This window comes from Lagopus leucura, unplaced genomic scaffold (genome assembly GCF_019238085.1).
Source record: "Lagopus leucura isolate 7727_CA_CO unplaced genomic scaffold, USGS_WTPT01 Super-Scaffold_100019, whole genome shotgun sequence".
Lineage (NCBI taxonomy): Eukaryota > Metazoa > Chordata > Aves > Galliformes > Phasianidae > Lagopus > Lagopus leucura.
In genome coordinates, this window is record NW_024962273.1 from 56,846 (window position 1) to 345,203 (window position 288,358).

At 40.4% G+C, this 288,358-nt stretch overlaps 5 protein-coding genes and 2 long non-coding RNA genes across 33 annotated transcripts in view; 4 read left to right on the forward strand and 3 right to left on the reverse strand.

Annotated features, from left to right (window-relative positions):
* LOC122183651 overlaps positions 1–3,286 on the forward strand; it is a 6,137-nt gene extending 2,851 nt beyond the window's left edge. The window contains exons 2-3 of the long non-coding RNA XR_006180305.1: positions 2,664–2,821; positions 3,185–3,286. This is a non-coding gene — a long non-coding RNA (uncharacterized LOC122183651). The remainder of the gene's footprint in view (positions 1–2,663; positions 2,822–3,184) is intronic.
* A 6,956-nt stretch (positions 3,287–10,242) lies between these two features.
* Positions 10,243–110,807, forward strand: BAZ2B (bromodomain adjacent to zinc finger domain 2B). Of its 15 annotated transcripts, none has more exons than XM_042877690.1 (37): positions 10,243–10,275; positions 37,051–37,093; positions 59,490–59,645; positions 62,272–62,427; positions 63,502–63,695; positions 65,180–65,386; positions 66,085–66,483; positions 68,522–69,131; positions 70,358–70,654; positions 72,579–72,639; positions 73,151–73,259; positions 73,527–73,628; positions 78,646–78,856; positions 79,756–79,848; positions 79,955–80,016; positions 80,825–80,890; positions 81,615–81,680; positions 82,272–82,316; positions 82,563–82,595; positions 83,790–83,855; positions 85,304–85,444; positions 86,736–86,990; positions 87,363–87,577; positions 89,006–89,080; positions 94,066–94,309; positions 96,115–96,177; positions 97,390–97,534; positions 100,434–101,101; positions 101,632–101,908; positions 102,066–102,221; positions 102,663–102,823; positions 103,601–103,911; positions 104,294–104,429; positions 105,012–105,158; positions 107,965–108,224; positions 108,915–109,058; positions 109,654–110,807. In XM_042877690.1, exons 3-37 carry the CDS (start codon positions 59,492–59,494, stop codon positions 109,805–109,807), a joined length of 6,483 nt encoding a protein of 2,160 aa, XP_042733624.1. In that variant the 5' UTR covers positions 10,243–10,275; positions 37,051–37,093; positions 59,490–59,491; the 3' UTR covers positions 109,808–110,807. The 15 variants fall into 15 exon arrangements, with proteins under 15 accessions (XP_042733624.1, XP_042733632.1, XP_042733626.1 ...); XM_042877698.1 differs by having other exon boundaries at positions 103,601–103,806; XM_042877692.1 differs by having other exon boundaries at positions 101,635–101,908.
* Positions 110,808–113,826: 3,019 nt separating this feature from the next.
* Positions 113,827–141,987, forward strand: WDSUB1 (WD repeat, sterile alpha motif and U-box domain containing 1). Of its 4 annotated transcripts, none has more exons than XM_042877950.1 (13): positions 113,946–114,325; positions 115,322–115,441; positions 116,458–116,863; positions 117,530–117,714; positions 119,113–119,205; positions 120,545–120,638; positions 121,713–121,746; positions 123,342–123,382; positions 123,466–123,572; positions 124,259–124,441; positions 127,102–127,242; positions 128,562–128,760; positions 130,289–132,776. In XM_042877950.1, exons 3-12 carry the CDS (start codon positions 116,466–116,468, stop codon positions 128,738–128,740), a joined length of 1,455 nt encoding a protein of 484 aa, XP_042733884.1. In that variant the 5' UTR covers positions 113,946–114,325; positions 115,322–115,441; positions 116,458–116,465; the 3' UTR covers positions 128,741–128,760; positions 130,289–132,776. The 4 variants fall into 4 exon arrangements, with proteins under 4 accessions (XP_042733881.1, XP_042733884.1, XP_042733882.1 ...); XM_042877951.1 differs by having other exon boundaries at positions 113,948–114,325; positions 116,662–116,863; XM_042877947.1 differs by lacking the exon at positions 113,946–114,325 and adding an exon at positions 113,827–113,886 and having other exon boundaries at positions 115,322–116,863.
* TANC1 (tetratricopeptide repeat, ankyrin repeat and coiled-coil containing 1) lies at positions 129,340–199,473 on the reverse strand. 3 transcript variants are annotated; one of them, XM_042877946.1, is made up of 26 exons: positions 199,397–199,473; positions 178,201–178,275; positions 169,040–169,240; positions 160,900–161,001; positions 158,017–158,138; positions 156,964–157,153; positions 155,002–155,259; positions 154,028–154,153; positions 152,646–152,927; positions 151,861–152,012; positions 150,625–150,856; positions 149,133–149,299; positions 146,768–147,375; positions 146,483–146,591; positions 146,136–146,258; positions 145,006–145,242; positions 143,766–143,951; positions 142,869–142,947; positions 141,042–141,175; positions 140,373–140,496; positions 140,075–140,250; positions 137,587–137,719; positions 136,680–136,771; positions 134,220–134,366; positions 132,612–132,712; positions 129,340–131,798 (listed from the first exon to the last, which is right to left on the reverse strand). In XM_042877946.1, the coding sequence occupies exons 2-26, from the start codon at positions 178,259–178,261 to the stop codon at positions 130,451–130,453; spliced, it is 5,490 nt and encodes a 1,829-aa protein (XP_042733880.1). In that variant the 5' UTR covers positions 178,262–178,275; positions 199,397–199,473; the 3' UTR covers positions 129,340–130,450. The 3 variants fall into 3 exon arrangements, with proteins under 3 accessions (XP_042733880.1, XP_042733878.1, XP_042733879.1); XM_042877944.1 differs by having other exon boundaries at positions 169,040–169,243; XM_042877945.1 differs by having other exon boundaries at positions 169,040–169,243; positions 199,442–199,461.
* Positions 199,474–199,723: 250 nt separating this feature from the next.
* LOC122183703 lies at positions 199,724–201,185 on the forward strand. 2 transcript variants are annotated; one of them, XR_006180337.1, is made up of 2 exons: positions 199,724–199,889; positions 200,567–201,185. It is a non-coding gene; the product is annotated as an uncharacterized LOC122183703 (long non-coding RNA). The 2 variants fall into 2 exon arrangements; XR_006180338.1 differs by lacking the exon at positions 199,724–199,889 and adding an exon at positions 200,288–200,481.
* Positions 201,186–206,411: 5,226 nt separating this feature from the next.
* On the reverse strand, positions 206,412–217,411 carry DAPL1 (death associated protein like 1). 2 transcript variants are annotated; one of them, XM_042877953.1, is made up of 4 exons: positions 217,112–217,411; positions 214,987–215,074; positions 213,584–213,632; positions 206,412–206,665 (listed from the first exon to the last, which is right to left on the reverse strand). In XM_042877953.1, the coding sequence occupies exons 1-4, from the start codon at positions 217,167–217,169 to the stop codon at positions 206,585–206,587; spliced, it is 276 nt and encodes a 91-aa protein (XP_042733887.1). In that variant the 5' UTR covers positions 217,170–217,411; the 3' UTR covers positions 206,412–206,584. The 2 variants fall into 2 exon arrangements, with proteins under 2 accessions (XP_042733887.1, XP_042733886.1); XM_042877952.1 differs by lacking the exon at positions 206,412–206,665 and adding an exon at positions 211,800–212,086 and having other exon boundaries at positions 217,112–217,391.
* A 6,561-nt stretch (positions 217,412–223,972) lies between these two features.
* Positions 223,973–277,148, reverse strand: PKP4 (plakophilin 4). 6 transcript variants are annotated; one of them, XM_042877650.1, is made up of 22 exons: positions 277,121–277,148; positions 270,504–270,634; positions 261,628–261,740; positions 252,648–252,682; positions 248,117–248,242; positions 247,758–247,948; positions 246,447–247,005; positions 244,395–244,586; positions 242,715–242,931; positions 241,453–241,585; positions 238,045–238,258; positions 236,725–236,908; positions 235,215–235,332; positions 234,541–234,732; positions 234,235–234,408; positions 233,380–233,530; positions 231,146–231,341; positions 229,014–229,098; positions 228,795–228,912; positions 226,368–226,499; positions 225,558–225,631; positions 223,973–225,029 (listed from the first exon to the last, which is right to left on the reverse strand). In XM_042877650.1, exons 2-22 carry the CDS (start codon positions 270,627–270,629, stop codon positions 224,781–224,783), a joined length of 3,579 nt encoding a protein of 1,192 aa, XP_042733584.1. In that variant the 5' UTR covers positions 270,630–270,634; positions 277,121–277,148; the 3' UTR covers positions 223,973–224,780. The 6 variants fall into 6 exon arrangements, with proteins under 6 accessions (XP_042733584.1, XP_042733583.1, XP_042733585.1 ...); XM_042877649.1 differs by having other exon boundaries at positions 248,111–248,242; XM_042877651.1 differs by lacking the exons at positions 261,628–261,740; positions 277,121–277,148 and adding an exon at positions 251,449–251,487 and having other exon boundaries at positions 248,111–248,242; positions 270,504–270,592.
* Between the last annotated feature and the right edge of the window lie 11,210 nt (positions 277,149–288,358).

The window sequence follows — 288,358 nt, forward strand, 5'->3', positions numbered from 1 at the left end:
TACAGCCTAGTTAGAATGGATATTTAAAGCCTAGAGCTCACGAGTGCTTTTTTAATTGGCATAACATCAAGAATCTGAGTAGCTGTTTTCTACCTAAGACAAAAATAAAGAGAAAACATGATTGTTCTTGTTCTTTACTTTGACGATATCCTCAATGAAAACTCATGAGGAACTTTTGTCTTTATTAACAACTTTTATCTATTCTGACCTTGTGATGTCGTGTTTAGACTGCGTTCAAAAAAAGACAGATCTCCTGGAAAGTGTCCAATGGAGGGCCACAAAGATGATGGGCCTGGAGTGTTTCCCACATGAAGAAAGGCTGAGTGACCTGGGTCTGCTCAGCCTGGGGGAAAGGAGGCTGAGATGGGATCTGATAAATGTTTATAAATATCTAAAGGGATGTGTGAGGCAAAGGGATGAGGCAGGCTCTTTTCAGTGATACACAGCAGTAAGACAAGGAGTAATGGCCTAAAACTTGTATGTAGGAAGTTACTGTACTAATGTGCAAGGGAACTTCATTATGGTAAGGGTGAGGGAGCTCTGGAACAGGTTGCCCAGAGAGGCTGTGGAGTCTCCTTCTGTGGCTATATTCAGGACCCAACTGGGCACCCACCATTGCGATCCGTTGTAGGGTACCTGCTTTAGCTGAGGGATTGGACTTGATGGTCTCTTAGGTCCCTTCCTATCCCTGTGATTCTGTGAAACACCAAGATTTTCTTGGTGTGCCTCTGTTCATTCTGAGAATTAACATCAGAAAGCCATTGCTCCCAAAGATACTCCTGTTTTTGCCTTTTTCTTTGCGCACAGCTGCCTTCTGCTGCCTCTCCAGTTAAGTTCACTTTCAGCTGCTCTGCCATTTCTTGATTATGTTGTTCCTTCAGATTTGAAAAGGGAATGATTGTGTGAGACCGATTGTGTTATGTGTTGGTCTAATATAAGCATTTACCTAAATGCCAATGATTTGGTACAGATTTCTTGTTAAATCACAGGAGTGGATGTGCCCAGGCCTGATGGATAGACTGCAATGGTGGCATGTTCTCAAAGGGCCAACTCTGTACCTCTTTGATCTTTGCTCCAATAACAGCTCTAAATTTAGGTCTATTTCAATTGTGAGTACTCTGTAATTCAGGAAACCAGAAGCTCAAACTGCATATTTTGGTAATGAAGGCTAGTTAACGACTGTATCTGAAAGCTTAGTTTAAGAAAAAGATAGAAGCCTGTTCTCCCGTGAGGTGTATGTTTTCCTTAAGCACCAGGAGCTCAGTATTTCATTCTTTGCTCCAGCACCCGCAGCAAAGACTCAGCAGACAACAGCCTTCCTTGTGTCCAGCTCCCACTGCACTACCTCAGATCGATCAGCTCCTGTGTACAAGGAGGCCAAGCTAATGTCACATGTGCAGCTTTAGTTCTGTTTGCTTCTGAACTCGTGGAGTCTGACTTTGTAGTCTTAACATGTTTTCATACTGCAACAAAATGTGAGGCTGATGAAGATCTGAGCCCTGTGTGTTCTATGTGTGTTCTGAGCAGTGTGTTGATGGCTGCCCCTTTCCTCAACTGTCTGCCCTTCATTCTCTCAATGAAAGTATGTATTCTCCTATTCTAAATGTTCTTGGATTTTTGCGCTGAGCACTTAACTTGCTGTTGCCCAACACTTGTTATATACGTAAATTGGCTGATTTGAAAGCGTTGCCCTACTTAACACTTGTGTTCCTTTTAAATAAAGGAACATATTGGGATTGGGATTACACTGTAATTAAAAAAATCCTTACCAGGGAGTGAGCAGGTGAGGAAATCTGATTGTGTAATCAGCTGTCTGCATATGAGGTCATCTGCCAGCAGTCTTATACCAGCCAGCAGGGAGTTTGCCTGGTCCAAGCTGACCCTGCACCTCAGCCTTCTGTGTTGAGCCCAGTGTGAAGTGCTGGAACTGAGTGGCGAGGCTCAGCGGTGGTGTGAGGCCTGGCACCAGGGGCAGCCAGCTGGAGGCAGCCCTCAGCTTCATCTGAGCTTGCAGTGAGGCCTCTTCTGATTTGTGCAAGGAAAGAGGCAGACAAGAAAGGAGCTGAGGTGTTCTTGGCTCAGTGCTTTGCGTGCATTGGAGTCAGACTGGAAACCTGCAGTGGGCCAGGGCTACGCGTCATCCTCAGCAGCCAGAAGTCAAACCAAGGTTGGATGTGGGCCAAAGGCCATCAGTATTGCAAAATCAGGGGAATGCTGCTGGATCTAGCAGTTAACTCTACAGATCTATTTGATCTAATGATTTAAATTACTTGTTATTTTCTTCATAAGTTGCGGAGTTTGTCAGAAGAGGAGGTTGAATTTGGTATATTCAGGCTAGCAGAATGGTGGGGAAACCATAGAGATTATTTCTATCTTTGGTATCCTACGAATGAATGTGACTATTTGTCATACAGCTGTATTAATTTATATTTGGTAAATAAGATTTCACGTTGAAATCCAAGAATGGGAATCTTTTTTTAAATAAAAATATTTTTTCTGTTTATTTTAAATAATAATGTTGTGACAAGCATCAAAAGAATCCTTACTGGTAACTTCTAGAAGCTGAGATTTGCATACTTAACTAAGGACAGTAATGTACTTAATTTGTGAGCCATTTCCACTGTAGTCTATAATTTCAAATGCTCTGCCCTTTTTCCACATAGGAGAATTCTTACATACCCTCGTGCAACTACCAGAATTCACTGCTTCACCATACCAGCAAGTACTTTGGGCAAGGTTTTGTCACTGAGCTTTGCTGAAAGCTATCTGAAGGGCACCGCAATTAATGTGTGACAGTTTTAACATGTGGCAAAGGAAGCTGGTATGTTTTGGGGAGAGAAAAGGGAGGTGGTAGCAGGAAGACCAAGATCGGAAGTTTTTAGTTATCCATATATTTGTGTCAGGCTGTTACTTTTGTTGTCAAAGTAAGTAGCTGCTTGTTATGATTTTTTTGCCTAAGGAAACTCCCCAGATCTATAATAAAAAGCCGAAATGGTATTTATTCAAAGAGTATTATTCTAAACTTTCGCTAGTGAGGAAATGATCCTTTCTGTGCTTGCTTTCATATTAAAAAGGGCTAATTATTTGATAAACAAGACAGGGGAAGGCATCCTTGATGTTTCAATTGTTTCAGAAACATGATAAAAATATCCAAATTCTAAATGTGTAGCTCAATTCTCTGCAGTCCTGAAAGAAGTTTGATCTGTGTTGCACCGTGCGTGGTGGTTGTGAGCCATCTTCTAAATGAACACGAAGCACTGAGAAAGGAAACTGATGATGGAGGAAAATGTGGTCAAATTAAGAAACAATAGATATCTAAGAATTTCTGAAGAAGATAGGACCAACAGATTAAAAAGAAAAAAGAAGAAAGAAACATCAGGATAGTATTACACTGAAGAAGAATGATTCCGATCTCTTCTACAATCTGTGTTCTTCTAAGTTATGTTTTTATGTAACAACAAGTTTCTGGATCTTAGATGTAATTCCTTACTGACTTGTGCAACTAAATTTACAACGGATATTAAATGTTTCGGTCTGCTATTTGGAAGGCAGAACTTAAGAGGACTTAGAATCACAAGCTTATGATTTCAGGTCTTATCTACCACAATCCTAATCTATAAAGAAAATGTCATTATTAGCAGTTTATAGATTTTTAGAAATTACTAATTGTGATGCAATGAAAAATAAAAGGTGTAACTTCTAAGGATGTCTAATTTATCTTTTAATCTACTTTTCTTGTCAAGAATAGTATTTGTGATATAAAGGAAAATGAAATATATTAATTGGTTGTTGGAAATCAGATCCATGTCTTCTGTATTTCTTTCACATAATGATTTATTTGGAAAAGTCATTATCCCAATGGCTAAATAGATGAGTCGGAGCACTTTGATGTATTGGATACTTTTTTCTTAAATTACTCCACCAGATATTGTATCTGCCATATTTAATTGAATCAGTCAAGTTAATCTGCAGTTATGAAATACCAGGTTAAGTAAAATCACTTCTTGAGAAGATGTAGTTAATAGCAAATTTTGTACTGAAAGATATTAGGAATTAACTTGATCAAATTACACGTGTTTCTTAGATGAATGGTGTCTTAGCCTACTTTACAATTTTTTCTTCTTTATGGACATGTTCTTAGTAATGTAATTCAATTTATTCACCAAGCTAGCTTTCTTGCAGATATTGGTATGTTACATGTATTTTTTTATTTTATGTCTACATCATCAGGTTCTTAAAATATAAAATGTGCTTACAATGTCCTTAGCAATGTGATATGCAAACATAATTAGTACACACTTAGAGGAGCTAGAAGCCTAATAATCTGAACGTTACTTTGTGCTTCAAAACGAAAAGTTTTTCACAAACTGAAGGTCTTTAACAAACAGACACAAGTTAACCAGTTTTTGTCGAAGAAATGATATAAATTTACAGTTGTATTTCTCTCATGGTATTGGGAGTATTGGAAAGAAATTCTGCATTGTATCTTAAAATGCTAAAGATTAGTTAGTGTAACTGTAAAGGTAGTCAACTAAAATGCATGTTATGAACAAAACTATTTAAACCTTCAACCTTACGCTAATGTACCTTAAGTACCTCAAGAGAAACTGATTTTGTTAGCTTGTACATATATAACCTTCTTTGGTGTGTGCTGTACATCATATGTAGAATAGAACGTTCTCTGCTTTGAAATTAAGTTCACAGCCAATTAACACAGGGTGAGCTGAACTTTGGTAGGAGTTCTTAATCCCTGTGACCTGGCCAGATTTCAAGTTGGCTAATTATGTAAAGTTATTTCCTGTTTAGTTTTAGTTTAATGAGAGATGCCATCACTTCCTGTCCTGAACAATTGTGTAGTTTTGATATCTGCTATGTAATAGCTGCTGTACTCTCCTGAAAGAATTTCTTTTCATTTGGGGCTGTAATTACTGGAGATCCACACTAAATTCTGAGGTGAGCTTTTCTGAACCCCTGTGACTGAAAAACAGGAAAGAAAGGAAAACACCACTTTCGTCAGAGAAAATGTGGCTTTGATTTTGGTCCTGAGCAAAGAGAGCTTTGGCTGAAGCAAACTAAATCAAGCTATTTGGTAAGATATTCAATGGAGTTACATCAGGAAGTGGAAATATTACACATTTAAACAGGTTAAACAAAAACCAGCACACCTGATTTTTGGGAAGAAGATAAATGGGCCGGATTTGTAAGATTATAAGACTTCAGGAAAAAGAAATGAGGGGAAAAAAAAACACCCAAAAATGTTTTGGTTTTATGTATTTCTTTTGGCAATTTTATTTTGCGAATGTGTTGATATCACAGTCTGAGCTGTCATGCTAATAAAGGATTTTGTCAATGCCTTAGTTCCTGACATTACTATTGGTGATGGTTGTTTTTTTTTTTTTGTTTTTTTTTTTTGAGTAAAATAGAAACATTTTGGGATTTAGAATTACATTCAAGTAATTTGAAGTTGAAAGCACTCCAATACTTGGAACAAAAACCATTGGGTCAGAGTATGAAGCAGAGTTCTATATTTTAACTATAAATGGAATATTAGTATAGAGGAGATATTGAAGATTGTACTTCTTTAAATCTACCCTTAGGAGGCTAGAAGTGTAATTGTTTAGAATGAACTGACATTTCCTGCTGTTACTGGATAAATACATCTACAAAAATTTTATTCAGACTTGGAGCTTGCAGGTGAGAAGACATGAAGGTGCTGAGGTAGCTGGGTGAGGGTATGACTGCCACGCGTGAGAGCGCTAAAAGGAATTTGGGAGAATGAGTCATACGTTCCTCTCTTAGAAGAGCAGAAATAGTTTTTAATAGATGAGGGCTTAATTAAATTATGAATGTGTTGTAGCTGCTTTTGTCTCCTTTGCAGGAAGATGTGTGACATGAGTGTGTTTTTTTTTTTTTTTTTAGTAAGCATATTTAGTAACTTAGAAGTGATTCTGTGATTTGTGTGTAGTGTGGGGCTGATGACAAAGCTCATTAGGAAAGACTTTTGGGCTTTGATAGTATATAGTAAGTTGCAGACTAGATCCTTTGAAATTTCTTACTTTGGCCTTGTTCAGACCACCTGACCTCAACTCTACAACATCTGCAAATATTTACAGCTGTTCTGTGGATTCATTTACCTCAGGATCTTTGCAATGTTTTATGAATCTCCCTACATACCCATTTTTTACAGTTGAACAGCCATTCTTAATGGAGACAAGTTAAAGTGGTGAATGTATCAATCCAGTTGCAAATCTTCTACAACTGTTTCATATATTATATAAGCTTGTTTGTGCTTTTAATAATTCCAGAAGCTTTTTGTCATTTTAACCTCTTTCACTGCAGTATTGAGAGGTAGATCCTCCTTGAACATGCTAGGGTAACAGAATAAAACCAGAGATGTAAGAGTATAAAGTCAGGCATATTTGGACACGCTAGCCTGTATGAATAGCCCTCAGAGAGTGAGAGCATGACCTATGTGGTGCCAAAAGTATCTACGAGAATTTTTTTTAGGAGTTCTGAATTTAAAATGGAAAAGCTTTAAAACATAGTTTGTCCATCAAAGTGGAATGACTTATTAAGCATTTAATGAAAACTGACCTTTACTTTTTTTTTTTTTTAGTGGTGTGTTGAATGTTAAATATTTCTGCCCTTTATCAGAGGAAATGGTAAGTCATCCTTACCTTGCAAAAAACAATATTTTTTTCTCTGAAGGTAATTCTCTACTGATCGTGTTTGTTAAATATGTCTCAATATATTTTACAACAAAAACATATGCTTTGCAAACCCTACTGTAGGACATTTGTTAGTGGAAGCATAATAGCACAGTTTTTAACCTCCAGCGAGTACTGCACAGCCTTTCAGAGACGTCCTGTTGAGGTCTGACTGGAACAGGATACCTTACAGAGTCAGAATGTGTGAATTTTTATGCAGTTTTCCTTTGCTCGCTGATCTCAGAGCGTGGCTGCACTGACATGTGTGTGGTCACCAGTGGAGGGCTGTAAAGCTGTGCTGCAAAACTGTGAATAGGAGAGGAGAGGACCTTCTGAAACCACCTTGCCTGTGGGCAGATGGTAACAGCAATCTCCACCTGCATAGCTGGACAGGAATTTTGGGCTTGTCCTTCTGGATGTTTATGTATGGGCTGGCCTTTCAGCACACTTGTAGCCCAGTGATGTGAGTAAAGTCATAGACACGTGAGCAGTTACACCTGTAGGTATGGAGCTTGCTTTCTGTTTTCTCCAAGTTCACCAGCAAAATTCTTGAACGCGATGGTGGGTGAAAATATTGAAGAAATATTAATAAGGTTCATAAGCATAAGAACAAATGAATGAAACTACAAAAGAATACTCTTTCTGTGTGTTTATATTTAAGACACCTACACCAGAAGCCTCAAAAAACTGTGGAGGTTAACTATATTTGCAATTAATTCATCTTAGAAATCAAAAGAAATGAGACCTTATTTTTTTAATGTAGTATATATGATGCAATTTGAATTTGCTTTTTTTTTTTTAAGTTGAGAATTAAATGCTTTAATATAGCCATAGAAAACACAAATCAGGACTCTAGGAACACTTCTGGTCTAGTAACTGATATCTGAAATTCATCTGTAGCACCTTCTAGCAACCATTTTCTACCAGTTATATTACTAAAAGAATACTGTTAATATAACTCCAAACCTTAGTAAGTTTTGCAATATTAAAACCAATCTATTTGTGACCAATAGAAAAACAATATTTTTAAAACATTTTGGTGTAGATTGGAAAATACTCTGTAGCGACCCAAAGTCATTTCAAATTGTTTTCTGAAGGAAAAATTAATACTCAGTGCAATTAGATGTATTAACATATTTGATTTCAACATCAAATGCATCCCAGAGGTTTCACTTTAGACTGTTGACTGAACTTTGTGATGTAGTTATGTGTTCAGGTCTGTGGTTCTGTATACAAGCAGATTGAAGTCTGTTCTGCTGAGCGTTACAGAGAACAAGGATTCCGTAACATTACCCAAACACACACCTCTGCTTCTCACAAGGTACTACACAGTTTGGCTTACAAATACATTAAAAAAAAAAAAATAGAATGATTATTTAGAGTAGTGGCAATAAGAGTTGATAATAGAATTCACTTTGTGTTACACGCAGTACGGAAAATATGCATGTGAGGCAGTACATTTGATAGTTACCCCTATTGTAGTATCCAGTTATGTAAGTGACAATGTTATTGTCTTGAGCACAACAGGTATTAATTATGAGTATAGATATATACTAATTCTTATCTCACTTTTTTTCCCCAAAGAACATTATTAGAAAATTTTGAGGTTAGAGAGGTACTGACCCAAACATGTACAGAGCTTGGCCTCCGAGTTCATTAAATATGGGTTAATAACATATTATAAGGAAATCATTGTCCTTATTACAGTTATTAGGTAGTTAGTCAAATTATAGCTTCAAAGGAATGCGGAGCATGGAGAACTCAGAACTAAATTATGCATTTGAACCTTAGGCCAGCTTTTACTGTTGAGACAGTTTGCTGCTAAGAGAAATTGTGTGTCATTGAAATTAAATGCCTTTCTGAAGATGGAAGGTTCCAGTTTTTAATGAAATTACTGAGTGTGGTGCAGTGAAATGATTAAAACCTGTATTCTGGGAATGTGGCAGAGGAAAAAAAAAAATCAATAAATGCTAGCAAGCCTTTGCTGTCTGATACGAATCCTGGGAATGAAATAAGCTGGTACAAAAATAATAATTAAAAACATATCAGCACATTAATTTATTAAGCATGAATCTCATGAGATGTCATCTTCACTAATTTTTAGCACACATCTTATTGTATAATGAGCAGCTTTCTTTTCTCGTATTTGTATTATGCAGCATTTTTGCCCTTCCCCCAGCGTTCCCGCATTGCAATCGTTGTGCTTGCACTTATTATGTTACAAATGACCGAGGTAAGGCTGACATTCTCATCGCATGCAAAAAGAGCGCGGCTGCCAAGCTTTTTTTTTTTCCCTGCTAATGAAGCAGCTTTATGAAGTCTACCCATGTGTTAATACTAATGAAGATCCTTCACCACAATTAAAATCACAGCCACAGTGGCTCACGAGGAAACGGAAAACAATGGCATCTTTCTGCTTGCACATATTTCTTCATGCTGAGATCAGCTTTATTTAGAAACAACGTTGATTTAAAAATGTGTGTATTAACTGGGTGAAAGAAGCAAACGTTTCTGAGTTTTGTAGTTCTAAGTAGTTCATCCTGAACTAACTCAGGTGTTCACGGCGCTATGGCGTAATCTTACGTGTCAGCTGTTACGGTTTGCAGAAAACAGTTCTTGGCTCTTGAAGCGCACTTCAGCCCTGGCTCAGTTTGAGACGATGCCCCCCCAAAAAAAATAGAAAAAGAGGATCCCGTGTGCGAAACGCCAGGGCCGTTGCCGTGCAGCGCAGCCTCGTCCTCTTTCACAATCGCCGTGCTGAGGTTGGCTCAGGCTAGGTTTTTTTGGTTGTGTTTTTTTTTTTTTTTTTTTTTAAGCGCCCGTGCCAACAGCCCGTAACCCTCAGTGCTTCCGCATCGCGGTGACTTCACCGCCTGCCTCGCTTCGCTGGTTCTGCTGGAATTTACCCTGTTCTCACGAAGTACAAAAGTTGGCCCTCGCTTCCACTGGGAGCTCGGTCTCTTGAAAATGTCTTCTTGGGAATACAGGTCGCCTTCTCGCCCTACTCGATGGCCACCGTGGCAAAGCACCTTTGTCGCTATTTTCTTTTTTTTTTTTTTCCTACCCCAGCTTACCTGCAGTGGAGCAGGCGGCACGCAGGCTGCGGCCGTTCCTCCAGGCCGAGATCCATCTCGGGACCGCGACCGTTGCGGCCGTGCCCCGTCGCCGCGAGCGGGAGGCGCGCACGGCGTCAACTTTTCCCGCAGGCGCAAAATGACGGTGCGCAGCGGGGTCGGTCGGCAGCCCTGAAGCCGCGGCTCGGGCGCCTCGCGCCCACGACGTCCCGGCGTCGGAGCGAGAGGAGCGGCTCTCCCCGTCTCCCGGCGCGGTAGCAACAACTTTGATTGCGGCGGAGCGGGGCCGCGTCGCTGACGTCACTCTGGGCCGGCGGAGCCGCGCCAACCGCGCGCAGGGAGCGGCCTCGCCCGGAGCGGCGGCACTGCGCGCCCCCGCGCGCGCCCCCGCCCCTTCCCGGGGCTGCGCGAGGCTCCCGGGAGCGTCGGGCAGGGGCCGCCTTCCGGCACGCGCAGCGGCGCCCGGGCAGCGGCGGAGCTCCGCCGGCCGCGAGGTGAGTGCGGGCCGCGGGGCGCCGCGGTAGGGGGCGGCTGAGGCGGGGAGAGCTCCGGGGCGCCGAGCCTCACGCGGGGCCGCCCAACGCCGAGTCCGGCCTCCGTCCGCGGCCGCCGCTTCGCCCGCCGGTGCGGGCCGGGAGTCCCTTTGTTGTGCGGAGCCGGCGGTCGGGGTGCAGCGCGGCGCTTCGGGACGGGGCGGCCGCGGTCCCGCGCGACTTTAAACTTTACCGGCGGCCTCGGGCCCCGTTTCTGGGCCGGCCCGGCCCGCTCGCGGCTCCGCCGGCGGCCTCCCGTACCGGCGGCCCTTCGGCGCGGCGCTGCGCCCCGCTCCGCCCGCTTCGCGTCCCGGCCCTCGCCCCGCTCTCCCCGGCCGGTCTGGCTGTCAGCTCGGGGCGGCCCGCGCCTGGCGGGGCGCGGAGCGGAGCGGCCGCCGAGGGAGGGCTGCGGGAGAGGCGGCGCCGCTCGGTCGAACGGGGCCTCCGCGGAGCTCCGCGCTGCCGCCGCGGGTACGTGGCCGTTGGTCCGCCGGCGCGGCGTCTCGGGGCGGCGGGGCGCGGGGCGGGCGGGGAGCGGCGGCGCGCGGAACCTCCGCCGTCGTCTTTTGTGCGCGCTCTGCTCCTCGCGAAGGGCGCCGGGCGGCCGCGGCCCCGGCCGGGCGCTTGAAATTTATCCCTTTGTGTATGTTACGATCTCCTCCATTTTTCTTGCCCTTCAAACAACGAGCCTTTCGCCATCTTGGGCAAATTGGTATTCCCGAGTCTCTTCGTCTTTTGTAGGGGGAATAAGTGGAAATCCGGAAAGTCCTTTTGGATCCGACTCAAAGTTTAGGAAACGTTACGGGGATGGGCGGTGACGTCATGTTAAGTTTAAGGGGATTTTTTCCGAGAGCGAGCGCTCCGAGGAACGGCGACCCGTGGCGCCGAGAGCGGGCGGCGCGGTCCTGGCTGCGCTGTAGGGGAGCAGCGGGAGCGGGGTGCGCTGAGTGTGACCAGCAGGGAAATACTCGCGCTTTTGCATTGTTCTCCCGAAGCCTCCCCCCCCCCCCCCCCCCGCCACCCTTTTTACCCGAAGTTGTTATGTTAAATAAAAAACCCTTCGGAGGTACTTGTTATTGGCGTGTACAGAAAGCAGTTATTTGGGGTGAGGTATACGTGGAAAACTTGGCCCAGAACCTCCCCCTGAGGAGTAAACAGTTTCTATTTCGGATGAAGCACATGGGAGTAATGGAAACACACGGCTGTCCCGTTTTCATCTGGCACGTTTTTGGGTATATTTGGAAGCAGTGCTTTAAGCGTATTGTTCAAAGGTTCCTCTCAGAAAGTCTCCGTTCCTCCTCTCCTTTCCCCTTTCGAGTGTTGCCGATGCTATCTAATGGTGGTGCTGTGCACTCACTGCGCTGAATTCATTTACTTAAAAAAATCTCTGTCAGTACTGGCTCTCAGCTCTGTGTCAGCTGCTGTGAAAAGGGAAGCAACAAAAGGCAATGTTCTTTCAATTTACTTCTCAATTACACTTTTTCTTTAAGATCTCTTAGAAGTTTCTCTTGTCACAGGGTATAGGGAAGTACCTATTTTAGGTAAAGTTCTGTTGTTCCATTCTTTTTCCTATGGTCACCTTACTTGCTGCATATTTACTGTTACACTAATGAGAATATGAAACTGCCTGTATTTTGTTTCCTTCCTTCCTTTGTTCTCAAGGCTGAGAAAAATGCTGATAGCAATTAACATAAAAAGTAATAGAAATGCCTGTTAGTACACTGAGACTTTTTCTGACAAAGTTGATATAGTGAATTATATGTGTAAAGTATCCTAAGGGCCGTGTTGGAGAGGTGTCAGATTGCCTGGCTGTGTGTAGGGCTTTTTAAATGCATTGGAAAGCATGATGGAATTGACTGTTTGGCAGCTACGTGCACCTGAGGTAGATGAAGTGTTTAAGTAGTTAAGAGCACGTCGAACAGATGGTTCTAAATTATACATGCAGCCGAGGTCTTAGAAGATTTGGTAGATTACAAATGGGTGAGCAACAGAGGATAAGCAGTTTCAGACAATGATAGTTACTGTATTTGAGGTCTCATACCTGTAGTAAACTACGTGTACATTTTTATTGAAGTGCTGCAAAAGAAATAGACTGCATTGAAGAATCAGGCAGTGCGCCCTTCTCAGGAGTGGCTCAAAGTCAGTTCTGAATGGCACAGAATAGTTTTGTGACTAATGTGTACCTGTAATAAACTGGAATTGCTCTGTTGGTATTTATCATCCTGTTTTTAAAACAAAAACAAAAACAAAATACCGCTGTACTCATTTGCTTACAGTTTTGTATTGCCAGAAAAAAAAAAAAAACAAGTGCTTTTAAGACTCATTCTTGTAGATTATTGTAAATCAGTGTATTGAAAATATGTTGTAAAATTATTTGAACAGGATTAGGGGAAGGAGAATGTGAACTTTTGAAATTTTGGGAGAAAGGTGTTAATGAAAATAAGCAGACAGTTATCTCTTTAGAGGATAAATTGGTGCTATTTTTATATTGTGCAAGAAATTAGCCACAGTTAGGCATTGCGGTATGATTATTTGCTTCTTTTACTGACCTCGTGGTAAGGATAAATTGCCACAAGGCTGGCAATTTATGTTTATGTGTTTCTGAGACACAGAAAACTTGAAAAAGGAAGTAATGGAAGTCTTTCTTTTTGAGTCCTGCTGCCTGTTCCTTTGTTTGCGTGTTTATTATAGAACTGCAGTGTGAAGGAGCAGATGTTTCAGAAAACATCCTGATGTGTTGCTTTTTCTTATGGGAGTGCGTAACTGTTCCTTCTGATGCATCAACTTGACAGCTGGTTGATTTCATGGAGCTGCTAAGAAGCCATTACTGGTGTCATTGAATTGAAACAGAACAGTCACTGGCTGCTTGAACTGCAGTTGTTAAAGACTTCCTCGCTACTTTTGTGCCCCTGCAAGAAGTGGAATATCACAGCTGCAAAGGGGGAGTTTGTGCTCTGCCTCATCTCCCTGAAGTAAGGATGAGGAGGTACTTGACTGCTTTTAGTTTTACAGTATTACAATGGCATATGGCATATTTAGAACTAAGATTGGAGTCATCGGGAGGTATAGATAGCACTGCCAAAAATGCAGTTTCCTACACACACACCGAATACAGTAAGGGGATCCCACAGTTCAAGTTACTTCACTGATGTTTTGTGTCCCTAATACAGGTTTCTTTAAAGAGCTTTTACTTTCTTCTTGGTGCTAGGTAGGAGTAAAAAGAACAGGTAACGCCCCAGAACCTGGCTGTTTTTGTCAGAGATCAAGGCTGTATTCTAATAAAGACATAGGATAAAGATGTACTGTAATAGTACAGAACAGTTTTTGTTTTTTATTTGACAAATAAGGTGATGTTACTCTAATAGAACATTATGGAAGGGTAGTACTCCATGTTTTCATCATTTAGCTGATTTGAGGTGAGGATTTCCCGAGTCAGTTTTCTCTGAAGCGTTGTTCAGCTTTTGGTTTATTTAGTGCACATCCAATAAATGGTGCCATGCCTTGTCCTAAGCTACTTTGTGGTGTTAGGTTGCCATCAGAAGAAATACTGACGTGGGCATCAAGGGTAGCAGTGCTTTTTGTCACGGTTAAATTGTTCACTCTGAAGCATCCTGGAAGTTAACAGAATGGAATGTATGTCAGACAGCCTGTTTAAAGAAATCTTGTATTAGTGGTGAGGATAACATTGTGCAAAATCCAAAATGTGGGTATAGTTGTTCTTTCTCACCTCACCAGAATGGGTAAATTGAATGTCGTTGTAAAAGAAGGTATGGTTAAAATTTTTTGGTTTGTTTTACTGTTATGTCTTAGATTAAAAATCAGTTTGTTGTATTTTCAGCGTGCAATGGTAGAACAGCGGTCTGTTCATCTTTGATGTGATTGGTAGGGATTTTGGAGTTCTTGGGATCTAGGACTGTAAACGAGACGGTTCAATATTGGATTAGAGGAAGCATATCCATCTCTTTCCCATCCCTCACAACGTACCTACTTGGTTTTAAAGAAATAGTTAGCAAGAGTTACCACTGAGTTACCACTTCTCTGAGTTTCTAAGTACTTCTGTGGAGGTGAGAATGTGTTCACTGCACAGCTCTGCAGGCGAGGGCTCTGTCAGGGAGCCGAGAGTCTTTTAAAAGTTGTTGGTAGAAGAGAAAGAAAGGGTGTCTTCATGGCTGATCTATGCTTTTCCTATTAGACACTTTGAAAACTGACGTGTGGTTTGTTGATTGGAAAAAGTAATGTTGCTTCAGTACTGAAGTTGACTGTGCAGAGCATTTAAAATTCGGAGTTGTATTTTCATGTAGTCTCTTCAGAATGGCCAAGAAAAGTAACCTGGTTTTCAGTTTTACCTTGAAAATGTGTGATTGAGATAGAAACTAAAAATGTAGAAGAGCATCCTATTCAATTAGCACACTACTTCTCATAGTAGCTGAGTTCTTACTTTTTTTACTTTTCTCTGCCTCTAAATTTTCAGTTATATAATGCCCCAGTTTGAGCCATTCTTTGCCAAATAAATAAAGATTAAAGAAAAAAATTGTGTTCTTTTTAAATTTGTCAGTGGACTTCTTACTGAAAACCAAACAAAATTACTGAAGTTGAGAGACTTATTTTATTTCCCACATTCTCATTTAATGGGACCACGAGGTCGTGAGAAGGCTCTCAATGAAGAGATATGTGCATTTGCAGTTTTTAAATGTAGTTATAAGAGAAGGAGGATGCAGGGTTTTTATTTCCTTACTTTGGCATAACTAATTTATGCATTTTGCATAATTCCTAATAAAAATATTTTATCTTTCTGTGGGTGTTTTTTGATATCTGTGGAGAAAAGTGAAGTATCAAAAAAAGAATGCATTTCAAACCTTACGTAATGTCGGGATATCTCAGATGTAATCTCTGCAGGCTTGCAAAAAAAAAAAAAACAACAAAAGACCACGCAAGTGAGTATCTGTTTTATTTTTTCAGAAGGATGATGACCGTTATCATTAACATAAGATCTTTCCCCTTTCCTTCCCACTCATGGCATCAGGGCCTCCTGAATGTCTTGCTTTCCCAGTGAGCAGGACACATGACTTTTTGTTTTTCTGACTTGATTTAGGTCAGGCATTGTGAAGAGCTGAATGTGCTAAGCCTTGGTAGTCTGCAAAAAGAGCTTGCAGAGATTAAACTGCCCTCCAAGGGGGGCACTGCATAAACTGTTTGAACTCCAAGTACTGGACATGTAAAGGCACCATCTAAAAAATTATCTACCTGATCAGTTATTATTGTGAACTGTCCCATTGAAAGCAATGGGATTTTAATTTCAATAGGTATTTCACAGCATAAAACCTTGACAAAGGTGGTAGATCTGGAAAGCATGTAGCAACTATTAGTCAGTGTCATCTTCTGAGACTCTCAGGTTGAACTTCTGCTCTGGAGTTGTTGCAAAGGATGTTTTCATTTGAATTATGAATAATAGAAAAGCCTTTTATTGTGTTCTTAGAAATTAGAGGAAGTGTAAAATAGGGTTTTTTTAGAATGTTTGTTAAATGTGGTGTTTTAATGTTACAAAATATGCACTGCCTAGCTGCTCTTGAGTTGGAATCCCTATCAAGATTCCGAGTTGGAAGTGAAGCCAGAGCTTCTGAATCCTCTGGGTTAGTGTTTTTTCCTTCACTTTGAATACAAAGCTAGCAACTTCAATTTGTGACTTTATTTATTAATCAGTCTGTATTGACAAGTTTGGTGTTTGGTTTTTTTTTTTAATGCTAAAAGTTTCTTTAAATATCTGGCAAAATGCAATGTGCTGTTTATTATTCTAGCACAGTGGTTGTTGTGTGGTATATAGATACAATCAGCAAAAATATCCCACAGCCAGAGCCCTCTCTCAGTGTTTTCTCGTATAAGAGAAGTCTAGTTTGCTGATGATTGTTGCAGTGATCCATCTGGGGTGTACAGAAGTCGTCGTGTGGATTTTCTCTATTTTCTGTTCTTACGCTTTTCCAGAAGCACGCACTCATTAATCACAGACGCTGCACTCCTGCTGAGGGCAGAGAGGTTCATCAAATTGGCAGTCAGTTTGGTGTAAAGGACGGTGTACTGAAGCTCTTAACGTGCCGGGACATAAATAAATCTTAGGTATTTATTTGCAAACCCTGGAGGTTAATACTGTATAATTCAACGTCCTGCCTTTGTTTTTTATGATTGATGTTTTTAAATGCTAGAAGCTTGGTACAAGCCTTCTGGTAGGTCAGAGCCAACAATGTGAATGGCATTAGCAGAGGGAATTTGTTTATGCTGCAGACATTTTTTTATTTTCATTTTTTTAAATTTTCCATACCTACTTTTTGACGGGAGATAATCTTCATATTGCCTGAGCTGTTATAGGAAAGTTCCAGAGATTGACAACCCCTGCTGTGATAATGGACTTAATGCATGGAATGCCAATAGTTCGGTCCTATTTGTTCTGAAGCTTACTGCTATTTGTATCCTTAACAGAGCTAACATGTAGAACGACCAAGAACCACTGGGGTTTCTTTGCAGGAGTAATGCTGGGATTTGGGTTTAACGTGAATGGCTTGCCTATTCATAATTTAAGAGCAGCTGGTTATAGCAAGCACATCGTCATTTGCAAGCCATTAAAAACCATTCCAATCACATCTGGAGGCTGTGCTTCAGCTGCGTTTTTTTCTAATTTTTGTTTGTTTGTTTGGTCTGCCTGCATTTGAAATCTGGATGCTGCCATCACTGAGGCTGTTGGTTTTAGATGAACTTGCAAGATAGTACAGTCTCAATGTTAAATAATTAGTTCAACAAAATGCTGAATAAAATGATAAACTGTGAGCTTTGGAGAAGCAAAACATAAGGGCCAGCGGTCACATCTTAATTACCAATTGTTTATGTAAAGCAGCCTAAAAATGTTACGACAGCCAACTGTTGCAATCCTTCGGTTCTTTTCATCTTTGGGGGTGAAAAAGTGTAGATTTATCCAGGATTGGTTTGCTAAAGCTAGTTGGTGCAGTGTGCGTTGTGTACCAGTGTTTGAGGAGAGAAACACAAAGGTGTAAAATGTGAAGATACACAAACTTGTGGTGTTGTAAAATGGTAAGAAGAGTCAGCATCACAAGGTGGGGGAAAAATAATGGATATGTTACAAATGACAATTCTTTTTATGGGGGTAGGATTCAGTATTGTTACACCCTTAGCAGTATCTGTCAGCGGTGATGGTTGTAAGCTGAGATTTCTGTCTTAATAAGTGCTGTTGATTTTACTTCTGCTGTTTAGTTTTCATTTTCCAGTTTAGAAATAAAGAGAGCCATTCCCTCTAGTTTGTACACTTATTTGGTAACTTTTCTGCACTTTGCTTTCTTTAGTGACTGGAAAATTATATTAAGACTTATAAAAGTTTTCTTTCTAAACATTCTCAGTTCCCGTGGGAAGAGACACTCTAAATTCTTGCTTCCATACATCTTTTGAGCTGGTATGTTCCAAGTTTCTGCTTCATAATCTGGCAAAGTATGCAGAAAGGTTTGCTGAGGCAAGAAGGAAATAAATTCTTACTTCCTATGTGCTGAACCAGGAAGATGGGGAGTCTTTAAGAACCGCTCCTCTCTGTGTGAGTTAAAAATACCTGGAGAAGGACATACAAGCCAGGTTTTCAAGTTGTATTATTTAGCTTGATAGAAGAAACTGTATCTCCCTGCAACTGGGGTATTTTTTGTTATTATTATTATTGTTTAAGTAGTTCCAGCACTTTTAAAATGGCTAAAGCATAAGAAATGCAAAGCAGTGTTTTCCATCACATCTCTGATCGCTTTTCATCCTTGGAATAACCCTGAATCATCTCACTGCTTGTTTTCAATGTTGATGGCAGAGCTAGATCAGAGATCCTTGTTGGGACTAAAGCTCTGTAGTTTAGGAGAAAAGTCAGGCAGAAGAGCAGAGTGCTCAATAGTTCCATCATACAGTTTTAAGAGCTTTCAAAGTGACCTCTAACTTTGTACTTACCTGGTCTGATATTTCAGTAACAGGATGCCCATTTCAGTGAAATTAAGTATGGCTCTAAAGAAAAGTAAATGGATGTGTTTTTCTCCTTCTTTTTTCTTCTTGTTTGTTGAAACCCTGAATAGCAGTACTCTAAGTATTAGTTGTCGTTCATTCTTCCTCAGACAACAAAGGACCAGTGACTTGTTTTCTCAGTTTTGTTAGTATAGACCATGTTAGAAGCCTGTTACCCCAAACAAAGTGTAAATGAAAGATTGTGTGAGAAAGGGGAAGAAAGTTGAGATCTGTTGTCTTGTATAAAGACAATGGAAGGGTGTGGATGAGGGTGCTGCTAAACAGCACAAGGGTCATTTATTTATTTAACTTGTATGCAGGGGTTTGCGTAGTGGTACTACTAAATAAATAAACAGAAATCTCTGCTGTGCATTCCAGCAATTCTTAATCTTTCTGAAAACTTAGTAGAGAAAGCACTCATTTTTGCAGTCATACCTTGAATTCATTGGAGAAGAAACTGTAAGTCAGGATTTAAGCCAAATGACTGGGTATGAGATCACGTGCTACGGATGATACGACTGTGAGTCCTTGCGTGGCACACTGGCAGCCTTCTCTGTGATAAGGGTGTTGTGCTGTCTCCTTTTTTTAAAACTTCAGACAGCTATCAAATAAGGATGCTGAAGCATCTGTATAATTTACTTGCTACGTAATGCATACGAGGGGGCTTGGAGAAGTAAATTTTAGAAAACCAAGAAGGATTTATGGGAAGAATGTATTCCTAACATACAGCAGTTACTATGGGCCCGTTATTGTCTTACACTCAGCTATGATAGTAGAGCATCATTGCAATTGGAAAAGACTTCTAAGGTCACTAAATCCAATCATCCACTTACCACCACTTTTGCCCACTAAACCATGTCTCTAATTACCTCATCTCCATGCTTCTTGAACACCTGCAGGGACAGTGACTCCATCACTCTTTTGAGAAGTTGTTCCTAGTATCCAGCCTGAGTCTCCCCTGGTGCAATGTGAGACCCCTACGTCTCTTTCTAGTAGTGCTTAAAAAGATAAAAATTGCATGTGAAGAAAAAAATCTCATAAACCTCTTAAAAAAAAAATTCTTTTTTTTGGAAGCTTTTTCCTTCCTAAAACTTAAGTGTATAAGAAATCATCTTTACTGAGTCAAGTGAACAAGAGTGGAAAGTATTGATTCCATGTTTAGCCTGGTCCAAAGGGGTAAATTTCAAGTCCTGCTTTTTATGACTATGAAAAAGTGTCTTGATCATGCTGTGATCAACAGTCAGGCAGCGTGCTGGGAAGGAAAGATCTTGTAAGATAAAACTAATGTGAAGCACACTAGTAATTGCAGTCACTTAGAAGAAAGATGTTCTGTTATTTCCTTATGTAAGGAACTAAAGGGAGCAGGTTATGCTATTTTTTTTTTTTTATTATTTTTATTTTTTGAGAGGTATGGCAATTTGGAATACTTTCCTGATTTTTGTTTTAATTTTTTTTTTATATCAACATTTTTTTTCTTACCCTGTCAATTGTCAGTAAACTTTTTTGTTCACTATTATAGGGCTGTAAATATAGAGCAGATTGCAGAGTTTACTGTGCTGATACAGGTGGTTCATACAAGGATGCATTTAAATGTAGCTACTGGCTTTATTTATTTTGCAGTCACAAAGTTATATATTTGGAAAGCTCCATTGGTGGTTTTGAAGACTACTGTCGTAAACCAGATGTGTGAGACGGACAGCTGCTCGTTTGTTAATGTCTGTGCCTCTAAATGTTGTCTGTAATCATTGCAGCTTTGCAGTGTACCTTGCAAAGTGCTTTGTACGTATGCATGAGCAGTCATCTTCTGCCATGGTCTTTTTTCTGTGTTCTAGGACAAGTTGAGAACACAGGTCAGCAGGATCTCTTTTAACACGCTTAGGAAAGTTGAGTGGCTTGTTTTGCTTCGCTGACATCAACAGAACTAGCCTGCATTCTACTCAGTTAATATAACTAGGACTGAGAGAAGGGCTAATTCTGCAGTGATTGTTTTTCCTATTGCATTCAGCAGTGTAGGCAGTAATACAGAAGACTTGAGTGCTAGCCTAGCTTGATATCGTGTGTAGATTTTCATGTTCATTATATTCTGTGTGCACACAATCTTATGCTTTAGTAGCTTCTTCCTAGTTTCTGCATATAATTTGAGCCATTCGTAACAAATCATTTTTAGTTTTTTTCTGCAGGAGTTTATGTAATTTTTCAAGTGATAAATCAGTGCCAAATTTCAAATCAGTTTCTTTATAATGCTCAATCCAGACCGTGAGCAATCTTCACGGATTTTCATGCATATTTCTTCATTTCGAGGAGGACAGTTTAATTGGAGAAAGAAAGTTAAGTAAATAAATGACTGGTACTTAAGTTGATTGCTTGATTCACAAAGTCAACTAATACTCATTTTTTTTCAAGTCAAAACTGTTCAAAACTACATTGGTCCTGTGAAGGAAGAGGCATAAAAGATCTTTGGTTTTGTCTCTTTACCCATCCTTTCACAAAGTTTGTTTATTCTGCAGTTGGCATGGTGATTGAGCCTGTCTGTAGCTCATCCCACTGGGCTATCATAATTTAAGTTCGATATTACTTGGTTCTTGAAGATCCGTCCTAACAGTTGTGGTGCTACTGGACAGAAAGATGGAAAACTTACTCTAAAGAGTTGCGTTAAAAAGGAGAAGGAGCATCAGATCACTTTGTGTATGCACTTCTTTGTGTAAGAAAATCTCAACTTTGCTGTTACGTCACGAAGTGCTTTATGGAGTTTCATTTGCTGAAATTCAGAACTTTAAGAAGTTCTATTCTGATAAAGTAGCACCCACATGCAGATCAAGAATAAATTGTGACCTCACGCAAATTCTGACCTTTCAGAAGGTGTTTACAAACCTTGAGACCTATATGGATTTCTTTTACTGGATTGCCTGACTTTATGATGGCTGGGCTGAGTTTTTCTCAGTTTTGAAAGTTCTACCATGATGAAAAAATACCATGCTTATGAAAAGATGAAAATGAACTGAGGAGTTTCAGGATACCAAATGGCTGTCTGAAATTCATTACTGACCAAATTGAGGTGATAAAAATGGAGCAGGGGGAAGCAGGGTAACTTAAGTACAACACGCAGTGATTGATTCTAAACAAATACTTGTAATTGCTTAGTAATATTGGAGTTTCAGCAGCAGTCAAAATGGGAATTTATGAATATATGAAGGGTGAGTGTGATGAGGATGGAGCCAGGCTCTTCTCAGTGACATCCAATGACAGGGGCAGTGGGTGCTAGCTGCAACATAGAAGGTTCCAAGTAAATACCAGAAAAAGCTTCTCCGTGATGAAGGTAACAGAACACTGGAACGGGCTGCACAGAGAGGTGGAGGGGTCTCCTTCCTGGAGACATTCAAAACCCACCCGTGTGCCCTGACCCGGGTGTTCCTGTGCTGGCAGGGGGATTGCACTGCATGGTCTTTTGAGGTCCCTTCCAATCTCTGGTACTCTGTGATTCTCTGATCTTGGACTTAGGGCCAAGTGCTGTCAACCCATACTTGAAATAAAGGAAGTCAGTAGAAAACAAATTTGTTATTTCAGATATGACTGAAATAAAGTATTGGAACTAAAACCATCCAGTGAACCAAATTCAGTATTTTATAGAACATCTATTGCTTTTCACATGACAACTGGTTAAATTACCGATTCGTCCTTGAAAGATGTGGTGAGGAAAATGACTGTGCACTTAGGATGATCATATATAAATTAATATGGAGTGTATCTGGCAGTAATTCTAATGTAGTGTTTGGGAAAACTTTGTGATTTCTGAGCAAGGGATCTGTACCGTAGTTCTTCCTCAAAACATTGCTTTTGCTAAGTGTGTGGTTTAGGTGAACCTTTATTTTGAATTATTGTTGCCGTTTATATTGTTGTTATAAATATCAGTATGATCTTTGATAATTAGTGCGTATGGACTAATAAACTCCATAATACAAAAATATGTGCAAGTTTCCAATGACTGTAAAGATTATTATTGTTTTGTGCGGGGTTGAACACGAGTCATCTCTGACTCCTGGTTATTCACTGCATTGTTTTGGTCATCACTACTAGTCCTGTTGTTCATTCTTGGTTCATTACTGTGCTCTTTTTGTGCTGAGTTTAAGATGCGTTCTTCCATATGAAATAGAATAATTTCTGGTAATGTAACTTTTCAAACCTTACAGATTTTTCCTGTATCCCTTTCTGGATATCCACATAGGTGTCAGGTATGTCATCTGTGAAGCTGTTAGGTCTGCAGCGATTGTAAATGTAGTGACCACCCTGGGTGTTCTCTATTTGTTTCCCTTTTTTCCATCTCTAGAAAACTAATTCTGGAGAAGATACTTTTTGTTCTGCTGATTGAATAAATTCTTCGAACACCACAGGCACTCTTATTGATGCATGTAACTCTTACTTAAGCTAGCAGGAAACACAGGGGAAAAATCCTCATATGCCTATAGAACATAACCTGTTGTTAGCTTCAGCAGAGTGAAAAATAAATGGTGAAAAGCAGTTGGGCTTGTTGATAAACAGCTGTATCCTAAGAGTACCAGGGATCACAGGAGGAAAATACTCTAAAAACCAACAAAAAAAAAAAAAAAAAAAAAAAAAAAAAAAACAAACCAAAAACAAACAAACAAACCCAAAACAAAACAATGGTTTTGTTTGGTCTTTTTTGACCATAAAAAGAAAAAACCAACAAAAACCAAACCTTGCATGAAAAGGCAGAGCTAAAGAGCAATGCATAGACCAAAGGAATTGCTTAAAATTCGCTGTATTTTAGTTGTAGAAGTGGTTGAAGTGTTGACCAGTCAGAACTGTTTTCTGCTGTGAATATTTTAATTTGATCTCGGTTGCATTCAGTGAGTTGCTCAGAGGAAACGGAGAGAATACAACAGCAATTTATGTTCTAAAAAAAGAGCCCTCAGACAAGCTAGTCTGCAACAGTGCCAAATATGTGTGAGTAAATTAATGGGGACTACAGGTATGGCAGTGTATGTATTTATGTATGGGAAGTGAAGTGAAGGATTTTACTGGATGGTGAAGTGAGGAATTTGATGCTTCTGATCACATATCATCAGTTGCTTTTATGGACTGTTTTTTGATTTATGTCACCAACCTTTTAATTTTGTGATTCATGTTTATTAGTGTTCTAGAGTAAAGAGGTCATTTTTTTGTGAAGTAACTTCAGCTGTTTAACTTCTTTTGTTTTCCTTTTGCCACATCAGTTGCCACGGAGCAAAAGCAGAACTAGGAAATGAGCAGGCAGCAACTGAGGTTGACTTAGTTTCTCTTTCTCATCTCTTTTCATGGGAGCAGTTGTTTTTAGAGGGTAAGTTAATGTAAATACTTATTAGTCTGCTGACTCCTGCTTACTTGGACTTGGAAAAAGAGCACTTAAGAATTAGGTTTTTTGTTATGAACTTCAGGAATAGGCTGTGAATAATCTGATTAATGTTTCAGTAGAAAATGGAGTTGAAGAGTAGCTTTGTTTTAGGTTTTAGGAAATGACTTTAGTGTTTAATATATGTACGTTGTTTCTTTAAGTGTAAATACATGAATTGTACATCTTTCCACTGAATCACAAAACCACAATTTTGGCTCTACTTGCTGTTTTCAGAAATGTTTACTTAAATCCGTGACTGAAAGACATTTATGTGGATGCAACTAAAATTCCTTTCTGGCCAAACTGCTTTCTCTGATAAAATATTCTTTAACAGTTACATGCCATTTGTGTGAGCAAACATTTGAACTATGGACTGCCTCAAGTCTTAAATGATGCTGGAGTGGTTTAACTTTTTCTTGGAGAACTGGCTATGTTGTGCAGTTGTGTAACTGCTAAACAAAATCAAGGAAGAGAATTCTGAGTGCAATGTAGCAGCATGTTCTTAGAATTTTATTTAAAGCAAACTTTTTATTTTTATGTTCTTAAAACTCTTCTCTGTGTTGAACTATGCCATGGAGATATTTAATGATGTTTTTAAAAGCTATCAGAAAAAGTCTTCAGTGTAGGGCCAAAATTGTGGAATAAGCACAAGGTGAAGCCACTAGCAGAAGGTGTAGGTGCATAAATGAGTTGTAAGTTGGACACTCCGAGTTCTCTCGCTTCTTTGGAAAGTAATTCTGAGTCTAGTGCAGTAAATCAAGCTTACACGAAAAGTACCAATTTCTGTAAATTATGACTTAAAAAAAAATCAGCAACAAAAAAAGCCAGTCAACCTGAGGACCGTGCTGTTTTCACTGTATTGAATGCGCGGATCTATTACTGTGAAGACTTAGAATATTGCAAGTATGTGGCAGCTAAATTCTGAGCAATGTGTTTGTGGTAGAAAATATAAGTGTTTAAACTACTTGCATCATTCCAGTAGGGCTCCAGAAGCTGAGACGTGACGTTTGCATGGAGTTGGCAGTTCTGCCAGTTTTGGAGTGCAGCAGATTACCTATTGTTGCTGCCGGTGCAAGCCACGTAGTACTTAAAAGCTAAGCTTTTTTGTGGGTAATAGTCTTGGAAATGCAGGTTTTAAAATAAAAGTATCTCAGAATGTTACTGCCTCTGACAGTACTCTTAATAGCAGATGTTATTTTTAATGAGAGAGGCCTGAGTGTGTGTTATCTTGTCAAATTTGGGCTTAACTATTAGTCTGGTCTTACTGTACATGGATATACTGTGTTTAACTTATAAAAACAGGAATAATGGAAAATGCTACAAATTTGAAAAGATTGTATATGATTCTAGTGTTGAAATATAAGTTAATCTTTATCCATTATTTTAAATTATTTGCTTTCTTTGGAGAGGTTATATGGTATATTGATTTCCCAATGATATTTAAAAAAAAAACTTTTTGGGAATTGGTTACTTAGACAGCTATTTATGTTGATTAGCCTAGTTTACATACTTAATTGAAGTGTCCTTAGCAGTGTAGGTTAATATCTAGTCTATATACATTTGTATAGTGATGCCTCCAGATCATAGATGCACTTTCTAAATGGGATGTAGAAACTGATCCAGTGCAGGGCACTGCTACGTGGCTGTGCTGTGGTGCAGAGTGCTTGCTGAGATGTATGCTCCGGCTCAGCACTGGTTACCAACTTTGGTTTGTGGCAGGGGCTATACTTACTCTCATGCTCTGTTTCAGTGAAGGAGATAAAGGCGCTTGTTTACTTGCTTGTATACCTTATTTGAGGCCTTTATCTGCCAGAACTTGAGCATTGTAAAGATCTCATGAAACTTTAATATGTGGAAATAAAGTTTTCCCCTAGATGTGGTTTAAATGTGAGTCAGATGTGTGTCCTGCCTTCATATGCAAGTGTAGGCCTAGTTGCTCTTCTGAAGAGTGAAGGGTGTAGAGTTATTTTGCAGCATCTCAGCCTTAAATTAGTCCATATTTGGGCTCTGTGTGACTTCAGTAGTAACATTAATGCTATTCTAATAGCTTTATAGATTTGGGGATTTTTTGGTCTTCAAACATGATAGTTAACTTTTTTTTGAGAAAAGTTATTTGACCCGATTTTAGCAGTCTGCTGTTCTCATCAACTGGTACTTTAATTTTACCTCACTTACACTGAATAATAGTAGTCAGGAAAACTTGAGTTTTAATTGTTTCTTCCCCATTCCTAGGCAGGTGCTGAGTTTAGCACCTTGCTTTAGACTATCAAAGAAAACCCAGTCTTTCCCAGATATCATCATCGGTGATAACAGGAAAACAATTGTGTGTGCTTATGCAGTGAATGTAGCGTTTGAATTGTTTGTATGTAAAAGTGTGGCTTTGATGTGTGCACAGTACTGTCACTGTAGTTCTTACAGATGTCAGGTCCCATCCCAATTAAAAAGCGAATTGTGGTGTGTAGTCTGGTGGTATGAAATGCTGTGAAATACTGGTTCTACATAATGTAGATTTTTGAAAATCTTTAAACATTATTGTCTTGGATCCATATCCTCATTAGCCTGGGAACTGCAGATTAGTTTGCATTTACACTTTATTGTGAGTGCAGATTGATTTCAAATGCCTTTTGTGAAAGAAATGAATAATTTCTGGAAAAAAAAAAAAGGCTTCTGCAGTGTTTCTTGTTACTGTGAACGTAACAGGACGTTTCTTCTTTGAGTGCTTGTTGTCAATACATGTAAAACCTTACGATTGCGCTGGCTGTTCAGTTTGCCTGGGTGCTAGCCCAGTCTATGCAGTAACTTCTGTTTGCAGTCCATTTTCAGCCATGAGGGAAAGTAGAGTGGAAGCTGAAAGCTGACTTCCTACAGTTGCTGTGTTGAAAAGGATGCAGGGGTTCAGCCTGCCAGCTCAGGAATTGGTAGGATTTACGCTATTCCAACTCTACCCATGGTAGCACTCTCATTCATTAGCACGTGCATCTCCACCATGTCGCTGTCCTTGCCAAGTGGGTTGTTGAAGAACCTAATTTGGGGCAGCAGGAAAGCACAGAGGACCATCGTAGGAACACTTACTCGCAGGAGATTTTCTTTGTTGTTGCACCACAAAAGTAGCGTGCTTATAAGGAAACCTGAAGTAACTGCAAATCCATTGCCTGCAGCTTTGGCATTAAACCTTTTGCATGTGTTATGTGGATACTAGGTACTAGGGCTTACTTTTTCAGAATAAATTTAACTAAATGTGATTTTTAATTGCAAAATATGAATTGCTCTTAAGTAACGTTAATAGAATGATAGGTACGTAACTGCAAGCAGTAAGATACTTCTCTTGGTGAAAAGTTTTTGGAATCATTCTCATGTATGCACGTTTCTTATTGGGAGTGGATATGCCAACGTAAATCACGTTGGTTTGTTGTCCTTTCATTTGTACAAAGGAGAGCAACACTTGCAGTGATGTGTGAAACAAACTTGCCTTTATGAAGTGCATACACGTAGTTTTCTGGAGCTTTTGTTTTAACTGATGATTTTTCAAAACCACAATCTGTGTGTCTAACAGTATGCAAAACTGATCATAAGTGTGATTAGTACATGGACAGCTGAAAGCAGCGTTCAGGGTTTAAAAAGTATGTTTGCAGCAATTTTTTAACAGGCTGTAACAGTAGCTTGTTTGTTTGTTTTGTTTTAATTTGCTGGACTGGGTTTCACTAGAGTAGTAGATCATACACGATTCACTTCCAAGTTGTAAAATGTAAATGTGATCAGCAGGAGTTGGTTCTGGTTGTCCAATGTGAAAGCCTGCAAAAAAGGCTGCAGTATTGCATTGCAGATGGCACTGATTCATGTGTGTGGTACTAAGAGTTCTTGTTGTCAGCAAAGAAGTCATATCATTGCTGAATAACAGGTTCCTGTACTTAGCTTACAGAAGTCAGGTGTCATTAGACCAGTATAAGTTTAACTGATTTCTGACTCTTAACTCTAGCAGGGTTTGGGGATAAGCTAACGTACGGAATAGGTTTCACCCAGCAGTGTGGCTGTTCCTAGGTCACATATCTGTGCTTACCATGCAGTTTGATAAATCAGGTAAGTATGGCTCATACAGCAGGCTCGCCATCTGTTCTGGCAGTTGAAGGCTAAATAACTGAAGATGTCTGTTCTTTCCATTATTTTTCTGTGCTGCAGCCTTTCATGATGAGTTGCATACTGACCCATGTGAAACCTTTCGTTTCTCCCAAAGTTTAGTAGGTCAATTCATTTTCGCTGTTTTAATTTGATAAAATGTCTTCTCTGGTTTCAGTTTTGATGTTTCCAATAATCAATCTTTATTTCTTATATCTGAAAAACATACCGGGCGATGCAAATATTTTGAATATTCAGAAGAGAAGTGTTAAATAATATTTCTTCTTTACCATGCTAAAGTTAGTTGGCAAGCCCCAGTGCCTTTTCTTGGCTAGACAGTGATCTTCAGAAACTAAGTAAATGTAAAAACAAAACAAAACAATTTATATATGTCAGAAATAATTTTTTTTAAAAAAGTCCACTTTTATAAATTTAGTTATTTTGAAAAGTAATGCTGCCTTCAATGCATGTGTAACTAAGAAACATACTCTGATCTATGTATTGCTATTAATACTGGTTGTTTGTTAATGATAACTCCCAGTTCAAGTCTATCACACTCGGATTTTTTCTTCTGTAACAGCACAAAGCTGGCAGAGTATGAGGTTCTTGTGGACAGAACTAGAGAGTAGATTTCATGAATTGCAGAAGAGGGAATCTGATACTACAATCAAAGTTTTATGCAGTACATAAAAGAAGTGCCGCTCTCTGTTCTGTTTTGTACAACAGATGTTGGTTCAGGACGGGAGTTTGTTACCTGGAAAAAAAATGCAGGAGCTGTTGTCATTGGGTGTTTAGCTGTGTCTTCTGTTGGTTGGCCCGTTGAAAAGTGCGTGTGTGTCTGCTGAACCTGGTGTTGTGGATGTTTGGAGGCTATTAGTCTCTGTAAGAAGAGTTTTCCAGTGTCTAATAGCAATTCTACGCCTAAAGAAGATAAAATCTTGGGTAAGGGTTCACAGAGGTGTAATAGTTTATTTGTCATCTCTAACATGTTCGTAGGCTAAACTTTTCTCCATTTTTATGGTTCTTTCATGGTTAGAACTCTTCCTGTTGGTTTTCTTCTCATGTTATGCCTGTAACATGTATATTCTGGTACATAGTAAATACATACACAGCAACGGAATGTCAAAGGGAAATTGGTGGGAAGGTTCACCCTCTGCTGCTATCCAACCTGCATCTACTTCTGATGTTGTGGGCCGTCATAATAAAATAGGAGGTGTTACTTTTAGTACAGCCCTCGTGTATGTGCTCTTCATACAGACCTGCTTGTATGTAACACTTTGTTTTTTCCCTCCTTCCTTATGCTGGCTTTTTCGTCACTTTCTCTCTTTCCCTCAGTTGTGTATTTCTGTGTGTCTGTGATGGTACATGTACGGTATTTGTGTATATGTTCTTGATTAACACGGATTCCCATGAAGTTTACTTTGTCTCTTGGCTTTCTGGCAAGTGATGCAGTATTCAAAATAACTGCTTTATATTTTCATCGATATTTTCATTTTATGCAAGTGGCAATGTGAATGCTAAAGTTCTTTCTTCCTATTCCATCTTTGATTGCTGTAGTTGATATGTATTTGCTCCAGAATCTTAGTCTCAATATAGCAGACAGTTTTGAAACAGAGGAAGAAATTAAAATCTATCCTAACGCATTAATGTGTTTTTTTCCTGTTCTTCAGCTCAAAGCTGATGATAACGAAAGTGTGAAACGGTGCTTCCTTCTGTAAAAGAAAAAATGATATTTCTTTTCACATTTTTATCTTCCACCGATTGTGATGTCAGGAGGAGGAACTGTTGTATTTTTCCTTACTGTTTCTCTCTTCCAATTATGCTAGCATGGCCATCAGAGTTGTCAGTCAGCATGTTCCATGGCCAGAGAATGGCCTTGACATCAATATTCTTATGCGTCAAATATATGGATGTGAAACGTGGTAGGTTATACGGAACAGCTGACGCCTTTTCTTATAAGTGTTTGGCTTATATCTGTGTAAGTGCTGAGTCAGAAAAAGTATGTCGTGTTTGTGGAAAGTGGCAGTCAATGAAAACTAATTACGTGATGTGAAAGCTTTTCAACATTTTTAGATGAGCTTTGCTGAAAGTTTATTTTTCACAAGTCTTGAGTCTTACTTTAAATTCCTAATCATAATGTAGGCTTTCTTGTTTCTGCTGACACCGTTGCTTTAATCCATCGTAACAGTGAAAGGTCCCAAACAGGAAAGGTTCATGACCCAACGGTTCCTAATGTGCTGGCAGAGCTCTGATGAGCCGTACAGCTTTTGATCTTTCAAGGAGAATTCTTAGAAGATCAGTCTAGGAGCATTGTCTAGTCAAGCTGTGTGAGGTGGTCAGCCATGTGAACAGTAAAAATAATGTTCATTCCTTTTTCACTCATAAACTTGATTTAGATTTGAGTGAGAAGAAAGTGATGCTACAGAGCTGGCACATTTTGTAGACAGTGCTTCACCTGACTAAACCAAAAGGCATTGAGAAGCTTAATTTGTAACTGTACCAAACTAAGTAGTCTATCGGATTAGGAATTAACCTTTATGTGGCCTCTTGCACTGAGAGACAAGTGAGTTCATTCTTCACATGGTTTATATACAGATCTTCAGCACTTGGAAATCAGTTTGCGTGGTTGTGTTAGTATTAGAATTATTAATATTATTTTTCAAATATTTGAAAATGGTAAACCAAGCAAATTTAAATTCATCAAGATGGTAGAGGGGTAGATAACAATTCCACGTCTAATTAGGAGTGTCTGTAGAAGGTGTTTTCTTGATCATTATCAGACAACTTTATCTATGTTTATGTAAGTGGATCACTATGCCTGGAGAACTGAAAAAAGAGAGAAGTCTCTGGCTGCATAGAAAAAATATTTTAATAAAAGAATGAGAATGGACTGCATGCCTCAGTCTTACAGTTTAGGACAGATTTATAGTCCTTGTGTGCAGTGTTCCGTCAGCTGGTGGTCTAACTCCTGTCTTTCATCTGTATTGGAGGTACAGTCTGACAACTGGAAAAAGACTGTATACAGAGAGCCGGAGTCATTTATTTGTATGTTTTTTAAAAGCCCATCGTTGGGTTTTTTTTCTTCATCCACACTAAATTGGCCTTTGCGGTTTACTATACTGTTGCCTTTCTTAACAGATTGTGGTTTTCTCATATATCCTATTAATCAGTTGAGAATAGTCAAGTGTTTTCTGTGGTGGACTTGTCCTGCTGTTTTGTAGGTTTGCTAAAGAGTCTCTTGTGGTTTGCAGATTCAGGCAGCACATAAATGGGAGGTTTTAAAAATGTTCAGTTCCTGAAACTGTCATATATTCCCATGGCTCTTGCCTTTTCAGTTGAATCATGCATTTTTTTGACTGATTTGTTTGCTCTAAATCCCTGCTTTGTATTATTGGCTCTTTAGAGTTCAGTTCATCCAAGTTGATAAAAGCCATTTTGAAATGATTTCTAAAAATATTTGATGTCTCAATTTACTTTCCCCAAGTTGCATATTCTAGGGGAAGAGCTTCTTTCTCTTCCTTTTGATTATTCAGAAGAAAATTGCCAAGTGTGTGATTGACATGTGTCAGACTTCAATTGGTATTGATGACTTTTCTGCTAAAACTTAAAAGTGTGTATCTCATCCTGCACAATGAAGCTTGCTTCAACTGTCTCAAATATTTATCTAAGTTTTAAGGGAGTAAGTGCTTCCGTCTTACCAGTATTCTGTCTACTAGATTTTCAAGAAATACTAGCTCTACTAATATGGTAACAGTGGGGTATTAAATCTAGATTAAAATTCCTTTATGCTACTTCATGATTCTTTTATAAAATCAGAACTTTGTTTGCTTTCCTGTCACAGAAAACGTCCACAGTAGACAGGTCTTGAATTACTGATGAAAACCAGAAAGCATAGAACTTGAAAACTCGGGTTCCATGAATCTATTTTGCTGTGTAACTGGGAGGAGCACCAGGTAAGTTTTTAGAAGAACAAACATTTTGTAGCATGTTTGCATTGGAGAAGAAAGAAAGCTGCAGTCATGAAAGAAAACTTCCCACATGATGGCTTGGTACAGAATTTTGCGATGTTTTCAGAATCTAAATTTTGATATCATTAAGTTCCCATTGCCAGAATGCAAACTAGTTATCCCAGTCTTGCATTAAACAAAAAAAAAACCAACAACAACAACAAAATGCAGAATGATAAGTAACAAAGGTGGGAATTGACCTCGCCCAGCCTTCCCACTTAATTCAAACCTTAATTAGGTCCCTTTATATGCTAATGTTAAATGCAGATATGTATTTTTTCAATTTTGTAAACATGGATATAATAATGCAGAAAAAAGGATTAGGTGACAGTGAAGTTGCCTTGTTAATAGTGAAATTTTCTTAAAAAAAATTACCTGTCCACAGTAACTGTCTACTTCCTACACAGGCACAGCTGTGTCTTTGCAGTGTCTTATGGCAGTCATTGAGGTGCTTCAGCTGTGTTGAGCTGATGATGGGAAACAGGACCGTGAAAGAAGTGTACAGTCTCCTCCTGCAGGCGCTCATTACCTTTTCTATTTTTTTTGCCAATCTTGTAAATATTCAGCTTCCACCATATCATGTTCACTATTGTGTTTTAGCTCAATCTTCCACTTCATGTAATATTTGTGTAGCCAAGGCACCTATTTACTTTGGACACTAGCATGAAAGCAAGTCTGTTTTCTTTTAATCGCAGTATTCTTTGGTATTAGATGCTTCTTGTGTTTCAAAAAGATAAATTTATAATTCGTGTTGTTTGTTTTTTAAACGGTTTATCTTTGAAACATCAGAAAACAGAAATCTGGAATCACAGAATCACAGAATTGTAGGGGTTGGAAGGGACCTCCAGAGATCATTGAGTCCAACCCCCCTGCCAAAGCAGGTTCCCTACAGCAGGTCGCACAGGTAGGCATCCAGGCAGGTCTTGAACATCTCCAGAGAAGGAGACTCCACCACCTCCCTGGGCAGCCTGTTCCAGTGCTCCGTCACCTCACTGTAAAGAAGTTCTTGTGCACATTGGTGCAGAACTTCCTGTGCTGCAGTTTCCAGCCGTTTCCCCTCGTCCTGTCTCCACTCACCACTGAAAAGAGTCTGGCCTCGCCATTCTGCCCCCCACACCTTAGATATTTATAGACCTGGATCAGGTCCCCTCTCAGTCTTTTCTTTTGAATTCTAATTTTATCCCAACTGTACAAATTTTTCTTGATCAGGTACAAATTTAATTTTGGGTAAAACAAACATGAGGATGGACTCGAGAGTAAGTAACAATTGCAAAGACATTTGCAGTAATTGGTGTGGCACTTAGTTATTACAGTTGATGTATGTATGCTGGTTATCCAGTTGCACAGCATTCTAAAAGTGTTGGCTGTAAGTCTTTAGAAACATCTGATAGGCAGCTCTAAATATATCAAGGTAGTCAAAACCCAGAGCTGTTATTTCTACCTCTCGTACTCAATGAAGGCTATCTAATCCATTTTCATTGAGATTACCAAAATTCTTGCTTTTCCAAATAGAAGTTTGAACAGTTTTTGAGGCAGCCCTGCTTTCAGATAATTGGTATTGTTTTCTATTATTCCTTACTTGGTCTCATTCTGAGATGTTTCTGGAAGGGGCGGCCGCGGTGCTGTGGTTGCATCCTAACTCTCTTTTGCATTGGGCTGGAAGCTTGTCCTGTTGCCAAGAGGAATGTGGGGTGAATTGATCTGATGAAAGATGGGTCTCTGTGTGTGAACAGGCTACAGGTTGCTTTACTGTAGTGCGTCTCAGTCTCCATTACAGCTGGCCATTGCAGAGCTGTGTTTTGGCATTACTGAGCATGCGAGTGTACTCAGACTAATTTTGATAGTGTCAGAACGGACTGTTCGTCAGAACATGAGAAGAGAAGAAGATGAGAAGAAGTATTTTCAAAATATTATGGTCAGTTAAAGTTTATAACTGGGTATAAGAATGTTTTTGGAAGGTAAAGAATCGGGCTTCTGAAAATGCGTACAGTGACTTTGAACAGCTAATGCTTGCTCTTGGAATAAATGCCACTTGTGCAGAGTCAAGAAGAAGAGGATTAGTTTTGAACTGGCTGCCTTAAGGGTTGCCAGTGATGTAAAGGCAGTAGTTATGCAGCTGCACTACTGGCTGAAGGAAAAAAAATGGGAAATAACTCAGTATTTAACTTGTGCAATGTTGTGTGCTGCGAGAAAATAGTTTCACTGTTAAGTCTACCTCAACCTTTTTTAAAAATCATCTAAGCAGTCAGTGGTAGTTGTGTGAATATAGCCAATTTATGGGAGCCTTCACTCTGTGACTCTTTCAAGTGGTGTGATCTGTTTTGTTTTTGACCTTGATTTTGAGGAGCCAGATGCCTTGCTATAATTTCAGGCTGCTTTGTATAAAGTGTACTCTGTATTTATGGCAACCCAGTTTGAGGTCACAGGGTACAGACTCTGTGGGCTTCGTGGTGTCTCTGTTCCTGCCCCCACGCATGTTTCTTGCGTTGTCTGACTTAATGTTCTTTGTGATATTAGTGCTCTACCTTTTCCCTACCACTTCCTCATATATTTGCACATAGTATGCGAGTGACTTATTAGATTTTGGAATGCAAACCAAAAAAATTACCATGCCACTTCCTGACAAACTCTTTTTTTGATCTGTCTTCAACCTGCAAGTATTTAGCGGTTTTGAGTCATTTGTGGGAGCACTGACCTCATATCACATTCTACAAGTCTCCTCCTGAGGAGCTGGGGCCCTGGATCCCATTCAGGGTTTGTTCCAGGCCTTCAGGAAGGCTTACATGCGCTGTGGCTTTGTGAGCTCAGCCAGCCTCCCTGCCTGGCTGTGCTGGTCAAGCATTGGAGTGGGTTGCTCAAGGAGGTGGAGGAATCCTTTGTATGTGGAGGGATTTAGGAAATGTGTGGACGTTTCATTAGGGGACATGGCTTAATGGAGGGGCTTTGTAGGTCAGGTTCAAGGTTGTACTTGATGGTCTTGAAGGTGTTTTCCAACCTAAATGATTCTATTAACTGTATTTGAACAGGCAGCAGGTTTTTTTCTCTTCTATAATTACTGAAGATGTACTGAAAAGTTGTCAACGGTTTACGGGCTGGTTCGGCCCAGTTCCGTGATGAGCAGAGGGATCCGCGGATCCGTGCCTCTGGAAAAGGGAAACAGGGGACCCCAAAATGATTAAAAACAGTGACAACGATCTGAGGAGAGACAAACTAATTTACTAAATATATTATCGGAATGCAAGATAATACACTATAATACAGTATAATCAGAATTGAAGCTAATAAATCAAATATAATGAGAGAGAGAGAGAATGTCAGAAAGGTGGATAGGCCTCACCACAGCACTGAGGTGAGATGCGCAGTCCATTTGAGCAGCAGGGAGATGGGAGCAGAGCCCACGATGAAGAGCAGGCTAGAAAGAGCAATCGGGGACCTTGCCAGGAGTTAAACCTCCTCTCCCTGACTGCAAGGTCCCCTGGGGAATGCAGTTCTTCTTCTCTTCTGGGCAGGTACCCAGGACTTGAGCATTAACAGTTAAACTCCCAGTGCCCCACATGATGTTATGATGTGGAATACTGAAAACCAAAAATCACAAAACCATGACAAAAGTATATTGCGCTATTTAAGGTCAGAGTGTAGTCAGTCTTTAGTGAAAGAAGGGTATGAAAATACAGATGTACTTGACTGAAGTATATTTTGCATTACACAGCGCAGTTGTTTGTTCAGAAGGGAGCTGTGTGCAATGCTTCATGCAGTACATGCAGTGGTCACAAAGTGACCTTACTTACCACATAGAGTCATGGGATCTTTTAGGACTTTTTGTACTTCATGAAGGAAAGTTCAGGGTTTCAGTCACCCAATAGAGTGGTTCAGAATGTAGAAAAATGCAGATTTTCTTAGTCTTTTCATCTATCAAATGCTTTTCTCCTGGTTCTTACAGGGCGTAGTTACTGTGTCAGATGCTCTTCCATTAGTTTCTTTCTTTTTTTCTGGTCCAGTACATTTTTTTGTGTTGTCAAAGCATGGCAGTAGAGTAGAGTAGAGAAGGGAAACAGTAATGTTTTGATCTCTCTTTGGCAGAACAAATGTGATTCCCTTCCCGCATAGTGTGATTGTGTTGCCCCAGCCATTAGATAAATGGTTTGTTCCTGGCTATCCTTTAACAAGGGAGAAAAATAAATGCTCTTTTCCCAGGAGGCCAAGGAGTGCTGCTCTACTGTAGTGGCCATAACAAATGGAAAAGCCATTGTTGGTTTCAATGCTCAACATGCTTACTGCTTGCAATTAAAAGTGGAAAATTAAAAAAATAAAAAGGAAAAAAAAGAAAAAGAAAAAGAAAAAGCTGGTGATATAATTATCTACTAGATTTAAATTATTACCTAGCTTATCTTCAGCTCCCTAAAAGATTAGTGTGCATGAAGAGAGCATCTACAAGCTTTGTACTGCCAATCACCTACTAGGTTTGTATTGCCAGTATGTGCAAAATTTCTCTGCTCTTATTACTTGGATTCCTTGGGGATAAAAGTAAACACTGGGAAACCCCAGCAATATTGGATTTTTGCTATTATGGCAGGTAATGCTTTCCTAAAATGTTTGTATTCCAAATGTTGCAACTGTTCTGTGCTGTACAGGAAATAGGAGGGGGGGAAAAAAAGAACAACTTTGTAGAAAAAATAACTTACATAGTAGAGGAAAGAAAGTTCAGGACGAAAGCAATTAAGTCTTCAAAAATTATTTTCAGTTTTAATTTTTCAGTGATATGTAGGGTGCTTGAACAGAATTTGAAATGCTTGTGCCGAAGAAAATCAGTAATGCGAAAAATATTGGTTCCATATAAACAAAGTTGTAAATGCCTATTGACTTTAGTAAGGCCAGAATTCTGTTTGCATTCTAAGACACCCAATCCTTTTTGCAATTCAGTAAGTTTAAAATGGGTACATACATGTTTGAACATCTCATTGCAACCTGCAAAGTATGATTACATAATACTTGGTTTAAAGTATTCTTGTTTTAATGGCTTCATGTTTGGGAATGTGCGATAGTTACAGTGTTTTCCGTACACTGGAAATTAGTTTTACAGTCTTCTTTTTTGAGAAATCTTAATGTTCTGTTTAATGTGTCTTTTTTTTTTAAATAATAAAAGTTACTTGATGAAGAGATGATTGTGCTGATTGTGAATTGTTTTCTGTTTTGCAGCTCACAGAACAGCGATGTCACAGAACTGAACGCATTTGTCGCAGTAAGTATGCCACAGCATTAAGCATTCTGCTAATTTTTTGGGAAGCATCAGCTACACATAGGGAAAAGGAAGATGTGTAGTGCTCGGTTCTGCATCTAGGTCCTGATTCAGCAAGGTGTAAAGTACTGGTTTAACTAAATCTCTTAGATATTTAGTCCACATATGTAATTCTGTGACTTCAGTTTTTACCATGGGGTAAGTCTTTAATCAGCACCATGATAGCACTATAGCAGTGAGCGATTACTTTAATGTAGGATTGAAATATAAATTTGACAGTATTATACTGTTTCAGAATGCCTCGAGTGGTTTTGACATCTGACTGTTCAGTTTAGAGAACATTTAAAATGAGTTGGGAGATTGTGCTAAAAGTTTTGATTCCAAAATCCGTTTTTGCAACCTGCAGAAATAATTTTGAATTCTCAAAGATTCATTGTGTTGTTTTGCAATATAAATGGTTATCATTTTTTACTCATAGATTATTGGACTATTAGGAAATGAAGAATTTTGCATTCATATTATTTTGCTTATTTTTTCACGGTAAAGAAACACGGTAAATTTGTGGTGTCTTAGTCATTTACTTTGGACAAACTTAATGGTGAAAACTAAAATAGATACAAAGAAACTTAAAGCCTGACTAGCTAGGCGTAGCTCAGAGTTGTAACTTTCAGACACATCTCTATACTGTCATTGTATTTACTGTCTGTCAGGTACACTGAGTAAGAGATGGAAATCTAATAGCTTTGAAATGATTTTTTGGGTTTATGATTTTGGTTCTCATCAAGTGAACCACCAATTCTTCATACACTTTCTATGACAATACACCCTGAAACGTAGAATCATAGAATCATGAAGTTGGAAACGACCTGCAAAATCATCTAATCCAACCATCCTCCCATCACCACTGCTACCACAAGCACTAAACTGTATTTCGTAGCCTCTGGAACACTGCCAGGAACGGCGACTCCAGCACCTCCCTGTGCAGGCATTCCAGTGCCTGACCACTCTCTGAGAGAAAAAGTTCTTCCTTATGTCTAAGCTACCTCTTCTGGTACAACTTGCGGCCATTTCCTGGGAGAAGAGGCCAAACCCCTCCTCATCACAGCCTCCCTTCAGGAAGCTGTAGAGTGCAATGAGGTCTCCTCTGAACCTCCTCTTCTCAAGAGTATCTTAGTGAAAAGATACTGTAAGTTCACATTCAGAGATTAGATACGTCAACTAACATGAGCCTTTATTGGATCCCTGAAAATACTGTGTGGTACGATAGAGTCATACATTTCAGTAGTGACATTAATGCAGCCATTCCAGATGTAACTTAACAGTCTGTAAATTTGCCCTGACAAGGTGGAAAAATAAATTCAGTATTTTTAAAATGTAGGTTTTAGATCACAGGCTCAGGCTTTGGAAGTACTTCTTCAAGTATGCAGTTCCATGTGTCACCACGTATGACTTGTTTTCATTTTGTATTTGGGAGAGTGTTAAGACCACCAGCATTTGCTGGCTTCAGAGAGTCAATAGATTTATATGGAAAGAATAATGTTATTAAACAGGAGGAAACAAATGATTTTAAAGGTGGAAAAAAAGGCATAAAACTTGTTGTAATACAGTAGTAGACTGACTGTTACTGTAGGGCATGCTAGTTTTAATGAGAAGGCTTTCTCTTCACAAAAACTGAAACCAGTGCTATCTTTGCTAACAGCAGATTCTCTATGGGGGTGTACTGAAGCTGGCATTTAATTAGAAGCTTCATATCTCAAGACTGCTACCTTCCTTTTACATGTTTGGTGAGAAGGTAGGATCTTAATAGCTTTAAAAAATCACCCTTATCTTAGCATATAGTTTTTCAAATCCCAACTTCTTGAATTATGACTTAGAAAGAAAAAAGAAAAAAATTGAGTCCTTTTTCTAGAGGAGATTGAGTCCCACTGAAAACGTGGATATATGAATATTGAAAGACAAACCTTGCTCGAGTTGAAAATTTGCTTCTGACTTTCTGAATACTTTATTAGGGCTTTTGTTAGGGCTCTTTTGGCCTTAGTAGTTTGGAGGTTATTACAAGTGTAGAGGCTGCTTTGAAGAACTGTTAGACGTACAGCTGTGGAATGAGAGCTGCTAGTTGGCTGCACTGTTTTTGTTGCGCTGGTGAACAATTGAGATGAATAGATGAATACTGAACAAAAGTGCCTTAGTAGAATGAGAGGAATGCTCCATAAAGAGTGAAGTTGACATGTGTAACATTTTTTTTCCTTCAGCAGTTTCACTGGGTAAGTACAGGAGGAATTTGTAGTTTTTCATCCATTCTCCTGTAGTCTTCCAGAATTCTAAGGAGATAATAGATGTGTGTCTCTAAATAAGCTAATTTTGAAGGCTGATTGTTTGTACGTGTTGCTCTGAAAATAATACCTCCTACTTATTTCGATGTGAACTACAATGGCTACAAAGATCACAATAACACTGATAGAACAAATTCTCAGGTGAAAAAGACTTATTCAACGTAGTTATCACCATTAGACATATGTTTTACCAGCAATGAATAAGGGTCTGCCTGCTGTGCTCTTAAAAATCTGCACCAGTGGAGGTGACCCACTGTTTCACAGCTGCTATGGTGACATTGTTGCTAGGAAAATGCTGCCATTTTTCATTGAGGGGCAGAATGTGCCAAAAACAGACTATGTGGTGGGAGTGATGTGACAGTCAAGTCAAAATTCAGTTTGTTGTGTACTCTTCAGTGTTCTGCTCCCCCCCCATTGTGGGGCCTGGTGTTACTGCGTTGCAGGAGAAAGGTTGTTTTCTGCTCTGCTCTGACTCTGAAAGTTGGAGCCTTCGGCTTAGTCAGTGTTGTGGTGCAGCGGTCAGAGTTGATGGTTTGTTTGGTTCCAGGAAGTCCAGAAAGATCCTCCCTTTCGTGTCCCAGAAGACAGCTGACATCACTTTACCTGCTGAAGGCTGCATCTTGAACTTTTCTTCAATAGGGAATTCACGTGTCACTGATTCATGGACTGCTGTTCTGACTTCAGCTTGTAGTAGTGACACCACCTGTTGTTACCAGTAATGGTGTAATCCAGATATTATCACCTTTGGCCTCATATTGATGTAATAGGTCCTGAAAAACTTGCTTATGAAGTTTTTTCTGTTCCTGTATGAGCACTTGTAGGACCCACCTGTTGCAGTTTTTTTTGATGTTCCAACATTGCCACCATCATTTCCAGTGCACTGAAGCTGATATTCAAACTCTATACTCTGTTCCCTGATTGTAATCTGCTAGTTGAGGTGATTGAGATGATTGAGACATTCTTCACTTTGTGGTGTGGCAGCTGTGTATGGCTGTCCAGAACATGGCTTGTCTTTAATATCACTGTCGCCACTGCTGTAATCCACCATCTATGTGCACCTATGAGCACCCTGTGCTCACATCCACTGTTTGTTCTCCACAAACATTCAGCAGGTGTCGATGAATGTCAGTGGTGTCATTTTTTCTGCATGGAGAAGATGAGTTGCACGCCTTTGCTTTGTCCTCACTTCCATGTTGGGCACCTTTTGTGGGACTGCCCTTCTGCTGCCATCTGAGGCACAGCAACGAAATGGCAAAGGGAAATTGGCGGGAAGGTTCACCCTCTGCTGCTATCCAACCTGCATCTACTTCTGATGTTGTGGGCCATCATAATAAAGTACGAGGTTTTACTTTTAGTGCAATCTCATGCCAACTCAGTGTGCAAATTTATTCTCCTTGTTTTATAGCAACTTGAGTGTATTATCAGTTCCCCCATGCCCTGTAATTGTTCTCAGATGCCTTCCAAGAAGGGAGCTTAAGGATTTAAATATGTAGCTGTAAATTTTTTTGTGTGTGTTTGCGTTTTTACATATTCAAAGATGCAGAGAATTATTGAAAGTGCCTTTGGTTATGAAAAGGAAATCTTAGTATTTTTATTCCCTTAAAACAAGCTGTTCTCGGTGCTTGTAGTAATGGTATTTGAGAAGCAGAAGTTTTTCCTTGGCAGTATAGATGGGTATGCATTTGGCAAGGTCTGAAAAAAAACCATACTTTCATCATACAACTAATACCTGCAGATTTAATTATATCTTTTTTTTAGTACAATAACAATTACCATAGACTGAGAAAGCAAGAATAATACGATATTCAGAGCCTATTTTTATGCCTGAAGTAACTATACTGGATTTAAGTAAAGGGTAGAAAACAATTACACCTTTTTTTCCTTTTTTTATATAATTAATTTTATAAACATGCTTCTAATTTAAAAAATTGAGATAAAAGTAGCTTGTTGCCAGTGAAGAATATATTTTATGTTGCTGAATCATCTGCAGATACAATTTTGAATTTCAACAACTGTAATTCTATATACATGTGTATGCTTGTGTGTGTTTTTAGATTTTGCTTCCAAGGAAAGACCTCAAACCACAATTTACTGAAGAAGGATTAAAAAATTGATGAAGAAAAATTACAGAATGAAGGCGAATTTCAAAGAAAGAACTCACAAGTTACACTTATGTTCAGAATATGTGGTTTTATTGCAGTTTTCTGGAGCATGATTTGAAATGAACACAAAACACTACTGACATAATTTTTGTAAAAGATTCTAGCAACTGTTTAAATGTAATGCTGAAAACCAGAATTAATAATGGCTATGCTGAAAGGGTTAAAAGGCAGATTCTGATTAAGTATTGTCATGATTAACATCTGTTAGGAGGAATAAGTGGTTTATTAAGCTTTACAATACAGATGGCAACTGAGGGAGTTCAGTTGTGAACTGACTTCTTTTGTAATATCACTGTATTGTTAAGACTTGCTGTGTTTCCTTGTAACAGAAGTAGTAGTTTGCACAAAAAACGTTTGTTGTTTACAGTTGCTTTAGAAGACTAAAAGCTGAGAGATCTTTCCAAGTAGAAAAGATGAGTTTTAACTTTGTCTGGTTTTTCTTTCAGAAAGTGCTTTTTGTCTTTTAAAACAAAATTTTCTCTGCTTATGGGAGATGGGAAATAATTATAATTAAACTTTGGAGCTCTAATGAGCTAAATCTAATTTAAATGCTTAGTTTAAAAAGTCTGCTATTTCTAGGATAATTTCCAGTTGCAAGTCAGTACAATGTTATATTTTGCAGTGGCATTCAGTGATTTTTCTCCTGGTAGCTAACCTGAGTGCTATTGCTGTTGTTATCGTGACAAAGCTGTTTTCAGTAGGGCTTTACCAACTCAGCACAGGCAAGGTTGTGAAAGTCCTGTCTGGACAAGGGTTACGGGTTCAAGGATGGAGGACAAGTATGGTTTTTGTGTGTGTTATTACAGCTCGTCATATTACTGTGAATTATTTGATTCTTCATTATATTCTCGAGATCATAAAAATTCTTAGATAAGAATCATTTTGCTTTTTTTTCTGATTTTTAAGGGAAGTAGTAAAGTCCTGTTTTAATAAAGAAAACTTGAAAACGTAGGATCTCAGGAATGTCAAAACTGAGAAAGTGAGTGGGATCCTTAAAGGAAGAAAAAAAAAAACAAGGAGCTCTTTTAACAACTGGAGGAGCTTAGATGAGTGATTTGTGAGAAACTGATGTGAAAACAGGAGAGCTTTTTTATCTTGGAGCAGCATGCTGATCAACATCCTTTCAGCCATGCGTGGATGATACAATGCCTTCCTTGCCTTATCCTCAGTTTTTATTGTGGCTTGTATCTTCCATTACTTGTGGAATTGTTATTCCAGAAACTAATTCTTTCAAACAATTTGTGAGTAATAATAACAGGACAGACAGGAGCAGTTGGTTAAAAAAAACCACGTTGCAGAAAGGTCAGTGGAGTTTTGGTAGACAGTGAGATGAGCATGAGTCAGCCATGCACCTTTGCAGCAAAGTTGGCCTGCTGTATCGTGGAATATGGTACAAATCGTGGTACAAATATAGGCAGCCGGCTGAGCAAAGTGACTCCTACCATCCCATTTTACCTCTCTGAGTCCACATCTCATCCTCACCAAGTTTGCAGATAGCACCAAGTTGGAGTGAAGTGTTCATCTGTCTGAGAATAGGAAGGCCCTTCAGAGGGATCTGGACAGGCTGAAAGATAGGCTGAGGCCAACAGTATGAGACTGAACAAGACCAAGTGCTGGGCGCTGCACTTTGGTAGCAGCAAAGCTGTGCAGTGCTGCAGGCTTGGGGTAGAGCGGATGGAAAGCTGCATGGATGAAAAGTACTTGGAGGTAGTAGCTGAGACAGTGACTGAATTTGAGCGAGCAGTGTGTGCAGATGGCCAGGAGGGCCAGTGGCATCTTGGTTTGTATCAGAAATAGTGCAGCCAGCAGGAGCAGGGAAGTGATTGTCCTTCTGTACTGGCACTGGTGAGGTGAGTGCTATGTTCAATTCTGGGTCCCTCCTCCAGAAGGATATTTGAGGCCAATGAAGCATGTTCAGAGAAGGGCAACAAAGCTGGTGAGGGATCTGGAGCACATTCCTATGGGATGTGACTGAGGGAATTGTTCAGTCTGGAGAAGAATTTCAGGGTAGACCTCATAGCCACCAACACTCCTGACAGGAGGCTGTGGCGAGGTGGGAGCTGGGCTCTGCTCCTGGGTTACAGCGATAGGATGAGAGGTGGTGGCCTCGCCTTGTGCCAGGGGATGGGAAGTTGGGAGTTAGGAAGTTTTTCTTGTCTTGTCAGGCACAGGCTGCCCAAGGAGATGGTGGAGTCACTGTTCCTGGAGATGTGGAGACTAAAGGACAGGGTTAGTGGGAATGGACTAGATGATCTCAGAGGTCTTTTCCAGTCTTAATGATTCTGTGATATAGAATGTTCCTGATTTTGGTCTTCGATATACAAGAGAGATAGTAGCATACGTTAAGTGGGCCATCAAGGACAGAGGACAAAACATTTTACAAATGGCTGAGAACTGAGTTTGTTCAGCCTTGAAGAGGGTAGGGAATCTGCTGTTATCTTCAACTGCATGAAAGGTGTTAGAGAAAAGGCAAGTCAGGTTCCTCTTGGAAGCAGAAAATGAAAGGAGAAAAGGCAAAAGGCAAGCTATATGAAAATGTGATTAGATAGCAAAGGAAAAATTGCTCAGAATGAAAATGATCAGAAGCTGAAATGAGGGTTCAGAGAGCCTGCAAAATTTATACATTGTTTTATTGGACAATGCTCTGAGCAATTTGATCTAATTTGAAAGTTAACCATGCTTTAAGGAGGAAGTTGGATCACATTGCCTCTAGAAATTGTTTAGAAGTTATTTCCAGTTCTCAAAATTTTTATGCCTCTTTCCATCTCTTAAACTATAAAAAGTTCCTGGTTTTTTGTTTCTTTCCTTTTTTTTTTTTTTTTTTTTTTTTTTTTTAACTTTTGTATCCCTAGGATTTTTAACAGAGAAAGAAAGTAGTAAAGAGGCAGTAACATCAAGGCATTAAGTCAGTGCTTCCTGGCAAGGAAGATATAATAGAAGACAACTGCAGTTGTAAGAAAGAAAGGTTTGGATTTCTAGCAGTGAGTGACTCCTGTTTTTTCCACTGCTCATTCATATCTTTGGTAAGATCTTTCCTCATGTGGGGCCGTCCATCAGATTTGGCAATGTCTAAATACATTATTCTGACTGTTTCCTTAGCTCTGCTGCATTGGCTTCTTTGTACTACCTCCTCTTAAAGGTGTGTTCTTCTGTTTTTCTCTTGGGCCAGCATTCCTTGATTTGGAGCCTCTGTCTTAAATTCGGATGCAGCATGGTACTTTTATTCATGTTTGACTCTTAGCTCCAACAACTGGGGAAGAATGAAGCGTAGGTCTGTATCTGTCTCGAGTCAAGCCTCTTACTTACTACAGCATCCTTGTACTGTTCAGTTTTCCAACCCGTTTTATCACTAGAAAAACAGAGCAATTAACTAGCAGTAATGAGGAGGGTGGGGGAAGTTGAATTGCAGATGAGATAAGAAACACCTGAAATGTATATCAGTAGCAGCTGGAGAGTGGAACGAGGGTTTTTTTTTGAGTGAGAGATATGATATGAGAGTGTCAGGTAAATACCTGTAAGTCATAAAATAAACATTCTGGTTGTGTGTCCATGAGTATCTATTCCTAGCACTTCTTAAACAAGAACAAAAGGTAATGCCAGAATTGCTTCAGCTCTGTCCTGCAATCTATCCCAGTTCTTCTGTGATTTAGCCAGGGAAAATCTGGGGGGTAGTATTTTGGGTGATTAGAAGACATCTTTTTCTGTATGAGGTTAGAAAACATTCGTGGCCTCAATTGAGTTTATGCTTTGAGTACTAAAAGCAGTGTGAACAAAGGTGAATGGGGGGCAGAGTGCAGATAGATTGGCAGAGAAATAAAACATGCAATTTGAGTGGCTGATGCTATTATGTGACAGGTAGAGGTAAAGACAATAGACAGTGGGAAGAAAGGATGTGAGTTAAGTTAAGCCTGTGCAATATGTACTTTACAGGGATTATGATGTAAGGTGTCATGACGTTGCTTGCAAGCTTTGTCTAGTGCTCACATGTTTTGCTACCATGTGTTTGCTGTATTGAAGATTCACACTGCAGTAGTGCACATGACACACGTGTGTGTGTGTATGGAACACTTTCACTGCAAAATCAGGCTGTGAATTTGGAGCTTTAACAATGACTTGGAGAACCAACATCTACCTGAATTTCAAGGCTCAAAAGATGCCAGCAAAGGAGTACTTCTGCTAAGTTAGCTTTCTGACAGGCCAGCTGACAGGATGTATGTTCAGCGGATTTAGCGTGATTTAGCGGAGGGTTGTTGGAGTCAGGGTAGTTTGGTTAGGGTGTGGTTGGACTTAGTAATCTTTAAGGTCTTTTCCAACCTGAGCAATTCTATGATTCTGTTCTTATGTTCTGTTCTTGTGTTTTGGAGTGTGTGTGTAAATAAAAAATAAATGAAAAGTCATTTTTATCTCTGGCTTTTCGTTCAGTGAGGCAAAGGCTCTTTCCTTCTTTGTTCCAACTCTAACCTGGGAATTTTTTTGATTGAAACCAGTTCGTATATAGGTTAGGAGATGTAGAGCTGATGTAGACAAATGTAGTTCTGTTGATTTCAGTTAAACTGCGATAGTTTATTCTGCACGATGGTCTCATAATAAGGATTTTATTAGATGGGTTTTGTTTATTTGGGAAAATCTAATTTGAGGTTGTGTGCATGTACGTTGTGTAAACACATTTTGAAATCAGATGCTTTTTAACTGATTTACATGTTCTGTTTGAATTTGAAGGATTTTCTTTTTAGTTTCTTCACAAGTAATTAATTTATTACAAGCATAACAACAGAAAGGGTGTATAATTAGGAGTTTTTATATCCTTGCACAATTCAGAGCAAGTAAAAATGGTGCGTTAGAGCATGGCTTAAATGCACGCCGGTTGACTAAAGCATGGGCTTAGAGCTTGTAGAAGGCTTATATGTGATCTGTTTCAGATGTATTACGGGGGGATGTCAAGGTGAAAGCAGACTTGCAAAATGGTTGGTATTCTGACTCCGAGGCTGTAAATGGCTCTGTGGCAGATGGAGTCTTTGTCAAGGAAGAAAAATGGCAGCTCTGGAAGATCATAGATGTTTTTGTTGGGTGGCTCAGCACACAGGCAGTTACTTTGTAGCATTCAGGATTTCCTCCTTTGTTTTAATAAATTGTCCTCTAATTTTATTCTCTATGAGTCGATAAATAGTAGTCACCGTAATTCAGTACAATCTGTGGTATTCCATTAGGAAAAAAAGGGTCAGCTTGTTTTATTACCAGATTTTAAATAAGCTTTGCAGGTTGTGTGCATGAAGCCCTAAAAATAGCTTTTCTCTTAGCGTGTAAAAAACAAAGACATACATGTGTGCATACAACTGCTAGTACAGCAAATAATATTAAAATAGCATTGTTAATTCTCTTGAATATGATTTTAAACCACAGAAAGAAAAGCAGTAGACTTTAGATTGTTTGTATTTTGTCTACATCTGTGTCATTTATCTCAGTAAAATACAGATTTTTGCTCTATATATTGAAGAATCTATTTCTGGTTAGTTTGGAGAAGATAAATATGGTTTATAATTCAGCCTCTTGTGAATTCATATTTTTCTTTGATAAATATTCATTTGTCTCTTAGCGCTGCACAGCATCTGATTCTGCATGCTGTTGCTGTGGTTTTGTTTGCATTCTAATCTTCACTTATATGTATGAGGTTAAGTATGTTCTTAGAGAAAAATGATTCACTTTTATCTGTAGAGTAACTGGTTTCTATACTGTCATTCCTATTAATTACATTTGTGGTAAGTTATGGAGATGAAGGTGGATGTTGTATGACATATGCCTGATTGCCGAGTGTAAACAGTTACATACTAGAATCACATTTCATGTGCACAGTAGATGTGGATATCTAAGAATATCTTTCTTTTCTCAGTTACTCATTTGAATAAATATAGAGAAATGTTAGAAGATGTGATCTTCTTATGGTCTATACATGCTGGACAGATTCCTAATAGATGTATTGATCTCACTTGAAGTAGAACATAGCCTCAAGAACCTACAACGTCTTGCAGAAAGAATGCTCAAGTGGTCAGTTGACCTATGCTAAAGGGTAATAAGTCAGCACTCAAAGTGCAAGCATTACACAGCTATCACCTGCCAGCAGCACTCTTTAGCCTACTTGACTAAAATTACAGAAAGCAGTTACTGTTCATCACAGATGAAAGTGACCCGGTACTTTGAAGGATCGAGGTTATTGTGTTGGAATCTCTCTCTTTCAGTGCCTGGAAGTTACACAGTATTTGCTGTTGAGGATAAACCCACTATAATTAACTGTGCCTTTGTCTATTTGAGATACAGCATACGTGGCTTTTATGCAGAAAGGCAAATGCTTTGTAATCAAAACTGAAGTACTTTTGATAATGTGTGATCCAAAATAGTCTTTATACATCTTTTAATTAGAACATGATAATGCACAGTTAAGGGTAATAACGCTTCTTATGACATGCACCTGGACGTTCCTTATCATATAGTAGTCTGTCTTTAAAAATGACAGAAATCAGGGAGAAATACAGTGATGTTATGTGCCTTCAGGTCTTATCACATAGGTGACTGCTAGTGGAAGTCTTACACTTTCTGTTACTTACTTTGTTTGTTATGTCAGCTAACCCAGTGATGTTCTTCCTGGGCTGTGAGGCGATGAGCTGATATGGCTGGTTTCAGAGGCACTTCTGCCTGTTTGCCTGTTTTCAGATGTTTTATCATTTCATTATTTCTCCTCAATTTTTCTTGGTTTCTTGTACTTTTTTGCGTTTGTAAGCCTACAAGGACTATTCCAGGGGAGCTCTTGATGCTATCTGTGCAGCTTTTGGTATGCTAACAGTGACAAACTGGCTGTTTGTCTTTATGGAATTGGAGTTTTGGAGTGTTTGTTGTTTTTCCCTTTTTTCAACCAACCAAACCGGACAGCGAGGTTTTGTGGTGTTTTTTTTTTAGTTATGGATATGACTTTGGATATGACTTTAGTTATAGATATGACTTATTGAGAAAAATGCTAACTTGATAGTAGCATGATGGTATCAATATATTTATTGTTTGTACTGTTTCAGTTAAAACACTGGAAAATGAGAACAGTGAAATAGATCGGTGGAATATATACTAATTTACATAGTATTTGAGTAAATTCAAAACAGTTCTGATAGTCTTGGATCTGGTGGTGTGAATAGGTTGCTTTGTATCTATGAAGTATAAAGCAGCTTTTATCCACGGAACCAAAATACCATGATAGTACCAACAGAGAAAAATGTCTTTTGTTGTGTTTTAATCTTTCTGTGGTCAGCTCTGAATAAATAATTGCATCCAGCATTCATCTCTTTTCACTAACTTGTTTTGCTTAACTGGTATGTACAGTCTGTGCTTATATGCACTGTTGCTGAACTTGTTGGATTGTTTTACTTGTTTGCATGATAATTTTGCATTCTGCAACTGTTCGTGCAGAGCAGTTGAATCTCTGTTCGTGTCAGAATTCCAACTTCTGTTCATGTTTAATCATTACATTAATACAAAAGAAATTTTTAAAAACTTGTGTTCCTCCATGCATTACTTGGTATACAGCTCTAGCTGCTCCAAGGGAACACCCACTTTGTATCAGATATTCCTGCAGTTTTAGCTAGAAGTAAAACTCCTTTGTCTCTTCAGCATCCATTGATTTTTCTTTCAAGAGTGCATTAACAGTGATGTTAGAATCCATGCAATTAGCATCTGTGCTGAGCAAAATAAATAAATAAATAAATAAATAAATAAATTGTTAAATGAAAAGTGCTACACATAGTATTAACAAAATACTTTATTGTGTTGCTGTACAGGAAGCAGTGAAACAAGGAAGACAAAGTAGTGAAAGGTTGAGGAAAAATGAGAGAGAGAACAAATGATGCAAAAAGAAAATGACACTGAGGTCTTGGTTTAATACATATGTATTCCAGGTTGATGGCTGATTTCATTAGCAAATCTCATTGTTATGCAATGTCTGTTCTTCTGCAGCAAAATGAATATTGTATTCTCAGAGGCTCTGTGTGTGTGTGTGTGTGTGTGTGTGATATCATGGTGATAGAAAAACTAAAGAGTATGTATTTTCAGTTACTTTTACCTTTAAAAATTTTTTTTTAAAAAGCCTTCATATTTTCAAATCAGTTATTTTAAATTGCATTTTTTCAATAAACTTCTAATGGGAAATTTTAATGGAAAACTGCAATTTATTCTCCCCCTTTTCTCTGTGCGTTTTTTTGCCACGTTTGCAACCTATGCAGTCTCTTCCTGAAAACCTTCAGTTTGACTAAGTAAGGTTAACAATGAGTTTACCATATCAAAGATAAAAGCTTAAGGTAAGAATATTAGTCTCCGTGATGCTTTTTTAAAGAGCTGACACTAGTATCAGCCATTATATTCAGCTCTGAAATAAGCATTATCTCAGTCAAATCTCTTTGAGCTTGAGTGTTAACATTCTTCAGTATATTCCATTAAAATACTAAATTGGAAAACTGTGCATACAGTAAGATGAATCAGCGTTGTTATGGAGTGATGTTTTGGTGTGTAGGACAACGGGATTCTTAAGATGGACTTCACTTTCTTTAGCTAGTGAAATGCTCGGTACTTTAATAAATGCAGTGTACAAACTAAGGGAACACTTGAGAAGAAGGCATTGGTGCAGGACAATTAAAACGTACTGAGGTAATTAATTTGGATATATCTTTTATGCCCTTCCAGAATGTATTCTATATATCAACTTTGTGGGGTCAGAATCTAGTAGAGGACGTATGAAATGCCAGTGAATTTTGAATATTTTACGTCTAGTTCTGGGTAATGAGCCAGCATGAAGGAGGTTTTTGGACTCTGTAGTAACAGGAAGAATAGATGGCAGTTTCTTGGCTTTTCGTTAGAGTGCCTTTTACATGCATTGAAGCAAATCTGTTTTTATTAGAATTTTTTTAGAGATATGATTAATAATGGTATCATGTGGCTGTCTGTTTCTGAATGGTTGCTCTATAGTAGTTACTGTGGTTATTCCAATTCCAAGATACTGTTTTAGCACTGAAAATGCTAGATGAAGTGTCTGTGTGTTTGGTAAATAATCGGAATGGAATGAAATAAAATGAAGCTAAATCACAAGCAATAGAGCAATGTATGCAACCCGAGTATAGAGGAGGTAGAACAAAGAGCAGGTTTCTTACCAGCCCTTCCCCTTAGGAAAGGTAGCCTGTTCCTGGCCTTTTCCTTTGGTAGGACTATGTCCAGAGTAAGAATGCAGATTACTTAGCATCAGCTGTTGGCTTGGAAAGATTGGTTTGTTTGGTTTTCTTGGTGGTGAGTGAGATACTAATTGAAATGAGATTATCTGACTCTTGCTGCTTCTTGATGGTTTTTCAGATGCAGAGTGCAATTTCATCTGATGTTACGCTGTGCATTAATGGGACCCAGGAACGATCTTTGTGCAGTAGCATGTATGGGATAAAATGGTACAGGGGCTTTTGAATGCAGCCAGAATCTCTTAGGGACACAACTCAGGCTACTTTTCATGTGTGATCGTGTGAGGGGCTCTTCACAGTAAGAGGTTTTGAGGCTTTCAGCACAGTACAGGTGGGGCAAGGAAAGGTATCTTCCTACCTTTTGTAGCTTGCTTGGGGATGATTTTTATTAACTTGTTTTCTTGAGGAAGATGATGATTTAAAACCTGTGGCATCACACTCCAGAAAACTATTTCTGAAAGTAATCAACTATCCTTATTGTCCTGTTATTTGTTTTAGTCACCTATGCAGCTAGTGTCAAAGGATTCCACCTAAAATTATCAGAAGGAAAAGACAGAACAATATGGTATGTGAACCTTTTAGAAATTAGTTTGTTAAGTGCTCTACAGAGATGAGTGCAAGAAGTTCCAGCTCTCCAAAGTCATTACTGCAGACTGTGTTTATAGGTGATACTGGAATTTAGGTCTCCTTTTTATATTCATAAATATTTACTATTTTTAGGATGTGTTGTGACGTAATATGTAGTTCTTACAGTAATTTTGATGTCTGGGGTGTGATGCAAAAGACAGTTCTCTGGCTTTATTGGCATTCACTGAAGGTTTCATAGAAATTCTGTTCTCTCAGGCAGTTTATAAGCAAGGTTCATGGCTTAACTCTTTTTGCTTTATCACAGGATGAACGATGACAGTTTATATCATAATCTGTTTTAAAGTAGAACCTGCTATAATGACGCAGTTCTAGAGTTATAGATGGCATCAAATGTCGTCTTGGTTAGATCATTACTTTCAGATAAGAGTTTTGAGATGATTCTTGTAGTCTGTGGAGGTACCATTAGCTTTTTAAAATCCCTTTGACAGGAGTCATAGTTTTCGTGAAAGAATACATGCCTCTGCAAGAAGCTCTTGATGTTTCTTAAACGAAAGAAGTAGAATTCCCTTAATGTCCATAGAATGAATCTCCTTAGGCACTGTTAGGGGTACCAGTAAAAGAGGAACTTTACTTGCTCTTATTGTACTTAGTTTGTTGTTTTTTTTTTTAAATCGATACGTGTCTCTGTAGCTACAATGTGCTATATGTAAAAAATATATTTTAAACCTTCTTGAAAGACAGTGTCTGTTCTGTTGGACTTCACAGATTGGTGACGTGCAGCTTTGTGTTGTCGGGTGCTAATGCATACTTAAGATGTAGTTGGATTTCTTTTATCATATGTTTCAGCATCCTATTAGGACTCTTCTGTAAACATGGGGCTGTCATGGAGCTGAAGTGAGGACCAGTATTTTAGAGACCAGTAAAATTCCGGAGAACAATGATTGCTTATTCGTCATTCTTGCTGACTAATAGAGGTAGTGGTGGTTGTTCTGTACATGTAGTTTCTGTATTAGAGCTGGAATTCAGAAAGTAAATCCAGACTTTGTTTGGCTGTTTCCAGTGATGCGTTTTGTCTCTCTCTTCTGCATTGCTGTCTCAAAGTAATACAGCTGTTCCACAGTAAATGTGTGGTGGTTTTTTTTTTGTTGTTGTTGTTTTCTTTGTTATGAGTTAATGTGGATTAAAGTAATTTTAGAAAAAACTATCTTCTATGAGGCAGTATTTGAGCATGCAGAACAACTGTACATGCAAGGCTCAAATTTATAGTGGCTGTTTTCTAATTTGCAGAGTTCTGGAAGGGATAATTCCCTGATTGAGGCTGTAAGTCGATGTGTGAGTTTGAATTTCTATGCTTCCTTCAGAAGCACTGCATATATAGTTCAACAAGACTGCTTTTTTTTTTTTTTTTTCTTTTTCAAGTGCATGACAGTAGCAAAGCAGACAAAGCAAAATGCTGATATTTTGATTTAGTTTTGGGAATGAATTATGTTCTTGTGTTGTATTAGGAAATCGTGGCTGTACTAATTAGATCTGTGACAAGCAGGATTCACTAATGTCCTGCTTTGGGTATTGCCTTGTTTGCAGAGATCACTGTTAGTAATATATCAGCCTGTTTGGGAGGTGGTGATGGCAAAGTAGCTCCTTCACTGGCACAAGTTACTCTTCAGCAGCAGAGCTGGCAATTTGTTGTCTTTCCAATAATGTTTTCTGTGGGTTTTTGTTTTTTTTTTTTTCCTCATATTGTTCCTTTGTTAGCTTGTGAAAAATGACTGTGATGCATTTATAACATCGTGATTAGAGACTTCTTGGTTCTTGTGTTTCTGGTTTAGTTTCCTCAGACATGTCACACTGCTGTACGCCCTAGCTGTTACTTAATGCTGAGTTGGATAATTACTTTTCAGTTTTGTGTATTTCCTCTAGTATGTAAATGATCTTCTATTTTGCTTCCTGCTATCCTTGTGCTCTTACTTTGGGTCACTTTGGCAGTTTCACTCGCATCCACCTGCTGCACAATAAATTCGTTGTTTGCTGCATAAATGAGCTCCATCTCCTGTTGGCTGGCTGAAGCTGCCCAGGTGCGGTGTGGCTTTTCTTTCACGAGTCTCAGAATGGATTTCTGTGTGCAATTTCTACATTGTTTTTTGGAGAGGACTGGTTTTGCTTTGAGTTTTCATAGTAGCGGTTTTCGTTTGTTCGAAAAGAGTTGTTGAACTTAATGTTTTGGAAGGTTCTCGGTACAGGGAAGTGTGATTGATTTTTTTTAGCAGAGGAAAAACAGTGTTGGGCAGCTAAAAGTTGTCATTAAGTTATTCTTCTTCTAAAATTATATTCAGCTAGTTGATTTTGATAATTCATGCGTGTTATTAGTATATGTGTTTTGAGATCAGTGATTCAGTGCTGAATGGAGCGAATAGGATTGGTTTCCTTGTTTCAGTTGTTCCAGGTGTGATTCAGCAGCTTTTGTTCCCTACGTGCGCATACGTTTAATTTAAAAGAAAAAGCTTTATTTTCTTTGGTTCGGCTTAGGAAAGAAGCCAGCAAGGTACAGAGCGAATAGTGATCTAACATTGTGGAAAGCACTTCTGTCACGGGTCAGAGCTGGTTTTGCATTTGGATGCCGCGTCGACGCACGTAATCGAAGTACTACGGGACACCTGTGGTTAACGCCGCGAAGCGCAGCCCGGCGGCTGACGGCAGTGCGAGCCTGCGCGCCATTGCTGGTCGGAGCGCTCCACCTGCCTTTCAGTTTGTTTACCAGGAAATCTAGATGTGTAAACTGCAGGAAGTACTGTTTGACCCTCTCTGACAGTATCTCATTACAATAATTGCTAATCTCTGAGTAAGACAGCCATGTTTTGTGTGTAGCACCGAGGGAGGTTGTGGTAGGTTTTAGATGCGTCCTCAAACACAGCTGTGGAAATGCTTGCTTGAATTTTGTTTACAGAGCAGCTTTTGACAACAGACATCTGCCGACCTATGGGCTCAGCAGAGCTGGAGCACAATAGCTCGTGTGCTTTCTTCCTTCTCGACTGAGAGGAAAAAATACTACGGCTTGTTTTGGAGCCTTGTCACTGCTCTGTAGCGACAGGATAATGGCTACTTCCTGACTAAACTGCTCTCCACAGTAAGCCGTTAATGTTCTGTGTCTATTCTCCTGTAATGCCAGGAATCCAGTGCTTTTGTGTGCTCCCAGACCAAGTTAATAGTTTGAAGTGTTTATAGATTGAGAGAGAAATATATGGAGTTTTAAGTATCAAAATTTTGTTGCCTTTTCTCCCCCCCCCCCCGAGACAGACCTCTGCTGCTTTCTTGTAATGCCTATTTGGGAGCAGCTATGAGAAAATAAACCTGATTTGCATGAGTTTTTTTTAATAAAGCATGAAAATGTATTTAGATACTGAACAAGCAACAAGCATTAACTTCATGAAAAATTCTATTGATTGCTCACTGGACAAACTCGGTGACCAAAAGTGCACGGTATCATATATGTTCGTAATTTATTTTACCATAGAGAGTACCTTTCTGTGTCTAACGTAAACCTAGTTACAAATAAAACCATCTTTTATCACCTTTTCTTAAATGTATAAGATGTTGTTTCTCTGTTTACTAGAAATAAGGACTGTTTTTCTTCAATACGTTTCTCTGTGGTGAGTACTGTGTGAGTGGAGAGCTGTGTGTACAGGTCCAGTTTTATTTTGCTCTAGAGTATTAATATGAGAGACTTCATGTTGTAAAGTGACTTGCTGTTCACTTCTGATCTTAGTTAAATGAGTCCAAAATCATTTTATAGCTGGTTTAAAATGTTAACATGTTAATAGCATCGAATTTGTAGCAGAATTGTTATGTACCATGAGAAACATTCTTGTAGTTCTGTACCAAAACCGCAAATGCACGTTCTTTTTTAAACAATGTTTGGAAAGGTACTAAGTCAAATTCTGCAGTTCCAATCTATGTTTGTATTAAAATGATACTGTGTGTTTGATATGAAGGATTTCTTGTCCATCAGAGCATGCTGTATGTGCTGCTCCCTCTCTGCCCAGCTGGTTTCCTTCACCCTTGACAGTTTTTCCCAGTGTCTTAGAATTCTGATGTGAAAACGTCTTGCTTGTTCTTACTAATCTTGCCATGCTTGGTCACTGTAGAGGCTTGTGAACTCAGAGCTTGGTGTCTCACAACTGAAATTACTGGCTCCAAGCTTCGTGTCTGCTTCCTTAACAAAATTGACTTGCTGTGGAACTGGAGGGACATTCCTGATAACTTCTGGAGCTGTTCTTGATGATTTGCTTCTCCATGCAGGTTGGCTCAGTGAAGCACTGGGGGCACCTTGGGTCCCAGGATACAGCTGCTTCTGCTGTGTGTGTACAGCAGCCATCAGCCCTGTGCACCTCTTGTGCCATCTCCTTGAGGTGAATGCTGTGGGCAGCAATTAGAGTTGCCTTTGGCTTCCTTCTTCCTGCTTCAAAAGAAGTGCAGGATTGTTTGTTAGTCACATGTGACTACGATGTCCCAGGTTGCTCTTAGAGTGCCTTTTCATTTTAAAGGAATAGTTAATGAGAGTACTTCATATCAGTTCACATTCAGGTACTTGCCAAGCTTTGCTAAGAAAACAATGCCTCATACAGCTAAAATGATGTCCTGCATTTTAACTAGAACGTTTTGAATGGAGGAAAAGTGAATGTTTAGTATGTGCCTTTCTTCGACCCCTGAAATCTGAGTTCATATTCTCAGAGGTGATTTTGATTTTTGTAGAGGCCAGTAGGGATGTTTTACTGTCTTCTTTCTATACTGTGTGTAGAGACAGAAATGCAGTCCGTCAGGTTTTCTGTTTCTAATCGCATCCTTTAAGTGTGTAAATAACATTGAAACACCAGATTGGCATCTGCATGATTTGTAAGAATAGTACTGTGAGTGGGTGATGAGGATGGTCTGCTGACAAGGTAATAGCTTCTGAGGCTTCTCTTCAGGCTTGGTTTTATTTATTAAGAGCCCATTATTATTTCTTCTGGTTAGTTTCTTCAAGTAAACTTGAGTGGACTTATTTTTTCTTAAATGTTCACATTTATTTTGAGATCTTAATGTCTTAAATCTGGAAGAAACAATGAACAAATAACATCAACAACAAAGACATTTTGGAAATGAAGGTGGAGTCCAATGGTGAAGTGAGTTTAAACGGTGTAGCACAGAGTACTTCCTTCTAAAACTGGTTCTAGGTTCCTGAAGAACTATGTGTGTGTGGGTCAACATGAAAATGTGGATACCACTTCTCTGTCTTATCCTGGCTGCTTCATTTATGAGGAAGGACTTGAATTAACATTCTTGTCTTTCCTGTTTCTGTGAGTACATGATGTGTTTTGTAGTGTGTGTAGGTTTAGGACTGCAGTGCAAAGTTATCCCATCCTAGGTGTCCTCATTCTCTAAAAGTTGTGTAATGAACAGTCCATGATGTATGAGTAGGTTATTTAGGCTTCTGTGATGTTCACATACTCAAGTTAGATATCTGGATTTGCAGTTCAAAACATTATTTATTCTCAAAAGTAGTGAGTTGTTGGGACCTCTTTCCTTTATCTTATGCGTTTGGATTGGCGTTCCTCCGCCCAGAAGCACAGTAATACCAGGTGAACAAAATATGTTGATCGTAGCGAGTTGTCTGAGAAGTTTTTCTGTAAGTATGTTAGAACAGATGCATTGGGTTTGACCACATTAATGCTCATTGATGTGTTCTGTCATTCCTCAGAGGTAGTGAGCAAGGTTCACTTACAGAAAACACTGGTTGGTTTTACACAAGCAGGAGTTTTAACTGTCTTGAATTTTAACAGTGCAAAGATGAACCTGTGTTAGCGTTTGACATGGGAAATTCATCAGGGCATTTCCTTTGCAATTTTTCCTTAAGCTTTATTGTCTCTCTTGTAATTGCAGCTGAGTCTGAGTTTGAGCTGACTTAGTAGTATGTCTTTTGAACCGGAAGTGGAGGAGTACGGTACCGTGGCCCAGAGACAGAGCGTTGTGCAACAGAGCTAACTGTAACTAAATTTTTGGGTAATAAAAGGCAGAAACGTTGCGCTGTGGGTAGAGTGAGTTCATGTGTAAGTATGGTAAGAAGAATATAACCAGATTAAACAACAAGATTTTTGCAATGGAGTGACTGTTAATGTATGAAGTACCACAGTAAACTCCCAAGCAATTGTCAACGAGCTTCTGAATAATTCTGGAGATTTTCTAATCTCTAAATTCATTGTGATGATTATGTAATTTACTCTAACAAAAGCTATGTGCAGTTTTGTTTTCCATTGTTGCTGTTACTACAGGATGATGAATAAAAATCATCAGCTTTGAAGAAAAAGATAAAGGGGAAAAAGGAAAAGTAGATGCTGGGTTTCACTTAAAAGAACTTTATTGACAGAAAGAGTGTGTTATGTTTTGGGAATTTTCCTTAATCTGAAGTAAGATTTAATGGATATTTTGCTTCAAACACTGAATACCTATTTGGGTAATGTTTTATTCAAGACCTGCAATTTAAAAAAAATAAATATCATGAAGAATACTGAAATAGATTGGAAAATTATATATTTTGTCACGTGTTACTAAAAATCCTCAGGTACTGTACCTTATTTATTAATTCTTTAATAAAAAATGCCATTACACAATACTAAAGGAAGTTCAGGTTTAGCTTGTTGTACATAAACCGCTGAATGTATTTTAACCTTCAGACTGCATAGGTTGCTTTTCTGTCTTATGCTGCTGATTTAGTTCTAATGTGCAGCTGCTTAGAGAGCTCACTTAAATACAAACCAACTGAATGTGTGTGGATTTTTATTTATTTTATTGCAGGTGATCTAGGATTTCTATAATCATTAGAAGAGAGTCAAATTTATGAAACAAAAAATATCACGTGTAACAAGCAGTGTTCCCCAGGGGGAGTCAGTGCTGGGTCTGGTCTCGTTCAGCATCTTTATCAGCGACATGGATGAAGGGATAGAGTCCACCCTCAGCAAGTTTGCTGATGATACAAAGCTGGGAGGAGTGGAGGACGCACCGTAAGACTATCTTGCCATTCAATAGAATCCAAACAGGCTGGAGAGTTGGGCAGGGAGGAACCTGACCAGGTTTAGCAAGAGCAAGTATGGAGTCTTGCACCTGGGGAGAATAACTGCATGCAACAGTACAAGATCGGGGATGACCTACTGGAGAGGAGCTCTGTGGAGAAGGACTCGGGGGTTCTGGTAGACGACAGGTTGGCCGTGAGCCATCAGTGTGTTGTGGTGGCCAGTGAGGCCACTGGGATCCTAGGGTGCATTAAAAAGAGCATGGCTAGGAGGTTGAGGGAGGGCTCACGGGGCGGCCTTCAGTCCAGTCTTTGTCAGCCTGTCTGTGTGTTTGAGATCGCACTGACGTGGAGGACCTTGCATGTGGCTTTGTTGAACTTAATGATGTTTTCACAGCAGGGAGCAGGGAGTTCACAGGATGTGAACACGCTACAATAGGGTGCTGGTCACAGGGTCCAGACAGAATAAAGGAATTGTTCAGGCCTCGGTTTCTTCTGGTAGTCTGATCAGAGAAGCAGAAGATGTGGGTAGTTTCAAGCCTGAAGGGAAGCTACAGCATGAGAAGAGGGATCTAGCCAGGAGGCACGGGCACAGCAGTGCTGGATGGCAGAGGGTGCCCAGCAGGCCAGCTCAGGTGGGGGCTGACGGTGCAGGTCTAAGTCTACATGGAATTTCTGGACAAACTGTGGAGTGGCTGGCCAGGGCAATTAGGACTTGCTCATGCTCCCAAGGCTCTGGCAAGGCTTCTCATGGGCATTGGAGACAGCAATTAATGTTTCAGACTTTACTATGCAGCATTCAGATTCAAATGTGTTGCTGCTCTCAACAGCAGTGCGTAATTTCCTTACTGCTGCAGTTATGCTGGGTTCCTGTGATGACTGTGATACCACAGTATCGCGTAGATTTCACATGGAGGTCTTGCAGGAAACTGAGCACAGCTCCTGAGACACGGTCAACAGAGGTACTTGTCTGCTTGTGATTTCCTGCTGTAGAATTTAGCCCTCTTTCTCTTTTTTTAGATATGGAGTCTGGAGAGCGGTTAACGTCATCATCAGTCTCCTCAAGTGCAGCTGCTTCATCTCCAGTGTCTTCTACACCTTCTGTAGCTTCTGTGGCGTCCAAGAGTGGCCTTACCACTGGAGCTGCGTCGCTGAGTTCCACGATCAACACGGGTGGTAAGAATAACGCGATTACATATTGCTATGTGACTTTAGTGGTTGTTAACACTTGTGATGAAGTTACTGCTACAAGGTCAAATATAAGATCTCACATATTTTTTGTTATTATTTTGAGGAGGGAAATTTGTATTATATGTATTTTGTACATTGTATATACATAGTACATTCAAAGTGATTTAAAATCAGCTCTTTTAAGCGTGAGAGAACTCTTCAATTTGCGAAGGTATGGGAATCATTTTACAAACTGGTCTAGCAGACTCAGTGCCACTTTCAGATTTTAGATTCACCAATCAGTTTCTTGAGAATGCGCAGTGTTCTCAGCGTTCAAGCTTAGCTGGTTAGTGTTCTGTATTGGCTTAGCTGGTTTGTGTTCTTTGCCACTAGCAGGTAGCTTTCTCAGTCTGTTTTCAATTCTTTATTATTATTATTATTTTTAAACTCCTGTACAAAATTGGTTCACAACCAACTTCTTATCTTGTTATTTATGGAGAAAGGTTAAAGGTGGAGTCCTTGCAGTTACATTCACGGATGTTATCTGTGTACTTGTTTCTGCAAGAGCATACTCAGAGTTTGCAGAGTGTATTAAAATGATACGTTTTCTTTTAATCATTTTGAGTATTTTAATTAGATTGCCAGTGCTTTTATCTTCATTTAAAATAACAGATCTGGGGTTTTTAACCAGCTGTAAGAGTAGATGATTGTTACTTGTGTATATATAAACCATTGTCCAGCTTTTTCCATCACTTCAAGTTTCCCACTATGAGAGGTTCATCCGCACTGTGAAATTAGGCATACAACTGGGAAGATTGAGAGTCGTGTTGCTGAGTTATGCAGGAGACAAACTTCGGTAGCACTGCAATGATTAAAACGCGACGGAGAAAAGTGGGAAGCACACTAATTTCTGCCATTCTAAGCAATTGTCTAGACCCGCTGCAGACCGCTGCAGTCTAAGCTGGAATGCCCTTTGCATGGTTAGAATATCTTTATATTTCTGCAGGTTGGTGCTTTATAGTTTTAGGCACTAGTTAAATATTTATTTTTACATAACGCCTTGTACTATGAAGTTCATTAATATTAGCAAAGGCATTCACAGTTGTAGTTCCATTTTCTAAGAGATCAGCATTGTTGAAATGGATGTTCTCCTTTACAGTGATGTTTTCAGTCTCTTACCTGTATAGTAGAATTTCCAAGCTGAGCTTAGAAGTTTGACCTATTTAAAGTAAGTAGAGAATGTTATGGAGTGCAGTTTAAAGTTTCACTATGCGAAGCTTGTCAACAGTAGGTTATTGACTTGAAAAACAAACACTAAAAAAAATAAAATGCTGGAATTATAAAATTGCTAGACAGTCTAATGTTTCGTAAGATGGTATCATTACAATCCAGTTTATTGTTACAAGCAAACAATGGTTTGTTTCTATTCGTCTTCACTTTATTTCACCCATATTTCAAAATCGATGGCCTCTGCCTTAGGGACAAATCAGGTATCGGCGTAAGGTAGCAGACAGTACTGGTTGTGTATTTTTATTTTTTCTTCCAGCTTCTGTGTGTTGCCTCTTGTTCTATTGTTGCTTGCCACCAAAAAGAGTCTGAGCCCACATTTTCCCTAGTCTGCTTTTTACTACTGGCATACTTTAAAAGCCTCTCTTATTGTCCTTGATCTTTTTTGCCAGACTTAATTCCAAGTGGACCTTAACCTTGTACTTTGCATCCCTACAGGCCCTGACAACATTCTTATCTTCTTCCCTAGCAGATAGGCCCCTTTTCCACTGTTACGGGATCTTTTTGTTCCCTTTGTATTTATCTGTGAGCTGGTTGCTCATGTATGCAGGTCTCCTGCCACCTTTCCCTGATTTATATAAATGTTGGGATTCTCACAGCTTTTAAGAATTCAACTGTTGTGTGATATTTTCAGGTTCTCTGTTTTTCTTCTTTCAGAATGCTAGACATCTATCTACCTATCAGACATCTGTGCCATCTGCCAGACAAGTCTTTGTCCTTTTTTGTCTTAACATTTTTCAAAGTTCAAAGATTTGTGTTGAGTGCGGAAGTATAAAAACTCAAAATTAATGTTAGAGTTGATGCTCTTATCACATTTAGCCTGTTTTCCTCACAGAGCGCTTAAAGTTGCAAGGGACTGCTGGAGGTTACCTAGTCCGTCGCACCTCATCACACTCTGGCTAAAAGATTTCCTCCTCAAACCTGACCTAAATCACCCCTCTTTTAGTTTAAAGCTGTTCCCCCTTGTCCTGTTGCTAACAGACAGTGTAGAATGTTGGTCTCCATCTTGTTTATAAGCTCCATTTAAAAACTGAAGGGATATATGTAAGTTCGTATAAGTAAAACTGTATTGAAATCTTTACCTCAGTAGCTTGAAGGTTTTATAGCCAGAATTGCCACAAGAAATTCATGTTATGAAACATGTTTGGTGATGTCTTAAGTGTTACATATGAGTATACATATATATATATAGTATAGTAAGTATATATATGTATATATATATATTTTTAACTCCCTACCAGAATTTACTAGGTCTGCTCTAAATGCTGCGTCAGAACATTCTTACAGAAATACTTGTGTGTTATTGGTAAAGCTGAGTTTGTTTTTTGTTTGCTCTGTGGTACAGAATGGTGGCGAACAGTGGACTCTCGCTCTGGGGCAGCTTTCTTCCCACCACTCTTGGGCATCTCACCGCTCTTTGCACCTCCTGCCCAGAACCATGATTCTACTCCATTCCACCCAAGAACTACAGGAAAAAATACTCGTGGCAGTTTAGAAAAAGGTAATGAGTAAAATTATTGGCTAAATAATTGCACGCTTGCACAATGTAGAATTTGAGCCTTGGTTCTCATTGCCCATTCCTAAAAAGTTCTCTATGAATTTGTTGTGCGGTGAAGCGTGAAACATAAAATTCTGGGATTTCAATTACAAAATTCTCTTTCTAATTGTATTTTTACACCTCTTCTTTTGTCTGGGATGAACAGTAGAGAATATATTCCTTTTAATATTTATAGAGTAAATAAATAATTTATTTTTTATATGTTTTGGAGTCTGTTCTGCAATGGAGGGAAGGGACAAAGCTATGATCTCAGTAAAGAACAGTTGAGTTAAACTTTTTTTTTTTTTTTTCAATTTTACATCTTTTGAACATGTTTACATTCATTTGTTTGAAGTACAAACAAGACTTTTTTTTTCAGTAATTTTGGTAGTTTTTTTAGGACCTGATCTGTATTTCAAAATCATTCTGATAGTAGTCCGAGGATTGCAGAGTTCTTGGGGCTGGGGGTATTTTCTTAGAAAACACACTTTTTGACAAATAAATAAGCAAACTTGAAAGCAAGTGTTCTCTTTAGGAGCATTCCTGCAACTTCTACTCCCTACTGCCCCCTCATTTTTTACATTTCAGAGCTCCAGAATTCTGGGAGCTTGCTGAAGTTCTTTGAAGCTGATTGATTGTTCAGAATCTGAAGCAGACTGTTCTGCAAAATATTTGCTGGAATGTAGTGTTTTTTGGTTTTCGTTTTGTTTTTATATCTTTTTTTGGAGAATCTTCTTATTCTGCCCCTAACTGAACTCTAGGTTTGTGTAGACTTCAGTTTTTTTTTTCTCTACAGCATTACATTTATTTGCACTTCACATGATGAGTGCTCTGTGTTTTGTGGTTTAAAATAAATCTGTGGGCAATTCATACTGATTCTTGGATGGTGCGTCTTTGAGTTTATGACAGAAATTGACTTTGAGTAGTCTCTTCTTAAGGGAGTATGGAAACTAGGTTATTGTGACTGGAACATCTCACCAAAAATGGCTGCTATTTTAGATTTTTAAAGTATCACTGTGTAAAATCTGTCATCTTTAGGTATAAATGGATCACTGAATGGGAACAGTACCACTGCAGCATCTGCTATCAGCACATCTGTACTATCCACTAGTATTGCAACATCTGCAGGACAAGTGAAAGCTATAACCTCAGGAGCAGGAGGCCGCAAGTACAACCAGGAGCAAAGCAAAGTTCAGCTTTTGGACACCAGAGCTGACAAAATCAAAGATAAGGTAAATATATGTAAACAATTCATGATTCAACTGAAAGAAAAAAAAAAAAAAAAAAAGAGATGGTGAATTTTCTGTTTTGTGCACACAGACATATGTTTACCCTAATAGAAAAATACTTAGGAATTTTCATCTTTGGGAGCATGATGTCCACCCTTGTGAAGTGTTATTTTTGAGGAATTTTTGTGCTTACTTTTTGCAAAACTGAAGTTTTGTTTGTGAACAATTTACACTATTTTTACTGCGTAATGACTGTATCTGATATCAGAAGTTTATTTACATTAAGCAATTATAAAATGGAAGTATGTTTTAACACAACCAATCTATAGCTATTAGCATGTAAACATATGTAATATATGAATATGTATTCATGGATAATATTTATTGAAATCATAGAATCACAGAATGGCTCAGCCTGCCCTGGGCTGACTGGCTGCCACTGGCTCAGGCTGCCCAGGGCCCTATGCAGCCTGGCCTTGGACATGTCCAGGGATGGAGCACCTGCATTTCTCTGGGCAGGCTGTGCGCTGCCCGGGGAAAAGATTTCCATCTCATATCTGATCTAAAAATCCTCTATTTAGTTTAAAGCCATTTCCCCTTGTCCTGTCATTATCGCACCATGCACATAGTTGCTCACCCTCCTGTTTGTAAACAGTACTGGCAGGCCACAGGGAGTCTCTTCTCCGACTGAACACATGCAGCTTCCTCACCCTATACACATAAGAGAAGTGATTATTTAACTCTGTAATTGTATTTCATCTAGTTTGAAACAAAATTTCAGAAGCTAAATTAAATCTTTAGGCTTTAAAAAAGGTTTTTTGGAATTCTCTTTCTATTTATCAGAAGCAAAGTCAAAGAAGTTGACTTTTTTTACTGAATTCAAATGCAAAAAAAAGGGCAGCCATCTGATATTGAAGACATTAAAAGTCTCATTGTATTAATAGAACTACTTACACAGAGAACCAAGCCTTCCTGAAGAAATTTGGCCTTCTTGAAGACCAAATTATGAAATAAGTTGAAATGTAGCAAGTACTGTGAAATTACAAATAATGTAATTTCAATGAATGTGTCTCTGAAATGTGTTGATGAATTCAGTGTGTTGGCATTATTTCTGTGTTCTTTTGCAAGAAAGCTTTTGGGTTGTGAAATTTTTGGATGCAGTGAATTTTGTAGATTTCTACACCTGAATTCCAGACCAGTTTTCTCAGCTCTAATTTGGTACGTTGCTTTGAAATGTTGTGGTGCTTAACTGATCTGCAGGTCATGTGCTCCAAAAACTGTTGTGGCAAAACCTAGTGACCTATGTTTCATTTTCATCACATTGAGAAAAACTTCTTCCTCTTTAGCTCCTGGCAAAGAGTGCCTAAACAGTTATACTGAGGGATTTCAGGCTCCTTTGCTATAGAATCTTACTGGTTTTGTTTTAAAAGAAGGTAATATATGAAATTAAAGCTGACCCATTAACAAAGCGGTCATCTTCCTGGTAGAAACCTAGAAAAAAAACAGTGGAAAGCTCCAGTAACAGTGACAGTGACTCAGGCTCCTCGTCAGACACATCAAGTGAAGGCATAAGCAGCAGTGATTCTGATGACCTAGAGGAGGATGAAGAAGAGGAGGAGGACCAGAGTGCTGAAGAGAGTGAAGATGATGAATCTGATTCTGAAAATGAAGCACATCACGAAAACAAGAACAAGGTATGACATCTCATTCTGCAGCTTGCAGTCTTGTCATTGGAAGCCGTTTGTGGAAAAAAATCATCTAGTGTTTGTACCAGAGTAATTATTTATCTGCATATTAATGAACGTTAGGAATGCTGGTTTTTGCTTGGTTTATCAGTTTTTTTGTTTTATTTAGTTTTTTCCCCTCCCATTTTTGTTTAAGTGTGGGTTTTTTGCTAGTGAGGCACTAGAAGCTTTATTTGGTTATCAAGTATGAAATATATATTAAAAAAAAAAAACAACCAACAATGAACAACAGCAACAAAACTCACAACCAACAACACCAACAAGTTAGGTGCCATGCACTGATACTGAGTTGAAAGTGTGCCTTCTCAAGATATTGCACCTTGGCAGGTGCTTTTTCATTGTAAAATGATGACTTTTCGTGATAACAAATAGAAGAACAGGATTGGAATGCTGGGTAACTTATTAGGTTTACTGTCAGATTACTTGTTAAAAGCAATCGGGTTTTAGTACTTCTTTACTGACTATTTTCTTCACGTGCTGAGATTATCTTGGAGAGAAAAAGCCCTAATTATGTCACAGGATTTAGTTTTAAATTAGCATTATTCATTCTCTGCCAAGAAGTATAATTACTCCTTTAGGATGGATGATTTTTTTTTCATCATCTTTAAGTAATCTAACATGAATGTTCGTAAATGCATCTTTTGCAGGTGCTAATGCATAGTGGTGTAAAAGATATGAAAACTGATGGGCAAAAAGCCCACGAAAAGTCCCAAGAAAAAAGAACACACCAGCAGATACCTCTTGTGTCTGATTCCCAGACTCATTCATCATTCCAGTCCCAGCAGAAGCAGCCTCAGGTTTTGTCACAGCAACTTCCGTTTATTTTCCAAAGCTCTCAGGCAAAGGAGGAATCTGTGAACAAACACACAAGTGTAATACAGTCTACAGGATTGGTTCCCAATGTGAAACCTTTGTCGTTGATACATCAAGCCAAAAAGGAAGCCTATTTAAAAATCTTAGTTCCTCCTCCTGACCTACTCAAAGCAGGGAATAAGAATACCTCCGAAGAATCCATCCCTTTGATCAGCGATGTACGATCAAAACGAGTGAGTGAAAAATCACTGTTCTTGCAGTTTGTAACCTGTGCTGCCCGCTTAACGTAACTTACTGCCACATTATCAAACTCTACTTAAATCTGATATTTAAATATAATTTACAGTGGTCTCCAATCATTTCTTGCTAATTCAGGATCTTTTATTTGGAGTTCACCTGAGTAAATTTTGTAATTTATAAGATCTTTAATACAGTAAGCCCAGTAATACCTGGAAACAAAAGGATATCTTGAAGGTGGCGTAGGCTTTTGCATGGTGGCTTATGAAGGTTATAATCTTCTCTCTTCCTTTCTATGCTGATGAAGAAAGGGATTTTGTTGTGCATCTCTTAAATAAATGTGAGCAGCTAAATTATGTATCAAAATGAGAAGAGCACTCCTGGGAAATTGAATGGGATGGGCGTTTCTAGCTTTTCTTCTCAAAGTTATAGTCAAAGTGCTGGTGTAATATTTTCCATGTCTGGTGTACAAGCATTGTAAATTTCATTTTCCATTGTTTGTTCCTTGCAGATGGAAGGATGTTCATGGATTAACTCAGTATAACCTTTGCAGTAAAATTCCTTTTTACTGAACAGGACCCTACAGTATGCTTATACATATCTATGCTAACAGTTTTGCTGTTTACAAAGCTTTGTTTTGATTTCGTACTTTGTTTTTCAATTTGTGATTACAGTAGAATCATTTTTATTGACTAGCAGTAAGTTTTCATGGTTCCTGTTCAGTTTGATTTTAGTGGAGATTAGACAGCAATAAAAATATGTGATTTTAGAAATGTTGAGGCTGTGGTTATGTGTGTGTGTATGTATATGCATATGTGTGTGTATGTGTAAGCATTCATCCAGACATTTCATGTTTTAAAACGCCTTAGAAGTAATGTCAGTGAAAAGTGAAGCCTGATTCACCGATAGAAGTCATGATTTAAAGACCTTAAAGTATTTCAAATGCTTCTTCTTCTAGACCAGAAGTGAATCATTTTGTCCTTCCAAATCCCAGGTGCTTCTCAATGTTTAAATAAGCTGATCATTTAATTGAATTTGTAAATAAATGTAATTATGGAAATATCTGTCTTTTCCATTGGAAGTGGATTCTGGTATCAGATTTAGGTCGAGAGTCTTTAAGTGGTGGTCTGTCACCCATGTAGTGCTTTTATTTCTGTAATTTTCTACTGGAAATAAGCACTACATAAATATCTATTTTATAGATTTGTGTTTAGTTTTAAGAAGTTTTTGGTTTTTCCAGAAATGTATTTGACGTAATTCATAAAAATTGAAGATTTAAGATGACCTTGTTAATTCTACTTCTTTAATCAAAGAAAGTGTCTTTGCCTTATTTTTGAAGAATTTGAGACAGATGCCCTCTAAGCTCCACTTGCATGTGTTTCTGAAGCACTAGAGTGTACTATGGGATTTTAAACTTTATGTGAAGAATTTTCAAGAATTACTTTCCTTTTTCTTCAGGGACGAAAAGCTTGTGTATCACAGCTCTTCTGCGTAGTAATGTTTTTTCTCACAATTTTCTGTGTGAAAGTTTCCTGTGCCAAGAGCCTTCAGTTGGATTTTGGCAGTGTTTTGCAGCCATTAGTGTGTTCCATTTACCACGTGCTTTAAAATGGACCATTCAGTAAAGAGATTAAATACATTGAAATGAGTAAAAAGTGGGTTTATCCCTGTGTAGCTACGTTAACTGTAGTCTATTTTTTCTGTTTGAAATCATATTTAATTTCTTCATGAAAATTGCCATCCAGAGCAATGCAGAAAGAGAAAAAGGTTCCTTGCATAATTTAAATCAGCTTCATCTTGATTTCAGTTTGTCTTTACACTGAAAGCTACTGGAGAGACAGAAAAAACTTGCAGCTACTCATCTCTTGTTCTGTAGCTAGCACTTCTGTTCTATTAAAAAGAGCTTTTCTGAAAGCAGATATTTGATTTAATAGAGTTCGTTTGGCTGAAAACAAAACAAAAAAAAAACAACAAAAAAAAAAAAAAAAAAAAAAACCACCAACTCAGATTTTATTCCTCTTCTTATTTCTTTAGGAACAATATAAACAGACATTCCCAGCAGCACAGCTAAAGAAACAGGAATCATCTAAGAGCCTGAAGAAGGTTATTGCATCTTTGTCAAGCTCAAAACCGACATCCAGTTCACCAGCTCATCAAAAACTCACATCTTTGGAAAACAACCATTCTAATCCATTCCTGACAAATGCACTTTTAGGTAATCACCAACCCAATGGAGTTATTCAGAGCGTCATCCAGGAAGTTCCTCTTGCACTTACTACAAAACAGAAGTCCCAAACCAAGATCAATGAAAGTGTAGCCATTGCTAGCAGTACCCCCTTTTCTTTGCCAGTGAACTTGAGTGCATGTGGGAAAAAAACAACTGGTAACCGGTCACTTGTTGTGCCCTCTACCTCTCCTATGTTACCCGGTTCAGGAAAGGATAAACCAGTCAGCAATAATGCAGTAAATGCAGTAAAAACACAACACCGCCTTCCATCTGCAAAACTGGTGGTGGAGCAGTTCAGAGGGGTAGACTCAGATGCCCCCAGCAGTAAAGAATCTGACGACTCAAATGATGATGATGACGACGATGAAGATGAAGATGAGGATGATGAAGATGATGATTCTGATGATAGCCAATCAGGTGGTTTAAACTTTTTAATAGGAAAAGCAGAAACTTATTTTTATGTATTGAAAACGTATTTATTTCCCACAGTATTTTTTCAATAGCAAAAGGCACTGTTGAGGTGGTGTGGCCCACCCAGTGTCTTACAGATAGCATGGAAAGTAGTGCATGCCTCCCAGTCCTTCCTTATGTCACATCCAAAATAATGTTTTGGATATTCTAGTACTTGGTTACATGGCAAGCATACTTTCAGCTGTCCTGGTAGATAGGGTTCAAGGCCTTTCTGGCAAGGCTGTCAGAGAACTAATGTCCAGACAAATCACCCAACCTGCAATTCACGTAATGTTTCCATGGCAGGGTGCACAGGAGAGGGTTGGAGAGGATAGGCTGGTTGACGGTTCTGTCAGGCAGAGCCCATCTGCTGAGCCAACTTCCTCAGCCAGAGAGGCACAAAGCAAAATTGCCTTCAAATTTTTCAAACTGGTAAGAAAAGCGTATTTCTAGGCTTTATTCAGGAGCACAGTAGAGAATGAGCTTAGAGAATTGTACCAGGACAGTTGTAAAGGCTGCATTATTCGTAGGTAACTTTCTGATTTGTTTTTGAAAGCTCAAGTGATTCAGAAAGGCATGACTTGTTTTAAAGAGTTCATTATATTCCCAGCCACTCCCTTCCCCTGGGTGCCCACATCCCTTGTGTCCTGCTCTGCCTTTGCTATTCTCTTCTAATCTTTTATCCACACACCTTCTGTTGTCCTCAGAACTGTTGCCTCTTTTCTGTTCCTTATCCGGTCTGTCCTTTACCCTATCTCTTAACTTTGCCTTACCTCCATTTTTCACGCCTCATTCTGCACCGGTTCCACCATTTGCTTCCTCCTCTTTGATCCTTATTTTACAGGATTTCACAGCTTGTATAGTTGCCCTTCTCACAGCAGGGCACACGTGCCAGGCTCACAGGGCAATCTAGCTGTAGTCTGTCCTGTGGTAAACAGTCTCTTAAAACTGTTTCTGTGTCTCTTCTCCTCGTGAGGAACAACAGTGCATTGTAACACAGAACTAGTTTATACTGTCATAATTTTAGGCATTTTGAAGTTCAGGTAAAAGGAATGTTATAAAGAGTCAGAAAGCCTTCATGTTTTAATAAGACCAAGGTCTTATTCAAGGTTTTACAAGTGTTAAACCTTTAAGTGTGTTTGCTTTTAATTAACTGGCCTTAATCTGTCTTTTGCTGTAATTTTTCTTAATAGAGTCTGAAAGTAATTCTGAGTCGGATACGGATGGGTCTGAAGATGAAGATGATGAGGATGATAAGGATCAAGATGAATCAGATACAGACACTGAGGGTGAAAAAACTCCACTGAAACTGAAGAAAACTGGTTCCTCCATGAAGAGCTCTTCCATTGGACCTGCAGCTCATTCCACTCCACTGAATCTCCAAGTAGCAAAGACCCCAAGCTCTGCACCATCTGCCTTATGTCCTGAGACCCAGCCTGCAGTTTTTCTTGGGACAACACCATCTACTCTTACACCAGGTTCACACTGTGGTATCTGAATGTCTTTTTATATAATACAGTGTAACACCTAAGTGACATGTGTTGTTAAGGTACTTACGAAAAGTATTTTTAACACTAATATGAGGTGATCTTCTCACAAGTGTTTCAAAAAGACGTTAAAATCATTCAGCAGAATTACAGGTACCTAGAAACCTGATGTTACACTCCATCTGGGACATCTTAGTCCATGTCATTTTGTGCTTGAGAGAAAGTAAGAAGTAGTAGTTGGATTTTATATTTATTATGCTAAAGCTCCTTATTGATTAATCCTTATTGAACGTATTGCTCTGAACCAGTAGTTTATGAGATCGTAGAGATCACACAATTATTTTTAAAAAATTATGGAAAGAACATAGCATAACATTAGTTATTTGATAATCCTGTACTTGGAAAGGTACAACTGCTGCAGAAAAGCCTGTGGTTTTTTTTTTTTTGAAGGTCAGACTTCTCAATTTGCACAGTAACAGTTAAATCAATTTGCATATTTACTGCTTTGAATTGGCAACTTGATATTTAATTAACACACAAGCGAAGTAAGTTTTTAATTGCATCCACTCATAGACTGGTCTTTGTAGTTCAATTCTGTGGAACAGAAATAAAATGCCATGACATTAAGTACATTAACTTTAAAGGAATGTGTGCTCGACTTCATGTTTTTTTCCATGAACAGGCAGGTGAATTACACGATAAAAGATTTCACACGTATTGAGAATAATCCACGTTCTTAAAAGTATGAAGTTAATTTTGTTTTTCAGAAATTTGGGTTGATTTATGATGCTTTTAAAAGGCTGGTGGATTTTTGTTAGTTATGGACATGACAGATTCAGTGTGTTAATTTTGTCTTCATTGTGTTAGGTTCAGTCCTTTTTTTCCCCACTAAGAACAGCCGTAGCGCTGTTAAAATATTCTTGTATTCATCTTACCTGATGGTAGTCAGTTGTTGAAGAGTTGCATGGCCTCTTCTCCATATCTGACTTTCATTACACAGCTTTTTCTCAATTCAGTTGTATTTGGATAAACAACTTTGCTCCCTCTACCATGAAGTAATATGAAGGTCCTGTTAGTTTAGGATTGCAGCAGTGTGTCCAAGAAGTTTGGCATCCAAGCATGGGCAGCTCATCTTCTAGTCACCTCCATTGGAAACCTGTGCTGTTATGTCATAAAATAGTGCTAACTGTGATAGTTTTTAGCAAGTTTGGAAGGTGTACTTTCTCATGTCTGTTTACACAGGCAAGAGGCATGTCATCTTCTTCAAACAAAAGCTCCAGACAAGCTTTTTGAGAGATGCATTTTTCCAAATCTGTTTGGGTACATAGTTGATAACATACAGTTCTCTGAAAAAAACGGAGGAAAGTACTAGGGTTCAGCACTCTTTAAACCCCACATTTGATTTTCTTTTTCACTTATATTTTTGATTCAAGTCTTTATTAGCACCAAATAAAGCAAAAGGTATTTGAATTCTGGATAGCTGGAATAATTTTTCTACTTTTGGCAGTTGACCACAGTCTCATACAAAGTGCACTTTGAGGACAGAGTCTAGTCATGGATTTTTAAAGTAAGGAATATTTCCTTTTTCATCTTCTGTATTGAAAAAACTGTCTGGTATAGAAATACAGGTGTGCATGACATTATTATAGTGCATCTCCATATGATACCTGACACAGATAAACAAGACAAGTGGCTTAGCATGGCATGATTGCTTTTTTGTTTTGTTTTGTTTTAGAAAAAGAAGCTAAAGAAAAACTACTAAAAAAAGTATTTTCAAAGAGCAATAAGTTGCATTAAGTTTTAGATATATATTATCTAGAATGTAAAAATGACTTAACTTTTCAGGATGCAAGTTTAAAGGTATAGTTTAGGAGCATGTTACTTTCTTTTTTGTAAGCTCAGGTGTTGATAAGAGATTCTTTTTTAGGCATTTCAAAGAGACGAAGAGTAACAGATGAACGGGAGTTGCGTGTTCCTCTGGAATATGGGTAGGTTGCATAGATTCTTGATATTCTGTAAGGGGGAGATGATACCTTCAAAAATCAGCTGGGAAAGAAATGATGTGTTTCAGCCCCAGGAATTTTTAAAACAAGAAAAGGGCTTCCAGGACTTAGATTTTCAACTCACAATGACTGCAGATCTCTTTAGAAGTATGAGCATATTTTATGCATTCACTTGTGCATCAAATTTACTCCTTTGCAAACATGACTTGCCTTTTAGCATTTTTGCCACTGGACATTAGTCCTTTCAGTTCATTCTGTACTCAACCAACTCCTTGAAATATTGTTCTAAAATCTGGATTTTATCAGTAGCTTGATAGTAATGAATTCATGTACAGTGAGAATTTTGACAATCAACATTGTAACAATTTCTCTTTCTTCCAGTTTGATTTTTTGATAATTAGAGTGCAACTTAGGCACTTCAGGTGAAATTCTGGAATTGCATGATGTATTTCTTAAGAAGTGAATTGTTATGTGCATCCATTTCATGTTATTCTAGCTGGCAAAGAGAAACCCGAATAAGAAACTTTGGTGGTCGTCTTCAGGGAGAAGTAGCATATTTTGCACCTTGTGGAAAGAAGCTGAGACAGTATCCTGAAGTAGTAAAGGTATTAAAGTAAATTCTTTTCTTCACTTCTGTATTCTCGTGCTACCAAGCATGTTTACAATAAAAGAATGCCATTTTTTCCTCCAGTAAAGATCCTTATTTCAAAATACGTGATGTGAGGAGATGATAATACTTGTCAGCCTGATTGCTGATTCGGTCTGTATATCACCTTGATCAAATATGCAAATCATTACACTCACAGTTAGCTGTACAAAGCTGGGTTGTAATTATTTACAAGCTGAAGTGGAAAAATATGTGATTTTTTCAGTATCTCAGCAGAAATGGAATAATGGATATCTCAAGGGACAATTTCAGCTTCAGTGCAAAAATAGGAGTGGGTGACTTCTATGAAGCCAGAGATGGACCGCAGGTATCTGCTTTTTAAAAAGTAAAGTCTTTGATCCAAGGAACATTAACCTTACTTTGGATGAAGTAGTTTTTGCTACAGTCTGAAGCATTTATTGTTTTTAGATAATTCTTTCTGAAAATTCTGCGTATTTCTTAATAATAATAATTGTGAGTTGCTTATGCCTTGATCCCTGGCAGTGTTGAAAACTGCACCTCTCAGAGATTTCAGAAGGAGCTTGCAAGGGTTCAGCGTGCCTCATGACCAACTCTGAGCCTGGTTTTGTGTAGTACGAGGGAACTCAGAGTTCCATGTTTTATCTGAGTCAGTGTTCAGCTATTTCTGACTGAAACTTGTCTTCCTGTTTTGTAGAAACCTAGTATTGATAATTTCTGTGTTTGCTTTACATTACACTGCTTTCATATATTCACCTTCATAAAATGTCTAAAATACACGTTTAAATGCGAGTGTGTGGTTTATCAGAAAGCACTAGAAACATTAGATCGTAAAGGAAGGGAAATCTGAGTATACTGGTTATGCTTTAGAGTGCCAGAATTACTGTGTGTTGTGTAGAGGAATCACACCAAAATAAATAATGTTAGAATTCTAAGGTAGTTAGTACTTTGATTGATCCATGCTTTATTTCTCTACTTTGGTCATGTTGCCTTTTCTTTAGGATGAGTGCAAAAGATTTTGCACTTCACTCAATGAGTAGATTTTCTTTTTTAAAATGTAAGCATGTTTATATGTTACTACAGCAGTTTGGATAGATAACCACACTGTAGTTTTCCCCTGTGCGACTGTGATACCGCATGGAAGTATGTAGTATTTGCATAATAAAAATTTGAAAGCCTAACAGCAACTGGATTCATGGTAAATGTTGGAATATCAGTTCCTTTTTTACCCTGTTAGGTTCTTCGTGTGTTTCCCATATTCCTTCCATAACCTTGTTCTCTTCTTCAGTTATCTTTTTCTTCCCCTCCTTCAATTCATGGGGTAATGTTCAGATCTTGCCCTTCTTTGGTACAGTAAAACTTCAGAAATGAGAAGTGGTGGAAGGGCACATTCCTGTAGGTGAGACTGTAGTATGCAGCATTGTACATCTCACTGTAGTTTCTGCTTCTGTAGTTTGTTTACAACAAATGAGGATGGACTCAATGATCTCTGGAGGTCCCTTCCAACCCCTACAATTCTGTGATTCTGTGAAATGAGGAGGACGAATCTAAACTGAGATTATGATGCCAGCTACTTGTAAAGTGCCCGTGGCTTTGTTCATTAGTTTGACCAGCAGGCTTTCAGCTTTGTTCTGCTTCCCTCTATAGTTATGCCCTTGAGATAGCCCTATAGTGTTCCTTCTGGCCTCTAGCTATTTTTTCCAGACAGCAGTGCCAGCTAGATGTCTGACATCCTCTGTCATGATTGCTAGGCCTGAGCAGATGGCCTCATTGCAGTAAGGTATTGCGTAGACCTAAAGGTTAGAAACTAAATTACTGGTTGGATTGATTGAAACTAGAAGATTATTGTGGTCCTTTCAACCCAGGCCATTCTGTGATCAGTTTCAACAATAAAGGACAACATTTCAAAATATTATTTAGATTTCTTTCTCTTTGTGCAGTGAAGCTTAGTTTATGTTGAAGACATTGCATCTCTTACATTGGCACTCGTCCTGCTTTTTCTTTTTCTCTCTCCTTTGACATATAGAAAACTCACAGAATCTCAGAATGTATGTTTTTTGTGATAAAAATGTATTCTAGTTCCAATTACGTGCATATATATATATGCACATTTATATATGATCCCAAAACACGGGTAGTTAATTATTGCCTTCTATGGAGAGAGATGTTGTCATAGTGCTCTGTAGTTGTCGAAGTTGGTTGCAGAGTGCTTGTCCTCATCACATGCAACTGGAGGAGCACTTACATGCAGAAAGTCTTTATTTCTTGTTTTTCTGGGTTTGTATTCTTCAAAACACAAAACTGCTGTAATGACATAGTGGCTAAATGTGGTGTAGTGCATGGCTAATATTGCGGTTGTTTGTATTTTAATACATGGTTAAATGAAACTATCAACTTGTGTGGTGAGAATTTCACAGCAGTTGAGATATATGAGAATTAGATTATTCAGGCATGTTTTCTTAAGGGAACATCAAGAGAAGACTCAAAGAAGTGTTTATTTTGTCACATGAAATGTGGGTAATAAGAAACAAAAATGTTGACTTCTGTTTGTGTTCTCTTACCATGAGATTCTCTTTTCCATGACATTTGAGCCACCCAAACACTGAACCAATTACAAACGGGTTCCAAGTTGTTTTGAGCATTAAACTTGATTAAAAACTGAATTAAGATTATCAACGAGATGTTAGGATGGCAACTGTCAGATGGCCTGTTGAAGTCATTGATGAAGGATGGAAACATGCTTCAGGTTCTGAACTGACATAAATCAGCACACTCATTAGTGAATTAGTGTGCATTTATTCCAGTTGAAAACTCTCCTTCCTCAGTGCCGTATGAAAGAAGAGAATATTGTGCTGCTACAATGTGCTACTGCGTTCTTCCCCACACCCTCAATTGTCACTTAATTTATAAAAGATTTAGGTAATTGAATGATCTTCATCAGCGTGCTGTGATTTCTGTGCTTAAAAATAAAATCGGATATCATTGGAAAATCGGTAGTAATTAATCCAGTAAATTTCATTCTGCTTCTCTGTAAGCACAGTGATTTCAGTATAAAAGAACAGCCATACTGGTACAGACCAGGAGTTGTGCAGAGCCCTGTGTTCTGTCTCCAGCAGCGTCTCTCAGTGAATGCCTTGGGGAAATAAAGTTGACACACCTATAGGAATAATAACTCCAGGTGTGTCCATGTGTTTTCAGGTACAGGGCTGTCCTGGGACCTATTATATAGTTTGTCTACTCAGTGTCTCTCAGTGAATCTTGTTTAAACTATTTTTGTGAAATTGTGGAAGCAAGTTTAATCACAGTATCTGGCAAGATGTTAAGTAATCTTCCCTTTTTTTGAAATGATGGTTCTTACTGCTTATTGAATCTTATTCCTGTTAGCTTCTAGTTTCTCTTCTGTGAGGATTACGTGACTGCAATATGTATCCACAGTTTGTGGTAATAATGATCTCAGAGACTTGTAGAGACCTAAATGTTTGTTATCATTAGTGTTATTGACCATAGAAAATTAAATGGAAAGCAAAAGAAATCTCCATTTCAGGATCCAAGTTGAACCGCAGCTGCAGCTTCTTCTGCTTCATGAATGAGTTTTTGTTTGTTTGTTTGCTTTTTTGGTCACATAAGATTTATGACATTTCATGGGTTCAGTGTTAGTCTACGTGATAAATATGGTATTAAATCTAGCATAGCTTGCTCAGCTTCATAAACTAAACTTCTGGTAAACTATAAGGCAGGTACTAGGCAGTAAAATGAACAATGCTTACTTCTCTTGTTAGAAAATTAAATATGATTAAATATAAAAGTCCTTTGCAGTGATGTACTGTACATGTCGTGATATGATTGTGGTTCTGAACAGCTGGTATTTAAGACCATACTAATGTAGTCCTTTGGAATCTCTGTAAACTGAGTGTGAGATGTAGTCTTATGATGGTCCTGACTGGGAGTGGTTCAGGCTTAAACATTTCTGATACATTGTGAAGAATAAGCGAAAAGAATTAAAAGTAATTTGACAAAATAAGCAAAAAATGTGCTTTGGGCTTGCTTCAGTACTTATGCACTTTCAAATGAGGAAAATTTGGTAGTGCAAGTGTATTTTTTTGTGAACATATAATAAAAGTGTTTTATACGCTACCAAAATTAATTCCTGATTTAGCAGACAGTTCCAAAATCTTTTAACAAACTTTCTAGGCTAGATTACAGCGGAGTCCAGAAGTTACTTCAATTTTTTCTATTTTTTGAAAATGATAAAGTCTGTACATAGAAACATGAGAGTAGTTTGGGTTGGAAGGGGCCTTTAAGATCGCCGGGTTCCAAACCCCTGCTGTAGACAGGGACTGCCGCCAGGTTGCTGACAGCCCCATGCAGCCTGGAAACAGTTGTGACGTAGGTGGGTGTTACAGCAGGAGCCGGTAGGCTGAGCTACTGTTACATTCAGCAGCTACAATAAGCTCCGCTTCTTGACAGTTAAATGAAAGCTTTTTCTAACAAAGTATTTCAATGTTTGCTTTTGAGATTGCGTGAAGAAATAGTATTCATGGTGAAAGAAGAAGTTGCTGAACAAGTTGCTTCATGCTTTATTAAGTTCGAAAATTAGTTTCTGCAGCTTTTGGTTAAGACAGAGTATGAAAATTTAGAAGCTTCCGATTTCTTTCAGTTCGGTTTGGTGCAGAAATTTTCTTGCACAAGAAAGAAGAATAAGTAAATTGTACAAAATACTTCAGAATTAAAATAAACCTGCTTTTTTTGGTGCAGTTGTAAAACTAAGATACGCAGCACACAGAAAGCAGTTTTTGTAGACGGTCCACCGCATTTTGTTCTTCTTTATGACAGAGTTTCTGTCAGTACTTCAAATTGGAGGACAGTGATCCATACGTTGACTTTTTTTTTCATTTGCATTGAGCAGTGGATTCTCTGAAAGCAGTGCAGTTATTTTTTGGTTTATATGATGAGGAAGAATTTGTTTCCGCTTAAATGTGAGTAGAGCATTAGGTAGCGTGGCCTAAATTAATTAAAAGTAATGCATCAGTGATGTTGCTGCTGTGTAATTGTTGTGGATGCCACTGAATAGATTTCAGTGTCTTGCATCGTAGTGTAGTTGTGAAATGCTCTGTAGTGATAAGCTGTCAATATAACATTTCTGTGAATCACTGGAACATTGTACAGCTCAGATAGTCCATCTCAGCTCTTCTCTATATATAATTCATTAAAACTTTACGTATGTAGAAGGATTTAATATATATTAAAACATATATTTATGTTTTATTTTTATCTCATAAAAGCATACACTGTTCTTGTTCTTAGATGTCTTTTCTTTTTTGATTCTGTGTTTATAATACTTCTGTGTGAAATGTGTCAATTAAAAGGGCATGCAGTGGTGTCTTCTGAAGGAGGAGGAAGTCATTCCCTGCATTAGAGCTATGGAAGGGCGTAGAGGACGGCCACCAAATCCAGACAGACAGCATTCTAGAGAGGAATCAAGAATGAGACGTCGCAAAGGCCGACCTCCAAACGTTGGAAGCACTGAATTTCTAGACAACACTGATGCGAAGCTTTTAAGAAAGCTACAGGCACAAGGTGAGGAGTGTTTTACTGCTTTCACAAACACGTGAGAGTGTCAGTGCATGGAGACTTGATGGTTTTTCTATAGAGATGTATTTTGCTAATATACAACATTTCATTTTAGAACTTTGTCAAATGCTTTTATTGCAGCCCTTTCCTATTTCATGATCAGTAAACATATATGAATCAAGAGAAGTGTGAGCACATGGGTGGATGTCTGAAAGTTTATTCTGTAATTACTTTATTTAGTTATAGAAGTTATAAAAGCAGACATCCAGTGTTTTGGTTGCTCTTGATGTTTTTGTTTTAAATTTGCATAAACAAAAAGATCTCTGTGTGGTCTCTATTACCAGCTTAAACAACACTGGAACTAGAAATTAGCTTTTTCACCCTGCTTAGAATCTCATTTTCCCCTCTACCTCTACACTGTGTTTTTGATTGAATGAAGGAAAATTGATCTCAATAGGCAGAAGACAAAGTTGTATGATTTAAGCTGAAGAGAACAGGACTAAGTAACAAATAAGGAAAACAGTACCAGGACTTCTGAATTAAATGCCAATCTAGTACTCTGTGACAAGTAATTTCTTATTTAAAAAGAAAGAAATTGGCTTTTAAACAGAGCAGCATTATTAGCTGGATGCTATCTCACACTTCATGGATAAATTTCTCCAAAAGCAGTGCATTATTTTTTTGTAGAAACTGTTCATATTCTTTTTCTGTTGCATACTTACTTTACAGTGCACATATCAGTGTGTAGATACCACAGACAGTATTTGGTAGTTGAATGTTTTCAAGATAAAGCGTGCAAAAATAAATCAGCTGATTTCTTGTTCTTCACACACATATGGGAATATGAGTTCTATCTTTATTGTTAGAGAGAACTGTTTTTATGAACTTTTTCCTTGTTGTAACAGAAATAGCTAGACAAGCAGCACAGATAAAGCTACTGAGAAAACTCCAGAAGCAGGAACAAGCTCGAGCTGCCAAAGAAGCGAAAAAACAACAAGGTATGGATCAGACCTGTGAGGGGTACTTTGAAAGCAATGGATGTGAAGTTATCTGTCCTTCATCATTTTCTGCTGATATTAATTTTTCAATTGTATTTTTTTAAAGCTATCATGGCAGCTGAGGAAAAGCGGAAGCAAAAAGAGCAGATAAAGATAATGAAACAGCAGGTAAATTGAGAGTGCTGATTTTTTATTATTTCATAATATATATTTTTAAAGCTCGGAACAAAATTTACAAGTTTGCTTAGCTTGATTTTTTTTCTGTGGTTTTTCTTTGATTTTTTTAGCTGTGTGTGTGTGTGTGTGTGTGTGTGTGTGTGAGAAATGAAACATGCTTGTGTCAGCTTGTGGCTGTTGCCTCAACCTGATTTCTTGTTATTCTTGTTACACTACAGCAACTAGAAAATTCATTCCTATACAATACAAATTAAGGCATCCAAATCTACCAAAACCCAAAGCCTGTATCTGGGAATACTGAAGTCTACTTGATTGTGAATGTGTTCTCCATGATACGTGGCTGTGACGCTTACTGGATGACATACTTTGGGTTTAGCAGTACTCAGATTCTGCGTGTTGCTCCAAAATTGATTGAAAAACCACTAGAATGAAGGTAGAAATTAACGATTTGAGTTCTCTGTATCTTGTTAGGTGAGATTGCATCAAATCACCCTTTTCATGGTATAGCTGCCATTTTTATTCATTGCTAGATATCTCTACCATTGCCTGTTAGGACTGAATGCTGCTAGTTCACTTACAGAATCATCTCCTCTTAAAGGTGTAAAAAAAAAATAAATAAAAAAAATACTGCTGTGACTTCTTAAACATGTGCATCTGTGCATAGCTGTGGGTGGTTCCTTCAGGGGTATCAGACGTCTTCTAATGTTTTTTTGTTGTTGTTGTTTGTTTTTTGGTTTTGTTTTTTCTTTATACTGTCTTTACAAGAAAAAAAAAAAAAGCAACTTTCTTCCCTTTGTAGGAGAAGATTAAGCGTATCCAGCAAATCAGAATGGAGAAAGAACTTCGAGCTCAGCAAATTTTAGAGGTAGACATAATAGCTCAAATAATACAATTCTTTTTTTTAAGAATGCTGTCCTTTAGGAGTCACACATGTAGCGAGGAGTGTTACCAAGCAAGCAGATCTAACAACATGCACTTAGGGGGTCAGATAAAAAAAATTCTGTTATTAAATATTTCATCTTACAAAAAAAAGGAAAAAAAAAAAGAATAGAAATAAATGTAACTTAGAACCAAATCTTGGAAATACTCATGGGTTCCTTACTTCCTGCACAAATAATCTTGTTATCCAAAAACCAATAGAAGTCAGATAGTTAAGCTAACTTCAGCTGTATAACTTTGCAGTGTTAGGATGTTAACACAGAATCATGTCATACATTGAATGAAATGCAGAAGTTTTAAAACACTTACAGAAATACATGTGCTGCAAGATATGTATTATACCCACATAATATGCTGGTACTATAATAGAGTAACAGAGACAGATTGCTAGTTTTCAAGTTTCCTACTAATAGTTTCATCTTTTTGCTACTTATATTTTGTTTTTTCTGTGTTCTGATTTTGATAGTTATAAGTGCCAAATGAAGAATTAAAATCAATTATGAATAATTATGCGAGATGAGGACGAAATTGCTTGGACTGTATTCTTAATACGTAATGTCACTTTGAATGCTTTAAGATGTACTTTATTTCTGAACAAATTATTTTCAAGTTGTGATGTTCTTGTTGAGTGATCTATTTTGCGTGCACAGGCAAAAAAGAAGAAGAAAGAAGAAGCAGCAAATGCTAAATTACTGGAGGCTGAAAAACGAATAAAGGTTAGTTTAGATCTGCTGCAGATGTTATTTTTAATAACTTGTTAATAGAGAAAATCAGGAGCTATCATTCACTGAGTATGGAACTGAATGGATACGACATATGAATACATTTGTTAGAATATATATGTTACGTTCTTTAGCACCATCTTGTAGATGTAAGTGGCGTACACAAAGACAGAAAAGCGCATTTATGCAGATGCTGTTTTTATATACTGTTGAAGTTTTTCTTACGTGATATTTGGTTAGCATGACTCGAAATACTGGTACAGCAGCATTGTTCACAATATTTTTTCAAGCACACTGTATCAAAATATTTTGCTATTTCCCAGCAAATGAAGTCTTGTGCAGGCTGTGTGTATAGAAGCCTCTAGAACTTTTCTGCAAACGCTGGAAGAAATATGTGCACTTCTCTTACTGCTTTAATGTTTGTTCTTGGTGTACTTTAACACTGAATTCCCAGCTCAGAATACATGCAATTACTCTTCTGTAGCCGATACATGAAATAAAATTTTTATTGGGGTGTGCTGTTTCATTATACCAAAATGTTGGGATGTATGTTTTGATACGTTGAATACATTTCTTTTGCTTAAGGAAAAAGAGATGCGAAGGCAACAAGCTGTTCTTCTCAAGCACCAGGTGAGTATGCATTTAGTTGACCAGGCAGGCAGAATGCCAATTATAAACCAGTACTTAAGCTGTATGGGGGATAAAAATCTTTAAAATATGTCCTTTTAAAATTTTTGGGTTTGATTCCTGCACATTTTTTCTTTCATCTTATGATTTGTTGCTTGCTTTGGTATTGGGGTCTTTTGGGGGATTTTAAAGTGGTTTTATGACTTTGTGATTTCTGTTTCATAATACTGTGCCAACTCTTTCTACCAGGAGTTGGAGAGGCATAGACTAGATATGGTATGGGTATGTTTATTTTTGTACATCTAACACCGCATTGTGATTTGGTTGTGATATGGTTGTCATAGCAATGCATAAAATGTAGCACTGGCTGCTGTCATATTACATACTGCTGCATGGCTTTACAGCGCAGTGCATTGCATACATCTGCTTGTCTTGTCTGTTAAGAAAAAAAAAAAAAAGATGTCTCAAACATATAAATAGAATGTGACAGTCTATAAATGACCTTCTAAACTGTAATCTGTGTTGCTGATGTCCCAGTGTACGTTGGACTAATGTATAAAATCAGGGAATAACATAAGTTATAATAAATGCAAACACGAGTAGGTTGTCACATGAATAATTTTCTAAACATTGTCCCGTTCATTGGGAATGTATCGAGAGGATTTTAGCAGTGATTTGGATTAATTTATTTAAGAAGTCAGGATTGTATCTCTCCGAAGTTTGTAAAGTACTGAACAAATTAGCTGTCAGAGTAAATAGCATTGTAATTGTGGAGTGAAACATTAGACTGATAATTGTAGCCTCACTGAACTAGGTGATAGAATTTACTTTGCTTAACTGGCATTAAGATCTACTCTACAGCTTTTAAGGCTTTTAGGAAAAAAACCATACATACTGCTCTAGAATGCAGCTCCTTAATGTATTTGAAGTAATTGACAAAGTTTACTGAGGGAAAGACATCAATAAATTCAGTGCATGTATGTATATGTGCCACCATTAGTCTGTTTAGGACTGATCTGGAGCTGCAAAAATTCATCATACTAATTTGTTGCTTGATCATAAAAATGTTAATATTTGCAATATTTAAAACAACCATTAAAAAAATTTTCTGCTGAATTGGCTATTGAAGAAGTAAATATCAAGTTCCCTAATAGCAGATGTAAGGTAACTGATCTGTTCCAGCCAACCATTATGCTTTTTGTTCTGCCAGCTTATGAAGGAGCAGCATCACAACTGACCATAAGTAAATCTGTATGCTTCTTTTTTACACTGTCTCCATGTTCATTGCTTTACCTTTTTGCTTTTGATTGTTCTTGTATTTTGCTTTCTAAACCTGAACTAAAACATGCACAGACTTGGCCATTCTATATTTAGTATTTACTGTGACTTGTCTATTAATGCTAAACTTGCACTCAACTTTTTAACCGATGTTAATGTGTGGGATTAGTTTTGTTCTAATCTTATCTGCTTCAATAGGAACGAGAGAGGAGAAGACAACATATGATGCTTATGAAAGCCATGGAAGCACGTAAAAAAGCAGAAGTGAGTAATTGACCTCTGACAGTTCTGTTGTTTTTGGTATTTCATTCCATGGCGATCTGTAAGAAGAGCTTTGTCCTTCATTTACCTGTAGTTGCAGTCACATGGTGTGTCATTTGTACACAGCGCAGAGCCAGGAAAAGAAGCAGCTGGCAGAAATTTAAATACAAGAAACTCCTTTTGAAGATAAGAAAAGTTTATTTTGAGGATGGTTTAATAGGACCCCAAGGAAGCTGCAGCTCAGCCTACTTGAGTGGGGTTTTTACTGGGCAGAGGTGGAAGCGGATGGTCTCAGACGGTTCCTTCCATCCCTGATGGCGATGTCTTTCCGTCACAAGACATCAAGAATTGCGTAGTGATTTCAGAGCCCTCAGTATTTCCCAGAAAGGAAATTTGTTTTTTTCTTTCTTTTTCCTATTGTTCTTGTGTATATGGACAGTTAGATCATAAACACGCTTGTCAGACTTCTTGAGCAACTTTTATTCAGTACTTAGGGCTAAAATTGCACATCTTATTCCATTCCAAAGTTATTGGACTTGCGGATTTTGCATGAAACCATGCAGATAGGGTTATTACACCATAATAAATATATTTTTTTCTACTTAGAACATACTATTGCATTTCAGAAGACACATGCTTCACCTCTCATTTTGCTTTACTAAAATCTCTAAAATTCTCAGTCAGGAGGTAGAGCCCTAAATGTTCATGTTATTTAATGTCTGAACATTTTGTGTTATCTTGCTCGTGATTCTAGTTATTTGGCTTACTTTCTTTTTAAAACATACTAATATTAAACTTACAACAAAACATTGATTGATTTCACTTTACAAAATTTCAGACTTTTTCTGATGCTGACCATCTAAACTCATAGATTTTTTGATTTGTTTCTGAAAACCATTCAACTATTTTCAACATTGCTGCACTTGGCTTATGAAAGGTGTTTCTTAATATTTCTGGTGATTGCTTTCATTTATATAAACTTACTGTATCACAACTGGGTCTGATACCACTCGAGTATTACGAGGATTAGTGATGAAGATTCTTCACACCTTCTGCACTGCTTAACTGGTTGTCTGTTGGCCAACTGAATTAAGGTGTTTCTTCTAAAGTACTGCAAAATTAGAGTGCTTTTGGTAATTCAGGAAGCAGTCCTTAGAGGCAGAACAGAGCTGACAACTCTAAGGATGCCTTTCTGACAGCACAAGAGCTCTCTGTCTCCCTGCACAAGAAATCAAGCAGAGGAGGCTGGAAAGCAGCATGGCTGAGCAAGGACCTGCAGGTCAAACTGAGGGATTCTATTTGTGTAGATTCCACCTTTTTTTACTTCAGTGCATTCTTTAAGTTACTGTGGTAATTATTGAAATTACATAAATAATGCTTTTCAGATTCTTAGATTGTTCCTCTTTAAATAGTCATGGGTTTTATTCTCTGTCCTTTTAATTCTCCTGAAGGAAAAAGAGCGATTGAAGCAAGAGAAACGTGACGAAAAAAGGTTAAATAAAGAACGTAAACTAGAACAGCGAAGACTGGAACTAGAAATGGCAAAAGAGCTAAAGAAGCCTAATGAAGATATGTGCTTAGCAGACCAGAAGGTAATTGTAACAATTTAAAATATACATTGGTTGCTCTGAAAGTAATGCTTCCTACCTATTACTATGGAAACTGCAATAGGTACAAGGAACACAACAACAATATTTGTTAGAGGACATTTCTCAGCTACAAAACACTATTTTTCAGCATAGTCACTGCCACTAGCTGTGTATTTTTGCCAGCAATGAAGAAAAGCCTGCATGTTATGCTTGTAAAAATATGCACCAGTGGAGGTGACCACTGTTGCCACTGCTGAAACTCACCACCCACTGCCACACTGTGCTCACGTTTACTGTGTGGGCTCCATAAGTGTCATAGTGTCAATGAATATCAGTGGATGCAGTTTTTTTCTGCATGGAGGAGCTCAGTTTCACACCTTCGCTTCAAACACACTTGCATGTCAGTCTCCATCTTGTCAGAATGCCTGTCTGCTGCCATATGTTGCCCAACAATAACATGTAATGTAATATTGGTGGGATGGTTCAACCTCTACTCCCACACCACCTGCATCTGCCTTTGATGTCGTGGGCCAACATAATAACATGCGAGGCATGATTCTCCAAGCAGCCATTTTATTTTCTCTGTCTTCTGTCTTTGAGAAAATATGAACTTTTCTTGCAGCCGTTGCCAAAGCATTCAAGTATTGATTTGGATAATTATATTAATATTTGAAATATATAAATACAATATAAGACAAACTCTGAAGTGGTGTTGATTTCCTTAGTTAAAACACATTTTTGCTTAAAGGTGGACTTTTTCCTGAAGTGTATTTGCATAATTGATTTACATTAGTTTGAGTTGCTTTAGCATCAGAAGCATGCCTATTTTCTCAGTATGTAGGCACTGAAGAGAACTTCTGTCAAATGTGCAACTACTACAGGCCATTATTCCCTGTCGAAATGCTGTTCTTCCAGGCTTCTGTGTTTTTAGTTCCTGTCCTTCAGGACTTCACCTGTATCAAGTTCAAGTCCACCTTTCTGAGGAGAATTACACTTCCTTCTGCTCCCAGAGATCTTTAATACTACCTTTGAAAGTACTTTGGCTCCAAATAGGGTATGAAAACCTTCTTATACAAGAAGTATTAGTTGATGCTCTCCTAAAATAAATGAAGATAAACATTAATGAAGGGTATTTCAGCGTTACATTAAATTTACAGGTGGGATGTGGGGAGCAGCTCCTATGTTGCCTTCACCTTCTATTGTTCATGTGCTGTATGTCGTATGAAAGTACTAATCAAGAAAGTTACCCTCTGAAATATACTACTGAATTATTTTTCTTCTTTTTCCATTTCAGCCTTTGCCAGAGCTGCCTCGCATCCCAGGCCTTGTTCTGTCTGGAAGCACATTTTCAGATTGTCTCATGATAGTACAGTTCTTGCGTAACTTTGGTAAAGTTCTCGGCTTTGACGTGAATACGGATGTGCCTTCCCTGAGTACTCTTCAAGAAGGTTTGCTGAACATAGGAGACAGCAGAGGAGAAGTACAAGACTTGCTTGTAAAGCTTGTCTCTGCAGCTGTTTGTGATCCAGGACTTGTTACAGGATACAAGGTAATGAGAAAATAATCCATAATTAAAAAAAGACGAACCAGCAATCCAACGAAACAAAAAATAACCCAAATCCTAGCTTATGAATACTTTCTTCGTAGTGTGTGAGATGGTCCACCTGCGCCTTGCCTTTTCTCATTTAACTTGTTTATTTAATATTAGTATTATCTCTATTCTTACCAACACGTGAAGGAGTGGTCCTTCTCTTTTTCTCTCCATTAAAGATTTTCACTTGAGTAGTCAAAAGAAGTACCCTCACTGAAATGCTTGTATATAAAAGCAAATAAAACCACATAACTATTTTATAAACAGTAATGTAGAGTGCGGTGAAGATAGCACTTTCAAATGTGATTGATTGAAACATCCTTCTTTTAGGTTAAAACTATTCTTGGGGAGCACTTACTGAATGTTGGCATCAATCGAGATAACGTGTCTGAGATCTTGCAGATATTTATGGAGGCTCATTGTGGGCAAACTGAGCTTACAGAGAGCTTGAAGACAAAAGCTTTTCAGGCACATACTCCAGCTCAGAAAGCAGCAGTGCTAGCTTTCCTTGTCAATGAGTTAGCTTGCAGCAAAAGCGTAGTCAGGTAAGTTACTTCTCAAACAAATATGTAAAAATAGTTATTTAAATGTTATATTTAAAAACGTTATATAGACTTTTGTTCCAAGATGTTTCTTGACGTTTTTAGAAAGTAAGCTGAAATCTGCTGTTACTACTTCTTGTCTTTACAAACGTCTGATATTTTGGAAGATTAGAAGTTTTCCTTGTTTGGTCTGCTTTTTGTTGTTGCTTTCAAAACTTAAAATTGGAGAAGATATGATTGATTACAAAGATATGTACTAAGTATTCTGGGGAATAATTAAGAAGAGTGGTGTAATGATTCTGTAATACTCTCTTCCTTTTGATTTTTTTTTTTTTTTAACTCCTCTTCTGTTCAAATGCAAAGTAGATCATCAGCTGAAGTATGAAATCTAATTTATTGTGGCAGTAATTCAAGGAAGTGTATAGTTTGTGTAGTCATATATTGTGTATATATTGTACATATTGTGTAGTAATGTATAGCATTCTATAAGTAAAAGAAGCTGTCACATAAAAGACACAAAAACTTAGCAATATGTGATAAAAAGTTAGGAAGTGGCAGCCTTGGGGATATTTACACCTCTGTGTGCTTGCTTACTGTGATAGTCTTATATGACCAAATTGATTACTGCTTTTGTTGCTCTGCCAATTCTATGTCTTTTGGTGTATGATACACTGCAAAAGTTAACCAGTCTTGTGCAGTGCAAGAATGAAAGAAATTCTTTGTGTTTTAAAAAGCTGGGAAATGGCAAGTTGAATGGTGCTTGTACTATGCAAGTACTATGCAAGTAGTTTGTAAGAGAATCAATGTGCATTTAATCAAATTAATGATAGCAAGGAACTCCTTCACTTACTGTAGATGACCAACTGTAAAACCAGATCCATAGCAGTCTTTCAAAACTGGGTTGTGTTTTATTTTCATCATTGAAACAAGTATAAACTGCTAACATGTCGAGTCTGGAATTTCTCTGATGTAATTCTCAGAGAATTTACTGCATCTGTCTATCTCTTGCTCTTCTGTTTCTGTACAGGAAGATAGATGTTAATTTGTGGATAAAGGGTCCCAGTGAAATACTGTATATGTACTTGTGATAACTTGTGTGTAGGGCAAGATGCTTTTTGGCTAATGCAGTTGGAGGCTTCACGTTAAATGCAAGCTATTAGAAGAAATGTCAAATTCTTTGAATTACATACTTCTGCTAACTTGCATCACATTGTAAATAAAAACTGCCTGATGTCTGTAAATAAAAATTGCACAGATGTTTCTAATATTGGAACTTGCTAATTTTAAAGTTATTTATTTTGTATTTTAAGAGTTTATCTGGATAGTTTAGTGAGACAAAAAAATCTCTCCGGAAATGTTTGTCAGAAAAAGACATGCAAGTGCACTGTTAATGGTATTTCAATTATCTTTGGATTATTTTGTCTTTGACAGTGAAATTGATAAAAATATTGATTATATGTCGAACTTAAGGAGAGATAAATGGATGGTTGAAGGCAAACTTCGGAAGTAAGTTTCATTTCCTTGAGTATTACTATGTATTGCTTCTTTGCATTTGCTCATATGTGCTGCTATATGGTCTGTTGGTTCTAAGGACAAAATTAGCTGGTACCATTACAGGCTTACCAAGAAGTTAGTAACTGAACTATCTAACTCAGGTGGATGTGAATTTAGAATGGTCCTGCACCGGTCTTTTGTAACATGTTAAAGAAGCATGAGGATTTTTGCCCCTCATAATTAGAGTTGAGTCCATTTTGTATTCTTTGGGGGAAAAAAAAAGTGAAATCAATTTTATTAGAATATTACAGGAGCTGTCATATTGTGATTGACGTTATCAGTTTATTTGGACCTACCATGCTTAGCAGTGTTCCTTCTGAAAGGCATTTTAAAACAGTTTTCATGCAACAGTCACCCATCAAATTTTACTGATTTATATTACATAATATTAACACTTCCATTTTATGTTTGTTACATCATCCCCTATACTTAGGGATCATCTCTAGCATGCAAACATTGAGATATTTTGGTATTTTTATTTAAGCTAAAATTGGAATTTTTAAAGTGTCTTCAGCTTCATACCCACTGTTTTCCCATCCTACAAGACAAAATTCCATACAGCAAGCATAATGGCTCCAACTACCAGGAAGCTGGAAGGCATAACTTTCATGAATCACAGGTGGTAAAAATGTATAGCCAGACTCTACTTTCTTTTTTCTTGGTCATCTTTACCTCTTACCAGGAATGGTGAATCCTTTCTTAACCCCTTGCTTTAGGTACTTATGTTTCTAATCTTGTTTCTCCCTTTTTTCCCTTTAATGTATCTGCGAAGGAAGAAAGAAGAAGTAAAGAAGAAGGACAAGAGGGAGGTAGAGGAAAAAATAAGACCAATAAAAAGAAATTCTCTACTAATAACACATATCCCTGTGTATGCAGGCTTAATGCATTTTACCTCTTAGTGTAGTACACATGACTTTTCCTGTCTTCATCTGTAACCCATCCTATGATTCTATATAGTTCTAGAAGTGTCGGTAAAGTCCTATTTAGCCAATTATTTCTTAATAGCTTGGGACCCTTGCCTGTCATTGTCCCCCATGGGGCCACTTAGTCTTTCTCTCCCTCCATCGAACTGTAAGTACTTGTAGATTAGAATCCTCCTTTTTCTCATCTTTCTTTTCTTTGCCTTCAAACAGTGGGGAGTAAGACCCTAAAGTCTCATGCTCCTCTTCATTTCTACAGTCATTCCTCTGTTTTTTGCTTTTCCCCTTCCTGTGTGGATAGGAGCTAACAGTAGTGCTGGTCCTATTCTAAAGTGTAAGTACTGTGCTCAGACATTCTCTGCTTCTTTGAAGTCACTAGACTTTGACTCATCTATCTCATCCTTGATTCAAAATCTTTGAATTTTTCACTTTTTTTCTGATTAACTCTCAGAAGCTTTTAAGAAAAGCCTTCATCGATCAGTTTAAAACAGTGCTCTCTTTGTATGTCAGATGATTTTTGTAAACTCTTAGAGCTGTTCTGGGGCTTCTCTGAAGAGAAACTTAAAGTCTTCTGTTTGATCTTTTTTCTGCATTTAGGTTTTTGTATGTTATCTTCCCTAACCATTTGGGGCTCAGTCTAGTTTTTGAACATTCCTGTTCCAAATAGTTTTAGGAATATCTGGTCTGTTGACTACTTGCCACGTTATCAATGGATGTGTACTCCTCTTATAAGTACACAAACCTCTACATGACCCTCAAAACACAAACTCGTCATGTGGAAAGCATGTAGTAGTAGAATGAAGGATACTGAGAAATGGATGTATTCCAACTCAGCCTGGTTTACAAGACTATGTCTGTGTATGCTGTGTAAATCATCATACCGTGATGTCCAGATTGCCTTAAACTACATCCGAGTGGGATAAGAAGAGATTCTGCATGTGTGAGGTTTTGTCATGGATTGTTTTTTATGCTTATGCTCCAGCTGTTGATGAGATTAGCTCCTCAACTGGATATGCAGAATATCAGAAGGAGAAAAAAAAAAAAAAATTATGTATATATTCTTATATATACATGTATACAAACACGCACATACACACACAAAATCTCCATGTGTTTATATGTATGTATACACACATGCATATAAGATTTACAAAAAACGATGGCTGAAGAAGGGGAGTCGAAAGCATGTAGCTTTTCTTTTCCTTTTTTCTCTTTCTCTCTTTTTTTTTTTTTTTTGGCTTGTTTTTGTTTCCTTTTCTTTAAAGATGTGAACTGAATTCATTGATAATAACATTTATGGTCAGAAATGGAACTCTTCTTCTGTGCAATGCGAGGTTGCACCTGGTGCCTTTTCTATTGCATGTAGGGGTGGATCTTGATACCAATCACCATTTTTGTAGGAAAAAAAAAAAAAAAAGCATCTGTCTCATCAGGTCAAATCATCTTGCTTTCTATATCACAGATATTGTCAGCACACTGTCTCACCTGAGATGATTCAGCTGATTTTATTACTAGATAATCCTAACTTCCAGTGTCTCTTCTTCCATTACATGCCTTCTTCTTGACATCTCTTTTGTCACTTGGTCAATGAAAAAATCAATTTAAAAAATGGAACGTAGCTACTTTAAGGATAATACGTGTTTCTTTACAAAACTTTGATATACTGCAGAACAAGATTTTCATTACAGCATTCTTTTTAACATGCCAGTATTATGCCATGCATCTTATCAGTTAATTACTCTCCAGTGAGACCACCTCAACTGTAAATGATGATGGTAAATCAAAAGCAGTGTTACCTAAGGGTAGGAATTATATCCTGAGTTTGCATAGGAGGTAATTCTGATTCGGGAAACTTTCATTATTTGAGAGCTAAGAAGAAGAATGTTAGGAGAATGTGATGCTTAGAATTTCTTTTCCTTGCTATTTCCTAATAGTTGATTTCGGTACAGAAGTTATGATGAGTGATTAAAAAATAAATCAGAAGGTGAGTTTTTCTTCCATGATCTGATGAACATTACAGGTTAGGAAGAGCAGGCTTAAGTCACTTATCTGAGTATCGCCTACTGTTTTGTCTAGAGGACTCCACAGCATTCTTTGTGGTTACAGAAGTCTTTTTGATCTTTATGTGAAAGAAAGATGAGCGGAAGAAAGTTTTTTGAGTGAATGCAATAAACTTTTGTTTGCCATGTGCTTAGGTAGTGGCAAGAAAATTATGCCATATTCACAAATCTGAACGTTTTTTCTAAGATACATTCTCATTGATTTCTACCTCTACATTATTTTGTATAAAAAGAGCTGCTTTCTAATGCTTGTGTTGTTATAAAAAGAGGGCATCTCTGATTTATTTCCATTCCTACTTCTAGTATCGTGCAGGTCTCCTCCTTTGGTGCTTTCCAACGTTGTATCTTTGTTCTCAGTTCTAGCAAAAGAAGCTTTTTTCATTTGTTAGCATTTATTCTAGATGTATGAATGAGTGTGTTTTCTGATCACTGCACTTCATCTGCTAGCCTTTTTAGTGAATTGTCTTCTAGATTATCTCAATCTGATTTGTCTCTTCAATGGTACCATCACACAGCATTCAATGCAGTTGCTGATTAGTGGCTTGGTTTGGTGGATGATTAATGTACATAGGCACAAGTTTCCAGTCCAGCTGAAAAGGACTTGATAGTGTGAAGTTCCCGTAGAAAAGAATAAATGTTCTGAAAAATTAACTCGGCAGACATCTCAGTTGGACTCGGTGAGCTAAGGCTTTTTGTACCAGAGCTGAAAATAGTACTTACTGCCAAATTCACTGGAAGGCTCGAGAAATTTTTTTATCCAGAATATTATGAATTACTAAAATAGCTGTAAGAGGGCTGCTACCAGTTGAGCAGTGACAACTTCATTAAAATCTGTGCTGTTTGGTACTGGCATGGTTTTATCAGCGTTTTTAAAAAGCTGATACTTTCGTCAGAGTCCATCTGTCAAGAAGCAAGTACTTTTACAACACTCCTGTTTGTAGCCACTTGCTGTATGGAATATTGTGTTGTAGGATGGGAAGAGAGAGAAGTATGACAAGGGAGAATTACGTGCTGGTAATCGTGTTTGTCGTTACCGTTCTACTTTTCCCATCCTACCTTCTTCCAGCCATCTCTTACAAAATCTTTGTCTTCCCTACACGTTTATGAATCTCTTCTGAGTCAGTTGCATTTTTTTGGTCTGCTTTATAAGTGATTAGGCCTGGCTATCTATACCTCCTGCGATTCAGCATGTTTGCCTGCTAGCTTCCTGATAGGTGGAACTGTAATTTTTGCTGTGTGGGATCTTGTCTTATAGGGTTTTTATAGAAGAAGAAGGTCTACAACAACTATAATTACTGGTATGTAAGTTTCCTTTTTCTTTCATAAAAGGAAAAATAAGGATTTGATTGAGTCTCCTAAAGCTTAGGTAACCATGACTTCTCAAAGAAGAAAATATGTCGTAGAATGGAAAGATCAGTCAAAGGCCTGTGCTAAAGGGAAATAAGATATAATAACTAAATAATAATTAAAAAAACAACAACGCAGAAATCTGACATAAAAAAAATTACTTTAAAAACAACTTTGCTGTTGCCATGCAAATACAAAGAGTTTCGTACATTCAGCTTAGGATTTTCCCCCGTTTTTTGTTTGACAGCTGTTTTATAAAGATACATAAAGATGCATAAAACAGAAGATAAATAGTTGTTTCTTCTAATTGTCTTTACTAACTTTTCAATAGCACGCTTGTATTCTATTTCTTTTAAGTGGTTATGTGATGAAAATTTACCTGGAAGAAACAGAAATTCTAGGCAGAATTGGATAAGAGGTTTAAGGGCTTTCTCTAACCTGATTTTTCTCCTGTTGCTTAATGGCAATAAATAGGTAATAAAATGTAGAGCATCATAGATCAGAAGAGCTAATTTGATATAAAATGATTCACTTTTAATCACACAGGAACAAAGGTATGGTTATGCTACCAATAAGATCCATAATTTCACTCCTTGTCATGTTTTTAAAGTCTTAGAATCATTCATGCAAAAAAAACTGGCAAAAGAGATGCAACAGGAGGTGGCGAAGTGGGAGAGGAGCCGCATTCTTTGGAAACATCAACACCAGGCCGCAAACGGAAACGGAAGTGTGGGGATAGTGATTATGATGATGATGACGATGATGATAGTGATGATCAGGCAGATGAGGATGATGAAGATGAAGAGGACAAAGAAGACAAAAAAGGAAAGAAGGCAGAAGTTTGTGAGGATGAGGTGGGGGATTTTAAATACTGAAATGGAACTAACTGGTAAATTGAAACTTGCTTCTCTTCTGTTTCCCTGCAACATTAGGGTGCTCTGCACCACGTCCCCAAGGTCTTACAATAAGAATGAAGGAAAAGTATTTTAACATCCATTTTATTTAAAAAATTTTAAATTTTTTAAATTAAAAAAAAAATAATAATTTTTTTTATATAAATTGTTTTCAAGAGTGTATTTTTCTTTTCTTGATAGCTTTCTGCTTTTTTTGGCTTCATCTTAATTTTCTTGAAATTTTGAGAGTTTGTGCAAGATCCTGAGAACCACAGCATTTTAAGCAAATGAGCATGAACTGATGTTTTGATTAGTGTAGAATAAAGGTCATTTTTAATTAAAAAGACACATTAAGTTGTATTTAACATTTGTCTATTAAAGAAGTGTACCTGTGACGTTACCACATGCCTTTTCATAACTTTTCTGGGATAATGAATATTGCAGAAAGTATGTTTCAGTGCTCAGTTGTACCTGATACACAAGTTGATAATGTTTTTACTAGTCAGTGTTGGATGAGATGTAGGAAAGATCATTGAACATTGTTATTTTGAGCTGAACTGTAGACAAAATGAGTGTTTGTAGCATGCCATGGGCTCGTAACATTGACTGTAGAACTCCAGCTTTTCGTGCTGCATAAAGAGACAAGCAATACAAAATACCAGTGACTCTTTGAACAATACATGCATACAATGTCTGAACTCAAATTTTTGGGAACACTCTTCATTAGTGACCCAGCTAGTTTCTAGAGTAGGAACAGCTATTTTTGCTGCTCCTCTGGATTTGCTACAATTACTTTGTATGTGTTTAAGAAAATACCTTAATGGTATAGCATAGTCTTCTTACAAAATAATATTTCAGAGTTTAAAACAGGTAATATCTAGGAATCTAATCCCACATCTTTCTACTCATCTTTTACCCTTAAATACAGTCTTACAGTTTGGTACTCTGGAGGTCTTATAACTCCTCCAGAAAAAGTACTCCATTGCATTTGTGCTGTATGTAGTATTTTAGAAGGCTTCATTCTGGTTCTCTAATTTTAGAGACGTGGAATTTGAAACCATTGTCTTACGTTGTAAGTAATTGGGAGCACCTAGGATTGTTACTATTTTTAAATTTCTCATTATCCCCGAGATTTTGTTCAACTGAATAAAGCTCTTCTAATGGAAATAAATTGTATGTTTAACTACACTAAGAAGGAAGAACCATAGGCTTGGTGCATTCCTCTTCAAAAATCAGAAAGGATAATACTGGAACTCTTACAGTGATTTAAGTGTCATTTAAGGTGGCCCTACAATTTCTTGTAGACATTGAAATAAGTTACAAGTATGCTCTGATGAAAGACTCACTGATAAAACTCAGCAGATTGTTGTTTCCTGCATGAAAAACTCTTTGAAATATACACAAATGTTCAAAAAGCTTCATGGAATATAAGATTAAATTCTGTAGTTGTTTATACACAAGGAGAATTATCTCTTCCAATAAAACAATGTTTTTAACCAATGTTTTGTCACCATCTTTCTGCTACATATGTGTCTAGGATGCTGTTGAAAGATAGGTCTTTTTCCCAGCCATGTTGTTCCTAGTCAGATACATTTGTCATATATACATAGTCAACAGGCAAATATTTGAACATTTTTACCCTTAGCATTTGCCTTTCACATTTGAAGGCTCATTTTCTGTTACATCTTTTCTACTATAAAGTTAATAAGACAGACTGATTTTATCCTGAGATGGTTTTGGTGTGACGATATGTTTGGTGATTGTAGGATGATGGAGACCAGACAGCAAGTGTTGAAGAACTAGAGAAGCAGATTGAAAAACTGACAAAGGTGAGAGATTGTCTTGGTTGCATTTAATATTTGACTGTGGGATTTCAAGAGTTGAAATTACAAGCCATCGCCTTCAGTGCTCTCCCTTATTATAAATTTTAATCAGGATAAACTTTCATTTGATGAAAATACGAATGCTGCAGCTGGTTATGACACCTGAATTTTAATCCATACGTATTTTCTTGCATTAGTGGATTTCACACAGTCAGTGGTCAGAAGGCCGTTGATTATATCTTTCCACATCACAAGCTGTTGTTGAGATGTAACAGATATACTTCTGTCTGTTGATTTATAAAGTGATCATAAAGCTTTGTGTCCAAGAGACCGTGAGATTTTCATTTATACAATTGGTGGCAGTTCTTATCCTTTCCTATGGTTGGCTAATTGTTGCAACTGTTCAAGACTGATGAAGAGAGCTACCTTTGCTTGAGATTTCAAAACAATGAAAGAGGAAAGGAAACATGAATAAGAGAGTGCTGTAGGTCAGGCTCTAGTCATGGCCCATGTTTTTATTAAATAGTTTATTCTTTCTGTCAGAAAGTCTGACATTTAAAACTTTTTCTCCTGGTTTCTCTCACATCCAAATTACAAAAAATCAGCAGTCCAAAATTATACCCGTCTTCCAACAGTGCCAATTTAGCAGAGCAAAAAGTGAACAAAGGAATTGAAATTATTGGTAGCTCCCCTCAGATAACTCTTTGAATACATACAGATACTCTTTGAATACTCTTTTATGAGCTGATGCAAATATCTCATTAGTTTTCCATTGGGCTGCAGTAGCACTCATTGTTTGGCCGTGTTCAAGTGCTCCTTATACCATTTACTCTTACTCCTTAATTGATAGAATTTCAGGCGTTCCCTTGCAATATGTTCATTAATCATTTTCTTCTGTGAGAGCAAATGTTAAGAATGTCAGGTCCTAGCGTTACAAAAATGCTTTTAAAGGAAAGCTGGTACACGTAAGGTGAATCAGGAAGTGATTGAATTATTTTTTTTTAAGGCATCTCTCCAAGTCAAATAATCAGGACAGCAATCACGAGTAAGAGTACCATACAATACACACAAAAAACCTTTAAAAGTGCCTCAGTTAAGTCTTGAAATTCCGGTCACTGGTAACCAGAATAGCCAGAATTTAATAAACTTTAAAGCAATTGTTTATTTCACCTATAGAATTATAGCACCTTCCTTTTTTTTTTTTTTTTTTTAAAACAGCAACAAAGCCAGTACAGAAAGAAGTTATTTGAAGCCTCACATTGTTTGCGTTCAATGATGTTTGGTCAAGATCGTTACAGGCGTCGGTACTGGATTCTGCCCCAGTGTGGGGGCATTTTTGTGGAAGGCATGGAAAGCGGCGAAGGTAAGAAACAGAACAACTTCGTACCATTGCGTGCCATGGCAAGACATGCTGCCAGTCTGCGGGCAGTGATTTTGTGTAGTGAGATCTTTAGGCTTCATCTTCAACCTGAGGCTGAAAAGGTACTCGGTAGAAGTCTTTCATTTATATGATGCTTTCTGATACTATGTTACTGGTTGGAAGACATTTAATATCTCTTGTGAAGTGAGGATTAATATTTTGTAAATTTTCAGAAGTTACAGTTACATATGTTACGCTTTTTCATTTTTGTCTCTCTGAATTATTTCTTTGACAGTTAACTCTACATGTGAAAGCGAGATGATCATAGTAGACATACTCATTTCTGTCACTTTTTTGTGTGCAAATACACAGAATATTTTATATTTGAAGATTTGATACATGTCTGTGCACTTGTTTGGTTTGGACACAGTTTTATTCCTACAAGCTTGTATGATGCTGTATTCTGGGTTTGTAATGAAAATATTGCAGGTAACACAGCAGTGCTATAGTTGTTGCTGAGCAGTGCTTACACAGAGTCAGGATCTGTTCCATTCTTCAACCTTCCTGCCATCAAATAAGTTGGGGGTGCACAAGAAGAGGACAAAACTCAGTAGCTGATACCCACTGTTGAAAGGCACATTTCGTATCGTGTAACTTCATGCTGAACAATGAAACTGGGGAGAGTTGGGGGTGAAAAGTGAGCCAGCAATTCTGCACTGCTTAGCTGCCTGCCGAGATTAAACCACAAAAACCACAATGGTCTGATAAAATAAATGTGAAAATTGTTTTTCACACTGAGAAGTATTAAAGACTTAAATCACCAATACAGCTTCGTACCTTTATTTCTCACATCTCTTCTAAACTAGTAAGTATTAAACTTACTTCATTTAAATATTTGAATGTAATTTTCTGTTCTTTACACAAGTATACCATGCTTAATTGAATCTTCTCACATTTTCAATTGGATAGATGCAGAAATTCCGCTATTACCAGATCTTTTTCTGCATATTACAATTGATAAATTCGAGCAGTTTTTATTTTTTGATCATGGAAAAATCTTTTCAAATTCTGATACAGATGAAGCATAAGCCCACGGTTCAACTTTTTCCCCAGCAATAATAAAAAAAACAAACCCCAACAACTCCAATGCGCATGAGAAATGCAGGATCTCAAGGGTACTGCATCATTCTGGAAATGTACTTAATTAAAACTGCTAATTAAACTACCGAATTAAAAATTACGGCGTCCACGATTTTGAGTCCTCTTTTAGACTCCACATGAGCCACACAACTTATCCTAAACCTAATCCTAATCTTCAAGTTGTCTTTTTTTTTTTTTTAATGAGTAGCATAAAGAAATAGTTCTATGTCTCTGCATAATTTTATTGGACCTGTTTTTACCCATGATTGATTGGGTACAAAAGGTAACCTACCAGATACTGTACCACTTGCATTCCTGTTGTCCACCTATTTTATTATATTCTAATGAAATAAAGCCACAAGTGCTTCAGCAGTCCTACATGAAGAAAAGCACTGAAGTGCAACTGCCTGTCTTACTGTAGTTTGGAAAAAGCACAAAATCTTTAGCCAAGAACTGTAGTGCATATCTTTATTTTTTTTAGTTCAGTCCCCTCGAATGCACATATTCTGAATTTCTGAACTACTCCCTCGTCCTTCCGTGTCTTTGCTTTCCATTTCACACTTTCTGTACTTTCTCCACTCCTAATTCCTTTTATCTAAACACTTGAAACATGAGACAAGTGCCAGTTAAAAAGAAAAAATATACCCTTTTCTCTTGCATAGTTCTTTTGATTATGCTAGTATTCAGGTTGTTTGTACCTTGATGTATACTGCAAGTATTTTCAAGTATTAATTAGAGGAAGTATTATTTTCTTTAACTACTTGTCTTCATAGGAATTACAATTTCCTAGAATGAACAGGCAAATTTTATGGATATTTTGGCCGTTAACCATAAGCAAGATCATTGCTTATTTGGTTGTTTTTTCTGATGAAAATAAGTTTAAAAGTTAGTGTTGAATTCTCTAGCTCCTTGCCCTTATTCTTTTTTCTGTTCTTCAAAAAAGAAAGTTTCTTAGTCTGAAGCTGAAACATTAATAGAAGAGAGATGGTTAAGAAAGGCTAGAAGAGGAAAGAAAACAGAAAAAAATGGTTTTCCTGTGCATTTAAAATGTCTTCTTCACCTTGAATATTTCCAGAAACTGGCATTTGTTGCCGACTTCTGACTGCACTGTGATTGCATCAATTCTGTGATTCTGTGATCTGCCTGTTTTTCTGTGTGTAGGCTGTCTGTCATACTGGGTAGTTCTTCAAACTTTGAAACTGTCAAGAATGTTGACATTACACTTCACAGTTTTAGTTGGTAATGATTTTGATCTAAAGGGGTAAAATGTTTAATGTTGTGCTTCAATATTTTGAGAATATTTGATTTCATAATAGGAATGATGGTACTTGTTTTAGTAGCTGGCTGTCAGCTTAATAAAACGGCCTCTTGCAAAAATGAACTTGAAGGCTCCATTGTACCCAGGTGATGTAAGTGTATGGATGGCTGGATAAAGCAAATTGAGTCTGACAAGAAGAAAGCCACCAAAAATACATATTTCAAAGATCTTTTGCTGGCAAACTGTTGCAGACACTAATATATCTTAAGGAAGAATACTACAGCTTTGTTGACTACACTGATGTTATTTTTCCTCCAGATGTTAGAGAATCTGTGTGTGCTTTTATATTTGCTTTGTTGTGGAAAGTGAGAAGTAATTTTGTTTATATAAAATAAATTTAATATGGAAGGAGGCAGAAAAAAAGTTGTTGCTCATCTGAGATGATAAAAATGATTAAATTAGTTGGTCTGTTTTGTTTCATCTATGGTTTTTGTACTTCTTTAGGTCTAGAAGAAATTGCAAAAGAAAAAGAGAAGTTTAAAAATGTAGAAAGCGTGCATATAAAAGAAGAGGTATTTGAGATCTCAGAAGAAAAAATAAGCTGTTTAAATACAACTCACTGTGAGCAAAAGGAAGACCTGAAAGAAAAGGACAGCACTAATTTGTTTTTACAAAAGCCTGGGTCATTTTCAAAACTAAGCAAACTGTTAGAGGTTGCAAAAATGCCACCTGAGTCTGATGTTACACCCCAAAAACCTAATGGTGGTGCAGCAAATGGATGCACTCCATCTTATCAAAATACCTCCCAAAACTCTCTGTGCAGCCTTCAACCCAGTGTATCACAAAGCAGCAGTGAGAAGTCCGATTCTAATAATCTTTTCAGTCCTGTTGCAAGCGGGACAGGAAAGTTTTATAGTTCTCCATTAATTCCAAGTGACCAGTTGTTAAAGCCTCTTAGTGAGAAGAACAGACAATGGTTCAGCCTTTTGCCAAGAGTACCCTGTGATGACATGTCAGTTACCCACGTAGATACACCAGCTACTGCAACTTCACTTACTCCTCAGTCACATCCACCATCAAAATCACCTTCACCTGTTCCGTCACCTCTTCTGGGCTCAACCTCTGCACAGAGTCCAATGGGATTAAGTCCTTTTGCATTGCCACCACTGCAGGTAAGTAAATAATTGTTTTAAATAGTATTAATTTACTGTGCTTATTTGGCAGAATTTATTTTGAGCCAGATTGCTTCACAGGCGTGGTATCATGTAATCATGTTTTCATTTATTTTATTCCTTCCTGTTTCTAAACATTGATAGTAGTTCCATGTAAAAAAGATAATATTAGAATTTTTTTATTTAAAAAAAAAAAAAAAAAGATAAACCAACGTCTGATGTTTTGTATATTTATTTTAGTAATCAGATTTTGCTTTCAGGTGTTTGGCTATTGTATTGAAAAACAGGTTTCAGAAATTTGACTCTGCCCACAAATGATACTGTTCCTTAAGCAATCACAGTTTCTAATAGGAACTACTGCATTGCTGTTATATGACTGTTTCCTGAACGGCCTGAAATACTGAGCAAGTAAAGGTGCCCATTTAGTTTTGATTGCTGCTTGAAAATTAACATCCTAATGATAACTCTGGTTTCTTGGTAGTACTGAACAATACCAGCTGTGATAGTGTTAAAAATGTTTTCTCCTGTAGCAGATGAAGCCTGGACTACCTGTCATGGGACTTCAGTTTTGTGGATGGCCTACAGGAGTTCTTACTTCAAATGTTCAATTTTCATCTCCTTTACCTACTATTGGATCGGGCTTGGGATTACCAGAAGGGAACAGTAACTCATTCTTGACATCTAGTGTTCCTGCAAGTAAAAGTGAATCACCAGCACTGCAGACTGAGAAAATAGCTTCTGCCACCTGTACAGCAGTGGAAGTGGCCAAGCCAGTCGATCACCCAAACCCAAAGCCAATACCAGAAGGTAAGAATGGGCTGTCAGCTGGAGCTGCCTGGATAATTTCTAGTGCTGCTATGCTGTTACAGTTTATTTTTTCTAATTTCCCTATTGAATTTCTCTAATCTGATTGTAATCATGTGAAAAACACCTTTTAAGTATTTGTGTGTTTGTCTTGCTTTAGAAATGCAGTACGGGTGGTGGAGGATTACTGATCCTGACGACCTAAAGTCTTTGCATAAAGTGCTGCATCTCAGGGGAATAAGAGAAAAGGCCTTACAAAAACAAATTCAGAAACACATGGACTATATCACTCTGGCCTGCGTCAAAAATAAGGATGGTAGGTAATCGGTAATTATGTTACATGTGGTATCGGAGTGCAGTAATGCTGACTGAGATCTCTCCAGGATGTGCTTGGATACAGAGGTGGTCATAGTAGCCTGAAAAAAGTAAAAGGTCACATAGTTGCCTTTTTACCAGCCTTATTCTGGGAAGTTAGTGTTGGAAAAACCTTCTTTAATATAAATTCTCTATTGGTTTAAGCGTCGATAACTTTTCAAGCATTTTCTGTTTCTGTAACAGTATAGCTCAGTCTTCCCTTTCCCTTGCCTTTAAATTGCGAGCTTGAAATCTTACAGAATTTGGTGGTCGTATTGGATATCTTAAGAGCCGTACACTTCCTTAACAATTCTTCAGCATTTAATTGGACTGACAGGTAAAACAGCTTGAATTTACTTGGAGAAGTTATAATAATTTAACGAAATATGATTCTCAAATGCAGTTGCAATTATTGATATCAATGAAAATGAAGATAACCAGGTAACTCGAGATGTTGTGGAAAACTGGTCAGTAGAAGAACAAGCAATGGAGGTGGACCTTGCTATTCTTCAGCAGGTGGAAGATCTAGAGAGGAGAGTTGCATCAGCTAGTTTGCAAGTTAAGGTAAAACTAACTTTTAGTAAAATTTCTCTTTTAAAATAATGTTGCTGAAGTGGGAAGAATGTAAAGTAGATAGTAGCAGTCCTTTTGCTGTTGGTAAGTGCCTTCTCATTCATCTGTAATTTTCAGCAGATAAAACAAATCCACTGCAGCACCATCATGGATATCTGTTTCAGATATTTCCTTCAGTTGTAACTTGAGCTAAAGGCGATCAGAATAGCGACTCCTGAGGAGTTCTTTGACAGGGTGCAGAATCATACACATTTTGTTAACCTTTCACGAATGCCCAGATTTCATTTCATGTAGATGACTTAATTTTAGTGGGGTTTGCTACTTTTCTGCCTGGTTTGGGTTCTGCCAGTAACTGAGTAGTGATACCAAACTAAGTATGTTTGTTTCAAGTATGGATGTACTATTCCAGATGTAGTATGTTCTACGAGTAGATGTCATTTCTCTGTGACCACTTGGTACTGTCTTCTGAGACAATGAAACAGACCCATTCTGATGTTTTCACTGATAAAATAGGATACTCCAAAATAAGAATGCAGAATGTTGCAGAAAACTCACTTCAGAAAGTCTGGTAATGCTTATATATTTTTGATTGATTGTTTTAGTTCTCTGGAGATTTTGGAAAATGTCTCTACAGATGGATTACACGTTACCAAGATGTACTGGAAACAGCACTTCAGTTATTTGTTCTGATTCTGTAGAACAGTTCCTCTATTCAAACACTAAGTTAAATAGCAACCAATAAATGCACAAACCTTTCTATTAACATAGGGCTGGCTGTGTCCTGAACCTGCATCAGAAAGAGAAGACTTGGTATATCATGAACATAAGTCAATTGTTAGATTGCACAAGAAGCACGATGGAGATAGTGCTGGAGGCGGAGAAGGCAGTACCAGCTCTCTAGAGCGGAAGAGTGACAACCCTCTAGATATAGCTGTAACCAGGCTTGCTGACTTGGAGCGGAACATAGAGCGAAGGTATCTGAAGAGCCCCTTAAGTACCACCATTCAGATCAAACTGGATAATGTGGGCACAGTTACTGTCCCTGCTCCTGCACCATCCATTAGTGGTGATGGTGACGGGTAGGTTTTTGAGATTAACTTGAAAAATTATTGTGCTTCTTTGCTAATTGGAGCCTATTTTCTATTGCTTGTTATCTATGTACTTTCTTGTATGTCTGTGATCCATATGGATCATGTTATTCTGCATGGTGCTTCATAAAGATATTTTTTGTTACGTTCGTTGATAATGCAAAGTTATCTTACATTTAACTGGATGTGACTAAGCTTTGAGGCTCGTAGCCACAGTCTGTGCACTACATCAAATTTAGTTGCTTATACCTTATCCTTATTGGCTGTGTACGTTTTGTCATTGCTTGGCTTTCAGTGTGATAATGCTTGTTTCACGTTCAAATATCAGCCAACGCGGATGTGACCTGCCTAATTTCTCTGTATTTCAATGCAGAACTGACGAGGATATTGCTCCAGGGCTAAGGGTATGGAGAAAGGCGTTGTCAGAAGCACGAAGTGCTGCACAGGTAGCTCTGTGCATTCAGCAGTTACAGAAATCGATAGCGTGGGAAAAATCTATTATGAAAGTTGTAAGTGTTTTTTATTAAGAAAAAATACTGTACCTGAGCTAGTTTTGCTATATCCTGTTTTCACACTTTAGGTGTTTTAAGCAAACATGATTTATAATATATTTTTTATTACTGCCTATAAAAATATTAACTGTACATTGTGCACAGATGAGTATAAATATACTGGAAAAGATTATTCCCTTGCCAAATCCAGTATCACGAAAATTTTAAGATGAAATGCCCTCGTAATTGTTTGCTCTATATGAGATAGTAATTACTCCTTATAATCAACATATCAATAAATAGTAACTTATGGCTTCATCTGGCAGAAGGTACTGTATTTAGTGGAGTATTTCTTATCTCCTCTGTGACATAAGCTGTATGGTGATTCAGCATCTCATATCCCAGTTCAGGACTTCATTTTGTTCCCATGTAGCCATTAGCTCCTCACGTGCTTTTGTATTCCTTATTATTGCTGGGCTCTGACGTAAAGCGAAAAAAAAAATTCGGAGTGAATTGTTTGAAAGGGAACTGTAATTTAGGTACCATTCTCATGCTTCAAAGCTTACAAATTGAACTGAGTCCATTTTTCATGTGTTATAGTACTGCCAAATATGTCGAAAGGGAGATAATGAGGAACTGCTGCTGCTTTGTGACGGTTGCGATAAAGGCTGTCATACCTACTGCCACAGACCCAAGATCACGACCATACCGGATGGTGACTGGTTTTGTCCTGCCTGCATAGCAAAGGTAATGCTATCCGTAAGTCAGAGTGACACACAGTGCTCTTCTCGTGGATGCTAGAATGCTATGTCTGTCAGTACATTTTTTTTTTTTTTAATTAAAAAAATATATGTATGATTTGTATGTTTTATGTTGGGTGGCAATTAAATTGTATGAGATGAATCGTTTTATTTAACTTGGATTTCATTGGCAGTAGAAGTTTGTCTTCAACTTTAATTTTTAATGTAAATATATCCATAATTTTCTTGCTGATTCAACATCATAGCTTTTTCTTCATTTTGTAATACTTCTCAGTATTTGTCTTTAGAGCTTCATTGTTAAGAGTTGATGGACAATGTCTTGTTTGAAAACAAAAATCAGAAAAAAATACATAGTAAATCACTGTCTTTTTCTACAGCATAGATTAGTTTTACATTTTTGATACAGCACAATGTATTTGAGAGAGTCTTTAAGTATTTTTTTTCCTCAAATAAAAATAGTCTAAAGAGAACAATGGGATAGTTCTATCTAAATGACTCAAAACAGGAAATATTATTAGATATCCACGTTTTTTCTAGTCTCTATGTGGTCCTAAAATTAATACGATTTTTCATTTGTGAATACTGTAACTTTCAACTGCAGTACTCAGTGTTGTACGTTTCTCATATATTGTCAATGTGATCCTTTTTGGGTGCATCTTTAACAAAGTAATAAGGAAAGTGCAAGGTCACTGTTTGGAATTCACTGTATAGTAGAGGTAAACTCAGGCTTTAACCTTTTCCTGTAGTTATCAAGAAATCATTACACCTTACCTTGTTATAGGGATAGAAGTTATCCCATCATGCTGTGACTTTCCCTGTTGCTTCTGGATTTATTTTTTTCTCCTGTTTTCCTTTAAATGAATTGTATTTCTAGTGTGACAGAATAACGTTTTTCTGAGGCATTTCTTTTGTCGCAGATTTGGCTGGAAGTTGGAAATTTGAAGGTATAAGAAATCCAAAGTATAATTCTATCTGAATTTCAATATATGTTGAGTAGTGATTAAAAATTCTGTTAAACAGAAAAACAGTTTTACGGCAAGATAGCAACTGTGTTGTCCTAATTAATTTCAACTTGGATCTTTTTCTTGTGTAAAATAAGGCTGCCAAACCACCTGCCGTTTTCCAGACAGTAGAGAATATTTCCTTATTTATCCTTAGGCCTATTTCCTAATAGACCTTAGATATTCAAAAATGATTTGTTCTCGTTGGTTGACATTGTATTTTTATTCAGTTGGACGATAATCAGCAGCACTCTTTTTTTCCTTTGCAAACTGATACACTTGGTTGTTTCTCTAATGTTTCTCTTGGACAAAGAATATAGATGTGATACTGAATGGCTTAAATTGAGTACAGCTACTTCCAAAACATTCTGGTGTGTTCAGTATTAAGCAAAACTAGATCTATACACAGCGTACATTTTCCACTTTACAAATCAGATGACAAACAAATTGCAAACTGACCACACTTCTTGTCACACTAGCTACAGTCAGATCCAAAATGCTTAGGAAAGTCATTTATAAAATTCAAGAAATTAAGTAACTTCTAATCAGAAGTGTAGGTGGGTCTTTTCAATAGAATTGTGTGTTTGACATTATGTTCTAATGATTTGAGTGACATCTTCAAGTACTGTCGTCTTATGATGATGTTAATAACCATGACTCCGATTGTCTACATCTTAAATGCATTATTTCTTAGTTTCACCTTATTGTCTGTAAATATTTTTCTATTTGATTCAATAATAATCCTTATTTCCAGGTTGTACCATTGCTGTGGTTTTATACTCCTAGGTTTTATTGTATTTGTTTTGTGTTTAGGCTCTTTATGTCTTTCATATGTAGCTTTTATTTACATCAGTTGATCCCTTCATTGTCTTGACTTTTTTAAAAGCTCTTCTCTGTATCTCGCAAATAATACAGTTGCTTGTAAATGGATGCAGAATTCCAGTCGTGGTTAAACCAGTCTTTTGAGAATGGACAAATAGAAGGGTTGCTCCAGCAATAATGCCTCCTAGTTTATGATGTTGTGCCATGACATCAAGGCGGATGTTGGTGTTATGGTAGTAGAAGTTGACACTTCCTGCCAGTATTCCATCACACTTCATCACCGTGCAGTAGTTGGCCACATGGGGCTGTCTGACAAAATGGTGTCTGACATGGAAATGAGTGTGAAGCAAAGATACGGAATTGAATACCTTCATGCAGAAATAGTGGCACCCATTGACATGCATCGACCTTGAGTGTTTGTGAAGAGCAGGCAGTGGATGTCAGCACAGTGAGGCAGTTGGTAGCGGATTTCAGCAATGGCGACAGCAGTCACCCAGCTGGTGCATATTTTTATGAGCACAGCATGCAGGCTGTTGTTAATTGCTGGCAAAAATGCATAGAGATGGTGGTGACTGTGCTGAAAAATGGTGCTGTGTAGCTGTGAATTTCCTCTATCAAACAGTGCTGTTGTGCTCTTAGAAACTGTTACGGTTTCCAAGGAAATAGATAGGAGGCATCACTTTCAGAGTGACCTATGTGTACTGTACCTAAAACTAGGCCATCCTGATTTGCTGGCAGGTATTGTCATACCAGCCTGAAGGTCAGGTGCTTTTACACTGTCACGAGTTGGGAACCTAAACCACTAGTCACAGGGATTTCTGCAGCCTTACCTTTACAGAAGAGCAAAAAGTGACTAATTGCTGACGTGTTATAGTTTTTATTGGTGACTGTTTGATCTTCACTGCTGTCTATCTGTAGTAACAGATCTCTGTAATTTCTTGGTTCTTGCTTATTCCTTTTTATTTTCAGGCAAGTGGTCAATCTCTAAAATTAAAAAAACTTCAAATAAAAGGAAAAAAAAGTAATGAACAAAAGAGAGGCAGGAAATTACCAGGAGATACAGAAGATGAAGACTCTGCAACTACTAGCACCTCGTTAAAAAGAGGAAAAACAGACCCTAAGAAAAGGAAGATGGATGACAGTGTTTCTGTAAGCCAAGGAAAGCAAGAAAATTTCATTGCTGTAAAGAAACCTAAAAGAGATGATTCCAAGGACCTGGCTGTATGCAGGTACAAACTACCTTCTTGTAAAGCAACTGATTCTAAACTTTGGCGTGTGTTGTACAAGCAGATAGTGCCTCATTAAACATAACAGTGTTTGGGGAACAAGAGCCCTCTTCTCTGTTATGCATCTCCACATGGGTCGTGGTGATTTGACTGTGGCTGTAAAAGATTTTGTGTGCTTTCAGGGAGTAATTGCCTTGTTTGGCAATGGAAGGAAGGTACTCAGTCACAGTGTGGTATGTGACATGTACTCCTCCATGCCCTTCCAAGAGTAGGAGAAACCCTGAGAGCTGTGGTATTGATGGCTTTCTGAAGTGTAGTTGTTGCATTACAGAGATGGTAATAGGAAACCGTCATCTTCTGGAGTGTCTTTGTGGTTTTTGGAAAGCTAGTTATCAGTAACTGTTTTATTAGCTTGCACATCATTTATGATGAAATATTTGTGCAACTTCAGTACTTTGAACCTCATCTTGCGTAAGTATCTTTGGAGAGAACTAAGTGCTACTCTGAATAGTCAGTTTTCTCTCTTTATTGAGGCTGTTTTCTGCCCCTCTGAAAGAGGGCACAGATTATGTAAGTGCTTTCCTTTTCTAGGGTGAAAAGGTTCACAGTATGCGATGAATTTATGGAACAGTGAACAGCTTTTCTGATTATGCAAAGTTTAACATTTCTTATTTAAATCCTTATTTTATTCAGCATGATTCTCTCAGAATTGGAAACTCATGAGGATGCTTGGCCTTTCTTACTTCCTGTAAACTTGAAACTTGTTCCCGGTTATAAGAAAGTTATCAAAAAGCCTATGGACTTTTCCACCATCAGAGACAAGCTAACCAGCGGACAGTAAGTAAACTTAATGTTACTTGCCCCGAGATTTCAGTGCTCCACGTGTGCTTACTGAGAACTGAGACTTGAGAATAGTACTGCATTTCTTTTTAATAGTTCCTTTGTGTACTGGAACACTATTTCAGGATAAGAAAAAGAGTAAAGACAAAGGAATGGGATTAATCCAGGCAGCCCTTTACGTACCTGGTTGTTCATTTTCTGGGTAAATGCGGCTACACTCAGCGCTCCCTTTGAAAGGACTTGAGACCAAGAAAGAATGAATAAGTGGAAAATACCAATAGTATTTTAGCTAGAAAACTGTTGAAGCGAAAAGGCAAGCTAATAAATTAAAAAGTTGCCCAGTTCAGTCTTGAAATTTTATCTTAATGTTATTTTTTGGAAAGTAACAAAAACAGTAATGAAGAAGAATTTGCTTGTTCTAGGGTTTGTTTTCCTGAACATACTAAAATTAGATAAATTCAATTTATTCATTGAACATTCGTTGCGTGTTCTGTAACTGGTTGTAGATTCACTGATGCTAGCAGAGTTCCTTGTTGTGTTCTTTTTCCCCTTTAACTGTTCCAGAAATGATTCACCTTTTTCTTTTTTTCAGGTACCCTAACGTTGAAGCATTTTCGCTAGATGTCAGGCTTGTTTTTGACAACTGTGAAACCTTTAATGAAGATGATTCTGACATAGGCAGGGCTGGCCACAACATGAGGAAGTATTTTGAAAAGAAATGGACAGAGATTTTCAAATTGAGCTGAAGTTACCAGAACTCATTTTTCCCCTTAAATGAGGACTGATAAGACCAGCAATGTGAACATGAAAGTGCAAGGCTCCTACATAACTGATGACTGTTCTTCTTCCTTAGAAGTATCACAAAAAAGTGATATTAGTTCTAAAGGCTTCACTCCTACAGCAACCATGGCCCCTTGGTTCTTGGTTTGTATGTTTTAACAAACTAATTTAGGTAGAACAGGGAAGCACACCCAAAGAATTTCAAAGAAAGGGGTGTTATAGTGCAATAGCAATTTAAAATATATCAAAACGCACTGAATATTCAACCACCAGAGCTCTACTCGGGAAAATGGTTCTTTTTCCCTTCCAATAAATATCTATTTTTCATTTTTTTACTTTGTAGTTTATTTTTTAGTGAATGTATTTAATTTTATGAATTATTTATGATTATACAGCATCCAGAATCTTCGTTTTCTGTGAAAAGGAAGAATTAGAAAATTGCTTTAAATCTTGAACATACAACAAGGAATGTTTTAAAATGTAAAACAAAGCCAAGTAAAACTGTTTACACTGATGTGCTGTAAAAGCACTAAAAATAAACTTTACTGTAGAGTTACAAGTACATTTATATATATGTTGCTGCATCACTTGTGTAGTTAAATTGTATTTCAAGACAGTGAAGAAAAATTGAGACTTGTATATACTGTTCATTATTGTTTATATTAAGTCTTGTTTTAAATATGTATGATGTGTACATATCGTTTGCAGATATTATTGTTTATGCCTTAGGAGGACAGTAGCATTTTATTTTAGTCTTAAGGTAATTATAGCTATATGGCTTGTACAGTAATTATCCTCTACCAACACTGTGGAGTCTCCTTAATCTTGGTAGTGCCTGCCTTTAAAAACAGGGTGTAGGGGATATTAGTTTTCCATTTTTCTATTTTGTTACATAATTTCAAGCCACCACAGCCTCAATTTCAAGTATAATCATTTGTATCCACGTGGAATAAAATTGTGACAATTTCCTAGCACACTCAGTATTTTTTCATAGAAGCATTTTCCCCCATTTGCCACAGAAATAACAAAACAAAACAAAACAAAAAAAACCAACAAAAAAACAACAAAAACAAAACAAAAACAAACAAACAAACAAAAAAAGCAACAAAAACAGACAAAAAAAAAGACATTTGTAACCACTGTGTTTTATCTACTGTGTGTTGTGGTGGCCTGTTGGGGCAGATAGAGGTAGGGGTTGGGGGTTTGTTTTTTATTTTGGGTTTTTTTGTTTGTTTGTTTTTGTTTTTTGGTTTTTTTTTTTTACTAATGTAAGAGTACTTGAAGCTTTATTTAAAAGAAATGTTGTGGAAAGGTAGCATTCTTTTTCTTTTTTTTTAGGAGTGTTATTTTTCACTAGTGTGTGTGGCACGGATACAATAAAAGATTGTTTTGCAAAACAGATTTTCTTGGCAATTTTAATATTTGAGCTCTTGTGTACAGGAATATTTCCAATAATATATTTTGAGTCTTGCACTTCAGTTCTTACGATGCATCTAGTTCTCCTGGCCTTTGTAGTGGTACCTCCAAGCAATTGCCAAGCAGTCAGAGGAGCACTTTTGCTGCCTTCCTGAATAAGTGCGGATAACATCGGTTAAGGCTTTAGAGGTGCAGCCACTTTGCTTCCCAGTACTTGTATTAACATTACAACAGCAGTTACTGTCGTAGTGTTAATACATACTGTAGTAATATTTCTTAAAAACTAATGACCATGTATGTTTTGGTTTGGTTTTATTAGCTTTTTTTTTTTTTTTTTTTGCCTGTAGGAGGGCATGAGTCGTAACCATTGCCCTGACTGAAGAAAATAGATTTATTTGGAATGCCATGTTTGAGTCTTGTTTTATATACCCCCTTGCCATTACATTCCCTCCTTCTGCTGACTGATAACATTAAGTGCCAGTTTCTTAACAATTTTTTGTATGTTCTGTTGGCCTCTGCAGAACACCTTGTTGAACGTTACTTGAAGTCTTGCCAGAAGAACTGGCATAAGCTACAGTAAAAGAATCGTGTGGGTGTCAGACATTCTAACATTAGCTCCACTGACTGCTTAATAGCTTTTAACTTCTTCATAGTGTTTCTGAATGCTTCTGTAAAAAGCTTTGCTGGTATGTTCCATAGATATGAAGAGTAATCCGTGTTTTGAACATAGAACAGTAGGCTTGTGTGTTTTGAAATGCTTAGATCATTGGCAAACGCATGACTTTGATGGAAGATGATTGTTTCTGTTCTTCTCAGATTCTGTACTTATCCCCCATAGTAGATCTGAGTTGTCTGAGGAGTTGGAACAGTATTAACACCGACTTATGCACACAGCTGCGTTTCTCAGCCTGTCTCCTGATTAGCTGTGCAGCTGGTATCGTTAACCAGAACTTAGTGCTGTGATAGTGGGACGTGCTTCACCTCTCTTAACGTTGGTGCGTTACCAGTGTATTGCTTTGCTCACTGGTGGAGTGATTTTGTTCCAATTCCAATAAAATTAAATTTACAGAAATTATTATACTTGAAAAGTGAGCCTGAAATGTAAGTACACTTTGTAGAAAAGAGCTGACATTTACTTAGCTGCTGGAGAAGTGTCTTCAGTTTTTCTTAATTGCTAACCTTTCCTCTTAGTGTTTCCATCTCTGTTTTCTTAGAGGAAGAGACCAATGTGCTTACTTCCTTTCTGAACAAGGTAAGCTGATCTTAATTTGTGGAGTTCACTGACAAACTTTAAAACTTTAAAAATAGTATTTGTGGTGGTCAGTGAGGAGTTCTCTGTTTATCACGTTGCATTCTGTTTTGTCTCTTTGGTATCTCTTTCAAACACATTAGATGACACAAGGGCAGCTGGAAATTAGAAGTTGTTTCTGACAAAAGGTGTCTTTAAAAAAAGGTCTGAACCTTACATCTTTTTATGTAATTATGTAATTTCATAATGACAGTTTTGGTTATCTGAGCTTAAGCACAGAAATCCCAAGAACAGTAATGTTATATAAAATGCTGAATTTGTGACCTAGAGGATGTAGTTTGCTCAGTGCACATCAAATTGTCCCTAGATGCTCTAGATTTACCACAACGTGCCTGCAAACTGAGGACTAAAGGCTGAAATCTGGAACAAACCAGTTAGGCTATTCGACTTTGTGACTTTTCTACAGCTCTCCCCTGTAATCCATTTTTTTTTATAGTCGGTACGTACACTCAAGATAACGTTATCTTTAATTACACAAATTCCCGCCGCCTGCACTGCCCGAAGTGACCACGGTTAGTAGAAATGAGTAGCCGCAGTTCGGCGCCGTGAGTTGGTTCTGCTTTCCCAGCTGTGAAATACGGGCCCGCTTAAGTAGACTGCGGCGTTCGTGACGAGCCGCTGCCCTTCAGCGCGGCCGACAGCCGACAAACCAACCAGCCCGCGTTTGCTTGACGGCCGCCGCTCTCAGCGGGGCGGCGCGGCGGCCGGGCGGAAGCGGCCCGGGGTAGGCGCGCAGGGCGGGGCGCTCAGCGCAGCTCCGTGCCGCGGCCTGCCGGTCCCGCCGGAGCGCCGCTCGTAAAGCCGTCCGTGAACGGGGCAGCTTAGCGGGTGAGCGGGGGCGCGAACTTCTCTGTGTGAGGCGGGAAGCGCCTGCCCCGGTTCGGCCCGCCTCCCTGCCGCCAGCCCGGCGTCAAACACGCTCCGCGTTAGATGAGGGCGGTGTGACGTGACTCTCGGCCGTTACGTCTGAAAACGAGGACGCGTCTGGGAAACGCGCAGACGACATGGGGCAAAAACGCCGCCGCTCGCGTCGCTCCCTGAGGGGAAGGCCGGGCGGAGCGGGCGAGAGCGCGTGCGCGGGGCCGGCTGCGAGTGCTCCCGTGAGGGTGGTGCGCGGCCGCCGGCGTCCTCCCGCCACTTATTGCATCTTTTATTTCACAGAGGCGGGGGAGCCGAAGCCAGGGCTCGCGGTGCCGCTCTCGTACGGTCCGTTCCCGTCGTCCCCGCGGCCTCCGAGTTGGACGGCTGGCGGAAGGGCCGCGGGGCGGAGCGCCGTGCGGCCTCGTGAGCGCCGCCCCGGGTCGGTCGCCGGAGATCGAAGTGAGTGGCGGCCCGGGCCCTGCTGCGACGCGGGGGGCGGCGTACCGGAGGGGCGGGTCGTGCCCCGGAGTGCCGGAGCTTTCCGTGCAGCCGTGCGCCGGGTTGAGGGTTAAAGGGGACGCTGCTGGGGGAGGCAGCGCGGGCCTGTTGAAGCCTTTGTCCGACAGTTTTAAAGAGAATCGACGTAAAATTGGGAGGGTCCTGATGTTACAGCAGGCGGTATTAAGGATCGGACCGTAACAAGCAGCGCGCTGTTTGCTGCTCAGGAGAGCGGTTGCTTTGCCCTTAGATGTGTGTATGTGTAAGTGTACGTGTGTGTACCTGCGTGCACTTTGCACTTGTGTATCTCCACGTATACAGGCACGTATCCGTGCACGTATGTGAAGGTGCTTCCTTGTTTGTGCTGGCCTCTGGCCTTCGGATTGTCCAGACGAAGCATGTAAGTAATAGTGCACTGATTTTGATGTTGGCTCCACCAAAGTAGCGCAGCAGCTTTTGCCTACCAGGATAACATGGAATTATAGGCGCTTCCTTTTGTCTCCGCTCTTCCTGTTTCCCTGGATCATGATTGTAGCGTGGGGGAACTGGCTGGCATGTATTTTGTGGGAATTTCCCTGATCTCAGCCATATGGCGCACTTGTCTGATGCTGCTGATGTCTGTGAGGCTCATAGTCCCGCTGCCTTAGTACCTGGAGAATACTCATGGAGCTCCCCTGTTGCAGAAGCAAATGCAGTTTCATGAGCAGTTCAAATTCTCATCTCCGCCTTTGACTTAAATGCATTACTCGCTTTGCAGTATTTGGTTTACAGTAGTACACAACTGTGTGGTATATAAGCATTAAGGAACGTGGAAGATAAAAATGGTAGAGTTTCTTGGCCATACTAGGAGCTCATACCCAACTGAAGTTTTCTCCAACTACCACATGATGCTGTCTGTCATGTTTTTTTAGCCTTTGTGAGCCTTCTGCAATACTCTGAGCAGCTCTGTTCCTGCCTTAGCCCTACACTATAGCTCAACTTCCCTTCTGCGTGTCTCTTTCCCCACTCTGTATCTCCCTGGTTCCTTGCTTCTTCCTTTTGCGCATTTCCTCTTTCCCTACATGGAATCTCAGAATGGCTCGAGTTGGAAGGACCTCAAGGATCATGAAGCTCCACCCCATCCCCCCCTCAACAGGCAGAGCCACCAACCTCCCCATTTAATTCCAGACCAGGCTGCCCAGGGCCCCATCCAACCTGGCTAACCAGGGACGGGGCATCCACAGCCTCCCTGGGCAGCTCTTTCAGCACCTAACCACTCATAGTAAAGAAGTTCCCTTGATAGCCAACCTAAATTTTCCCCCCCTCAACTTAAAACCATTTTCCCTTGTCCTGCTGTTATCTACTCTTACAAAGAATTGTAAATCTTTGTTTATGAAGATGTAAATTTTCCTTCTAGAATTTGGAGATCACAAGGGAAATAACTTGCCTTGTCCTCCATCCGACTGTGTCTGACACTTTGGCACCTAACCAGATCGTTTCAGGAAGACAAAGTACAACCTGACCTGTGGTGGTGCAGGTAATTGCTTGGTTTAACAAGAGCAGGGAATGCAATAAAAAGGAAGGGGCAGTGCTTTTTCTCACATTTGAGTCTCAGTATAGTCTTTGTTCTTGCCTGTTTCCCATACCCATTAATTCAGAGTAGATGTTAGTTTTTGGAAGTAAAGCTCAACTGTAGGTTTTGGTGATTTCTGTTTCCCCCCCAGCATACTTTGTGGTCTGCTCTGCTCCCACTTGGAGATCTAGCATTCATTTAGCAGTTTTTTTGTACACGTATCTGTACTGGTGCCAGCTTTATAGGGATATGGGACAGGGTTCTGCTGCTTTCACAAAACTGTTAATGCAGGTGGTTTTGAAGTGCATGCATGGCACATCCAGTTAAAGAGAGAATGGCTTGAAAACAAATACAAAGATACCTAACAGCTACTTTGTGCTAGCTTGTTAGGAAAACTTTTGTTTTTCCCCACATAATTAAAATTAAAAATATTGTTATATCCATGGTGCAACCCGAAGTAATGTTTTGACACTGAATCCTAATCACATGTAGGAAGAGATATTTGTTTTATATGTAGCAAGTGCTTTATAAGATGCTAGCTTGGTGACTAGATTCTACAGTGCCCATGTACTGCATTATGTTTTGTGTAGGAGCAATTGAGAACAAATTTGAACAGCAAACTTATTAGCATAAATGAAAGTACTGGAACAAAGTATGTTGCCATTGCCCTAAAATCAAACAGTTTTTATGTGAGCTTCAGTGCTGCGTTGCAAACTGGCAAGTTAACTTAAATAAAAGTTAAAATATATTTTACTATAACAGAGTCAAAACCTCCTCATTTGCATGTTGTACATGTGATCTGCTTTAGTTTGAGGATAAAACAGTACGTAAGTGAAAAATTAACCTCTGCAAATCAGTTATTTCTTCCAGGAGAATGTATCTTAGTAAGGCACTGTGTGCGCCTCATTTATGAATTAGGAGACATGTCCAACTGTTTTAACTTCAAGTTCTTTTGTTTGTTTGTTTGTTTGTTTTGGAAGTGGATTAAATGGCGACATTAATTCGCACTTTAACAGATCATAGTGATGATGTCAACTGCTGTGCCTTCTCATCATCGTGCTTGGCTACTTGTTCCTTGGACAAATCAATTCGTGTTTACTCTTTAAATGACTTCAGTGAGCTCCCATACTCACCTTTGAAAGGTCATGCATACGCTGTCCACTGCTGCTGCTTCTCTCCATCAGGACACACTTTAGCTTCGTGTTCCACGGATGGCACTACCATCGTTTGGGACGCTCGTGATGGTCGGATGCTGGCAGTGCTGGAGCAGCCCACTGGCAGCCCAGTCAGAGTCTGCCGCTTTTCTCCTGAGTCCTCTTACCTGGTGTCAGGTGCAGCTGATGGAAGTGTTGTTCTTTGGAACATGCACTCAATGAAAATGTACAGGTGAGTGCCAAATGCCTTTTCACAGCCTTATTTACTATTATGGAAATATAATCTGTTACAAGTGCTGCTCTGCTGGTATGCAGTACTGTGTACAGGCTTGCAGACCTTACACTTCTGGTTTATGTGACAAAAAGAATGGAATAGAGTTCGGACTATCAAAAGGTCATTAAGAGGAGAAGTGCTGAGTTTTTGTTTTTCTTTAACATTAAGCAGTGCATACTTAAGAAGCTCGATTATTTTAACTCTCATCTAAATCTTGTGTTTAAGTATTGACTTAGTTAAAATACAGATAACAGTTTTTACTGATTTTTTTTGTTTGTTTGTTTTATTTTCAAAATGTATCCTGCCGTAGAATTTTAGCAGTGTTCTGTCTTCCAAACTGTAAGTCCTAGCAAGTATCTTTAGTTTGGAACTTATCACTCAACTTAAATGCTTTTACCATGGGGTGTCACCTCATGTTTTTCCTCAAGGAGGAGCAGGTCCTGGATCCTACGTGTGCTTTTGTTTTGCATCTCACTGCAATTGCACAGTTTCTCTGCCCTCTGTTACCAAGTTCCAAAATACAGAACTTAGTATGATTTGGATATTCTATCAGATTGCATTTGAGAGATCAACTCTTCACAACATTACTTCTAAAGCCAGTTATCATACACTCTTATTTTTCAGATCTGGGAATGTTAAAGATGGTTCTTTGGTGGCGTGTGCTTTTTCTCCGTGTGGAAATTTCTTTGTCACTGGATCATCATGCGGTGATTTGACTATTTGGGATGATAAAATGAGATGTCTGTGTAATGAAAAAGCACACGATCTTGGCGTTACCTGCTGTGATATTTCTTCACATCCAGTTTCTGGTTAGTTACTTGACTCTTCAGGGGAGGAACATGGGAAAAAAAAGAAAGGAAGAAAAAAAAAAGTCATTTCATTTCTCTCAAGCTCTTATTTTCGTATTCTTTTGGGGAAGAGCTGAAATTTCTCCATATTCTGAATACTCTTAAGTAATAGTAGTGGAGAGGTCGATGATGCTTGAAGTAGCTAATTATGCTGCCAGGGTTTTGGAATGTGTTTGGGCAGCATCTGTGAGGCCTATCTCCGGGGTCTAAGAGCAATGTCAGAAGGTGTAGTGCTTGATTACCATTTCCACTTACCTCTTTCTTCCTCTGCTTCCCCAAGGAAGAGAAGTGGATTAAAGCAGTGCAAAGAACTATAAACATAAGCAGAATGCTTCAGCTGTGATGAGTGAGCAGGTAGACTGTTTTCCCTCACCAGACTTGGTGCAGTTCTGGGGAGAGGTGAGCCCTCAATCTCACAAGTCCTGCTAAGATGTAATAGTAAAAGCAGCTTTTGCTAAAAGATTTAGTGAACGTTAATGGAAAACAGTGTGTTCCCCTTCTGAGGAGCTTGGTATGTACAACACTGTGATGCCCATTAACGAGTTGGTAGCATGTAAAATGTCCAAATCTTTTGTGCTGTGAAAGAATTCTCATTCTGGCTGATTTGCCAAGAAAAGTGTTTTTACACCATAATAGCTAAGGCATGCTGCTCATCTCTTGGTAAGACCCAGAACTTACACAGAATCCTAGGAGAAGGAGGCACTTTGATATTTGGCAGATTGGTGGCAAATTCTAAGATCTGCCACAGCAGACAGCAGCTCTGAGGGCTCCTGTGAACTGCAAACAGCTCTGTGTATGAGAATGTTACTGCAGTAACCAGATGAAAGTGAAAATACAGAAAAACAAGAGATGAAACCTTGGGGGTAATTTGATAAGATGCTTAACTGTAACTGTAGAAATAAAGTAGTTTTTCATATTTGCAAATTTTGAACATGTGTAAATGATTTAAAAATTTGAGATGATTTAATGATTTGAATGATTTAAAAATTTAAACTATTGAAGAAATGGAAATAACCATTTACAGTGGGGAAATAACCATGTTCTGTGGTTAGAAGGCAATATCACCACTCTTGGCAGATAGAAGAATCAAACTCTTATCGTCCAAAGAACTTCAAGTATGAGCATAGTTGTGCAATTGTGGGCACCATCTACTTGTTCTGGAAATCACATGATGGTAATAAACAGTCCTTGCTTGCAGATATTTTTAGAACTTCTGCAATTCTTTCTATCAATGCTTTTTAAAGTTCTGAGATTAAGGAGATTTACCAAATTGTACTGAAGGAGTGGTGATGTAATTTACTGACACGCTGTTAGTTTTTGTGCTTATCAATTTCCCATTAATATTTTTAATTTTATCAGGTGGTGACCATGCGTCCGGATACTTCCAGATGGCATCTTGTGGTCAAGATAATAAGATCAAAGTCTGGTTTATTTTGTTTGCAGACTCCTTAGGTGTGTATGGTGATGCTTCTTCATATTTAAGTGTTTTAACTCTTTAGTGACAGTTTACATCTAAGATCAAATTTATACTGCTGTCATGGATTTGCAGCCAAACTAACCACAAATTGGAAGTGTTCTTTTAATTGTTTTGCTGGAAAGCAGCTGAGGCATGCTGTGTTTTGTGAGACTGGGCTCTGTAGCTTTTTGTTTAGTGATCTGTTTAACAGTAGTAGTAAAGATTTTAAAAAATTCCCCTAGTCCTCTCAATATTATGATAAATGTTTGCTTTTAATTATCATTTTCATCTTCTGGTAACGAGTATTATTTCTGTCTTGGCCTTTGGGCACACGGATAGTTTGAAACCTCTCGATCTGCTAGGCCAGGGAGGGGTCTTCTTTCATCTTTCAGTAATTTTGGCCTTTTGAGCAAGAACTGGAGGAATCAAAACAGTGTGGCTGTGCTACAACTGCAGTGTGATCTGTGTCGATGGTTTATGGGTCAGTGAGGCCTGGATCTGTGACTGACGGGGCAGGGGGACCCGCAGAGCCCTGGAGAGGGGGAAGGTGGAAGAGGGAGAAGGCAGAGAGGTGGGAGGTGGGCCTAAAAACACAGCAGTGGCAATGAGCTAAGGGAAACAAAACTCGTTTACTAAGTATGATATCAGAATGCGAGATAACACAATATGATACAATAGAATACAATTTAATTGGAACTGAGGCTAATAAATAAAATGAGAGTGTCCAAAACCGAAGGCCTCACTGATGCTGAAGGCAGGTGGCTGGGGAGCTCACACCGCAGAGAGGGCAGGAACAGAAGGGGGGACCTCTTGTGTCTTGTGGACAGTTTTATCTTTCCCTCTGAATGGAAAATGGAAACAGAACAGTGGAAGTCTTCTGGGAAGTGTAGTTGTTCCTCTCTTCTGAGAATCAGGTACCTGGAAATATGGATCATCCACAGAACTGCAGCATTAACTCTTTAACTCCCAGGGCTCTACATGTTATGGTGTGGAACACCAATAACAAAAATCTTAAAACCGTGACAGTGTGTGACTGCTATGTAGAGACAGGGCATGTGGCCAGAATCATCAGCAGGGAATTTTAGAAGCCTGTAAGAATGAATATGGAACGTTCAGATACCCAATTATCTAACATATTGTTAGACAGATGCTGATACAAAGTGAAGAGGTCACGGAAGTTAAAATTATGTTATCTCTGTGATCCTTTGTCCCTTTTTCTATACAGTATGTCACAGAGTCAGGTATTTGAGGCAGCTTTATGCCCCTAAAACCATGTTGTCTTAGTACCTCATCAGATATATCCAATTTGCTATAATTTACTTTTTGTATTTTTAGGTTGTGAATTAAGATATAAATGCACGTTGAGTGGACATTCTGCCCCAGTTCTGGCTTGTGCATTTTCTTATGATGGGCAGATGTTAGTCTCAGGGTAAGCAGTATCTGATACTTGTTGAAATTTCAGATGGCAATCCTGTCCACACTTAAGTATTGTGAAACAGAACGTTTAAATGAGTTGCAGAGTTCAAAGTATATTTCCTTAATTGCAGAATAGTTCTCTCTGCCCTCCAGAAACAGCGAATTGTTTTTCCATTTTGTTTGTGTCTGGTGGGGATTGAGTTTGAAATCTAGGATTTTGCAAGCTCTGTTCTCTGTGTATTGCAATGAGATTCATCACAGAATCACAGAATCACAGAATGGTTGGGTAGGAAGGGACCTCAAGGATGATGAAGCTCCAACCCCCCACCACAGCAGGGCCACCAACCTCCCCATTTCACAGCAGCCCAGGCTGCCCAGGGCCCCATCCAACCTGGCCTTGAACACCTCCAGGGATGGACGGGGCATCACAGCCTCTCTGGGCAGCTGTTCCAGCACCTCACCGCTCTGTAAAGAACTTAAGAAGTAGTAAAGAACATCATTTCTGGGTGGGTTTCTTTTTGGACATTTATGTGGCCTTCATTTAGTTTTAATTGAAATGCAATGCTTCCTTTAGTTTGCTTTGCAAATGAGAAGATTTTGGAAATCAGTAGAAGTGCTGAGAGTGTTAATGGATAGCCAGATTCTGTGCATAGTGCATAGAAATATCTACATTACAGATACTTCTTGCAAAGACCAATTTGTACCTTGTGGGGAGCCGTGGAACTGGGGGCCAGTTTGCATGAAACCTCCCTCTGCATCAGGAATTATGGAAGTGCAGAATTTGGGATTTTATACATTGTTTTAAAAGTGCTGTAGATACATAATGATACAACATGATAAAGAGTATCGTTGTCTTAAGCTAGAAATGCATGGAGCTTTGCTTTCCATAAAGCACTGATACGCTGAGTTCTGTTGAGAGTTCTGTTTGTTCATTTTACTTGTGGGAAAGCTGGGATTTTTGTGGGGTTTTTTTTTTTCGTTTTTTTTTTTCCTTTTTTTTTCTGCCTCCTGCTTTAATTAGAAATAGTTTGATTCCTTATTCCTCTATGGATAATTTTAATGCCAATGTGTGGTTTTTTTTTTAAAGGTCTGTGGACAAGTATGTCATAATATATGAGACTGTAAGTATGGTGTATAGTAAGGTTATTCATGATAACTCATTTGGCTGCTGTCTTTATTAGCACTTCTGCAATATCCTGTCAAGATAAAGAATACATTATGAAATAAGAACTATGAAACCCCCTATTTTTATTTTTTAATCTTCAATAAGTGTAACTTGAGGTAAAATATCTCCTGAGAACCAGTCAATCTCTCTCATTCTTAATTGACATTTATTTGAGTGTTTTGTTATTTGATTTCTTTATGCTGCTCTGCAGGACAGTATCATTGAGTGAATCCTACGCTTGCATGTTCTTACTGAAGTAGAAGGAGTTTTGCTAATCTTAAATTTTATCCTAGCATTCACAGCAAAAGCAATGGTATGCATTGGTGTAAAAGGAGGGACAGTGATCACAGAAATCCTTTAGTAATTGTATATACAGCATATTATTTAATTAGAAGCGTATTAAATAATTAAATGGAAGCATAATAAATAATTCAAGACAAAAATTACATTACATACGATGACCTTTCTTCAAAAGCATCCTCTTTAGGTGTTTTGTGTAATACTGTTATTATATTCTTTGGGGTTCACCTAACAGTGGTATTTACCTTTACAGCTTTATCATATTCAGAATAATGATTTTGCTGAAAATGACAGATGAACAAATTCTAAGCTTTTCTGCATGTGCTGCTGTACTGATACAGATTTTCAGTGAAGGTTGCATGTTTTTCATCAAAATGGCTAACCTGATGCCTTCACAGTTTGGGCCCAGTTGTATCAGTAGTTCGATGCTTAGATCCCCGGGAGGAATGGCACATCAAGGGAACGAAACTGCAGGCAGCTGCAGCATCACTGTCTCTTAGTGCTGTTGGTCAGATTTTTAGCCTGAGATTTTTAACACAAGGTGCAATAAATTTTCTAGAAGTTCTTTTGCCGTTTTTAAGGCTGAGCGAGGTTAAGACAATAAATCTTCATGGGAGAGAGACATTTTGGCCTAAAATAGGATGCTTTCCTCATGCCCAGTAGTAGAAGAAAACTATGAATTACTGTCTTGGAATAACTTTGCTCTTCATCTTTTAGTTCTGTCTGTGCCTGTCAAAGAAATGCTACCTTTAGTCATGAGGAAAGTCTCCCAAATCATATGTTAAAACTGGAAATTCGGGGATTTGTTTTTAGTAGCATCCAGTATAGAAATACACAAACCTCTGATGTAATCCCCAGTAAATTATTAAAGGTTGTAGTACAAAGTCTGCTTGAATTTCAGTTATTGTTTCAGGTCATTTTCAATCCTGGATTTGTAGAAGAAATGCTGTTATCCACAGGAACAATCAGCCAATACGGGTACAATTAATTCAGCTGATATTTCTACTATTATTACAGTGAAGGGGAGCCTTCTGCCAGTGGGCTGAATAGAGAACCTCACATAGGAAAGCCAAGATGCATATCTGACTTTGCTGCCCATTGGCTTAGGCAAGGTCATATGCCTACTCTGAAGGTGACTTCTGTCATATTCAAAGAAGAAATAGTATTCCTTACGTTTGAAAGTATGTGCACAGATGAGTGAATGTGTTTCATTCTTGAAATAAAGTCACAAATGTTCTTTTTTTTTTACAGAATACTGGCAATATCCTTCATACTTTGTCTCAGCATACCAGGTATGAATTCAGTATGATAGATACCTTACTATTAATAAATAAAAGAAATCCATTCAATGCCATGTCAATTTCCACGTCTGTAGGTATGTCACAGCTTGTGCCTTTGCACCACGCAGTCTCTTACTTGCCACGGGTTCAATGGATAAAGCTGTGCACCTATGGCAGCTGGACAGTAAGCATCCCTGTGCAGGTCAGTGTTTGAAGTATTTTTAGCCTTTTGTTATGCAACAGGCGTTCTCTGTTATCAAACAACAAACAACTTAAAGATTAGAAGAATATTATCTTTCTTTCTTTTCTGGTGTTTTCCATTTCTTACTTTCTGTGTAGCATTTAGGATGCGAGTGTTAATTCCCAGAGCACTGAAAGACTTTTCAAAGATGTATATTTGGCAGTAATTTAAAAAGAAAATATGCTAATTGAAAACATAATTGTCAGCAAGAAATACAACTGGCCAGTCACTGCAGAAGGAAAAACTTAAGGAGTACCTTAAGTATGTGGAGTAAAAATAAATGGATCTTTGTTCAAAGCTCAAGAATTCAGTCTGGAATTTGGTGTGCTTTTACAAGGAGATATGGTACTTAGTTTTAGTGTCTGCTGACACTTCTCAATCTCTTGTTCAGTTTTGACAGACGTCAGCACTTGTGAGGTTAAATTCCTCTGAACTTTGAAAATGAGTCAATAAAGACAAACCCAAATGACTGTCCTCCTATGAAGGAGTGTTTAATGAGTATTGCTTTTATCTGATGTTAGGAAATGCGGAATAGTGAGAGCATTTGGAAAATGCTCATTAATTCCATAGTTCTTACTGATTGGGTTTGGTTTTTTTTTTGTTTTTCATTGTATTGTTTACCTTACTTTTCTCTTTCCTTTCCAAAGGAAACGCTATAGGAAATAACTCTAAGATTAGAACTGCTGAGAACTGGTCAGAGGATGAAGTTTCAGCCTGGCTTTGTGCACAGGGTTTCACAGAACTTGTTGGGCTTTTCAAAGCAAATAACATCGATGGCAAAGAACTCCTGAATCTTACAAGAGAAAGTCTGACTAATGAATTAAAAATTGGTAAGAAGATAGAAATCCAAGCAGTTTGTAGTCCTTTATGTTTATGTAAGATGTTGGGATGAAAGTGAGAAGTTTCATGCATGGTTGTGTTTTTCTGAAATGCATTTTTAATCACTACTGTTGGTAACTGAAACAAACAAAACTAATGTCACATTATCCCAAGTACTGTTTGTTTTCTTATAGCTAGAAACGTAAAATTGCTCATTCTCTGGCAATGCCATGTTGATAAGTGGTCTTACCTGCTTTCGGTTCTGTTTTCCTTTTTTAGATTTTGGGTCATTAAGCTGTGGGAAAGTAATTTCACCTTTCATGTAGACTTACTGATTCTGACTTGGTAAATGGGGTTCTCCAGTTTTTTCCTGTCAGTTTATAAAAAGCGTCACGTTTGTCATATGGTGAGCTACCTTAAATTTAGCAGTGAGTACACTTCAGAGTACAGTTAGCATAGTAGAAAAATACAGGATATGTTTTATTTTATACTTATTTGTAGATAAAGCATTTGATGTCAGTAATGCTCAAGCAAACCTTACCAATCTCAGACACTTTGCAATTCGTCAGGCATCCTTCTGCTTAATGTTGACCTGTCACTTTATTGAAAACTGAAGTTACGTTTTGGAAGGACTCCTAGGCTGTGGCATTGTTACCACTCACTTCCTTAATTCTGATAAAAGAAACTTCTCTGTGGTGGACTACTGCAGAGCTTTCAGAATGTTCTCTGTTCTCTGTGGCTAGATGTTTTGGCAAACACATCAGCACTAATTTACACCTGAGACTGAGTATAACAACAGTCAAATGAGTCAAGAAACCCTTCTATAACTATATTTCTATTTTATGAAGTTAGCATGCTTTCCTGTAGGCAGAGTGCTCCCCTCCTTTTTCTTAATTGTTTTGCATGTGTGCACATCTGCGGTCTTGGTATCTGTCAGCTCAGTATCAGTGTGTCAGTCAGCTTTGTGAAGTACAGAAATCAACAGAATTGCTGCAAATCTGTCAGGCATTGCCACCGATGAAAGACTCATAGCTCTGTGTTCCTGCATACATGTTCCCTCATTTTGGAGTAGCCTAGAACCATTGCAGCAATCACCAGCTGAGACTCATCAAGCTCACTGGAGGGTTGTGTGGAAATGGTGTGCAGTGGGAGCTGCGCTACTGACAGTTATCAAAGGCTTTTTTATGGACAATCACTTAATTCCTGACTAGAGATTTAATCAGGAGGTTGTTAATTGAAAGTGCAAACTGAATGCAAGAATTTGGCTACATCAGCAAGATCTAGGAAAAGTTGCTCTTGTAATAAAGATTGTAGAGGATGCCCTCAAAAAATGTAGTTACAACTACAGAATTTTGTTCCTTATTACCTTTCTTTTCTTTGGTTATATTCTTAATTTTTCTTGTTCCCAGTCTGATCCCACAGATCTTTACAATATTGCCATGCAAAATCTTCCTTAATAATAAGCATGAGCTTTTTATTATATTTCAGTACTGTATTTCAATCTTTACAGTATCTTAATCCTTACATATGTCATTAGTTAATCTTTTTTTATAGAAACTAGGTAGTTAGTGAGTGCTTTGCCTCAGTCTTCACTGGCAGCCAGGATTCTCACATGCCTGAATCTGAATCTCCAGGTGGGAACTGGGGGAAAAAATTCTGCTCCACTGTAAGGATGGCACACAAGACTGATTGTGTTCACATCCTTGGGGCTGGGTGACATGTATCCCTGGCTCCTAAGGGAGGCTCTTATGAACCTGATGAGGTTCAACAAAGCAAAGTGCAAGGTTTTGCATTTAGGTTGAGATAATCACAGATATGTATACAGACTGGGAGAACTCCTTGAAAGTAGCCCTGCTGGAAAGGAATGAAGGGGGCTGCTTGATGAAAAACTGAACGTGAGACAACAGAGTGTGCTCACAGCCCACAGGGCCAGTGCTATCCTGAGTTCCAGCAGAAGAGGGGAGGCCAGCAGGGTGAGGGAGGTGATTGTCCCCCCTCTATTCTGGGTCTAAAGCCCATTTGTGAATCCAAATTTAAGGTAGTAGTAGTTGTGCTATTTTGTTGTAACTAAGTCAGTGCCAGGCATTCATAAAACAAAAGACAGAATTCAGCAATTCATTTTGTGTAAGCAGAGGCACTGAGATGCTACAGGTCTAAAATCTTCTCTTTCATGAAGCAGGAGCGTGCAGCAGAGAAGTACAATTTGCGGGCATGGAATACAAACATACTTTGGCATGGCTGATCTTGTGAGGGGGTGGTGGAAACATTTGTGCACTCTTATACCATTGCATTTTTATGTTTATAATCCAGCTTAAAGGGAGAAACACTCCTGATCCTCTCTCTCCATCACAATTTTAGCTACAGTTAGCTTTGCACGTGCAGCAGTGCATGTGATGCTACTATGCATCAACTGAAAATGCAGTTCTGCCCAAATGTTGCTTTGCAGCAACACTGCACTTGCATTTGTTTTGCCATTTGTTTTCATTACCCCACAGAACTGCTGCTACCCATTGGGATTGGCATGCACTGGCCAGGGGTCTGCGGACTTCTCAATATTGGGTGGGGATGGGAGGATTGAGCTGTGTCTCCTCTGGCATGGCAGTGAATGCAAGAACAACCTCTCTGCCTCACATAATGGTGTTTTTTGCTCTGTATTCCAATAACTTTTCAGAGTCTCTTGGCCTGCGCAGCAAAATCCTCCAGAAGATCAAAGAGCTGAAGATAAAAGCAGTCTCTGTTTCCATTGCTGTTCCTGATGAATTCTTATGCCCTATAACTCGGGAGCTCATGAAGGATCCTGTCATTGCAGCAGGTATGACTTTGAGCAATGCTGAATAACGAGAATGGCTTAAAGATGGGCACGGGAACACAAAAATTGGCCATGTCTTTCTACAGTGAATAGGATAAATTAATCTAAGTAGCTATTGCAAGAGAACAGAACTGTGGTAAATGTTTGGCCAAACTGTGTCTGTGACAGAGAAAAATACAGTATTGTGCAATTCCTTTAGTGTCTGCTTTATTGACAGAACCATATAAAATTTTTTTTAATGCTCTTTTCTTTTTGTGCCTCTGCAAGTATATATTTAAATCCTAATTAGAGAGTTGTCTCTGTGAATACACAATGGAATTGTGCACAAGGGAAACAACAGCTGAAACACAAGCTCATTACTAAGTTTACACAGCTGTATATATGGCACTTAAGGGTTGTACAGAAGGTCAAATATCCCACTGATTTGGTGGCTTTGTTCCTCTCTTTTAATGCTTTAAGAAAAAAAATTACAATTAAAATGTTCTCTTACTCATATAATAGCAATAATGTATGTTTTACAAAGCAGCACCTCCTGTTTTGTTTTGTTGGCCCATAAGAGGTGAGTGTCAGTGTGATGGCAGTAGAGGTTGAACCTTCCCACCAGTATTCCATTGCATGTTGTTGCCATGACAGATGGCAGTACAGGGAGTCAAATGGTGTCTGACATGGAAGTGCAGATGAAACAAAGCTGTCATTGAATTCCTTCAGGTGAAAAAAGTGGCACCCATTGTCATTCAGCAGTGTTTGTGAGCACAGGGAGGCGGTGGGTGGTGCATTTCAGCTGTGGTGACTGCGGGTCACCTCGGCTGGCCCAGATACTTATGAGCATGGCATGCAGATACTTGTTCATTGCTGGCAAAAATGCACAGCTAAAGGTGGTGACTATGTTGAAAAATGGTGTTTTTGTAGCTGAGAATTTGCCCTAGCAAGTAGTGCTGTTGTGCTCCTAATAGCTGTTGTAGTTTGCATAGGAATAAGTAGGAGGCATTACTTTTGGAGCAACTTACTTACATATATGTGGCCCACAACAGTTCTTACTAAATCAAGCCCAGGCAAGACAAAGGTTGGCTCAAAAGAGACTGAACAATTTCATGTGTCCTGTGTCATTTCCACCTCATTGTTTACTGCAGGAACTGAATTTTATCTCAGTACTGCTGTATGAACTGTTACTGTAATGCATTCAACTACATAATTCTTCTACATCTCAATTCTCTTATCTGGAAATACTGATTCCCTTCTACCTCTTACATATGTAAAATATACACTGTGTACCAGCACCCTATCGTCTGTAATGCAAGCTTTTGATGATGGCTTCTTTGCAGATGGGTATTCCTATGAAAAGGAGGCAATAGAAAATTGGATCAGCAATAAAAGACGCTCTAGTCCCATGACGAATCTCCCTCTTCCCAGTCTTGTGCTTACACCCAACAGGACACTGAAAATGGCCATTGGCCGTTGGCTGGAGACTCAGCAGAACTGTGGTGAAACCACGTCGTTTTGAAGTTGTTTACTAAAATGAAGGTAAATGTTGTAAATGTAAATGTACGTAATTGTAGGCTAGAGGAGATATTGGTGTCAGAAACACCTGCAATTAAAGAAGTTCTCTTCTTTCCTGGCTGTCACTTTTAATGCACTTTTAATGCTAAAAGAGCATTTTCACTGTTGGAAGCTCCTAAAAAATTACTGAATGCTTTTTAAGTTATTTTACTTTTACTCAGTGGTATTTCTCTTCAAGAAATCAAACACCAGGACTCAGCATTTTTCAAATAACTTTTCTTAAAATTTTCCTCAAATTTATGAGTTTTCAAGTCTTCATTTTGCAATGTGAGTCTCAAAGCACAGACTTTGTATTTTATTTCTATTTTTTAATTGCAAAAAGCGTATTTCCCTGCTCCCTATGAATGAACATGCATTTGGAGAAGCTGGGAGAGAATTCTTCCTGAGCTGTCAGTGACTGCATCTCACACAGCTGTAATCATAACTTTAATTTTGTATGGAAAAAAATACAGTAGCTGTGCAAAAATAGAACTACAGGACCAGAATAATAAACTTGTACAAAATACCAAAGAAATAGTATGCAATAAATAAGCAAAAGCATAATAATGTGAACTCAGGAAAGAATTTATAAAACCACGTACAGCTGTTTACAAGGTAATGCACCACTGTACAACACACGAGACCTGAGAAGTGACAGCCTCAGGTTGCCCACTCCCGCCCACTGGCAGCCAGAAGTCTCACTGCACCTCTTTAGTTTCCAAGTATTCTTGCCTCTATAAACCTTATTTCCTCTGAAAAATCTCCACAACTTCATCCTACAAAGTAACTGCACATACGCTTTTCTTCCAACTTTCACCTGCGTTTCATTTCTTGGGTTTCCTATCAAAATACTTACTAAGCATTTCACTGCTGTACCTTTTTTAATAATAAACAGCCAATATAGAATTTTGCTTTAAAATAGCACCCAAAGGTGATCAGGTAACTATATAAAGTGCGATTATCGTTAACATGCTGTAATGCTGTGTTACTCAGTGCAATAACCAATATGGTCAAAGCCTTTCAATACACATGCAGATGTTACTGTTTATTTTACTTGTTACTAAAAATAGTTATATTTACATCTCAAAGCACGACTGCTTTGAGTTTACTCATACACAAATTTTGCTTCCTAAATGTACATCATGCACCTCAAAGTAGAGCCCACTGGAAAAGTGATAAAATATTATCTTTGATTTAAAAAAAACCATATACAGATCTGAAGAGTACGCAGCATCTATTTTTGTAACACTGTTCTTTGAAGTAAGCACTTAAGCATAATAGAGGCACAATTATTGTGTAAGTGATGAGATGCAATGCAACCAAAAGCAAAGATTAAAGCCCTATGGAGAAGCTAAATATATATATATATATATATATATATATATGTATATATATTTTCTTTTTTGGGGGTAAAATGTCACGGCAAGAATTTTGCTACTTGAGGTCCTAGTTTGTCGGATTGATTGACTGATTGATGGTAATAGACTGTTCCTACACAAATTGGCTTTTCCAGTTACTGTGTCAGTATGAACAGCTTGAAGTGGTCGCACCCCACAAAGCACTGGTCAGCATGGGCTGAGCGCCCACCAGCAGCCAGCCGCCATCCCACTGTGGTGGGATCCCCCCGTGATGTTGGAAGCAAAGTTCTACAACTACGTAATGTACAAAATAATATTTACACATTTGATTCGATAAATGATCGCTTGGGTTTTGCAGAGGTGACATGGCTTAAGTGACCTTCCTTACTGATGTGAGAGTGTTGCTTTGATGGCGCATCTTGGTATAAATGCAGAACCTGTTTTGGTGCTCTATTATCTTGACAGTAGGCCACTGTTTGACACTTCAGCTCCTCGTGTGCTTTAGCTTGCATACCATTCTGGTTGCTCTCTCCTGGGACAGTAACAGCAGAGGAAGTTTTAGTTTGAGAGTGTTTGACTGAAAACTGCTCAAAATTAGAAGACTGAACGCTCCCAGAAGAAACATTTGCTGATAATCCATCCGAGGTCTGAGAATGCCAAGAGCGACTGGACTGATTTTGCTGCTGAAACCTGGCAGTCTTATCCATGATTCCCATAAATGGCGTATTGCGAGGTCTGTGTTCAGCAGCAGTACCATGAACTTGATTAACTTTGTTCTCCTTGATTCGAACGTCTGGCCCCAGCCCCTTAATGCCATCTGCAAAGCTACTCACTGAAGTTAAGCTGCTGGTTGAGCTGGCAAGAATCATACTGCTAGATGGAGAACTAGAAGAGACAGTGCTGGGTACAGGGGTTTGCTGTCTTGCTTCACTGAAATTCATTTGAAATGGGGCTGGTGATGGGTCAGTGGTTTTGGATTTCTTTGCAAAAGAGTGCTGTGAATGGGAACACTGACTGGATGTGAACTTCTCATTGTACAGCTCAGAAGTAGCACCTGTGGAAGCACTTCCAGCAGAAAATGTGCTTGTCCCATCCAAATGCTGAATTTTAGAGTGTTGAGCTGGCACAGGACTTTGAGAAAGATGCTGAAAAGGCGATTGTGTCTTTGTATTACATTGATTACTTCCCAGTTTTGATCCAGGCTGGATGGAGCTCAGGTGCTGATTAGTTTTTACAATCTGTGCTTGCTTTGTTGGCTGCATGATCAAGCCTGGCTCTCTTAGATATTTATTGCCTGTTCTGCCTTGAGGGGACACAGGTCTCACTTTCTGCTGAACACTGTCTTGAATGTTTCTAGCGTATGATGAAGCAGCTAAGGAGTGCTGCAGCCTTTGTGGAGAGGAAACAGATTCATCAGGGTGCGGTAGTTCTTCCTCTTTTTCTTGGAGATGGAAGTTCTCATTCACACCTTGAATAACATCCTCCTCCTCATTATCAGAGTTATTAATTTGCTGTCCTGACTGTGGGCACTGATGCTTCTGTTGTTGTGTTCTCTGGAACTGCTTACACTCCTCTTCTACTCGAGCCAGAAGACGTTTTATTTCCTGATTGCTAGGACACAGCTTTGTGGCTTCATGTAAGTCAGCAAGAGCAGCAAGTAGCTTTCTGTATGAAGAAGACCCAGAATTCATTAATAAAAACCTGGGACAAGTTTGAGTTTCAGCACTGCTTATTGAGCAGTAATATCCACCTCCACCACTTTCAAAGAGATGTTCTGATCTGTCATCTCCTGTAGGTGTGGTGAAAAGATAAGAACTGTATAGTCTCCAACCCAGGAAGTTCTGCAGTGGAAGCACAGACCTAGTCCTAAGTCTTTCCCCTCTTGCATCCCAAGAGTCATCAGGAAGGCAGCAGAAATCAACTAGGAACTGAAGCACTGTCTCACTGTCTCACGAGCCCTTCACCTTCACAGGAGGTCACCAGCTAAACTCTGCTCCCTGTCAATTTCTTATTCTGCTTTGGGCTGGCACCAGTGCTACAAGCAGTGTGGGTGCTTCATGCCCAGAGGTGCCCAAGGCCATGGATGGGGTGCTGGGGGGCAGTCAGCCCGTGGCAGGGGTGGAGCAGGGGGGGCTTTGGCATTCCTTCCATCCCAACAATACTATGGGTCTATGATTCTGTAGAATACCTCTCCTTACTCACTCTTACATTTAAAGGAACTCACTTCGTATCAGTTTACTTCTATCTACTTTCTGGGCTAATAATTACCTGAATGGGTATTTATATTGCTTTTTGGGCTTGGTTTGTTTTGACTGATGGTGAAACCTAATAATACGGAAACTGTACCAAAAAAATATTTTTCTTTCTAAATTCCAACCACAAAAAGAAAAGAAAAAACAGAAAAGAAAAGCAATCACAGAAAGCATTACAAAGTTAAAAAAAAATGAATGTGGACTTACGAACAGAATCAAACAGTACCTGCTGTTCCTTTTTGCTCTTGCTCGAGCATAATAGGCTTCGTAAGACTTGGGCTTCAAATCCAATGCTTTGGTAGCGAACTCTTCAGCCATACCAAAATCCTAATTATTTAAACAAATGTACTCATTATACACTGACAATAAAAGAGAGCCTTGTGTGCTTCAATCATGGTAGTGCTTCAGAAAGTGCAGATAGCTTGTCCAGTACAGAAAGTGACACTGGGAGCAGACCGTATCTTGGTAGCACTTGCTGTGAAGTCTAACAGAAACTGACTCTATTTAAGATGCAGTGTTATACAGTTATTGTCAATGCACATGCATTAAACTGCTACAAGAGACTGCATGTTGAGCAAGGAAAGGGATCCCCTCAGATAAAAACACTTTGAAGTGCACTGTGAAAAAAGAAAGAATAAAGACTTAGAGGAAAAAGAAAAAAAGACATTAAAGGAGTTGTATTAGTCCAGAGCTTTCTTGGAGGAGGTGTGTGTGAATTCTAAAGAAAACCTACAGTAGATCCAGTAGATCTAATGTATTTGGTCTTCATTTCACAAGAACAAAAAAGAACAGTTTAGCAAATACAATTAAACCCAAAGCTGGAATTTACAAAGCACGACTGAAATGGGGCAATGATGGCCCTGGAAAGATGAAGCCAGTCTAATTTTTAAAACACCCATGCACAGCAAAGGAAAAGCTTATCAAGAAAAATCAAAACCACAAAACAACACATGAGAGTAAATAGAAAGAATCTCCTCCTTTCCTCCCTCTCGCACTGATCACAGAGTCACTTCCAGCTGTTAGTGTGAGGCTACTGAAAAACAGAGTCTGATCCAGGAGGCGGCTGGAGACTGCAGTTCTAACAGCGAAAGTAAAGGAATGGCACTTGCACAGCAGTGCTAGAATGGCCAAGATAAATCCTCAACATCCATGTTTAAATGTTCTTCAGATTGAAATAGATGCCATGAACAACATGGAAGACTTGGGAATTAAGAAGTTCGTGCCTGAAAAAAAGGAATTGTATGAGGTGTATTCATAGAATTGCAAGGTTTAGCTCTAATGGTCATTCAGGTTCTTCGCTGCCATCTGATACACTGCTGAAGCTACAAAAGGAACAACCAACACATACCAACAAGCTGTATAAGCAGGCACTTCACAATAAATGCTGGTGGCAGCAGAATTTTCCATGTAGTCCTTTAAAAGTACCAACAACGGCCAGCAGTTTGTTATTCCAAAATAATGGTAACATAACAGCTGCAATAGTTCTCCCCTTATCTGGAGAACTGTCCCCATTTGTTCACACAACTAAGCCCCAGAACAGCACAGTGAAAGGAATTCTAAAACAGCAAAAAAACCACCAAAACCAACCACGTCCAATGTTTGGACAGTGTACCAGTGTTTGCTAAGCGAGAAATCCTAAGACTCAGTTGCGTCCATACGCCTTGGAGGAATCTGCACATCCTCCCCTCTTCTGCCTTTGGAGCTCACCATAGTGATGGAGAGTCACGAGAGCACAGCAGCAGCAAGATGTAACAGAAGCCATCAGCAGTGGGGTAGAATAGGTGTCTAAGATTCCCAGTGATAGAGAAGCAATAGATTAAAAACAAGAGCTTACATTTGTTTTTCGGCGACACTGTGATAAATTTAAGTACAATGAAACTCTCATCTCATTGAATGCTTTCATTTCTTCTCCAAATCCTTCCCTCGGAAACTTCCTCAAGGCATACTGATAGCGCTGTGCTGCTTCTTTCAACTTGCCTTTCTACAAAATAGGGAATAAGAAGCTTTTTCAGAAACCTGTATTATTACAGCGCTGTCACAGTGCAACCACATTCATATTTGAAATCTACCAACATGTACTCTTCACAGAGAAATATATATTTGTAATGTATATATGTTGCACTTACACACAGGTACCGTAAGGGAACTTAAGAGGTAATTAGAGTTTATGTTTCTTTCTCAACTCAGTATTTTTAATAGTATTTCACCAGGACGCTACGCACAGTAATACACACTTCTTGTACCAGAACAATTCTTCAAGAATGTGTTTCACACCATACAATTCTTAATTTCACTTATTTATTAAGGAGAGCAGTCAAATATCTGATGATACAGTTTATTAAAGCTCTAAGACATTTCTAATGGAGTATATCCTTAATCAGGAATGGTTACCCTTCACCAGGTGGTGCTACCACAGAATAAGGGATGGATGAGGAGAGCAAGAAGGAACTGGCGCAGCACTCAAACCTGCAGCCCAGCTACTCCAGCTTCACTTCAGTGTCTCAGCCATGAGTATTAGGTGGAGGGCTGAATGTAGGAACATAAATGCAGTAAAGGATTGGCCTCCCACTTGTTAACAAAGGCTGAGAAGTAATTGCTGCACACTGGAAGCATGTTGCCATTGTTTTATGACTTTTGTTATCTGTATTCCACATCACAATATCATGTAGTGCATTGGGAGTAAAGACTCAATGCTGCAGTTCCGTGAATTGTTGACAGTTCTGTTTTCCCTGTCTCAGAAAAGAAAGAATGAACTGCATATCCCAGAAGACTTCACTGTTTTGTTTCCATTCAGAGGGAAAGATAAAACTGCTTGGGAGTCACATCCCCTTCTTTTTCTGCTCGTCTGCTCTCCCTGGCCGTCTCACTTTCAGCCTTACAGTAACGCCTTCTGTTTTGGACACTCATTTTTTCTAATTTACTAGCTTCAATTCCAAATATATTGCATTATACTGTGTTATCTCACATTCCACTATCGTATTTAGTAAATTAGTTTTCTCCCTTAGCTTGTTACCACTGTTTTGTTTCTTGGCCCATCTCGGGGCTTGGGCCCATGGGTCCTCCTGCCCCATTTAGTCACAGAACCAGGCCGAAGCACAACGAACCCCATCACACGCTCAGACATGCTGCAGCCTTCCATTCAAAACTCTTTGGCAAAAGAATGAAGCAGTGTTTGAAAAAGTTTCATAAGCTACATGACACACCTTAGCTCTAGCAAGTCATTCAAATCGCTGTAATAAAATTAAGTGGTCTGAAAAAATACCAGCAGGAAATTCAGCTTCTTGTTACAAACTGCAAAGCACGCTGCTACCAACCCTGCTGTGCCGACCTGGTCTCAGAATCTAAGCAGGGTCCAACCTGCTGAGTGACCTGAGAGCCTGAAGCAGAACGGGCTGGTGCTGTGATGCTGTGGGTTCTCCCTGCAGAACCCGCGAGACACACTGAACGCACTGCTGTGTTAGTGAGGTGCAGGAAAGGCCTTGGAATTGCCTTTGTAGCATGAACTCTGATACCCTTTAGGCCTGAATGATGTCCCACCCTTGACGGTACCTGCTTGGATATAAAGTTCTAAACTCATATCAGGATTGATGAGCTTGATAAATTATTCATAAGATGTCTGCACAGAGTCCAGAGGACTTTAAGTAGGCTCACCCTGATTTGTGATAGCAAAGTCTGAAGGGAGCCTCTCCTCCATTATGCAAAGCCATCAGAAATCAGAGGTAAAATGGCAGATATTTGAGGGCCCCTATTAAAAAACAACCATGCAATTTATAAACCCTGTGGCTACAACAGATTCTCAATAATGCCCACATAGTTCACTCAGCTCTGCATTGGAACAGTTTACAAAAGCAGTTCCACTCTTCTGAGCAAAATACCATGCCTAGTAAAAAGAATGCATCAAAAGATCCGTCACTCTCCTTGTTCAGTATTTAAACAGTGTGCAAAAGAACACTGAAGAAAAGCCCTGATGTTACTGAATTCAACAAGGTGCTCACATTCTGAGCTGCTCCTAAGAAACAACTGACAAGTGTCCACAGAGCATGTGGTCAACTGAAAGAAAACGTATTTGTTTATTCACTGGATGGTGTTTTGGCTTGGTTTTTTTTACATGCTAGTTTTAAATGATTCTTGCCCAGGATCCTCAAGGTTTTCTGATCTCATACCCAACATGAAAGGATGTGCAAGTACACATCTTGTCTGAATAGAAAAGAAAGTATAACAGAACATCAATCTACTTTCAAACAGAAATCCAATTATAGAGTACTGCTATCAGGAAAAAAGAAAGTTGACCTACTTTGTACAGTATGTTTCCTTCTTCCATCAGTTTCTGCAGCAGAATAAGGAGAATATCTGGTTTCGAGGTGGCCATTGCCCATGCTGCATTTCCTGAAAGTTAAATGGTAAGAATCTCTGACAAAAGTGAAAAAAAATTGTTTCTGACAACTATTCACATTGGAAAGCTTTCAGTGAGTATTTCATCTACATGAAACAACTACAATTATTAGCAACGCATGCATATATTTAACACACATTTGTATACCTGTCCCATACCATCCCACACAGCTAGCAGTCAGATACTAACCGGCGCGATTCTTTTTTTCCTGTGGTCTAAAGGACAGTATGAAAGTCCATTGTGAAGCTTAAGACTGCAGAGGGATCTGTGTTCAATCATACTCAGGAACCAAATAAACAGACGTTATGATTTAAAGGTACAACAGATTCAGCAGTCATTATGTTGACAGCTGCAATATATACCTGCCTATATTACATGATTCAGGTTGCAATTCTACAATGTACGTACAATTCTAAATGTACAATTTATGTCCAATTCTAAAATTTATTAACATAATGTTACTTAAATGTAAAACTTCTTCACCCAAATCAGTAATACTGCCAGAACTAAGGATCACTAATAGCATAAACATTATTAAGATAGAGTAACCATGTAAGATTAACTCTTCAGGGCTTCTTAACGCACATGAAAGGAGCAGAATAGGACTACTACTGTTTCCTCACTACTGAAGTGAGTCTCGAGGGAATATCTATAAAAAAAGGAAAGATACCTGTTACTTGAGCTGGCACCCACAAACCAAAGTAGTCTGTGCTGCAAGAACTACTTATTCAATCTACTTTACAGAAGTGACAACAACTGCCGTGTAGCAGACGGTTCTTTCCCTCCAGGATGTGACAGGTTTACTAACCTAGCTTAGCTCCTTTCCTCAGGAGCATCATCACCACTGATGTATTACGACACCCAATGGCTCTGTCCAGTGGCCGCATGCCGCTGTGGTCAACGTGCTCAATCATTGCTCCCTTATCTACCAGGTACTGCACCTGTGAGAAGAAACAAGCAGGCTTTGTCATGTTTTTCTTGCTGAGAGATGCAGAACGGTGAATCATGCAAACTACTTCCTCAACTTCCTTGAAGCACACTGAGCGTACTCTCCAGATTTTATTTACATCATTTTAAATCCACTGAACCGAGCCCATGGAATACAGCAGATGGGAACGCTACCGAACTGCGCCTAAGAGCTGCGTTGTCCCAGTCAAAGACAGACAGAACATGCCACCCACATTCCTGGAGGCAGCTGTACCAGAAAGACAAACAGCAGCAGTGCAGGGTGTGCTTTCAGCTGGTTACCAGGGGCTGTGGGCACTCTATGAGGCACTGGGCGCAGTGCCTGGACGGCACCCAGTAAAGGACAAGAAGTTGTACAAATACAGTACAAGGAAAATAGAATATTTTTGTCTCAGATACTTCACAACATTCTAGTTAACAATTCAAACAAAAGTTACGGTGCTGAAGAACTGCTTCTTGTTCAATACAAAGAGAAAAAAGCCCCAGAGAATTATTTTATTAATTTCTTACCCATCAATTCCAGCAGTCTAACACCACTGTTTGAAGCATAAATACAGCAAATGTGAAATGCCACAAGAGTAAATAAGTTTAGGAAGACAAATGTCAGACACCATTGGCTTCCAAGCACTAATTTGTTCATCAGTAACAGTAATTGAAAGTGCAATATATAGGGTATTGCAACAACAGCTTTGATGTAAGCAAGAGTTCTTTCAGGTAACCACTGCTTACTTAAATGTGACTGGCAGTAACATGGCATGGAGAGAGGTTTTTAACAATCCTTTCCATTGCCAGGCCCCCAAGCCTTCTGCTGGCCTGCAGTGCGATCTCTGCCCTGGCACAACATCAGGCTGTTCAGCTATGGGAACTCTCCAAGTGGCCAATGCATCAGGTGCCCTGGCAGGCTGTGCTACTGCTCCAGCGGGACAGCCCACGTATGGCCACGCAGGACTCAATATCCCTCACTCCCAAGCAGGAAAAAAAAGAAACAAAAAACCTTTGTGCACTCAGTTTTACTGAGGAACACTTGCAGTTGCAGGAAGAGCCCTGTGATGTGACTGCTGAAACCTCTTAAAGCCTGTTCAGAATCTAAGGGCTTGCTTACAATTTCAAGTTAATTTTAATTACAGCAGAACAGGTCTTAAAGTCTATAGCAAATTATAGCATAGTGCTTTTCTTCAAGAAGTGCTGTTTCAAAACAGGATGGTGTACATGCAAACTGTACAAGAACAGACACTGGTCTGAGAAGCTGCATATACTATTCATTCTAACTCCCACTTAGCTGTAGGATCTGTTTGCAACGCATGCAGACTGCAGTTTCATTCCTATCTGGACAGAATTCTGAACTGTGCTTTACTGCTGAGTTTTGAACCACAAGAACAAAAATATACAATAAATTCCAAGATCACAAATTTAAAGATTTATAGGATTCTGAGTCACAGGCTTCAAAGCTATTGTGTAATTCTGATCTCTGTTACAGGCATACTTCATTTCAGATTCAGAAGGACTTCCCTCTAAAATGCCTTTAATTCTCGCATTTTAACATTTATTGTTAACAAAGAAGGCAGTACGTGAGAAAGACACAAGACTGAAAGAGGAACTTCACTTGTTCTGTCTCTGAAATGACCTATGTTCCACTAAGAACATAGAACTAAGAAAAACATGAGTCTACATCTCAGGCCTTTTGTGTTTACAAGTTCATAGACTGGACAGTAACACTGGAATGCACTTAGCCCTGTGAGAGTCCTAAGATGAAAACTCTAAGGATTGCTAACAGTTCTCTCACTGCCATGCAAGAGCTTGTAAAATGCTCAGCATAGAAAAGTAACGTTGTGTAGCAATGGCGAACTAAAACCTTTCTTAATTTCATCCATTCTGGCAATATTCTTCTTCCTCTGTCTCTCTTGGCACTTCTGTTCCACTCAGGTTCCCAGCTGACTGGGACTCTATCCAGTTGCTCTGATTTGTTGGCAAAGGCAAGAAAAAAAAAGATGTATTTTCCTTCCATGTTACATACCACAGACTTTTTTTCTTTTTTAATTCAAAACAGAAATTATAATGTTCCTTTATACTGAGATTTAACACACCCACTACCATAAAACACATATGCATAATGCTGGACTTCTAATTAGCTTGGTACTAAAACCTTACTAGAAAATGCTTTTCAGAGTAAACACTTCTTAACTGCAGTCAAGACGTTCGTGGTGTAACCATCTTGGTTACTCACAAAAATTTCCTTTCTGTTTTGGCTGATAACTTTTTTCCTAAACTTTGTTTTGTGTTATGAAAAATCAATACAAGTTTTGTTTTTCTGCTATTGAAGAACTACTTACAATATCAGCATCTCCATAAAAAGCTGCCAGGTCTAGAGGTGTTCGTCCATTTTTGTCTGTCTGATCAACTGTTGCGCCTTTCTCAACTAAATACTGAACCACTTCTCTGTGGCCTTTTAGACATGCCCAGCCCAAGGCTGTCAGCCCTTCTTTGTCCAGAGATGAAATAGTTGCACCTATAAAATGAAAATCAGCTTTGTAATGGAGATGTCCTTTTTTAATATGCAAAACAACCTAACTTACATGAATGCAGTCTCTGGTACAGCTGTGCAGCACTGAAACAGTCTTTATTTTCTACCTGCAGAAAGGAGAAATTCCACAGTGCTCAAATGTCCTTCACAAGAAGCCACCATGAGAGGAGTTCTGCCTTGCTTGTCGCTTAAATTCACATCAGACCCATGCTTCAGAAGAAGTTTAGCAATCTGAAATTTAAAAAAAATAGAAGTAAATTTTTTCAAAATAAATTATCAAGTTTAAATTCTAGCCATTATGCTATTGTGAATAAACTTCTAGAGCAGAGGATCAAGGTGCTATTTACAGCAATCACTGAGAAATCCTGCTCAGCTCAACTCAGTTTCCTAACAACTCAGAGACTTTTCCTGATGAGAGGGGCGAGCACGGGGCTCCTCACTCTCAGGTTCTGTCTACTCACAGCAGATGCAGTGCACGCTGTCTACTGCATCTGAAATTGACTGTGTTCTTGGCAGAGCAAACAAAGTATTTTAAATTCCATACACTACTTTTTAGCTGTATTACAACTACGATCAGCATACAGCCAGTGTATTCTCAAATCATTTACGTTTACTTTAGTAACTTAAAACAAACTTCTGAACACGTCTGTTTCTGTTAGAAGTCAGTGCAAATGCACTTTATAACATTTACACCAATTCATTACAGAACAACGGATGGGGAGAAATGAAGGACAGCTTCCCACGTGACTCCGTCAGACTGCAAAGAAGGAGCAGACCTGCCAGTGCCCCTGCCGTACTGCGCAGAAGAGCGGCGGAACGCCCCTCCTGTTGGCTCTGCTCACAGCTGCTCCACGTTCAAGAAGTAACTCGCAGACGTCCAGTTTTCCTCTTCCGGCAGCAGCTGTCAAGGCTGAAAGAAGCATTCTCATCAGCATCTTCTCTGAGCTGTTTTAACACGTGCTTTGACGTGCACGGATTCTATCAGTGGTAAGGACCTCTTATTTGTTTTCCAACTCAATTGGCCCACGAGATTTTCTTAACTATTCTCAGACTGAAATGGATTAGTCAAAAGCAGGTTAAGCCAGTAACCCAAAGATGCTCTGTGGCAAATCAGAAGGTAACTCTCACAGATAACAAAACATCACGTGCACAGCCTGTAGGTGAAAGAGAATCTTTATGAAAATGTTGGATAAAACCACCAGCCTATCTTTGAGGCAGTTAAAGCTCCTTTTTCCTTAATGTTCTTTTTACTGTGAGAAGAAAGCTGCTTCTCGCTCCAGCAGGCCCTTTCCAAAGGGAGCACCAGCTTTTTAGCTTATGGTATAACTGATTTAGAACAACAATATAACTCTGTTCAAGCGTGAGATTACAGAACCCTTAAAATCTGCTTAAACATCATCACGACTGAACCCTGCTCAGGAATTCCAACAACTCCACTGAAAATCACCTGATACAGTGCTCTGCGAAAGCTCTGCCCACTCTGTCCCAAGAAAGGAGGAAAGAATTTAAATGAACAGCTAAACAAGCAACTGGTGCAGAACAGAAGCTGTAAGAACAGTTCATTAAGATGAAAAAAAACCCCAGTAATTTGACAGATTTTTGATCTGCAGCCAACAATGTTAGACAGAAACTGTAATTTGTAGGAAAAAAAGAACATTTCTGTGTATGATATAAGACAACAAAGTTTGGAAAATTACTTGGGAAAAAGTAAAACTTTAAAAACATTAAAGTCTATAAAAAGAATACGTTATAAATAAAATTTGTTCCTTGTATTTCTTCAATTTTATTTTTCCAGTAAAAATAAACATCTGTACAGCACTGTAACACACCTGGCAAACTGCACCTCACCAGTAAACTACCACTACTTTTTTCAGTCTCCCAGTGATCTTCATTAAATGCAAATCTTAAAAATATTTAAGCATTACAGAAGAATTCAACTGGTAGGGAAGGGCTAAGCCCTGCTATAGCTATTTTACAAAGACTCTCATCATCCATTGGAATTCTTCTTGTCCTAGTGTTAAAGAGGCCTGACTGAAAACAATGGTAACTGAAGTGCTCAGATAGATCATTTGATCTTGTAAGGACAAAAGAAAGAATTAGTCTATGTACTCGTTCTAACTTCAGGTTAGAATATGCAGGCTGCACAGTTTACTGTGTCCCTTTAAAAATTTACAATAATCCAGTATCTGCCACCCATACAAAGCCCCATCTTTTCATCCAGTGTCAGCAGGAAGGAGGCAGTGGCCTGGATTTCTGGCAAATGGATGAGATTTCTGAAAGTAGAAATTTGTATACAGATACATAATTGAATGAAATTCTATACTGAAGCTTGAAGCACTGTATTCCCAAGGACAATCTGCAGTTTAAGTAGACAGTGACTAATTTATAGTGATTCTAACACAGAGCAACTCTTGTTTTCAACCCATGAGGTGAGTAGGCTTAAGTAGTTAAAACTTCTGCACCTATGCCTACAAACTTCATGTATTCTGAAAACTGATAGGTTCCAGTAACCAGAAAAAAGCAGAAAAAAAATAACAAACAAACAAACAAACAATCCTCTTCTTAAATGAGCAGCTCTAATTGGAGAAAATGCGAGAAAATACCTGTTTCTCCCCACAAGGTATCAGTGTCATTGATGTCAACTTCATGCTCCTTCTCAATTGCCAAGATGTAACAAACCACCTGTCAAAACCAGCAGACTTAGTTAGCACAAAAACCTATCAAGCCATGTTCCATTTGCCACCAAAAGATCATTACATTAAAGGCTCTTCTAAAGGCTACTTTAAAGAAATGGTTAACGAGGCTGCAGCAAGCAGGTAAAGGCAGCAACATCACACTGCATTTTCGCTTGCTGAAAAAGCAACAACTGGAAAGGCGAAAGTATGTGGGTAACGTGGACATTTCCAGGATGCATGAGAAGTGCCCTCATGATGCACAGCGAGCGCACGGAAAGCACTAAAATCTGAAATGGCAGAATGTGATTTCTTTAAAATTAATGAAACGTTTTTTTCTAGCTAAGAAGAATGAACAAAAAGTAGGTGGACATTTTTAGATAAACGTAATGTTTTATGATAGATGAGATCAACTTTTCTCATAACTGAGTAGTTGGCTGCTTTCACTTTCATCAGCGCATAACAAATAAGATTTTTTACTAGATTGAGTTAATCGTTAATTCAAGTTAATTGCAGTTCAGAATCCTCAAATGCATACTGTGAAACACTGAATATTATCACTACCACTGGAGACTCAGTGTAACTTCAAGAGCAGCAGTGAGAAGACAGAATTACAAATAGACCAAATTCTGAACCAATTCATTTTACTGGATATTTAATTACAGCATTTACAATAGGTACTAAGAATGCATAATATTTAAAATATCAGAAGTTTCAACAACTCTGCTTTACAAATCCTTTAAAAAAAAAAAAAAAAAAGCAGCAAGTACTGTTGTACAATTCTGATAAATTCCAAGAGATTTGGCAGTATTCCAGTTATCGACCTACCTGGCAGTGTCCCATACTGGAAGCTGCTGTCAGTGCTTGCTGCAGTGCTTGGCTTTTTCTTAGTGAATTTTGTTCCTGAGAAGAAGCTATCCAAACAACATTCAGGAGATACTCAAGGATATCACAATGCCCTCTCAATGCACTGTGGACCAAAGCACACTGCCCTTTTTTGTCTAGATAGTCAGCCTGCATTGGATAAAATAAAGTTAAAAAGTCTAGTGAAAGGTCATAGAGAGAAGCAGCTCCTGAGCGCTGGAAGAGAGCAAATGTCACCCCTATTTTCAAAAACAGGAGGAATAGGAAGATCCAATAGCCTCACTTCTGTCACTGCGAAAGTTATGAAGAAACTAACCCTGGAAATCGTTTCTAAACACACAAGGGATGCAATGGTGATCAGAAACAGTCAAGATTGATCTACCAAAGAAAAATCACACTTAACCAGCCTGACTGTCATCCACAAGAAGTCAAGGTGATTCGCTTGGCAATGCTGCACGTGTTGTCTGTGCCAACTTTAGTGAGGCTTCTGACACTGCCTGCCATAACACTGCCACGGACAAGCTGACACATACAGGTTACACAACATTCAGTGACGTGTACCTAAAACTGGCTGATCAGATGAGCCCAAGCACAAAGTCCAGCTGGAGACAACTCATCAGCAGTATGATCCTGCGATGAACAATGGGCCTGATACCGTTCAGCACCTTCATCAGTGCCCCGTATGATGGCACACAGTGCAAACTCACCACATTCGTAGATGACAAAAAAGAGGGAAGAGTGGCTGATATGTCAAATGATTGTGCTGCCATTCTCATAGACCTCAACAGGCTACGGTCTGGGCTGGGACTACAACAAAGGGAAGTACACAGTCTTCCAGCTGGGAAGGAACTAGGCATCAGTTCACAGAGGGGGCTGACTGATTGCACTGCAAATGCTGCAAGAAGGCCAGTCCTTCTCTGCATTTTGTTTCTAACCAATAGTGATGCAAAGGTTTTGATATCTGGTAGGTGTGTAGTCCTACTACCTTCAGAGTAATTAGAAATGCACGTAAAATTAGTCATGGACATGATTAGAGAGAAAATGCTCAGTTGAGAAGTCTGTGTACATGTTCCAGACTTTGGTTTTGTACTCTGGAATTCTTTGTGTTATGTGTCAGCATAGAGTTATGTAATCAACAGCAGCTTTCTTAGGCCCCTGCAAGACTTTTGGCTGTGAAAATTGCAGTCTTTGTTCATCAGCTTACCTTTGCTCCCCTTTTGCACAGCAGTGAAACTATGTTCATGTGACCTGCAGCTGCTGCGTAACAAAGTGGGGTCATTCCATTTTCTGATGTTCCATCAATAGCAGCGCCGAATTCAAGTAGAAGAGTGACCACTTCTTCATGTCCAAGGTGTGACTGAACGCACAGCACTGGAGCATTATTTAGTACTTCAGTCTTATAATTCACATTTGCACCTGCCAAGATCAGCAGCCGACTCACCTAAAATTCAATTTAAATAAAACAATCTTTACTTCAAATTTGGCTTCAATTGTTAATCAACTCCAAATTTTTCATTTAGATCCTTATGTGTAACTCCCTGATTTTGAAGCAGATTTAACTGGCAGACATGGACTTTACCACACAGAAAGCAGAAAAAAACTTAAAAACCACCTGTCAACAAATGAATTATTGTACCATGTAACAATGTATTCTCAGCATAAGATCCACCTCTATCATGGAACTTACTGCATTCTCACCACAAATTGTTGTGTTGTAATACTACCATTTTTGAAGCTTCTTGGGCTGCTATTATATATATATATATATATATATATATATATATAAAATAATGAAGAACTGGATTGCATTAAAAAAAATTGGAATGTGCACAGGTGTAGACAACCACATTTCCAATCAAAGCGCACAGCAGTTTTGCTAAAATCACAACAGATCCTTGGCTTTCCCAATCCATAATCTAGGGCATTCAACTCATAAAGTAAAGCTCTGCCATTGTGTTATCACACTCTTGGTATCACAGTACTACTTCTTTTACAATTCAATTCACTTGATACTTCTCCCATACAAGAAAATACAGCTGAACCCTGCTCAGCAAAACAGGTTGTACTTAGGATGCCTTTTCAGGAGGTCAGAAGTAACAGAGTGTGGCTACAACAAAATCAGGGTGAAGTCCCTCTTTACACCAAAACTACCAAGGAAAACTGAACAGGACATGAAAAATGGCTTGAAAAAGTATTGCAGGCTTGCTTCAGTTAATAATTACAGATGCACAGCGTTTTTATTTTCTTCTGAACTGTTACATTAATTTCAACATCATTAGCAGAGTAATAGCAACAGATGAAACACTGATTACACACGAGTGCTTATTTTCCTACCTTCACATTGGGTGTATAGATGTTTCTCAGAGAAGCAAGGGCTGCAGACAGTCCATCAGCACTGTAACCAATCCACAAGGCTTGAAGATGACTGGAAGAAATTCCAGTCCTTTTACTGAGACCCTAGCAGGAATGATATAACAGGAAATGTCTCTCTGTAGTGTTATAGAGACCATTTATAGCTATATTTCATCAATACAAAAGGAAGAGACATTTTTGTTAATGCCAGTAACAATTTCAAGTATTTTGCACAAGCTTCTACTGAATTATTAAAGCAACTTAGATAAGCATCTTTAAGGTACACTGATACATATAGATCACGAAATCTATTACTCTAGTGGCTTTACCTTAAAAATGTGAGCTTTAAGTATATGATGACCAAGTTCCATAGTTTGTTGGCGGTTTAGTTTTCCCTCTTGTCGAGAAAACATGAAAGCCAATAAAGCGTGTCCATTCCTAGTAAAAGGAACAGAATTCAAGGAGAACAGCTTTTATAACACTTCCCAGTAAATTTGGAAAATATTAGTCATGCTTGTGTTTTAACCTTACTCTGTCCTCTCAACATTAGCTGAAATCAATTATGTAAAACAACTGCAGTCACTTGTAAATGACTTATTGCAAGTTTTGTTTACCTTGGCTCACATAAGAAGTCAGTATTTTCACCATCCGCTCTCCAAACAAGCCATTCTCTGAAGGAAGGGTGGCAGAACATACGTGTTTTGTCACGCCTTTTTATCAGAAAACATGAAAGAGCTTCCATCCTCTGGCTGAAGTCCTCCCACTGCTGTTCTCCGTTTATTTGACCTGCGTTAATAGCTTGGAAAATCTGTTCATCTGTCATGGGATGCAAGGATGCCAGAGCCACGTTTAATATTGGCAAGGCTCGCTCAAACGCAGAGTTTGTCATAAACTTCATGTTGCACTGAAGTAAGTACAGTTCTGACAGAGACACTGGAACTACCTTGTAGCTTGCACTTTTGATTACTAAATGACCTTTTTGGAAAAGATCCAGAGTCAGTTTCAAATAGAGATAAGATCCCAGGCTTCTCATGATCAGATGGTTACTCACTTTCCCAATTACAGCCGCATCAGCTTTTCCATTCAAAGATATGTTGTTTATAATCTCCTGACTGTTATTAATTCTGTACTGAATGTAAGCACTCAAGTCATCGTGAATTTCTTTGCTGTCTGGAAAATTGTCCAGGGATATTGTGATAAAGGGCAGTGAATTTGCTACCTCCTGGGGAAGAAAGAACAAAACACAGGCATTATAGCATTCCATGACTGAACACTAAGTACTCAGCAATGTGTCTTTGCTATAGTTGCCTTCTGTAACAAGTAGGAGATGGACTGAAACCAAATTCACTGTCACTACTGCGATTTTGCAAATGTTGTCCACTGGTAAGAGGTAAAACAGCATTTCTGCATTCAACCATTTTCCATAGGATGTTCTCAATTGTTTCACTGACCAACCTCTGCAAGGCTATAGCTCATCTCCTATAAAAATGACCACTTCAAAACTAAGGGAACAAAAAAGTTACCAGAACTGGACTCTAAAATGGGCAAGGGGAGGGCAGGAGGTGGAAGGAATTATCTAGGGACTGTCTAGGGATTGTAAGGAGAAGTTCTTTGCTATGAGAGCGGTGAGGTGCTGGAACAGCTGCCCAGAGAGGCTGTGATGTCCCATCCATCCCTGGAGGTGTTCAAGGCCAGGTTGGATGGGGCCCTGGGCAGCCTGGGCTGCTATGAAATGTGGAGGTTGGTGGCCCTGCCTGTGGCAGGGGGTTGGACCTTCATGATCCTTGAGGTCCCTTCCTACCCAACCATTCTGTGATTCTGTGATCTATTAAAGAACAGATCTAATGATGCAAGGAGAAAAGAATATTCTCATTGTCACATTGTCTAGTAATAACATACCAGAAAGGCACTTTCTACACACATTCAGCCCTGTTTAGTTTAAGGCAAGTATCACGTATGGCACAGTCATACACTTCAGCATGTCAACCTGAATACATTTTTATGGCCTACTTCTGTCTAGACAAACTCTTTGCTGTGTTAGGAAATATATACTATGGAGCTGGACTGCAGTTCTCCTTCACGTTTTCTTCTTTGTAAATGTGGGATGCCTAGTTGAGTGGTAGCGTGGGGATGGCAGGGCTGTATCTCAAGCACTGTAAAAATAAAAAGGTTGCTATCTAAGGGAGAAGGTGAAGGACAATTAAGAAAACATACTTTTAGAAGTCTTATTATTATGATGAAATTAAAAAAAAAACAATGAAGATGTTAGAACGAGACTAGTGCTGGAAAAAACCAACAATGACATAACTTCCAACAGAACACTGCTGTGTAGTGCAAGAAAAAAGCCTATAGGGTCTCAAACATTGTAAAGACTGTGGCAGGTGTCTTTCAGCTGCTTAACTGAGAGAAGATGATGCTCTAACTTTGACTTATTTGCTCAGAGAGAACAAACGGATGAAGCAACACAGAGACCAGTGGTACTAAGGCTCGGAATCAATCACATCAACTGTGACAATGGAACTGCAACTTATCCCTTCCTAAAATGTGAAAGCACAGAGCTTGGTAATAGCAGACTTGTAGCAGACTCCAGCATGTAAACATTTAAGATAAGACCACTACGCACTTCTAATTATTATTACCAAATTTTTCACTCATTCATTTGTTCATTTCCCTCCAGAAAGACAAAGAAACAGATTCCATTTCCCCACTTCTCATATTATCAATTCAACTGGCATTAATTTGAAACAGATCTGAAACATAGCAAACACACCTCCACTATCGTACTTCTTTGTTGCTGCATATTTCTTTATAGCAGAAGGCAAAAAAAACCACCAAATCCTAACAAACCAACCCCACAGACTTGACTTTGAACTCCTCTAAAACCTGTGTTCTTTCTTAACAATGCAGTTGCCTCACTATAAGAGATCACTTTGTTTTTGAGGGTAGGAAAAAGGTCAAAGGGCTTTGTTTTTTTTTTACCTGAAAATTAGTTCTCACAGTCACAATGAGCTTCAGCCAGGGAGGAAACTTACAAATTATCTTTGCAATAAATGATGAAATTGTGTCGCCATAATCAGGTTTATGAAATTCAGCATCATTTAGACCATCAATCAAAATCAGGTATTCTTCCTCAGGAATTTTCTGCTCTGAAATGCAAAAATTGGGAAAAAAGAAAAGGTGATTATAAATTCTCCTATTATGCAACATTTTATTCTCCAATTTTAAATGCCAGGGAATAAAAATGTATTTTTCTGCCTAGCAACTCATTTTATGGCATTCAAGCATTATTTTACAGATTAAACATTTTGACTGCTGAAAAACAGTACAAGTACCACGTCAGCCAATCTATGTATTGTACTTAATGATCCTGTTCAGGCAAGGGAAACAATTAATAGCTTTGGTTTTCATAACTACAAAACAACATTGCCAAAGAGTGCTAAAAAAAATAAATAGAAGCTATCACAGCACAGAAGTTTTGAATGTGCTACTTATGATGGATCTATTTTACAACTGATTTGAAGAGAGTTTAACAATTAAACAAAGCTGTTAGCCTGTAACAGAGAAGAGATGCACAGACAGGGGAAGAATGCACATGCATGCTGTTTGAGCTATTAATTGACCTAAGTTTTAACCACTTACTTAAGTTATGCTTTACTGAACTTACCACACCAAGAAAAGCATACAACTTGTAAGAATCACAAAGGTATTTGTTTACACTTTCAAAACTGAGCAGACTATTTTGTAATAATAATAGCTTAATAAACTAATGCTGCTCATTCTGGTTAAGACTGAATGTCCCAGGAACAAACATCAGATCTACCCATGAGCATCACACGTATTTGTTAACAGACAAAAAAAAAAGTCAGGAACTGCAGGTTGCTTTTCAGAGGAACCACAGGCATCCTGCTCAGACAGACCTCCCTCATCTAACCACATCTCCAGTACCTGCTCCAGTTGGCATACAAGGCCATCTAAAGGTAGATTCTGCAGGATTTATTTCTTTGAAATACCAAATCATGTTCTTACGTGTTTCCTTGGAAAACTGCCATATCATATTTTGATTTTTAAAAGTGAGCAATAATCACATCCACCTTGCAAGTCTTCAGGCACAGAAAACTACTAAGCAGTCAAACTGTGACTAAAGCCAGTAGCTTCCAAAACCAAAATCCTTTAATGTGAAATGTGTGAGCCTTAATTTCAAGCTGAACAGCTATCCTTGAGTTTTCTGGCAAGAAACAAACAAAAGGTTGATGTGACTTTGGATGCTTCATAGAATTTGACTTCAAAATACAAAAAACCTACCTATAATTGCTACAACCAACCACCACAGTTAAAGAATCCTTTCCTCAGGATTTACCTATTTCTCCTTTGACATTAGAATAGATATTTTTGAAGGCTTTCATTTTTATTTTTTTCCCCACTTTTTATACATCTTAGGTGCAGCTTCCAAGTCACTTCCCACTTCATTTACCTTTCCTGAGGTTTGAAAGTGGTTCCAACACTCCCCTTTTAAAAGCTGCTGCTGGATCCTGGACACAAGATCTCAGGCTAAGCATGCTTTGTAAGTGAGGCTCTTTTATCAGAAGATCTTTGTATGCTGTTAATTGACTTGAACGACAAAGCAAAGCTGCAATGCTGTGCACAAATTCTGGGACAAGACAAGTGTACGTGTTGTCAGCCTGGCAGTAATGATAAGCGACAACCTGAGGAAAAAAAAACAAAGGTTACCCAATCAATTTGTAAGACACAGTATTAGATAGTCAAGTATGATAAAGCTTTACTAAATTTCTCTTTCATCTACAAAATATTTTTCAGTGCTAGAATGATTATCCAACTCTGCAATTTGAGTCAGATGACTTGTGTAAAGGCATAGGAAGTTAGACAGTGAAATGGATTTTGACCTTGTAGGGCATGCCAACATGAAATACAATCAAAACGTCAGATTCCTGCAGAAAAAAAAAATGCTTACAAAGAAAATATAACACAAGCTATATTTCTTTGAAAAAAAACAAGCCACAAGGAAAATACAGTGTTCAGAGTAACTTCAGTGAGCTTCATAACGCTGTTTCCAAATAATACACATCACTGTAAAGACATCAACAATAATCCCATGTTTTCCTCATAATTATTTGCATAAAGCATGCAGAATGGTCATTATATATATATTTTTTTACTGCTTTTGCAAAAGGTAAAAACCAGCGTAATAACATAACACACAAACACACACAAAAAAAGAACAAGCCAACAGATTTATAATTGCTTACTCCAAACTCTCACTGTATGGAAAACAGACAATATTCAGACAACTTGCACTGTGTGGATTATAGATTCAATAAGCACAGCCCAAACGTTTTATTTATCTTTCAGAATTTTGCCTATTGATAACATACTGAGCAAATACTCAAAGGGAACGTACAGCCTCTTTTGGAAGTTAAGGATCCAAACCTTTCCTTACACACTTAGAGCAGATGGAATTTATTTTTTCAGCTTAACAATCTCTCCGAGACCAAGCAGAAATCAATTAATAAAGTGAAAGGCAGTAAAGTGGTAGGCAGCTGCTTTTATCGTTTTGAAGTACCCAAGCATACTGCCGCCGTCCCACTGCCGACTATGGGAAGGAAGCTCTGCAAATCAGTCTGTTTCCCCCTCAAGACCAGAGGTTTTCTAACGTGCTGAAAAAGAAGCTCCATTGGTAAAGAAAACTCACCTTTGAGGCAAGGCGTTTGACAGAGTCGCCTGTTTGACTTTGGTTGTCAGGAGTGCCAGGACAATTCGTGGTCCTCACCGTATAGGTACCGCTTGGAGGAGGAGTAGACAGAGGTAACTGACTCAAGGGAATCTCCTGACAGGAATCACTGCCTATTTTTAAAAACAACAAATAAAAAAAGGCCAAATGTGCTGAAAACAGGAAACAGACTGTTTCATATGAAAAGATCGTGGGATATCTTCATTGCCGGTGCAAAAGTTCGGATTGAACCAACAATCAAAGAAGTCTGCAACTACTTTAATACAAGTAGATACATATTTACAGCTTCACCATTCTGAAACAATCCAGGAGGCTTTTAGATCAAGTGGCTAAAAGCAAAACCATCACGATGTTAAGTTTTGTCATGACAATTATGCACTTACTGACTCACTTGAACTAAGAGTTACTCTGTGACTAAACTGTTGGAAATCATCAACGTGACTTCTTGCAGTGACATCAGCAGACACAGTGGCAATGACAGTCACATTACCCCTCCAATTAACACAGGCACTAGATTGGCTTGCAGACAGAGGCCTACAGATCCTAGCAGGGGCCTTCTAGAGACAGAACTGCTTTATCCCTGGTGTCCCCGTTCACTGCAGGGGAGTTAGACCAGATGGCCTTTAAAAGTTGCTTCCAACTCAAACAATTCTGTAAGTCCTCCAAAATTAGATCAGAAAAGCAAGCAACATTTTGATTCTTGTTACATTACAATAACCCAAACAATCACTACAGAAGGGACTTACTCTGGGGGGACGAATTAGGACTGTTTGAAGCTATTTGCCTCATGCGACTTCCATGGCAGCTAAGTGCCACCAGACGAGAAATAATAGCAGTCTTCCCAAATCCCACATTCCCAGTAATAACTGTTCCTTTGCTCTCTGCCAGATCTGTATTCTTCAGTTTTTCTTCAATTGCCTGAAACAGCCATTCTCTTCCAACAAACACTGAGTCTGTCGTTATGCTTGGCACTTCAAACAGCAATGGCTTTAGCAAAATGTCTTGAGGCTTATAGGTGACAAAACGTGCTGGGAAGAAGTGGCAGGGAGAAAAGTTTATTAGAGGAAGCCAGACGTGCAATAAAACAGCAATGTCTCAGAAGATCATTTTGTTCAGTGACATTTTTGATCATGTTCACAATTAGAATTCTTCTAAGGCTTTCATAATGGAAACAAGAAAAAACAATTTGCTCAGTTTGGATCACTTGCATAATTCCAACGAGAAGTAAACTTTAAACAAGTTTAAAAATATCCTGTAAGTGCACTTGTATGTTTGAACATGACTTTTCTTAAAAAATCATCAATAATTCTATAAAATGAGAAGTACCAAACATTTTTCAGTTTAACATGAGGCACACTGCTGAGCATTTCGGTATCAGGTCTTCAAAGTTGTAAAAACATCTACAGAGAAACAAAAAAGGTAGAGAATAATATTTTTTTCCTCTAGTTTTAAATAAAGTATTTTTTAAGTAACATAAAAATAATGTTACTGTCCTCTTCTTCAGCCTCCTTGAAGCTACGAGAAAAGAATGCACTCTACACACAGCTAGAAGCATGGTCATGCTTGGTAACACTAATCAACACGCTTGGTAGACACATGGCAAGATTTATAGAAGGAGAATTTGATTTTGATGTGTTGAAGTTCACAAAAACGGTAATGTTCACTGGTGTAATTTAATGTTACACAAACTTTCACCTTTAATCAATAAATACGAAAACAGAAAATTGCCAATACCAGTAGTAATATTGTATTGAAATTTTAAAGCATATTCTTGTTACTAACAAGTTTAGTGGTATTAGATCAGTTTTCTTCCGACATCGGAACTCTAATGACAGTACCTGAAGACTTTTAATCCAGTGCAGTATCTCTTAAATTGCAGTGGGTGGTTAACTGAGTGTCAGAGATGGTAAAATATGGCAGCCAGGCAAGCCTCCATTGGTATCACATAACTTCACTATGGACATTCACACATTCACCACAGTGCCACGCAGCAAGAAGTATGAACAGGCACACTGCTTTAAACAAGCTGTGTGAGCTGTCAGGAGTGCTCTAAACTCTCATACATGTTACGAAATCACTGAACACCTGTGTGACTGTACCAACAAGTTCCAGGTGAAAACGTGCCTACCTTTGTTTTCCTGCTGCACTCTTCCACCAGCAGTGTTGTGCCAAGGTAAGCGAATGGAGGTGCGTAAAGGAGTATTTCTTTGTCCATCCAGGTAACTCAGATCTTCCAGTTTGGTAGAACTTGTTGCTACAGTATTAAAAAATTGAAGATCATTAAGTTTTATTTTTGTTACACAATAAATTACACAGAATATTGTTATTTACAGTTATTTACTTACTATTTTTTTTGGGGGGGGAGGGGATGGGGTGGGAATAAAGCACAAGCTAGCAGTTTCTCTATATGGAAAGAGAGAGCTCTTCTTCCTATACTACTGTCTCCTTGAAATGCTCAGTGAAAGCGTGATGTTCTTCACTCAAATATGCTTTTCTCCCCAGCTTTTGTATTCAGTGCAAAACTCGGCCTGCTGAATTTAAAGTGACATTCCTGAATTCCTGAAAAGAATTCCTGAATTCTGTTCTAAATTTAAAGTGACATTCCTAATTCCTGAAAAGAAGCTGAAAAAAAAAAAAAAAAAAAAGACAGTTCAGAGCTGCTACCAAACTGTACCTTGCAGGCAGCCCTCTAACCAAGCCCTCTAACCTCTCTACTGGTTTTCTTCACTCTGAGTTTACTACTTGACTTGTACCTTTCACTTAGCTGTTAACTACATCTGGTGTCACATATACGGCACCTATACTTCTCAGCACTTCATCCAATCATTTTGTTTGCAGGGTTATAGTTATGTAAGCAAATATCCTGTTACTGCATTTGCTGGGTACTGCTAGTGGAGCTCAAGTCAGATGTACTTCTTTAGGTATTTCTCAATTTCACAACACTTCAGGCAATTTATGTAATACGCGCCTATGTAGTTTAGAACTTATGCTTCTTTGTCCAATAAAAGTATTTCATGCTAACAACAACATAACTTCAACTGAAAGATTAAACAGAGACGTCATAACATCAACAAAACGTCCTTTTTATATCTCACTAATCACCTGCAACAGAGTTTGGACGAGGCATTATTAAAGATCCAGAATTCTGAGTATAAGGAACAGGACCCTCTCCTGTTGGTACTTCTTTTGGCAGATTCTCAGCAGATCCAACGGCCTCCTCTTCTGCAACTGGTGAGCAATTGTCAGTTCTTCGATCATGACCAATTCCTCGATGTGCTCCAGCTCTAAGACTCCCATCCTTGCTCCATTCCAAACTGGATCCACTACGATCATCATTTTCTGACGAACTTGTGACAGTTGCTGAGAAAGAAAATGAGAACTGAAGTACACATCACAAGAAAATGGCCTACCTGTGTTAATATGCAGCATAGCTTTCAAACTCATATAGCATTTGGGGCCTGGTTCTGCAGTGGATATTGTTAAACTGGAGTAATATTACCTATCTAAAAGGCCCAACAACACAGCTTCTCAAACTGCCAAATGCAATCAAGGAAAGCAAGCCTGACTGGTTTAATTTTCACAGAATCACAGAATGGCCTGGGTTGAAAAGGACCTCAAAGATCATCCAGTCCCAACCCCCTGCTGTGTGCAGGTCACCAACCAGCAGCCCAGGCTGCCCAGAGCCACATCCAGCCTGGCCTTGAATGCCTGCAGGGATGGGGCATCCACAGCCTCCTTGGGCAACCTGTGCCAGTGCCTCATCACCCTCTGGGTGAAGGTCAGGGCTGATATGGTGCTGTCTTCTGGATTCAGGATGAGAATAATGCTGACAGCACAATGATGTTACAGCTGCTGCAGAACATCGCTTATGCAGAGTCAAGGATTTCTCCACTTCTCTGCCCTGCCAGCGAGGAGGCTGAGGGTGTACAAGAAGGTGGGAGGAGTTACAGCCAGGACAGCTAATTGATTATCAAGGCAGTACTTATAGCAGCAAGCAAGCACGCAGAGACAATTTTCACGTGCAATTCCTTCTAATAACAAAAGTTACAATTAAAGAATTAAGTTCACAAACACATATCTTAAGTTTATTTTGTTAAATCTTAGCATTTGAGATTTAGAACTCTTTTACTGCCTACCTATATTTAGTCCATCAGCTAGACTTTAATTTAATTGGAATCATATACATATAAATCAAGAAGTCTCCAGGTTAGGGAGCATATTTTGCTTTATTTGTTTCTTTTGTAAGCTTAGCAGCTCCTATAAAATCAATTTTAAAGGGGATTGGTTAAGGAATTAGCATTTAAAAACACTGACAGCAAGGAATACATCTTCCCATAACAGTTTATATTAAGATGAAAGATTCTTTTTTTGCATCTTAGTCTGGACTTCCAGAAAATAATATGAATGCAACCACCTGGACGCTCAAAGATACAGGCAGACAGCAGTACTGATACTGAACCATTAAACCAGGGAGCAGAAACAAAAAAGGTGATACAAACAAGGCAGCAAAGAATTCAGAGCTTTGCTTATTTACAGAAAAAACCCACTGAGGTTATCTAAAGACAACTGACACAGCACTGGAAATGCCTGCATTGACTCAGCTCACTCATCCATCAGCAGTGGATCACAGAAGTTCACCTCCTCCTTGATGTCCCACTTTAGCCTTACTTTCATGAAAATTACTCAAAGTCTGCACTGTTTCTAAACAGCTTGATTTGAATTATTCTCATAAGAAAAGCACTGATTTTCTTTCATTGGAAATCAAACCAGCTTCAGGGTGCTCTGTCTTTCTTCATAATGAAATGTGTTACAGAGGTAAATATAAGAGATAAACAGAAGAAATTAACAATTTTAAATGAAAACACGGAGAAATTAGAACTGCATCATGAAAAAAAGAGAAATGCACACCTAACAATTAAAACAGGTAAAAATATGACTTCAGTCTTTCAAGTGCAAAGGATTTGAACTGGGATCTAGCTTTGACATAAAATCACAGTTATTTGAACTTGCAGTATTATGAGAAGGTTAACTTCTATTAATTGCATTACTAATTAAGATGCTTACCTATTATTCCACTGTCCTTGCTCTCCAGGGTGGAGCTGGGGCTCCTCATGGTTTCACAGGGACTAGCTTTGTTGGCTGCTGCTTTGCCAGTACAGCTATTGAGAGTTGAGCACGGGCTGTCAGTGCTGGGAGATGTAGTGCTGCTTGTGAGGGTAGAGCATGGACTGACACCTTGACTGGCTATTGTACACTGCAGTGTGAAGAAAAAGGAATAGTCACTGCACAGAAGGCAGCACCCCACTGTGTGGACATTCAGAAACATCAAGGTGAACTAAAGCAAAACATTCATTTTCTGAGTGAAAATTTCAAGAAGTGGAAGCTGTATCTTGATCGGAAGCCTTAATGACACAATTTCAGATTACTCTTAAAAGTATCTTACAAGTCTTAAAATTGAGACCTTAAAATCTTAAAAAGGTAAGAATTCATAATTCACTACTCTTTTAAATATTTATTGGCAAAATACATATCCAAACTTTGTGTTAGAAGCAATGGAAATGAAGTCTTATTAACCTTCCCCTGTCATGGAAAACCAAACTGATGATTTTTGAGGCCTGGGATTATAAAAGAAGAAAGGAAAGAAAGGAATTCATAATTACAGTGTTTGAGTTAGCACATGAACTTCATACAGATATCAGCTACTTGCTTCTCTCTAGCTCCTCTACCACTACCTGAGGAAGAAAGACCATCAAATAGAAGCGAATTTCTTGGACAGGAAAGGATACCTCCAAATATGCTCCTATTTCAGTAAATCACTGAGATATTCCCTTCTGGTAGCTCACTGACAAAACCAGGAAGAAATAAGGCAGAGCAGGGACGAAGGCAAGATCAACTCACAATTAAAAAAAACCAACCAAACCAAACCACAAAACACACAAAGCCAAATATCTATAACTTGACTGTTATAATCCAGCTTCAATTCTACCACCTTATGACTATTAAAATAGAACCCATTTTGGTCAAGTATCAAGTAACTGCAAATAGCACATAGGGAAAACAGCATGAGAACTCTCAAAAGCAGAATGAACATTAAATACATTTTTTCAATAATCCTACCATGGATTCGTTCTTTTCTTCTATATGAGCAGACGTTGGTATCCCTTCTCCCAGTAAAAAACCCAATCTTGTCATCAATTCTTGTGCTGCAGGAGAACAGCTTGAGTCTTTATCAGGCTTTGCTTTAGAGAGAGGTGAAGAAAGAAAATTGGTGAAAATTAGTGTTACTCTTGCAAAACGTTACAAGAGATAGAAAGAGTGCAATCAGATGCAAGCAGCAGATCTTCTATCAGCTTCCCTAACAGAGAAGCTAATGCCACGATGCCACGTAGTCTTTAAACTGTTGGTAGACCTTGGATTCTCTGCATAGCTGCACAAATCTGGGGATAAAAACAAACAAACAAAAAATCCACCACCCTGCCAGTCAAAACAGAAATGGTTAAGTGAATTCAGCTGTATTAAAACAAACAGTTCATCGCTGGATTGATGATCAACACGATGACTAGCATGAATCAACAGCAGTATGACACTATCAAAGCTCACTGTCAGACTGAAAGTAATTTTTTATGAAGTTTCACATTACATTAAAAATGTGAAAAGTAGAGTTGATAACACAGACGATTCACAAACATTGCAACAATACCAATATTTCTTTATTGCCAAGAGTTTGGAATCATCTATCAAACTATAAAGCTATTCCCCAACAGAAACATTTATACAGTATTAAAGTCTTTTGACTATTAAAAAAGAAGAACATGTTGGCCTGTGCTGTTCTCAGGTATAAACAGTCAATTTAATAAGGTGTATCATCTAATGACTGAGAAATTGCTCACAACAGGAATTCTCCATTACAGAACAACCAGCTGCATCAGCTTCTACCCAGTCCCGTAACGAAGGAAAAGTGAAGGACAGCCTGAGCTACTTCCCAGTCAGTGTGGTCTGAGCAAGGCAAGCCTGCAGATCTCATCCCCAGACACCTGGAAGGTTAACAAGGACATTCTTCGAAACAGCTGTATCAGTGTATAGTTTGGAGACTTCAGGTAACAAAAAGTTCCTAATTGATGAGCAGTGCCTCAGAGAATGAGTGAAGAAAGGGAGAGAGATGTCATTGCATGGATTTATTAATGAAATTTAAAAGAGAAAAGCACACACTCGGTTACACTTCTACACCATCAAAAAACACAGCAGGAAAATAGTAACAACAACTAAACTGTTCCTTTACTTCTGTTTTTCCTTTGCAGCTGTACTAGGCCAAATGCATCTGACATGGTGGGGATTTTTCACAAAAAAAAACAACCACCCAAAAATACCACAACATATGATCTCCAAACACATAAGACACAACAGATGTTTAGTGGCATTTATAAGAAACAGCATATTTTCCCCCAGCTGTAGACTGTAAGAAAACCAGAGAAAACAGTGATTTTAATAGAATTGAACAGCTTGCTCAGTAAGCTTTACTTTAGTGTCTCAATTTTACTGAGCAACAAAGCCCACAGTTTGCAAACATGAGTATTTCACTAGAAGAACATCCTTCTGCATTTCACTCCAGCTCAATGCCTGCTTAAACACAAAAACTGCTGAACTTTGTGGGCAGGTAAAGGTTTTACTCTGGAATATCTGACCATCTTTAGCAATGCCAAAAGGAGGAATTCTACAAAACGGTGTCTTCTGAGATCAGATAGCCAAAGCTTTTGCAACTCAGAACATTGCCAGGTCTTGGAATATTAGGCTGGAAAATGTACTTCCTCTATAGTAAGTGCAATTCTGATTATTATCTTTAAAATAAAAAGTCTATAAATTAAAGAGTTTATTAAATCAACTATTTCATTGCTCTACGAACTGTTACAAAAACCTATAATTATTTTATTTAAATTTTAACCTTGTGCAAATTTGAGTAAGTGTTAGACAGTACAAATGCCAGTTCAGCAACAAGGACAGAATCCAAGAGCCTAAGTTGTTCAGCCCATCAACCACTGATTAATCCTCACACACTGGGTTTCAGTTTGGCTATTAGCATTCTGTTTTTCTGGGAATGCAATTCTGTCAAGAGGAAGATTATTACAAGATGGTCAGCTTTAGGTAAGGGAGATGAGGACTATAAGCGCTAACACTGCTACGGTGGAAGCGTGACAAGGACCAGGCCAACTATAACATATCACATAGGGCAGAGGGGAAACAATTAGAGTGAATTCTATTTTCACTATTACTTATTAAAGATAACAGGCTTTTTTAAAAACAACAACAACAACAGTAAAATAAACACTTGCTTCCCTTAAAATTGAGGGAAAAGAAAAAATAAACAAAGATTACTCATCTGGAACCTGATGATCACACAATTAATTTAATAAGGTCTTAAAACTTAAAAAAATAAAAGTAACATTAAACACATGAAATCCATGATATGGTGCATACACTCATATACCAAATCATGGGTCATTCTGCTTTGACCATGCCATTCATTGTCAAAGCTACATTCTACTATGGGCCTGCCAAATGTAACGAGCCTAAAGCACCAAGAGCACCCTCTGGCTCTAGAGGTAGCTTTTACCAGCTTTGTCAACACAGAATTCTGCTGTTACAGCCTCTTCTTACTTAGGAAGCTTTCACAACATTTCTAACATGCTGAACTCTATGCAGTGCAGAGCTGTACCTGTGGAATCAATTTACACTGAAAATGAATTCATGAAGAATCTAGTAAACCTTTGGCATACACAGTAATAAACAACAGTTGGTATCACTTTGCCTGCAGTATGCGCACATCTCCAAAAATTGAAGCAGTTACGAAGATCGTGTGAACGTAATGAAAAGCATCTCATCCTTACTACAAGAACATGGCATCTGCCAAACACTCTTACAAATAAAGAATCAAATTTCAGCATTATTACTTTTTATCACTTTCTTAGAAGCGAATGGATAAAATATCACTGAACAGATTCTTACCATTTTGACTGAATTCTTCTTGCTCTGATTGTTTTCTCAGCAGTAGAATTGCCTCACCTGGCACTCTAGGACTTTCTACATACTTGGCCTTCCTGATTGGACCTGTAAAGGAAAATAGCTGAATGTATCTAATTTTTTCCAGATGTACCACACATTTCAAATGTAAAGTGTCTCTCCTTGGAGACACAAATAATTTGGAGGAACTAGTTCTTAGACACACAGCTGCTACTGTAAGAACTCAAGAGCAGTTGCAGTTTCAGGCTTGTGAGAAATAAATGCTCTACTTGTGCTTTTTGGAATGTAAACCAGTCTGCTTACTCCAACAGTCCTCAGGCTTTCCTATATATGTAAAGAGGGATTTTTTTTTTATGTTCAAACTTGTACAACTTCCAGCAGGCCTCCTTTTTACAGAGCTTTCATTTTCCAGTATAACAGGAAGATAATTTTGTTATTAGCAGCTCTAAAACTAAAAGAAAAATGCTACAAGTAGTTCACAGAATCACAGCATCATAGAATAGCTTGGGTTGGAAGGGCCCTGCCAGCCCCACCCTGCCATGGGCTGGCTGCCCCCGACCCATCCATGTCCTTTGCTACCTGCAGGGATGGGGCACCCACACTGGCCTGGGCAGCAAAACCAGGGCCTCATCACCCTCTGAGTAAAGAATTTCCTCCTAATATCTAACCTGAATCGCCCCTCCTTTAGTTTAAAACCACGTAAAAACTTGTGCTCCCTCCTGATTATAAACTTCCCCCCAGGACTGGAAAGCTGCAGTGAGGTATCCCCAGAACCTTCTCCAGGCCACACGAGCCCAGCTCTCAGCCTGCCTTCAGAGCAGAGGTGATCCAGCCCTCTGAGCACCCTGCTGGCCCTCCTCTCCATAGCCCCACATCCTTCTTTTGCTGGCGGCCCCAGGCCTGGAGGCAGTTCCCCCAGAGAAGAGGTGGACAATTCCCTCCCACTCCCCGCTGCCACCCCTCTGCTTGGCTGCTCTCAGTGAGTTCTTTTCCCTGTCTGTTCACATAGCTGGCATTGCCCTGACCCAGGCGCAATACCGCACACTTGGCTTTGTTGAACCTTACTCAGTTCACACACTCTTCAAGCCAGGGCTGTGCAGATGAGATCCTTTCCTTTTGTTGCATCAACTGCAACACTTAGCTTGGAGCCATCCGCAAACTTGCTGAGGGTGAACTTGATTCCACTGACTGTACCACTGATGGAGATCACAGAATCATGGAGTCAGCAAGGTTGGAAAAGACCTAGTTAAATACTGATTCCAAGACAGACCCCTGGGGGATACCACTCATCATGAGCCTCCAAATGGACACAGAGTCACTGACGACATCTGGCTGGGACCATCCAACCAATTCCTTCTCCACTGAAGAGTCCACCATTTGAATCCCTCTCTCTCTCCAGTGTAGAGATAAGAACGTGGTGTGGGACCATATGAAAGATTTTGCAGAAGTCCAAGTAAAAGACATCGGTTGTCCATCCTTTGTCTGCTGATGTCAGCACTCCACCACAGAAGGCCATGTGAGCGCTCAGTCACTAACTGCCCTTGCAGAAGCCGTGCTGGCTGTTTTGGATCACCAGCTCACCTTGTGTGTGCCTTAACAAAGCCTGCAACATCAGCACACTACATAACTCAAACTCAAGAGGCTTTATATTATTCGATAGTTTATCCAAATATTGATGCATGTTCTGATTTTAAGGAAAGGTGAAAGTTCAAAAAACAAATTAAAGAGTGGCTAGTAATGGTATTTGCTTTCACGAAAACATAGCATTTCTAGTTCATGAACACGTTAAGTTCAAACATGCCAACTTTTAGTATTAAAGAGTTGTGTAATCACAAACATACTTTTTCAAAAAAGAAGCTGATTCACTTAATTTTGCAGCTTTTGCTTTGGTTTCAGGCTGTTTATGAACCCATTCCTTGCTAAATATGGTTTAGCAGCAGCTGCAGGAAACGTTAACTGCAGAACAGTGTTTCTTGTCAGCCAAGTCTAACTGAAAGGGAATGATGCTGCCCTCTAAAGGCTTTCCAGACAAAGTATGGTACAACTGGATCAACATTTGCACAACAAACACAATGTAGAAATTCTGATCTTACAGGCAGACCAGCTGCTACACATTAATGCAAATTATGCCACTGAGCTGAAATACCACCACATATATATAAACACATATATCTACATCCTGAAAAAATAAGTCAACAGAATGCTATAACAATAAAAACAATAACAACACTGAGAGAGTTTTGGAAAAGCATACACCAGCAATCTTGCAAAATAACCCTATGCAAAATCAAGTTATTTAAACTGAATGGCAACTGGGAATATCATCATTCATGATACTGAAAACCAAAGGTACTAAACCCAAATTCCTGTCTTAAAGTTTAAGATAAGACACTGGAACTATTGCAATTTTTTGTAAAGTGTCTAATAGAGCCACTTGAACTTTTCAAGGTTTTGGTGAGCTTGAGGTACTGATTCATCCAGAAGAAACAAAATATTGCCAAGAAGTCCCTGGAACACAGTAAATTACTAGACTTGGCAAAATGCAAAAATTGAGGTGTTTCAGGAAATTTCCCCAGCTTTAGCAATAGATAATGTTTTTTTTCCCTCATTTATATACAAGTTTTGGATATAATATAGAGCTAAAATCTCAGGTTCTCACTGTCATGCATGATCATCATAAGAGTAGGAAAGAAAGTTTTCTCACTTGAAAATATACCTGACATTCTGATTTTAATACCATTAGGCCACAGCAATGACAAGGCTCCAGAGAAAATTATTCTACAGGTAGCATCCCACTTTTTCATCTTGTGTGTTTCTATATTAGTCCTTTTCCAAAGAATCGTAATAATAATAAATAGTCTCAAAAGTGAAAGCACAGACCCTCTCATGTTTCATGATGACTGTTTCCTGTCCAACTTCCACAGAATCTTGGACTTACGGTTACACGATCACATACTGTGTTTTTTTACTTCTATTCTTTTAAACAAGGAACCTCCAAGTTTAATTTTGTCAAATTCAAATGGGAGAAGCTTCATTCTGAAGTGCTACATAACATTACATACCGTAAGAGAAGAAAAGGAAATCATAAAGGCAGCAATATTTTAAGGGATATATTAATCTTCCGGAAGTCTGCTGGAAGGGCACTGTGACAAGACAGAAACAATCCAGACTTCTAGAGGGTGTCAAGGTTATGTGTACTTTATATATGAATTAGATGGATCTACCAAGGATGATGCACAACAGCTCTTCCAGTACAGGTTTGGGATGTGATAACCAAAGGCAGCCTTGGTTGTACTGAACATCAATCACATAGTGGGTTACAAGAATGACAGGAGTGAGGAAAGCAAATCGCAGACTACAAAGCCTGAACTTCAAGAGAGCTGCCTCAAGCTTATTCAAGCAATTCAGGGTTGAAAGAGCTCAGGATATTGGTAGGTCTTTAATAACAGTCTCCACCAAGCAGAAAACCAGTCCACCCTGATACTGCAACAAACAGGAGTTTGGCTTTGCTCACAGCTCTGCTTCAGTACAAAAAGGAGCTGGTAACAGGAGAAAGGGAGGAACTCAGAAATACTGTTGGGCATGTAGGGACAATGTTATGAAAGCCAAAGTCCACTCAAAGGTAAAACTGGAAAAAGAAGCTGATAGCAAGAGCTCCTGCTGCTACTGGAGAACCACCAAAACAGTTATGGACTGGAGCACTTCCCTGCCAAGCACTGGAACTTGTTACTCAGGCAGGCCGCGTAGTCTCATCATTGAAAGTTTTCAAGATCAGACTAGGTAATGCCCTCAGCTGACCCTACTTTGTGAGAATGCTGTGGGTACCTTGTCAAAGGCCCTACTGAAGTCCAGATAAATGACATCAGTGGCTCTTCCCTTGTCCACGGATTGCAGAGGCAACATCATAAAAGGCTACTAGGTTGGTCAAGCAGGATTTGTCCTTGATGAAGACATGCTGGTTCTCCTGTATCAGCTCCCTGCTTTCCACGTGCATTAGCATAGCTTCCAGGAGGATCTGCTCCATGACCTTTCCTGACACAGATGTGAGACTGACTGACTTACTGTGACTTACTGATCCCTTTCCCAGACAGAGATCTCATGCTGAAAAATTCTTCCTTACCCTGCTTTTTTCTGCTCCTTTTTCCACCTCATCAACTCTTTCATTAAGGAAGCTTTTGACTCCAACAAACCAGTAGCTTTAACTCTGCCAGTATTTTTTGGCTCCTTAGTATGTTAAGATATCGTTTCTCTCTTCCCTCCTTTTATAGTTACAGTTGAGGATTGAACCAGATCCAGAAGCACTGGTACTCTTCCAAGCTCTTCAAACAAAAAGCTTCCCCACCTCCTATGCAAATAATTAAAACACAGTGTCACTCACAGTAGGTTGTGCAAACAGGATTGTAGAGCCTTCTGCGTTCCAGTTCAGAAGCTCAGCTTATTCTCCTGTGGTTCTGCCTGTCCATGGATAATGAAGTTCTAGGAGCTGAACTACTTGCAGACTGACTGGCAAAAAGGCAGTTATTACCATGCATGCACTGCAGCCAAGGTACCTCTGTCAGTTGTGCACATTTATCAACACACCCATCTATAATGAACCAATGTCCTAACACATGAGGAATAATTTCAGACAGATCAGTTCAGGCTCAATCCTGAATTCCTACCTAGAGTGGTAGTGCATAAAAGAAAGGGAAAGAAAAGTGCCTTGCCAGTGATCACAACAGCAGTTTCAAAAAGACATTAAAGCCAAGTCCAGGGAATCCCCAGACTAGCAGTTTCCAAATCTGTTCTGAACAGATGCCTCTAAACTTGCTAAATATGAATGTCTCCAAACTGAAGAGCTGATAATTACATTATTCATGGAACAGATATGTCTATGATGGCACAAAATCCTCTTAGTCTAAAGGGACAGAGCAAAACCAACATACTACCCACAGCACACGTGCAGCTAATACTTTCTGGCAAAAGCATGCTATTGCCTGAACCTGGAGTCAAGAACTACCTGAAGGTACACAACATTCAAAGGGAAACTCATTTCAAGTGTAACCTATTTCCAACTATTGCATATTAGATAACTAAAAGAAAATGGAAACAATCTAGAAGGTAAAATAACCCTTCAGAATTAGCAAATGTGCACCTGATTAAGGATAATATGCCTGACAGCAATGAGGAAATATTTCTTTTAATGTAACTTAAAATCATACCTTAAACTGTTCCCGTTGGGATATGAATGCTACTTGAACACTGTTTTACAAACTGTTTTCTGTTTTTCTGTGTTGTTTTTTTTGTTTGCCCTCCCACTCCCCCACTACATGGTGTAGTACATTTCCAAAATTTACTAACATGTTCAAAACATCTGCAATACCATCTGCTTAACGGGACACAGTTAAAGAACTTGCTTTCTTCCAAACACTATCTATGAACGCGCAACTCTCTGTAAAGGTAGGAAATGACGTTTAAAACATACCTCCAACATTAACTGAATCACTTTTGGTGGAGCAGAAATGCTGTTTTTTTCAGCAAAAATAACCAGATTGTGAGTGGATGAAGCAACTATGCAAGGAAAAGTTTTGCCCATATCCACCTCAAAATGCTGCTACATTTGAAGAAGTGACAAGAGATAGTAAAGCTTTCTGCTCAGGCAGCAGAGAAAACAACCAAAGAAAAATAATTTAAAAATATCCCTCCAAAGTCACAGATTAACACTTACTTGGAAATATGCAGAAATAGCAAGGAAAGGAGAAACAGTAAAAGCAAACTGTTATCTCCATTGCAGTGTTATTCTACACAATATTTTAAAATAATTTAATCAGGAAAAAAAATATTTTTCCACTGATGACATAAGCATAATTAAGTACTCATTTTTAACAACAAACAGAGATGCAGGACAAGACAAAGGGATACATTTGCTAGAAAAGTAGAAATGTTCTCAGTATGCAGCCCTCAAAAACACATTTTAAGAGCAAGTAACTATTGGTGAACTATAGCTTCTATTTCTGAATGTATAGCTCTGAAACTTATTGCTAGAGAAACATGACTGATTTTAATTTATTAACCAAAATTCGGTAGGTAATGGGCTCAATAAAGACCTGGGAAAAATTCTTAATTAAAAAACAGATAGTATTTAGTGATACACTTTTCAATCGTTATCTCTGAATACATGGAATATTGTTTCAGTCTAGCTGATACTAAACAGAATTTCAGCTCAAGGAAGTAAGTTACACAAATGTATCATGTTATATACATAAGACCATCAGCACACCTGGGTTATGAGATGAATTACAACTACAGAAAGAAACTAAGGCAGAACAATATTTCAATGGACAATTTTCTTCCTTTGGTTTACTGCCTTGGATATTTTCAGAGATGTTCAGAAGTATTAACAATATTGTGAAATTTACCTCACTGAGTAGTAGTTTCATTAGAACAGCTTCATTACATCTGAACTTCAGGATGCTTCTTTAACTCTCCTTGCAATCCTTGCTGCTTTCATCCATAATATCGTGAATAAAACCTCAAGATACTGTTCATGGCACAGAATTGCAAGGGTTGGAAGCGACAGCTAGAGATCATGGAGTCCAATCCTGCTAAAGCAGCCTCCCTGCACTAAATCACACAAGTAGGCATCCAGATGGGACCTGAATATCTTCAGATATGCCACAGTCTCTCTGGGCAACCTGCTCCACTGTTCCGTCACTCTCACAGAAAAGTTCTTAATATGCTACTGAACAGAGTGCTTTGCAATTAGTACAGCTAGCGTCCTTGCTTTTTATTACTTATGGATGCTAGCCTGATCATTTGTATCAAATCATTTTCCATCAGCTTCAATTTGTTGAAACTCAAAGGAATAGCACAGAATGTCTCTACTGGCTAGGTATCTAGTTAGGCATTCATCCAAAACAACGGCACAGAAATGCCAATGTATTCAAAACGCTTCATAGGGAATCTTCTCTATCTTCTGTGTCTGTTTTATTTTTTGGTCTGTTGATCACAGTGGAATGATTCTGAAGGTGTGAATATGGCTTCCCTTTTGAAATGTAGGGACTGTTAAGCATTTTCCGCGAGAGAAACAGCAGTCTCTACTACACTTATAAAAGCGTGTCACTAAAGGAAACTGAGCTGCAATGTTGGCTAGATATCATCTCAAATGCAGTCCAGTCTTCCCAACAGCAACAGAACAAGGAGTTAGATCCCAAGGCTCACTTAAGTCTTCGGCAAAAAAAGCCAACATGTTTCCCTCTACATTAAAACATGAAGTCCTACTTTCTGTGCCACAGATTTTTGCCTGGACTGTAAATACTGATAGTCAAAATAAGAACACTTGTATTTGCTATCCTCTCCTATTTCTTTAAATTTTCTTTAATTTCCTGTAAGATGGTTGTTTATCAAGGCCTTTCTCAGTGCCACCCAAAAACCACTTTTGCCAGTCCTCTTCTTACACTTCGTAAGCTTTACAACAAAGAATTTCAAAACTGCTGAGTGTTTGCTCAATAATATGGACAATTTCACCTGACACTTGCCTGAATCTTGTGACACTTGACCTGAATCAAGTCAACTGATGTTAGAGTGTTGGAATGATTTATATGTGCAGAATGCTGATAAAAGGGAAGCAGATGGAGTACCTTATTTAGTAAGGCATACACATAAGCACATGGTCACTACTAAGAACAGACTGAAAATCACTTCAACAGCAATATATCTATTAATATTTCATATTCATAGACACAAAATAAATTAGCTGTAAAACATAAGCAACACTCTGAAGCAAGTATTCCCTTAAAACAATAATCAGTAACAACACTGTTAATGACATGTACAATTTTGCAGCTGATTTTTCTACTAACTGAAATATTAACCATAAAGTATCAGTTTTAAGCATATTCAGACATTTAAAAAAAAATCTGCTATAAAAATTAGAATAATTATTTGCTATTTGAAATAATATAGTCCATTTAACCACCAATTATCTTCTTTACATGAGAACATGCAAAAAAGCTTTCACTTTTCATTTTTTTATTGAAAAAGATCATGTAAAATATAAAATGTTAAAAAGTGTTACTTTTACTTTAAGTCATAAATTGAGTCAAAATACTACAAAGGTTTTAGTTGCACATCAATTTCATTTTACCTGGGGACTTCTTGTTTGATCGTGACTGCATCAAGTAAGACTGGCGTGGCAGCAGAGGTGAAGATGGCAAAGACATTGAGACTCCTTTAGCCAAGTTCATCCTGTAAGCATCCCCCAGGATGTGCTGATTGCCAGTGGGAAGATCTGCACTGTGGCCGGATGCTGCAACGCTCTGCAAAGCATTCTCTGGGCAGGAGTCTCCTGCTAAAAATAAAATGTTAACACCCATGACGTGATATAACAAGATACAGATATTTAACACAGAAAAACATTTAGTTGCCATCAACAAGCCAGCATGATCCCTCTTTTCTCACTGTGTACCTGCCACTACAGAATCCAAACAGGAAATTTGCTGGAAAATTTAAATGCACAACTAAGTGAGATTTTATTTCACCGTAATAAAGACAGCAAGCGGGAAGAAAAACTTCACTTTAAACAAAATTGCAGCTTTCCAGATTTCATCCTCAGAGGCAAAACTACATTTCTTACAAAGACAAAAGGATATCTACTGCTGAAAGACTTATCAGGATCAGCGTGATACCCTGAAATTCAGCGACCATCTGAAAGTGCACTGCGTGCTGAAGCAGTTAGAAGTTTAGTCTGGTGACTCCATACACACAGATGGAAGTGTCTGACAAGGAAACACTCACACAAAACCGCTCTAGGCTTAGCCTAGTCATCGTTCTGTTCCAAAACAGAGAAGTCCAGTTAAATGCAATTTGACAGCAAAATGCTTTATTTTCTATTAGGAACAAACCAAGTATTGGTTCACAACACTAAGTAGCAGATCAAAATAGGCAAATGCGCAGGAAGGAGATCTATCCTACCGGTGCAAGAAATACAGCATTGGAACAGTCAAAAATATGTTTTCAAAACAGAAGAAAATATATGCTTACAAGAATGAAAGACAGCAGAAACACATGCAGAAAGTGCTGAGTTCCTCCTCGTCACATGACAGAAATAGCTGAAAAGCAAAAGGTTGGCATCTAACTACAGCTGCTTTTCTTACTATCCCAAGTAGGGTACTGCTCAATAATTTACACAAAACTGAATCAGTGTGAAACATAAAACAAAATTGATAGAGAGAGGAAAGAAAATACTCGGAATATTTTTCACAGAGATCCACAGTGCGACAAGCAGCACGGCTGAAGTACGGGAACCCAAAGCAGAACTAGAAGAAAAACAGAACAACAAAGAAAGCAGAAGTGACTGCTTTTGAAATAAGGTTTCCTTATTATGGTTTATTATCTTACAGAAAGGAAACATTTCAGATCAATGTGCCTCCCTCAGATCTGCCTTTCTTGTTCACTGCTGTCATTTGCTTGCTGCCTTCAATTCTGAAGAGCTGCTCTTCTGCCATGACGCCCCACAGGCAGCTTAGCCTGCTCACAGGGAACGCCCACGCTGTCAGAAGGCACAAACAAACAATTCCTTTGCTAAAAGTAAAAACGTTTGTCTATTCAGTCACCACTCTCTTTTGCAGAAGTCTGCACCAAGCCAAATGGGCGCGAAGTTTAAAACCTAGTTGCAGGTTTCCAAGGGTGCACGTCCTTCAGATGACATTTTTCCTAGACATACTATTTTTCTCACAAGAGCCATACATGACAGCTACGTACACGCATTTGTGAGATAAACAACCCTGAAGAATGCTATGCCAGAGTCAAACTTTTCTTGACTTTCATAAGTGTGAAACTTACTCTTTTATACCTTTGAAATCAACTTAACCATCACCTTCCAAAAGTTCTCCTCTTTCTTCAAATAAAAGTCACAGTAACAGGCACTGATTTAAATGAACAACTCCAGCTTAAATCAGGACAGAAATTAAAATAAATACTTAATGAACTTTGTATTAATTATAAAATTACATTACAACTATTACAGGAGTACAGCTATTGGTTTTAAATCCTGGGAACAAGAAAAGTGGCTTCAGTATTTCAACAAAGTGCTGTAATACACCCATCTCAAAAACAAGTACTGTCCAAGTATAGAATTAGAATAAAAAACCTGAACATTTTAGAGAACAGAACTACACACATTTTGACATTCAAAAAAAATCTCATACCTGAGTCGCTACGTTCTCATTTCCTTTTGATAGAAGCCAAAAGGCTAAGGATCTTTTCCTCTGTTCTTTCCAAAATTAAACTGACAGTAGCTGTTTTTAAACATGGCTGGGTTGGAAGGAACCCCTCAGCCCAGCCCTGCCGTGGGCTGGCTGCCCCCCAGCTCTGGGACGGGGCAGCTCAGCTCCATGCAGTGCCACGGCCTCACCCCTCTATTTGCTGAACCACACTGAAAAACGATTACAATGTTCATTCTGGTTTCTGGACATGAAGAAAAAGCACGGAAGCAGCACAGTAATGCAAGTAACCACAATGAGAAAACAGTGTTATTAAGAATTTCTAATTGGATATGCTGCTGAGGCAGCGATTTGCAATTTCTGTAAGTATTCCAGCTGGAATGCTACTGAGACAGCACAAGAGACAGGAGACCAAACACCAAAATGACTTCCTCCCCCTTCAGGGTTAGCAAGTCCACCCACGACTCCCCTGTACTATGAAGCAGCAAACTGTTGCTAACTCACTGTTTTCTCAATAAACTGCGTGGATTTTAATTTGTCCTTCTCGACTGTACATGAAATGACACATTACGGAAAAGCCCTGCAAAATCAAGGGCTACAAAAGCCCTGAATACACTGCTGTGGCATATCTTCAATCATTAAATTGAGATGATTTGATTATGGCAATAACTTTGAAGATGTTTTACAATCTATTCATGTCTCACCATTTTTTTTCTTTTCTACTTTTTTTTTCCTGCTGATTGTATTTCCCTGACACTGCAGAGGTACCGTGGGGACAGGTACACAGATCATGACTCAGATTCTAAGAGCAATGTGATTAAAACAAGCAAACAAACATCCAAAACATGCTTCACTGAAATACTCCTTTTCAATTATTTTTCTAATTTTAAACTTGCTTTCACTTGTTGTCATTCTTATATATGCTATTACAACACAAGCCCTGAGAAAGCCCAACCATACTGGTCTCAAGCTCTGAGGACATCATTTCCTCAGTGAGGTTGGAACATTTTTAAACACTAACTGCTGCAGCAGAAAAAAATGGCAGGATGGCAGGTTCTAATTAAAACCTGGTTGGGATACTATAGAACTGCAGAGGACAGCCATCAAACATGAGCCATTCCAAGAAAGCAGAAGCTGCTCCTCCAATGCCTTTCTAAAAGCTGTTAGCTACAGGCAATGGAAATCAAATCACAGTTTAGTTGCACCTTGGGATGCAACTGAAAGGCATCATCAGATTAATAATGTGTTGTTTTCTTGGTTTTGTTTGTTTGCTTGTTTTTTAAGATGCAAATAGATACAAGGAAGGCAGACTAACGGAATGATTTGGTATTTTAAGGATATTAGGATCTACATCTTGAATTTTAAATTAAACTAATCCTTCTTTTGAACAGAGAGGATAACTAAAATGAAAACCTTTCCAGTATTTATGTCAGTATGAGACATAATAAAGTACATTCTTCATTCACTACAAGTTTCTTAGAAACCAAAGAACTTCAACTACTTTACCAGATTATATACAAACTACAGTATGGTGTTGATGCCAGAAATCAGGTGATTTTGTCATGAAAAAAAAAAGGATCTCTATCTTCAAAACAGAAAACTTACCCAACCAAAATGCAGGTTCCCTACGTCTGAATATTGGCAGCAACTGCACAGCAGACAGTATTCCACTGACATCACTCAATGTCTACTTCTGAGGTGGGTGATTTTGTATTTGTTCCCTTAATTTACCTGCCTAAGTGAAACAGAAGACTCTTAGCTCACTTCAAAACGCATTTCTGATTAAGAAATTCTGCTATAATAAAAGGAGTCTGTTTATGGATGTTTTTTTAAAAAAAAGCTCTACAGGATTTTGTTGCTTAAAAAGCTTCCTAGCAAGCACGCCAGGATGTACAGAGCACCAATAGCACTTCTCAAACAAACAAGGACTGTAACTGCCCAGATCTGATTAAGCCTAACTTTGGTGTAAACTGGACAGCAAAGAAGCAAAGAACAAACTTTGCTACCTGACTGCTAAGAACTTCAAGTTACTGTAGCAAATTCTAAGCATGAAATCAGAAGCTGGTAAAAACCCGAGTACCACAGCTAACTTCTGTCAGAAAAAGAAAACATTAACAGAACTGCTGCAGAGGTGCACGCCTAGCAAGGTCACTGCTGTCCTACGTCAACAATCCTCAGGGTTCAACAAGCAGTTAAGACAATAGAGAAATCAGTGTTCTCTACATAAGAGGTCACTCCCAGCATTAAACCTGGTGGCTGCCTCAAACTCAACCTGTTTGCACACGCTTTGTCTGCAAACTGCCCTGGCATTTGTTGGAATAGAGAAATCATTACATCTGTCTAACTCTAGTGTTTCGGTGTTAAAAACAGTGAGGGTTGTTGAACAGCAGAAAAGGCTGCAGTCTCCATCCTTGGAGATTATCAAAATATGACCTGGCCCTGTACCAGAGTGATTCCACAATAACTTCTGCATATACACTCACCACAAACTCTCTAAAGCTGTTTGAAGCCTCTTCAGCATGGCAAGCCAAAAACATGAGCTTAAAAGGCATAACTTCTTTGCTGTTTCAGAAGAAGTATAACGCTCTGAGTTGAGACAGAATTAAGCAAAGTTGACAGGGGGAGCGTGCAAAAGATCAAAACTACTGCTGGGTGACTTTCTTAGCTGCTTTACACATGGCTCTCAATGCACTCAAGGCCTCATGACAACTCTGTGAAAACCAGCTCTCAGGGAGAGCACAAGTAACAAACTGTACCAATGTGCATGTCTGTGCAGCACTGCGTAACACGGCCTCTGCAAACAGAAATACCCCACACAGAAACACAAGTTATTCCTGACAGTATTAGCAACTTCTACTCTGGCAAAATAGCTGGTGGGGCACACTGAAGCCTAACAAATGATAAAGGAAAGTGAAGACTTTACAGACATAATCAGAAGGAAATAGCTGTGGGGAAAAAGGGCATTAGCTGTATGGCATCAGGAATACAATCCAGCACTTCTGAGAATAATGTACTGCTATGTCTAAGAAAACGAAAAACAAGGATTACCAAACCCATCATTTTTGATGTTTTAAGGAACCATTTCCCTCTGTGTTCCATTCCCATCCTACTTTTCAATAGAATTGATGAGCAGCAGTGGACAGAACTCTCACCTGAAAGTGTAAACAGCGCTTCATTTTGACTGTGCAACACTGACAGTTGCTCTTTAAGGTATTTGTGCCTTTCAAAATGAAAACACCTGCATGTGCATACACAGCTGATTCAATACAATGAGAAAAGAATCTAGAACAGAGGGCACCAAAGGACTGAGTCTTTGCACTATGGACAAGGTAACCACACACACAATTCAGGAGTTGAAGAAAAACTCATAGGAAGTGAAGCAGTTCATTGGTGATCTTTCTGGGATACGAATAGGCTTCCGTCATGTAAAATGATTCCATTAAAGAAAATCAATATTTAATTCTCTTGCTTTTGAGAATGAGGTATGGACTGGCCAAAAAACAGGAGAAACTAGCCTGGAAGGGGAAGCAAATTCATTACAGCCTAAGTAACTGGGCAGAAGTGAAGAGCCTCAAGTGAGAAACAAAGCAAGTAAAAATTAGAATAAAAGTTCAAAGAACCAAATGGACAACCTTTGTCAGTTGTGCTTGTACTTGGGTTTATCTGCCCACTTTCTGACAGTTAAATCTGAAATCTGGATTACTTTTTCTGCACACAAAATACATTTTCCTGTAGTGATAACTTTTTTTTTTTTTTTTTAAGATGCTTTAAAGAAAAAAAAGTGACGAGCAGAAGTTACTGGGGTCACTGAAGAAATTTCTATTTATGCGCTTCAAGGAGAGGATTGGTTTCCTTTTTCCCTTCTAAACGTATGCAGGATTTATTACTGGAATTAGCTCCTGGTAAAAAGCAGTCACCATAAAATACTCACTGCTCAGCAAAAAAAAAAAAAAAAAAAAAAAGGACCATCAGCAGCCACAGAACATGGGCAAAGCAACACAGAACAATCAAAAACAGTTCCATGTTTTAAGCATGGAACAAAGCCTCTTCTGTTGCAAAATATTTTTAGAGTAACAAGCAAAAGTCACACTGAAACTTAGAAGTATTCCAGTAAAAGTTCAATGCTCCAGCTAGTGGTAGGTGCTTAACCTGGCAGAAAGTCCCTTCGCACTTAAAATTTAAAGCCTAACATCATAGAGAGTCCAGACAGAAAATGTCATTTGAATACACATACTTGGTTTTAAAACGCAAACTTGTTTTATTCAAGGATCTCAATCCTTTGATTGGCTAAGAGGTTATCTGAAGCTCTCATTGCTCTGAGCTTAGTTGCAAGCGTATCAGTCAGATACCAATGTTTAATGAGACAATGCGTGAAAAGTGGTGACCAAAAAAACCATTCCAACTAAACAAGTTACATACAGGCAAGTAATTTTCATAGAATCAGAGTGGTTTGGGTTGGAAGAACCTTTAAGATCATCTCGTTCCAACTCCCTGCTACAGGCAGGAACGCCTCCCTCCAGCCCAGGCTGCTCACAGCCCCGTGCAGCCTGGATTTGAGTGCTTCCAGGGAGGGAACATCCACAGCCTCACTGGGCAGCCTGTTCTGTGTCTCACCATTCTCACAGTGAAGAATTTCTTCTTAATATCTAGTCTAAATCTACCCTCTTCCAGTATAAAACCATTTCCCTTTGTCCTGTCACTACCCACCCTTACAAGAAGTCCCTCCCCACCTTTCCTGTAGGCCCTTAAGGTACTGGAAGGCTGCTGTAAGGTCTCCTTTGAGCTTTCTGCAGGCTGAGGAGCCCCAGCTCTCAGCCTGCCCCACAGGGGAGGTGCTCCAGCCCTCTGACCATCTTTGTGGCCCTCCTCTGGACCTGCTCCAACAGCTCCACGTCCTTCTTGTGTTGGATGCTCCACAACTGGACGCAGTGCTCCAGGTGGGGTCTCGTGAGAGCAGAGCAGAGGGGCAGAATCACCTCCCTCGCCCTGATGCTCACATTCCTCTCGATGCAGCCCACAGTAAGTTGGCCTTCTGGGCTGCAGGGGAACATTGCCAGCTCATGTTGAATCTTTCATCAGCTGACACCCCAGATCTTTCTCCTCAGGGCTGCTTTCAAGCCATTCTTTGCCCAACCTATACCTGCGCTTGGGATTGCCCCAACCCAGGTACAGGACTTTGCACTTGGCCTTGTTGAACCTCATGAGGTTGGCAAGGACCCACCTCTCCAGCCTGTCCAGGTCCGTCTGGATGGCATCCCTTCCTTCTAGCGTGTTGACTGCACCACTCAGCTTGGTGTCGTCTGCAAACTTGGCACTTGATCCCACTGTCCATGTCACCTACAAAGATGTTCAATAACACCAGACCTTGCACCAATCCCTGAGGAATGCCACTCATCACCGGTCTCCACTGGAACACTGAGCCACTGACTGCAACTCTCTGAGCACAACCATTCAGCCAATTCCTTATCCAGTGAGTGGTCCATCCATCAAATTCATTTTTATTCTAATCTGATGACCAGGATGTCATGTGGAACTAATGATTAAATAACTAATGATTAAATAGAGACTTTAATAAAAGATTACGCCTTCTTGCATAGGAGCTTCACTTTGATTTTAAAGTAGCAACTTAGTTGCCATTAGCAAAAAAAAAAAACAAACTCACATCAGTAAACGTAAACACTATAATTCAAAGTTCTAGCAGCAGAAAGAAAAACATGAATGGCAGAATATTATACAAGCAATCACAACTCAGCAAGAGTTACATGCCTTTGAAAGCCATTCTATTTTTCAATAAAAATACCGACCACAATCCATTTCCTAATTGTAAAGGAGCATATGTAAAAAGAGGAATAAATCTCAAATTCACAATTTTCCTGCAACTCATTTAGTCTATAACGTCAATAAGGAGATTACATATATTCAGAAAATAACTAAATGTACACCAGGACATAGCACAGCGTAACACAGAAATAACACTATATCATATTTAAGTCAAAGATATTTCATGTGTAGATACCAGAATTTCCTTTTAGAAGGAAAAACAAAGGAAATGTGGTCTCAAAGGAGCAATGTAGTAAAATCTGATCTACAGTAGAACTGAATAAAATCTGAGAAAAAATTATTGATAATAGAACCTTTTTGTTACCCCTATTAAAAAATCTGAATATGAAGACAATCCCTAACCACTGGGTGCATATCAGCACATAAGTATTTCCATACCTTCTATTTCATCGTACAGAAATCATAAGCACTGATCCCATTCTTATTTCTCCAGATTTTCAGCTTTTGCAGCACTGCAGCACTACATTCTAAACATCAGCTTTTTGTTGATACAACACTTTTTGAGCACTATACAGAAGTGCAACAAAGACTTTAAAATGGAAAACAGAAAAATCCCAACTACTTACCACATTAAATTCTACTGAAATTAATCAAGTTTTCATGTGTGCTATGTGCTACATTTGATGTTAAACTTCTGATGGGATTTTAGTGCAGGAGGAATGCTGTGAACTAAGCACAATGCTTCCATTATTCATGTTCCTTCAGGCCTGATACTGGGTCAACAGAATGACAATGCTCATGTTACTAAAAAGCCAACTGAAATAATGGAGCATGTTCTGCAGAAATGTAATACACGAGATTTTCTCTTCTTTTTAAGTTGAAATCTATTATAAGTATTTTATATCTAATGATCTTTTGCTTAATAGGAAAAATACAGATTTCCACAACGCAGGCAGTTGCCAACTTTGGACAGCTGAAGCAAACAAACAAAACTGCTCAAAACACAATGTATAAGACCCACAAGAAATAGTAACCCAAATCTCTCTCTGAACCATCCATCCATCCATCCTGCACTCAGTACTTCTATGGTAAGAACGAAGAGCAAGGTGCTCCAATCTGCCCTTCTTCCTAGCAGCAACTCAGGAACAAATGCACTGGGTGTGCACTCCCAGGCAGCTTTAAGCCTCCTCCTCACACAGATGAGTGCTCTGCATGTAACCATTCCTGTCTGAGCAGAGGGCCAGCAGCACAGGTGAACCTACCATGGGGAATATGAGTCATCCTCTGTAATGAATATTCATACCTGATTCTTTTTTGCTCCCTTTTCCACCCTCTCGGCTCTTCTTTAAAACTGCCTTTAACATTTTACGTGTTGCTCCTAAAGGATAACAGAAAGAAATGCAGCATCAGTATTGGCCACTCACACAAAGCCAAACAGAATACAGGATGGATCAATTTAAATAGAACAGGGAGGTAACCAAATACTTTTTTCTTTTATTTTTCCCTGCAATGCAGCTTGTTTAAGCCAAGCCTCAAAGCAGAAAAAATGTTTCAATACTTGAACAAAGCAATCAAGAGTTCACTGTCTTATTAAAAAAAAAAATAAAAAGTAATAATTCAGCATTCTCCACATTCCACGTGTAATTAAGGTTACAAGGCTAAACCTGTGTACATTGCTGTAAGACACCCAGGCAAAAAGAGAGTAAAGTTCCAGCTCCTGTCCTGAGCTCATCAGCACAGCTGTGGGAGCTGCAGAGCAGCCCGGTCAGCTGGAGGCTCCAAACCACAGAAGCAGAGCAGGTGGTGATGTGGGATGTGGTATCACACACCATTGGTTTTTACCGACATACAACATGCTGCTAACCAACAAAGGAAGAGCCAAACAAGTTCTGTGCTACTGCAGTTCTCCTCACTGCTATAAGCAGAGGTATCTGCCCACACACTCATGTGAGCAGGTGCATCTCTCCCACCCTGCACACAGAACTCACATTTAACCTCAAGTGAGCAGCAGCTGCAGATTTCAGAGAATTATTAAGGAAAAGATATCCAGGTTATACAGTGGAAGACAGTTTAGATGTTTCAGGTAACTAGCTTTGGTTACCAAGTATGGAAAGCAGAATGCAAGCAATTGCAGAGAGCAGCTCTTTCTTAAAAAGCTTTCTGGAGCACCCATGCATTTTATTTTTTTTCATTGAAAAGCTGTTGAAAACTGTCTCCGTTTAGCATAGGATACACAAGAGGAAGAAGGAAAGAAAAAGTAATCAGGTGATGCTGAATGTTACAGAATACCATACAAAACGCATGAAATCAAAAGAAAATGCAAAAAATCTTCCACCCCAAAAATATGGATTCTTCAGAAAGTTCACTCAATCTAATGAAATAAAGCAGAAAAAAGAAAAATCAGTACAAGAGTTCTTCAGCTCCTACGAACAACCTGAAGCACATCTCACTGGTGACAGGATGAGGGGAAATAGGCTCAAGTTGCCCCAGGGTAAGTTTAGGTTGGATATCAGGAAACACTTCTTTACAGAAAGGGTGGTTAAGCACTGCAATGGGCTTCCCAGGGAGGTGGTTGAGTCACCAGCCGTGGATGTGTTTAAGAACGTTTGGATGTGGTGCCCAGGGATTTAGAGAGGGTTGTTAGAGTTAGGGTAGGATGGTTGGGTTGTGGTTGGACTCAATGGTCTTGAAGGTCTTTTCCAACCTGACTGATTCTATGATTCCACCAATCAGAAAACCAGGAGGTTTCCACAGCCTACACTGTATTCAATACATTGATCCCTGAGTCAGTTTCAAATGCATACAGATGCGCACGCAAGATGCTTATTTTTCCTGCAGCAGACTAACTTCTCCAACAAGCTGCACTGACAGTTACACTCCTCAGCAACACAAACTGTGAGGCACGCAGGCAGCAAACACACTTTGGTGACCTGTGCCTTGCACAAGGCAACTTCTGAGGACTAATAAAGGAAAAAAGACGCTACAACAGTAGAGCAAGTTCTGGTGTACTCTCAGACCTTTAAACTTCCAGCAATAAAAAATGAAAACTTGCCAAACACTCCCAGAGTAGGACCATATTTATTATTTATATACTCAATGTGCTTGTAACACCAGTGACTCAGAATCAACCATGTCCGTGGTGGCAGAGGCCACGTGTCAGCACTCACCACATCTGTCTGGCAATACTGAGAAGACTGGATGAAAAACATGGTTAACAACACTTCCCTGAGCAACAGCTGATTTTTTTTTTTTTAAATAAGAAAACAGTTCCTGAAGTTCAACCATGAGGTCATAAAAAGGAAAAACTAAAGACAATATCAAGAAACTCCCTTCCTTGCTTGCTTATGTTATTCTGGAAAAGCTAGACATAGACACAGCCCACCACACCAGGGTTCTTGGCTTTTTGTTGTTGTTGTTTTTTAAACAGCAACATATTCACATTTATGGACTGGGGGAAAAAAAAAGAACCCTTACATACATAAATTAGGAAATTAGAAGTTGTTCTTCTTTTGTACTAAGATCTTTCATTATGTAATCACATCCCATCCATGCAACCACTGAAATGATGCCCACAAACAAAACAGAAACTTCCACCTACAAGCACACCAATCCAGGAAAGCCACGTGCTGTACCTACAGAATGATCTGCAGAATGTGCTGCAGTGTAGGCTACTTGCACCAGGCCTCCCTGATGGCCTCACACAACTGAGTAAAGTATAGCACTGCTACAGGACAGCTGTGATACATATGTGCTACATATATCTTTCAGCCAACCAGAGTACTGTTGATATTTTCTCTGACAAACAGCAGACTTCTTTCCATGTTCCTGAACAATATTTTAGAAAGGATTTTTCTATTTTAATACAAAACACTTTAAATCAATAAGTACATTTTTCTGGCTCATCTCAATTCCTTCCAGTCACTTCACACCACATGACTGCAGATGCTACCGTGCGTGTGAATCTGGAAGCACGCAGACCCCATGGTTAGCATTTGCACACTGGGCACTCATTTGTTCTGGAAACCCAGATACATAAATCTCACCTTAACATTGCAGTTTGAATGTCATAAGCTCTTTGGAACCCATTTTTATGTGCATTGGACAGCTCTTTAAAATGAAAACTTTCTCAGCTCATTATAGTAGGTCACAATTGATGTCACTATACTCAGGAGTAATGTGGCTTTTAATCTTACTGGTGGGCATTCACGGGTATATTTAAAGCATTTAGTGGAGAGCAGTGTTCAATCATAAAATTCAAGTCAGAAAGAAAATGCAGATGTAGAAGAGTGGGAAGAACAGTTAGAGTTGCAGGAGCATCCCCAGTTTGGTGTTCCCACCTTCTGTCTGGCTCTGAATCTTTAACGTTTCCTCCACAACTGTTCAGTGCTGTATGCTGTTGGCATGTTCTGTGGCACTTGGAAAATTCGTTCATTAATAAACAGAACAATTTGACATATATGAAGACCATAGAAGGCCTATTTTATATCAGCTACATACTTATCACAGTATACTTTGCAACATACTAAATCACCAAGCATTTTATTAAAAAAGAAAAATACAAAACATCAAACGTGCAGCCTCTGAGCTGATTTCTCTTTGCAATAGTCATTCTGTTCCCTCAGCACTACTTTAAAACAGAAATTACACCAGAGAACCACTGCACGGTTGGGTTGGAAGGGACCCCTCAGCCCCAGCCCTGCCGTGGGCAGCTGCCCCCCAGCTCCGGGCAGTGCCACGGCCTCCCCGCCCTCTGAGAAAGGAATGCCCTCCTCCCATCAGACCTAAATCTTCCTTCTTTCAGTTTAAAACCACTCCTCCTCGTCCTATCGCTACTGGCCCGTGCACAAAGCCCGTTTCCCTCCCGTTCATAAGCCGCCCTCGCATACTGTAAGGCTGCAGAGCAAGGTGTCCGCAGAGCCTCCTCCAGGCCGCACAGCCCGGCTCCCATCGGCCCGTCTCCACGGCAGAGGCGCCGCAGCCCCTCATGGTCATGGCGGCCCCGCTCCGGACCGGCTCCCACAGCCCCGTTTCCTCGCTCCGGGCCCCGTGCAGACGCAGCGCTCCCGAGGGCCTCCCGAGGGCAGGGCAGAGGGGACGGACCCCCCCGCACAGCCCCGCTGCAATCGGCCTCAGCTGCGAGCACGCGGCGCTGCCTCCTGGGCGGCTTTTTGCTTACGACTCACAACCCCGACTTTACAAACACCGAAGCCCACCGAGTTCAACAGCTGGTGGTTTGAGAGAATAATGGCTGCAGGTGTGGAAAAGAAACCAAAAACAAAACAACAATTACAACAAAAGCGAAGGGAGAGAGAAGTTTGTACTAGATTAATGATGAATTCATACAAAAAAGGAATCATTGGCGCAAACTAGGAATATAACCATGTTGACATACACGTGTATTTCTACATACTCGGCCCCTACAAAGAAGGGAGGCCCTCAGCCTTTCTTTCTTCCATCCTACCTGACAACTGGAAAGAACAACATTTTCAGGGCAGCTTATGAGCAAAACATTGCCAATCATTAACATAAAAATAGATGGTCTGAACACTGCAAAATATGAAGTAACAGTGAAGCTGTTTTTATTTACATTTCTGCACCTCCTGGAATTCCAACATAGAACTTCTAATACAAACTTCACTGTCTTGTCCTGCAAAGCTGCACCATCTTAAATTCTTGTTATATGCTAAAAAAAGATATGAGCACCTTGAAAACTATTAAGCTCTAACTGCTGATACCCTGGTTTAATGGTTTACGTCATAAAACTGGAAGAGCATGTTTAACCTGGCAGCACAAACTGCCTAATGTGGTTAGATATAGGTATCAAAAAATTCCCATCTAACCTTGGCAAGCTCATGGCTTCTAAAATATGGCACAGAATGCAGTTCATCGTAGAATGAGGCAAGACACGATGGCATTAACATTAATACAAGTGGGCCTTGTTCAGCAGACAGACAGAACTGCTGCACCCACAGGTGCTGGAGGCTTTACAGCCACACAAGCACAGTCCATCTGCCCAGAAATTAACGTGTTGCCTGTGAGCTGCTTTTTAGACTTTCATTATTTTTAATTTGTAGACAACTGAATGTAGACTAATGAAAGAGAAATTCTGCTACACAGTATTTTACGTTTGACATAACTGTATGCCAGCATTCTTTCTTTACAGAAGGATAATCAAAGTAGCTCTTAATAACAGTATTCTAGTTGAAGGGCTACAAGATAGTGCTGGTAACTCATTTCATCACTATATTAAACCAGAGCAGCAAAATGTCTCTGGTATTCTCCCATTTCTCCTTTTAACTAAAAAATAAGCAAAAATACTGCTTATGTATGTTTCAATCCCCTTCCACCAACTGCTTCCATCATTCCTATGCAGAATGTTCAGTACTTCAGCTCCGATTTCTTTCAATTCTCACCTATTCATAGTTATCCATGCTCACCAAGCTCATCAATTCTGATCTCAAAAAGGGTGAGAGTTCCATATTTTTGTTCATCGTGCAGTGTACACAATCTTTTCTTCTAAGGGCAATTTCACATGAAACTAAAGCTAGTTTTATATATTCTAACAGAGTCTAACTGGCATTTAGAATTCCTTCAGGCTTATAATCTAACAAAATTTTCTTTGGGTTCCTTTTGTAAAGAAACGACACAAACCATTCACTCCATTCAAGTACTTGAAAGGAGCATATAAACAGGAGGGGGAATGACTGTTTACACAGGTTGATAAGACAAGGAAGAATGGCTTTAAACTAAGACAGGGGAGGCTTAGGTTGAATATTAGAAGGAAATTTTTCCACACAGAGGGTGATGAGGCACTGGCACAGGTTGCCCAAGGAGGCTGTGGATGCCCCATCCCTGCAGGCATTCAAGGCCAGGCTGGATGTGGCTCTGGGAAGCCTGGGCTGCTGGTTGGTGACCTGCACACAGCAGGGGGTTGCAACTGGATGAGCACTGTGGGCCTTCGCAACCCAGGCCATTCTGTGATTCTATGCAGATTAGCAGACCTCCCCTTTATTCTTACAGTGATGATAAGGTCTGAGAAGAAATGGAAGAACAATTAATTCTCTCACTAAAAGATGATGTCATTCTTTGTATATATTTCATATTTCTAAGCTGTTGAAAAGTAAATACGCATCTACGGAACTACTGATTTCTTGCTTTAACTCATCTTCTCTTTGACAAGTAAATAATGTTTCTCAAGTGTGACAGCAGATCCTAAGGGATGAATAAAACTTACCCCAAGCTGTGTAGTCCCTGCCTGGAAGTTCCTACTTCTCTGTGGTCAACGTAATATTTTCAGTATTGCAACCAGTGTTAGTTCAGTTAGTTCAGTATTTGGGCATTCCCAAGACCACTTCAACACAGTTAACAACTAGTTGAATCCAACATGTTTTTCCAATAAACGTACAGATCCCTTTATATAACCCACAAACCTAGGTGAGCATAAGCAAACCATTTAATGAAAGTCTAGTAGTTCTCCAATAAGGCTTCGAAGATTGCATCACAGAGTCTGAAATGAATTATCTTTAGTGAGCTTTTATAAGGAGTCATGAGGTAGATTTAACAGCGTGTCATGAGTAACTGCGGAAAAGGCACACATTCTGAACACAAGACTCGAATTTTAATAGGTAACAAGCAACTACATGGGAAGCATGTAACTTGGATGTCCAAACTGACATTCAAAATGCAGGGCTCATCATTTCATTTTCCATTTCATAGCTCCTATGCTGTGTTTTTAATAAAAGCCTGCAGAAAACTTTCAAGCGTTCTCTGTACACCACACTTTTCAAACAAGAAAAACAAAATATCTAGGTCAGAAGAAGAGTGCTTCACAAAAAACAAACAAACAACAAAACAACAAACGCTGCCATGCTTAAAGTCTTGACTTTGCCCTGATACAGAGCTGAGAAGAGCTCCCATTAAGAAGAAAGCAGGCAGTTTTAACAGGTGATACTTGACCAGTAAGATGATTACCAAGAACAAGTGTGTAAATTAATGCAAAAACATTTCAGCTGTAAGAAGCATCAGGCTTACCGGCTTTCATCCTGATTGGGGTGGGATTTCAACCAGGAGATTCCTGGAGCACACTGAGAATAACTTCCCTGTCCAGGGAAAGTGTTGCTGGACTTGGAGCTCACCAATGTAGAGCAGCTCATTAAAGAAATTAAGATTGGAGACACTCTGGCCTGTAGCAAACATGCCTTGTTTGAGTTCATGATCTCTAGGAATCTGGGCCGGATGAAGACTAGAGTCAGGACCCTGAACTTCAGGAGGGCAAACTTCTGGCTGTTTAAGAAACCACTGGATGAGATGCCCTGGGAAGCAGTCCTTAGAGGCAGAACAGAGCTGACAACTCTAAGGATGCCTTTCTGACAGCACAAGAGCTCTCTGTCTCCCAGCACAAGAAATCAAGCAGAGGAGGCTGGAAAGCAACATGGCTGAGCAAGGACCTGCAGGTCAAACTGAGGGACAAGAAGGGCATCTGCAGGCAGTAGAAGCAGGAATGTGCATCCCAGAAAGAATACAGAGATGCAGCCCAAACATGCAGAGATGGAATCAGGAAAGCCAAAGTCCAGATGGAACTGAACCTGGCAATGAACGTGAAAAATAATAAGGGACTCTATGGGTACATTAGTCAGAAGGGAAAGGCCAAGGAGAGTGTAGCCACTCTGAAAAAATGAGAAGGGAGAACTCCCTACAGAAGACAGTGGGAATGCTGAGCTTCTCAGTGAGTTCTTTGCCTCAATCTTCATTGGCATTCAGGCTTCTCAAACCTCTCATGTAGCTGAATCTTGAGGCAGGGGCTGGGGAAGCAAAATCACTCACACTGTAAGCAAAGAGCATGTCAGAGTATGCCTGATGAGACTGAATGCCTGCAAGTCCATGGGGCCAGACAACATGCATCCTAGAGTCCTAAACAGAAAGGCTGATACGGAGAGTAGCTGTTGGGCAGCCACTCTCCATCATATTTGAAAAAGTCATGGCTGTCAGGCAAAATCCCTGGTGAGTGGAAAATGGGAAACATCACTGCCATTGTTAAGAAAGGGAGAAAAGGAGAGACAGGGAACTACAGGCTGGTGAGCCTCCTGTGTCTGGGAAGGTCATGGAACAGATCCTCTTGCAAGCGATGTTAAGCAACATGAGAAGTGATCAGAGACAGCCAGATGAGGAAGCATGGAAAATCTCCTCACTATCATGTTAGCTATTACAATGTGCATTTGCAGTGCCTGTTTCCCACCAGTATGGTTTTAGATTTGACTTCCTAGATTTTGCAGGCACACCTATCCCATCCTGCAGTAGCTCTGCTTTCTGCTAATCTCTTTTATCCTACTGCTGATCATTTTGGCCAGTGTTCCCACAGAATGTGCTTCAGGGGATAATACTGTCTCTCTTTGCTTGATAGTTGTCCAAAAATTCTCAGTCAGGTGCCAGGTACTGCAGAAATTCCGTTTACCAGATCAGTGAAGAAACCATCTTGCACTAAAGCAGATGAAGAGTACTAACAGAGCATGAAATCTTAACTTCCAGTGTTGTGAGCATCTGTTTAAACTAACCTGAATGATTCAATAGTGATGCTGATGAACCTCTGGATGACTCATTTATCTTGGGGATAACACACTTCCAAAAGAGGAGACACACAAACTTTAAGTTTCAAAGCTGTTTTTCCACACATGAAAATCTATCTGACCATGTAGTTGTAGATAAGTCTGTTTTTCCCCTTCTTTTCCCACAGTCAAGTCTCTCCAGAGAAAATACCAAGACTGTAGCGATGTACAAATGTAGAGTTTCCTATAGAATTTCCTCTTTCTTCAGTTAAGACTGAAAACATGATGCTACTTGTCCTAATTCATCAAATGTATCCTAGCTATCTAGCCTTTCTGAACCTTACCTCCTAGCTCCTGTTATTTGCAAGACGAATCACACTTCATTCATCTCATTTAGACTAATTCACTGTCATCAGGGCTGTTTTCTCCCTTACATCATATCTTTACATTCCACACAAGTATATTACCCTCTCTAACATTCCACTGCCTTTTATTTCTAGATTTAATGAATTTCCTTTCCTTTCCTCCAACTTTCCAAGACATGGACCAGCATACACAGATCATGCACTAAAATAAGTTCTTGCTTCAGGGACAGAAGGTGCGTGTGCCTGGAGAAAACAAGATAATGAAGGATGGAGCAGAGGAAGACTCCCTGCTGCTTGCCTTCAGCAATAAAACTCGCTTCAAGAAAATTTAGAGATAAAACAAAAAAAAATTGGCCCTCCCCTCAGCGGAAAGCCACTATTTGAAGAGGTATTCCAGACAGAAATAAGGTCACAAGGTTAATAAGTCTTGAAGAAACACGTAAGAATCCCAGCCAGCAGTCCTAGGCACCATGGATGGCACACACAGTTTGCATTAGGACAGGAATTAGCAAATAAATGAAATAAATGCAATCGCTGGTTTTTACTTTTTTTTTTTTTTTTTCCCTTACGGCCATAATAGCGACTTTTATCCCATCTTTCTCTGTCCCACTATGTCAAATATGGAAAGTGCGACAAAGCTGCTACTTTTAAATCTATTATGAAAGGGTCAAAACATCAGGCAAGAAAGAATTCATCACTCCCCTGCTGGCAGAAGAGACACCCAGCACACACTATGTCAGTAGAAAATCAAAAACCTAAAATTAGATGAAAAATAGGTCAGAAGCTGCCATTTCAGCTTGAACAGTTTACAGAAAATGAACGGAAGACAAAAATCTTACTAACCAAAATCTTGACCCAACTCATCCTAATTGGGTCTTATTTTACTCAGCAGTTACATACTTACACGGTGACAGCACCATTTCATCTAGAAAGTATGGAATATTAGGAGCGTGGAAATAACAAGTGTCTCCAGTTTCTCAGCTGCCCTAGATACAGCCCTCATTTCCAGATGAACATCAACAAGCTGCTCGTAAAACAACACAGCCATCCACTTCAAGCAGCCGAAAGTAAACGCAATGCAGAATGCAATCATCTTACATTATAGAGCCTGCAGTTCAAACAGCTTAGTCGGCAAAGTCCTCTTCCTTCAGCCCTCAACATGGCATCAGTTAAACCTGCCTCCTCCACAGACATTGTTTCATAATCCATAAAACTGATCGAGCAAAGTAGAAATGGGGACAGATCTATTATCAGTATCTATATTACTTCTTGACCCCAGCACGTCAGCTGACTCCCTTGACCATCCAGCATCATGCAGCTTTCAGTAATGCTGTTAAAAGGGACCTGCGTTCCTCAATTTCTAAAACAAAAAAAAGAAAAAAAAAAGACTACAAGTACTATTAATGCCGAAGAAATCAATCTAGAGGTTAACAAATATAATTACAGTTAAGAGGCAATAACCAAAAGTAATAAATCTTTTGCAGGAAAGTATTACTATTGGACAGGCTACAAACTTTACCATTATCAGGCTGACTGGCCACACATCAAGTCTAATAATCTCAAGTAGGACGTACAAAGGGCTCTAACACCTTCTGACCAGGGGACTCTCTTCTTTGTGCTGCAGCACCAGGCAGGAGTCAGGTTTCCATCTCACATCCAGCCCAATGACATTCCATTTCATATCTGCATGGCAACACAACCCTACCAGCTGATACCGAAGCACTGCCTGGCTTTTGGATTCCTCACCCTTCAAAACTCATACAGCTGTCTCCAGTAGCTCTGCATGCAGTCATCTGCAGACAATATGCAATTTTATACTCTCCTCCATAGGAGGAAGGAGCCAATTTAGCAGAGAGCAAAACAACGTAACATCAGATGAATTCTTATAACTTTTGATAGAGGACATTCCTTCAAGGTGGTCAGCGCTTCCTTGTCAGATAGCATACAACAGAGGTGCTACTGTAACTATCCAGGACAGAATCGGCTTACCCATAACTGAATTTTGTTGAAGTCATACAATTTCTACTCAGCATTCCCAGAAAGGATGGCAAAGCTCTCCAGCCACACAATGATAAGTAGGCAAGGGCTGCATTTTCCTCACGTCACTACTAAGATGACTACAAAGCCCACACAATGATATTTTTGCTAACGACTTGAACTTTTCTAGGCATACTAAAAATCATTAAAATCCATATGCTTAACAAACAAACTACTGCAGCTGAGACAGGCGAACAGCCCTCTGCTTGTTTATTGTGGTGTTTACAATACAGCTCACATAAACAGCACTTTGTTTCTCTGTTTCAACTGCTTTAAAACTCAAGGGGAGGAAACAAACTATGCCACGTAAAGAGAATTAATATATTTGTTAGGGAGAAACCTATCTGGGTATACACCTGTGGTACTAGCATGGAGTCTTTTTGCATTTAAGATGTGTATCTGTAACTCAGAACTCGCAAAGCAATCACTTTCAAACACTAACATGTGACTTTTGTTCTTTTTCAGTACAAAGGCCATCAACTAAGTTCATTTAAACTGAAAAAGAAAGAAGAGCACCATTAACTATCTTTATCAAAATTAGACTTGGCTAAAATGAGTCACGTTGAGAATTTCACTGGACACTGGTAAGCCAAGGAGGTTCTCACTACAGTGCTCTTGGCAATATAAAAAAAATTGACTTCAGAGTGATTTAACTCTACACATCTCCTCTTGAAATAATTAAGATAGCATGTGGTCCAGCAAACATGCTAATTTCCGGATTTGTTTCTTTCGTCTACAGTTACATATAACAAATAACAACAAAGACAGAAAGCATTAGGCAGCTCCAGACCGAGATACATCACTCTACCAGCAGGCTGTACACGAGCAAGCTGCATGACTGAAGTCACAACTTCAAAAAGGGGATGTTTTTGTATGCCTGAAATGCCAGCTGCCCCATCTTGCCTGACAGTGGCACCACGGCTTACATGAAAACAAAAATCACTATTTCCAAAGGCTTGTAATAGATCGACTGATAAACGCTTTAGAAAAGGAAAACAAGTTCCTTCCAAGTACTGTATGGAATCACCTGACACCGAGCCAAAGCTGGCACTAATGCAACCTGGCAGCATGCAATTAGAGGTGCACGATAACCAGAGGAAAGCACTGAGGGACATCACATGAAAATGCACGCTTACTATCTAGAAATGAAGGCTTCTTCAGGTTTTTTTTCCATCCACTGAAAAGCAAATTCACACCAACAGTAGGAAGGAGTCCAGCCAAAATCCTGCGGCACCAGCAGTGTGCCAGCACCTGCTCCCTGCCAGATGTCACTGCCCAGCGCTGCCCCTCCTTCAGGAGCTTCAGCCACGTCCGCAGGACAAGTCCTGACAGAGAAGACTGCAGATTCTTCCACTGACACATGAAGGACATTAGCCAGCAAGATTACCGACAGCATTCATGAAGAACCACCGTCCCCACCCGAGCGAAGCAAAGCACCAGACAGCTGCTCTGTCGGCACAGCCCTCTACACTGCAGGCCTGCTGATGAAGGCACACAGCTTCTGGGCAGCCTCCGGCCCCAGGAGTGCCACATGGGAGGGGGGACTGCAGCTCAGCCATGCCGACCAGATACTGCAGGACATCACTCTGAAAACCCTAGCCATAGACAAGCCAACACTGTCCAAGTTTCTGTCACGTTCAGAGCCCAGAAAAGGCCGCTTTTCATTACCATACCTACTTTCCAAGTTTGCAATGATCTCTATGCTTGAGATTTGAAAAAAAAACACACACATGTGACATTAAGATAGTCAGTAAGATGGTGCTGATGCAACTCAGACCTTTTTTATTTTACATATAATATATATTTATATACGTTAGTTTCTTATTGTATCTAGTTCCAGATCTTCCATTCTTCATCCACTCTACCTAATTATTTTCAGAATTCTTTCCTCTGTTTTTCCATAGTGTTTCTTTCCTCCTTCCTTTCAAAAAGGAAAACTCATCCCTTTTCTCCTGATACTACACGTCTCCTGTCTAAGTTCAATACAGGTGCACACTCTGGTACGCATATATGTGTACATACATATTTAAATTATACACACACACATATAATTTTAATTTTGTGTCAGCTAGCCTGGGGCAGCAGATTCCCTGTAGCACAGGAAGATAAAATACAGTTCTTGACCCGGCTGGGAACCACAGTCACTCACTTTTGCCAGAAAGCAAATGCAAAGCTCCATCCAAACCCTGCATACAAAGGACACGTTATACACTTCCAACCTCACAGGGTTAAAAACAGAAACAACCATATCTATCATTAAGCAAGTGCTTCTGCATTTTCTAGCATGACTTAAAATATATTACTGTGGTCTCAAATAGATTTTGATGGTTTCTTCATTAGAGTTACATCTTATAGCTGAGATCAGATGATAAGTGGTACCATGCAATAACAGCTTGAAATACGTATAATGGCCAAAACTACCAATGCTCACTAAATCACAGTATGGATGCAGTTGTAAGGGACCTCTGGATGTCATCTGGTCCGGCCCCTTGCTCAAACAGAGCAAGCCACACAAGGAAATCTTAGAAACCTGAGAACCTTAGAAATTCAGACATTTATTTCAGAGAACACAACTGCCTAACTGGATCTGTTAACGAACGCTTAAAATAATTAAGCAAGACAACTACAAAGTGACCCTAAAAACACGAGAAAAACAGCAGCACAAGGATCCCATGGCAGGTACAGAAGGAAGAACCACACCTTTGAATCGGAACACACTGTTGGATTGGCTCAGCTATCTCCTGAAATCTCACCATAGGAATGCAGCAAAACAGAAATATTCCCTTCCCTGCTTCCTGCCTCACATACTGGGATGCCTTCTGTCTCCTGCAAAATGCAAACTTTCTGGTTTTAGTTGCTTGATCACGCTCTTCAATGAGCAAGCCTCAGACATTCCTGTACAGCGTGAGCTACAAGGAAATACCAACATCCATATTTTTTCAGTTCATTCTCAACTGAAGCACTTACCATTTGAATGTACAATTAAGTAGCATGAAGAGCACATGTTACATTGTTAAAAACAAGCCCTGTTTGAACATATCTGATAAGCAGTTCCTATCACAAAAGATGGACACGGATTTAGCAGAGGGTTGGAGGCTTTCTTGCCAGCACTCCAATCACCCAAGCAGACCTGTGAAGTGGCACTGACTGCCGGGAGGGAGCTCTGCAGCACCTCTGCCACAGAGACAGCCTGCAGGACCAGGAGTGTTCAGCCTGCAAGGGAGAAGGATCCGGAGAGAACTCACTGCAGCCTTCCAGTGCTCAAGGGGCTGCAGGAAGACAGGAGAGGGACTTCTCACACTGAGAGTGCAGTGATAGGACACAGGGAACGGCTTTAAACTAACTTAGGTCGGTTTTAACCCCAACTTCTGGTGACTTAGGTCCGATGCGAGGAAAAAGTTCTTTCTCCAGAGGGCAGTGAGGCCCTGGCACCGCTGCCCAGAGCTGTGGGTGCCCCAGCTCACGGATCGATGGGGGGCAGCCAGCCCAGGGCAGGGATGGGGCTGGTGGGGGGCTCTGGGGTCCCTCCCAACCCAGTTGAGCTGTGACTGCATGAAATCAATGAGAACACTCACAAGCTGCATAAATGCTTTGGGTATCACACCTTGCCAGCAGCAAGTCTGTGACAGGGTTCAGAAGAGGGACAAGAAGATATGTACAACCTCCCACTTTGTTCTTGAAGAAAAATTAAAGGCTTGTCTATACAAGGTAAAAAGTGCTTCACATTCACACTCCACATTATTCTGCAGTAACAGTCTGGTACAGACAAGATCATACATGCTCTTACCAAAACTACAGAATACCTGGCAAGCCTGTATTTATTAAATTTTACACTTGCTCTGCTGCTTTCAGCAATTAAGCAGCCGAGCACCACTGAGAACCTCTAATTCCCATGTCAGAAAGCATTTCCTCCACAGGCAAGTGTCCAAAAAACCAAAAATAACTGAAATCCTCAAAACCAGAATTTACCAACACACACTGTATCCTTTAAACATCAATTATTCATTACCCCCTTCGATCTACCTAGATCTTCAAAAGTTTGCCAAGACAGCACATGAGGCTTCACCTTCGCCAGCAGATGGAATGCTTGCAAGTCCCACTGCAATCTGATGAACTGAGTTCACTGATTTATAGAGTGAAAAGATGCAAGAGCAAGAGACTGAAATTAACAAGAATGCACTTAGCTCAGAACTTTGAAGGAAAGGAAAGGGACTGTTTAAAGCTCTCCCTTGACCAAGCCAGGCTCACTAGGAGGAAAGCAATTTTTTTTCCTGGTGAAAATAGGAGGGGAAAAAAAACATAGGAAGAATGTGATTTGTAGCAGATAACAGGACATGGTTAGATTGCTCAGAGGCAGACAGAGACACTGCGGAGCACAGCAGCTGCACAGATGCCCCACGGACACAGGGAGCTCTCAGGAGCCCGTTCCTGGTGTGCACTGCAGCGGCACGGCGTGCAGCAGAGGAACAGCAGCCTATGTGCCACTCAAGAACAAAACCCCCTCCTAAGAAATCCTTCTGAAATCCTCTGGTGCAGCCCCTCACAGTGCTGTCGACTCCAGCAGAACAAAATCTCTTACTGCCCGTCCTTGCCCTCCTTTCGGACTGTCTTTTAGAGAAAAAGTGCAGAATTTTCATCAGGAAAAATAAAATATTGGGTTGTTAATCTTCCTAAAGTTTCAAAATGTATCTGGTTGCACCGAATGAGTGTAGATTTACTTTCACGAAGCGTACCATCACCCACTGACTGACTTGCTGCAAACTTACAGAACACGAGTAGCACAAACAGAGCAAAGTGCAGCTGCACACACCAGCACTGCCACCCTGCAGCTTTATGTGCATCAAGGAATTCTCCAGTCAAGCATTACTTTCTGACTTCATACTGGAAGGCACGTGTCTCCTCCATTCCACTTCTACCATGTTTAACTTCATTGAGGAAAGGAAATCTTTTCCCTGATGCCTTTTAATTGTCTCTGCAACTTTTCAAGACAATTCCTTCATGCACACGAGGAGTCTATACTGCTAGTTGGACAGTGCTAAGATTTTACTCCATCATAGCAAAATCATGCTTACAGATTGTGGCCGGGACATTTCTCTCTTTTTTCTTGATATTTTCAGTTTCTGGCAAATATTGCAGGAAAATCCAGAAACTCTGTCCCTACTAAAGCAAAAAAAAAAAAAAAAAAAAAAAAAAAAAAAAAAAAAAAAAACAAAAAAAACCCACCCTTTTTGATGTCAGTGGGAATCCAGCCAGCACAGAACAGACCTTGAAGCACATTAACGATCAATTCAACTCAAAGGCATTTCTGATGCAAACCACAGAACAGTCCCCTCCAGAGCTGCATTAGGAATATTTTATGTTTTGTTATTACTGTCCAAAACAAAAACAACCAAACCAAACCAAACACTTATACCAAAACAAAAGGACCTATCCACAACCAGACTCTCCAGCAGTTTCTCTTACTTAAATTTCAGAAATCAAAGGTTATATTCTACTTCTGTCTATTCTTATGTTTATACTGTTCAAATCCTAACTTGTTAAAGCCTGGGCAGAAATGGAAATCCAGAGAAAAGGACAGCTATTAAAGAAAGAAATGGGCTGCCTTCCTCGACTCATATGTCCCTGAAAAAGAGAAGCAGTCTTTACCCAAATTCTTGCATTTTTCCAGATCAAACAAAGCTTGTTTTAGAGATGTTTAACCCAGTCTCTGTCTATTCCAGTAATTAAAGCACTCCTGCTGTTCTGTTCTGAGTGCAACAGCTCTGAATCTGGCTCATAACTACCAGCTTTTGACACATCACAGATACTTAATAATTAATACAATTAAGTACATGGCAGCAAAGTTCCAGCAGAAGCTCGGACAGCATTTAAAGAAGCAAAGTGCTGTGAGGCAAACAGAGCTCCTCCAGCCCAACTGCAGCCATGGAGCTGCTGCTCACATTTACACACACATCAAACACTTCTGTCAGGGCGTTTCCTGTGCTGCTAACAAGTTGCAGCTTCTCTCCTGCTGGATCTAAATTTAACCAAGACTAAGATCAAGTCTTCATTTACCTTTTTTTTTTTTTGGTTGTTGTTAATTAGCACCCCTCTTTTCTCCTCCTCCAAAAAACACAACCACAGCAAATCAGGCAATACACACAACCTGGACGCAGTGCAGCGGCCATTCAACAAGCACATTCATTTTTAGAACTATTAATTACCAAATACTTAAAACACGCAGCAAACAAGGAGCAGACGCTCACCTTGTCACCCTGCACATTTCTGGCACCTTGTATGCTGCTACATACAGATAACATGAGCACTGTGCCCTTCCAGTGCTTGAGGGGAGCTTATGAACAGGAGGGAAATCAATCTTGTACACGGGCAGATTGTGACAGGACAAGGGGAGTGTCTTTAACTGAAAGAGGGGAGATTTAGGTCAGACGTGAGGAGGAAATTCTATACCTGGCAGGCAGTGAGGCCCAGCAATGCTGCCCAGAGCTGAGGCGTCCTGTCCCTGGAGGTGCCCCAGGCCATGGATGGGCCCTGGGCAGCCGGAGCTGGGGGGCAGCCGGAGCTGGGGGGCGGCCGGGGCGGGGGGGGGGGGGCAGCCAGCCCACGGCAGGGCTGGGCTGAGGGGTCCCTTCCAGCCCAACCGTGCTGTGTGCTTAGTGACACTTGCCAACTGTATGAATATGTGTAAAAACAAATGGCCTTCACAGCAGTAGCCAGAAGTTCAACGACAAGCCAAGGCTTCTCAATGCAGCCAAGAACGCCTTGCTACCTGCGCTGGAGGAATAACCACATCAGCAGCTCTGGTCAAGCCTGAAAGACTGCTAGTGAAGACTTTCGATTTGGTTACAAACATGCAAATTCTTGAATATTACTGAGCAAGACAGGGAGAACACACAGGTAGGAGGGAACAGGAAGAAACACTCTGAAGTGAAGGAGATTCTACACCAGTGCTGCTGCCCTCGGCCGTGTCCCCACGCACCGCAGGGCTCCAGGCGCCCACCTGCAGGTCCCTGCTCCAGCCCTGCGCTCCTGCTCACCTGGCACTGTTCTTTGATAGCTTAATTCCTGCCATGCTGCAGTAGGATGCCTAATTTTTAGAAAAAAGTTGACTTCGAGCAATTCAACTGCTAATCAGAGGACAAGCTACTGCAGGCAAAGTGACACTGCAACAGCTCTGTAGGTTGCAGATAATTTTCTACTACTACTGTGTTTTAGAGATCTAGAACATGGCAATCCACATCTATATTGATAATGCACAAGTCCTAACTTTAACACAGCACCATGAAGCTTAGGAGGCTGATAAAAACTGCACAGAAAGATTTAAAACATGTATCTGTAGCTTGGTACTTCTGTTCTAAGGGTATTTACGATAACCAGAACCAGAAGTTGCACTTAGATTTCCAATTTCATACCCTCCAGATGTAATTGAAAATTTTCAAGTCTCATCCTAACTCTAGATCAAATTAAAAAAGAGAAATTAAATGAAGAGCAGATGTACACAATGACTTGCTGAGCCCTGCTGCCAACTTCAACACCAAGATGCACGTAGGAGCTCTCGACTTGACCTCAAAGACATTTGAATTTCTGCTAACATCAATGCAAACTGGTTGCATACTGACACTGCTGAGCTGATCTGTGCTTAAGGCCTTGTTAGAATCCGGAGCTGAAGGCACTGTAGTCTGTGCAGCAAAGCAAACTGCTCACTGAGCTCTGCAGCAGTGACCTGCCATGCACCAGGCATTGTGAGGAACCCGGCTGCACAGCAGAGCACATCACCTGCATCCCAGTTAGGGAATATTAACCCAGATGGAGAAGACAAGACAAAGGAAATAAAACTTGGAGATGCCACTACCACAGAAATAGAACATTCCAGCAACTGCTGCCAGTCAGTTACTCTCCTAGCAGCGGAGAAAAAGCTGTAAAAGGTACTTGGCATCACTTGGCCTTCTGCATCCACTCTTACAAACACCACTTTGGCACAGGAGCACCTCCACACATCACACAGGAAGACCAAGTACTGCAAAACATAATGTTCCAGTTCCAAAGCGCTCTATGGAAGGAGCCTATGGCTCAGTAGGCCTCTTGTCAGCGAGTGGATGAGAAGAAACAAAAACCCTACAAGGGTATCAGAGAAATAGGACATTACAAAGTTGGAGCCATTCCATTTCTATCATCTACACAGTGTGTGCTTCCAGATGCAGATTTGGAAAGGATGAAAGAGAAAGAAGCTCGCGCAGTTGTGTAGCAGCTAGACAGGACAGAAGCCTACAATAACCACAAGGCACACTCCACAGGGTTAGTCCATTTATGAAGCTGGAAGGAGGAAAGTAGCAGAAAAAAGCAACAGTACTATTCGCTAGGGTAAGGAGAAAAAGGCAGAGCATTTTGCTGAAGCACAGCACTGGATGGCAGAAGATCTGCCCTCTGGCTCACACTGGGCAGCACTTCCCATCCACAGGACTGTCGCCATTACATTCACACACAGTGGCCTCAGGGAGGCCAAATACAGAGCAGCAAGCACAGCGAGACCCCTGCAGTGTGTTTTAGACATGGACAAACCTCTGGTAAGCATGCTGACATCCTTATCAGCTAAATATACTGCATATTAAAGGTTTTGATCAATCACGCTAAATAATGCATTTTAAAAGAATAAGAGACAGCACGGGAAGCTGGTGCATTAGTATCAGATAACACACCAGATATTTTCCATTAATGAGCAACTAGCTCAGTTTTCCCCTCCACACGCTTTACTGTGCTTTTCTTATTATTCACAAGGCAGTTTTCTAACAGCACCGCCTCCTGTACACAAACATTCACAAGGCTGTGTGCGTTTGTGGGGCTGTATGCATTTTCCTTTTTTTACTGCAACAGCTTTGTGATAAATAAACTGCACAGCCCCCACACAGCGGAGGCAGCGCTGACGCAGCCCTCAAAGCTTCCAGATGTGGAACCCAGAGCCGACCCTTCCCTGTTTCCGGCAGGACATGGCAATCCAGCTTCTGGCAAGACCTGAAATACCAAACTTTGTCAGAACAGCAGCTCTACAGGAAAACTTTATGCATAGAGCCACAATTATACATCCTAACTTACAGCCACGTCTACCAGCATCATTACAACAGCCAGCAGAGCGGGCTGATGCCTTCAGACACAGCAGAGTTTGAAACCTTGCCGATCCATCCTTCACCTTCACAGAGAGATTTAATCCTGATGACAATACAAAGTTCTGCTGAAGAAAAACAGTAATTCTGCGAAGATTGCTTAGCTGTCTCCAGAAGTGTGTGCTCAGACCACAAAGTTGCTATGGCACCAACTCCAGGCCTGTGGTCTGACACACAAAATGCCTTTTTCCTAAGGACTGTTGTGGGAAGCCGAGCACTTTGGCTGAGAACCAAATATGTTTTGGCTCTATAGCAGATATCATTTACTGCCACTCGGACATTCCAGCGGTTAGCTGCAGTGAGGCAGCAGGACAGCCAGCATCTCAGCATGCCCATGTCAACGTAGCCCTATGCGCTCCACGCCAGCAATGGCACACAGGAACCGTATCCACGCTTTCTCTGTTTACCAGCATTATTTAATGTCACAGCACTATATTCCCATCACTTCAGCACCAGACCAGTACAAACAGGAGAGGTAAGCTTTTGGCAGCTGCGTATCAAACCGCAACGGGAGGAAATTCTGCAGGATGCAAGATATTGCACTGATTTCCCTTATTTCCTGGTCCTTTTAATTATATAACCATCAGGATGTTTTTTTCAAGCGGCAGCTAGCAACAATGTGAGCTCACACGGGATTTCTGCAAACAATGAATGAGGGCCGAACAGTCCTGCAGCACCCTGGGGCGGCTCGGGCAGTCCGACAGCCCGCACGGACATCGCCGCCTCTCGCCGGCATCCAGCGGCTGCACAAGCCCGCAGCACACCCGGCTCCACGGACAGCATCACCCGCCGCGTCCCCGCGGCACAGCTCCGAACCGCTCCGAGCGCCGCCCCGCCTCAGCGCCAGGGGGCCGGGCCGCAGCACAGCGGGTGTGCGGGACAAGCGGGGAGCTCGGCTACAGCCATCGCTGAGAGCGATCTCTGGGGACCCGTACCGTCCTCCGTCCGACCGGTACGCGTTACTCGGGTAGAGCGGTCCTTAAATAACGCCACCGAGAATTCAGAAAGCTTCGGAGAGCGCGCCTGAAAGCACGAGCGGCAATATCCGTACTGCCGACGTTAGGGCCGATCCCGGCCCTGCAGGCACTGCCCTCACACCGCGCTCCGGCCCGCCGCGCAACTTCGGCCGTCAGCGGCAGCTCGAGGATCGGCCCGGCGCCGCCTCCTTCCCGCTTCGCTGTTAGAAAAGTAGCGGCGAAAGACCCAAGTTTTCGGAGCGCGGGACCTTCCCTCCCAGCCGCCCTCCGCGAAGGGACGGAACCGCCCGCAGGCGTGCGGGGCAGGCGGAAGCCGAGCGGCGCCCAGGCCCGGCCTCGCCTCGCGGCGCCCGCCCGGCTCAGGATCCCCGCCCGGCCCCGAACTTTCGCTCGCGCCGCGCCCGGCCCCGCGCGGACCCTCACCAGGGAGGAGGAGAAGGAGGAGAGGAGGAGGAGCGCCGCGCTCACCTCCGCCGCCGGGCCCGGCTCTGCTCGCCCGAGGGCTCCGCGGCCCGGGCCGGCGCCAGGCGGGCAGGCGGGCAGGCGGCGGGATGAGCTCAGCGCCAGGCGGCAGTCCCCGCCCCGCACCCCACGGCCGCCCTCCACGGGAGCGACTCCGCAGGGCGGGGCGGGCCGCGTTCCGCCTCGGCGCGGCCCCGGCGGGCGGCCTCGCAGCGCGCTGCCGGCAGGCGGAGGGGCGGGGCGGGGCGGGGCGGGGTGCAGTGCAGCCCGGAGCACTGCGACCTTCGGGGGAGCTCGGGCGGGGAAGCTCATGAGCGGCCCCGGAGCCCCTTCGGTTTCCTAAGCGTAATTCGGGCGCGCGGCGCCCATGCTCAGTCGTTCGAACACGTTTTATTCCGTAATGTCTTTCTCGTGTTTTGCTACGGCTTGCCCGAATGTCACCGAGCTCGGCTAGGTGAGGAGCGTTGAAAGCACTCATGCCGCTCGGGCCCGGGCACTAATGCTCCGAAGGCACGGCCGGCCCGAGGGGCGAGAACCGCGGTCGCACCTGACGCAGCACAGCGTTCGTACGGGCGGTCTGAAAACGCGTCACGGCTGACGAGATCCGCAAAGAACAGAGTTGGGGGAGTAGAAGCGGTAGCGACAAAAAGCGTCGGAGCCGCACGGACCGCCGTTACGCGGCGCTTCGAGGGGCGCTTTCACAGCAACGCTTCGGAGCGCAGAGCGACGGCTGCGCCGCACAGCAGCCCCGTGCCGCCGGGCCAGTGGCTGCCGGGCCGTAACAGCGCTCCGCCCCGGGGATCGGCGGCGGGCGGAGGGCGCGGAGCGTCTGAGCGCGACTGTGGCAAAAGCGGCGCTGGGGCAGGGAGGCCTGCTGCAATCTGCGTCCCAGTGCCGAAGGACGGGAAAATCGCAGCAGAGGCAACCGCAGAGTGATCCGAAAGCGCGGGACGATGCAGTCGGAGCCTCGTTCCGTTCCTCAAAAAGATGACTGGGAATTCGGTTATGACGTGTAATTGTAATGGGAGGACTAGGCATTTTTAACTGTACGGGATGGACCTTAACCCAGGCATTTTCTGACTTCTGAGATTTGACTCTGCAGTCTGAGAACTTGCTTTCTGTTTCTTGCAGACTTCCATCAGATGGTGCGGTGAGCCGCCCCGCTCTCACAGGGCTCTTTTCATCACACACACACAGCGGTTCATCACGTTAGGATGCGGGGGAACAGCACGTTGCTGTGCCAGGGAAAGGCCAGACTGAAGCGAGGCGGCCAAGAGCTGGGCCTGGTGCCCCGTGCCGGTCAGCGCTGCCCTCCGTAACTGCTGCACCTCCTGCTGGCGCTGAGGAGGTGGGTGGCATGGCTGGGTGGGCGCTGGGAGCCCCTTCCCACTGAGCTGTTGATATCAGTGCCATTTACATGCTTTGTAACTTATTCATCTTCTGTGACCGCTAGAAAATGTCTCTGTTTTTTTAAGCCTTATTTTCACGCAGAGATCATCAACTAATGAATACAGCAATACTGGTTAAAATGAATACTGAGTCCTTTGTTTAAGAACATGAAGATGTTTATGTTTTCTCTGTCAAGCAATGAAAAACTCGTGCTGTATTTTTATAAGATAACAGACAGTGATATAACTTCAGGATCGTATTCATTTAAAACACAGTTGTGTTTTGTGTCTCTTACTCCCGCTGCATGTTGACAAACCCTTCAGCGGATGTGCACAGGGAATTAAAACAGTGCTGTCCCTTGTGTGCTCCTTACCCTCCTGTTGTCCTCAGGGCAGGGACACCGTACATATGTATCAGCTCCTGAACTGCCTCTTCTTCAGATCAGCACATTAAGGTGAAAGGGGGCTGAGAACCATTCACCTCAATGCAGTGGTTTTGACAACTGCAGGGATAAACCAAGCTGTGCTTGATGAGGAACGTGTCACAGCAGCAAGGCTCCCAGCCCGAAGGACATACGGATGGCTGAAGGCAACTTCGGGTGTCCGCTTCTAACCCACCATCAAGGGCCTTCAGAGCTTTAGCCTGTATAAATAATTCAGCTGTGTTCCTCAAGTAATGCTTTAATTGTTACTTAGTAATCTCTTACTTCACAATTGGAGAATTCTACTTCAAAATCTCAGCATTCACCTCATGCTTTTAAAATAGGACATCTTGAACTGAACACCAAATAGATAGAACGTACCTGGTGATGAGATCTCAGCAGAACTCAGAGTCTGTGAATTGGAGTAGCACAGTAGTCAAGCTAGCCGGCTTTTAATGCTGAAATTAAGATCTCTTAATTGCAAGAGTGGGGAGGAATGTTATACCACAAGTGGTGAGTTGTAACTGCACTGCTGGTGCCAAATCCTACTGGAAATGAGGTACAGATATTTTTCCTCTGGTGCAGCTGTGATAACCCTGATGGGCTGTATCAAGTAGTGTGGTTACCACTACAGAGCATTATCTCCAGTTAGTCACCAGTACATTGAAACCAACTCACATTAATGGCTTTAAAGTGATGTTTTTTATAGGTGCAGACAGAGTTTTAGCAGTGGCAGTCTGCGTGCCACCACGATGAGTACAACCTCAATAACGTTAGCAGAATATGATGTGCTTTTCCCTCCCAAACTCAAACTGTTTGCCTTTTACATCCCAAGCACCCGATGCTTCAGCCATTCCCTGCATCCCGGCCAAACTGCTCAGCTTCTCTACATACCATTCAACAACACAGTTTCATATAATTACCAAAAAGATTAATCTTCCTCACACCAAAGAAGGAAAATGTAGGGACAGTACAAAACATTTACTGAGCAAACTATGCTGAGCAGACTATGATTTATGTTCATGTTTAATTCATCATGAAAAACTAAATCAGTTCAACTGCCAAATAATTACTACAGCGCCAGAGTATTCTAGAACATTTTCTATCTATGCATGCATTTCACGCAGCATCTTTCAGAATGTCTGTGCACAGCAGAAGAGAGGACCCATGTCTGTGCTCAGAAACAAGTGGCAGCCTGACACAGAACAAGGGCATCCTCACAAGAACATCTGGCACAACTGCCTTGTATGATATCACAGAGGCAGAGCATGGAGATGAAGACTCTCGGGGCACACCAGCAGTGGTTCACTGTCTGCCACTTCCTTCATCTTGACTCCAGAAGCTCAGGAACTGGAGACTTGTCCCAGAACAAAGGCAGCTCTACCTCTTCCTGCAGAGAACTCTTCCCTCTATTCTGCAGCGAGGCCATGTCTGGAAAGTGAGCAATTCTCTCAGAGGAAATGTCTCAGCTCTGGCAGCCTTTTATAATTTTGCCTTTGAAATCTGAGATAGAAAAACAGAGCCATGACACTGCTGTCGTGAGACAAATTCTGAGTCAGGTCCAGAGCTTGCTCTCTCTTTCTCCATATACACAACTAGAATTTTTGAAATAGTACTGTCAGTTGGATTTAGGTCCTCCTCTTTCACAGGACAGCTCAGAACTAGGACAATTTTAGCTGATTTCAACATTTCCCTATTTGCCCTAGCAGAACAATACTTTTGATCACAGCTACATGGGCTTCTCCCATCAGTAGCTTTTTCTTGGGAAGAATTCAGCACACATCCGGTTTTCTGCTTCTGCTGTTCTGCCCTTTGTGCCTTCCACACATTTCTTCAGATAATTTCCAGATAATCTGTCTACTCTCAGCCACTGAAATTCTTCAGCCTCTCTGTTCTTTTCCACAGAAGCTGTGGCCCTGCACTGGTTTCACACTGATAGGATCTCACTGAGCCTCACCGCTCTCACTCCTCCTCAACAGAACAAGGGAGGAAACACAGGGAGGAAAACTTCAGGGGCCGAGATAAGGACAGGGAGATCCCTCACCAAGCACCAGCATGGGCAAAAGAGGCAGCACAGAGAGATGAAAGTCATTTATTAGCTGTAGATAGACAGCAGACCAGAGCAGTGAGAACTAAAAGCACCTTCCTTCCATTCACCCTCTTTTACCTCCTCTCCATAAACAGCACAGGGGAACAGGGGTGCAGTCAGCCCACAGCAATCCAATCCTATCACTTCTCTGTGGTCTCTGCTCCTGCTCCACGTGCGGTCCCTCCCATGGATGTTGTCCTTCCTGAGCCAATTCCAAGTGGGTTCCCCACAGGCTGCAGCTCTCCAGGCACCACTTCAGCCCGGCTCTGTACCGCACGCTGTCCTTCAAGAGCTGCTCCAGCACAGCTCCATATCACAGGTGCCATCCTTCAGGCCTCCCAGCAGTTCTTCCCCTTCCTTCACCGTGCTCTCGCAGAGGGGAAGCAGCACCATCCGCAGGCTCAGCCCTGGCCAGCAGCAGTCCCATTAGGAGCCGGCTCTGATTCAGCATGCAGCAGCTTCTGGACTCCTCATAGAGGCCACCCCTGCAGCCTCCCATCACCAAACCCTCACTGTGGAAGCGCAGTACAGGTTGTCCTCATAGCCCCACATTATCATGCAAGCTTCTAGCAGTTTTAGAGACTTGTTCTGGAGAATGGGAACTTCAGACAGAGGAGAAATATAATGGCAGCAGTGCTCCCTTGTAATGTTATGGATGAGGAAGAATACAAAAATCAGGCTTCTTTTTCTGCTCAGCTTTGCTACTGCTTATGTTAATTTGGGCCCATCTTAACATTCTTATCTTAAATGTTAAGAGCTCCCTTTCAACATCACTGCTTTTACCCTGTCAGTTTGAGTTTCATGCAAAATAATAATTTGGTAGAAAATTGGTTTAATGAATTTTAGAAAGTAATTTGTCCTCTAACTAGTAGAATAACAACAGCAATTTATATTCAGTAGCTTTGTGCATCTGCAAATATTTAAGAAAGTTAAGTACCAACTCCAGGTTCATGATATTCACCCAGCACACAGCTACCTGATGTCTCAGCCTGCTTCTGTTTGTGATGCTGCCTTTTGCACAGTGGGAGACGAGTAGAAGGTAATTTCATCTTGGCCGCCTATTTCAAGCTCACATCCTCCAGTTAGACCTGAAATGAACTAACTTGTTCTAAAGCTATTCTGCGAAGAGGAACACATAGGTATGCACACAGGAATTATATTTAGACCCTTTTCCCCATGAAGCCAGGTTAGAAATTGGTCACAGGGCTTTACAGGCAAAAAGAGTGAAGATTAATATCAAGTTATAAACAACACCTCTTTCAAACTTCTGTGATCACCAAGTGCATCAGCTCTAACTTACCCAACAGGTTTTCTGTTTCATCTGCAGATCTTCAGATAAGTGTTAACCCCTTGTTTAACTTCTGCAAGATTGCCTGGAGGCAGTAAAGGAGATTGCATCTTCTCTGTTGTTCCACTGAATCGGAAAAGCAGCAAGAGATGGGTAGTAAACTTTGGATAGGGGACAGTAAGAAGTGCTGTCATTCAATCTGTGCAGGTATGATCCACGAGCACACATTCAGAGGCACTGCTCAGAGACAGCCAACTGCATACATGCAGCACAAGGAACAAAGCCTAGGACACATCTCCAATGCATACATATGCAAGTAATCCACAATCCCATGGACTGAGACAGCTACAGAAGAAATGAGAAAACAGGATGACTGAATGGTGCATTACAGGTCCTGGTATTGCTGGCAAGAAATAAAGAGTCTAACAATCCCTAAAGAAGCTCTTGTTCTTTCAGAACAAGCAGAATTTGGATTATAGCCTTGCTTGCACAGGAAACCTGTCACGGTCACACCTCTGAACTCCTACAAACAACTGGTATGTGAGACATTGCTATGGGCCACAAGTTGTAAAAATAATATTCATAACATTCTGCTTTACTTTTTGCAACAATAGAACTAAGTAATGTTGGGGAATCTTTTAAAGGAGCTTAACAGCAATGAGTATTTAAAAAGTACTCTTGGTTACAGGAAACAGTGCAATTCAGCAGAAAACCTAGGGTAAAAATATTAATGCACTTTGAGTACCTTTCTGCTTGAAATGCAAGAAGCCACAAAATACACACGAGAACTCCTGTTTGTTCAGAATTTCCTACAGCCCTCTTTGAACTTAAGCTCTTAGGGCAGTTGCCGAGAATCAGTGGGAAGTCCCCCACTCCTTGTGCACAAAAATATTCAGACAATAAAAATGCGAATTAGTGACTTGGAATGTGCTTCCAGTGCTTCCAGCTTTTCAATCCATTGATTTTTTTTGTTACATCCTTGGGATTTTTGAAGCATTAGGTGTCATTTCCTACATAACAAAATCGTGTCTTTTCCCTTGAGATTCGTGCTGCATTTCCTCCTGTCCCAGAGCTTTGGAACATTCCACCGCTGCCATCCTTCCACCCCGTTTTGGTGCGTGGGAATGTGAGCACACAGATAAAGGCATTCTCAGCAAAGCCCTCATGCGTCAAGTTCCTGAAAGAAGTCACAAATGCATCGTGGCAAATACGTTTGTAGCAGTTAAAAATGCCTCCTGTTTACCGTTTGCCAGTTTAATTCAGTTAGAAATCATTAATATTAAAGATAGCAACCACCTAAAGTTGGCCTTACTGAAGTTTGAGGCCAGAGTTCAACATAACTGGAAAGAAATTCATAACAAATACTGTCTTCAGAAACCTCAAAAAACTTCTGCACAGAATTTGAGTGCATATGCATTGACCAAACTATATGCCTGCCCATCTTTAAACATCTCCAACAAAACATCTGAGTCTAAATTTAGCTTTTTAACTTCATATGTTTTAAGGCTGAGATCCATAGAACAAAACAAGCCTGAAATTCTACACTTCAGCCATTTTTTTAAATGCATATTCTTGCTTTCCACTGCATTTGATGTTTCTTGACAGTAACATATAGAGAATAAATATTTCAGACTCGGGTAGCTTAAAGGCAGCTCAGAGTTTGTTATGGCTCTTCATTAAAAAACAACAACCACCACCATACCAAATATGGAAGATTTAAGCTAGAAGGAATTTCAAAAAGTTATGAGCAGCGAAAGTAGGTTGAATTAAAGTTTAAAGTCATTACTCATTTTAGTGACTGTTCTCTTTCAGTATATATTTATTGTATGTTTTACAATTGGAATGATGGCTACAGTATAAATACAAATCCTTTGTAACAGCTTCGGAAGGACTCCAATTATTCCTTTACATAAAAGTCACTTCTGAAGTAAATGAAGTTAGCTTCAGAAACACCATTCCTTTTCACACAGGGATGTGAAATGATGGATCCAGTTTCCCAGCACTGCCCAGTTCATGGTGGAATGGATTAGTTCTGAAGTAACCCTGTTTAAAAATACAGCATGAAAGCATCTATAAAAGCAGCAAATGCTGATTACGTGAATGTGCCTAATAAAAATGTACCTTCCTGCATTCCTTGTTTTATGTCTTGGTCTAATCAACTACAGCTATGAACACTGAGAAGGTAGGGAGGAAAAGGAACCATTTAGCAACTGTTACACCTTTCATATCTCTACAGCTTCTAGAGTCCTCTGTAAAATAGCAAATGATGATTTCAGAAATTAATCTATTATTTTTCTTTGAAACTATTTCAACAGTTTTTTTGCAGGCTAAATATCTGCTCTCCCATGCTATAAGCTGTCTCCAGGAGCTGGCTTAGCTGGCTGAACCTGAGTTAAGATGCAGACACTGCTACCTCTTGTGGCAGATTGGTGTGCTCATACGAACTACTGAGGCTTCTGAAATTCTTGGATACGATTGCAAAACCTGCACTGCATCTTGCGTGTTAGCAAACTAGGAAAGCTGGAAGGTAGGAAATATTCGGACTTTGCAATTTTATCCATCTCTTCAATGAACTTAAAGTTGGTAATCTGTTACAAAAGGAATTAACAGAAATTTGTCTGGCATAACTCTACCCAGCAGCTTCCCATCAAAATCCAGAAAGAGTGGAATAATGCGCAGCACTGCGTCTGCAGCCAAGTTTGACAAGAAGAGTAAAGATGTTCATTATCAGGTTGAATCATTCTCTCCATGGTTTTGTCAAAGAGAGGGAAAACAGTGACTAATAAAAAGGGCAGCCAAAACACCTTACAGCGCAGAATAGCTGAAAAAGACTGGAAACAATTGCCGAGTCCAAGCCTGGTTCAATGGCGCAGTCGGCCGAATGCTGAAGGTTGGAGAAGACCTCCAGATCACCCTGTCCAACCACCCCCTATCACCAGCAGCTCCTGCTAAGCCACATCCCTTAGTACAACATCTGAATGCTTCTTGAACTCCTCTAGGGCTGGAAACTCCACTGCCTCCTGGGCAGCCCATCGGTGCCTGAGCGCTCTCTCAGAGAACTGCTTCCTAACATCCAACCCAACCTCCGGCGCAGCTCGCAGCCGTTCCCTGCAGTCCTATTGCTGTGCCTGTTGGAGAAGCCGACCACCACCTCACCACAGCCACCCTGCAGGTCACTGCAGAGAGCAGTAAGGTCACGCCTGAGCCTCCGCTTCTCCAGACTCAACAATCCCAGCTCCCCCAGCCGCTCCCTGTAAGGCCCGTGCTCCAACCCTCGCCAGCTTCATTGCCCTTCTCCGAACACACTGCGGGGCCTCAGTGTCTCTCTTGCAGTGAGGGGCCCAAAACTGAACACAGTGCTCAGACTCGGTACTTCCCTGCTCCTGCTGGCTGCGCTGTTTCTCATACAGCCAGGACGTCGTTGGCCTTCTTGGTGACCTGGGCGCACTGCTGGCTCACGCTCAGCCCAGCACTGACCGACACCCTGGGCAGCCCTGCAGCCACTCTGCCCCACACCTGCAGCGCTGCCTGGGGTTGCTGCAGCCAAAGCACAGGACGCAGCCCTTGGACTTGCTGAACTTCACCCAGTGGCCTCGGCCCAGCTGTCCACATCTGCAGGGCCTTCCTACCCCCAAGCAGATCGATGCTTCCTGCCAGCTTGGTGTTATGACTGTGTTGAAACCACAGTCATCAGGGACAGTTCCAAAACAAAAGACTGTTTACTGTGAACCCACTTTAGGAGTTGTGCACACAGTACCACAGACAACACTGATTCGTCCAAGGAATTCCCACAATCCAGAAACGTACTCTTCCCTCTACCACTGAAGGTAAAGAGGAATTCAATAAATGCAAACGTGTGCATCAGTTATCAAAATTGGGTTTTGTGCAGCAAGGAAAGGTTAATGAGCAAGGATTCTGGCAAATCTGTGTGTACTGTGTGGAGAGGAACAGACTGAGTAAGTCTGTCCTTGGAAGGAAGACATGTTTTAAATAGGCTTTTGTTACAGCTCCCTTGTGTTGTAGGTTTCCAGATTAGACCCATTTTGTTTGTCATTTCGCCTGCTGCATGACTTTGCACAAAAATCAGAAATATGTACAATCAATTCAGATTTAAGTCTGTACACTGAATAGTGCAATAATTCACTCCAGAACAGCTGAAGTTTCACACCTCCAAATTCAAGTAGCTCTGTCGAGTTTCTCACAAGCAGGAAGAACAGGTGCTAAGAGGTAGAGACTCATCCTTGCTCAAGAAATTCATCCCTATCCAGGGAAACACGCTTTATTTAAGCCTTCAAACAGAATGCATGACACTATCAAATTTAAAAATATTTTGAAGACCTTAAAACCAACCAGCATTTATAGAATTCTGTGGTTTCCATTGCCACTTGGCTTCAGCCACTCCCATCTCTAGGCCATTTTGAAGTCTACAGGCAAAACATAACAGCATATGAACCCACACTGTTTTCATCAAGAAGCTCAACAGAGGAACATGTATCCTGAAACCATGCCATTCTTGTCAAGTGCCTGCATCATTTGCAATAATTTTGAAGAAAACAGGCTTCTTGCAAGGCTTTCATCACTTCCAGCAAACCAACTTCATCTGCTGCTTATACTCTGGATTTAGCTGTAGTTGATGCTAAAATAATCATGGCAAAATAATGTATCAAGTCTAGATCTAAATAAAAGTACCTAAACAGAAGGCAAAGCTGATTAATTGTAGCAGGATGGAAAACTAAGTTGAATCTATTAAAAGTTTGAAATATATATTTTTAAGGTGTTTGTTTCTTATTAAGAATTCTCCTAAAACACCTTAATAAATGGAAATAATTTAAGAAAAAAAACAATGTACCTGACAATGCACTTGTAAAAATACCACAGTAAAGTAAAAGACCGACTCAGCTGAAAAGGGGGTGTTCTTAATCATACAGCATGTAAGCAGAAGAGTTTATTCTCTATATACTTTCAGGTTTGCTGCAAAGCCAGAAAACAAACACGAAAGGCTACCTGTAGTAAAGGCACGGGGGACATTTCTGGCAGAACAGGAGTGAGGTACATCAGTTGTCAGGATTTCTTACTCTGCAAGAAGTGTATTAGAGCAAAAGAGCAGCCTGCACCTGCCCTACATTTAGTACAACTAATAATCTGAGCTTATCAAAGTTAGGCCTTCTGGTTTCTTGTTAATACCTTCTTCTACCTGGAAATTTGGATCTATGTCAATCAATTCACTTCCTACAGCTATCTTTAACATTGAGCATACCATCTTAATCTGGAACATAATATTTTAAACTGTTTAGATAATGTTCATTGGAAAACAGGCTGAAAAAATCCAACGTGGAACAAATAGAAGTGCAGTCAGATCCTTTTGTTTACTGACGGTCACAGCAGTGACAGTTAATGCTGCATCACAACACAGGTGTTTATACAACTGCAGCAATGAAGCACTGCAATACCAGACTGGAATTCTGCTGCATGATCTGCACACAGCTAGGACTGTGATGTTTGCATCACCCTAAGGGTGCAGGACAGAACCAGGGATTCCAGATCTCTGTTCCCAAGCTATTTGAATAGCTCCTCTGAACAGGGTATATCTTCCCACAGATTCCTGCATGTGCCAGGATATGCACCACCCCAGGAAGGCAGTAGGAGAAGATGCTTGGATGGATTCTCTGCTCAGGCTTATGTTAAACACAACCCAGAACAACAAGGTGCCCAGTTAACTGGCGGGGGCTGACAGGTGTAATCCAAGAGAAGAAAATGTTTTTCCTAAAATGATCTCATTTGTCACAAAATCCTTGGCCAGAATAAGTTTTCAGAAAGTGATTACTTGAGAGGAAAACCTCCATAGCAGCCTTTAGAATCCCAATGTATTTTCACCAGCCACTACTTTTTCTTCAGAAAAAATAAAGATTAGAATAAAGAACATGCTGGCATTCATTCCGTTGGGAACTGACACGTATCAGCCGACACGCTGGAGCCCGCTGTGCTGCTCTTGGCCACGACAGCACAGATAATGCCACACACTGGACTTCTCTAACTCAAACCTTTTATGTTCATTTCCACATGCAACCAGCCTCGGAAGCAGAAGAACGAGCTGTGTGACAGAAAGGCAGAACTACCTGTTTTCCAAGTCCTGTACCTGCAGCTTAAATACCCACACAGTGCACCGCTGCTGCTGTCCAGGCTAACAGCAATATCTTACAGCCAGTCAGCCACAGAAGGACCATGAGAGAACAAACAGCCTTCTACACAGGAGCACCGATATCTGAATTTGTCCTACTTGCTGAGGATGCAGCTGCATTACTTAGTGCACATAACTACTCTAATCACCGCCTACTGCAATCACAACTGAATCTCTAATCAACATAAAGTTATTTACCTTTCATGGACAAGTAAGGTGAAGCAGACACTCCCGTTAAGTGGTGCTGCTGATGCTGGGCAGCCCATCAGGGATCCCTCTGCAATGGAGTGATTTCTGCTGCAGTCACATGCAAAGCACACCATCAAAAGAAGTCTCAGTGACAAGACTAATGTAATTCTAAACATAATTTTATATACTCAGGAAGTCTATTTGGACTGCTTTACTGTAATTTTAGTGGCATATTTATCTGCAATTGCTACCTTAAAGAAAAGATCCCAGCAGAGCTAAATTCAGAGCAGTAAAAGGCTGAGCTGCCCAACCAACCAACCAGCAGCAGACTACAGTTATCCTCTGCAGGACTCGGACTATTTTATTGTCTCTGCTGACAGTATAAGCAGGCAAGGTTCAAGGATACTTCCTTCTGAAGTTTCCTAAGATTGAACTTGAAACAAAAATCAGCATGGAACCCCTCAGCCTAAATCATAAAAAAAAATAATTGCAAAAAGATCAAAACAAACATCAAGGTCAACACATCAGGCAGTTTGGCTTTTAAGAAGCATTTGAGATCATTTACAGTTGTTGTAAACTCTATCAGGGAACATCTTCCAGCTGTGACCTTGCTCAGGATCACATTCAGCTTTGCTATCAGTACATTAAAAAAAACAAAACAGGAAATATTACTGAAAAGAGGGTGGGCAGTTTTCAGTGAAAACTCCCAGGGCAGGTGAGGCTGCTGGACTTCTCAGCACCGAGCAACGACCAAACACCAGCAAAATGAGATTAGACAGAGCCATGACATTTCAATACAACCCCAGTAACTCTCTTTAGAAAGTATTTTATTGTCACCAACAGAAATGCAGTGGGATAACAAGGCAGCCAAGCTTTTGATCCTTTTACCAGTATGCTACAAGCTATTTAGAATAGAAATTTGCTTCCAAGTGAACGTGGTGGGCTTTTTGGTTTTTTTGTTTTCTTAAAGGCATGTCTTAACATTTCCGTGGCTGTTGAATAATATAAATTCTTTTAGGCAGCATGAACTTCTCCAAGGCAGGCAGTGGCTTTTGGTGAGCAACTTGTAACGCTGCTGCAGGGATATTGTGGCTTATCTGTAACATTAAAAGTGGGGAAAATAAGTTGTAATGAAACACAGCTTTTCCACTGTTCGCTTTCTAAATTTGATCACATGAAAGCAGGCTAAAGAACATAGTAAAACCTAAATCTAAAAAGTTCAAGTGATCAACACATCACAACTCAGAGACTGCACAATTAATAATCCCTGGTTTAAAAACAGAACATCAGCATGACTGTGTGACTGATTTTTTTCATATTTTTTCCCAGTTGTTCACAAGATCGTTTGCTAAGATACAGAAAGCAGAGCAAAAACTGTATCCCACAGCTAACAGTAGGCTGCTTCAAATTCTTACTTTCTGATTCCAACAACCATCACTGTCGTATTTAATTGTTACTTTCTAAACTTAGTCCTGAGCTTTATGTACGAGAGTCTAGGAGCCAGCTGGAGAAGAAAGTGCTGGTTAAGAGCAGAGGAGATCGGAAGGAGAAGAAAAACAGGACGATGTAACTATTCACCTTAGCAAATAGGTCTAAGCCAAATTTCAAGATCTACATAGCAAAGCTTTGATCCCATCTGTTGATGAAAGGCTCATGTTGAAATGCGACCGATGGTTTGGTTTTTTTTAACCAAGCTCTACAGATGAGGAAGCCCTTGTATGTTTCACAATCTAAAGATCACATATGTATGAAAAATAGATGAGAGCTGTCAGGTTTTCTGATTAGCATGCAAATTAAAAAGCAGCTCGTTAAACAGCTTTTGCAGTGTGTAAGGATAAGACTGTATCAACCGAGTGAGAGTTACAAGACAGCACCTAACGGCAGAGCCATTATAATGAAGAGTCCATCAATAGATTTGTGACACAAATTTATATACACACAGTACAACCTCACAGTCTTTCCAAGAGAGAAATCAAGAAAATGAGCACCAGGCCTCGAGTGACATAACTGCATACAGATCAACGGTGGAACACGCTGCCCCTGTGACCTCAACGACCTGCAGTTTTACATTAGCTCACCAGCAATGCACTTCTCATCAACATTACTCACTTCTTTCTAAGCGCTCTCTTCTCTTTGCCAAGTTGAACCTTTAAAGCTAAAGCTATTTCTATAGTTGGGCGATGCTGAGGACTGTGGGTTTTCTTTTTGGCAGAGCTGGGGTTAAAGCCAGAACAACTTATTATGTCACTGTTATTTTTTGCCCACATTTCAATAAATTTGCAATGTACCACCTTAGAAAACCCACACATCTTGATATCTCGCAGTGCCTTTCTATAAGGGGTGCACACAGCAACTCCATGTCTACTTATTCAACATTAAATAGCAGTGGAATCATAGCAGAGAAGACAACTAGTTACATGTAAGCCACACACTTCTGACATAACAGATCATCTCAGGAATGTCCAGCAGCAGATGGCAAACCTACAAACATCAGGCAACAGCAATTTAAGGAAAATTCACTTTCTGACATTCTATCTTCAGCTTCATGGAGAGGTCCTGACAAACACACATCCTGTTCTTCCAGGCCTACTTACTTTGCGCAGCATGACATCCATGTGATGGATTTTTGAAATACTGACAACACTGCAAAAGAGAAAAAAAATAGTAGTTAGCATCTCTAACTTGCAAAAACACTGACAACTGTTTTTCAGACTTCTTAACACAAAATATTTTGTAATAGAAATTCAGGTTCTGGAGCCAAATCCCTTAATCACAGTAAAGAATACAAGAGTATGAAAAGGGAAGTGCTGTCTCAGAATAGAGAAATGGAAAATCCACGTTGTTTCCTTTGTATTTATATATAAAGAAAAACCTATATACAAATATCATTAAATATTTCAAGAAGGGTTGTTATTTTTTTTAATGCACCATGGATAATTTCACAGAACTCTAGAACTGGAATTCAGACCCGCAAAGCTTGACCTGCCATTTTCCTTATGTTAATCTAAGCCTACAAGAAGCATTCATGCTCTGCTGTGGGTGGTTGGAGGAGAAGCAGTTTTTCTTTTGACATCAAAACCTCTCAAGAAATAACTTCTTGTACAAGAATACCCTATTACTTCTTAATATTTTAATACTGCAGAACAGCCACATCACCATATGAAATAATGGATATGAAATAACTTAGCTCAGCACTACAAGACTGCACATTCTTCTGGTAATGCCATTATTTGCATTCATACCTCCGTGGCCTAAAATGAAGTCCTTACAGATGGAACTGGACACCTGAACTGTAGCTCTTGAAAAAGGAGGTACTGATTTAGTGAAGTTAATGATTCGTGGCTGCAGCAAGATAAATTCCCTGCTGAAGTTTCAATCTAGCGATTGATAATCGTTTGCCACAGTGACGAACATGGGATGAAAGGTCTGTGTGTGTCAGCAGGTAACCGTGACTTTGGAAGAGCCAGGAGCAAGACTGGACCCAGACAACTTGCAATCAGTGACAGAAAGTAAGGCAGAATGCGCCACGAAAAAAGGCAAGCATGAGCCGGGTCACTGAAACAGCAAAAACCCATTTCTCCTGGCTCATGAGGCACAGCCAATTTTTGTGCATTACCACCAACTCCCGCGGACCTGCACAAGGCATCCTTGTGAAAGACAGGACAGCCTAAAATCATTTTATTTTATTGGAAACTAATTGAAAATTGCTAATTACAGGTAGGCAGTGATGTTTTCATTTCTGTTCCATAGCACAGAGAGCAGATATTCCACTTTTTTTTTTTCCTTTCATTGTTTCGTGAGGCATCTTCCTTACATGTGGAAGTTTGGTTTTTTTTAAGCACAAAATTGCCCCCAACTTGCCTTTTATTTATGAATTGCACAAGTTAATTTAAGTGTTAAGCTCGACGGAATCAAACGGTTGTCTATTTTCTAACCTCAGCCCGTTGCCTATGACCTGTAATCTCGGGCCGGGGGTCTGAGCCCTGTAGATCAGTACCTTGTCTTGTCCCTTCCCTTGGGCCCAGCGTTTCTCCCAGCAGGTATGGCTTCTTGCTTTTTAGACACTCTCACACCTCCAGCTCTGACTGCAAGAAGAAAATACAACTTATGTAGCATTATAGATGGAACTGCATGCTAGACAGAGAAGACAAAATAATACACCCCGAATAAACGTTAAGAAGAAATTTTCTTTCACAACTTCACTCTATTTTTACTTCACTTATATACACACGTGTGCATGAAGTAAACCAAAGAGATCCACCAAAAAGAGCAAAATGCTGTCACAGCAAACTCAAATCAGCTTCCAGATGCTGTAATCAGGAAGTCAGCGAGGCTCTGGTCACTGCAACTTACACGCATCCCAGCACTATAAGTTTATGGAACAATCAATCCATTTTAAGGACAAGATTCCATTTTAAATACAAGAAACAAAAAATCCCACAACTCCAAACATTTTGAGTTTTGAAACAGCAAGAAAGGTTCCACAGTGTGATCAAGGCACTTCAGAAGAAAGCCAGTAATGCAGATAAGAACCAGATGCACCTTACACTTGTGTCCTAACAAGTTTAATTACGCTTCATTAAGATACCTGCCAATCACAAAACCAATTAGCACTAATTAAAGTACAGATGATCTGACAGTAACGATTTAAGCTCTGAGGCTTGTCAGAAACTTCAGTTCTGAACACAGAACACACAAACTGTCTGAAACATCTTCCTGTTCACAAAGACACTTCAAGTTTTAAAGCTGCCAACAAACTCAGGCTTACAAACAACTCTCCAGCCATGCCAGCCGCAGCCCTACAGTGCTGGAGTTGTGCAGTACCTGGGCTTGGCTGTCCTTCCTAGCATCGCTTACGTGCACCTGACTATGCTGCTGCGTCAGCAGTAAATAAGCAGCCTACTGATCTTACAGCTGCAGATCCACCACAGACCCGGAGCGCCGTTGTTTGGGCAATCACTGCAAAATGAGACGTCTCTGAAATGGAAACCGTGTTCAATTAGCTTTTAGTAAGGAGCAGCAGGATTCTAAATACCCTCAAGCTCCCACCTGGGGAAGCTCATCCCTGTTTCTGTTAAGTGGAAGTTCGGGGGCAGGGCTTCGTTAGCCGTGTTTAACAACAGTGAAAAGCCAGGATATTTCAAGGCCTCGGCACGGTCTGTTCTGCAGCTTCTTGCGATACGCTGACCGTGCTGCAACGCGACGGCACGAGGACGCGCTCGCTTTTGGGGGCAGCGTCCAAGGCCAGCAGGGAGCCCTTCCTTTCCCTTCCCTCCCCCGCCTGGGGCCGCGCAGAGCGGCGGGCAGCGCACAAACCAACGGCGCGAGAGCCAGCGGGGCGCTGCGCGGTCTGGCCGCGCGGGCAAGCGGGAACCGGGGCTCTGCCCGCCCGACGGGGAAACCGCCTTCTGCTTTTGCAAAGCAGCTGAGAGACGTCAAAAGTTTTCGTGCGGTGCTCAGATTTTTTAGTGAGCGCCTGTAAGCTGTGCAACTAAACAGCCGAGAGCTGAGCGCGAGGCGCCCAAAGTCCCCGCTGGATTCCAAATTAACGAGCGCCACAACTTTCAAAGGAGTAAGGCGAAAAAAACAACGGCAACAAAACTCGGCACGGCGCAGAAACGCTGAGCTGCACTACGCCACAACGGCACCGCGCCCGGGACGGCGCGCCCGACCTGGCCTGCATGGGCGCCGAGCAGCCGTTCCCGTCACCTGAAGGGCAGCTGAGCGCTGAGGCCAGCCGGAGAAACCGGAAAAAAAATTACCTCCCGACCCTAGAGAATTGCGTTTGGAAAAGCGGCTCCGGAAGCGCCCAGCACGTGTCAGCGCGCCCCGGGACCAGCGGGCGCGGGATGAGCCCGGCCCGGGGAGCGGCGCGGCCGAGGGGCGAACCGGACACGCGGCTCGGCTCCGCGCTGCGCCCGCCGCCATCCGTCCCGGGGCCGCCAGCCGCACGCGGCGGTCGCAACGCCGAGGGCCGAGACGCGGTACCCGACGGAGCGGAACGGCAGCAGAGGCTTCCACCGACGCGGCCCGGTGCGTCGCGCTGGCGCGGACCTGCAGGAGCTCGGCGGGGCGGCCCTGAGGCGCACGGCGGGACGCGCACGCGGCAGCACGGCCCATACCTGAGGGAGCGCGGCCGCCCGGCACCGCGAGCGGCTCTCGGACCGTCCTGCGAGCCATCGCCGGGCTCGGGGAGGCCGGGCGGGGCGGCTGCGCTGCGGTAATTATGGAGCGCGTTCAGGGAGGAAAGAACCAATCAGTGATAAAGCTGCACAGCCAAACATCGCCTCCAACGCAGCAGCGAACGGCGAGCACGCCTCGTTTCTCGAACCGCCCGAGATACTCGGTGTGGTGTCGCTCCGTGCGAGGAGTTCCCGTCGCGGGTGGCACAAGCTGGTTTCTCACGTGTCACTTTACGTAACGCACGTAGTTAATTGTAACTTCTCTTCTTAAAGAAGAGCCCGGCGCTTCGTCTCCGTGTTACCGCAGCACGGCGCTCCGTCCGCTGGCAGCTCGCCGTGCGGCGCCTTGGGGGAGCGACTGCGGGAACGGAACGGAGCTGCCTTCAAAGGCAGAACTCCGTAACGGCTTTCCTACTCCACACGGGGTTTTTGACGTGATCGGTACTGAATAACCGCCTTGTCGGTAAGATTTTCCGAGTCTTTTCTGTGATGTTTATAATCCCAGAGTTACAGTCCTTAATCCTGTTTTACACTTTGTAGAATTAGCATCGTCCGTATCGATGGCCTGTGCAAAAGTAGCATCGCTCACGGTGAATGTGTGAATAGAACCTTAGAATGGAGCACTGAACTGGAAGTGGATGTACCCAGTCTGTAACTGTTTGGTACATTCATTCACACTTTTCAGTATTTAAATATATATTTTTTAAAAAATCCGTTAAGGAATTATTTTCTAATAAATTGCACCATAAGTGGTGCAAACGTTGTTGTGGATGAAGATCTTATGTTTTGGCATCGTCTTGAATCTGTCAGCACTGATAGTATTTTGTAGGACAACGGGGCCTTAAGGCCGCTTAGCTTTGTGTGGGATGATGGGCAGGGAGAGCAGAAGGCAATTCCTGCTCCACCCTGTGGGCTCAATGCACGCACGGTGCCGAGGGAGAATACACAGCAATATTAGAGTACAAACAGCCCTCGCTGGTTTTTTGTGTTGCAATATTCCGTGGCTTAAAAATCCAGTTACAGAAGTATTGCTGATGGTTCCTTGAATTATGTCGGTGTGGCCTCTGCCTGAGTCAGAGAGCAAAATCGGCATGTGTTGTGATGAGACCTCGTCACTACTGGTTGTGTGCAGTCCCTGAAGCCATAAATCTGGGTGTCAAAGAGATTTTTTTGTATGCTGCAAACATGTTCTGCTCCGTGCCACAAAAATTAGCTGGTTTAGAGGCTGCAAAATCAAACACAGAAGAAAAAATCATTTTGTTGATCACGGCTCCGGACCGTTATCCCTAAAAGCAGACCTTAATGGAGGGTAGCAGAGGAAAGTAAAACAATTTTTGTGTGCCTGGTTTTCCACGCCTGCTCGGAGCTGCCCGCCGCCCTCACTCGCCTCGCTGCCCGCTCCTCTGACGGGCGCAGCTTTCTGCAGTTAGAGCGAGTGGCCACCAGGGGGCGTAACACCCAGCGGCGGAGCGGCGCAGAGGCGCAGCGCGGCTCGGATGGAGGCTGTGCGTAAGGGCGGGTGGCAGATACACAAGTCTTGGGAAAGGACTTCTTCCTTGGGATCCTGTTTACACGTTGCTTGCGAAGCGCAGGAAGTGATTTTTCTGTTCTAGCTTCACGGGGAAGCAAAAGCGTTTCGGCGTTAGGAAAGTAACGGTGTGCAGACAGGCCGGCTCTAGATGGCGGTCGCGAAGTGGAGGATTTTAGCACGCACGGGACGAGCAGGGCGAGCAAGCTTCAAACAGCTTTCACAGCCCTTCGTACCTTCTCACAGCACGGACTTTCCAAACTATGCTGCTGAGACCCCTGTTCATCGCTCGGGCGTTTTCATGCCTTTTGCTTGAGGAGAACTGCATCTCAGTCCGTCTGCCCCGATGGCCGGTCAGTGCTCCTTGCAAAAGAGCTTCTGAGCTACGGCACCAAACCGACTGACGGTCAGATTTGTTAGCTGCCAGCATATCTTGTGCACTGGCTTAAAACCAGTTAGCTTTAGCAGGTAATCACTGTAGCAAAGAGAAATGCATGGCAGCCAAGTCTGCAAAAAAATACATGGAGACTTTTAACATTTTCAGTGCCATGTTCTGTTCTGTGCGGTTAGTTGAGTCGGTAGGCTTTGCTTCAAGCACGTTTTCAGATGTGGGGCATTTTCAGTCTCATTCAAATACTCTCAGAAGTTTCCTTGTTTCAAGGGAAAAGTTTGGTAAAGAACAGCTGAGAGTTGTTTTGCTTTGCGTTCTTTACAAGTTTAATTGTCAAAGTGCATAACTGGTAAACAGCCAAGCAGGACAGACGTTGCAGTTGGGCTACAGCAGAATTTCCTTTCCAGCTCTTACAGTCTTGTGTGAGAAGAGGCTGCTACAGGTTAACATAGCCAAAAGTTTTTAAAATGTTCTTTCTTTGCTCCTGAGGTGGGAACGTTTAACAACATCAGCAAGGTGGGCAGATCCAAGCTGAATGGCTTCGTGGCAGTTGATGAACGGCCTTTTTCCTGTTTCACTGTTTGAGATAATAATCGTACGCAATATTTAGAATTAGATAAATCCTCTTCAACCTCTCTGGATGAATGACAGCTTTAAATAGGATCTGTATAAATAGAAGTGCGGGATTATGTATTTTGTTCCCATGTTAAGCACTCACATATGACGAATGATTTTTGGGCAGAGGGAAAATTCTCAACAGTCAGCATTTCATGGGACGTGATGATCTCAGTTTCCTGCATCTCTACCCATTCTGGAGGTGCACCAGCTGATTCTGGATTTACTTGATTGCCTGATTTATTTAGGACACAATGAATGAACTGTGACTTGATTATGAGCCATCTATGTAAGCCACAGATTTTTGCATTTAGTCCTAAAGGAGATCTATCTCTTCTCATAGTGCATGATTACTTGGTGCACAGGGAGATCATTCATTTCACTCTCCCAGTCAGGAGAAATGCACTCACAAATGCCTTAAGGAACCAGCTGGAAATCACCTCACCAAATATCCTGCTGCTTGTATTTTTCATGTAATCCACATGAAGGAGACTTTTACCATCAGAAATAATTGGTATTGAGATGACAGGTACCAGTATTTAGGGTGCCCCGCAACAGTCAGCAGCGAGTGCCTGCAGTGAGGTGATCTGAAAGACCTCTACTGTGTTCCAGTTTTAGACACACCTGATTAGGTTTTATGGAAGTAGCACAGCTCGGATGATTACACAAGCAAGTCTAATTATGATATAATTGCCAACTCTACTGTTAATTAAAATACCATAAAAAATCCAAGTAATCATAAACATAGGTTTGGGTTGGCAGGGACCTTTAAGGTCATCGTGTTCCAAACCTGATGACAACTCCCCCCAGGACTTAAAATATACTAAGGCTCAAGCTTTTTGCGTCCTTTATGGCTGGAGGTAAGCTTTTCTGAGCAGGCCTTTTTTTTGTGAAGAACTCATGAAAAAAAATCCATAAATGTATCACAGCAGAGACGAGGACATAGACTTAATTTAGGAAAAAAAACATTTCCATGCCCATCAGCTGAAATTGGCAAAGCTCATATTGCAGACAGCATCACACAGGAATATAACTTCTTACTTGAAGTCTCTAATCTCCAATTGTGCAAACTCCATTGGAGTCATTTGACTCAGCGAAGCAAAAGACTTGAGTCGTTTCATTCACTGAAGCATCAATTTCTTTTAAATGCACACTGGGCATTCTAATGCAGAAACATGGTTGGGTCTGGATGAGTTGTGAAATTCACACAATAAACCCAGCCGAATTCACTCAGAAACCCAAACACTGTCCTGTGATAACAGGAACTGTAGGGCCAAAAGATGCTGCTGCAAGATCCTAAGACGACATTCATTACATGCTAATGATAATGACAGAGATAAACATCGCAGCAGACTGACTGCTATAAATATTTGAGCTAATTGAAGCACAAAGTCATTCTCTTGGAAGGAAGATTTCATTCTGTCCTGCAGCGATGGTGCTGGGGAGGTTGCAAATAACTCATCACCTGCTAGTGGTGCACACTGTTCTGCCCAGAGAACGTGCTCTGAGGATAACATCACAAGCCATCACAAAATCACAACTGCACACAGGTTGCCAACATGGGAACACAAGCAAATGCCAGTATTATATTGCAGTGATATGGGAAATCAGTATGGAGTAAGCTGAGCAGAGTATCGATGCTGCGAGGTAGAAAAGCACACTTAGGTATACAGTGTAAAATGTCCTTAGCCTCAATTAAAGGCCAAGATATTAAGGAAAAAAAAAAAAAAAAAAAGAACAACTGCTAAAAAGGATGATTTCAAACACTTTTTTTTTCTGTAACTTTTCCTGTATTGTTTTGCAAAGCTGTCATCAATATTTTCACAAAGTGAAACAGTCGGGATGCTTTAATCAGGAAGTAACTGGATAAGCCAGCAGACGAGAAAACTGCTGGCTATGAGAACTGCACACAACAGTGCCACAGTCCCTGCAGCAGGGTAAGGAAGAGGCTTTGTACGCTTTCCAAATAAAAGCCAACTAGAAATTAACTTTTGTAGCCAATGTATTTTTCATGGCAACAGGATTGCTGCTCGCAGGCTCAGCCGCACGGCCCTCCTCTGAGCGCCTGTAACTTTGTGCTCGGCCCATTCAGGCTCTGTCTCTCTCAGCAGCTCTCACATCCTCGCCACCGCCGCGCAGCCAGGCTGTCTCACTGCAGCCCTGGGCACGGTTCTTTCTTGGTGCTGGGGCACACATCCTGCAGCTTCTGCGCCCATCCGAGTCGCTCAGTGCTTCTCCTGGGATGTTGCCAAAACACTCATCTGTCTCTGATGCACAGGAGAAATTTCAGAAGGCGGTGCGAGCTGCTGGCCAACCCGCATTGCCAGTGAGCGGAGCAGCTGCACGGCAGCCAGGGCACCAGTCTGGGGCTGACAGCCGAGAGCCACGAGCGTGCAGGGATGGCTGACATTCCCTGACTTGTTCATAGCAGGCACTTCCTCCTCAGGAGAAGGAATCGTGGACATGTTAACTTCAGCCCTTCTTTCCCATCGTTCAGCATTTAGTCAGCATAATTGCTTCACTGAGGTCAGTGCTGCTCTCAGTTGCCCTCTGCAGTCCGTAGGGAAAGGACTAGCACAGTGCTGCTGTACTGCACAACTCAACATCTCAAGCTCTTCTAATTGTAAGCTATTTAACTCTCCGATTTTGATAAGGTTTAGTACTTCTTTCATCACATTTACAATTTAATTATTAGAAAGATGGAAATAAAGAACATTTCCCAGGGTACTACTAGTGTTTAACTTTTTACCTTCCAAATTAACATCACCCTGTCCTAAGGACATTGGTGTTTTGAGTAGTTAACTTTTATTTTTCTCACCAGAATATAAATCAGAATGTAACTCAATGAATACAGTGCATTTGAAAAGCCCCTGCCTTCTGTTTACACTCCCAGCCCTTTGGCTGGCCCAAGCACCAGCCTGTATCCTGAAGGTGAGCAAAGAAATTACGTTGTGCCCTGATTTTCCCCGCTTTCATGCATTTGGTTTGAAACCGTACATAAAGGGAAATTAAGCAACAAGCATACCGTGGAGATGACTGTAATCATGCAGTACCAAGACAAAGTGTGGAAATACACGGATGATGGGGCCATTAAAAACCAAAGAAAATGACCATAACAAAATAGATCTGCCACATCACAGGAGATCCCAGTTGGCTGCCCGCCCACACCTTGCTGCTTTTGATCCTGATTAAAGTCTCAGCTGAGAGGTAAGAATGATTCAAAGATGTCAGCAGATTCCAAGGAAATCAGAGCAGACTGTGATCCTGTCATTATCCAGCACTAATTTAAAGCACCGTGGGACAACGCAGTACCAAAGAAATACATCTGGCTCAGTACAGTTGTGGGTGTACCAAATGATCAACATTGATCTGCATTCATCCTTGTAGCAAACCTTGTACACGACTCTGAAGGCAGTGAGAACTGTCACCGAACTGTCAGTGACCAAACTGTTCTTACCAGAAACAAACTCAAACTGAAATAAATGGAAACTCTTTCCTACCTTAAAAGGAGAAAACCGAAGTCCAGGAAAGAAAAGGCTCCACCTGCACAGTGCTGTCCCTCGGTAACATCACGCTGCAATCAGTGGGGAGTTGGCTCTGTAACAGGTTAAAACCCAACTCGTTTCCTCTGCTGGGCTGTTCACCCCTTTGTTTCTTTCCCCCCGTACAGCCAGGGGACAGAAGTACCCCCCAGCCAAGTAAGGAGAGGTGAATTTAATTGGAGCAGTTCTGCTTACCTTTACCTGTCATCACTGCAGCAACACAACGGGGGCATTTGCAGACACTGAAAACTGAAGAAATTTGCTAGGATGGGAAAGAAAAAACTAAGAACAGTACAAAGTCAACAGACTGTACAGCGTGAGGAAAGTCCATGGTTACTAACATCATCAATCATTTGGACTGTAAATAAATCCAAGGGAAGTGCAAACTACAGACTGTACCTCTCTGAAAGCAAGAAGATAGAAATTTTACTGGGGGGAACAAGGGGAGGAGTGCTGGGAAGAACAGGATGAAGTTCCAACATACCCCAATTGCCTGTAGCCAAAGTAATTGGGGAATAAAGGGTGAGTAGGAATAACTTCATGCTTTGGTGGTTCATGCTGGCACCTCTGGAACACATGCACTGTGGAATGCTGGGACAGTGGCCAAAGCGATTCTGATGCATTTAACCTGATTAAAAAAAAGCAGTTGCACCTCGCATTCACAGTATTTGTTCCTGAAATTCCACACGCCAAAAATAATTCAGAAAAAAAGAACAGGGACCAGCTTTCCACGGATGAGACTTTCATATTTATTGTTCTTCCATGTGCATAGAAAATGGCAGTGAAGTTTTTTGTTTGTTTTTGTATGAAATATGCAGAGAGAATGGGAATGGGAATGGGAGAGGTGCAGGTATGCTGAACTGGACTTTGTGCTTCAAAATTATGCTATTAATTGTATTTTTTTTAATTTATAACATTTTCTTGGATTTTTTTTTTTTTGTGTACGATGTTTCAAATCTCTTTCAAAATGACACACTGCATTACAAATGGATGGCACTTTAAACCAATGTGGCATTTCCATATTTACACCAATGAAAGAAATTTACACGACATAATAGCATACAATCTTGACATTTAGTAATATCAATAAAACAAGGGCATCCATTTTATTTTTTTCTGTACAAACTATCAGAACAAGACTTTTATTCACATAAAAAACAGGTTTAATTTGCTCTGACCTACGCACTTTCCAAATTCATTTTACTCAATTCTCAAACCTTTCATCACATCGCCCACACCCTCACCAGACTACAGAAGCTACAAGTAATAATACCTAACATCTAAACAGAGCAAAGAAGCATCCCTTCCAGATTTTCTCTCTGACGGTTCCTCACCCAAAAACACCCCCAGCAAAAACTAAAACAAAAAAACCCAAACCAAAGCCAAATGCCCTCCAAAACCCAAACCAAAAGACTTCCTCGTTTCCTCTTTTATTTCACCTTCAGATTTCATAACCGAGACATCAAATGAGGCCATTCCATTTCTTTTCAAGCACGATGAGAAATACACTGTTGGTTTTTGTTTCCTTTGATGCTACACCCAGGAGTCGGGTGAACCCGGGTACTGTTCTGCTCTATAAGAAGATCGTCTGGTGGAGTAAAAGTCTACATAATTTGTGGTTGATTTCAGTCCATACTGTGTTGTGTAGTCTGAAGTAGCAGGAAAGTGAACTCGATCGTCAAAGTACGGGTCTTCATAGCTGTGTGGGGACTGCAGGTACAACCTGTACGCGTCGCAGTTTTTCCTGTTGGTATCTTCTTGACTGTAGTACAGTTGCTGATGCTGTTGACAACGTGAAAGAAAAATAAACTTTTAAAATGTAATTAAACAGAGAAAATGCTTGCTTTTAGAACTTATATACATTACACAAAGCTCTCCCTGAAGAGTTCAGTGTAGCTCTTCCAATGACGAAACCTGCATGGAACACCCCTAAGGCTCCAGGTAAAACTAACGCAGGAAAAACCTCTCAGCCTGTCTACAGGTCACCCACCTGCATCCACTGCAGAGCCAGTACCAATCCACAGCTGAGTTTTTAGGGCACGTGTAGAAAATACAGCACCTGAAATATCTGCCAAGTCAGAACAGCGGTCTGAGATCCAACCGTGCCAAGAACGTACAAGGATGTGGGACTACAGAAAGAAAACTGCGGTAAGCTGACAACAGCTTACGTACTGCTGAGGACAGAAATGCTCAGCTCTCTGCAGAAAAGACTCTGACACTGCAAAGTGTACTTAAACTCTTTAACGTTCCACTAAAACACCACGTGCTGAGTCATTTCAGTACCACTCCAAAACCAAATTTCAGACTCACCTGTAGCCGCCTGTTCTGTTCTCTCGCTGGTGAGGAATAGGAGCTGATGTAAATTGGGGATGTTTTGCTGGAACCTGTGAGAAAATAGGTTTTGGCATCAACTTCAGTCTATTTTTTGTCTTTGCGCTTTTATTTTATCTAGAAGAATTATGTAGCACTCCAACAATTAAGTCTGCAGACTTTATAGTTTACTAATAATATGGTCATAAGATACAAGTGAATGTTATCCCTCACCAGTAATTAAGCAGAAACCCCAATGCTTTTTTTCCTTTCTCCATGCATGTGTGCTGCTGATAACCTTTAAAATGAGAAATTTATTTCTCCCTTTTTACTGACATCTCTTATTTTGTGACTTGAAGAAGGAAAAGCAAAATCAGGAAAGTGTGAAATACTGGTATAGCTTTATAATAACATAACTATATATGCATATTAAAATAATGTTTGATTATAACATAAAGCGTATAATAAAGTAATTTTCTGCAACAGATTTTTAAACTAAAATAAGTTTTCCAAGCACCTCATTTCCCAGTGTATAAACAGATCTCTTCTTATTCATAGAATCAAAAAATGGCTTGGTTTGGAAGGGACCTCACAGACTATCTGTTATTCTGGTGATGTTTGTAATTTTAAAGAAATTAGCAGGTAAATATAAAAAACCTCTTTTTTTTCCTCATGCTATGAATAAAAGTGAAAACAACATTAAAAGCAACATTTCTGCTAATGCAGCTGTCCATATTATGATTGCACAGACTCCACATAGAAGGAATATTTACCTATTCCAGCTAGGAGGTCACCTAGCTAGTGCCTTACCAGTGTAGATGTCTTTATGAGCAACGATATCGCCGTGGTTGTTATAATACTGCATAGGAGGTTGAGTTCTATCGTATTCAGAGCGGGGTTCTCTAATTCCTAATAAAGCCGGTGATGAAGATGTGCTGCCGACTGATGCAAAAAGAAAGGCTGTTATTGCACAAACCTGACCTTCTCTCTTCTCTCCTTATTCTTTCCTTCTCCAAGGATCAGCAAACGAGATGAGCAAACTCATGGGTAATGGCCAAAATTAGTGCACAGCCTTTCCTGTACAAAGGGCTGCAATGATGAGAGCTATCACCAACGCACCATGAGATTGCCACTGATACTCTTACAACCAGTCACCACTCCATAATGATTCAAAATAAGAGACCTTACCCATTTCATTGTTAAAGTTTATGACTGTATTTAGGTTATGCTTAAACAGAATTTTCAAGTCCACCATGTCACCCAGGACAGGTCAGAAAACTTTACACTCTGCCTGGCTGAAGTCACCCATGCACAGGCTTGTACTATTTTCCTTTCATTATCACACAGAAGTGAATCTTGGCCACTTGGTCAGCTCCTGTTGGCTGACAGCCGTCTCAAAACAATACAATGTAATCCATTGCTTTTATTACAGTGAATGATGCAGAAAGTTTGTACAACTACCTCTTTTCTTTTTCACAGATAACTGTTTTTCTTCTTCCAATAGTTGTGTCCTTTATATCATATTCACAATTTCGGGTTTGAGCTAAGAATAGCTTAATTACTGATATTTTCCTAGCATGCCCAAGGCTAAAAAAGCTAAACTGGGGGAGCGTCATCTGAAAGTGGTCAACTTAATGCATGCACTGAGTGACCCTAACGAAGAACAACTGCTACAGACCAGGTACAAACGTTCTACCACACCTGCTGTGTGTGCTGCAACCTGCAGGGCTGTTCCCACAGTACTCTGCAGATAATTTTTATGCACTGAGCTTCCATTTTAATAGTTTAAGCTTGGTCATGCTCTGGAACAGAAAAACGGGCACTTCCTGTTAGTTTCTGCTCAGTGCTCTTTGAAGTCCAACAGCCTCAGAATATTATGTTAGAAATTCCCGTCTTATTTCCTACCTGCAGCTCACAGAACTGGAGCACCACAGTCACTCTGCTAGCATTTCTTAGGAGAGCTTCAGGGAAAGCTCGTAGTTCTCAGAGCCTGAGCAGAATTTGCTTCAGTGTCACTGCTTCTATTGAGAACGTATTTTTGGTTCTGGCTGTAGATATGTGGCTTAAACAGTCCACAATTCAAGGTGCAGTTTTGATACCAGTACGTGCAACGTAGCAACTAGATCTAAGAGTACATAGCAACTGCCTTTGGTACCATGTGGTTGGAGAGAGAAAAAGGGATGTTTGTTCAGGACAATCTCTCAGGATCCCAAAGGACTGGGAGAAAACCAGACATGTAACTGACCAAAAAGATCAGAACAACAAAATGCTCTAGAACTGAAGACTGTAGTCTGCTGTTTATTGACACCAGATGAAGAAATCAGTCCTGTGTATTGAATGGTGGTGGCTGAGAGGAACTCTGGGCAGGAAGGATGTGCTGTCTTTCCCCAGATCACTACAGGATATGGTTGACAGCAAAATAAATCTCAGCCTGAGTCCCTCAGTCACCTATTTCACAAAGTAGTGTGAGTGTTGTTCCTTTTATTTATGTAAGTAATTAATCAACTGTATTGTAGGAGCCGGTAAATTATTTTAGCAAATGGCAAATGTATTTTTCTCAGTATTAAGAGAGATCTACTCACATAAAAATAGAAGGGCAAATTGGATGAAATAAAACTCTAAATTCAGAGGATACAAAATCCACTGAACGCCTTGCATGGCAGTTCTGTCACAAAGATCTAGATCGTACTCCTGGAGATATTAAAGGAACAAAAGGGAGCTTATTGCAACAACGAGGAGTCAGAAAAGTAAGATGTGTTGCATTTGTTTTGCTCATTATAATGGAACAAAAACAGGTCCCTCACTAGTGGGTTTGCTCTGTGTGCTTTTAAGTAAGAGGCCTGACCTACAGTGCCATGCAGCTGAAAAGCAGTGATTTTGTAGAGGGAAACAGTGACAAAGTCCAGATATCCACGCAGCGTGCACTGAGGATTTCACTTAGGACTACATCTGATCTGGTCCCTCAGCTGCATGCCCGCTATCAGCTGGGGTCTACTGGTGTTCTGGAAGCACACCACCACCATCTGACACAATGTGGGGTCTGAAACTTGCCAGCAGTATCAGACATGGTCACACACAGCACTCGTGAAGCACCTGTGCACTGCTGTTCGTAGGGTTAAATACAGAGAAAACACAGCAGGGCCTTTGCTTTAGAATGCCAAGTCAACCCAAAGGCTGTTTGAGTTAATGAGACGCAACGTATCCCTTCAACAGATCTCTGTATGTGTCTGCACTGACCTGACTGCATGACCGGTGACATCTGCTGATTGGCTGTTGATAGTGAGGGATGGGATTTGAATCTCTCACGTTCAAGCGTCGATACCGGTGTAATGAAGTGACTCTGATTCCATCCATCCTGAGGAGTGGTAAAAAGCAAAGAACATAAATTATTGCTTTACCTTAGCTTAAGAGTTTTTACACAACCATTTTCCAGTGTAAGCTAATTTTGCAGTCTACCTTCTTATAAATGCTGCGAAGGTCTCGATACTGCCATAACGTGTTGAGTACCTGAGCAGCTGCCTTGACAACCTTCAGTGAAGATCTAAGGAAATAAAAAACATTGCATTAGTAGAAAGCATTAACTCCACTAAAACAGAATGGTGTTCTGGAGTGCTGGAATAGCCTAAACCTTGCAGCTGTGAAGAAAGCCAGCTCTTAGTGCTGCCTGCAGTACAGCAGTGTCAGCAGGGTCAACAAAGGCTGTGTACACTGACATGACAGTTACTTCGCTCTTCAGCCTAGAAATTCTCTCTCCAGCTCACCCAAGTGAGGAATACAGGTGGTCATCATACAAAAGGACAAAACTTTGTGATAAGAAACATCGTTTAGTACATTTCACAAAACGGAGACTATATGCTTTAAAATTTTATACAGTGTTCCTAGCAGTAGAAAAACAGCAAATTACAGGGAGTTGGTACTGAATGTGTCCCAACATCCTCCGAGTAGGACTCGGTTCTCCAACCCGTGCTGTGCTACCACAGGAGTGGTTTGCTCAGCAAGACTTTTTCCATTCTCAAGAGCAAGGCGAGGGAATTGCTCTGCCTGTTATGAAGAACAGTCATGTCATCGTGCCTGCTGTTGGGACTGAAGAAGGGATTTGAAATTAAATTCCACAGCACATCTGTGTCAAACACGTGCCTTCTCCTGTCAGTGTGAAGATTCATCCAAACACACTTTCTGAAAGAAAAACATGACTGAAAAAGCTGAAAAAAATTGCAGTTCATAGTGTCAGTCAATGAGTAGCCACTTCTAAGCTGTTCAAAGATTTTCAGTCACAGAATCATGTAGGTCAGAAAAGACCCTCGTAACAACCACGAATCTCAACCATCAGCTCCATGCACCTCCCCTACCACACGTCCCCTGGCTCTGCATCCCTGGCTCTTGCAGACCTCCATGACGGGGACTGACTGTCACTCAGGGAAGCCCATCCCAATGCCTGACCGTCTCCCTGTGAAAAAATTCCTCTTAACTGCCAACCTCAACCTCTCCTAGCATAACTTGGGGTCATTTCTTCCAGATCTCTTCTATGTATCTGTTCTCCTATAGTTGTAAGAGCAACTTTCCACATAATCCCAACAGAACAACAAAGTTATAGTCACAGCTGACACCTTGAACATACAAACTATCATAAATTACAGATACACAAAACACAGTCCACAGTTTCTTTTCAGACAGATGTTGATAAAAATGCTGTGCATTTAATTCGCACTTCTGCACAGCTGCAGATCCTTTCCTCCCCACTGCTACGTGATCAAATAGTGGGAACAGAACCCGGGGCTGACTGGATAGTCAGCTTTCTGCTGGCCACAGAAGAGAGATCCAAGATTTTCTACTTTATACAAGAGTCCTGCCAGCATGAGATCTATCAGATATGCTGAGTAGGTTAAAGCAGAGATCCTGATCAGAGCTACACGGAGTCCCTGAGGCTGGCTTGGTGCTGGCACTGCATGACTCAGACACTGCAGCATTCCCATGATGTGATGCTCTGCTACCCACCTATTTTTCTGAAGGGTTTCAGTGCTACTGCCCACGGTGCCCTATGAAGCCCTAGCACACCAGGTGGCACAGACAGACCTGCAGCTATCTGCAGACAGCCAGAACCCATCAACAAACACTTGCAGTCCTATTCCAGACAATCCCACTGCCAAGGTTAGTGTTTGGTAGGGCAGATTTTCCTCACAGCCTAACAAGTGGCCATGCTGGATATAATTAATAGTTACTGAGATATCCTGATGAAGGTGTTAACATGTTCTCATTTCAAAAAGCTCTAAATACTCCATTAATGTTGTAGGTGTTTAAAAGATAAGTTTTTAAATACTCTTTTCCCTGAATAGACCCCATTAATTGCACCTGTAATAGTCTCCAAAAGCTGTAAGGAATACACTGGAAAAGAATGGCAGGTACCAACTGTCTCTTCTGTTCCAGCGTGACTCAGACTTGGTAGCTACTCAGATCAGGACAGTCAAAAAAACCAACTGATTTTCACAAATTTCTTTTTATTTTGAAACTCCCCCTCCCCCTGGTTACCTGCATTCTTACACATTGGAATGAAATAAACAGATAACGCATGACATTTGTTGCCTACTTGCCTGTCACCTCTTCCTTTCGTTATGTTCACCAGCTTTTCTATCCCCCCGGTATCAGCGAGGGCTTTGGCGTTTTCCATGTTTTTGCTGGTGACCTCATGCAGCGCGCAGCAGATTGCTGCTACAGTCTCATCAGACAATATGCTTGGGCCATTGCCTCCTGGCAGTCGATTCACCAGATCTCGCATAGCATATTTGCCTGTAACAACCCATCAACAGAACCAAGTCAGAACGTATGTTCTGGTACTTCAGATTTGAAATCCTAAGACTTAACAATAAACTGCATTTGAAAGCAGTCAAATGGAACACCGGATCCAGCCCATGGAAAAACTCCAAGACTTCACACTTTATACCGTAAGTGAGAGTAGAGATCACTTTTCTCTTCTCCCTTCTCTCCTGGCTTAAAAACCATGAGAAGTAACCTGCATTTTGGTATTAAAACTGGAGCATTTGGAAACAGAGATTATTTGGAGAAAGCAGAATTGTTCAAGAGAAAACATTACATTATTTCATGTGATTTGAGGAGCTGTGCACATTCCTCGGCTTCATTTATGGGGGGGCTAAAGAAATCCTTACAGCCATGTGGGCCTTTTTCCTTCTGACATTCTGTTCACCCTGTTTGTCAGCCACAAGAGATCAGATCTCAGCTCCTTCAGTTTCAGTTACTGACAGGGATAATCACACTGCAAACAAAGGAAATCAAGTAAAGCTGAAGTGTTTCTTATTTTCTTTTCCTGTTTAGATCCTGTTGATAATTAAATGATTATTAATTGATTTTAGTGAAGACTTGTGTTTGTACGCCGCGGTGCTTGATGAAGAAGCCTGTCTCAAAGCCCTTCACTGTGTAATTGCATAACGTTTCTGGGGAAAAATTTTATCCAAAAATAAATTCTGCACACCAAAGCAACTTCTTTTCAAACACAGTGGAAAGTTCCCACCAACAAGGCTGTACACAGTACTACTCTGTCACTGCCAATGTTTTGGCAAGCTCAGCAACACAGGTTTCCACACAGCATCTTATGCTGCTATTTGTTAGAGTACCCATTCTTTTAAATAACCTTTTCCCCCCCAGAGATTCAATCACTGAGAGCTCTGCACCAACAAATGCCAAGAAAGTTGTATAAAACAGGGCACTGGCTAGGTTCTGACTCACTTTGTGTCTCAGAATATTTTATGCCTACAAAGCCAATAACTCTTTGATTGCTAAAGCTTTGACAGAGAGAGCACAGGTGGAGGGATGTTCCTAACTGACAAGTTCTGCTGTGAGGGGAAGGAAAAGTTCTGAAAATAGATTATCACGGAGTATTGCCTGTGTATGGCTGATGCAATGGAACGTAAGTACATGTTTTTCTCCTAATCTTTTATGGATATAATACCTGCTCTGCATGCAAACATGTTCTGAACATCCCAGATGGTAAAGCTCCAGAAATACATAATTTTCAACTGCATTTATTTTTTTGAGAATAACTATCTCTTATCTGTATAATAACTATTGCATGCTTACCCCATTAGCCTACAATATAGAAAATTCCTGTTAGAAAAATCAAACATCTTTACATCTTCCCATGAGTTAGCAGGTTCCTTTGGGCCACAGGAGCAACGCATGGTCAACACTTGCCATAGTAGACAGATTCCTAACCAAGGCAGAAGTTTTTACTTTTGTTTTCAAAGGGTAGATGAGAAAGGCATAGATGAGAGCTTTACACGTTAAATATTAAAACTGTCAGAAGAAAACCATTAAGTTCTAGCAAACATCCTCACTGATTACTTAATTCAGCAAAGGCATATATACACTGCTCTACATCTGGGTTTTGGTGGAAATATTTCACTAGCAGAGGATTGTCCCCCTCTCTCCCTCTCCAGCACTATTAAAGCATCTACTGGTGCTCTGGCAGCAGTGCTGTCCTGTTCTCTTAGTACTCATAAGGGACCCTGAAGCCCTCTCAGCAGGTTACCATTTATTAGCTCCAAGGAAGCAGAGTTGTGTTTTCCATCATATTTTGTACTGAAAGTTTCCTGTCCAGTTCATTTGAGGTCACTTCAGCCCATGCAAGATGGCTAAAGGCAAACCAAAGGAACGGTATTACTGTGGAAAGCTCCTGTTGTCAGAAAGATCTGGGGCACAAGTGATGTGGTACAGTAAAATCAAGTATGCTATTTCTATTGGTAGAATCTCCCCTTGTACTCTTTCAATATTAGGTCAGACTTATCCTCCATTCTCACAGCTCTGGACTCACCAATAAGCTCCTTATTCCGAACATCTAACGCCATGTTCCTTAAGGCGGTTGCCACAGATGAAACAACTCGATCGTTGTCCATCCTCAGGAGTTCCACAAGGATGGGCAGTCCTTTTTCTTTCCTTACAGCAGCTCGAATGTATGCTGCAAACTGTAACAGAGCTCCAAGTTACCTGCAGATCTACTGCGACATTCTGACTGAAATTGTCTCTTATTAGATGATAATTCTTAAGCATTTTAAGGACATCTTTACATTTTCCAGTGCAAAGACGATATGTTAACAGTTAAATGCTTCCCTTCATCATTATGAAAAAGGGCTGACTCTGCTCTTTTTCACTCATTCCTGCTATGGCACAACATTTTAAGAAATGATCTAACAGACAAAACGTCCAAATAGATGACAAATTACTGAAGAAGGAGAAGTACTTTTCTTAAAAAGGGCCAACTTTAAAACAGGCATAAAATTAAGCAGCCTTGTCTGGTTTTCTACAGCAAAGAAAGCAATTAGCATTTTCTCCATCTCTGTGACAAATACATAACATTAATGAAATATTCTCACCTAATGCCACTGTAAAACACTGTATGCAAGAGCCATAAGCAGCAATACATGGAAATAAAAATGGTAAGAGCAAATACAACTTTTTAAAACTCGTAACTAATATACCACATACCACAGTGCTGATGTTATGAAGTATTATTACTGCCTATACATTTTCACTGCACAGTTTCCAGACTGCTCTTCCTGCCTACCATCTTTGACACTGCCTTTCATGGCAGAAATAACAGCTTCATAGCACATAAGATCTGACGCCACACTCTACAAAGAAACAGGAGGAAGAGCAGGAATTCAGGTACCTTCCAGTTGCCAGCAGAAAGATTCTGGAGAGATCCTGCAGAGCCCTCGAGAGTGGCTGGATTGGAGCTTTCTGCTAGAAGCGTTAGGTACGGCTTTACCACCGATGGGTGCCACAGCATTTCTACCCCCTTAGGAGACTTGGAAAATCCGGGTATAGGGCCAACTCCATCCCACTGAGAAATGAATACGTATTTGTAAGTACAGTAAGCCTCTGTATTTTCATTCCATGTATGGCATCTTTCTTCAAGTTTCGTTCATCGTTAGCTAAGCATTTTAAACATCTGTAATCAAAGAAAAAGGCAAACCTGGTCCTCCTGTGAAGTTTTTTTTTTCTTCTTCTTTTTTTTCCCCCAGCAGCTTGGCTCGGAGTCTTTGCTCGGTGACTCCTTTCCCAACAAGTCGTCCAGTTCATTGATGCCCAGCAGACGTGCCTGAGGCACCTCCAGCTCCAAGCGGTAGGAAAGGTTTCTCAGGGTGCACACGCAGTTCTCCACTGTCTGAAACCAAATTGTAAAGACGTCACGTAACTTGTTGCTTTCTCATGTAGTGATGAAACACACCAAACCAATAAAACACAGATGAAAAGGTATCCTAAAGCACAAGCACCACATTCTAATTCTGTGCCTTGGGCATTATTACACTTGTTTCTTTGGGAAAACTGCAATCTCTCTCCTGATATCACCAAACATGAAAATATTTACAATAATCTTCCCTACTATACTGGTTTTAGTAACCTGCAAAGGAAAAGCATGAGAGCTTATTATTAAATCAATGAATACTTGGCAGAAGTGAATAGTCCAGGACAAATTACGACTGCATTACGGGACAGAATTTGATTGTGCATCAGTGACCTGGGGCTGAGAGATGATCCGCTGAGTTAAAAACATCGCAGTGAGAAACTGCACTACACAAACCCCAAGAGATCAGATCAGACGCAGAGGTTAGCATTAGAAATCCCTCAGATGAACCAAGCACACACCTTGCTGTCATAATCCGATGTGTTCACACAGGTGTGGATCACGTAGAGCAGTGAATCAACCAGCCCTTCGCAGGACCTCATCTGCTTCCGGGCTTCTTCCCCTGCAGAGCTCAGATTCCTAAACAGTCAAAATGAGAAACGAATGCGGTGCACCCACCGACAGACAGACATCATTTATCAGACAGTTTGCAGATGACTTTTTCATTTTTTTTGAAACAAGCAAAACCCCAACGGAATAATAATAATAGCTGACTTAGAGAAGTTAAAAGCAAACATCCCATTTGGTGCAGCAACCCCCCTCCCAACTTTCTTAAGAGATGAATAAGATTCAAATGATAATTCCAAGGCAGAACTGACTCAAGAACAAAACAAGCCATAAAGAGAATGCCTTTCTCACAGACTTCTTCCACACAAGCTGTCTCTGTCGCAGTAGCACAAAAACACAGCATGTATGCTGTAGGATAGGTGTTGGGCTCGTCTCTGTTAAAATACCCTTTGCTGCCTTGTTGTAAGACTGGATTCATTTAGTGCTGTGTTGTATGGTGCAATGCCACTGACATTTGTAATATGCATACATAGAAGTATAAACGAGGGTGTGGGGAAAGGAACAGGCTGCACTGTGCTTCAGAGTAAGCAGCAAAGGGTGCGCAGACAATTAGTTGCCTCTGAGGCAACCACCCTGCAAATCCTGACATGCACGTGGTGAGTGGGTGTGCTCTGAGACCAGACTGCTGCTAACTCTGCATGCTGACCATGAAGGTGCACGTTCTCTAGGTGTTATACTAGCACTGAATGTTCCAACAACAGCGTGAACCTTGCCGTGAAAAATAACCCAATAAATAAAAAATAGCAGTATGTGAAAATATTCTGGAGTATAGAAGGGTTACCAGAAAATAGAAAGCAGTTTCAGTGTATCTACTGAAGAACAGTGATCTTACTGTGTTGCTTAATGGAAAAGTTTGAAAAGTAATAAATTGAAGTGATAAAGAAGTGTACAAATGAACAGAAATAGCTCATATGCTGCCCTGGGTCTTTCATTTCTCTTTTCAGATGTTTTAGTTTCATATTTTATTATTCAGATGAGTACTTTTCTTCTTATTGCTGTTTGAGAAATCCACAAAGGGAATAGTCAAACATTTCTTTACTTGTATATATAGAAAATGTTTGTAAACATATTCCTAGGAAATAATCACTAGAGACACATAAAACTCACGAGCCATAAGCACAGTGCAAAACCAGCAGTATTTCAGATGGGAAAAGTACAATGATCAGTTCCACTTCATACAAAAACCAGCCAAAATTTAACTACTAGCCATTATAATTAACACCTCTTGGTGACTTTGTACTTTTCATATTCTCTTAATACAGAAAAAAAATAAATGAAAGCTGTCCAAATGATAGAATTAAATGGAACGCAACAGCAATTTTGCCTTAAAGATTAAAGGTAAGGAGGACCTGGTGGGAAGCAGGGCTGTTGTGTACCATGGGGTGCTGTAGAACAGGAGGTTACCTCAGGCATCCCGTCGTGTTGCGCAGAACCAGGGAAGTCTGAAATTTAATTTTATGATCATCATCAAAGGAGGCACTGTTCCACCCGGAGTGTGGCACTATCACAGTGTTTGTCAGCGTTGACAAAGCGTCTCTAATGATTGTCATCTTCACCGCATCACATGAAGACAAGTTCCAGAGCACCCCTTAAGAAAAGATTTCCATTGTGGTCGCTTGAGGTAACAGATATGCAGCAATACTGGCTACTTAACAGACTTTGCTTTTAACAAGAGAAAGATAATTTGCCTATGCATTTAGTTTGAGTAACAGTCCATAAATAGTCAGCAAAGCTGCCATAAAAAGATTTGCTTCACCCTGATGTAACATTTTCTCCTATTCAAGTCGATGTATTTGGCATCCCCCATCCTGGCTGACTGTCCAGGCTGTGATCTCTTCGATGAAGGAGCAGGAAGGTGAGAGGACAGCCCCCCCAGAGAGCCCTAACAGAGCAGCAACTGATCCTTCCACAGTGCTGGAAGGAAAGCAAGCATATTCATGAACAAATATTCTCCTCTTTTACTTAAGGAAAGAAACCCAGCTGAAACATATGCTTACTGACAGGAAATGTTCCTTCCCCTTTCCTAAGGTATAGCTCATTCTGCTGCCTGACAGGTATGCAATACTCAACAGATCCAGTTTCTTCTGAAGGAAACAGAGCTCCTTCATCAATTAGAACTTTAAGTCATTTATTCTTTCTGTCTGCAACAAGTGCCAGACTCATGGCCTATAAGCTAAATGCAGTGCCTCACAGTCCAGAGCTGCGGGTGAGCACACAGGTGCTTGCCATGACTGTTCTAGTACAGTCTGGGCACTTCTACCCTTGTAGAAGATGCGTATTTCCAACTATTAACCTAAACTGTAAAATGCACATACACAGTTTGCCTTTGTCTTTTGAATTCTGCAGGATCTTAAAACTGTTCACAGCAGCTGATAAAAAAAAAAAAAGGTGCCTGTAATAAAAGTTAGGCTAGGAGCAAAAGAAATATTGACTTGAGGCCTGGCTGTAATTGTAGGAGCATCACACTGGGGCAAAATTTACTTTGCAACTTTGGGGTAGTAACCTCAGGATTCACTTCTCCCCATGAATCTGTATTTCTATGCTAACGCTTTTAACTATTAGTAATCAAAATACGTGGTTTTGTATTGACAAAATACTAACGCACAAATAAAAATCCAGCTAATATACTCAATTCCAGTCACTTATCAATTATTTCTAGGTCTCATCCACATCAGAAGCATTATCTATGCTATAGTTCTGCACTGGTCTCTATCCAAAACATACCTGTTACGAGCTCTTTTATTTCTGCATCAACAGATTTTCTTAACAATCGTAGAAGTGCAGGGATCCCACCAACGTTCTTCATTGCTATTTTGTTTTCATCTGTAGACTTTCCATACACAAGGTTTCTCAGTGCACCACATGCATTCTTCTGAACCTCGGGGACTCTGTGATCCAGGAGATCCACCAGGTGTTTGATCCCTCCCAGCCGGCACACCTGGGAAACAGGACAGGAATATCAGCGCCTGCTGCTTTCATGCATTTCACTCTATGGTTTTAAAAGGCTTTTATTTTTAAAGGCAGGATATTCTACTATTCTTCTATTTTAAGATTAACATTATTTTGAGTTAAAAATCCACATCAAAAGGCTAATTTTTTTACATGAGTTATTTGCAGTATTAGATAGGTCTGTTATAACCTGGCACTATTTTAGCATTGTACAGTAAATTTATGCCATACCATCCACAGAATATACTGAAGTTGGCATATGAAAACCCCACACCTGCAGCTGCTGAACTGCTGCTGCCCCAGAAGGAAATCCCAGGCAGAAGAAATACAATCAACTCCTTTTCTTACCCAGGAAGTGGTTCTGGGCCAAGCATTCAGCTCCAAGTGAAACTGCAGTCCTGGGGGTTCTCTACTTCAGCACAGGACCGCATTTAAAGAGGCCCTTTTTCTATTCTAAGTGACACATCCATTAGCTTGGCAAGACACAAGGCCATTTGAAATACACTGATATGTACCAGCTTCCATGAATTTTTGACTCTAAAGTTCACTTCAATTGGCCACAGCACAAGGTGAATAAAACAACACTTAATGGAAACAGAACTGAGGTTTAGCCAAATCCGTTAAAACCAATGCTCTGAAAACCAGCCCCCTCTCTATTACATTCTTGGAAATTGGCACTGGGTATCGTAATGATGAATAGCTTCATCTGTCCCTAGCAGCAGACAGATTGAAGAGGCTTCGAAAACAAACCCAACACCCAACCTGAAGGTCCCACAGACTGTTTTTGCCTGTCGAATCACAGCCAAAGAAGATTAAAAGAAAAGACTGATGACGTGTACATTTTTCTAGACCTCTGTTCAAAAAGTTTATTCTTCAAAATGAAAGTGTATTGTTTCAAAAGGAAACAGTTCCACACCTAGTATCTACCACGTATGTTATAAAACCCAGACATACAAAGCTTGGCATTGATCAGCCACGTGAAGCTGCTGCTGCTCCAAAAGGAGCCCTTAGCTGAGGGCACCAGTGGCCTTCAAGTCCCAGGTGATTCCTCTGGCCACATCTGCCATGAGTCTGAAGCCCCATGAGCCCCATTTTTAAGGTGCTATTTCCTTTTAATGCTAATCATTTTTATGCTGCTGAAGAACAGAATCAAGAAATAACTGTCATTTCCACTTAGAATCACAGAGCAGTTTGGGTTGGAAGGACCTGTAAGATCATCTCGTTCCAACCTCCTGCTACAGGCAGGAACACCTCCCTCCAGCCCAGGCTGCTCACAGCCCCGTGCAGCCTGGACTTGAGTGCTTCCAGGGAGGGAACATCCACAGCCTCACTGGGCAGCCTGTTCTGTGTCTCACCATTCTCACAGTGAAGAATTTCTTCCTAATATCTAGAATAAATCTACTCTCTTCCAGTTTAAAACCATTTCCCCTTGTCCTGTCAACTACCCACCCTGTATAAAGGTGCCCCTTTTATAGAAGTCCCTCCTCAGCTTCCCTGCAGGCCCTTCAGGTACTGGAAGGCTGCTATGAAGTCCCCCCAGGAGCCTTCTCCCCTCCCAGCTTACAGGAGAGGTGCCCCAGCCCTCTGATCAGCTTTGTGGCCCTCCTCTGGGCCTGCTTAATCTCTCTTAGTACGTTTGAGTCGCTGTTGTGCTGACACACCGTTACACACACATCCACAACTCCCATGCGAGTTCCAAGTGACACAACAGATGCACCATTTTTCCAGGATGAGATGCAGTTTTTGTGCATATAATTCAAGATGAAACTGGAGTTAAAAAACCATTCCTGAGAATTTTGTTTTACTGAGTCATTAAATATATTTAAACGTAGCAGCTGTTGCTTCTCCGAACAGCAACTCCATTCATAAATTAAACCCCAAACAAACAAAACCAAAACAAACCAACTGAAAGCCACTCACAAAATGGTACATTATTGAACCAACAGAGTACCATGGAATACATTTATAAAAAGACTAATTCAGGCAGATATTCATTAGATCAGAGTATAATTTATTAATTCTGAGCATTTTCATAGTTAATTTAAATTATTTTTTTTTCCTCTTATGCTTACCTTCACGTTTCAGCATGAAACATGTGCAGGCATTTAGTTTGTTTTGCAAATGCTTTTAATATTTGTCTAGTCTGGAAAACTTATCTGGTCTTCATCACAACAATAAAATAATAAATCTAAATAATTAACAAAAATACGAAGTTGATGCAATCTTCAAAGAAAGCTTTAAGACCTTGGCAATAAATTAATCATGATTCTTTCCTATCATAAATAATACTGGCTGCTGGCCTCTGCTTTGAGGGGAACGTTCTCTGAATGGTACCATACAGCTACAGTACTTGGTACTCAACCTGCTAGTAAAGCATGCCAGATACCAAATAGCTGCAGTGCTAAGTAGGGTAAACAACTGAGATGCTACTTCAGATACAATGGGGAAGTTAATATCACGCTCACATAGTGCTTAAATGTGTCATGTTGCTGTTCTGTTTGTGCTTTTTTGAGAAAAAATAAAGCAGACATTTTATAATTTCCCAAACGAGTCCTACAACAATGAAAATAAAAAGGGAACAAACAAGATCTTACAGAATAACATACACAGATAAATAACATCCCAAGAACTCCTACGTAAGCAGTCCCACCTCTTAAAAAATGGCAAGACTGCCTATGAGCCTGCCTACATCTTCTGATCACTGCCATCTTTAGCAGATCGAAACTATCACCACTGAGCCACAGCGAGTTGTGCTAGGTTAGCTTCTTGCAGAACTTACATCAACACTTTATTTACATGATATTTATTATGAAAATAACAAATAAAACCCACATATGAATGAAAAAGCAAATTCCTTTAGAATTTGTCTACAGACATCAACGGGTTCCATGAACACCGGTGTCAAGAAATGTACTCCATGTTTCTGCTAGATGACACTACCCAACATTAGATTTATCCACATCACTTCCAGCTGCTATGCAGGAAAGATGTGCGTGTATTTGTCTGCAATTCCACGCATCTGAACACAAGTGTACTTCAATACGAACGTACACTTAGCGCAAACAGAAACACACAAGCTCCAGAATATGGTGTTGCAACAAGAAAGGAAAACAAAGACCAGAGCTCCAGTTGCTCTTTTAGTTTATAGCTTCCCCCGGATCAGAAATACTCTCACTACAGTACCTCTGTTTTCACTTTGTTGTCTCCGAAGCACAAATGCTGAAGGTAGGCGGCTGCATTCGCCTGGACCGATGGGAACTGGTGTTGGAGCATGTGAATGACTTCAGGCAGTTCTGGATCTCTCCAAGCAAACTCCCTTCATTGGACGAACACATTGAAGGAAAGGCATTAGTGACAAATGTACATTTATTTACTAAGTAAAACTAGTAGAGTATCTTAAGTATTGTAAATAACTTGTTTTTGTTTTGGAGTATTGAGAGTAGGAGGAAAACCAACTACATTAGAATAACTATGCCACACCAGCTTCTAGTCTTCTTCGTGGAAAAGGACCCTTCGTCTTCTGTAGTCTTGAGTTAGTTTGGTTGTTGACAACACAGATATACATATTAAAACTATACCAACTAAAACACTGCAACTTATATAAATGTCTGTCAGCTGAAATATATAGTGCAAGATGCACTGAACGTTGCCACTTAAGTGCGTATCCTTACGCAATATCTTTTCCTCAGCGTTCAATGTTCTTATTTGAAGGCAACTGTACTTGAACAAAAGCTGTGCAGTCTCAAGATTTCATCATCAGATGCAGTAAATTTGAAAGACTTGAGTTAATCAGGGATACTAAACTTGAAATAACTTTAATCAAACTTTATCAAACGCAGCAGTTTTGTGTAGTCAAATCCTGGAGAAGTCATTAAGCATACTTGAGCCCAATTCCCAGATGAAAAATTACCATTACCATTTGTTGTTGGGTCATTTTCTTCTTTTTGTAAAGGAATGGTTAAGGAAAAAAAGTAGCAGCATTTAAGTTTTTCTATTCTCAAAACCCCAAGGAAGTGATGTGCTAAGAAGAGTACTGAATAGCTATTCAAAGGCTAACGCAGCCTGTCCTGTCAGATCACCCCAGAATCCACTCATCAGAAAAGGTAAGTTTGGTTACTCATCTGGTTTGAGTCACTCAACAACTACTTTGAGATTTATTCCTCCCTAACAACAGTAGAAAAGAATAATTCAGCTGAAGGGGACCTTCAGAGGTCATCTGGCCCAACTGCCCGATCGCTTTTGGCTAACCAAACATTAGCAGCGCATTGCCCAGGGCGTTACCTAAATGCATCTTCAATACTGACAAGCACAGAGCATGGGCCACCTCGATCTGCTCCAGAGAGTGACCATCCCTATGGCAACGATACGAAGACTTCTCTCACAAATACAGTAAATATCATCTTATGATAAAGAACGTTCGGTTCTCGAAACACAAGTGGACTTGCCTGGGGTCTTTTTGAATGCTATCTATGGATGGAGATCGTGTGGTCCCATCGTCGGCGGGCGCTGCGTGCTGCAGCCTGTTATAGCCAGACTCTGACAGTCGGTACTGCATTGACCTGTAGGGTTCCGCATAGGTAGCAGTTGTGTTCAGAGCATAATTATTTCTTTGGTATGTGAGTGTGCTACGCTGACTGGATGATCTTTGCAGATTTCCAACTCCTAGTATAAAATTAGTATTAAAACAAACCAGGTAACAAATGTCTATTGAAGAGAAGAGACAATACAAAGTTAAAAGTGTAAGCAAAAAAATCAGTCTAAAAAAGGTGCATAGTGCTCAACGTTGAAAGCTGCCGCCAGTTATAAGGGAACAGTTACTCAACATCCCAGAGAAGGCAGAGAGGCTGGCTGCAGAAATATAGCTTTGGTGGAATCAGGCTTATGCCCCAGCTTGCCTGAGCATTTAAAGAAAGATATGCATCTTGTGCCATTAAGGAGAAATTAGGATGCAAAATGTTTTAAGGTGTGTAATAAAATTCAATTACCAACAGTAACTTCAATTTGCCAACAGTACTAAAAAGAAAAAGGAAAAAGAATTAAACAAAAGTTTACGTAGTTCACATTCTGTTTTACTTTTCACAATTACTTGTACATTTTCCCTGAATAAAAGCTAGTGAGGGCATGATTTCAAAGTATTAAGCTAATGGTTTCAAAGCCAGGAACATGTGTGTAGCTTCCTGACTTAGCAGAACTGTTGTGATAGCTTCTGTTCTTCCAAAGTAACTAATCTCAGGTGGACAAGTAAACAGAGCATTCAAATTGCTAGTTATATCTAGTGGAAATACTGGCGTATCTACCGTATGCTGTGGAAGAGAGGATAACTGCAAAAGCCATTGCCTCCTTGAGTATCCAGTGCTCTCTGTATTTTGTATATATGAAATGCTCTAAGAAGCAGTTTTCAGATATAGAGATGTAAGACATATGAATTGGACACTTCTCTGTAAATATTTCTGGAGAGTTCAGTTAGATAACTCTATTGTTTCCAGAGTCTTTAGAAATTACTCCACTACATAAATTAGTCAACCATTCTCTTTACAGAGAATCAGTTCTGATACTACTAATAATGCCTATTCGTCTCATAATCTGCCAGTAGCAATTCTACCAATTACTATAGAAATATTTCATTCTCACTATGCTATCTTCAGATGTAGCATTTTGACATTATCCTCAGCTAGGATGTTAGGGAAAAACTGTATTTTTACTGTGAAAGACATGGTAGATAATTTAGTTGTGCAAGTTATTTTACTGCCCTGGTGAATTTAAAAAGGAAAAACGAACATGCTCAGCTGGTATGTGAATGATGCACAGAGAATGAAAGAGCAAGCAATAAAATGTTTACATCATGAAATACTCTGCTTGAATGTACCTGAGTGCACGTCATCGAAGAACATATTCTGATCCTAACCTGACACTGACATACAGCCCAAAGTATTTCCTGCAAACATCATAAAAACTTTAAATTCCTGCTGGTCATTTAAGTACCTCCAACCTATTTTCTACCCACTCTGGTTTATGCCATATAGTTTCTCCTTTGAAATCAAAGCTACCTATCTCCCATATGCCACAGGCCCCAGAAAAGCTCCACTGTGTAAATCAAGCACAGCTCCGGTAAGCCCTTTACCTACCTGACCCTGTTCGATACAGTGCTGACTGGGATCCTTGGTGGAGCTCAATTGTTCCATGATTTGGACTGCGGTACACGGGACTGTAGTAAGTTCTGCCTTCATAGATAGGGGTGATGTGCAAGTCAGGAGATACAGCTGATCGTAATTCCTGTCCTAGTTGACTGTGTTGACTAGCATACGAACTCCTCAGGCCTGAAACCAAGAAGAGGTAAATGTGTGCACAGCCCACACTGATTAAAAATAAAGATGATTGTATCTTTCTTACTTTAGCCAAGAAAAAATTGCATTATAGCTACACAAGTTAGATAACTCTAACACAACATTTCCGCCTTAAACTTCTTTCCACTGTTAAATGATGCATATCAAAACATTCATTGACAAGTCAGCATTCCCTCAATAAAATACTGACAACTTTAAGTTTTCCAACTCAACTTTTTACTGTAGCATTTACAGCTAAAGTCTGAGTGAAAGCCAAGTCAGCACACACAGTTCACAAACTGAGCACGGTGAATCTGTCCAGGCACAACGGGTCAAGCTGATGGTTAAACTTGGTGATCTTGAAGGTCTTTCTCAACCTAGATGATTTTGTGTTTCTATATCCTGTGCTTTGGAACTGTAGGAGTTGCTCGTTTTTCACCTTCCTTTTAGCTGGCTACCTTGAGTTCTGTTTATTTTACCTCTGCTGTGTTTAAAGTAATTTCCTCAGCAGTGGGCTTATTACTGCTATCGCTGCACCACTGCCAGAGTCAACCTCTCATCCAGCTTATGTAGCAGGGAAGAGCTCTGGACAGTACTAAAAGCACAGCTGCATCAGTACCAACCTTTCCCCTGGGCCCAATAAAGATTTCAGTATTAAATTGCTCCCCTAAAGAAACATGAGAACTACTTTATAGGAGGAAAGGTAAGGTTTTTCTCACTTTTGGATTAAGCACAGGTTAGTAATAATTCTGCAAGTTTCCTAGAAAGTTTATAGTAAAAATGGCTACAAAATGAATTGCTAAGCATGACTACAGCAGTTGCTAATTATTTCCCTAATACTGCAAATGCTCTGAATTCAAAACCTGTTTCTGAATCAGATTTAACCCAGTAAGTCTTTTCATCTCTTTTAAGAGGATATATTAATTCACCTGTTTAGAGAAGAGAATCTGAAGCACTGATATTTGCAAAGTACCTTAACAGTACTTTAAGAGTACAGATTTACTGTTCTGTCAAACTATGTGGTCCACTGGACTGTGTCCCCTTTAACTACTGAATTGCCTTCGTGTCCATTTCAGTTTTTGTCCATAGCAAATTGGTAGATCATTAAGCCTTGCAAATGGAGGTCAGAGACAAGACACCTTATTCTATTTGCTGGGAAATATTTTGGGATTGCCTGAAATACAATAGTTTAAAAGAAAACAGATGTTACAGTCATTGCTCCGAAAAGCATACAGTCCTAACTGCAAGATCACACCTGTTTGTGCTCCTTTGGATGAAGGTCAGACAAAAACAGCAAACAGAAAGAACTTAAAGCACACAGTAACTGCATCTCAACAGGACCTGCCTCTCTGATTAATAGAGTCTGTGTTTAAGGCTTTGTTTTAAGACCATATTACCCTATATTTAAGTTGAATACTTTGAGAGAACAGAATTACTAGGAAAAAAAAGAGAGACTAAAACTCAATGGCACTGTTACCTATTTTAAGAAAGACCTATACATGAAACTAGTCCCAGCATAACATCTTCTATTGTGTGCAGACCTTGCACATACACATAAATGTACTTCATCTTCAAAAATACTACAATGCTTCTGTTTGGAAGACTTAGACTTTCACTTAGCCACATACATCTTAGAGCATGCGACTTAATGCAGCGCACTGCTAGCTTGATCGCTAAACCAGAGAGAAAGATGGTATTTGCTTTGAGCTTCTTGTACTGATACACAGTGTTTGACATCAGCATTTACAAAATGCACCACAGTCGTGTCCTACTGCTACAACATTTGTCTGTTTAATTTTGTTTTAGGCTTGCAACAAGACTTAATCTGTGTCTTTACCTTTTTTTTTTACTAACCTGTAAGGCTATCTGGACGTGGAGGAACCATTCTCTCATATATATCGTACTGCTGTCCGTACTGTTCAATATCATGGACTGCTCTCTGCAGTGTTGTTCCCAAATGCTGCGGAACTGCAGTCATACCAGAACGCTTTGGGGAAGATGATCCCAGCTGCGTTTGGGGTGGAGAAGCAACTCTGGTTTGTACATCAGCGAGGGCAAGTGGAGAGCCAACTCTAGCTGATGCTTGGTACTGGGAAGTCCCACCGTTGGGATTTGCTGTCTGTCTGGATGTGATCGAGCCAATCCGCCGCACAGTCACTGGGGAAGCAGGTCTCTGTGCAGCATACGGGGATGCCGCCCGCTGTACTGGCAGAGTAGTGGATGAATATGCATGAGAAGCAAGGGATCTTTGCTCAGCAACTGATGGAGAGCCATACCCACTACCCAGAGATGTTCGCAGAGACCCCCTGGAAGGGGAGACACCTGTGCTGACCACGTAAGAGGGAGACTGTGCTCTGGACGGGACTGAACTGACGCGTCTCATGGCTCGGTTGGTAGTGACGTTTGCTGAAGGCTGTTCAAAAACAAAATCAAAACATTTATCAGTATTACCATGTAGGCCATGCAGTAGATAATTTTCTCCCATAAGGCAGAAACCAACATGAAATATAAGCAATTTATCAATACATTTTGCTGCTGAAGAATAACTGCTACTCTAAACATCATCCCTTCAAGATTCCCTACAAAACAGTCTTTTATAGCCAGAATTTCATATCTGAAATGGCCATTTCAGAAGTGCTCCATTCCTCGTTCTTACTTGGCTTTCTATGTTAACACGCTTTCTTACTACTTCAATAATTAACTCTGGAAATTGAGGAACAGCATTGCAAAGAATTCTAGAATAAGGTAATAAAGCTTTTCCAACTAAAAACATTCTGACTAATGAAAAAGAAAGCGGAGAAGGCTAGAAAAGGAAGGAGGCACAGGAACACCAACACCATCTTTCTTTAAGCACCGTGTTCACATGTGGGCAAAATCTTGAGGTTTTCCCAAACGTCACAACTGAAAGAATTTTGAGAGATGCTTTCCTGGAATTTATGTATTAGCAGCATGCTCTGCACTCAGGAGACCTCAAGATTTATTCAACTTCAGCTGTAAGTCATTTCCACTTTCTAACCAGTGCAGGTGTTAGTTAAAATAACAGAATTTAACATAATGTTAATTACATCCCACAGAAAGCATAAGTCCAGCTATACATTGAGTGTCTTTAGAAGTGTGCTAAAGGCAGCATACAGATAGATAGAAAGTGGACTGTTTTGAGCATACCTGGACTAGAGTCTGCCCTTCAGCTCGTGAGCTTCTCACCAAGTGGTTAGTAGCAGTTCCAATAAGGGAATGCTGCTGTCTGTTTTCTGGTTTGTTCAAGTTTTGGCTGTTATGAAAGCTGCTTACTTCTTGGTAACCACTATCAGAATAAGAATTCATTTGTGTTGAACTTCTTGAGTTACCTACAGATCCTGGAGATATGAAGCCAGCATAAGAATACAAGAACTGCATAACAGTAGGAAAACAAAGTATTTCAGAACTTTGCTCTTTGCTACATTCATAACTGTATTGTATTTTAACGCAGTCAATACAGAAATAAATGTACTGTAATACTGAAAATGCAAACAACAGACCCTCACTTTCATGGAGAGATGTCTGTTCCGGTGAGTAGAGGTTCCCTTGTATTGGCTCTGTCCTAATGTGATAGGCATTGGTATGAACTCCCTCTGATACGAGGGGTTTGTTTGCACTGGTGGCTGCTGGATCTGAAAGAATAAATTAAGAAGAGGAATGTAGTACTTCACATGCAGAACTCCTGCAAACTCAATAATAATTCTCAAACACTACTGATGAACTTCCAACATAAAGGCAGCCTACTAGTAGGCAGCAGTTACTGTCTACCAAACTAAAGGAAAGAAGTTACCATACTCAGGTCTGGGAATCTTATTTCCTGTAGTTCTGAGGTAGTTCTACAGTTCCCAATTTTTAAAAACACTTTGCAACATACATTAATAAAAAAGTGTGATTGGTTACCTAGTAAATGTACTTTGCAGAGTAGAAACTTTATGGAACTGTACTGCAGAGCACAGAATAGTAGTTACTGGTCTACACCTACTGTCTCAAGATCTGAATAAATAAAAGGTTGAGTTGAACTCCATCCCTACTTGTGTATCATCAACAAGCTGTTGCAAATTTTATGAATGCTTTATTTAATATATTGCTATCCAAGTGCTTATTTTTAATGACTCTTAAGGTAACATCAGTTCTTAGAATATTAGCAGAACTTTGTAGCAAAGGGAAGGCTCATCATATGTAAGAGAAAGCAAAGAAAACATCACAGCAGTGTTATGAAGAAAGGAGAAATCTGAACAGTCAGAAATCAAGGACAAAGATGAGGGCACCAAACAGAAAACTGAATCAAAATTATTTTGACAAAAATACTCAGCTGTCGTTCAACTGCCATGTCACACTTATACTGATAAGAACAGGTGTCAGAGATGCAGTAGGGAATGTGGATTGCATTTAAAGTTATCACCAGAGATGTACATTTGTGCTGCAGGAATTTGTGAATGCACCTGGATGGGAAACCCAAAAATCACATGCTGGGAAGCAATGGTTTAACAACTGCTGTGAATGCTTCACGTTAAAGCTGTGAGTCGTTTGCGACGCCTGCGGAGCACTCCTGGAAACCAGACCTCCCAGCAGGGTAAAAACCAGCACAGACTGACAGCAGACCTGTGCTGAGAATGGCTGAGGAAGAAAACATGAAAGAGGGCTGAAAAACTCCATGCAGGGGCTAAAGAAAGGTCTAACATTGACAAATAATGGCTCTGATATAAAATTTGTCAGTAGTCACAGGAAAAAAAAAAAAAAATCACAAAAAACAACAGATGGGCTATTAAAAACTCTTTATTCCAGCTGTTATTGCAGTACACCGTGAAAGGGAATTCCAAGAGGAAGGGACGCTCCTGGCTCTGACAAGCCAAAGCAGAAATACACTTACCTGATTTTTACCAATAGCTGCACACCACGTGCTGTTTGTGCAGTAAAGAGATTTCCATACTAAAAATGTTACTAATTATTATTATGAGGAATGCTTGAACACTGTTCAAACACCAGATTTAAGACATAAAGACAACACACCTTACAGATGACATGCAGCCAGCACAGTTACCGGGGAGCAGAACGTTCTTAGGCCAAGCCCTCTACTGTACTTGATGCTAAATCAATTCACTGTAATGGGAGTATAATAGACCAAATCTAATTAAGATTTAAGAAGTGTTACTACACTTGCATTAATTTCATCACAAGTATCTCTGGATATGATACAGAAAACCAATGCTGAAGTAACTCAGTGCTGACAGACAGAAGTGGGTATTACACGTGCTCTTTAAACTAAAAGGCTGCAGGGACAGGGGCAGTTAAATTACAATTTACAATTATTTTTAACTTGAACATTTTAACTTTTGACCTTTTTTATTTAAGTAATGCAAGGCCCTGTTGTGCTGCCTCCTGCCTGTCACATCATTATGAAATCTATTCCAAGCTGACAAATAACTGATCTGGGGAGAAACACATCCGAAGAATAACGTTCAATTGTGCAGCGCTGCACAGCTGTTCCTAAAACAGAGATCCAAACCAAAACCTCACTTCTATCACACATTTGCCACCAAGCAAATGCTTTCACAAGGCTAAATAATGAAGATTGTTTAAGCTCCCTAACAAATGCAAGAAAGCACAATAAAAGGGCTTGTCTTTCTCTCTCTCTCGCTGCTACTATCAATCATGAGGAGAATGCCCTGAATAAAATAATAGCCTTTTTATAAATGGCTGCTGATCTAATATTCTTTTTATAAGCATCTGCAAAACAATGTCATGCTACATTTCTGTTAAAATTTCTGTACATTTCTACTGATGCATTCAGGTAAGGTTGCACCACACGCTGCTGATGTCTTTTGACTTAAACTGCCGTCTGCAAGTCAGATAAGCTGACTGCAGGCAGCCCCGTCCTTCACCTCTGATGCCAGTATTTTTCAGATCACAGTCAGTAAGACATCGCTGAGTGATATTTCTTTAAGGTAAAGCTCCAAAGTGAACTCGTAAGTAAGTAAAACTAACCATCATGCTACACTCACCACGTATACACGAACAGTAAATAAAATTCCCATTGTCAGTTAAAGTTCCAAGCAAAAAATGCCTTTTTTTCAAACATGCCCACTTCTGGGCCATTACTGCAGAACAGCCTTAGATTCACCCAGATATACACAACATACATCTCGCTGGGCAATACACGTGCACTATTCAAGCAGAAGCACAAGCTCTTAAGTTAAAGCTTGTGTATTTGTTAACTGTTACAGCTTGAACACAAACCCTGTTCTAAAACAAGAAGACATTCCAAGGCATTCCTTGACTTCTCGGACTTCCCCTCTCTTAAGTTCTGCCATTTTGCCAAATGCAAAGTGACCTCAGAGCAGGGGATTTCTAAGGAAAAGAAACAGCAATCGGGAGGAGAGAGTGACAGGATAAGATAAAAATAGGGGCGGAGAGATGAAGGAAACAAACTAATGGAAAGACGAGGAGAAAAAGCAACAGCCAAGTAAGTCGTAGGGACAACTGAGGAGGAAATGAGGAATGGAATGTGAATGGATAAGTCTGTAAAACAGAGGCTGAGGCGTGTCAGAATATACCTTTACCAGTGGTGAACTGCCACTGGAACATTAGAGAGCCAAGGGAAATAACAGAACATAAAGCCATGCAAATAATGTTCAGAATTTAAGTTAGAAAACAAACAACACACCAAAGTAACTCAATTACTTGGAAAAAAAAATCAAACAAAGTGTCCAGCTAATGTCATTTCTGTTTCAAAATAGTGTTAGAAAAATACCCCCAAAGCACCACCCTGATTAGCAAAATTTGAATGCCATGGGAAGTAGGCTGTGACATTAGATTGAAAATAAAAAAGCTAATATACCTCATGTCAGCAGAGGTGATACCATGATGGCAACTGAAACTGTGCAAATAGAATTACACACAAGGTTTAAGAACTTAGTATCTATAAACAAAACAAACAATAAAAAGGGAAAGAAGATGGTTCAAGAGATGGATTTACCATGAATATGGATAATGGTCAATACATTTGAGTGAGCAAGCAGACAATTACGGTGCATTATTTTTTATGGTGTGTCGTGATGCAAAGTATTGGATAGTTCTTAAAACTGCATGCATCTTTATACAGGGCTCTGCACAGCATTAATACATCTTTAGTTAGTAACAAGCTATCTACAATTGCATTTGCATTTTTATTATATTCAACCAGTTTTGCTTAACATGACACTCTTTCAAGAATTTACAACTGAGTTAGGAAAACAGTGTCCAATGCAAAAAGCAGTTTGCAGGGAGCCAAGGTCCTATTCTGGTCCTGCTCTATGGTGTTGACAATGCTGATTTCTGCAGATACGTTCATCACTCTAAAGAAACCACCAGCTGGTCGAAGGTTGACTCTTCAATCATTAAATACTGCCCTGATCTGTGCGGATCAGATCGGATGGTTCTGACAGTTCCTTCAGATTATACACTTGGATGTCACTTGAAATCTACAGTCCTATCCACTTCCATGCAATATACTTAATAGTAGACTCAGAAGAACCATAAGAGTAATTTTTCATATTTTGGAAAGAGAGTTTGAGATATCCTGAGATACAGAAACAGAAAAAGAACTCTCAGAGAAACCTCTGCTCATTGGAGGATGTAGGTTAAGTAAGAATAGCCATACGAAGGAAAAACAGACTTCAGGCTTAAAGCACACACATTGTTCTCATGGTCCTTAAGGACTATGGGGAAGACTCAAAATTATTTTTGAGTTTATTGTGAAGGACACCAAACGTGTAAAGTTTCTGTTAGTATCATACAACACAAAAATCACAAAGGCACAAAAAGATGCAAGAAAAGCAGCTGCAACCACCCTTACTTAAGCTAAATAAGCTTTTGTAATAACAAAGGAACAAAAAAGCCCATGTGTGAAAAAATATATTAACGCTGCTTTAGAAAACATATCTGGAAAAGACACACAGCATTACTGCTAATGTTCAGAGCACATCAAAACAAGCAATAAATGCCAAGGAAATAAAGGGTTTGTGGCATAAGGCAAAACGTACGCATAGAAGATAATACCTGGTGATCTCCAAGGAAATGACTTCTCAGTAGAGCTGCGGAAAGAAAAAAAGTTATCACTAACAGAACCACATTTCTAGTCAGGATTTCTTTCTTTCTTTCTAAACCAAGTGTACCAAACTGTACAATAGCCAGCAGACAAAGTTTCAGTAACCAGCACAACTAAAACTGCAACTAAACCTCTGGGTATTGGCTTTCATTTTGAACTAACTGGGAGGAAGTCCATTGTAACTCACTGTCTGACAAATGACCAAAGAGTTTGGCCTTTCCATATGAGCAAAGCTAAGGGTGTGATGTACGCCTTATTAAGGCCCAATGGTGCAACCAATCCTATACAGCAGAAGTTCAGAATCGTGTGCTGGATTAGCAGTAAAACAACTTCCAAAAAGAGCATTCACTGCTGATGGCAGAGCCCAGCACAGAAGCTCAGGAATCACAACTCCAGAGCAGTCTGCATCGACGTGCAATGCATTCTGAATAAATGAGCAGAAATGGAACCCGCACATTTAGCTGTTGTTTTCCTTCCCAAGATCCTAGAGAGAATTTGATCCTTCACATATGGTAAAAAGCAAAGCCATCTGACACACCACAACACGCCTACCTCCAAGTACAAACAGATAACACATTTTTATGCGGTTTAGGTGGAACCTGCCTTGGGAAACAACTGCTTCCAGGATCCAGCAGGTGTTTATCAACTGTGTAAATCTCTACTTGTATTTTACAAATAATTATTTTACAGAGAACTATCTTAATCACTTTGATTCTTCTACAAAAGCACTCTCTCACATGCTGATATAGTATCAATGCACGACTATTTTTACAGACAAATGCTAAATTCATCCATTGGATACTTTTTTCTTTTTAAATAAAAAACGTTGCTCCCTCACTCTACATATTGATTATCAAACTTCGGGTGTTACACCATTTTGCAACGATTGCAAGGTAGTATTTTCCAAACAAAAAACTGTTTAGAAGAAAATATGAGCACCTCCATCAGACTTCATGATGTCTATGTATGAGCAGGCAACTGGGCTGTTGGATAAGATGCATCTATTTCTGCATTATTTGTTGTACTTTTCTACCAAAGCTACCAATTATAAACAATACTTGAGCACAGCAACTTCAACAATACTGGATAAGTACTTTGCACTATAAAAACAAAGAACATTCTCTGGAGACGATGCTGTTGTGAATGGAAGTGCTGAACGTGCAGTTAGGAGCTCCAGAACTCAGGTCCAGTGTCAGAATCACTAAACACAAAGATGAACAAATCCAACTCTGTGCCAATAGGGATAAGGAACAGATTCATACAAATATCATCCTGTGGGCATAATGAGGATAACTTACACAACCAACAACTACCTTCCCCAAAGTTCAGCACTGTGTCGATGTGAGCTGTGCTATCCCACCTGCTGATGCCCAGGGGAAGTGCTTTATTTACAGGGCTGTAAGCCTACTGCCTGGCCAGAGCTGCCAGTCAACACTTCGTGTCTGTTCACACAGAATGCTCTAGCTGTCCTTCATCTGCCATGTTAAATATCTACATCAGGAGCACACTCACAAGTAGTGTGAAGGTTTAAAGCTGTGTGTAACTAAATTCCTGGTAGAGGCAGATGAAAAAAAAAGTATATGTTGAAATCTATATACCATAATAAACGTTACTAGTAACGAGTAATCATCAAAATAAGCGTAATGAGATTCTGTATTTTTGATTCTTTTGTTGAAAGCACAAGTTCTCAGTAACATTTGAACTAAGGATACACTTTCAAGATGGTTTTTCAGCTCCAGCTTTTCTATCGGCACCTTCTTGCCTTCACCAACACGCCAGCACTGCACCCACTCTGCCGTACCACAGCCACCTCATGTCCCACGTGCAACCCAGCAGCGTGGCAAGAGCAAGTGGCACGAAGAGTTGCAGGGAGGGTTTTCAGCTGATAAAGGCAAGCCTCTCGTGCTCTCGGTAGGAATTTAGAAGGCCTTATCTGGAGCACTGCACCCAAACTTGGCCCCCAACTGGAAGGCGCTGCTATTCCAGGTTCAATCGTGAAGCTGGTGCTGACCACACCAGCCCTGCCCTGCACACAGCACTGCCTGCTGGAGCCACAGAGCACAGCCAGGACGCGGCCTCGGCCAGCCTCACCTCATTCAGCTAAATGGTGTGCAGGGGGCTGCTCACAGGAGAACAGCCCAGCTTCACAGCCCAGTCAGGACTGCAGAACACAGTAGGTGTTTACATATGCGGCTCAAGTCAATATTAATTCACTGCTCTTCAATTTATCAGCAGAGCAGCTCATCGGCAAACCACATTTTTACATATTTGAAAATTAGAAATCAAATTGTATAAAAAGCAAAATGCCTCCATTTCATGGGCATTCAAAGCTCTGACAGACCTCCAAAAATGCTTATCTGCTTCTGTGTGAGCAGAAAACAAACATACCACACCAGAGCTGTAACAAGAAAATTACCCTGTTATCTGTTTTTCTGGGTAAACAGAACATCAAAGCGAAGTTTCAAGAGAAGAAAAAGAAAACAAAACAGAATTAAGAAAACCTAAGAACAATGCAGTTCCTGAATTGCTCCAGTTATCAGAAAAGAAAAAAAAATGTAATTAAAAAAACCAAGAAACCACATCCATTCAACTAGAAGATGAAACAGAACACCACGGAAGGGCCGAGCGAATCCTCAGAACCACCTCAGAAGGAGATGGAGCAGCTTCCCAGCCACTGAGCTGCCCCTCAGCTGGGACTGACAGACGTGGTGCTTGAATGGCACTGACTGCTGGCAGGGCTGCTGCCGAATGGTAAAACACCCCCAGCCCTGCTGTAAGCAGCTGTTTTTCCAGTGCCACTTTTAAAGGAGCTGCAGACCATACTGAACATGCTGGATATTTGAGTTTCAGTTGTTACCCGAACCCAATTAGGAACACACACTGAAGTGTCTGTGACAGGAGCAGGCCAAGACAGCTTTTGGGAAAGACCGGCTGCCTCTTTAAGCTGCTCAAGCTGCGGTCAGAGCAGACAGTGAGCTGCAAGCCTATCAGATTGCTCCCACATTTCAAAGCCTCTGACAAAGCCTATGGCACAGTTATGTGTCTAGTCATGAGAAATTAAAAAAATCCGTGAGATTACAATAAGTTACTTGATATTTTAATGACAAAAATTATCTGTAGAAGAGTCCCAGGATTTCTTCTAGCTGCAGAGCTTAAGAACCTCTATGTAGAGTACTGAAATCTGGAGAAGATATTACCTTATTCAACACCCAAGAATAATTCAAGTGGATAACTGAATTTTATAGGCAAAGAAAGGAATCTTTTGACCATCTCATACACAACAGAGGTTTTATGTCCACCTTAACCACTAACAAAATGCCTACAAGCATGATTATTGTATTTTCATGCCCAGAACAACCTAAAAACCTGAAGTCCTATGTGTAGCAAGGAAGAAACTGCAGAAGTAGAAGGGAAGGACAGTGGCAATTTCTGGTACGTCAGCCCAATCAAAAAAGTAACTTGGAAGTAAGTTTCAAAGAAAACATGAAAAATCTTGAAAAATTGTTGATGCTGTTGCAAAAGCAAATGGTTCCATTCTTGTTATTCTTTCTACTTAGGAAACGGAATATAAGAAAAAATGGGTTCATTCCCTGAGACAGCTCTGAAGTAAGGGCATTTCAGAGGGTAATCAGTTGGTACCGACAGAGCAGGACACGGTGACATTGTTTTGCCAACAGGAGAACAAACAAGGCTAACAGTCCACTCTGATGTTTGGAAAACAATGTCACTATATCATTGCAGACCAAGGAGTTATAAAATAAAAAATTCTTATTTTTCCTATGCAATTATTTGTAATATAGAAGACAGAAACCCTACCGCTAGATAAAAGAGGATTTATAATACCCTAAGGAGAAGTACAAAGTCTGAGGAATGTGCTCAAAATGTGCCACGAAATCGGGGGAATCATACATGTAGGCAATTTCAAATAGATCCATCAAACACGTCAGGCTTCACGAAGGCCGTACCAACACGCACACAGCATCTGCACAGAGGGCCGTGCTCAGCAGTGAGCAATGCTGTCAGCACACGCCTGTTGCTGCACACCACTGAGTGCCCCAGGCTGGGGATCGGCGCCCAGCTGGAAGCGTGGCAGCAGCGCTGCTCCTGGGGGGCACAGGCTCCCAGCACGGCGTGACGGGGCACTGCCTGCAAGCAGAAAGCACCTGCTCTGCTGACTGCCTGACAGCATCCTGCCACTGCGTGAGAACCGACGTCTGAGCATGAAAGTGCAGTATGCAGTCTCACAGAAAATGATCAGTGTTCAATTAGAGGGCAAAACTACTGAATCACTTTGGAATATTTTCTACTATTGCAGAGAGCTCGCACTGTGCTTTAATCGGTATTGGAAAAAAGGGATTATATGTACAGAAAGCAGAGACATAAACCATCCTGATAGCTGTAAATACATTGTTTCACAGAAGTCAAAAGACATCAGGTAAGCACAGTGTTACTCACACGTGATTGATTTAGTTTACTTAGTACTTGAAGTGTTCGCTTCTGAGTTAAGCACACTGCCAAAAGGACTTGGATTCTTTAAATGACCAGGCCTAGTGTGCCTTTCACGGCACTTTTTTTCTTAAAGCATTCAAGGCAAGCTGCTATAATGAGCCTAATACTTTACAATTAAATTAATAACTATGAGCCTTTTGGTTTCACCACACAACTTTCAAAAGCTACACACGATAACTCATGAAAAGAGGGAGAGGAATTGACCCTGAGAGTCACACAGCAAAGTCCCACCTGAGAGGTCAGGCAATGCATTTTACAAAGAGAGTCTGACTTCTGCCCCTCGACACACACTGATATCTACCTGCATCAGCACGTACTCCAGCACACCTGGCAGCCCAGGACTGAGTCCGACTGAATCAGTAACGCTACAGACGGAAAGTTAGCTGCAGTGCTGTATTATATGGGAGGCTGAACATCCCAGTGGCTTCTTCAGAGAAACCTGTGCATGTTATAACACGACACAAAAAAAATAAGATGATAAAACTGAAACTTGGTATTGTTTTTCCCACTCTGTCATCTCCAATTTTGTAGCACATAATGCATTAAAAATGTTTAATACTTACATGCAACTCTAATCCCCATGTATTCCTTCAGTCTCTTAAGATGTTGTAAAACATATAGGATGGCATGAAATATCTTATAAAGGCTGAGCAAAATACCCATTTACAAATATGAGATGAAATCATTTTAACAGGCAAGTCATCTATAAGTACACAAAAATAAAAACATTTTTTAATTCAGGGCTGCAGATGATCTAATTCTTGCTTCTCTACCCATCACACTGCAGTTCCTTAGTACCTGCAGATCTGTTGCTTCTGTCAGCATTCATACCCCTCTTAAGAGAGTGAGACAGTCAGCTGTGCCTGTGTGAGGCTGGCTCCTAGAATGTAGCTATCTGGCAGGTAGGCAACAGGCTAACAAACCTAAACTGCAAACTACCGTTTGCTTCCCTTTGCTCACATGTGATAAAGCAACACATTGCTTAAGGACTAACACGGAACGAACCGTGCTTTTGCAACACCAGTCCTTCTGGGTGAGCTCCCAGGGTCTTACAGTCTCATCACTGGTGCCAACCTGCAGGGTGGCTGTAGGCATGGATGTGCAAATGGTGCCTACTTCTGCATGGAGTGTGCTCTGTCCTGTGGTGCTATACTTCCCCATTACCACAGCTGTTACAATGACTTCCACTGAGCTGGGACTCCTGCAACAGGCTGATGAGCTGGTTCAGAAGGATGACTTGACTGAAGTGTAGAACAGCTTAAAGCCCAAGCTGCAACAACCAAATGAGCTCAGAAGTACCCACGACTGGGGGACAGCATCTGTTTTGCAAGCTGCACTATCCCCAGGCCAACATAGTGTTGCAGGAATCCAGTTTAGAAGCAAGAACATCAGAGACGCTGCCACACAACTGAGGTGAACGCAGCCTCCAGTTGGATGTCTGACATGAAACGCTCCCAGCCGCTTTAACCGCATTAAAGAAGATTAAAGCACTATCTCTGAAACAAAGCGTTACTGATTTCCTCAGGGCAAGAAAAATCGAACAAATGGTAAAAACAAGGCAGCATACACACCTCTTATTTATTTATTTTTAGGTAAGAGCATGCTGGAAAATTCTCGGCTAGATGGAATATTGTTTTGCTGCGTAAGTGCTCAAATTCAGTGTGGGTCTTCGAGCAGGCTGTCAGCCATTCCCACTTGCTCTTTCAACTAAGCATTCGGTTTCCAAGCTTTCTTATGCCTCAGGTGCCCTCTTCGTATTTACTTGTCACCTTGTCAGCTAGCAAGATATTTACATCACTTAGTTTGAGGAAACACACCGATATTTTTTTTAGGATATAAATTTTGCCATTATATTTGCATCTGCTTTGAAACTCCTCCAAACTACTGTTTTACCTTAATTCTTTTGAACACTAAATTGATCAGAAGCAGCTGGTCATGAAAAAATTGAAGAATCTGATTCAAATATAGAATTTTTCTTTCTGGGACTAGATTCAGACGACATAAGACAATTTAAAAAAGGTAGAACAGCAGTCAGAATACAAGGGTGCTTGCAAAAATATATGTATATGAACATGCAGATATGCTTTTTTATATGAATATAATTCATCTTTATTTTAGAATGCCTATATTTTCTACAGTTATTAATAATATTTTATGGACCTGAAAACAAGTGCATGCAGAGCTTATCTAGACACTCAAGTGCACTCACACAAAAGTATATAATAAACCAATTTATGCACTAACATTTTCTCCCCCTAAATTCTTATCAACTTTTTCATATAAGTAGATATAGCTTAGCTATAAAGAAAGGAACTAAGAACTAATGATTGTATACCAAACCATAACAACCATCGTGGTAAGCGACAGAGGTATAGATCATAGAATTGCTTGAGTCAGAAGGGACCCTGAAGGACGTGTAGCCCAACTCCCTTGCACTGAATACACTGAACAGGGATGCCCACAGGTGGATCGGGAGCTCAGAGCCTGGCCCAGCCTGACTTTGAATGTCTGCAGGGATGGGGCACCCACCACCTCTCCGGGCAATCTGTGCCAAGGCCTCAGTGCACTTATTGTAAAAAACGTCTTCTTTGTATCCAATCCCAGTCTCCCTCCTTTCGTTTGAAGCCATTTCCCCTTGTCCTGTCACAGCAGACCCTGTTGAAGAGTCTGCCCCCTTCCTTGTTGCAGCCCTCTAGGTACTGCAGGCTGCTCTCAGCTCACCTCAGAGCCTTCCTTTCTCCGTGCTGAACAGCCCCAGCTCTCAGGCTGTCCTCGTAGGGATTTTTGTGGCCCGGCTCTGGACGCTCTCCAACAGCTCCATGTCTCTCCTGTACTGAGGACTCCACATCTGGATGCAGTGCTCCAGGTGAGGTCTCACAGCGCAGAGCAGGCGTGCAGGATCTCCTCCCTGACTGCTGGCCACGCTGCTTTTGATGCAGCCCAGGATCGGGTTGGCCTCCTGGGTCACGAGGGCACAGTGCTGGCTCATGTCTAGCTTTCCACCCACCGCCAGCCCCGGCTCCTTTTGGGCAGGGCTGCGCTCAATCCTTGCATTCCCCAGCTTGTATTGGTAGGGGCTGTTGTCTCAACTCAGGTGCAAGATCCTGCACTTGGATTTGTTGAACCTCATGAGGTTCACCTGGGGCCACTACTCAGGCCTGTCTAAGTCATACCCGTATGGTACTGAACTCTGTGTAGATATCAGTAATTGTACATAATTTTTAAAACTACACACACATCTCACTCATATTTATGTACTGCTCTTTGCTCTCCAAATCCTCTAGACTGGGACACAGAAAACATTTTCCCTTGTACACTACTCATTAAGATTCACTGAAATTGGACCTTCTGACATTCACAACTAATTAACAACAAAGGCTTTTTATTTTTTCTTCCATAAGAACTTTTTTTTTTTTTTTTTTAAATTAAGCTTTCAAAACAAAATCTGAACAATAACTAGCGCAAAGATGGACAAGCAGGAACGGCATAAAGCTGGAGTCTTGTCCAAAGAATATTTTTGAGTACTTTGAAGTTTCTCAAATAGAAACTTCATGCCAGGAACAATACTGTCAAATGAAACGTAAGCTAAGTGCTATGATCAAGTAAAACAGCCGTGTTGGATGGTGCAAGGGATTATTTATTTATTGCAAATAATCATGCCCACTTTCTTAAGGTTTTGTAGGAATAACTTTTCATTTGATTTGTGGAAATATTTGTTATGATCCCAGAAGGAAACACTATATAATGATACCTGAGTTTACTGCTGAAAGAATACAGAAACAAAGTTATCTAGAAAAAAATTACAGTATTCAGAGCAAATCTGCTATGCATATGTCAAAATGAAGCTCGCTGTATCTTGAAATGAGGTCTAAGTGCTTCATAAGAGAATGAAGTTTGCTAAGAAATTGGAAGTAAATAAATCAGCATACTCATTACAGCTGAAATATGAAACACTTTGCTAAAGTTACTGCCATCACACATTAGATTATTAGGCATGTTTCTCACTGCCAAAAGTACGCTAACAAGAACGTGACACACGGTATTTCCTGAACGGAAATGGAACAAGAGGAAGGATTTCAGAAGAGCTGGATGAAACCAGGTAACTAATTCAGGAAAAACAAACTGTCAGGATTACTGCATTGAACTAGCACTGTTAGTGCTAATATTTACAAGTCTACTGCATTTCTCTTTGGCTGAATCTTAAAAACAAATTTCAACATACTTAAAGAGAAATTAAAGCTTTACATTTATGTAATGAACGACTAGGTCTTTTTGAACTGTCTCATAACTCTTAAAAGCAAATCTGTGCTTTTGTACTTCAGATATTAATGGGAGGTGGGTTAGTGGAAATACATGGATACAGGACATAAGAGGCCCTTTAACTTATGGGATACATGAAAGTGAAGTCATTGGGACTTGTACCTTGTGCTGGCGATACTTGGTGATTCTGCTCCAAGCCTACATCTTTCTAGCTGATTAGCCACAATTTGCCTTTCCACTTCCAGTTCTCTGGTAAGTCTTTGAAATTGGAGTTCCTGAAATTTCAAAAGAAAAGCATTCTTGATGTTAAACAATGGGTATGGATTAGTTCTGAAAAATAATGAGTTTCATCACAGTCACGTTACTTCTTTGGAGTCTTCCTCAGTGGAACTACTAGAGGAAAGTGGGAATTTAATGGTTCTTTATATCAGTGATTCATGCAAACATTAATTATCTGCTACAAAAAGACACACGTTTAAGCATTTGTGGATTTTTTCCTTCCACAATTAAAATGTTTGGTATCTACTTATGCTGTCAGTTTAAGGACCTTGGTGCCTACAAAGTCTTCAGTTTTGTTTAAAACAGAGTCACACTGGAAAACACTGTATTCTATCCTTTTCACTTGCAAAACTTCAAATCCTAAGCTACATTACCTTCCGACTTCTTATTCAAAATTTCAAAGCCTGTTAGTTGAAATTGGTTGATGACAGAAATGTGCTATTCTGTTCAGCTTTTGTTGTATTTCTTGGTCAAAGGTACCAAAACTCAGCCTTCGTGAAAGCCAGAACAGTTTTATTTTGCAACATTGTGCTCCCAGAAAGACCTGGGAAATACAAGCAGCTGCTCAGAATCTTTTTGTGCTGATGAAACCAGGAAATACTGCTTTATAAACATGATACTCTGAAATCTATACTGCCATCAAGGGGTATTAGGGAAGCTTTACTCCACTGTTAGGGTTTGCTAATTACAGATAAGGATTCTATCAGAGCAACTCTTATTATTTTTCAAGTTCATATTCTCCATTCCCTGAACGTTACACGAACTGTTGAATGCTATTTAAAGTAGATGAACATCATTATTTTATACTTTGATAAATATTGAAAATTACTGAAATATGAAATACAAGTATTCCTTTAATTCTAAAAAGTGAATTACTAACAAGCTTTTCCTGATGAATGTGTATCACATAATTATATCACATATTAGTTGCTAGCCTTGCCACATCAGAGAAGTCACTTTCACTCATGGGTTACAGTTAATGCAAACAGTTCTTCCACACCTTACATCACACAGAACGAGCCTTAAACACTTTACTTTCCTCAGTGGTCCCTGAAGAACTCTCTACTTTTTGCAGTTTGTGCATCTGTTCAGTAAGATCAGGCATGGCTCAGCAATGCACCTATGGCTCCCATCTCCAGCCCCAGAGGCAAAGAGCTCAGAGCGCAGGAATTGATACCATGAAAGCAGGATCATCCTGCAGGACTCGGGATATGGTTTCTTCCGACCTCTGCAATGAGATTGCCTTCACGAAAGCTCCAAATATCAGGTTAATTAGCACCGATTTCTTCAGGAAGCCACCTGCAGGCTATGCTGCTCAACACGATGAGCTAAAGAAAAAGAAATCTCCTTCCAAAGGTGTGACTTGAGTGCTGGGCAACAAACAGGCTGGTTAAAGATACACCGTGGAACTGAGTGCCCCCCCCAGCAGGAACACATCGCTGCAGGCTGTTTCAAGCGCTTCTTAAAGCTCAGCAACCAAAGTGAACGAACACATCCCCACACTGTAAATACTGGCTGGCAGAGCTCATTGCCTCCAGCACGCAGAGCTCACCCACTGCTGCCACGAGACACGGCATCGCTCACAGAACAAGACCGCACTTAGCTGCTGCTCTGCTACGGCAATTGCAGCAGAGCAGTGCACTCCCTTGAATCATCAGACTGGACTGGCATCCTCACGGACTTGACACGCCTGCCCTCCCCTAATCAAATATTAATGGAGGAATACCTGAACATTCCTAAAAACCGTTAAAAATGTTACACAAGAAAACACTGAGATGGATTTCAGGGAGCCTGAAAACTGCAGTCATACAGTACAACATACTGCCGAGCTGAAAGCAGAGGTCTGACTGGATGGCAGTGGTCAAACCCAACTTCAGGTCTCTACTGGAAGCAAAAATTTAACTTGCTTTGTTAATCAGGGTGACATTTCGGAACCTTGACATAGCTTCAGGTTGTTTTAGGCTCAGATAAACAAAATTACCTGTTAAAAAAACCAAACACCTGGCTTTCCCTAAACCCAGGCATACAATCTTCTTCCATGTCACAAAGCATCCTGATTTCAAAATAGTTCCGTACTTACAGAAAAAAAATCATTTACCTTTCCCTGAAAACAATTACAAAACCACGGGGGCTAAGGGAAGCAGATGCACCCTAACCTGGGATTTTATTAAAATCCTCTTCTGAACAGAACTCTAAAGCAAAGTCCTTGTAATCCCATGACCTGATGCAAAAAGTAGCATAAACATGACAACATGTGGACCACAGCAAATCTTACTGGGAAGGAAGATGCACTACCAGGAAGTTCATACAATGTGCAATGGCACTGAATAGCACAGACCCAGTCTTCAGAGTCTGATCCCAGGCCTCAGCCTGCTGCCCCTCCATGCGATACCAAAGAGGGACACATGCAGCCTGTCAGCTCTTGGGGCAGCCTGAGTTTTGGAGAGGAAACATAAAAGAGCGTATTAAACAAAAAAGTCAAAGGAATTTATACGTGACAACGTACTGTCCAGTTCTAATATAGATGAAACATACCTCACAGCCAATTCACCAACCCATCATTAATTAGTTAGTGGAAAATGCCCAGATTTACAATAAATGTAAATCCTGTGCTTCCAATGAAGTAACAAAGTTTACATTGAAACAATGGATGCTGACATCCGTCTCTTCTTTACTTCAGCATTTGTGACTGTAGTTGTTAGGTCTAAAGGACCTAAAGGAACCAGGGCTGTTTCATATCATTTGCATTGCCCCTACTCTTAAGCTTGATTAACCACCATTTATCCTTCATTTTGGACCTCAAAGTCAGTTCCATAAGAATAAATAAGAAGAATACACAAAACCAAAAAGCTTTTATAATTGTTGTTTTAAATGCAGGTCATATGCTGATAACAACAAACTTGGGAGAAGGGGCAAATAGCACTCTAAAAGAACACCTACCACTAATGTGTGCCTATCAGGTAATACACTATTTGTATTTGCAGGAAACTATTTGGATTTGTTTCTCTAGCCAGCTGCTCTGAAAGGAGTGGGATGTGCAGGATGCTCCATAGAGTGCGACACAAGGCCGCTGGCCGAGACCAACATCAGAATCAACTAATTTTTATAGCACTGGCTTGCAACAAGATGACAGGAGTCAAGTAACATAAAGAGTATGCTTGTTTTTGTTTGTAGAACATCTACATGGCAAGGGAATACTAAAATTATATATGCAGATGACAGCACAGACTTCCATGCTGCATGAAAGAGTAACCAAATCTTCTGAAACACATCCATTATAATGCATTGATCAGAGCTATCTTTTTCTTCCAAAATTGAAGAAAGTACTAATTCTATTAGTATCAGTAATGTCTGCTGCCAGTAACTACTCAGTCACTTTATGAAACCAAAAAAAAAGCTATCTTTTTAGTGACTTTTCAGGGAGAGGAAGCATACACATGGTTCAAGAAACGCAGAAAGACAATCACTGACTGCAGGCAGGCAAGCTTCCAGAGCTCTGTAACTTTCCTCTTGGAGGCAGAAGGCAAAGCTTGCATGGGGTGCTGATATTGTGGTGTATACCTTAGCTGACCAAAAACAGAGCTAGGAGCTCTGCTGCCAAGCAGTAACTGCTCTGCAATGATACTGCAATCTCTCACACAAGTCACTTTACAGTCTTTGCCGCCAGAAACCACGGATGAGACAATTTCTATCAATCCTGAAAACACACTGCTGTCTTCATTTGAGAGATGAGTACCTTTTAGAAGCTTGTGGCTCTCTGCCAACTAAAAAGAAATTGTGAACACGCTGCTTGGCTATTAAAACAAATACTTGAAAACAGGTAAGTAATGGGAATGTAATTTGTTTGACGGACATAAAGACCATCATTCTCTTTTTGCTAGCTTTGGACAATAAGTGATTTAGAAGCAATTGTGTAATTACATGATAATACTGCCTAGCAGAGATATGATGACCTTATTTTCATTAAGCAGGAACTTTTCTCCTTCAGTACTACGGATAAAAATGAGGACTCAAGATTCATAATGTTGAAAAATAAAAAGAACCTTTTTCCCCACTCCTCCTGTTGTGATTTGAGACCTCTGGCAAAATACAGGTAACTTAGAGCTTTATTTGAAGGGTGGGAAGTCCAATTGGCCAACTGAAGGCTGTCCAGAGACATGCAAGAATCAGCAGCGCTAGCACAAACGAAGACAACACTTGTACTTGTGTAGCCCTACTCATCAGACCGGGATCAGGCACTTGGAATGTCAGACATGATGCTCTTGATGCCACTGGGAGATGCATCTTGTAGCATCTTTCTACCAGTTCTGAATGGTACCTGAAACAAGCTGTGGCAGAATACAGGGCCAGGATGGGATGTTATGTCGAGCTGCAGTGATATGCTAAGCTGTTTGAATTGCCAAATGTCACTTTGTAGAACCATTCAGCTGAGCCTCTTTCAGTAGTTTGAGTCAATAAAAACAGCTGGCAACCTACGGAAACACAGCCAGCACTTGAAAGGAATGCTTCTCCCCAGCAGTTACTGTTTTGTGGTCAGCTTCAACACACAACACAGACCCACACAACTCTCACTGCCTGTGAAGGTATGAATGGTGCTAAGGAAAGACAACCACGTTTTGGACATTTCTAGGACACGGAAGTGCAAAAAAAGCAGAGGACACACACAGCTAGGTTCATTTGCACCTTCTTCACAATACGAGTCCTGCATGCTCACACCTGCTGCAGTTCTGAGGTAGGTTAAGGAACTGAACAAAACACGCTGAATAAAATATTGTCCCAACTTGAATACTGTACTTCAGTGACCCAATAGTTGAATTTCTCTACCACAGTCTACTGAGGCAACACTAAACTTTTAATTAACTGCATTAGATCAGCCTTAAAGTTTTCAATAAAAAGGTTTACTCATGCACACAACCACATTTTCACGCTCTCAGTATCTCAGTAGCTTCCAAAATACAAGATAGAAAAAATAAAATTGGGCAGGGTAAAGAGAACCACAGATTACAGGTTGTGAAATCACACTGCTACAATGATTGGCTGATTACACTTACTCTGTATTCAACAGCAGTAGACCATTAAAGCCCTTAATACTTCTATGCCTGCACTGTTCACTGGCCTGGTAAAACAATTTAGTGCTGCTCTAGCAGAAGAGGGATCAAAATTTAAGCAATTCATACAAAAGTACTCTTAGTCAATGACAGAAAGGAAGAACGCCACTTGAGGTATTCAGTGACTTCATTCGAGCACCATTCTCTTTGAAAACTTTGTTACAATGCAGGATATTTTAAACTGCTGCTGAAGCTAAGCACACTGTTTGCCAACTGCTGGTCAGCGGTCAGTTGCTGCAGAGCAGAGGCTGGTAATCCCACAGCCTCACAAAACCTGTACTCTAATATACCTGATGGGTACTCACAGGTTCAGGCAGGCCCTTCTTCAAAGGGAATTTCTCATCAGAAGAAGCAGTGAAGACTACAGGAAAAGAATCTCAAGAGCCATCTAAATAACACTGTACTTAGACAGCAAAGAAGCAAGAAAAAATATTAGAATGTTTCTTAGTATGTGGTTCAATGTAGTTCTAGAAAATGAAACGTCTTTACTGAAGTGCTGAAATTAAACGCTTTAGAAAAACACTTCTGAAACCCTAAGAGTTTTATGATTACACACCTACAAGCACATCCAGTCATTCTCTCTCTGTTATCACCTACTTAAAAGACCAAGGAAACAATAATGTATATACGTAAATACACACATGGTTTATCTGTCTGCCACCGTTGTAACTGCTTCTCCCTTGGCACAGAAATCAGAGGCAGTATTTTCACGTTACGTTTCAAAGCTGAAGCTATGGATAGTTCTTCCTGTGAGACCTCCTCCTCTCTCAGCCCAATCACTGAAAAGGAAAACTATCACTAAGCAGGAAATTAAATTCTAAACCATCCAGTCACACATTCGATCTTGTGTGTTCAGAAGCAATTCATTTTAAATTTAGTAGCATAAAGCTTGCACTTGTAAAATGGCAGCGGTTCCAGTAATCTATAATTTCATGCAGAGAAGTAGCTGACAGCCAGCTGCCTTTGTGTTTCCAAGAAGGAGAGCAAAACCCCCAAACAAAAAGCAAACAACTGAAAAAAACAAACAAACAAAAAAAAAAAAAACAACGAATAAAAACCCCCTGTTTGCTATGAAACCAAACACCGTCAAATCCATACAACTGCTAACAGAAGAAACACATTTCAACCTCACTACACTTCAAAATTCCCTGCATTCAAAGAGGAAATCTGCTACCAGAAATGCAACTTTGTTAAGTCAGTTCCCACCGATTTTCATCCAAACCTGTCAGGCAAACCAAGAAGCTCCTCCTGGTGAAGGAGTGATCCTCCCTACCCCGTCAGGCTGCGATAGCAGCAGGGGCATCACGTATACTCTATAGGGATGCGTTTTAGTTTCAAAAAACTGAGCTGTGTCAGAAGAGCACAGACAAAGCTGTAAGCAGACTTGTTTTCTTCACTCTTCTACTGCTCATTACAATTAATGTTTGGTGAAAATGGCTGCTCCCCAGAAATATAGCCAAGAGACTCAGACAGCTGCCTGACAACTTTGTCTCAGTGAGGGGAGTGCTCAAAGCTCAGCCTCCAGTTTGATAACAAGGCTGCTTCAAACTGATTTGCACTCACATGAAAAAGAAACAAATGGAGAATTTATTTGAAATGGCTTGTCAGCTTAAAGGGCTTAGTAATTACTGTAACTTTTTACATAGCCATATACGTGCTACTGGGGCAGACGCTGCATAACAAAGTCACTCAATAAAAGTACCTGCCTATTTCAGAACTATTACTGCAGTAATTTTAAAAGTTTTGGTCACACTAAGATTTGGTACAGTTTAATGAATAAAGTTACTTTTTCTCCCTGAACTGTGGTTCCACTCCAGTAAATGTTTCTGAAGTAATGAATTTAAGGTGTGGCAGCTCTATTGTACAAATACCAGATCCACTGCAAATAAAGAGAGATTCCTGACTAAAAGGAAGTTGAGCCATAGTAAACATCACACTAGCTTCTTTTCAAGCTTAATAAAGTAAATAACTGCACTGGAAAATATTCTGTTCTGGGCTTTCTGCCATACAGGAAGGGTGTTGAACATGTCAGTGTCTGTCTGTAATTAATATCAACAGAAAAAAATAACCAAAAGCTGCAGATTGGTTCTTACTGCCTTCACATTATTTCCAAGGGTGAAGCACGACTTTCCTTCCACCCATTCTAACATGCCTATACGTCTTTACAGAGCTGGACCACAGTTTTGATGTTTGTGTTTCATCAACTACAAAAACACAACTGTAATTTTTTTTTTCCTCTTGATCAGAAAGGAATAACTTAATAGTCCATATATTAATGGTCTTTTTTATGAAAATGAGAAGAGGTTTTAATCTCCTTTTTAAAATGAAGAAATATTCCATGTCAATTTTTTCTCAAAGTAAAAGATATAACAAAATGGTTTTTGGGTAAGAAAGGATATGTTAGCAATGCCTTTTTTATATACACTTCTGTATCAATTTGATGTAGGGAATGCTGTCATAATGGTATGCTCAGCTTAAACATATCACATTAAAATTGCACAAAAGCACCTCTGGATAGCAATCCCAGCAGTTACTGGCTGGTGATCATTGGGAATTGCAGTGCTGTCATTTACTGCAGCGCAACTTGCCATCTGAGCTACTGTTTCAAGCTTTCCTTTATCCACAACAAAAGAAAATGAACTAACTTCAAATCACCACAGATGAACTTTTGGCAAACAAATTCTGACAGTTGTGATAAGCTGACATCACAAGACCAACAGCGTTTCACATGAGGTGACTCAGGATCACTTTAACCCAATTGACTGCAATTACTCACATCTTGATAGCCTCAGGCATTAATTTCCTTAACGCAGGAAGATCAGTTTCAACACCACTGAGAAATGAACAGGCTGCCTACTTCCATCTCAAGAGCTTTTGAAACAAGTATTTAGCCATGAGAACGAAGATCTAAGTTTCATCATCTTGCAGAAAGTTTTCATTTAAGACTGAAGGTTCCACAGGTACCAAATCTGTTTGTATCCAGACCACATAATTTAATCCTTGTTCGGTTCTGTTGGTGTTTGTATTTTTTTGTTTGCTTGTTTGTTTTAATATCAATGGTAGACAAATAATAACGTATCAAGTGCTTACACTCAGGGTTGAATTTATCAGGGTAGCAATTTACCTTAAAATGTCTGAAACAGACACCAAAACACATTTATTCTGAAATTTGTAAGTTACAATTTCTGTACTAACCCAAGAGAGATGATGATTACCTATTATTCTGACAGTGAAAACCAAACCATTCTCTCTATTCCTCCCTCCAACAAAATCTTCAGTTAGCGTGTCTCCTTATAAAACACTGCACACAAATGTGTGCAATGGACAAAAGGGTCTGGATCTCAGAACTGCATCAATTCCACAATGTTGGTGGATTATTTTCCCTACATTTTTGCTTAAACAATAAACCTGCATCTCAAATCTGATTTATAACAGCGCACACATTGCAATGGGCACCAAATACCACAATGATGATTCTCTTTACTGCAGTTAAATGATCCCTTTCAGATTCTAATATCTGACCTATAAGATACACTACATTAATAGGAGGAAATAAATTTCAGAAACAATGTTTCTTTCCAGCAATGTAGGAAGAAATGATGGCTACATCTGAAAGAGCAGATTTCTGAACTACTAAAACCAAGCCCGTACCTGTTCCTTTACAGAAGCTAAAATGGTAGTGGCAGTGGCCTCCGGTTCCATTCCTGGGCTGGTGGCAGTTTCCTGCGTTGTCTGCAGCCCTTCTTCCACCATTGGGGTCTGCTCAGGGGCTGGCATTTCGCCTGCAATAAAAAACATTTTTTAATAGTTTACACTTTTTGCCAGGGACGTTTAAGTAAAGAAAAGTCTTCAGCATTACATACTCTCATTTTTCCTAAAATCTTTTCAAACTTAACCAGAATGGCAGAGAACATCAATGTATGTCAATACGAGCGCTGTGCTATTATTGTGCTTCACTTTCACAAGCTGTAATCAGAGCGAAGTACAGAACATAAGGGGCAGACAGACATTACCAGGCAGCACAACGTTTAAAATTTATTTTAAATAAAACACGACATTGTAACAGTTATCAAATGCAGCAAAATCCAGGAGGTAAAGTGAACGCTAGTATTATGCTTGTATTGATCCCACGTCTTCCTACTGCCTGTGACGTGCCTCTGCTCCCTGCCCATGGCGTGGCCAACAGCCACAGTGACACCTCCAGGTGCCCAGGCAGGTTTACCCTGTGCTGAAATGCCTGTGGGTGAGTCTGAAGGTGACTTCCTCACAACTGGTGCCAAACTTACCCTTGGAGAAGACATGTAAAATGCTATCACACTGTTTGCACGCACTATGTTATACGTGATACTACAGACTACCTGCCTTGCCAAGTATCACCAAATGAGCATCTGCCCACACGTGTCTATTTTTGACAGAACATTGTTATCCATTATCCATTTCAATCTTTTAATACAAAGGCGGCCACACCAGAATCTAACCTTAACCCTGACACACATCTGAAGTGTCAAAGACCCTGTTTCTATAAGAAACAGTTCAACAGCATCACAGAAGGCATAACATAAAAGTGCTCTGAGGGTTATACAGAAAGGTTTTGAAGAGCCAAAGCAACGGATTCTACTTAAGATTCTGAAAAGAAAAAAGTAACCTTTTAAGTAAGAGTCAACTCTTTCACTGAGCCATAGTGGCCCAAAGAATTGTGGAACATGTTTGGATTGCCCAGGTCCTACCTGAAATTTTAAATCACTTTCCACAGCTCTTTTATGACTACAACTCAGCACTGCAGCTTTCTAAATGGATTGTTAAGTTTGCAAGCATGTCATGAAGTAATGAAACTACAGAGTCAAGCTCTTCCTTAATTTAGAAGCATTTGTTAAGAGATCAGAAAGCCAAACCTCAAAAGCCCTCCTGAGTTACAACTGTGGGACGCATCCCAGTGCATCCTGACCTGAACTGCAACCACGGGGCACCCACTGGGTGTCAGGAGTAATGCAAAGCACAGGCAACTAATACATAAAACCACATAATTTAGGAGATGCAGCACTACTTTCTCAATTGAACAGTTACACATGCCTGTAACTTTAGCTCAGTTAAATATTTAGTGATCACACTTTTACATCTTCAGCTCTTTCTGAAGGTTTACCTATAGGTCACCGGAGATAAGATATATCTTAAAGCATTAAATCAGTGTAATACTTATTCCATCAGACTAAAGAGATTTCTTGATTTTCTTCCCTTTAAGGCAGAAGGGGGAGAAAAGTGCAGTAAGTCTCTATGTCAAAAAAAAAAAAAAAAAAAGGAAAAAGAAAGAAGAGATGAGCATGACAAGGTCAAGCTATGATGTCCACGGCTTTCAAAGTACGGTGTCCAAATGAATACTTAACCAACTAAAAATCTCTACAAAAATACCGTGTAACATGCACTGGTTTTTCTCCTCTGTAATTTATTTGGTCGCTTCCCACTGTGACACTGAATTAGATATCCAGCCAACCGCCTGTAATAAACTCATGTAGCAATGCAGTCAAGGAAACGGACACCCGGAAGGCACAGACATTTCCCTGATCAGGAAACATACATTGAGATTGTATTCATAAAAATCAGGTGAACAGGAATCAAATTAATTACTAATGACGATATCAGGGTTAAATGTACATCTGCCTCAGTGCTAAGAGTGTCATTAGAGAGATATACCTTACCAGACAGGCAGCTGTTTTAACTGCTGCCCTTTCAATTAATGCTTTCCTTGGCAAAGTTATCGACTTTCTAACCTCGATACAAAGATGAGCCATCTGCTGGCTCGGATCCTACACACAGCTGGGTGCACAGCTCACCTCACCCAGCAGAATGCTCACTGCCTGCTGGGACAGCTGGGCAGCACAGAGCGGCACGGGGCCACGCTGCAGCACAGCCTGCAGAGCACAGCGCCGGAATGCTGCTGGAGGGAGGGACCTCACCTGGATTCCTAATGCCTGCTCCTAAGTTTGAAGTTCTGCACCTAAAAGTAAAAGAGAGAACAGAAATGGTGGCCATCTAGCTGTCGGCTGGATTTCCCAACTAGAAGCAAGCCAGAAAACAAGTAAAGCCATTCAGTTTGAAGTCTGTAGTCTGAAATACCCTGCACTGCTTTTGAAAAATGGCAGCCTTCCCTTCCTCTTCACTATGGAAGCTCCTTAAATGGTTTCATGAAACCATGCAGCAAGATGGATCGCTGCAAACGGAGCGGAGACAACTGCCTGGACTTGCTGGAGTAAACTGTCTCTGCAAAGGACGCCTATTGCCTCCACTGTGCACGGTTAGCTTGGTCACCCAACACACAGAAGCACTGAATCCTGACAACCTCCTAGACATTCCCCTTGCCTACAAAAGCAGCAGACTCCTTGGCTCCCAGCGTACAGTGGAGCAGATTCATCAGCTCTCTTTAGGAGCTTGCCAGTCCTGGTTTTCCCACTGGACCTCCGAGCATGCAGTTAAGTTCTAAGTTGCCAAAATGGGTATTTCTTTCTCTTGTGTCTGTTCGAATAGTTAAACAGCTGCAAAGCAAATAGGTCTATTGAACTGATCCAACACAAAGCTACGCTTGTTCTCTGTTCTTCCTTCCCCCCGCTCTCCCAAGGTGGGAGGAGTTGGGTGGTATTTTTCTGTCCCAGCTGATCTTGCAGCCATATAATCATTGACAAAAGGAAGGACCCAGAATACATGATTGAAGAGAAAGAAGAGATATGAGAAATCACTGGACTGAGGGTAGGAACCCACACATCAAATCTTTCTCTCTAGTTTCTGCTCCCCACCTTTCACTGCCCCTCCTGCTATTTTCACAGCAATATCCAATATATTTGTGAGAGCAATCGCTGTCCTTGGGGTGCAGACAGGAGAACCCAGACCTATTTTCTCTGCAAGACAGTTAAAGTGGTACTTTTCCCCCACAGCTTCTTCCTTACTTCCTTTCATATTCCTCTTGCCTGCCTTATTCTCATGATTCTCTTGAATTTTCTCCTTGCCTTTGTTCCCTGTTTCTGAGCCTCCTACTGCTGACCTGAAGTCAAAGTACAATAAAAGCCAAAGCAATTCCTGCTGAAGAGGCAATGCAGTTCTTACAAACAGCCAACTAGCACGGACTGACAGTACGTATCACATGGCAGAAACACAAGGAAAACAGCAAGCAACATCTCAGCACTAAAAATCCTCAACATTTTATCCACTTGCACAGATCACAAAAGCAACAAAAAAATGGATTATATAAAAGATAGCACTATAAAAAAAAGAAGGGCTTTAAAATTTCCAGACAGAGCAAGAGTCAATATACTTCAAATATCACACGGAAGGCTAAGCATTCTGTTAAGACATGACCTTTCCATACGGACACTGCTAGTGCACGAGTTTTGTGCAAATGGATTTAATTATCCGACGAAAACACGGAAGAAATTGACTTTGAAAATGACAGCATAAATGGTCGAACAATTGTACAAACTGAGGTCCTCATTAATAAAAGAGACCTCTGTGCAACTGAAACGCCACTTGAGAGATGTAGATAGTTTTACTATCTTATTATAAGTTAGCTTTTTCTTCTTTATCTTTTCAAGATATATTTTCTCTTTCATCCTTCTCTATGTCCATACAAGTTTAAAAGATATCTGGTGCTACATTCTTTTAGAAATATTAAGAGTCACCCCAGCTTTTGGGTAAACAAGCATTTGTTACAGCTCCTAGTAAAAGACAGTATTTTTTTTGCCGATGGCAACATACTTCATTCTAGTGAGCAGGCAAGATTCTACATCCACAAATATCCAGTTGTAACACGCTCACACCATGAGTGTTTTTACAGCTTTCAAACCAACCATTCAAAAGAAGAGATCAGACAGGTACAGCAGGGCGGCCATTTTGAATGAGCGCCTGTTTACGATCGCATCTTTTGGGGCCTGAGGCACCATCTGTGGCTTGCCTTAAAAAAGAAGAATTCTTACATCTGAAGGATGTCTGAGGAGCACTCATGCTTCACACAAGCCACTTGGCAAAAAGTAGAGTTTCAGTAGGTTAAGCCATCAAGGCTCCTGTGCCTTTAAGATGACACAGACCTCGGATCTGAAGCCCTCCTCTGGACCTTCTCCGATCTGCGTTGCCCAGCACAGTTGGGGTTGATGATGTCTAGGACAGCACATTAGAGCACACTGCTCAAAACTGGTTACACAGGCTAGAAAAACAAAGAGGAGACTTATCTGGAGTGATAAAGGCCAGTCTTACCGTGGCACAGACGGAGGGGGAGAATGGCTATACGGTGACACAGACAGATTTGTGCATTTTTTTTTCCCCAAACACTATCAAATGACAAAGATATTCATCAATTATTAATTTAAAATTCTCAGTGTCGTGTTGGAACGTTCTCAGTCCTGGGTATGGAGCTGCTCAGAACGAACGCTGCACCACGTGTAACTAAAACACTTCTGGCTTTACCCGGATACATTTACAAGTTCCTTAAGGCAACTGATGGGTGCTCCTGCTCAAACGACTTCCATAACAACATCATATTCCTGAGTCCATGTTGTCCAAGAATAACTGCCAAAAATCATGGCTATGATTAGCAAGAACCTTTAACAAAACAAATTTTTCATCAACTGCTGAACATTTTACTCTTAGTGTTTCCCTGAAACAGAACTACACAGCAAAACTCAGCACTGCTAAGAAGGGCTCCATGTGCAAACTTCTACGCACAAGTTAATTGGAAATTTTACACTTAAGGAAATTATTCTCTATTTTCCAAGCCTGAAACTTAAAAACTGTGCTCAACCATATCCATGTAGGCACACTCAGATCGAGAAGTTTTGCCATGCATGAAAACCTCTTTTCCTGATGGCACTTCTGCAAAAAGTCAGGTCAATGCTACATTAAATAGCATCAGTAATTCTAACCACTCTCTGAACAGACATTCATGAGTGCCAGTTGTACACAGCAGTCAGAAAATTCATACTGAAGGAATTTCAGCCTTTCAAGCGGCCTTCCTGGTCTGCTAAGTTAAAGAAGCACACCCAGCTCTGCGCACCGTGCTCCAAGTTGAATGGATCGAAAAGTCACAAGAGTCCAATTGAGGCTACGCAAAAATATCTGTGGGAGTTGCCTGTTCTTGGATCTTAAAACAGAGACTGAGGGAGAAAACTGATTAAGAGCTGAAACATTGAAGTTACTGCATGAAAAGCAAAACAACCAACAAGGATAACATCTAGAAGCCACACTATCTTCTTACCAACGATAACAACTGTGTCAGTATCTTCTCAATAGAATACTGAGGCACGCTTTCTCCCTTCCAAATTAGGGCCAACTTCATGTTTATACTTTTTCATAATTACTCATAAAACAACATTTCCATACTCATAATTATGATTTAGACATCCCAGACAATTAATACGAATATATTTAAATAAGCAAATCTATTTACAACCAAAAAGGATACAAACACGACCAGTTAGTTTCACCACACTTCAACGTGAAGCTCAAAACGGGGGCCTTAAAACACAGCTATCAAAAGCAAATCCTCTCAGTAACATGAGGTAGTTGGAGAATTACACAATTCTTAGTCTTAGAATTCAACAACTAATTACTGATCTAGGGGATTTCCACTTTCAAAACAGAAAAGCATAGTGCAAGCAGGAGCAGGCAAGTCCAGGACAACATCGGTATAATAACTCAGGAAATGCACTCATGGATGACAACAGCAGAAAAGAATGCACTTCCAGACTTTGCAAGATTGCTATTTCATATAATGTTTAAGCAGTAATTGCAGTTAGAGGCATACCTTTCCATTTTTAGAATGTCTTACTTTTGCTTTATAAAAATGCCTACAATTTCAGAGAGCTGATAGTGAACTAAACTGCAGACACCAAAGCAAGGAACAGCAAGCAGCTGACAGGGGCACCCCAAGCCAAACAAAGCCTGAATACCCTTCAGCAGAAAACAGTACTAAACCAACTCCTACTTTAAAGAGAAATAAACAAGAAACACATGTACTACAATGCCATAGGAGTTGAGAGTTTTACGTGTACCATTTGTACCTGGCAAAAAAGGAAACATTTCACTTATGCCACTTATTAGTTATCTTTTCAATACCATATGCAGCAGAACAAATTACAGGCATTAACAGGATCCACCTAATTGCATTTTTTGTTCCCCTTTTTGTAAGAGAGACTGTTTTGAATCCAAAATTTGTCAAATGAAGCCTTTCAAAGGCACAGAAGAGGAATGAGAAGGTTTCACCTCTCTTTCCTTTCTCTTTTAATGCTCACCTAATGAGTTCTCTGTTGGTTAAGTTTGCACAGGGCCAGATAGAAGAAGCTGCCAGCAACAGAGCAAACGCTGTCTCAACATGCCCAGCAAAGGAGGGGCACAAACAGGGCTCAAAAATCTGCCATACGCTTCTTCCCTTTTACAGGAGTATATATAGTACCTCTTTTTTTTTTTTTTTTTGCCCAAGGGAAACACAACAACAAGTAAATGAAAAGTGTATCCATTACGTAGCTGGAATATAACATCTGCATATAAAAGACGTTACTTGAAGAAATAATTAAAAGGTTTCTTGCTCGCAACAGCAAGTACAGTTTGTAACTTGTTTCTCTACTGTATCTGCTAGTTAACTCCAAATAGCTCTCAACACACCTTCTGACAAACATTTTTAGAATTTTTTTTTATGTGCTTTAAAAATAGATTTCAGGGAGGCCAGTAATGCAAACTTCAGAACAACATATCCAAATACGGAGGGGTAAGCGCAGGACTCGTCACCACCTCGTCCCGTCTTTGCCCGGTTTTAATACTGATGCTGCTTGCCAACATCCTCCCGCTAAGGAACAGAAGGGCTCATGCCAACAGTTCTGTTAACAGCTTTGTCGGACACGGAAACAAACAGACGTACCTCAACTTCCTGTTTACAGTCACCTGAAGAGGCGGCATTTGCTCGAGCTGAACTGATGGCAGAACACATCTGCGGTTTTCTGGGTCATTTCGGTCTCAGCCCAGCGAGGGGCCACGGGGCCCAGAGCTCCACCAACACCTGGCAGCTGCCCGCTGCAGGATGGTGCTGCTGCTGCAGGCCCAGCACTGGAGGAGCTGCAAAGGCCTTCCCTGCAACGCCTGGTGCCGCAGCACCTGCGAGGCCGCGCTGTATGCCCAAGGCCGGCTATGGCCCAGGCTGGGGCAGCGCAAGGGAGCCAGGCCTCGTCTGGGAGAACAGAGCTTGTGGCTTCCAAAGCCTTCAAAGGCAAGGTTGCCACCACCACCACCACATCTACTTTCAACAGCAATTAGAATATAAATGTTTACGCTAAGGAAAGGCCGGTAGTACTGTTATGTGAACATAACAGAATGAACCACGGCACCAGCTTGTGCACTTCAGAGAAGTCTTCACAAAAGAAAAATGTCATTCACCAAGACAGCACGACGACCTTCAGCTTCCCACTGAATTCTGATGATCTGATGACCTAACTTCGGTGATGGCCTATTTGCAACAGATGGAAATACCTGGGGCCATGCCAAGTACAACAGGCGCTAAGCTAAAATTTCAACAGGAAAGTTCTCCTTAATAAGTTACTGATTCTGTGTCTCTACAAAAGATTGTGCCATCACATTTCCAACGTAGTAGTTATAAACTAATGAATAAATCAATCAGCTAATTTTGAGACACAGAGATGAAAGCTACATTCCAAGGACAGGAATAGTTGCATTATCAGCCTTGAACCTTACAGAGATGTCACCTCTCTGGAGGCTGCACTGTAACTGGTCATACAAATGCATTCCTTCACTTGGGAAAGGACAGATCTTAGAGCATAACCATTAAGCACCTTTGTGAATCAGCAACAGCAGAGAAGGATTCTTGTGGCAACCTCTCTAAAACTTCAGGCTGGAGTCGCTATCGGAAACAAATAGTACTGACAGCTTTTACTTTTCAAGATCCAGCTTCTCTAGACCCATTTGTGTGTGAATAATCAATCATCCTAATGGTGGAGTGCAGGTTTTTCATGCATATGGTAATTAAAGAGCAACTAAACCCACAAATAGGTTACTTAATTAACAAATTCAAGCCTGAAAGATTTAACAGAAAAATCAAGTTGCCTACAGAACTCTTCTTCTCAAATGAAGCTGTAGGGCCGCCCCATGGCATCCCCTCAGCCTCTTCTGCTCTGGGCTATCACACTGCTACCTCCAATTTATTTTTTCTTACGGCAAAAACGTACCTTAGTATATAAATAAAATAGCATCTACCATAAAGGAAGTCAAGCTACTTAAATCACATCAGTTAAAACAGCAGAAGGCAGGCAGCTCCTCTGAGATGTGTTTAATTTACAGTCAGTACAGTTTTGATTCATTTCCCACTGGAAAATATCAATATCGTGGTGATCTGCTTGCCTTCACACTGTGGCAGGACCATTTTAATTAGAGCTCTTAAATAAAATATATACAAATAGCTTCACATAATAGCTCGGCCTATTAGCCTACAGTCTTACATTTAGCATCCATCCATAGCATTACAACAATGACAAGTACATCTGGACAGACACAGAATTTTTAGAATCACACATTCAGGTTCCACACATAGTTGAGTACTTTATGCACAGAAAGTTTGCTGACATTTCTGCAGACAGAGGTGCACTCGGGCCATTCACAAACCATCAAGACGGACAGACCAAGTCATACACCTGCTGTCTGCGTCTGACAGGATACTGACGGCAAACAGCAACCACAACACATTTAAACACAAAATCTTCACGGTTGATATCCTACAGGACCCAAACCTGTGCCAGTGATATAAGGTAACGAGTTAGAATCATAGAAGGGACCTCAAAGGCCATCCAGTTCCAAGCCGCCTGTCACAGGCATGGCTGCCAAGCGCTGTAGCAGGCACTGATCAGGCTGCCCAGGGCCCCATCCAACCTAGCCTTCAACACCTCCAGGGATGGGGATCCACAGCTTCTATGGGAAAACCAGAGATGCAAACCAAACTGAAGGTGACATTAACCCGCCTAACTTGAGACCTCGCCCCAGACCTCACAAGAGGTGAAATAATTTGTAGAGTTTTTAGTTAAATGGACAAGCCAGTTATCTTTCACTAACGACTTTCAGTTGACCTTACAAGCAGCACACTGATACTTCAAGATTAAAGGTGCAAACTGATGTTTGAAAATAATTAGTTCAAGCTACTGCAGCTCCCTCTTCTAGTCCTATGATAAGAATTCACATTTTACATTCATCTGGAATAAAAACGGGACCCCATCCTGTCAGTGTACAGCTAATTAAAATGGCTAAGACCACAGCTACTGTAACCAACCCAAAATAAGCAACACAAGAGGAACACACAGCTGTAGCTCCCACAAGAACTGTTAGCTTATAGGGGTAGGCACTGAATGCCCATTAACAAAGTGCACACATAAATGCACACATACATTCATTCTATCTGAAGAGAAAGTACAAATCTACACAAGTTCTACACTGTGAAATGTTTGACATTCACACATTCTTTGGTCTAGATGAAATGAACTTGATGTTGGCCAGGTGAGATGCACAGCCACCAAATCTCCTAACACACACTCCTAGGTAGAACAAGGAAACAAAGTCAGCCATTAGTGCTGCATCATACAGCGTTTTGGGGTCCCCTTCCAAAGTAATGGGAGGAATATACTATACCTGCAAGGAAAAGTAGAGTAGAAAGCTGATGTGCACTTAAAACCACAGAGCAGTTTCTATTTGTATACCATTTAAGATGCAACTCTTACAAATTTAACATACTACATTGTGAGACCCCACCACATCAAACTGCTTCATATTCACACACACACACACACACACACACACACACAGAATCAATCAATGAAACAACACTAATGGGGAGTCTGAACTCTGGACCTCATTAGCCTGTTCAGCAAGGTCCTTTTCAAAGGAAAAGGCAAACGGAGTCACCAGTACTAACGAGAAAACATCTGCTTACTCCAGCACTGCACAAGAGATTATTCAATGCATTAAAATAGGAAAATATTACATATTAGGCAATACCATATCCTCACATATAGGCACTGTCTCAGCTTGGATTGTCTTCTTTCAAACAGAGCCTCAAAAAGTCTAAAATTAAATGCATAATGAGTAAACTTGCGTACCCATGAGAATGTAAGAGCTACAAGGGCACCAAGCCAGGGGTGCAGCCAGCACAGCAATCCCAGCCAGCAACGGCCTGGAGCAGATGCTCAAGGAAAGTGGAGAAGTAGCAGCTCTGTAACCCAGGTTTATCTCCCAGTCATCAAGTATCGGATTCAGCTGAAGTAGAGGAACTTCATGCTAAAACATATAAAAAGTTCTAATTTGCAGGATCCTTCTAAATGTTAAGTTAAACAAAGGAAAAACATTCTGAAGGAACACAGAATTTAAGGTATTTCTCAGATTATTATTTTTTTTAATATTCTGTAACAAATTTCATTTTACAACCTTTAAATATTACAAATGCCAGACTCTTGCAGCAAAGGATGCAGAAGAACAGCAGTTATTCATCTGTTGGCTGTAACCAACATTTGACTTTGAAATTATTGTTTTGAAATACACTTAAGTGCTTTGAATCTCAATGGACTACACAACTCCATGCAGATCCTGCTGCCTTAGTTTGAAGAAAAAAAAAAAAAAAAAAAAGCCTGTTGATGAATATAAATATAAAAGAGTAGTATGTATGCTGGGAAGGTAATGAAATAAAAGTGGTAGTAAATAATCTGCTTTATTTTCTATTTAGTTATTTATTTTTCCATCTTTGCTCTCCTGTTCAGCACTGCTATAAATTGCCAAAGGTTTTGTAGCTGGTTGTTATTTAGTTAATGCCTGTTAGCAGAATGCCATTGCACGTCTCACAGTTAACAGCTTTCATACTGGGGGAGAAAAGCACTCACTACAGCTCAGTTTTTAGTATTAGGAGGCCTTTTTGCACCCAAGATAGAAAGCTCTAGCAAGGCTACAATTCTGTGTAACACACACCTAACTTCAGCAGGCTACAGACCATCTCTAAGTTAAGAGAGAGCAGCTAAGAGAGCCTGGATGAGGTGCTGGGCAAGGAGGGACACAGCAGAAGTGACGCCTGCTTATTTCAGTGAGCGGGGTGGAAAACCTCGGTTAGGAACAACCAAGGATTAGCTCAAGTCGAGGCATGGGAAACTGAAGGACTCCCACACCCAGCGTCAGCAGTTCTTGATTTTGTAAAGACCGCCATTCTGTATAGGTAAAGGAAAGCATTCACCTGCTGGAGCACAAGATGAAGCGTTTCTGACCTGCTACCACAGTGACAAAATGCAGCTGGAAGGGGGCTGCCATAAGCTTTCATATGACATTTTTTGTAGAACACTGTCAGACAATCTCAGCAGATGCAAACCGCCATTCCGAAGGAGCAGGTGACGTGGGGGAGGGCTGCAGAGCGTGGCCCTTCATCTTCACAGCCTCAATCATAACCTGCGTGCCCCAGAACAATCAGCACACAGCAGCATCTTCAGAGCTACCAGGAAAAAAGCCCCAGGCACTCATGAAGCAACTGAACACCAACCGCCCTAGAAATGCTCCACTGGTGACAGTATTTGTTCGTACTGATACATTCTGACACTGAAGTTACACCTAAGTGAACTTCTCTCCTATCCCGGTATCCCTGTCAACCATTTCAACTAGCGGAGACTCGTGCATGATGCTGTGTGACCAACAAGTGAAGTCCAACTCAGATTATCTTACTGGAACTCCTAAAATCTGAACGTGTTAGAATAACCTCAGAAATTATGTGATGCTATGCATAAAGCCTTCTTTCCTGTACAAAAATTACCTGGAGTATTACCAGAGTATAATACCCTTTTTCTATTTTAATTCCAGAAACCAAAACATCAGGAAAACTTCAGAAACTGACACAGGAACACTTGGAATTCCGAAAACAGCCTTATTGTTCTGCAGAGAACTCAAAACAATGCTTTTTTTTTTTTTTTTTCTTTTTTCTTTTTTTTTTTTAAAGTAGCATCTTCTAGAGAAGAGCTGATTTAATTAGAGCAAAATTTCCCAAGTCTCAAAGTAGGCTGTCACCATGATTTATGCTAAGAAACAATGGCAAAACCCATGGAAACTTACTTTTGTTTCTTTAACAGGTAATCTAAATAGCATGGAGGAAATGGACACAGCTCACATGTCTGAGAGCCAACCTGAAACTCTTGGATTTAAGGTTTTTCATCTCACGTACAAATACACTCCCAAAAGAGGATGCACATATCAACCACCCTAGATCATTATTTCCAAAACACACTTTTCATTATGTTACCAATCAGAGCAAAGCTCGACATGAAGCGTATACAGAAGAAACAGATGGAGGCACCTGCAAACGCTGCCCGTATCTCAGAGGGAGGTTATGTCAAACAACAGGCCGACAGCTCAGCACTACCGCCGGACACAAGCACCTGCGCTACCAAAAGCCCCTTACCTGGGACCTTCTCCCCTGCTTACTTCATCTAATTCTGTCCTTTGGTTTGTGAACTCTACAGCCACATCAGTGTGGTGTTTATGCTCTACGACAGTACAAACGTAATTTCATTTTACCATATGCTTAAACTTATTTCTCAACAACAAAGTCTGGTGGTTGTGTTCCCAAAGAACAACAAAACAGGAATGTTAGCTCTGAGAGCCATCCCCACATTTATCTTTAGATAGGTGCAACACTTGATTAGGAATCTACAAAAGATGTTCGGTGAACGGTGCCACGTGTATGCAATACTTCTGCACACAGAACTCCTCCAGTGATTCACTTGTTTGGAAGCCCTCAAAACTGACTGGAATGACATACAATATTTTGTTTTCATTTTTGTGAAAGATACAAAATACTTTCATTTTTAAGCACATCACAATGAAATGGAATTCAAGGAGCTGTCACTTCTCTTAAATTCTTTCAGAGATCGTTGGGTTTGTTTTATTTTGCACCTTTATACTTCCACTGCCATATACGAAAGAGCTTAGTATGCTGTGTTCCACAGGAACAGGCTAACAGAAATGATTACAAGTTTATTAGTTCTCACCATTTAGATTTACCTTTGTGATACACAAAGACACGAATATTCAATTCATGTGTTCCATGATAACAAAACTGCCAATGCGAGATGATGCAGACCACGTTGCTTAGGAATGAAAAGGTTTCCTTTAGGAAGGCTGCAGCCTTTTTTTTTAAATTATTTTGCAGGAAAAGAACAACAATCAACAACAAACGGAAAGTCTCCTGTTCACATTATCTTTCCAGCAGAGATGGCATGAACAAATAGCGTCAATTGAGATATAGATAATTTCTATTTGGACACATACAAAGCAAATGTTTTTGAGCACCTTTTTTCATTTTAAGTGCAGCATAGTGACAGCCTAAGACTTTTCAGACCACTTACATGCTGTAACAAGGCTTTGTTGAAAGTAAGATTTGTTAAGACTGTTTGCACGCAGGCAAACAGAAACCTAACCTTCCCCCCCCCCAACAGCTTCTTCCCTGTTTCATAGCCGAACATCTCCTGAGCAAACAGCAACGCCCGGCACCGAGCAGCACGGCTCCTCCCTTCCCCTGACCTCTGCCACCTCTGACCCTGCTTGGCACAGAGCCGAGCAGCCCTACCTTCCTGCCTGCGGCGGCTCTCCCCTGCTCCCGTCCCCGCAGCCGGCTCCAGCGAAGCGCAGGACGCTCACCGACCCACCTGAGGCTGTGCAGGCAGCCGCCGTGCATCCTGAGCTGCTGCCAGCTGACAGACACGGCACTCCAAGCGAGCGCCGCAGAGCTCTCCCGCCGAGCGCTCTGATGCAAAGCACTGCTAAGGGAAGGGAGAGGTGCTCTGAGCTCCTATTTACAAATAGGACAAGCAGCAAAGGCTGGCCAATTATACAGCCTACACAGTATCTACGAAGCTTTTGCTTCGCGGATCCAATAGCTACAGGGTAAATTTCACTCACTGCCCATAATTATTAGCCTGTGGTTGCATAAACAGTAACTACATTAAAAATCCCCCCATTGAGCTGTGATGCAGACAACAAGTTTCAGCTCGTATGTCTTCAAAGGCCTTACAACAGATTTCTTTCTTGCCTTTAATAACAAATCACAATACTGATCAGAGTTAGGTTAGCCATGGTTTTGATTTAAGGTTCACAGAAACTCACTACGTTTCAGTTAAAGCATCCAGGTAACGTCTCATATAAAGAACAGATCCCACTAATGGAAGAGGAGAAGAGAAGAAGGGTTAACTTCAGTTCTTCTTAAGAATGGATCAATCCCTTTCAAAAAGTAATAACTTGTGGTTTTATTCTGTGCACTAAAATAAAGGCATAGTTATACTGACTGAAAAAGCCAATTAGCACAAGGTCGGCTGGTCTTTGTTTTCCTGTGCTATGCAAAATAAAGAACAAGGGGTGGGAAGGAAGATCCATGAGAGATGACCATGGAGACATTTTGGAGAAAGAACAGTATTTAGCTATTTTTTCCTTCTGTAACTACAGAAGGTGATAGGAGTAGTTTATGAAGCTCTTCTGTTTGGAGGGAAGAAAACAATAATGGGGAAAAAGATGCACACACATCAAAAGTACCTGAACTTAAAAACAAACAAAACCAACAACAAAACTGTTCAAAAGTCATCCTGTTTAAAAACACTAAGAGTGGATTTTCCCTCACTTTCCGATTTCCCTAGCTTGCTACTTTGCCTTCCTTTGCCTGTATGAGAGGGAAGTGACAAGGCCCGGGAAGGTGAAGGCGGCAGTGAGCTGCCCTCAGCTCGCTCCACCACGGCTCCCAGCAGCCGCAGCAAACCAGCCCGACTGGTTGGAGCCGCGGCCCTTCGGCAAGAGCTGACTCAGAGCAGAGCTGCACGTCACCTGCCGGGCTCCGGGCCTTGGAGCGCAGCTGAAGGGCTGCCAGTTGCCACGGAGGGAAACTTCCACCTTAAGCCTCTCCTTTCCGTGATAGTTTCGGGGCCTTCGTTATTCAAAATGAAATAAACAAGCAAAACAACAACAAAAACGTCACATCAGTTGACTGAAAATGAAGCGGTACTTCCCTCTTCCTGAATAGCACGTGGCTCCCCTTCCTCGGGGGAAGGAGCGAGCTGCTAAGGGCGAAGACGAAGAGACAGCCAGGGGGAGAGGAGCTGAGGCCCAGAGGCCAAAGCTGGCTGCAGCTGACATGAAGCCATGCTTCGGTCTGCTCACAGCACAGCCCTGGAAGGTGACTGGGGGCAGCTCCTGGCTGCCCTCATTGCCCCCCACTCCTTCTGTGAGCTTCACCCAGAAGAGAACAGGCAGGTGTTCTGCCGCACAGCAGGGCACTGGAGGTCATTCCACACACCTCAGGCCAACAAGGCTGCTAGCAGCAGAAACCGACCCGCAGCCCTCTGTGCTGCACCCCAGCCACTCCCTGCCAGCATGGCTCAGGGCATGGCAGAGCAGCAGAGCAGTGCCACGAGCCGTGCCCACACAGTGTCACACCCAGCTCCCCATCCCCGCACACACACTGCCATGCTCGCTCAGCTCCACACCGCCGTAAGCCTCAAAGCAGTTCCCATTTCTCTTGGAGCGACAGTTCACATCCAATCCATAGGGAGTTGCTATCTTATTTTCAGTGAGGGTCGGTGGAAGGGAGGAATTAAAGAGAAAAAGAAAGAAAATCAGAAACTAAGGCAAACACTCCTGAAAATTCCAGAAGTTGGAGCCACTGCAGCAGGAGTTAATCACAGAGATGCACAGTGCTTTTTATACATGGCAACAAAGCCCTTTTTCTGCAGTAACTCTTACAAGATGTTTCCCATCAAATGTTTCTGTTCCCGCTGCTGCTCCCAGCTCACCTTTCCAGCTGTCCTTCACCCCAGGGCACAGCCAGGGCAGCCCTCGGGTTCAGAGCAGCAGCCCAGCACAGCAGGTGACAAAGGGCCTCATCGCCCCAGGGCTGCTCTGCTCCAGGAGCCCTGGGAGGAATCCGAGTGAGAGAAGCTTCTGGCACACACAGGTGCTAACCTGGACACTGACTTGATTGAAAATACTAAGAACGCAAATGGGAGATGAGAGCAGTGCAAAACACAGCTGACATCAGGCTCACAAGGACCTCTTCTCAAGCACCAAGAGCTATGCCTGCTTTTCAGGAGACTTCTCTACGTGGTATCACAGTAATATCACTATATTCTGGTAACAAACCCAACTGTTGTTCACGTTTGTAACAACAGCCTCTTCCTGCTCACCCTAGAACAGGTGCTTTCTTGCACCCAATAAAGAAACAACCAGAGAAACACTTGCAGAAATTGCTCATTTTCAGCACAACTGAAAAAAATAAATGAATAAAGCCAACCAAAATCAAGGCAGTACTCACAAAGCCATTCAAAGTTGCTGAAGTTACCATAGCCATCCAACCTCTGTGTGTATATTTTAAAGACATAAAGTAAAGCAGAGATGCAGAAATGCTTATTTATGCTTCCCATCGGTGGGAACACAGAGCAGCCCATTGCCAGCACCAACCACTCGACACCACTCACTAATGAAGGCCACTGGCATTTTCACAAAGCACACATCAACATTCAACCTACGAGATAACTCAAAACATGCTGTACTGATGCCCTGCTGGTAAATGAAGCTACTAGGAGCAAAATAATACATCAGACCACTCTCCTTGTTAACACTGCCTTACTGAACTCGCTCATCTATTATAACAGGATCCTGCACAGTATTATTAAAGTAGATAATAATAGCAATCAACAGCACAGCTTTCGGCTTTTCCTTTCCATGCTATTGTACGTACACACACATGCCCTAAGAAGAATTGGGAGGAGTTGGTTGGATTGGATGATATTGCAGGTCTTTTCCAACCTTGGTGTTTCTGTGATTCTGAGTGCTGCCTGCTTACAGGGGAATACAGCAGGACTTCCACTACCGATCCCACTACCAGCCTACAACACCTCACAAGACAGAAGGAAAAAAGATATTCGGGTCGGTGCTTAACCAGGTCCCACGGACAGCCGCTCCCCAAGCAGCAGGACGGACCCTGGCCAGCAGTACAACGCCAGCAGCCGAAGGGGAAACCGTAACTATCGCCGCGTTCTCTTGACCTCTAAAGTGCAAATCACCTCTAAAAAAAAACAAACAGAAAACACAACAACACAGAGAAAGAACGCCGAAACGTCACGGAAGCATGCAGCGCTACCGCAGAGCCGACCACACCTTTCGGCCAGCCCTCCATCCCGGCTCAAAGGTCCGCGCGCGGCGCCGCGCTCAGATGGCGCCCAACGCCCGCACGTGCCCGCGGCGCTCCGCCTCAGCGCCCGCCCAGGGCCTCGGGGCTCCGCGCTGCGACGGACGGAGCCGGGCGGGGGGCAGCGGAGCTCGGGGGCCTCGGGGGCCGCGGCGGCCGGCCCGCCGCGGCCCCGAGCCCCCCGGCCTCCCGCCCGAGGCTCGCCTCTCCCCCGCCCGCCCGCTCGCTCGCTCGCTCGCTCACTCACCGCGGGCGGCGGCGGGCGCGGCCGCCCCCTCAGCCGCGG

Excerpts from the sequence above, each read along its gene's own strand:
- TANC1 (XM_042877944.1), bottom strand. The coding sequence starts at position 178,261 with ATGTTAAAGGCAGTTTTAAAGAAGAGCCGAGAGGGTGGAAAAGGGAGC. Across the intron at positions 158,139-160,899 it reads AGAAGAATTCAGTCAAAATG|CAAAGCCTGATAAAGACTCA; the intron begins GTAAGAATCTGT and ends CTCTCTCTAAAG. Across the intron at positions 132,713-134,219 it reads AGTGTCGCCGAAAAACAAAT|GATTTTGGTATGGCTGAAGA; the intron begins GTAAGCTCTTGT and ends TTAAATAATTAG.
- DAPL1 (XM_042877952.1), bottom strand. The coding sequence starts at position 217,169 with ATGGCTCGCAGGACGGTCCGAGAGCCGCTCGCGGTGCCGGGCGGCCGC. Across the intron at positions 215,075-217,111 it reads GGGCGGCCGCGCTCCCTCAG|TCAGAGCTGGAGGTGTGAGA; the intron begins GTATGGGCCGTG and ends TTCTTCTTGCAG. Across the intron at positions 213,633-214,986 it reads AAGGGAAGGGACAAGACAAG|TGTTGTCAGTATTTCAAAAA; the intron begins GTACTGATCTAC and ends TCTCTTTTGCAG.
- WDSUB1 (XM_042877947.1), top strand. The coding sequence starts at position 116,466 with ATGGCGACATTAATTCGCACTTTAACAGATCATAGTGATGATGTCAAC. Across the intron at positions 121,747-123,341 it reads ATGTCATAATATATGAGACT|AATACTGGCAATATCCTTCA; the intron begins GTAAGTATGGTG and ends TTTTTTTTACAG. Across the intron at positions 123,573-124,258 it reads CAGTAAGCATCCCTGTGCAG|GAAACGCTATAGGAAATAAC; the intron begins GTCAGTGTTTGA and ends TCCTTTCCAAAG.
- PKP4 (XM_042877649.1), bottom strand. The coding sequence starts at position 270,629 with ATGCCAGCCCCTGAGCAGACCCCAATGGTGGAAGAAGGGCTGCAGACA. Across the intron at positions 248,243-252,647 it reads ATTTCCTTGGAGATCACCAG|ATCCAGCAGCCACCAGTGCA; the intron begins GTATTATCTTCT and ends TTATTCTTTCAG. Across the intron at positions 233,531-234,234 it reads TTTCTGCTGGCAACTGGAAG|TTTGCAGCATACATTCGAGC; the intron begins GTACCTGAATTC and ends GCTCTGTTACAG.
- BAZ2B (XM_042877690.1), top strand. The coding sequence starts at position 59,492 with ATGGAGTCTGGAGAGCGGTTAACGTCATCATCAGTCTCCTCAAGTGCA. Across the intron at positions 102,824-103,600 it reads CAGCTAGTTTGCAAGTTAAG|GGCTGGCTGTGTCCTGAACC; the intron begins GTAAAACTAACT and ends CTATTAACATAG. Across the intron at positions 105,159-107,964 it reads GTCCTGCCTGCATAGCAAAG|GCAAGTGGTCAATCTCTAAA; the intron begins GTAATGCTATCC and ends TTTTATTTTCAG.